This window comes from Dromiciops gliroides, chromosome 5 (assembly GCF_019393635.1).
Source record: "Dromiciops gliroides isolate mDroGli1 chromosome 5, mDroGli1.pri, whole genome shotgun sequence".
Lineage (NCBI taxonomy): Eukaryota > Metazoa > Chordata > Mammalia > Microbiotheria > Microbiotheriidae > Dromiciops > Dromiciops gliroides.
In genome coordinates this window covers 224,714,272-224,952,238 of record NC_057865.1, presented here as the reverse complement: position 1 = coordinate 224,952,238, position 237,967 = coordinate 224,714,272, and the positions used below count along the sequence as shown (strand labels likewise).

The 237,967-nt window shown below is 43.0% G+C and overlaps 9 protein-coding genes and 1 pseudogene across 22 annotated transcripts; 4 read left to right on the top strand and 6 right to left on the bottom strand.

Annotated features, from left to right (window-relative positions):
* Window positions 1-9,022: 9,022 nt before the first annotated feature.
* On the top strand, window positions 9,023-9,417 carry LOC122729960 (annotated as a pseudogene).
* A 10,833-nt stretch (window positions 9,418-20,250) lies between these two features.
* On the top strand, window positions 20,251-20,573 carry LOC122729780 (ATP synthase membrane subunit K, mitochondrial-like). The gene has a single exon (XM_043968839.1). The coding sequence runs from the start codon at window positions 20,309-20,311 to the stop codon at window positions 20,483-20,485; it is 177 nt and encodes a 58-aa protein (XP_043824774.1). The 5' UTR covers window positions 20,251-20,308; the 3' UTR covers window positions 20,486-20,573.
* A 76,367-nt stretch (window positions 20,574-96,940) lies between these two features.
* On the bottom strand, window positions 96,941-98,791 carry RPS26 (ribosomal protein S26). The gene is made up of 4 exons (XM_043967152.1): window positions 98,631-98,791; window positions 98,141-98,318; window positions 97,510-97,640; window positions 96,941-97,041 (listed from the first exon to the last, which is right to left on the bottom strand). Exons 1-4 carry the CDS (start codon window positions 98,631-98,633, stop codon window positions 97,006-97,008), a joined length of 348 nt encoding a protein of 115 aa, XP_043823087.1. The 5' UTR covers window positions 98,634-98,791; the 3' UTR covers window positions 96,941-97,005.
* Window positions 98,792-100,216: 1,425 nt separating this feature from the next.
* Window positions 100,217-130,242, bottom strand: IKZF4 (IKAROS family zinc finger 4). 3 transcript variants are annotated; one of them, XM_043968940.1, is made up of 8 exons: window positions 130,192-130,242; window positions 118,659-118,713; window positions 112,389-112,493; window positions 110,871-111,131; window positions 109,858-110,025; window positions 106,710-106,859; window positions 105,854-105,988; window positions 100,217-104,143 (listed from the first exon to the last, which is right to left on the bottom strand). In XM_043968940.1, exons 2-8 carry the CDS (start codon window positions 118,696-118,698, stop codon window positions 103,383-103,385), a joined length of 1,620 nt encoding a protein of 539 aa, XP_043824875.1. In that variant the 5' UTR covers window positions 118,699-118,713; window positions 130,192-130,242; the 3' UTR covers window positions 100,217-103,382. The 3 variants fall into 3 exon arrangements, with proteins under 3 accessions (XP_043824875.1, XP_043824877.1, XP_043824876.1); XM_043968942.1 differs by lacking the exon at window positions 109,858-110,025; XM_043968941.1 differs by lacking the exons at window positions 118,659-118,713; window positions 130,192-130,242 and adding an exon at window positions 115,396-115,518.
* Window positions 130,243-131,789: 1,547 nt separating this feature from the next.
* SUOX (sulfite oxidase) lies at window positions 131,790-137,573 on the bottom strand. The gene is made up of 4 exons (XM_043967807.1): window positions 137,250-137,573; window positions 135,307-135,379; window positions 134,772-134,943; window positions 131,790-133,966 (listed from the first exon to the last, which is right to left on the bottom strand). The coding sequence occupies exons 2-4, from the start codon at window positions 135,360-135,362 to the stop codon at window positions 132,557-132,559; spliced, it is 1,638 nt and encodes a 545-aa protein (XP_043823742.1). The 5' UTR covers window positions 135,363-135,379; window positions 137,250-137,573; the 3' UTR covers window positions 131,790-132,556.
* A 113-nt stretch (window positions 137,574-137,686) lies between these two features.
* RAB5B (RAB5B, member RAS oncogene family) lies at window positions 137,687-160,716 on the bottom strand. The gene is made up of 6 exons (XM_043967808.1): window positions 160,599-160,716; window positions 146,936-147,176; window positions 144,241-144,392; window positions 143,565-143,687; window positions 142,933-143,026; window positions 137,687-142,586 (listed from the first exon to the last, which is right to left on the bottom strand). The coding sequence occupies exons 2-6, from the start codon at window positions 147,096-147,098 to the stop codon at window positions 142,471-142,473; spliced, it is 648 nt and encodes a 215-aa protein (XP_043823743.1). The 5' UTR covers window positions 147,099-147,176; window positions 160,599-160,716; the 3' UTR covers window positions 137,687-142,470.
* A 950-nt stretch (window positions 160,717-161,666) lies between these two features.
* CDK2 (cyclin dependent kinase 2) lies at window positions 161,667-169,820 on the bottom strand. 3 transcript variants are annotated; one of them, XM_043967114.1, is made up of 8 exons: window positions 169,513-169,772; window positions 168,613-168,690; window positions 168,324-168,444; window positions 167,577-167,747; window positions 165,036-165,137; window positions 163,929-164,084; window positions 163,430-163,633; window positions 161,667-163,065 (listed from the first exon to the last, which is right to left on the bottom strand). In XM_043967114.1, exons 1-8 carry the CDS (start codon window positions 169,626-169,628, stop codon window positions 162,961-162,963), a joined length of 1,053 nt encoding a protein of 350 aa, XP_043823049.1. In that variant the 5' UTR covers window positions 169,629-169,772; the 3' UTR covers window positions 161,667-162,960. The 3 variants fall into 3 exon arrangements, with proteins under 3 accessions (XP_043823049.1, XP_043823051.1, XP_043823050.1); XM_043967116.1 differs by lacking the exon at window positions 163,929-164,084 and having other exon boundaries at window positions 169,513-169,820; XM_043967115.1 differs by lacking the exon at window positions 168,613-168,690.
* Window positions 169,821-172,976: 3,156 nt separating this feature from the next.
* Window positions 172,977-182,212, top strand: PMEL (premelanosome protein). Of its 4 annotated transcripts, none has more exons than XM_043968044.1 (11): window positions 172,977-173,076; window positions 176,101-176,217; window positions 176,371-176,517; window positions 176,895-177,026; window positions 177,373-177,534; window positions 178,198-178,959; window positions 179,456-179,572; window positions 179,891-179,975; window positions 180,132-180,337; window positions 180,444-180,531; window positions 182,005-182,212. In XM_043968044.1, the coding sequence occupies exons 1-11, from the start codon at window positions 172,977-172,979 to the stop codon at window positions 182,138-182,140; spliced, it is 2,052 nt and encodes a 683-aa protein (XP_043823979.1). In that variant the 3' UTR covers window positions 182,141-182,212. The 4 variants fall into 4 exon arrangements, with proteins under 4 accessions (XP_043823979.1, XP_043823980.1, XP_043823978.1 ...); XM_043968045.1 differs by having other exon boundaries at window positions 180,132-180,341; window positions 182,005-182,165; XM_043968043.1 differs by having other exon boundaries at window positions 180,132-180,531; window positions 182,005-182,165.
* A 125-nt stretch (window positions 182,213-182,337) lies between these two features.
* Window positions 182,338-200,271, bottom strand: DGKA (diacylglycerol kinase alpha). 4 transcript variants are annotated; one of them, XM_043967016.1, is made up of 24 exons: window positions 200,002-200,271; window positions 192,512-192,616; window positions 191,947-192,023; window positions 191,425-191,557; window positions 191,119-191,199; window positions 190,659-190,708; window positions 190,198-190,272; window positions 189,869-189,988; window positions 189,599-189,716; window positions 189,339-189,427; window positions 189,056-189,175; window positions 188,701-188,799; window positions 188,326-188,397; window positions 187,753-187,826; window positions 187,199-187,273; window positions 186,616-186,701; window positions 186,433-186,522; window positions 185,029-185,189; window positions 184,594-184,658; window positions 184,229-184,319; window positions 183,641-183,836; window positions 183,220-183,340; window positions 182,933-182,993; window positions 182,338-182,630 (listed from the first exon to the last, which is right to left on the bottom strand). In XM_043967016.1, the coding sequence occupies exons 2-24, from the start codon at window positions 192,573-192,575 to the stop codon at window positions 182,547-182,549; spliced, it is 2,202 nt and encodes a 733-aa protein (XP_043822951.1). In that variant the 5' UTR covers window positions 192,576-192,616; window positions 200,002-200,271; the 3' UTR covers window positions 182,338-182,546. The 4 variants fall into 4 exon arrangements, 3 of the variants coding, with proteins under 3 accessions (XP_043822951.1, XP_043822950.1, XP_043822952.1); XM_043967015.1 differs by lacking the exon at window positions 200,002-200,271 and adding an exon at window positions 196,401-196,519; XR_006353277.1 differs by lacking the exons at window positions 182,338-182,630; window positions 183,641-183,836; window positions 200,002-200,271 and adding an exon at window positions 196,401-196,519.
* Window positions 200,272-200,506: 235 nt separating this feature from the next.
* On the top strand, window positions 200,507-215,537 carry PYM1 (PYM homolog 1, exon junction complex associated factor). Of its 4 annotated transcripts, none has more exons than XM_043967019.1 (4): window positions 200,507-200,651; window positions 200,930-201,073; window positions 211,404-211,497; window positions 211,921-212,891. In XM_043967019.1, the coding sequence occupies exons 2-4, from the start codon at window positions 201,031-201,033 to the stop codon at window positions 212,402-212,404; spliced, it is 621 nt and encodes a 206-aa protein (XP_043822954.1). In that variant the 5' UTR covers window positions 200,507-200,651; window positions 200,930-201,030; the 3' UTR covers window positions 212,405-212,891. The 4 variants fall into 4 exon arrangements, 3 of the variants coding, with proteins under 3 accessions (XP_043822954.1, XP_043822956.1, XP_043822953.1); XR_006353278.1 differs by lacking the exons at window positions 200,507-200,651; window positions 200,930-201,073 and adding exons at window positions 201,153-201,303; window positions 215,156-215,537 and having other exon boundaries at window positions 211,921-212,661; XM_043967021.1 differs by lacking the exon at window positions 200,507-200,651 and having other exon boundaries at window positions 200,658-201,073.
* Window positions 215,538-237,967: the final 22,430 nt, after the last annotated feature.

The window sequence follows — 237,967 nt, the reverse complement described above, 5'->3', positions numbered from 1 at the left end:
ATACTGGTTTGTCCCTCTTCTCTATCTCCACTGCCATCACACTAGTATAGGACTTCATTCCCATTCACCTAAACCATTGAAATAGGCTCTGGACAGGACTTCCTGAGTCCACTCCTCCTCTGGCAACCTTTCCTTGTAAACGAATTCACTCCTATGATTTACGAATCTTTAGAGTCTCCCTGTTGCCTACCAATTAAAGTCCAAACTTCAGTCAATCAACAAGTATTTTAAAGTTCCTACTGTGCTAGAAGCTAGGAATAGAAGACAAAAGTGATGTAGTGTCGCTGCCCTCCAGATAAATGAATTCAACTATGAAGTGATGCTAATGTTAGAAATCAGCAAAGGGCTTTTTTTTTAGGCAATTGAGGTTAAGTGACTTGCGCAGGGTCACATAGCTAGTAAGTGTTAAGTGTCTGAGGTCGGATTTGAACTCAGGTCCTCCTGAATCCAGAGCCAGTGCTTTGTCCACTGTGCCACCTAGCTGCCTCAGCAAAGGGCTCTTGAGGAAGGTAGCATAATAATAATAGCTAACTACATGCCAGGCACTATGCTTTACAGTTACTGTTTCATTTTAATTCTCACAACAAACCTATGAGGTAGGTGCAATTATCCCCATTTTACAGATGAGGAAACAAATAGTGATTAATTCACTTGTTCAGGGTCACACAACTGAGGCCAGATTTAAACTCATCTGGGTGGTAGTATATTGTATATGGGAAATAACAACAACAACAAAAAAAACCAACCAACAACAAACAATTTTAGATGGGTACATGGAATAAGCAAGGACTACCTACTATGTTCAGAAGCAAGTAACAGGAGTGTGGCTCCAACTCTAGGAGTAGAGTGGAGTCTCAGTTCCAATTTCTAACAGTCTGAATCCTGCAAAGAAATAATCAGGGCAGGAATCATAGACTTAAGGGGAGCTTTCAGTTTTGTCACTCTGAACCATATGGCTGATAGAAGCTGATTTTAGCAGCAGAGTTTAGCAGTTAACAGATCCAAATGCAGGTCAGGAATTTGCACAGCTCAGACCCGGGAACAGTGATAAGACTTTGTCCTGGATCAAATCACTTTGGGAACACTAAATAAACGTTTGCAGACTCCCAGTCTGGAATAATACAACATTCAATATCCCCAAGAAAGCACCAACAGGACCAGTCCGGACATTTTCTCCAGAAGTGAGCAGAGTCTAGCCCTAATATGAAATCCAAAGTCAGGAAGTAATCTTGGACCACGAGGAAACAAAAAAGGATACCACCATAAAATGCTATCATAGTGACAAAGAACTTCAAGACACAAATTCAGAAAAAGAGAATGACTCCAAAACATTTGCAAAGAAAGTCTCAACAAGAACAACACTACCAGCAGCACAAATTCAACTAGAATACCTACAACAGATGAAGCAACATTTTTAAAAGAGTTAATAGGATTGGGGCAGTTAGGTGGTGCAGTGGATAAAGCACCGGCCTTGGATTCAAGGAGGATGATCTGAGTTCAAATGTGACCTCAGACACTTGACTAGTACTAGCTGTGTGACCCTGGTAAAGTCACTTAACCCTCATTGCCCCCCAGGGGTGGGGGGGAGGGAGAGGCGGGGAGGAGAGTTAATAGGATATTTATTGTAGCTCATTTGTGGTGGTAAAGAGTTGGAAGCTGAGGGCATGCCCATCAATTTGGGGAATATGGCTGAACAAGTTATGGTATATAAATGTGATGGAATACTATTGTGCTATAAGAAATGATGACAGGGAAGCTAGGTGGTACAGTGGATAAAGCACCAGTCCTGGATTCAGGAGGATCTGAGTTCAAATCCAGCCTCAGACACTTGACATTAGCTTTGTGACCCTGGGCAAGTCACTTAACCCTGACTTCCCTGCAAAAAAAAAAAAAAAGAAAGAAAGAAAAAGAAATGATGACAGTGTTCTTTTCAGAAAAACCTGGGGAGATTTGCATGACCTGATGCAAACTGAAGCAAGCAGAACCAAAAGAACAATCTACAAAGAAACAGCAATATTTTACAGATAATCAAGTGTGCAAAACTTAGTAACTATGGTCAATACAATGATCTAGCACAGTTCCAAAGGGGTTATGATGTAAGATGCTTTCTACCTCCAGATAGAGTACTAATGGTCTTACAGTGCAAATTGAAACATTTTCTTTCCCTTTATTTTCCTTGCTTTTGGTGGGGGGGGGGGGGAGAAGGAGGGAACGTGGTGAATGTGGAAACATGTATTACGTGATTTCATATATAATTCATAATGTAACTTCATATATAATAGGTATCATATTTCTTGTTTCTCAGTGGATTGAGGAGGGGGAAGGGAGGGAGAGAACTTGGAACAGAAAATGAAAATAAAATTGAATCTAAAAAATAAATAGAAAATTCTTACGTAAGGTGAAAAAAAAAGAGTTAATAGAGGTGGAGCCAAGATGGTAGAGGGAGAAGTAGAATTTTTTGCTTTAGCTTCTCTACAACCTCCTCCACAATGACCTAGAAAGCATGCCAAACTAAATTCTGATTGAGAAAGCCAAGAAAATGTCACAATGAATCATTTTTTTTTCAGCCCATAGCAGCTTAGGAATATAAAGAGGACTGTGGACATTGGGATGGAGGGTGAACAGGAGCTCAACACAATAGCAGGTATAAGTCAAAGTGGGTTATGACAGTAGCAATGGCAGGGAGCAACCCAGTACCCTATGATGGTAAGAGGATTGAATACCTGGGCAGAAATAGCTCCTAGGGGATCTCTGTACTAGCGCTGGGAACAGGAACGGGTACCATCTAGCAGTTCTATTGCCCATTACTTATTTCTGCCTAACAGTTGTAGGGAGGAGAGAAAGAAGCAGTGGTTCTACCTGTGTGAAGAGTAAGGAACAAATTTCAGAAACAGTTGTATGGCTCAGAGCCCAAAAACAGAGTAGGGGACTCAGTCTTAGCCTCTAGTCCTACACATATGCCAGCAGTGGAATAAACCAAGGCAGAAGGTCAAAACCAAAGGGGAGTCAATAGTTCTATCACTCTGAACCTGCAGAACCTCCTAGGGTGCTATGACTGGGTCTGGAAGCAGTGTATGGAAACTCAACCACACATAAGCCAAGAGACCCAAACCAGGTCAGAAATTTCCAGAGCATGGCCCAGGAGAGCAGTGAACAGACCTCTTACTGGATCACACTACTTTGGAAACATTGAAAACTTTACAAATCCCTTAGACTAAGCTGTGAAAGCAATAGAAGGACAGAGAAGACAGAAGCTCAGACTTGACATCTCCTCCCACCCCAGAAGTGGGCAGAACCCAACACTAACATAAAGTCCAAAGCTAAGAAGTAGACTGGAAAAATGAGCTAATTTTTCAAAAGAATCTGATTATAAAAAGTTACTGTGGGGGCAGCTAGGTGGCACAGTGGATAAATTGATGGTCCTGGATTCAGGAGGACCTGAGTTCAAATTTGAACTCAGACACTTGACACTTACTAGCAGTGTGACCTTGGGCAAGTCATTTAACTCTTATTGCCCCAACAAAAAAAAACAAAAAAAGTTACTGTGGTGATAGTGAAACTCAAAACACAAACACAGAAGAAGAAAACAACTTGAACATACCTTCAAGCAAAGTCTTGAGGAAAAAAAATGCAGATTGGACACAGGCCCATCAAGAATTCCTAGAAGAGTTAAATAAAGAGATTTTTTAAAAAGCAAAAAAATTATTTAAAAAATATAATGGAAGCAGTAAAGGAAAAATTGGGAATAGAAATGAGAATATTGCAAGAAAATTATGAAAAGAGAATTGGTAAAAGAGATACAAATTGGGGGCGGCTAGGTGGCACAGTGGATAAGGCACTGGCCCTGGATTCAGGAATTCTTGAGTTCAAATCCGGCCTCAGACAGTTGACACTTACTGGCTGTGTGACCCTGGGCAAGTCACTTAACTGCCTCACCAAAAAAAAAAAAAAGATATATAAATTCCTCACTGAAGAAAATGACTCTTTAAAAATTAGATTTAGTCAAGTGGAAGTTAAAGACTACACATGACATCAATAAACAAAGCCAAAAGATTAAAACAAATAAAATAAAATGTGAAATATCTCATAGGAAAAGCAACTGACTTGGGAAACAGATTGGGAAATCTTTTGAGGAAATTGAAGAATTGAGTATTTGTTGGAATAAATTGAAGAATACAAGAATCGTTGGACTACTTGGACTTCATGGAATGTCATGAACAAAAGAAGAGCTTAGATATTATATTTCAAAAAATTACAAAAGAAAACTGTCTCTGGGGAGTTAGAACCAGAGGGTAGAGTAGAAAGTAAAAGAATCCATTAGTCACCAACTGAAAGAAATTCCCAAAATAAAACTAGGAATAATATAGCCCAAATCAAGAACTCCTAGCATAAGGAGAAATTAGTGCAACCAGCCAGAAAGAAATAATTCAAATACCATGGAACCACATTCAGGATCACTCAAGATTTAGCAACTGCCACTATATAGGGATGGAGGGCTTAGAATATTATATTCTGGAAGTAAAAGGAGATATGATTACAACTAAGAATAAACTTTACAACAAAACTGAGTATAATTCTATGGGAGGAAATGGATATTTAACGAAATAGAGGACTTTAAACATTCTTGATGAAAGATCAGAACAAAATAGATAATTTGATATTCAAACATAAGAAACGAGAGAAGCATAAAAAAGATAAATATGAATGAGACACCATGAGGGACTAGGCTAAACTGTTAATCTTCCCATTTGGGAAGATGATATATGTAAAGCCTTAGAATTTTATCATAACTAGGGCTGTTAAAGAGAATCTTTGTAGAGAGTACAAGGGTGTGATTCTATTATATAGGAATGATCTCAAAAGAAGGATGAGAAAGAGAGATGCACTGGGAAAGGGGGAAGGGAGAAGAAGAATGGGCAAAATAATTTCATATAAATGGGGTAAAGAAGAGTTTATACAATGAAAGGAAGAGTGGTGGGAAGCAGGCAACACCTGAACCTCATTCTTATCTGAACTGGTTTAAGGAAGGAAAAATATACATACACACAGTTGGGTATAAAAATTTATCTTGCTCAAATAGATAGAAAGGGTTAAATAGAAATGGGGAGGGGAGTAAGATGGAAGGTGGATAAAGGAAGGCAAAAATTAGAAACAAAACAGACTTTTAAGGAGAGGAAAGGATAAAGAAGAAAACAAGCATAAGAGCATAGCTTGGATGAAACTACATACTTAGTAATCATAACTATGCATGTGAAAAGGATATAGGGTTATTTAAGAGAATAGGAAATGGGGCAGCTAGGTGGTACAGTGAATAGAGCACCGGTCCTGGATTTAGGAGTACCTGAGTTCAAATCCGGCCTCAGACACTTGATACTTACTAGCTGTGTGACCCTGGGCAAGTCACTTAACCCCCATTGCCCTGCAAAAAAAAAAAACAAAAAAACAGAGAATAGGAAATAAAATATTTAAATGACCCTATATTAAAAAAAGAAATTGAACAAGCCATAGATGAATTCTCAAAGAAAAAAATGGCAGTACCAGACATATTTACAAGCAAATTCCAAACATTTAGAGAATAATTAATTCCAATACTACATAAATGATGGAAAAAATATACAAGTAATCTTATCAAATTCATTCAATGACATAATAACCTTGAAACTTAAACCAGGGATGGCCAAAGCAAAGAAAACTATGGAAAATTTTCCTTAATGAATACAAAAATTTTAAATAAATATTAGCAAGGAGGTTATAAAAAATATGTTACAGAAATCATACTCTGTGAACAAGCTGTATTTATACCGGAAAAGAAGTGCTGGTTCAATATTAAGAAAACCATAAGCATAATTGACCAAATTAATAAAGAAACAATGAAAATCACATTATTATTTTCATGGATGCAGAAAAAACTTTTGATAAAATACAATACCCATTCCCATTAAAAACATGATAAAGCATAGGAATAAATCAAGCCTTTTAAAAAATGATAAGTACCATCTATCTATGATACCTAAAATTAAGAGCAAGCATTTTCTTTAATGGGAATAAACTAAAAGACTTCCCAAGAAAATCAGGACTAAAGCAAGGATGTCCATTATCACCATTTTTATTCAATTTTGAACTAGAAATCTAGCTCACTATAGGAATATGACAAGAAAAATAAATCAAGGGAATAAACAATGGCAATAAGGAAAGCAAATGATCACTTTTAGGGGATGATTCAATGGTTTACTTTGAGAACTATGGAAAATCAAGTAAAAACTGATTGGAACAACAACTTCAGCAAAGGCGAAGAACATAAAATAAACCCAGAGAAATGATCAGCATTTCTATGTGTCACCAACAAAACCAGCAAGAAGAAATAAAAACAGAAATTCTGTTTTTAAAAACTGCATCTGGAAGAGCAAACAATCAAGAAGATCAAGGGAATCAATGGAAAAAAAATGAAGGAAAGTGACCCAGCAGTATCAGATTTCTGAATATACTACAAAGTGATTATCATCAAAATAATCTGGTACTGGCTAAGAAAGAGTAGTACCACTATCCTTTTAAAAAAAACAAAAGTATTTTATTATTTTCCAGTTACATGTAAAGACAGTTTTCAACATTTGTTTTCATAGGATTTTTAGTTCCAAATTTTTCTCCCACCTTCCCTTCCCTTCCTCCTCCCCAAGACAGAAAGCAATCTGATATAATTTATATATGTACAATCACATTAAACATATTTCTGCATTAGTCATATTGTGAAAGAAGAATTAGAGCACAAGGGAAAACTTCAAAAAAGAAGGGAAAAAAAATAGCCCCAAAGTAGAAACAGTATAGTTCAATCTGCACTCGTAATCCACAGTTCTTTTTTTCTTTTTTAGTGAGGCAGTTGTTGTTAAGTGACTTGCCCAGGGTCACACAGCTAGTAAGTGTTAAGTGTCTGAGGCCAGATTTGAACTCAGGTATTCCTGACTTCAGGGCCAGTGCTCTATCCACTGTACCACAGTTCTTTTTTCTGAATGTTGATAACATTTTCTATCATGAGTTCTTTGAAATTGTTTTGGATCATTGTACTGCTGAGAAGAGCCAAGTCTATCACCATTGTTCATCACTCAATGTTGCTGTTACTGTGTATAATGTTCTCCTGGTTCTGCTCCTCTCAGTCAACATCAATTCATGTAAGTCCTTCCAGGTTTCTCTGAACTCCTCCTGCTCATCATTTCTTACAGCACAATAGTATTCCATTACATTCATATAACACAGCTTGTTTAGCCATTCCCCAATTGAAGGGCATTCCCTCTATTTCCAGTTCTTTGCCACCACAAAGAGAGCTGCTATAAATATTTTTGTACATGTGGGTCCTTTTCCTTCCTCTATGATCTCTTTAGCAGTGGTACCACTGGGTCAAAGGGTATGAACAGTCCCATAGCCCTTTGGGCATAGTTCCAAATTAGTAGTACCACTATCTGACAAAAACTGCTGGGAAAATAGTATGGCAGAAACTAGGCATAGACCACCATCTTATACCATACACCAAAGTAAAGTCAAAATGGGTACATGATCTAGACATAAAGGGTGATACCACAGGCAAATTAGAAAAGGAAGCAATGGTTTAATTGTCAGATCTATGGAGAGGGGAAGAATTCATGATCAAAGATGAGATAGAGAATGTTATGAAATGCAAAATGGATCATTTTGATTACATTGAATTAAAAAGGTTTTCTACGACCAAAACCAATGCAATCAAGATTAAAAGGAAAGCAGAAAGCTGGGAAACAATTTTTACAAGAAGTGTTTCTGATAAAGGTCTAATTTCTAAAATAGATAGAGAACTGAATCAAATTTTTAAGAATACAATTCTTAAATACATTCCCCAATTGAGAAATGGTCAAAGGATATGAATAGGCAGTTTTCAGATGAAAAAATTAAAGCTATCTATAGCCATGTGAAAAGATGTTATCAATTACTACTGATTAGAGAAATGCAAATTAAAACTACTCTGAGGTACTATCTCCCACCTATCCAATTGGCTAATATGACAAAAAAGGAAAATGAAAAATGTTGGAGAAGATGTGGGAAAATTGGAACACTGATCCAAACATTCTGGAGATAAATTTGGAACCATGCCCCAAAGGTTATAAAACTGTGCATACCCTTTGATCCAGCAATACCACTACTAGGTCTCGATCCCAAAGAGATCATAAAAAGGGAAAGTATTTGTAGCAGCCCTTTTTGTTGGCAAAGAATTGGAAATTGAGGGGATGCCCATCAACTGGGGAATAGCTAAACAAGTTGCAGTATATGAATGTAATGAAATACTCTCATGCTGTAAGAAATAATGAACAGGGGCAGCTAGGTGTCGCAGTGGATAAAGTACTGGCCCTGGATTCAGAAGGACCTGAGTTCAAATCTTGCCTCAGACACTTGACACTTACTAGCTGTGTGACCCTGGGCAAGTCACTTAACCCTCATTGCCACTCCAAAAAACAAACAAACAAACAAATAAATAAATGATGAACAGGGAGATTTCAGAAAAACCTGGAAAGACTTACATGAATTGATGCTGAGTGAAATGATCAGAACCAAGAGAACATTGTACATAGTAAAAACATTTGTGATGATCAGCTGTGATAGATTTCACTCTTCTCAGCAATACAATGATCCAAAAGACTCGTGATGGAAAATACTCTCTACATCTAGAAAAAGAACTATGGCGTCTGAAAGCAGATTGAAGCAAACTATTTTCACATTTGTTGTTGGTGGTTTTTTGTTTCTTCTTTCTTGTGGTTTTTCCCCTTTTGTTCTGATTCTTCTCTCACAACATGACTAATGTGGAAATATGTTTAACATGATTGTAATGTATAACCTATATCAGATTGTTCTGGCAGAGAGGTGGGAGGGAGAAAAATTTGGGACTCAAAATCTGACAAAAATGAATGTTGAGCGCACATCTGTCTGGGACACACCCCTGGCTCTTACCTCTTTCTGGTCTCCATCTTCTTTGCGGCGGAAGCAGGACTGGCGTCTCCGAGTTGCCACCATGCAGCTGTTTGTCCACGTGCAGGCTCTGTACACCCTCGAGGTGACCAGGAGGAGACCTTCCCCCAGATCAAGGCCCATGTGGCATCCCTAGAGGGCATCGCCCCTGAGGATCAGGTCCTGCTTCTAGGTGGCTCTCCGCTGGAGGATGAAGCCATCTTGGGGCAGTGTAGGTTGGATCCGCTGTCTACTCTGGAAGTGGCTGGCCGAATCCTAGGCGGTAAAGTCCATGCCTCTCTGGCCCGAGCTGGAAAAGTGAGGGGTCAGACTCCCAAGGTGGCCAAGCAGGAGAAGAAGAAGATGGGGAGGGCCAAGAGGAGGATGCAGTACAACAGACAAATTGTCAACATGGTGCCCACCTTTGACAAGAAGGGCCCCAGTGTCAACTCCTAGGCCCGAGTAGTCTGTCTGTCCCCAATAAAGCTGCTATGACTCTACTGAAGAAAAAAAAAAGAATTTTGAAAACTATCTTTACATGGAATTGGGGAAAATACTATAAAAAATTATTAGGTGTATAATACACAGTAATAAATGGCCATGTTAATCTAGTATTTTATAAATCCATTGACAAAAATTGCTGGGAAAACTGGAAAGCAGGTTGGCTGAAACTAGGCATATCTCAACATCTCACGCTGTATACCAAAAAAAAAGGTCGAAATGAGGAAATGATTTAGACATAAAAATAATATAATAAGCAAATTAGGGAAGCATGAAAAAATTTACCTGTCATGTCTATGGAGAAACAAAGAGTTTAAGACCAAACAAGCAATAGAGAGGATCATGGGAGGTGAAATAGATAATTTTGATTACATGAAATTTCAAAAGTTTTGTGTAAACAAAACCAAATGTAGCCAAAATTAGAAGGAAAACAGGAAACTGGGGCGGGTGGTGGGGAGGGAACAGGTTACAGCAAATTTTTATGATAAAGGTCTAATTTCTCAAGTATATAGGGAACTGAGCCAAATTTATGACAATATTAGTTATTCCCCAATTGATAAGAGGTCAAAGGATATGAACAGGCAGTTTTCAGAAAAAGAAATTAAACTATTTATAGTCATATCAAGAATGTGCTAAATCTGGGGCAGCTAGGTGGCACAGTGGATAGAGCACTGGCCCTGGAGTCAGGAGTACCTGAGTTCAAATCTGGCCTCAGACACTTAACACTTACTAGCTGTGTGACCCTGGGCAAGTCACTTAACCCCAATTGCCTCACTAAAAAAAAAAAAAAAAGAATGTGCTAAATCAGAACCAGAAGAACATTGTACACAATATCATCAACATTGAGTGTTGATCTACTGTGATGGACTATATTCTTCTCACCAATGCAATGGTACATAAGAGTTCCAGGGAACTCATGATGGAAGAGGATCTCTAAATCCAAGGGAAAAAAAAGGAAAAAAAAAGAACTGTGGAGTATGGATGCTGAATGAACCATACTATTTCTTTTGTTTTTGGTGCTGTTGTTTTTTCTATTTTGAGGTTTTTCATCATTGCTCTGATTTTTCTCCTATAGCATGACTAGTGCAGAAATAGGATTAATGTTATTATATATATATATATATATATATGTATATATATGACCTGTATCAGATTGCCTGCTGTCTAGGGGAGGGGGAAGGGAGGGGAGGGAGGGAGAAAAATCTGAAATTGGAAAGCTTGTATAAACAAAGGTTGAGAACTATCTTTACATGTAACAGGAAAAAAATAAAATACTTTATTAATTAAAGAAGATATCAAATTAAAAAAAAGAATGTGCTAAATCATTATTGATTAGAGAAATGCAAATTAAAACAACTTTGAGGTACCACCTCACACCTATTAGATTGGATAACATCACAGAAAAGGAAAATGATAAATGCTGGAGGGGATATGGAAAAATAGGTACATTAATGCATTGTTGGTGGAGTTGTGAACTGCTCTAATCATCATGGAAAACAATTTGGAACTATGCCCAAAGGGCTATAAAACTGCATACTCTGAACCAGCAAAAGCACTACTAGGTCTGTATCCCAAAGAGATCAAAGAAAAGGGAAAGGGACCTATATATAAAAAAATATTTATAGCAGCTCTTTTTGTGATGACAAAGAATTGGAAATTGAGGGGATGCCCATCAATTGGGGAATGGCTGAGTGAGTTTTGGTATATAATTGTGATGGGACACTATTGTGCTATAAGAAATGATAGTGGAATGGGTTCATAAAAACTTGGAAAGATTTATATGAACTGATGCAAAGTGAAGTGAGCAGAACCAGGAGAACATTGTACACAGTAATAGCAACATTGTAATGATCAACTATGAAAGACTTAGCTACTCAGATCAATATAATGATCCATGACAATTCCAAAGGATTTATGATGAAAAATTCTATTCAATTCCAGAGAGAGAACTGATGAACTCTGAATGTAGATTGAAGTATAATTTTTTAAACTTTATTTTTTGCCTTTTTTTTGTTAATGTGGCTAATATAGAAATATGTTTTACATTATTTCACATGTATATTGTTGTTGAGTTGTTCAGTCATGTCCAACTCTTTGAGATCCATGGACCATAGTATGCCAGGCCCTTTTATGCTCCCCTGTATTTTAAAGTTTGACCAAGTTCATGTTGTTTCCATTTCATCCTCTGCTGTCCCCTTTTCCTTTTGCCTTCAATCTTTCCTGACATCAGGGTTTGTTTTTTTTTTAATGAGGCCTATCTTCTTATTATGTGGCCATAGTATTTATGGTTTAGCTTCAGTATTTGACCTTTTAGCGAACAGCCTGAATTAATTTCATTTACTATTGACTGATTTGACTTCCTTGCTGTCGAAGGGACTCTCAGGTCTTCTCTAGCACAATAATTTGAAAAAGTTGATTCTTTGGCATCAGCTTTTCTTATAGTCCAACTCTCACAGCAATACATTGCTACAGGAAAAAACATAGCTTTGACTATATAGACTTTTGTCAGCAAGGTGATGTCTTTGCTTTTTAGTGTCATCCAGATTTGCCATACTTTTCCTTCCAAGGAGCAAGTGTCTTTTAATTTCATGGCTGAAGTCACCATCTGCAGTGATCTTTGAGCCCAACAATATAAAATCTGACATTGCTTCCATTTCTTTTCCTTCTGTCAGGAAGTGATGGGACCAGTTGCCAAGATCTTAGTTGTTTTTTTGTTTTTGTTTTTAATTTTAAGCTTCAAGTCAGCTTTTACACTTTCCTCTTTCACCTTTATCAAGAGGCTTCTTAATTCCTCTTCACTTTCTGCCATCAGAGTGGTATCATCTTCATATCTGAAACTGGATATTTCCCCCAACAACCTTTTGATTCATCCAGCATGGCATTTCACATGTTGTACTCTTCATATAAGTTAAATAAATAAGCTGACAATGTGCAGCCTTGTCATACCCCTTTTCCAAATTTAAACCAGTTTTTCCTTGTTGCTTCTTGACTCCCATACAGGTTCCTCAAGAGACAAGTAAGATGATCTAGTACTCCCATCTCTTTGAAGACTTGTCATATTTTGTCATGATCCACATAGTCAGACTTTAGTGTAGTCAGTGAAGCTGAAGTAGATATTTTTCTGGAACTCCCTTGCTTTCTCCATAATCTAGTGAATGTTGGCAATTTGGTCTCTAGTTCCTCTGCCTCTTTGAAAGTCAGCCCGAGCTTCTGGTCATTCTTAGTTCACATATTTCTGAAGCATAGCTTACAGAATCTTTTTTTTTTTTAATTAATAGAGTATTTTTTTTCCATTACATGTAAAGATAGTTCTCATCTTTTGTTTATACAAGCTTTACAATTTCAGATTTTTCTCCCTCCCTCCCCTCCCTTCCCCCTCCCCTGGACAGCAGGTAATCTGATATAGGTTATATATATATATTAGCTTACAGAATCTTAAGTATAACCTTGCCGACATGTGAAATGAGCACAATTGTGAGGTAATTTGAACATTCCTTGTCATTGGCCTTCTTTGGGATTAGGAAATAAACTGATCTTTTCTAATCCAGTGGCCACCATTGCATTTTCCAAATTTGTTTCCATGATACTATCTATCCATCATATTGAGTGCAGTACTTTAACAGCATCATCTTCTAAGGGTTTTAAATAGCTCAGCTGGGATTCCATCACCTCCATTCACATAGATAATGAATATGATATTGCCTGCCTTCTCAATAGGTGGGGGAGGATGTGGAGGGAGGGAGAGAATTTGAAACTCAAATTTAAAAAAATTTTTTAAACAAAGGAATGTCACTGTCTGGTGTATGGAGGAATTTTTGGAAAGAGGAAAGATTTGAAACAGGAAAGCTTCTTAGAAGACTTTGGAAGTTTTTCAGGCAACTGAAACAAAGGGGAGGAGTATGAGAGATGTCAAAGAAAGATGTTAAGAACTGGATTTTGAGTTAAAATGGAAGCATGAAAAGTCACCAAGGAGTCACCAAATCCTGATGACTTACTCACCAAATGAGTTTCCAAATGGACTTGAGGGGAACTGAGGGGAAACAAGATGGGGGGGTCATGTCCAGAGAAGCTTAGTGTCACTGTATCCTTGTTGTACGTTCTTGCTATGTCAAGGCAAAGTACACTTTCTTTGCTGAATGCTCATTGACTTATGAGTGCCTCATTTCTTGTCAACATTGAAGCCGAACTAAGCGGATGATGGTATTAGAATCAAACCTCCAACATTTAGCAAAGTTGCAGTAGATTGGGACAAAATGAGACGGCTTTGTAGTTCACATTGGTTGAGTGTGGTGAAGAGCCCTGAAAATACAGAAGAGGGTGACTTGATCAGGTGTTGGGGACACTTCATGGCTCTCTCTCTGTATGAAGAGTCTTCTCTGGGAGATGGGGAAGAGGATTTGACTCAGAAAGGATTCACTCAGAGGGTGCTGGAGAGGACTTCTTAAGAGAATAAAGAAAGAGCCATGGGCCAGTATTCCCTAATATTGTTGAATGTCCTGCATAAGTTGGATTGTCAGAGTAATTAAACTGAAGGTAAACTAGGTCAGAATATTCAGCAGCTAGAGACTGAGACAGAACTCTCAGCTTTCAGGGACTCTACAAAGAAGGCTGAGTAGTAGCTAATGGAGCGGGTGTTCATGAAAATAAAGGAATCTCTCCTGACAGAGATGGAGATGGAGGGGTCTCAGACAGGAAGCCATCCAATGGTTTATGACCCAGATTCCCTGGTTCCTAATGAGATAGGAGCCATGAGACAAGAGGTCAGACTTGGAACTTTGGCCACCAAAGGGTAGTATTATCAGAAGGTACCTTGATTTCCGATAGCATTGTGAAGGTTGCTATATAACTATGGTGGACATATATTTACCTCAAAGAATAGGAATCCTTTAGTTGAGTTGGTGGTAATCTGAGTTACTAGATGAGGAGAAATGGGTCAGACCCTCCACACAGGCTCTAAGGGCGGGGGGGGGCAAAAATTATGTATTATTCCCCTGATGCACTTCTTGGGGAAGGAGAGGTTTTGTCAGGTGAGCCAGGGAATATTGAATGTGTGGCCATGTAGGGAGAGCCTCCATATCAACTTAGATCTCAGGACAAGTTATATGGAAGAGGCTTATGGCCAGTTAGCCATTATATTCCAGAGGATCCTGATGCATGGTGAAGAATCGTTTGACTGTTCCAAAAGTATCCCTGCTGTGGCCCTGGTGTCCTTGGAGTTGTTAGTTACCACTACACAACAAAAGAAATCTGTGACTGTATTTGTAGTGTCATCTGCATTTTATTTGTTTTTTTTGTTTTGTTTTTTTGCGGGGCAATGGGGGTTAAGTGACTTGTCCAGAGTGACACAGCTAGTAAGTGTCAAGTGTCTGAGGCTGGATTTGAACTCAGGTACTCCTGAATCCAGGGCTGGTGCTTTATCCACTGCACCACCTAGCTGCCCCTGTATTATATTTGTGATGTTGTAGCTGCTCTAGGTCATTGCTGTTACCTTGCATTAGGAGGCACACCATGTGCCTCAAAGATTTCACATCACCTACCACATGGACTAGATCATGAGGCTTGGAAATTGGTCTTTCTAAAGGGGGAAGGAAAGGCCTAGGACTTCTGGGCTTTGCACCCCACGCCCAACTCTTTTTGCCTACTTTCCCCTTTCTTCCCTCTTAGAACTACACATGACAGGAGACCTGTTCAGCCAAAGCCTTACAAGCATTTAAATGGTGGAAAGTCCTTTAGAACAGCATGCCATCTAGAAGCTACATGCAGACCACAATACTTTGAGTCAGATTCAAATCAGATTCAAAATGTAATTGGGAAATAGTTACCAAAATAAATAAAAATACAATAAAACATAGATAATATTCCTTTTTTTTTTTTTTTTTTTGCGGGGCAGTGGGGGTTAAGTGACTTGCCCAAGGTCACACAGCTAGTAAGTGTCAAGTGTCTGAGGCCGGATTTGAACTCAGGAACTCCTGAATCCAGGGCCGGTGCTTTATCCACTGCGCCACCTAGCCGCCCCCTGATAATATTCCTTTTAAAAACTAAGTTAAAAACAACAACACTAAGTCAATATGCAACCTTCAGGGATCTTTTCTATGGATTAGCGGCCCCCATTTCTATTTGAGTTCAACACTACTGCTTTAGAAGATTCTTAGGATATTGCCACCAAGGGTGGTGTGTGATAGGATTAGAATTTTCCTGCCATAACTTCTTCCCTCTCATCCACAACATGGGAAAGTTTTACTTAAGACAAATCTGCTCCCAGAACCTAATTGCCTTCAGTTTCCCTGATTCAATTTCATTTCCCATTGCCCCCATCCCCAGCCACCATTGAGCAGGTCCAGGACAAAGCTGCCCTTGGAAGCTGGTTGGCTGCAACTTCCTGGTCAACTAGGGGGATAAAAAAGTCTTAGCCACATGGAGTTGAGGCCTCTAAGATTTGGTAGATCACTCAAGTCACCAAGCCCTGGTGATCTACTAACCAAGTGATTTTCTTTCTTTTTTAAAAATAATAAACATTTTTATTTAAAGTTTTGAGTTCCAAATTTTATCCCTCCTTCCCCTCACCCCTCCCTGAGGCAGTAAGCAATCAGATGTGGGTTATACATGTGCAATCATGTAAAAACATTACCATATTAGTCATTTTGTATAAGAAAACTTGAATAAAAGAAAAAATGAAAGAAAGTGAAAAATAGCCTGCTTCAGTCTGTGTTCAATCAATATCAGTTCTTTCTTTGGAGGTGGATAGTCAGCTTCATCATTAGTCCTTTAGTATCATCTTGGATCATTATATTGCTGAGCTTTGATTTGCATTGCTTGATCATTGTATTGTTAAGTCCTTCACAGTTCTTCATCAAACAATATTGCTTTCTCTGTGCACGATGTTCTCTTGGTTCTGCTCACTTCACTATAGATCAGTTTGTACAAGTTTTCCAGGCCTTTCTGAAATCATCCTGCTTATCATTTCTTATAGCACAATAATATTCCATCACCATCATACATCACGCCTTGTTTAGCCATTCTCCAATTGATGGGCATTCTTTTGATTTCCAATTCTTAGCCACTACAAAAAGAGCTGCTATAAATATGTTTGTACAAATAGGTCTTTTTCCAAGTGAGTTTCCAGATGGAAATGAGGGAAAAGCTAAGTACCACTATATCCTTATTCCATATGTTTACTGTTTTAGGGGAAAAGTAAATTGCTTTTATTACATATTCAATGACTTACAAGGGCTTCATTTCATCCCACCATTGAACCTGAACCAAGAGGTAGACTGGCATAGAGTCATACCTCTAATAGAAGGAAAAAATTTGAAAGAAGAATAAGTCACCTAGAAGAGAAAGAGGATGACCTTGTCCTAGGGACAGATCTCTGAATAAATCAAACAGAACTCAGAGTTCATGAAACAACAAGAAATTGTGAGGAAATCATGAGTGACTTACTAAGAGGGAACATAAGCTCTTAAAGAATTTTAAGGCAAGCAATTTATTACCCACAGGCACACAATTGTGTAGCTCCACAGCTTTTCAGTCCTGTGGGCAAGCATAAAGTGGTGGGTGGCATGAGAGTGTGGTGGGGTGTGTGCCCTAATGGAGAACCCAGAGCTCTGGGTCTCTGTCCTTATATCTGATTATTGTTCCTGGGCAGATTCACAGAGACTTCATGGGAAGGGGGCCTTTGAGGAAGTCAATCAATAGGTGAACTAGGGTTCAACACTCCTTATTGATCACAAGGGGATTGTGATTAGGCAAATTTGCTAACCTTGAATACCTGGATTAGATGGAGTTTTCTAAACTGTTCATAATCAGGAGAGCTTTGCATTCCTTGCCTAAATTAAGTTGATTAAAACAGTATTGGGTGTATATAGGAACTTCCTGGAACATAGTTGGGTCAATCCGTGGTTAAAAACAAAAGGTCACTTCTGTCAGCTAGGGCTTCACAATACACCAATCCTCACTGTCCATCCTCTTGACTTACTTATTCTATTTTGGGGAGTTCCTTTGGCTATGTCCTTTACAGTCACATTCTTGTCATGGATACTAAAAAGCTGCTCACTGGGGTTACCAGGCCTGCGTGGCACACTCAGAAGGATATCAGGTTAGCTACCTTAGCTTGGTACTTAGTCTTGTTGTACTTCTGTAGACTGTTGACTTTGTGGTAGCGGAGTTGAAAACAGTAACAGAAGAATTGTTGGGACCAAATAGGTAGGTGTCGTGGTGATAGGCAGGCTGGAGGATGGTGGCTATCATGATTGGGGCTGTTCTAAGCAGGATTGATCATCATGGGGGTCTGCCTAGAAGTATAATGGACACATTAGGTTTGTGTTAATTAAATTATTGTGTTAATTAAAAAAAATAGAGGGCAGTGTGAAAGATAATGGTGTGGTTTGCCATTTCCTTCTCCAGCTCATTTTACAGATGAGGAAACTGAGACAAACAGGGTTAAGTGACTTGCCCAGAGTCACCCAGCTAATATCTGAGGCCAGATTTGAACTCAGTAAGATGAGTTCCTGACTCCAGGCCCACTCTGACACCTAGCTATCTTTTAATGTGTTACTGCAGTAATCAAATAGTGGGGGAGGGGAAAGGAATAAGCGTTTAAGTACCCACCATCTACCAGTCACTGTGCTAAGTGCTAAAGCACAGATTTCTCATTTGATCCTCACAACAATTTTAGATATATGCTATTATTACCCCCATTTTACCGTTGTGGAAACTGAGACAGAGGTTAAGTGATGTACCCAGGGTCCCACAGCTCATTTCTAAGGTCAAAATCGAACTCAGGTCTTCCTGATTCTAGGCCCAGTGCCTATCCACTCTGCCACCTGACTTTCTAGCTGTTTAGTCCTATCATTTTGGGGTTTTTTGTTTGTTTCTAGGGGAGGCCATGGCTAACAGTTCACTCATTTACAGACCACAGTATATATTCCACTGAACTCTGGCCCCCAGGCCCTCCTGCTTGGCAGTTCCCAGAATTTTTTAAGGGTTTGTTTTTGTTGTTCTGTTGCTTCTGTTGTGTCCAATTCTCAGTGCCCCCATTTGGGGCTTGCTTGGCAAAGATACTGGAGTGCTTTGCTATTTCCTTCTCCAGTTTATTTTAAAGATGAGGAAACTGAGGCAAACAGGTTTAAGTAATTTACCCAGGGTCTGAGGCTGAATTTGAACTCAGATCTTCTAGACTCCAGGCCTGGTACTCTATTCACTGTTCCTTTTAGCTGCCCTTATCAAGGTATCTGTTTACTGCTTTTCTTTTTCCATTTGAGTGACCAGCACAATGTCATCTATGTAATGTAGGGCTGTAACAGCATGGTAGCAAAGGAGCCTTGGTCAGGGTGGACTTTACCCAATGGGGAGAAATTGCAGGGCTGTTTAAGTATCCTAGGGGTAGAACAGAGAAGGTGTACTCTCTTCCAAGCCAAGTAAAAGCAAATTGGTCTTTGTCCCCAGTCCGAGATGCACTGAAAAGAATGCCTTTGTAAGCAATCCCATTACAAAGAGAATCTCTCATTCAGGCCACTGAATTTTAATAGGGGAAGAGACCCTGGAGCTGGCCCCTAGCCTCATATCTAAGGTCAAGTCTTTGAAGTGAGTCAAGTCAGAAAGTAAGTCAAGTCACTTTGAAGTGAGTCAAGGGGAGGGAAGGCATTCCCTTTCACTAACTTCTGGCAAAAATCCTCCAAGGGATCACTTCCCTCATGTGTTTGAAAGGATGAGATCTGATGACAGTTCTCTCGACAATGCAGTGAAGTGTAATCAAGGAACTGTGCTTCCCCCCCCACCCCCACCCCCCCCACCCCCCACCCCCCCCACCCCCGAGTCATCATTCATTCACTTGTTCTCCTCTTTTCACAGACCTCTGACTTATGTTATGCAACTCTTTCACCATAACACCTCAGTTGCCTTCTGGCATCTCCCGCTTCAGTATGAGTCTTTGTCATCACTGGTCTCTCCTCACTATAAGTCTCTGTCCTAGTTGGAAGGTGAAGGCAGGTATTTCCTGATACCAGGAAGCATGAGAACAGATATTTCCTTTCCTTTGAATTCGTTTTGATTTTGCACTGAAACCAGTGAGCAAACTCCTGTGTGGTCTGGGAAACTAATTGCCTAGATTAATGAACTCCCAACAGCTTCCCCAGGAGCCCTACCCCCTCTTTCCAATGCTTGGGGATCCTTGCAGCCTTTTTATTCTAGAGTAGGATGATCCTTCAGTTTCCCACCCCGATACCACTTGTGAGGTGATTATGGGTGAGGTACTGAGAAGGGTCATCATTTATTATTCACAGGCATTCAAGTGTGTAGTGACTTCTCCCTTCAGTCCCATGGGTAAGCATGAAGTGGTAGCATGGGCATGTGGTACAATGTGTGCCCTAGTTGAGAGTCCAGATCTCTGGGTCTCGCTCCTTATAACTGAGAATAATCAGAAACAATAATAATATAAATCATCATCATCAGAAAACAATAGTTTCTGGATAGATTCACAGAGACTAGGTGAGAAAGGGATTTTGGGGGAGGTCAATCCTAGCCTCAGTGAAACTGATTTAGACAAATATATAGGAGTTTTCTGGTTTAAAGTTGGATCAGTTAGTGGTCAAACATGGAGCCTAGCAGTTCTCACAAGAATATTTAAACAAAAGCTTGAACATTAGAAAATGTAAGATATAGACCATCAAAAACAATTGACCTGGCAAACATTTTGAAGAGAAACAGTTTAATAATGCTGAATGGACTCACTAAAAATGTAACCCCAAATGCCCCCTGAATAACATATTTCACGGGTCAGGGTTGGGGGCGGTGGCAGCGGGCAGTGAAGGACAGCGGCTGCGGTGGATTCTACAGTCGGGTTTCAATTATGGCAGGTCCAGAATCTGACAGTCAGTATCAATTCACTGGTTTTAAGAAATACTTCAATTCATACACCCTTAATGGCAGAAAGAATTATGTGCTGGCCACTTATGGAGGAATCACATTGCTTATACTTAACCTCAAGACAAGGTCTAAAAAAACTCCAGCTGTGAAAGCAACATAAATGGAGTCCAGTATGTGTGTGTGTATGTATGTGTATACTTTGTCCATCGTTAAGTTCCCTGGCTGGAGGACCTGCTGTCAACTTAGCATGTGATCTATAGTTCTTGAAATAAAACATGAACTCAGAAAAAAAAAACCATATTTCAAGAAATTATAAATGAAAATTAACCAAATTTATTAGAACCAGATAGCAAAGTAAAAATAGGAAGAATCTACACTGTATACCTGCAGAAAGAAATCTTAAAATCAAAACTTCCAGAAGTATAGGCAAAATCGAAAACTTCCAGGTCAAAGGAAAAAATGATACAAAGAGACACAAAATTAGAGTTCAAATGTCAAGGAACCACACAAGATCTGGCACTTATTACTGTAAGGGAGGGGAAATCTAGGAATACATTATGGAAAGAGGCAAAAGATAAAGGCTTGAAATGAAAAAAATAATCTACCCTTCAAGACTGAATATAATTCTACCAGGAAATAATAGACCTTTGATAAAAGAGAACTTTCAAGCATTGCTGATGAAAAGATGAAAGACGAGTAGAAATTTAACAAAGAAAAGGAGTCAAGAGAAAGCTAGAAAGGAGAAAAAAAGATAAAGAGTTTCAGTCTTCAAAAGAAAATTGGGGTCAGGGTATAAATGAAGGTATGTGATGGCAGGCACTAAGAAGAGACTTGGGGAAATAAAACTTTTATCCCCACCACAGCCTACCTGCTTATGGCCTGTGGTTGTCCCAAACAGTCATGGAGCTCTGGTCCCTTTCAGCTGGAGGAGAATAAGATTTCCTTAGCTAGGGACTTGGACAACTGGCACTCCATTCTGTGAGTTCTTCTTCCCACTAAACTCGTCCCAGAACCCAGCATGGTCTCCCCACCCTGGAGTCCACATTGCACCTGAACTTACCAATGAGGCTTCTGATCCCTTCTTTTCTCTCTCGGTCCCCCTTTCTCTCTTCTGGCCTATATTTACCCCCAGCTCCTGGGCACAGTTTCTGTGGTGGGACAGACCTTCCCATTGCAGCCCTCTTACATCTCTCAGCTTGTTGTTGGGTTTGGTTCCTCTATCTCCTTCCTAGCCTTCCCCCTCTTGCCCCCCCACTCATTGTCCCCTGTTGTAGGAGCCCTCTTCCCTTCCACACCCTCTTTTTCTTCACTGACCCCTGAGTGCAGTTCTCATGGCAAGGTAGACACTCTCGATGAGCATCTGGGTACTTGTAGATGGGTCCTTTGGCCCCCAGGAGGCCATGGGGGCAGCTGCTCACACAGTGTGGTCCATCCCGGAAGTGGGCACACTGAGCACAAGCATCTGAGCCCTAGTGGAGGGGGAAGGAAAGGTCAAGAAGGACTGAAGCCTGAGGACCCTCTGAGCTCCTCCAGGAGGCTTCCTACCCCACTTCTACCTCACAGATCCCAACACCCTGGAGGCTCCTGAAGGGCAGGGCCTGTCTTGCTTTTGTATTTGTATTCTTAGCCCCCAGCCTCCTATTGGGCACTTGAGTAAATGTGTGTTGATTGACTGATTTCCTGCCAGGCCTATGATGTCCAGCCCCCTCCCTCTCCAAGGAATTCTGGGACTTATACTCTACCGAGCCATAGCAGGTGGCATTGCCCTCCACAAGCTGGCACTCAGGATGGCAGGAGAAGCACTCGTCCTCATGAGCAAACTCTCTGGGTCCTCTGGAGGGGGTCCAAGGAGACAGCATCATTTTCAGGTTCTGTCCTCCTTTTCACCACCTCCAGCCCCATGTGATACCCATCCCATCAAAAGGCAAAAAGTTGCCATCCATAGGAGATCCCTCCCTCCCCATGACACACAGCCCCTCATTATGCCTCTCCATTTACCCCCACCCCCAGGAGCCCATGCTAGCCTCCTCCAGTACCCATCAAGGAAGTTGCACTGGGTCACACAGACCCCTCCTTGATATCTTTGATAAAGGTCTTGTTTCTCAAAAATATAAAGAACTGAATCAAATTTATAAAAATACAGGTCATTACCCAATTGATAAATGATCAAAGGATATGAACAAGCAGTTTTCAGATGAAGTAATCAAAACTATAGTTATATCAAAAAATGCTCTAAATCACTATTGATTAGAGAAATGTAAATTAAAACAAACTCTGAGGTAACATTTCATACCTATCAGGTTGGCTAATATAAGAAAAAAGGAAAATGATCAATATTGGAGGGGATATAGGAATATTGGGACACTCCTACACTGTTGGTAGAGTTGTGAACTAATCCAACTATGCAGGAGAGCAACTTGGAACCATGCCCAAAGAGCAACCAAACTGTGCATACCCTTTGACCTAGCAATACTGCTACTAGGTCTGTATCCCATAGGGATTTTTTTTTAAGGGGGGAAAGAATCTATATGTACAAAAATGTTATAGCAGCTCTTTTGTGGTGGCAAAAAACTGGAAATTGAGGGGCTGTCCATTAATTGGGGAATAGCTGAACAAGTTGTCATATATGATTGTAATGGGATACTATTGTGCTATAAGAAATGACAAGCAGGCTGATTTCAGAAAAACCTGGAAAGACTTACACAAACTAATACAAAGTGAAGGGAGCAGAACCAGGAGAACATTGTTCATAGTAACAGCAATATTGTATGATGATCATCTGTGAATGACTTAGCAATTCTATAATGATCCAAAACAATTCCAAAGGACTCATTTTGAAAAATGCTATCCACCTACACAGAAAGAACTGATGGAGTCTCAATGCACATCAAAGCATATAGTATTTAATTTTATTTTTTTCATGGTTTTTTTTTGGGGGGGCATCTGTCTTTTTTTTTACAACATGACAATATGGAAATATATTTAGCATGATTGCACATGCATAATCTATATCAAATTGCTTTCCATCTCAAGGAAGGGGGAGGAGAGGGAGAGAATTTGGAACTCAGAATTTTAAAAAACAAATGTTAAAACTTGTTTTTACATGTAATTGGGAAAAAATAATAAAATATTTTTAAAAGAGTCTGCAAAGGCCCAGATGAATGTCCTGGGGATATGGGATCTGGCTGGATAAAACTGCCAGGAAGCTTGAAGGATAATTTTTGGGACTTTCCTGAGGGGGAAGGAATAGCATTACCAGGACACTAAGAAGTATTTCATCCTGGGAATTTATCTACTTGTAGAAGATGTTGGTCTACCCTAGGGCCCAAGGAATATCATAAGGGATGAACTTGTTCAGTGTCATGGATCTAAGGATAGGGCACTGAGTATGAAGATTTAATGGAGGGGGATCTCCTCTGGAGGGAAGACAATGGGCACAGTTTTTGCCATTTTCCTTGATCACAATCTCAGCCTGTGGGTCCCTCACGATGTCTCTCCAGTCAATTGTGTCCATGTGACAAAGTTTATCATTCCTTTCAATGTAAACCCCCCCAGACAGGATCTCTGCAGGGAAAGATTGGTAGGGTAGAGGACCACATTGAGTTGTTTGCCAGAGGTCTTCCACACACAGCTATCCTGGCTTTGAGATTGTATTGGGAAGGACACAGGGGTGCAAGGTAGATGGGTTTGGGTAGAAGAGGCCCAAATTGCAAAGAAGGAGGCTCTGTTTGGGGATAGGGGATGGGAGTGAGGCTGAAGCATCTCTTGGTTCCCCAGACACCTGTCCTGGATCTGGTTTAGCCAGTGGAAGACAGGCAGAGCAAGGGGGAGGCTGGAAGATTCAGCTGACTCAGCTTTCTCCACTTCTCCACCTCCAATCTGCCCTGCCTATTTATTTTTCAACTGACTGGGGCAAGGAAGTAGGAGGGAGAGGCTGAGGCCAGGAGAGAAGTGAGCCAAGTCATATTTAACCAGCATGCTTTTCCCTAGGGGGACAAGTACAAGAAATCAGGACAGTGGTTTGGGGGTGGGGAGGTCAGGAAACTAGTAGAAGAAAATCAGGGTAAACATAGTACAACAACCCCAAATGCAAAGGAATAAGCAGAGGCCAAGGCTGAGGACCAGACCTTAGCTATGATTCCCCTCATCCCCTGTAAAGGCATAAGACCTTTGTTCCTCCCTATGCACCCTGTGTGAAGGACTTGGGGTGGTCAGCTTGGTAGTCAGTAGATGGCTATTTGGGCTGTTAAGAGTAGAAGAAAGTATGGATGAGCAGGGATGGGAAGAGGGGTGAAGAGATGAAAGGGCAGCTATCAGTAAGTAGCCAGTAGTCATCTGGAAAGGCCAGTGGGTTGGTCAAAAGGGTCAGTGCAATGTTTAGAGTTAGCAGTTACCTGTGAGCTGATTGAGGCAGAGCTGGCATAGGGCATGACCAGAGTTGGTGTTATGGTTGTGCATGACAAAGATGGCAAACTTCCCATCATAAACCTGGGCTCCTCTTAGCAAATGAAGGTTGATAATTAGGATGGACCCTGTTATCTCCCAGATCCACTATATTGGACATAGTAGCATCAGTGAGAAGGTGTGAATATATATCAACCAAACATAGTCTCATGCTCCTTTCCTCTAATCACAGAAGCAAGACAAGGAGGCTTGTGGCAGAGGAGAGAGGGGACATTCCAAGTCTTCCAAGTTCTCCATTCTGGAGGAGGAGAGAGCTTATATTTGGAGATCATTTTCAGAGTCTTTACCTCTGGGAGTCAGGATGCTAAGAGTCAGAGGGGACATGATTATTCTGGTCCCCAGTGTCTTCTCCTGAGCTTCTTGATCTAAAGGGATCCCTCCTCTTCATAGAGTTCTTGGGAACTCTAGTTCTCAACCTGATAATCTACAAAGGCCTCCCTGCTCCTCTATTCTTCCTTCCTCCTCCCAATTCTTATCATCTTTACATACTGTAAAAAAAATTAATAATTTAACTTAATCTAATCTAATCTGAAAACATTTATAATGGTACTTATAAAAATTATAATTATAAGACAAATTATAACTTTAGAAAAAATTATAATTGGTCCATAAGTCCTGATGTGGTCTCCATTCAAATGTAAGAAATATTTAACTAACTTAGGGGGGACTAATCTGATTGTAGGACTAATGTGGGGACTTTTGACTGGCTGGCTATCTGACTGTTATTAATTTAATATGGGCCATTTATCTTTTTTTTTTTTTTTGGTGAGGCAATTGGGGTTAAGTGACTTGCCCAGGGTCACACAGCTAAGTAAGTGTCAAATGTCTGAGACCAGATTTGAACTCAGGTCCTCCTGAATACAGGGCCAGTGCTCTATCCACTGTACCACCTAGCTGCCCCAATATGGGCCATTTATAAAGTTCTACCATACTTGCTCCTCCCAAATTGAAAAGCAAAAGATAAAGAAGCCTCTTCCATTTTAACACCAGAGGGTTTATTTATGAGATACAATTTAAAATTAGGAATACAGGGAAATAAAATATACAACCTGACTGCTTTCCGGCATGTCTCTTTCCACCTGCCACGTCTGTAACTTTTTTAGCCTCCTCCTGCATACCAACAGACCTTCTTCTAGCATTCCCCTCACTGAAAAGCCCCCCTGCTCCATACTCTTTCTCCGGAATCCTTCTCTTGTCCGCCCCCTTCAGTGTCTCTCCTTTCTCTATCCTCCGGAGCCCCTGTCTGTCTCTACCTTCCCCCTTTTTATTAACTTCCTTTCTCAGGTGAAACTCGGGGCTTGCTGTCCCTAGGGCCGGCCAAACCCTGTGCTCTGTGAGCCTGCAGCTGGGGTTGGGTGAAGCCAATCTCAGCATCCCTGAGGGTTTTTGTGGGCCTTTCAGCTGTGCCACACCCATGGCTTGGGGTTTTTCATCAGAGGCACCCCCACCTCCAGCTGAAATGGAGGGGGAGGGGCCCTAGCCCCTCTTACACAGAAAAAAACCCTGAGGACCTAAGGCTTTTTAATCTCAGCCCAAAGGCAGGGTCCCCAAATCAAAATAAATAAATTTCCACAATACACAGTTCTTTACCAGGGTGGGAAGGTAGAGGAAGCAAAGGAGGTTTTTGTCTACAGGGAAAAAAAAGGGGGGGACCAGGAAAAAGTTGGGAATAATATATTTCAAGTAGAGAGTGGGGGCAGCTAAGTGGCGCAGTGGATAGAGCACCAGCCCTGGAGTCAGGAGGACCTGAGTTCAAATCCGGCCTCAGACACTTGACACTTACTAGCTGTGTGACCTTGGGCAAGTCACTTAATCCCAATTGCCTCACCAAAAAAAAAAAAAAGAGAGAGAGAGAGAAGGGGGGAAAGGAAAGGGGAGAACCAGGAAAGGCTTCCTAAAGTCAAGTAGAGAGTGGAGGGAATGAAAGAAAAGGAGCCTGCAGAGATGTGCTCTGTGAACACAATTTCCAGCTTTCCCGTCCCCATTTCGCACACCCATACAGCTGATACAGTGTCTTGTTCTGGCTTTGAAGCCTTCAACATGGCGTCGGGAGGGGAATGAGAAGAGCTAAGGATTTGGAGATCCCCCTATAGTATCATCCCACTACAGAGATCTCACCACTTCTCACTAGGGATGGGATTCTAGTGGGAGTTGGATGCCATAGACTGGGTAAGAGGAAGAGACTGGGTAGGCTAAGGCATATTGATTTTTTATTTTTTATTTTTTAGTGAGGCAATTGGGGTTAAGTAACTGACTTGCCCAGGGTCACACAATTAGTAAGTGTTAAGTGTCTGAGGCTGGATTTGAACTCAGGTACTCCTGACTCCAGGGCCGCTGCTCTATCCACTGCGCCATCTAGCTGCCCAGGCATATTGATTTTCCATGCCCTTATATTTAGAATTCCTGGACTGGAGGGAAATCGACTTTGGAACATTTTACCACAGGCATGGCGACTAAGAGGTTAACCAAGCTTAAACTATTATTTCAGGGTGTTGTTTTTTTTAAACTATTCAGGTGGCTGGTTCTCCCCTAAAGGAGGGAGGAGGGAGCAGAGGGCTATAGCTTTGCCCCATCTCCTTACTCCCTTCTGCCCCAGGGCCCTTGAAATAAAGGTCCCTTTGGGGCAGACACACAGCCTGTATTGTGTCCACTGGGAGTGAGAAAGGGTGAGGTGGAGGAATGGGCATAGTACTCAGAGCTGTAGCTCAATCCATAATGAGTTGATTTTGTCCAAGAGAAGGGGGAAGCCCTCCCCCTCCCCCAGTCTCCTCTAGCTCCCATTTTAAGCCCTAGGCTCAGATAGTGACCTCACTAGAGGGAAAAGAGAATGGTCTCTAGCAGCTTTGTCTTTTCAGCTGGGAGAAGATAAGAGGCATGAGCCCCATAAACCTCTCCCATACTCCAGAGTTCCTCCTTCTAATCCTTCCCATCCATCATCTAATATTGACTCCATCCTCATTGCATACTACTCCTACATCCCAAATCCTGGTACTCTGCATCTCCCCACACCCCACCTCCCCCATTAATCCTGTATGGTTTTCTTTCTTTTTTTTTATACAACAAACATTTTATTTTATTTTTTCCAGTTACATGTAAGGGTAGTTTTCAACATTTCATAAGATTTAGAATTCCAAATTTTTCTCCCCCCTCCACAAGACATCAACCAGGTTATATATGTACAAGCCACAAGTGCTCTTTTTATCAGTTCTTTCTATGGGAGTGGATAGTACTGCATGGTTTTCAAGACTAAGGTAGGCAATGGGAAGGAAACTTCCCCGTAATATCATTTTTTAAAAATTGAATTTAATTTTCAGCTCTAAATTCTCTCCCTTCCACCTTCCCCTCCTCCCCCTTTGAGAAAGTAAGAAAAACAAAACCTGTTATAAACATGTACAATCAAGTAAAACAAATCCCAACATTAGCCATGTCATATATATATGACTCAATCACTGAGTCTATCACCTCTCTTCTTTCTTCTTATTTGGAGGTATCATGTTTCATCATGAGTCTTCTGTAATTGTGGTTAGTCATTTTGTTGATTAGAGCTTTTAAGTCTTTCAATGTTGTTTCTCTTTACAATATTATTGTACAAATTTTTCTACTGGTTTTGCTCAATTTACTTTGGATAATTTCATACAAAATTTTCCAGATTTCTCCAAAACCACCCCTCTTTGTAATTTCTTATAACACAATAATGTTCGGCCACATTCATATACCATAAATTGTTCAGTCATTTCCCAATTGATGGACACCCATAAGTTTTCCAATTCTTTATCACCATGAAAGGAACTGTTATAAATTGCTTTGCACATTTTAATCCTCTGCCTTTTTCTTTGATCTGAGGTAAAGAATAGAAGTCATCATTGCATCAGAGTATTCAGTTTAATAGCTTTTTGGATATAGTTCCAAATTGCTTTCTAGAATGGCTAGACCAATTCACAGTTCTGCCAACAGTACTATAATATACCTGTTTTCCTGTAGTACCTCCAGCATTTGCAATTTTCTTTTTCAAATTTGCCAATCTGATGGCTGTTAGGTGGTACCTCAGAGTTGTTTTGATTTGCATTCCTCTAATTATCAGTGATTAAGAGTTTTTTTATATGGATATTGACAGTTTGGATTTCCTCTGAAAATTGTATATCCATATCTTTTGACAATTCATCAAATCAGAGATGGCTCTTATTCTTGTAAATTTGGCTTAGTTCCCTATACATTTGAGAAACAAGATCTTTTTTAAAAAACAATTTAAATCTTTTATTTATTTATTTATTTTTGATGAGGCAATTGGGGTGAAGTGACTTGCCTAAGGTCACACAGCTAGTAAGTGTTAAGTGTCTGAGGTTGGATTTGAACTCAGGTCCTCCTGACTCCAGGGCCACCTAGCTGCCCCAACAAGATCTTTATCAGAGAAATTTGATGCAAAGATTTTTCCCACTTTCCTGCTTTTCTCCTAATTTTAGCTGCCTTGGTTTTGTTTGTACAAAAGCTTTTACATTTCTTATGATAAAATCTGTGAACCTCTCTATCTCTTGTTTGGTCATGGACTTTTCCCTTTTCCATAGTCTGACCAGTAGCTTCTTCCATGCTTCTCTAATTTGTTTATGATGTCACTATTTATATCTAAGACATGTAACCATTTGAAGCTTATCTTGATATATGGTATGAGATGTTGATTTATACCTAGTTTATGCCACTCTGATTTCCACTTTTCCCAAAGGCTTTTGTTGAATAGTGAGTTCTTAACCTGATAGCTGGGATCCACCTCTCTATTTCTTACCCAGTATGAAATTGTTTTGATGGTCACACCTATGAGGAGTTTGAAATGTGATACTAGAAAGTCCCATTCCTTTCCACTTTTTTCATTAATTCTTTTGATACTATTTATCTTTTGTTTCTTCAGATAAATTTTGTTATTTTTTTCTAGCTCTATAAAGTAATCTTTTGGTATTTTGATTGGTATGGTACTGAATAAATAATTTAAATAGTATTGTCATTTTTATTATATTGGCTCAACCTACCAATAAGCAATTAATGTTTCTCCAATTATTTAGATCTATCTTTTTTTTTACATTTCAATTTATTATTTATTTATAACATTTTTTTTCTTTTTAAATTTTGAGTTACAAATTCTTTCCCTCTCCCCTTCCCACTGAGAAGGCAAACAATATAATATAAATTACACATATGAAACATACTTCCATATTAGGCATATTTTTAAGCAAGAAAAATAAATTGAAAATTATCTTTCAATTTGCACTCAGAGTTCATCAGTGGATAGCTTTTTTTTATTTTTCATCATGATTCCTTTGGATCATTGTATTATACTACATCTGTCATTATATGTATAAAGAATGTTTTGTAATTGTGTTCATTTATTCCTATTTGTATATTAGCAGGTAGAATCCCAAGTATTTATACAATATGTAGTTATTTTAAATGAAATTTCTCTAACTCTTCTTTCTGTGTTTGTTGGTAATATACAAAAATACTGATGATTTATGTGCATTTCTCATATATCCTGTATCTTTGCTGAAGCTGTTCATTGTTCCTTTTTGATGATTCACCAAGATTCTCAAAGTAAGCCATCATATCCTTTATTTCTTCTTACCTGTTTATTGCTTCAATTTCTTTTTCTTGGCTTATTGTCATTGGTAGTATTCCTAACACTAATAATGAATAGTAATATCAATAATGGACATCCTTACTTTGCTGTCAATCTTATTAGAAAGGCCTTAATTTATCCCTATTATAGATAATGTGGGCTCTTGATTATAGATAAATACTATTCCATTTCAGGAAAACTGTTTATTCCTATGATTTCTAGGAGGTTGTTATTTTTTTAAAAAAACAACAACAACAGGAATGAGTGTTGTATCTTGTCAATAGCTTTTGCTGCATCTATTAATATAATATGATTTTTATTGTTTTTATCATTAATATTGTCAATTATGTTTATATTTTCCTAATTTTGAACCAGCCCTGAAATCCTTGTATAAATCTAGCCTGATTATAATGTAATGTCTTTGTGATATGTTGCTGTAGTCTTCATGCTAATATCTTTTTTATTTAAAATTTTTTTCATGCTAATATCTTATTTAATAATTTTTGCATCAATATTTATAAGGCATATTAGTCAATAGTTTTCTTTCTCTGTTTTGACTTTCTCTGATTTAGGTATCAAAACCACAGTTGTGTTATAGGAGGAATTTGGTAGGACTTTTTCTTTTCCTCTTTTTTAAAGACAGTTTATTTAGCATCAGAATTAATTGTGCTTGAAATTCCTGGTACAATTTATTCATAAACCCTTTTCTGGATCAATTTCTGGGACCAACCTGGTCCTAGTTTGCATTTTCCCCCATAAGTTCCTTTGTCCAATTTTTTTCTAATATAGAGTAAGTACTCTATTTCTTGTTCTGTTTATGGAAATTTATATTTGTGTAAAATAGCCATTTCACTTAAATTGTCAGTTTTATGAGCATATATTTGGGCAAAAAGCTAATAATTTATTTCTTCATTGGTTGTAAATTCACTCTTTTGTTTTTGATATTGGTAATTTGGTTTTCTCCTTTTAAAAAAATCAAGTTACATGATCGATTTTATCAGGGTTTGTTTCCCCCCCCCCCAAAAAAAAACCTTCTAGTTTTATGTGGGATTTTTGCTTTTAATTTTGTTATTATCCTTTGATTTTCAGGATTTATATTTTGGTGTTAAATTGGCATTTAAAATTTGATGCATTCCTAGTTTTTTAGCTGCATCCCCAGTTCTTTGATCTGTTCTTTCTCTCTTTTATTGATTATTTAGAGATATAATTTTCTCCTTTAGTACTGCTTTGGTTGGATCTCAAAATTTTTGGTATGTTGTCTCATTATTATTATCTTTAATGAAGTTACTGATTGTATCTATAATTTGGTGTTTGACCCACTCATTCCTTAGCATTAAGATACTTAATTTATGATTAATTTAAAATCTTCTTTTCAAAGGTCCTTTGTTGAATATAATTTTTATTGCATTATGCTCTGAAAAAGACATGCTTTTTTACATTTATTTGTTATGTTTTTATGCCCTGATCAGTTTTTGTGAATATCATGCACAGACAGCATAGATATACTCCTTTCTATTCCCATTTAATATTTCAGTTCCAATTTAATAGTCCAGAAGTCTATCATATCTAACGTTTCTAAAATTCTATTCAAGTTCTTAATTTAAAAAAAAACTATATTTATGTAGTTCTGAGAATGGAAAATTGAAGTCCCCCAGATAGAATTTTAGTGTCCTAATTCTCCCCATAACTCATTCAACTTTTTCTATAAGAGTTCATATGCACCTATGTTTAGTATTAATATTGTTTATAATACATTTCAGCAAATGTGTGTATCTGTTTCATATGTGTACCTTTTAAACAACATATAGTTGGATTCTAGTTTCTAATCCATTTTATCTTCCATTTCATAGCTAAGTGCATACCATTCACATTCGTAGTTATGATTGCTAATTTTGTATTTCCCTCCATCTTGTTAAGCTTTTTCTTCTATTTGTTTTCCACCCCCTCTTCAAATATTTGTTTTATTTCTGATTCTTTTCTTAGTTTACCCTCCCTCTTATTCCCTACCCCCCTTTCCCTTCTGTTTCCCTGTTGGGTGAAATGTGTTTCTGCACTCAACTGTGTATGTATGTGTATTCTTCCCTCCTTTGACCAGTTTAGAGGAGAGTGAAGTTCGTCTTGACTCCTTCCTCCTTGTTAATATAAACTTCTACTGGTGAATCCCATTTATGAGATGTTTCCCCATCTCCAACCCCCCCCCAGTATATTTCTTTTACCCTCCATTCTTTTTTTTGGGGGGGGGGACTGGACAATGAAGGTTCAGTGACTTGTCCAAGGTCACACAGGTAGCAAGTATCAAGTGTTTAAGGCCAGAATTGAACTCAGGTCCTCCTGAGTACAGGACTGGTATTTTATCCACTGTGCCACCTAGCTGCCCCTGTCCTCCGTTCTTTTGAAATCATCAAAACATTATGGAATCACTCCCAGATTCTCTTTCTCACTATACTCCTTAATGAGGATAGAGTTCTGAGGGGATACATGTATCATTTCCCCATATAAGAATATAGACAGCTTAACTTTGTTTAGGCCTTTATGACTACTCACTTGGGTTTTCCTTTGTATGTTTCTTTTGACTCCTGTGTACATTAAACTTCTCATTTTCATCAGGATCACTTCGAAGTTCTCATTAAAGATTCATTTTCCACCTGTAGGATTATACTCAGTTTTTCCAAGTAAGCTATTCTTGGCTGTAAACCTAGATCTTTGGCCTTCTGCCATATCATATTCTAAGCTCTCTGTTCTTTTATAGTGATGGCTGCTAAATCATGTGTGATCATAGTGGTTCCACAGTATTCAAATCCTTTCTGGCTATTTGCAGTATTTTTTATCTGACCTGGGACTTCTGGATTTTGACTATAATATTCCTGGGAGTTTTTAATTTGGTTTTCTTTTTTACATGATGACCAATAGATTATTTGCAAACTGGTGCTAAGAGATTTGGGCAGCTTTTGTTTGTTTTTGAAATGTGATATCTAGGCTTTTTTTTTTTTTTTTTTGGTCATGGCTTTCTGGTAGTTCAGTGATTCTTAAATTATTTCCTATTAATCGGTTTTCTGGGTCAGTTGTTTTTGCTATGAGGTTTCTTCCCTTTTTTCCCAGTCTTTTGATTTTTGAAACGTGTTTTTTGATGACTAATGGAGTCATTAGGACAGTTAGGTGGCACAGTGTATGGAGTGCCAGGCCTGGAATCAGGAAGACTCATCTTCCTGATTTCAAATCTGGCCTTAGACACTTACTAGCTGGGTGACCCTGGGAAAGTCACTTAACTGTTTGCCTCAGTTTCCTTATCTGTAAAATGAGCTGGAGAAGGAAATAGCAAACTACTCCACTATCTTTGCCAAAAAAACCTCAAATGAGATCACAAAGTATTGGACCTGACTGGAAACTGAACGGCAACAGTCATTAGATTCTATTTTGTCAATTCTAATTTTTTAGGGTGTTATTCTTTTGAGTAAGGTTATGTTCATCTTGTTCTAAGCTGTTAATTCTCTTCATATCTTACTTCCATAGCTTATTGATTTTTCCATTTTCTTCCTCAATTGCTCTCACTTGGTTTTTAAAATAATTTTGTAACTTAAAAAAAAATCTTGCTTTAGCTCTTCTAGGGAACCTGGTTGAACTTGTGTTCAAGCTGCATTGTTTTTTCTTTGAAGCACTGCTTGTAGATATTTCCCAGTCACTCTCTTCTGGGTTTGTGTCGGGCTTCCCTGTTACCAGAAAAGCTCTTTTTGGTGGGATTCTTTTTGCATGTGATCATTCTTCTTGCCTGTTTTTTAACTTGAGACTTCACATGAGTACTTCTGAGGGGAATTTGGGGGCTGAATTTCTGTGCTCTTACATCCTTCTGCTACTTTTGCAGTTCAGGTTGGATGCCTGCAGGCTTTCAGTGTCCCCCAAGTGATGTGACCTGGTACAAAGTCTGCTCATTGCCTTCTTGGTCTGAGCTTTACAAGTTTGTGATTCATGTTTGGGTCTTTAGGCTCATCCCTCGTTAGAATTTTCAGACAATTGCTGTCCTTAGTCACTATTTATCAGACTCTACAGAAAAAGTAAACTGCAGGCTCCCCTTTGGTCGGGGATTCCTACCCTGGGTATTCCACTGCAGGCTTCAGCCTAGGCTGGAGGCTAACACTGAGTCTCTGCTCTGTTCCTGGAATCAGAGCCACACAACTACTGTTTGTTTCTGAATTTCTTCCTCAGCAAATACAAAGCTAGAACCCACAACTGGGACCACTTCTCTCTGTTACCTAGATACAGGTCCCCTCTTTAGTCTTTCCTGGAATTGTAACCCAAACTGGGTAGTGAGTAACAAAGCTGCCAGTGGCACCTGTTCCATATCTTGATGATATAGTGGGAAAATGGGGTACGAGTTGGGGTTGGGGTTCTTGGGAATTCCTCTTTAAAGAATTACGCCCTCTTGCACACAAAACTTAGTTAGAACAAGGTGATAGTTTATTTAGGAGCAAGGGAAGGGAAGGGTCGGAGGAGGGAAACCATGAAAGAAATCCTTAGACTTTTCATGGGGAGATTTGGCATAAAGCACATGGCTCAGAGGTACCAAATCTCCTCGAACAGGAGACCGGAAGGTACTTTTATAGATGACTGATGGGGGTGGACCATCCCCCACTGGTGGTAGCTGGGGGAATTGGGTGAGCAGTGGAGGACCATCCCCCACTAGTAGTGACTAGAGGAATTGGGTGAGGGGTGGCTACGGATCCCTCTTCAGGACACAAAGGCCGCAGCCACACCCAAACTTATCTCCCCAGGGTAAGGGAGACCAGAATGAAGGGTAGGAATCCCAAACTAGCTCAGTCCGATTTGGTTCCTCTAGGCGTTATCTGTCCTCTGGTTTAGTTTCTCAAGGAGAAGATTCCTCGGTGTGCCCCAGAGAAATTCTGGGGTGCTCTGCGCCCCATGACATTGTGATAGTTCAGGGAATCCCCTGGAATCTTCTTGCCCTAGTGTGCCTTTCTGCCTTGGTGCCCAATCTTGGGTCTCTTTCAGTTTCTGTGGGCTAGAATACTGCATGCAGTTCTCCTGGACAGACCCTGTCCCCAGTATCAACAAATGCCTTTGTCTGTTCCTATGCAGACCTGGCCTGAAAAAATGACTCACTGTGACATTTCCTTATATTTCTGCTGCTCCCCTGGTCAGGATTCCATTACTGAGAAGGGGGAGCGAAGATGGGATGGAGTTCGACATGAATCCAGGAATCCACATTGGCATTTTGGAGGGGACAAGAAGGAAGGCTGAGAACTGCATTGCTTCTGTCTGAGAGCTGACTCATACACCAGCAGGTTAGAACTACTTGCCTCTAGTTCCCTTGCTAACAGGATAGCCCTTCCCCAGAGCCCTCCACCATGCCCATGAAGCAGAGATGCTCTTGAAAATATGTCGCTGAGAGCTAGTGGCTGGAGAGCTAGCCTTGGAGTAAGATTCAAGTACAGGGGGCAGCTAGGTGGCGCAGTGGATAAAGCACCGGCCCTGAATTCAGGAGGACCTGAGTTCAAATCCGGCCTCAGACACTTGATATGTGCTAGCTGTGTGACCCTGGGCAAATCACTTAACCCTCATTGCCCCGCCCCCCACCCCAAGATTCAAGTACAGCCTGTGACACATACTGGTTGCATGACTGTGGACAAGTCACCTTGTTAAGTCTTTAAGATTCTAAATGGCAGAACAATTTCTGAGCTGCATCAGAAGAGAATTTCCTCACTCCCATATGAATGAAACCAGAGAGAGAGAGAGGAGTTAGTGAGACTCTATGGTATACTTGCCCCTGCCTTACCTCTTTTCTCAAAGCTCCATCCCGTCTCAAGATTGCATTTAATTCTGTGTGTCGGTACATTGCCTTGGGCTACCATGTTAAAAGACATTCCCCAATATCTCTATCCCACTCTATTACTCCAAAAATAGAATCACACTAACATATATAAATTTGTGGATTGTGGTGTGTTTGGGGAGAGGGTGTGGAGAATTAGAAGTCATTGTCTCCGGCCCACAGGAGTAAAATCCTTCTAACACAAAACAAGGGAGCAAAGGGCAGTAGAAACAGGAGGGGTGGGGAGCAGGAAGGGAGGGCCAATAGCCTTTGGGGAGGTTGTTAATCACAGGCCTTCTTAGGAAGACAGAATTGTGGAAGAGGAAGGGGCTACTCTCCTCCACTCCCTTTTCAATGTGGACCTCAATTTGCAAATCCCCCTACCCCTCACCAGGGCTAGGACAAAGGGAGCATAGTGTGACCCAGGCAAGACCAGATGCCCAGAGGCTGAAAACCCAGATAAAAAGAGGCCTCAAAGCCTCATCCCCTCCCCAGGAAACAGACTAGGGGCCAGAACTCTAGACTGGTAACTTCTCAGATAAAAAGAGTCTGAAGGAGATGAAGCTACTGTCACCCCTTTCCTGCAACCACCACCCCTTATGCCAGACCCCTCCTCCATTCTTCCAACTGGGAGTGTTCATGATTTAAGTCCCGAAGGCTAAATTTAGACCCAACAACTGTGGGGGAAACACAGGTGTTTTCCTCACTCCCACATCCTTCACCCCTGCTGTGGGTGGGATACAAAATTCACCAAGCCCCAAACTATGATCTTGGGGGTTGGGGCAGGGGTGGGGGAATGGCACTGAAATGCCTAATTCTTTGATCTCAGATCCCACTAGCATTCTCAATTATCAAAGATCCCCAAGAAAAGGGCTAAGGTGGGGGTGGGGGGAGTCTTTCCTGAACTCTCCCCTGAATTTTTTTTCCATTAGGGAGACTCTCTGGGTCTATGCCCTTTTCCTTCATACCAGGAGTGCACTCAAGGAGAAGTTTAGTGGCATTGAGATTTACCAATGTCTAGATTTGATGGGATGGGTGGAAGAAAATAGAATGGGGTGTTGTGTGGAGCTTTTCCCTCACCTAATAACCTGAACTTGATCCTGTGGTTCAGTCTGCCCCCTTCCCCTTCCACAAATAAGCAGGGAAGGGGAGGGACTCCCATGCATTTAATAAGCATCTCGGTAATGATGATTCTAAAATCTACTTTTCCAGCCCTACTCTCTTTGCTGACTTCTAGTCTGGCATGTCTAACTGCCTATTAAACATCTCAAACTGGATGTCCCATAGACATCTTAAACTCAATATATACAAAACTGAACTCATCTCCCCTACCCCACCCTCCCTAATTCATTATTTATTTATTTATTTGATTTTTTTTTTTTCGGGGCAATGGGGGTTAAGTGACTTGCCCAGAGGCATACAGCTAGTGTCAAGTGTCTGAGGGTGGATTTTAACTCAGGTCCTCCTGAATCCAGGGCTGGTGCTTTATCCACTTCACCACCTAGCTGCCCCTTCCCTAATTCCTACTGAGAGCACCACCATCCTCCCAGTCACCCAGGCTCAAAACCTAGGTGCCATCCTTGACTACTCACTCATCCTCCATGGCCGATCTATAGCCTAATCCTGTAACTTTAGTAACATCTCTCCCTCAAACCTCCTTATCTCCCTACCAGATGGTGGAGGCCTTTATCACCTCCTCCACGGACTACGGCTGTAACCTGCTGGTTGGGCTCCTTGACAAGTCGTTCCCCAATCTGTCTATCCTCCACTCAGCTGTCAAAACAATTTTTCTTAAGTACACCTCTGACCATGTCACCTTCCCTCTTCCCCACAGTAAACTCCAGTGGCTCCCTATTACCTCCAGGATCAAATATATAATCCTCTATTTGGCATTCAAAGTCCTTCATAACCTGTTCCACCCTACCTTTCCAGGCTTCTTACACTTTACACTCTGCGACACAGTTATACTGGCCTCTTTGACGTTCCTCAAACAAGACACAGCGTCTCACCACTCCTGGCGTCCTTACTGGTTGGCTGTTGCCCATGCCTGGAATGCACCACTCCTGGCGTCCTTACTGGTTGGCTGTTGCCCATGCCTGGAATGATCTCCCTTCTTCTTTTTTTTTTTTTTTTTTGCAGGGCAATGGGGGTTAAGTGACTTGCCCAGGGTCACACAGCTAGTAAGTGTCAAGTGTCTGAGGCCGGATTTGAACTCAGGTACTCCTGAATCCAGGGTCGGTGCTTTATCCACTGCGCCACCTAGCTGCCCCATGATCTCCCTTCTAATTTCCATCTCTTAGCTTCCCTAGTTTACTTAAAATCCCACCTCCTACAGGAAGCCTTTCCGGATTCCCCCTTAATTCGAGAGCCTCCCTTCTGTTGATTACCTCCGATTTATCCTTTATGTAGCGTGTTTATATATAATTGGCACGGTGCCCTCCCCTCCCCCATTATACTGTAAACTCCTTGAGGACGGGACTGTCTTTTATCTTTCTTTGTAGGTGCTTTCTTAGCACAGTGGAGGTGGAGCGTTGGGGGAAGGTCCGACCAAATCCAAGGGTTCGCCGTGTTTCAAAGCGGGGGGGAGGGGGGGAGGGGGGAAGAGGGGGCACTGGGGAGGACCTGATTTTCTAACTCCGACCTGGGCACATGGAGTTCGAATCCCGCATCCTCCCTGCGCTCAGAACTCCCAGCAGCGTCCAAACTTCCCCTGTCCTGCAGCCTCCCAGAGCTCCCAAATCCTACTTACCCACCTCCGAGCCCCTGGCCAAGTGTAGGAGCCAGCGCAATACCTGCAGCACCAGTAACCCCTTCATCGCTGCTGGGTGCTGGGTTAAGGGGCCCGGCCCGGGGCTCTGAAGTTGATATTAAGTCTGAGAAAGCCACCTGAGCCCAGAAGGGAAAAGGAGGCGCAGGCCACAGTCGGTCCAGGTAATAAACACGAAATGTTACAGGATTTAAAATTGGAGCTGAGGCTGGCGAGGAAAAGGAAGGAGGGGGTGAGGACATGTATGGGGAGTGGGGTGAGTCACGGACTCACTACAGCTGGCATTGCTTCAAGTTCAATTTTGCCCAAAACTCCACCTCTCCACCCGGCTCGTGCTCAGTCACCCTACACCCACCTCCCCCTTACGCGGGGTCCGAGTTCATTGACCAGTCTGTGGGAACCCTCTCGCTTCGGCCAGTCAGAGCGACTGAGGGGCTCACTTTCATTTTTCCGGAGGAGAGGGGGGCAGAAAATTCCTAAAACAACCACTTTCTCCCCCATAAAAGAAAGACTCACAACCAGGTCGGCCCCGCCCATTAAGTAAATCACCCTCCCCTCTTTCCAACTTCCCTGGCAGGATAGTCCATTTTAGTGGTTTTTATCCCTCTCCTTTGCGGGTAGGGTTTGGAGGAACGCCTGCCCCCTCGCTTCTTCTCCACCTCTCTAGGGAATTAAGACCCCACTACTGAGCCTTCCAGTCTGCAGGATCCCGAGCCTCTCCAAGGCTCCGTGAAATTGCACTGTCTCCGGATGCTTCCCCCCTCCAACCCCGGCGTCTGCCCAGTCTCCCAAGAGAATTTGAGGAGGGGAGAGGGTACCAGTCTGGGAACAGACCCTAGGCCCCGCCTTTCCATTCCCACCCGGAGGAAGGGAAGGAAAGGGGGGGCGGGAACCAGACTCAGTCGGCAAGGGAGGGGCCAAATCTCAGTGCACTTGTTGCTGCCTGCACATTCCCTACTGATCTAAAGACAGTTGCCTCTACCCTCTTATAAATTCGTCCGACTCTCCCACAGCTTCCGTGCCTTCTTTCTTGGGGGGAGGGGGTAAGGGGGCCTCAGACCAGCTATACTGGTTGGTCCTCTATTTTCTATTATCACTGCCATCATTCTAGTACAAGACTTCATTCCCGCTCACCTGAACTTTTTTTTAATGTTCTATTATATTATATTTTTATTTATTTTGTTAAACATTTTCCAATTATATTTGAATCTGGTTCGGCCCATACTCTGGAATTTTACAGGTAAGCAGAACTCATATCATGAACTTATTACTGCTTTTGGACCGTTCTAAATTGCACAAAATTAGTGTAACAGACAGAGTGCTGGGCCTGGAGTTAGGAAGACTCTTCCAGAGCTCAAATGTGGCCTCAGGCATTCACTAACTGTGTAACCCTGGGCAACTCACTCAACCCTTTTTGCCTCAGTTTCCTCATACGTAAAATGAGCTGGAGAAGGAAATGACTCGTCAAGAAAACCCCAAAAGAGGTCGCAAGGAGTTGGACGTGGTTGAAAAACGACTAAACAACAAACAATAATGGATTACACAAGCAAACAAACTCAGCATGGCATTAATAGAAATAATTTCTGTTGCATTTATATCAACAAACATATCTAAGGTTTAGGAACATCAATAATTTCCATTACAAGTACATGCATCATATTAGGTCAGTCGAGGGAAGAAGGCTCCCCAACAAATGGGAAGAGATTGCCAAGAGATCCTGGATAGATGAAATGGATAGATAAATCCATTGTTGGAGGGAGGGGCCATGGGAATGAGATCATAGATGCAGCAATATGATGTACAAGCACATAAAGTTAATGAAACGTATATTCTTTAGTCATATTAGCATAGCTAGCATTTATATAGTTAAGACCTAAAAAGTGTTTTACAAATATCTCATCAGATGCTCAAAACAATCCTGGAGGTAAGTGTTATTATTATCATTCCCATTTTACAGATGATCACCCTATTGAAATAGGCTCCGAACTTCCATCCTGTGTCCTCTCCTTCTCCTGCAATCTTTCCATGTTAACATGCCACTCCTATGATCTATTAATCTTTTGTGTCTCTCTGTAATTTTCAAACTTCAATCAATCAACAAGCATTTAAAAATTTTTTATTTTATTATTTCCAGTTACATATTACATATAAGTATAGTTTTCAACACTTGTTTTCACTGGATTTTTAGTTCCAAATTTTTATTTTCTCCCTTCTCCCTTCCCTCCCTCCTCCCCAAGAGAGAAAGCAGTTTGATATAAATTGTATATGTACAATCACATCAAATATATTTCTACATCAGGCATCTTGTGAAAGAAGAGTCAGAGCACAAAGGAAAAACCTCAGACAAGAAGGAAAAAAAACAGTCCAAAAGTAGAAACAATATAATTCAATCTGCATTCATAATTCACAGTTCTTTTTTCTGGATGAATCAACAAGCATTTTAAAGCACCCATTATGTGTTAGGCATTGTGTTAGAGGTTAGGAATAGGAAGACAAATTGGCAGTCTCTGCCTTCTTGGAGATTGTATTCTACTATTTAGTAGAATGTGTGTTCACAGAGAAGTAGATATAGGCTGGAACTCAGTGATTGAGAAATCAGGAAAGGTCTCTTGAGGAAGGCAGTACTTTAGCTTTGAAGGGTCTCCCAGGTAAGGCGAATGAACATTGGAGTGAAAGAGTTTGGCAGCTGTGGGGAGGATTTATTGGAGAGGCAAGAGACTTGAAGGAGGAAGACCTAGTTAGGAGAATGGCAGGTGTCTAGGCAAGAGGTGATGAGGGCCTAAACTAAGATAGTTGTGGTGCAAGTAGAGAGAAGAGGTGGGATATGAGAAGTTAAGGAAGTAGAACTTGATTTTGAGTTAAGATTGGAAGCATGAAAGGTCATCAAGGAGCCTACATTTCCCACTTTTATTCAAACAATGATCTAGATGAAAAAGAACACCAGATTGAATGAGGACCAAGAAAACCAAAGAGGAAGATAAGTAAGCTTTACCCAGTATCACTAAGGAAAAGATAGCCAGCACCTACAGACACTAGAAGAGGGATTCTTTGAGAGAATCTAGAATAAATACAAATAAACAGAGTAAAGCCCTGGGCTAAGACATTGACCTTGGGAAGTCTCAGTGAAAACATATACATTCCATTGGTTAAGGAAACTCCATGATGGACAAAAGACCACCCAGCACCCAGAATTGTAAAGACTTACAGTAGAAAATAATTTACCCTGCAAGACAGTATAATCCAGCAGGGAAATAATTGACCTTTAACAAAACAGAGGGCTTTCAAGCTGTACTGTTGAAAAGACCAGAGTAAGGTACAAAGTTAATACAAACACAGGGATCAAGAGAAAGTTAGAAAAGAAAATACATTTAGCCAATCAGAAGTGGCTAAATGATGATGAAGTGATTACATTGTAATGAAGAGAAGAGCCAAGTATCCCACAGAATTCTAATGACTTGAAGTGATAAAGGGAATTAAATGAATGATTCTCTTTTTTTATTTTCTTAGAAGAAGGAAAAGGGAAAGGAAGAGGAATACACTAGTAGGGAAATGAGGGAAAAGAGGGAAGACACTTTTTTCTCATAATACACTCTTTTGAGGTACGATAAAAGCATATAAATTATATAAGATTATAGGAAATGTTATAAAGCGTGAACATTACTCAAACCTCACTTTCATCACACAGAGAGATTGGTTTAATTATATATTAAATTCTAAAGGAAAAAGACAAACAAACTCTTTTTTTTTTTTTTGCGGGGCAATAAGGGTTAAGTGACTTGCCCAGGATCACACAGCTAGACAGCTAGTAAGTGTCAAATGTCTGAGGTCGGATTTGAACTCAGGTCCTCCTGAATCCAAGACCAATGTTTTATCCACCGCACCACCTAGCTTCCCCAAACAAACTTTTAAGAAGGAGAGTATAGTTGGAGAGGGAATAGCAATAAGTGGAACAAACTTCAACTTAAAGATGATGGATATTTCAAAGAGGGAATTTGGTGAGGAGAAGAGAGGAGGAGTGGTATAGTAGAAGCAGGTAGCTTAAGTTACTGAACTTACTAGTGTTATTAACATTCATTTCCTTCTACCACTTTCTTCTCTGTAAAGAGGAGGACTCTATAAAGATGGAGGGGAAACACATTTAGCTATCATAAATGTGACTGTGAATAGATGAACTTACCCATAAAGTAGAAGATGGCAGAATCAATTGGAAAGCAGAATCCAATGACATGTTTACAAGAAACTTTACACTTGGAATGTATTTACAAGAATTAAAACTAGGGTCTACCGAAAAATGTATTATTATGTTTCAGTTGAACTCAAAAAGGCAGGAATAGCAATCATAATCTCAGAGAAGGCAATAGCAAATATTGACATGATTAAGAGAGAAATTTAAAGGCACCAGACAATGCAATAAAATCAAACCTTAATTTATATTTGCCAAGTGACATAACATCTAATTAATGAAAAATGAATAAAATTACATGGAGAAATAGACAGCAAAACTAAAATAGTTGAGGAACTCAGGTACCCCTTTCAGATCTAGACAAATCAAACAAAAATGTAAATAAGAAAGAAGGACCTGAATAGAACTTCAGAAAAGATAGATATGATCACTAAATATGAATAGAAAGGATTGTAGTATTTCTTTTAAAAATATTCAGTCGGGGCAGCTAGGTGGCACAGTGGATAGAGCACCGGCCTTGGATTCAGGAGGACCTGAGTTCAAATCCAGCCTCAGACACATAACACTTACTAGCTGTGTGACCCTGGGCAAGTCACTTAACCCAAATTGCCTCATCAAAAACAAAACAAACAAAAAATATTCAGTCGTCTTTTGATTTTTTTATATCATCAGATTTTCTGCAGCACCCTTTCCCTTCTTTCTAACAGTCATCTATATAACAAATAATATTTTAAAAGACAAAAAAGAAAGAAGAGAAAAAAATTATCAAAACTAATCAATAAATCAAAAAAATGTGAAAATATATTCCATGTACCACACTCAAAGGGATAGAATAAGAGTGTCTTGTTATATCTCTTTTTTAGAGTCATGTTTATTTGTTTTCATTTTATGATATTCAGTTTGGTCTAAGGACACAGTTTTCAGAAGAAATCAAAGCATTCTGTAGTCACATGAAAATAAATCTCTAAATCACTATTGATTAGGGAAATGCAAATTAAAACAACTCTGAGCTACCACCTTACACCTATCAGAAATGGTAAATGCTAGAGGGGATGAGGGAAAAATAGATATACTAATGAACTGCTGGTGAACTGGTTCAACTCCTCTGGAGAACAGGTTGGAATTACCCCCAGAGGGCTATAAAACTATGCATACCCTTTGACCTAGCAACACCAGTACTAGGTCTGTATCCTAAAGAGATTTTTTTTTTTTTTGCGGGACAATGGGGGTTAAGTGACTTGCCCAGAGTCACACAGCTAGTAAGTGTCAAGTGTCTGAGGTCAGATTTGAACTCAGGTACTCCTGAATTCAGGGCTGGTGCTTTATCCACTGTGCCACCTAGCTGCCCCCCCAATGAGATTTTTTAAAAAGGGAAAAGGACATTGTACACAGTATCATCAACATTGAGTGTTGACCTACTGTGATGGACTATATTCTTCTCACCAGTGCAATGGTACAGAAGAGTTCCAGGGAACTCATGATAGAAGAGGATCTCCAAATCCAAGAAAAAAAAAAAAGAAAGAAAGAACTGTGGAGTATAGATGCTGATTGAACAATATTATTTCTTTTGTTTTGGGTGCTGTTGGTTTTTTTTTCTATTTTGAGGTTTTGCATCACTGCTCTGATTTTTTCTCTTGTAACAGGATTAATGCAGAAATAGGATTAATGTTATTATGTGTATATATATGTGTGTGTATCTATATCTATATCTATATGTATAGAGATATATAGACATAACCTATATCAGATTACCTGCTGTCTAGGGGAGGGGGGAGGGAGGGGAGGGAGGGAGAAAAATCTGAAATTGTAAAGCTTGTATAAACAAAAGTTGAGAACTATCTTTACATGTAATGGAAAAAATAAAATACCTTATACATTAAAAATTTAAAAAAAAGGGAAAAGGACCTATATGTACAAAAATAATTATAGCATCTCTTTTTGTGGTGGCAAAGAATTGGAAATTGAGATGTCCATCAATTGGGGAATGGCTTAACAAGTTGTGGTATATGAATATAATGGAATACTATGTGCTAACAGAAATGATGAGGATTGTTTCAGAAAAACCTGGCTAGACTTATATTAACTCATGCAGAGTGAAGTGAGCAGAACCAAAAGAACACTGTACACAATAAGAGCAATATTGTACTATGCCCAATTGTAAATGACTTAGCTATGCTCAGCAATATGATTCAAGGCAATTCTGAAGGATTTATGATGAAAAATGCTACTTCCAGATAAAGAACTGGTGGAGTCTGAATGCAAATTGAAGCACACTTAAAAAAAAACTTTAAAAAATTTTTCTTGTTTTTTTTTGTTGTTTGTGTTTTCTCTTACAACATGACTAATATAAAAATATGTTTTTCATGATTGCATATGTATAACCTATATGAAATTGCTTGCCTTCTCATGGAGTGGAGAGGGGAAAGAAAGAAGGAAGGAGAGAATTTGGAACTCAAAAAATTTTTTTAAATGTTGAAATTGTTTTTACATGTAATTGGAAAACAATAAAAATTTTCAAAAATCTCATCAAAGAAACTCCAGCAATATTATTTATTTATTTATTTGGTTTTTTTTATTTTTGTGGGGCAATGGGGGTTAAGTGACTTGCCCAGGGTCACACAGCTAGTAAGTGTCAAGTGTCTGCGGCTGGATTTGAACTCAGGAACTCCTGAATCCAGGGCCGGTGCTTTATCCACTACGCCACCAGCTGCCCCCTCCAGCAATATTTTTAAAAGATTATGCATTATGACCAAGTTGATTTTATATCAAGAATGCAGGATCATTTCAATAATAGGAAAACTATATACATAATGGACAATATTAATAAAAAATCTCATATGATTATAACAATATATAGAGAAAAAACATTTTACAAAATGCTAATACTCATTTCTGCTAAGACAAAAAAGTAAAACATAAGAATAAATAGATTTTCCTTAATACAGTAAGTAGTATCTAAAACCAAGAGCCAGCGTTATAGAGAATGGAGAAATGACAACAACCTTTCTAATAAAATCAGAGGTAAAGTAAAAATGTTAATTGTCACCGCTACTATTTGATTTATTTTTAGAAAGGTTTACTATAACAATAAGACCCCAAAATTGAGGGAATAAATATAAGGAAAGAGGAAACAAAATTATTAATTTTTGCAAATCATATGACAGTCTTCTGAACACATTCACTAATCAACTTAATTATTTGGAATTAATTGATTGATTAAATTAATTAAAATAACGTATACCTTCAGCAAAGGATCAAGATATAAAAGAAATGAAACCCAGGAGTGAGACAGAGAAAAATTTCATTCAAAATAACTATAGACATATAAATATATATGTCTTAAATATTTGGTGGTCCACCTACCAAGGCACATAGAAATTATATTAATAGATCCATAAAACACTCTTTATAGAAATAAGTACAGGAAGTTAGCTTTGCAGATCTCAAACTGTTACAGAGCAGTAATCATCAAAACTATTTGGTAATGGTTAATAGGGCAGCTAGGTGGCACAGTGGATAGAGCACTGGCCCTGGAGTCAGGAGTACCTGAGTTCAAATCCAGCCTCAGACACTTAACACTTACTAGCTGTGTGACCCTGGGCAAGTCACTTAACCCCAATTGCCTCACTAAAAAAAAAAAAAAACAACCCAACTATTTGGTAATGGTTAATAAATAGAAAAGGTGATAAATGGGACAGATTAGGAACATGAGACCAAGAAGTAATTGAACATAGTAGAGTAGAATTCAGGAAACCCTAAAATCTCAAGGATTTGGGAAAAGAGTATTCATCTGAAATTGCTGAGAATACTTGTAGAAATTGGATTTAGATCAGCATTTCACAATACATAAGCTTCACATGGATACATAACCTGGCTCTGAAATGGCAAATCATAAACAAATTAGAGGGACAGGGAAGGAAATACCTTTAACAACTATATATGAGAGGTGTTTTTCAATGAATAAAGGGACTGAGAGGACCATAAGAAATAAAATGCACAACTTCAATTACATAAATTTATAAGATTTTGCACAAAAATCTGTACAGCTAAAATGAGAGGTGAAACTGTTACTTTGGGGGGAAAATCTTTATAGCAAGTTTCTCTGACAGAAGTCTGATATCGAAGATGCAAAGGGAATTGATTCAAACAAAGCCATTTTTCTATAAATAGTGAAAGGATATGAACAAGGAGTTCACAAAGGATAAAATTAAAGCTATCAACAACCACATGAAAAAATTCTGAAAATCATTAATAATGAGAGAAATGAAAATTAAAACAACTCTGAATCCTATTTTATATCCATCAGTATGATAAAGATGCCTGGAAAAGAGGGGCTAGAGGAAAATAGGCCCACTAATGCATTGTTAGAGCTATGATTGGTCCAACCAATCTGGAAAGTAATTGGAAACTACATGCTCCAAATCACAAAAGTGTGTATACCAAAATAGCTCCAGTAGTGACTCTGGCTTCTATCATCTTTGCCAATTTATTGAGTGCTAAGTGAAACCTCAGGGCTATTTTTATTTATTCTGATTTTGAACACACACATGAAAAAGATCTTTTCCATAGACAGCAAAACACAAAAGTGTTTTTATGGAACTATGAAATCTCCATTTTTACTACTACTTGCTTTCCTTTTTCTTTTTTTTTTTCCCCCTTTGGTGAGGCAATGGGGGTTAAGTGACTTGCCCAGGATCACACAGCTAGTAAGTTGTCAAGTGTCTGAGGCTGGATTTGAACTCAGGTCCACTGTGCACCTAGCTGCCTCTTGCTTTCTTTTTAAATGCATATATCCAGGGCTTTGCTTTGCACATGCCCAGATCACCTAAAATGTAGGCAACCAACTTGGGAAGTGCTTCTAAGAGAAGATATTCTGTGTTCCCCTACCACAAGAGTGGGAGTAACCTCTTTCCAGTGGCAGAATGGCCATAACAGGCCATGTCTTTAAACTTTGAGGCTGGGATACTCTCTTTCCCATGGCATCTAAAGAGGGTGCAGGACATGTTCCCCAACATTACGGGCTCTATAAACTGACTGGGTAGAGGGAAGGGCTACTTTTGTCTTCTCCCCCCTTTTATCCTAGAGGCTCCAAATCAGGCTTCAGGGTTTTGGTCTAGGTTGTTTCTTTCTTTCTTTTTTTTTTTGGAGGGGGGTTCTAGGTACAGGTGGTGCCCTACTGGGACAGTCTTTCTTCATATTACCAATAAAACCCAGGAAAGAGAGAGAGAGAGAGAGAGAGAGAGAGAGAGAGAGAGAGAGAGAGAGAGAGAGAGAGAGAGAGAGAGAGAAGATTTCATTCAAAATAACTCTTGGCAGCACTGGAAAACAGTCTTCCAGGATGGTTTTGTAGCTTACCCAGGAAAGGCATCTTGCCCTTTTACCAGGACTCAAGTCCAGATCCAGTGAAGATTCTATCACATATACCTAGAATTAAAAAGAACAAACTAAACAGACTAGACCATGCCTCATGCTGAATCTCGGAGCCATGGGGTAATAGGGAGGATAAAGGAAGGCAGCCCTTCCCTTCACCTAGTCATTTCATGTACCTGTACCATGGGTGAACTTGTGCTTCCCCCTCTTCGGAAAGCCATGGCAAGGAGAGTATCCCAGTCTTGAAGTTTAAAGATAACCTGTTCTGGCTCTCCAGCTGGCCCATGTGGTAGGGATGGTCTTCTGTAAGAAGCAGATCCCTGGCATCTCCCAGGTGACTTGCCTCCATTTTAGGTGATTTGGCTACTCACAAAGCAAAACCCTAGTTACACATATGAGCAATTCTACGCACTATTTTCAAAATGGTGTCGCTTGTCCTGTCTTTCTCATGAAATTCCTTCTTTTCTCTTGTAGAGAGTTAGGACCCCTTCTATTCAAAAGATTTCCATGAATAACTAAACAAAAATGATCAAATTTTTAGACCCTTATAGGAAGCATTTTTTTCTTTTTTTTCCCTCCATAAAAGTATTTTATCATTTTCCAGTTACATGTAGAGATAGTTTTCAACATTTGTTTTTTTTTATTTGTAATAAAGTATCTTTTCCCCATTACATGCAAAGATAGTTCTCAACTTTTGTTTATACAAGCTTTCCAATTTCAGATTTTTCTCCCTCCCCCCTCCCCTAGACAGCAGGTAATCTGATATGGGTTTATAATATATATATATATAATATATATATATTATATATATATATACATACATACATATACATATATACATATATATACATATATATATAAACATTAAACATATTTCTGCATTAGTCATGTTATAAGAGAAAAATCAGAGCAATAATGAAAAACCTCAAAATAGAAAAACAACAGCACCAAAGACAAAAGAAATAGTATGGTTCATTCAGCATCTATACTCCACAGTTCTTTTTTTTTTTCCCCCTGGATTGGAGATCCTCTTCTATCATGAGTTCCCTGGAACTCTTCTGTACCATTGCATTGGTGAGAAGATATAGTCCATCACAGTAGATCAACTCACAATGTTGATGATACTGTGTACAATCAACATTTGTTTTCAATAAGATTTCTAGTTTCAAATTTTTCTTCCTCCCTCCCCTCCTTCCCCTCCCAAGACAGCAAGCAATCTGATATAGGTTATATATGTACATCACATTAAACATAATTTCTGCATTATCTACTATGAAAGAACAATCAGAGCAAAAAGGAAAAACCTCAAAAAAGAAAGACAAAAAAAATAGAAATAGTATGGTTCAATCTGCATCTAGATTCCATAGTTGTTTGTGTGTTTTTTTCTGGATTTGGAGAGCATTTTCCATCATGAGTCTATAGGAAGCATGTTCAAGAAGAGCTTGCCCAGACTTTCTGATTTCTGATTAGGCTTGGACAAAGCTGACCTTTGGAAAGAGAAAGGTCCAATCTTTCAGTTACTCTGTAGAGCGAAAAGGTATTTTGGGCTTGTCAGTTCATGTCTGTGTTAGCAGCCATCATGTTGTGTATAGGATGAGCCCTAAACAGTGAGAGTCTAAGCCCTTGTTTTAAAGGCCATAAGTCACCTATTTAGTCTGGGGATAAGCCAGTTTCAGCCGTTCCAGACCAGTGATGATCCTAGGGAAAGGAAAGGATCCAGCTCTCTGATAGCAAGGGAGATTGAGCCCATTCCGGTAGATTTCCTTACTTGATCAGCAATGGACAGCAGATCATTCCTAGGCCTACTGTTTCCGTCTGTGAGTAGGAGTTTTATTGCTCTCAGCTCCTCTGGATGTCCCAACTCTTTTACTCTGTTCAGGGACTCCCAACTGACCCAAAATGACAAATTTGGTATTTTCTTCAATATTTGGGTATGACTTCTTGAGTGTCTAAGATTCTGTTCTGTATGTCTTTAGAGACATAAAGGCTTAGGAGCAAAATTGGAGATCTTTTGCATCAAGGAGTATGTGAATACAAGATCAAACACAAGATCAAACACATTCTCGAAGAAGTGCTTGACCAAGGGGATCCTGCTGGCCATTTTGGAGCTCTTGACCAGAATTGGTGAATTGTTCCTCCTGACTGGTGGCTGGAGCAGCTGGTCCGCAAGAATGGGAAAGGAGGCATCTGTATCCGAAAAAAGACCAGATTACATATTACCAGGGGTGGATTGGAATGAGCCTCCTGTGAAGCACTGAGATTTGAGCACAGATGCTCCATTTTGCAGGCTGAGGGTCCAACTAAGGAAAAGTCGGGGAACCTCAGAATGAGGAGCGAATATATAAAAATGTCTCTGTCCCTGGGAAAAGCCTGCATTTAGTTGTATCTACTCCTAGAGAAAGAGTATTTCAAATCTTGGCCAAAATTATTTGACTAAAATTTTTGTGAATTCAAATTATTTTTATTTTCAGTTCCAATTCTCACCCTTTCCCCCCTCCCCCACCTAAGGGCTCAAGTCAGAAAACAGAGCAGGTCAAAGCTCCCCTTACATTCAGTAAGATCAGCCTCAAGGTAAGCTCCTGCACTTCGAGCCTAAAGTGAGATAAGGAAACTCAGGAGAGAGACAAACAGACAGAAAGACAGAGAGACAGAGGCAGACGGACAAAGACAGAGAGATGGAGACAGAGAGCGAGAGAGCGAGAGAGAGAGAGAGAGAGAGAGAGAGAGAGAGAGAGAGAGCGAGCAAGAGAGAGAGAGAGAGAGAGAGAGAGAGAGAGAGAGAGAGCAAGAGAGAGAGAGGAGAGAGAGAAGAGAGAGAGAGAGAGAGATAGAAGAGAGAGAGAGAGAGAGAGGGCATATTACAAGCACAAGGGACAGCCAGAGGAAATTCCAAACTCCTGGAGCTAAGAGGTGGAATGCTAGTTCATGGAACAACTGGAGTAGCCAATGTCACTGGATTAAAGGGTACATATTGGGTAGTAAGGTGTAAAAGAGAGGGCTAGTTATGAAAGTACCAACAGATTTTATATTTGATCCTTAGAAGAAATAGGGGAGCCACTGGAGTTTATCGAGTAAGGGGGATGACATAGTCATACCTGTGTTTTAGGAAAATCACCTTAGTGGCTGAATGGAGTATGAATTTGTTAAGAGATTTTTTAATTTTATTAATCTTATACTATGTTGGGGTTCAGAGTTGCCTTTTGGATTAGGAGGTTATTTGTCTGAAACCTAGCTCCTGGGAGGTTAATATTAACTGCCTGCTAAAACCTGACTCATGAAATGATAATATTAAGCAAAGGCTTTTAAACGTTCCTGAGATAATAAGCCAAAAGAGGAGAAGAAGGATATATCATCTACAAATTTTAGCTGAAAATCTCCCAAAATGATTTAATTAGCTTAATAATCGTGGAAGGATCCCAACTGGCTATGGCCCTGTGGTTATCTTTGTGGCATATAAACCTCACCTCTCAATCTGTCCACTGGGAACCTCTAAATGTAGTTTAATCTGTAACTTGACTTGGTTTAACCTATAGGTTCTAAAACTAAGCTGTTTGGCTAGTTCTGTTTTCTTTAGAGGATATGATGAGATTATGTTTCTGTTTGACAGGTCTGTGTGACTTATGGGATGTGTGAGATTGTATGAGATTGCTCTATCACTGAAGTGTATTTTCTGTCTCTCTGACTTGATTAGAAAAATATTTTAGCTTTGTTAGAACCCAAATCAGTCAGTGTTCGGAGTTATTTTCTGAGCTCTGAAACTGTGCTAGAGTATAATAAAAACCTAGGTCTTAGCCTCTGGAACTTCTGTGATGTGATAGTGTTATTCCGCAGCAGTTACCTATCACATGAACTCAGTGAGAATATTTTTCCCATAACAGATTGGAGCAGGGAGAGACTTGGGGCAGGCCAACTGACCATATTAATATAGCTAATATTTATATGGTGTTACTATGTGCCAGACGCTGTGCTAAACACCTTACCAATTACAAGTGACTTGCCCAGGGTCCCACAGCTAGTGAGTATCTGAGGCCCCATTTGAACTCAGGTGTTCCTGACTCCATCCATACTCAGCCCTCTATCCACTGGACCACGTAGATGCCTCTAACAGGTTATTATATTAGTCCAGGTATGAGGTGATGAAGACTTGCACCAGGGTGGTGGCAATGTCAGCAGCAAGAAGGTGGCATATTGGAGAGATGTTACAAAGCTGAAATTGACAAGTTTTGGCAACAGCTTGGATAAGGGGAATGGGGGTAGGTGAGAAATAGTGAGGAGTCCTGGATGATTTCCAGGTTGAGAGCCAGATAGGAGGATAGTGTTACCCTCTACAATAATAGGAATGCAGGAAGGGGAAGGGGCTAGAGTAAAAATAAGGAAGTAGAGATGAGATTGAAGCTGATGGACTCCTTGAGCTTCAGGAGTTCTCAGCTGGGCTATGCTAATCAAATATTGTAGAGCCCTAGAGGAGGAAGGGAAACACCAAGGTTGCCTAAGGCGTGGACAATTGGCCCAGGTAGGGAAGAGTACAGGCCAAAGCTAATCTGCAGATTAATAATGGCTATTGCAAAGCAGCTAGGTGGCACAGTGGATAGAGCACCGGCCCTGGAGTCAGGAAGACCTGAGTTCAAATCCAACCTCAGACACTTAACACTTACTAGTTGTATGACCTTGGGCGAGTCACTTAACCCTCGTTGCCCAACCAAAAACAAAATAATAGCTATTGCATTTCTAGCCTGGGCAAAATGGGGAGACCCAGTCTTTATAAAAATTTTCCTCAAGTACTACAAATAGACTGTACTGGATTTTAATTGTACATTGATTATTGTTCTTTAGAAATCCACAACCTTGGAGTTGTGAATTGATCCAACCATTCTGGAGAACAATTTGGAACTATGCCCAAAGGGCTGTAAAACTGTGCATACCCTTTGACCCAGGAATACCACTATTAGGTCTATATTCCAAGGAGATCATAAAAAAGGGAAAAGAACCTAATGTAGGAGGCAAAAAGGGGTTAATAGAAAAACCTAGAACCCAAGCTCTAATTCAGATATTAGCTCCAAAAGGGAGTCAGATCCCAGTTAATGGATAACTTATAAGTAGGATGCTGGGTTTTCGTACCCATATAAATCAGTACCCATAATGGGAGCAGAGGGACCTAGGGCTGAGGAGACCTGAAGACTATAACAATGATAAAATGACAAGGGTATAGAAATTCTAAAGAAAAATGATTATGTTTTGAAACTAGTCATGGGAACCAGAAAGAGACATGCGCAGAAAAGACCAAATTTGTCCCCAGATTCACCTTATGATGTGTAAATCCCAAAACACACCTCCACGGAAAAAGGTACCCACCTTGGAAGTTGGCTTAGGACCCCAGGAACTCCAAAATTAGGATTAAACCCTCCCCTGTAACACCCAAAGTGGAGAATATTATAATGAGTAGGACAGGCCCTCCCTTGTACCTTCCCAAAGTGGAGATTATTATAATGAGACTGATAATCAATTTATCCATACTATAAATATAACTGTCTTTTCTTTCACTATCCTGGTTCTCTCCCTGTGGTCACCCACAGTATTGCAATAAAACTGGAAAACTGAGTCACTGAGTCTTTTAATTCTTTTGGGACAACTCACGATCAATTTGACCCCAAATTCCATCCCACATCAAACCCACATGTACAAAGATATTTATAGCCACTCTTTTTGTGGTAGCAAAGAATTGGAAATTGAGGGGATGCCTATCAATTGGGGAATGGCCAGATAAGTTGTGGTATATGAATGGAATGGAATGATGAGCAGGCAGATTTCAGAAAAACCTGGAAAGACTTACATGAATTGATAGTGAATGAAATGAGCAGAACCAGGAAAATATTGTACACAGTATCAACAACATTGTGTGATGATCAACTGTGATAGACTTGGCTCTTCTCAACAATAATAAAGATAATTCCAAAGGACTTGTGATGGAAAAACCCAGAAAATAGAACTGTGGAATCAGGATGCCGATTGAACCATACTATTTCTACTTTTTTTGTTTTTTGAGGTTTTTCCCTTTTGTTCTGATTCTTCTTTCTCAACATGACTAATGTAGCTGTTTAATGTGATTTTACATATATAACCTATATCATATTGCTTTCTGTCTTGGGGAGGAGGGAGAAAAATTTGGAACTAAAAATCTTGTGAAAACAAATGTTGAAAACTATTTTAATATGTAACTAGAAAATAATAAAATACTTTTATGATTAAAAAAAAAGAAAGCCACAACCTTAGTGCTGTAGATAGCCTCTTTGAATGGTCTTCATTTTATCTTTGGGAGTATTAAATTTGTGTCAGTGGGGGCAGCTAAGTGGTGCAGTGGATAGAGCACTGGCCCTGGAGTCAGGAGTACCTGAGTTCAAATCCGACCTCAGACATTTAACACTTACTAGCTGTGTGACCCTAGGCAAGTCACTTAACCCCAATTGCCTCACTAAAAAAAAAATTTGTGTCATTGGGCTGGAATTGTCTGGTATAACCCCAAACAGTGCCCATCTCTTGTATTTGAAACATATGTTGAACTATGAAAGTCCCTTCCCCCCTGAATGAATGTAAACCTGTTCCCTGGAGACTAGAAGAGTAAAAAAGTTAAATGGAAAATTCAGGTCATGAAAAAAACTTTGACATCTTTGTCTTGTAGAATGTATGAAGACTATAGAGAGATTTCTCAGACATAGAGTTTAAAGTCATCCTTCAGCAAACAGACAATTTAGGAGGTTGGGGGGGGGGCAGAGAGTCTAACCTGAGGCTGAATCCTTAACCAAGATACATAGTCTTTTTTGTAATCCCTCATGCAGATGAATTGTGACTTTATCTTCATTCCTCTGCTGGACCACTGCATTTATACCTAAGGCAATTCATTCTTATATTGCTCCACTGCTTGGCATAATGCACTTGAACAAAGAGATGTGAGAGGAGATTGGCATTAATTATTGTTACTTCAATCTACAATTTTTGGTTGAATTTTTTCTTTAATACCCCAATGATATTGTACTGGTCTCATCTGCTGGGCATATAATGTTGGAAATAATAGAGAGAAGGCACAAGAATAAAGAGGTGTTGGGAAAGACTTCCCGTAAAAGATGGTAAAATGGCTAAATATGAATAACCCATATCAGATAGCTTACTATCTGTGTCAGTGAAGAGGAAAGTGAGGGTGGAAAAGAGAGAATTTGGAACTCAAAATATTTTTAAATGAATGTTTAAAATTGTCTTTACATGTAACTGAGGAAAAATAAAACATTATTTACAAAATAAAATTTTTTAAAAATAAATCAAAGCTGAGGCAGAGCTGAGGAGGGAAAGTATTCCGGGTATGGGGACAGCCAGAGACAATGTCACTTAGGTTCAGCCCAGAGATGTCACACATTCCAAGGCTAAAAAATCTCTGGAGTGCAGCCAAATCAGGTTAAAGTATAATTGGGAGGAGGCAGCTAGGTGGCATAATGGATAGAGCACCGGCCCTGGATTCAGGAGTACCTGAGTTCAAATCCAGCCTCAGACACTTGACGCTTACTAGCTGTGTGACCCTGGGCAAGTCACTTAACCCCCATTGCCCCACCAAAAAAAAAAAAAAAAAGGACAATTGGGAACTATTCAACAAAATAAAAAAAAATACAATATAACATAGCTAATGTTCATATGTTGTTTTCCAAGTCACTAGTGACTCCATTTCCATCTGAGTTTGACACCACTCTCTTAGCCTGTTTCTTTATTCATAAAATGTGGATAATAGCATCTTCTTGTTGTGGGAATCAAGCACTGCAAATCTTCAAAGCAAAATAACTGTTAATAAATAAAATGCTAAAAAAAATAAATGATAGAGAACAGCATACATGATGGGTCTTTTGTCAACACACAACTTGATTTTACTAAAATGACTAAATGATAAATGAGGAATGTGTTATAGTATAGACTTATTTTTTTTAGGATGAATTAAAGTTTACTGTTCAAGTAAACTCCAAAGCGGTCACAAAGGGTAACTGCTGCCAGTTTGCTGAGTTGTTACAAAAAGCTCAGATCTTCCATTCTGAGGTTACATCTGCCACTCTGTGAGAGAACTTTTGTGCCTAGAGAACCTGAAGCAAAAGAAGAGGGCAGTGGGGCAGCTAGGTGGTGCAGTGGATAGAGCACTGGCCCTGGATTCAGGAGTACCTGAGTTCAAATCCGGCCTCAGACACTTAACACTGGCTGTGTGACCCTGGGCAAGTCACTTAACCCCCATCGCCCCACAAAAAAAAAAAAAAGAGAGAGAGAGAGAATGGAAAAAGAAAAAAAAAAGAAGAGGGCAAGGGGGCTGTGCTAATAACTCCTCTTATGTCCAAAAGAAGAGGATGTCCCATAACAAAACAAAGAGTGTTATTTACTCTACAGGCAAACCCCCTCCTCTCACCAAATCAAAAAACTATACATTTAGTCCTTATCAGTGCCCTTCTGGAAGGAAATATGAAAGGTTCGTCAGGGAATGTGAGATTTATCATGGACAGAATTACTGTATTTACCGTTATACTTCTTTATCTGCTACTTCCTGCCTCAATGGCCAGGAATGTATATGTTAAAGTTATACTGGTTTATTTTTGTAATGATTAACATACGAATTGTTTCCATTGACGGTTATGCTGTTTTTTACAACGTCACTGCATTTTGTAAGGTGGTAAGGTTATGGTGATGGATTCTGGTGATCTGAGAATAGGACCATATTGCTACCTTATTAGTCAGTCAATAAACATTTAAACTGGGGAAGAAGGTAGATGCTGAAATGCTATGGATTGTAAAACATCCCTTTCTTTAACAGCCTGTTGCTTACCAATATTGCTCTAAGACTTCTGATTGCCACAGATTAACTAGATCTGAGCAGCACGGAGCATCCTTATTACCTAGGAGATATCAAATTTAATTGGATTTTTTTTGTGATAAAGCCAATACTGCAGTTTCCATCTAAGCCTAGAAAGAGACTATTAGTTCATATAATTAGGAAGGCCACTGATCTTTTGACAGAAGCCTTTTGGATCAACTCCAGGTGGGGTGGAGAGAGCTGCACTCTACTTTTGCACTGGGCAACCAAGTGAGAACTCTCTTTCTTAGTGAGTGAGATGGTTCTGAGAAATCCCAATGGAAGAGAGCAATGCTCTAAGGTCCAGAATTTCTGAGCCATACTGGATGATTTCGCTCATCATTGTTAGCCGAACAGTTCAAGGAATCAGGAAATCAGGAATTCTTCCTAACCTGTAGCCATTGTAATGCCTGTTAAGTTGTGAGGTTGGGAGTACCAAGCTCAAGGTGGATCTTCCATAATGGTGACCCCATTGGGACTAAGTCAGTTGTGATGTATAAGAGCTAAAACCCCATCGGAGCCTAGTCAGGTCAGATTAAGTAATCCTGGAATAATGCCAGGTGTTAGGTATGGAATGGGAAATTATTGGGCTTCCTGGCCTTTATCCAGAGATCCAGTTTCTGTGTGCACAAAATTTTGAGATGAAGATGTAGTTGTGGTATTTGAAGTTTTGTTGGATTTTCAACACATGATAGTAAGTATACTCCCGAGGTGAGAATGATAGCTTTCTTGGAAAACTTAGTATATAGAGTTGGAATACTTATTCCATAATTGTTGCTGTTGCTCAGTCGTTTCAGTCCTGTCTGACTCTTCGTGACTCCATTTGGAGTTCTCTTGGCAAAGGTACTGGAGTGGTTTGCTATTTCCTTCTCCAGCTCATTTTTACAGATGAGGAAACTGAGACAAACAGGGTTAAGTGATGTGCCTAGAGTCACCCAGCTGGTAAGTTTTTGAGGCCCAATTTCAACATAGGTCTTTCTAACTCCAGGCCCAGCACTCTATCCACCACTACACCCCCCCTAGCTACACCTATTCAATAATAGTTATGACTAATAGATTAGACTATTGACTGGCCAGTTGACCTGCAGAATAATATCACTTTGCATTCCAATTGCCTTTAAATTGAACCATTGTGACCCCAGACGGCTTTATCAAACTAAAACTTAGAGCTACCATTCAGGAAATTAAAGGATTGACTGGAGACTGGAGAACACTGGGTTTTGTCTTCATCTACTGCTTTGATTTCTGTATTCCAATTCAAGGCAATGATCCAATGCTATTATGTCACTTGGTATACTGTCATAACATCTAGAATAGGGGGCGGCTAGGTGGTACAGTGGATAAAGCACCGGCTCTGGATTCAGGAGGACCTGAGTTCAAATCCAGCCTGAGACACTTGACATTTACTAGCTGTGTGACCCTGGGCAAGTCACTTAACCCCCCATTACCCCCACAAAACAAACAAACAAAAAAAAAACCCAAATAACATCTAGAATAGTTCTTGTCATCATGTTGCATTTGCTGTATGAAAGCAAAACACAGAAAACTCCATATTTTGGACCAACTAGAGTAATGTATCTTGCTACTGATTAGCAGGCACAAAACTGAGATCATAGAACCAATAAATATAGAGCATGCTTCAAATAAATATGCAAAAAGTACAAAAGGAGGTTATATAAGCATATTAAAAGCCCTAATTTTGCAAAAGTAAAAAATATTAAGCAATAACTTGTTTTTCCCCTAGGCTAAAGCTAAAGCTTTTCTTAGGAAAATGGAATGTCTAGATTCTCCACCCCCAGAAGTCTGCCACCTAGGAACAGTTTCTTTTACATTCCAAGTTAAGATATTTATCCCAGGGAGTAAACTTTTCAGTGGACTAGGAACAATGCAGTGACTATTTTGGAACGTTAACCCCAAACTGTATTTTAATTTATGATTGAAGTGGGGGATGAGTTTAATTGATCAAATTGATTTGATTTGATTTTCAGTTTCAAATTCTCTTTCCTTCCACCCCTTCTCCCATCCATTGGGAAGGCAAGAAAAACAAAGGCCATTGCAAATATATATAGGCATTTACAACAAATGCACAAATTACTCATGTCCAAAAACACAAAAAGAAAGACAAGCAAATATGTTCCAGTCTGTACTTTAAGTCCATCAGATCTTTATCTGGATGTGGATAGCATGTTTCACCAAGAGTCCTTTAGAAATTTCGGTTGGTTATTGTGTTGATCAGAGTTCCTAAGTCTTTCAGAGTTGATTTTTTTTATGATGTTATTGTATAAATTGTTCTCTTGTAGCTCATTCTCTTTTGTATCAGTTCATACAAGTCTTTCTAGGTTTTTCTGAAATAATTCTCTTCATAATTCCATCACATTCATATACCATAACTTTTTCAGCCATTCCAATTCTTTGCTACCACCCAAAGAGCTTCCATAAATATTTTTGTACATATAGATCCTTTTACTCTTTTGATGTCTTTAGGGTATAGCCAGTAGCCAGTATAGACTTAATACTGGTTTTACTGGGTAAAGGGGTATGTATAATTTAATAACTTTGGGAGCATAGTTCCAAATTGCTTTCCAGAATAATTGGACCAATTCGTAGCTCTACCAACAGTACATTAAAGTACCCTTCCATCATGAGTTTTCCTTTTTGGTCAATTTAGTCAATCTGATGGGTGTGAGATGTTAGCTCAGAATTGTTATTTTTGCCTTTCAGTTGTCTCTGTTGTGCCTGACTCTTGGCGACCCCTTCTGAGGTTTTCTTTACAAAGATACTAGAATTGTTTGTCATTTCCTTCTCCAGTACATCTTACAGATGAAGAAGCTAAAGCATATAGGGTTAAGTGACTTGCCTAGGGTCACATAGTTAATAAGTGTTTGAAGGCAGCTTTAAACTTAGGTCTTCCTGATTCCAGGCCTGGTGCTCTAGCCACTGGTTTTTTTGTGGGGGGTTTTTTTGGGGTTTTTTTTGGTGAAGCAATTGGGGTTAAGTGATTTGCCTAGGGTCACACAGCTAGTAAGTGTTAAGTGTCTGAGGCTGGATTTGATATCCACTGTTAAATTAAATAAAATTGTTTCTGACAGATTTGTGCCAAAAATTCATAGTATTCATAATTTTCTTTCTTCAACACCAAAAGTCATTTCTTTTTTTTTTTTTTAGGGAGGCAATTGGGGTTAAGTGACTTTCCCAGGGTCACACAGCTTGTTAGAAAGTCCTTTAATTGGCTGCTGAGCTAGATCTTAGTGTGCAGAGGCACGAACAGAAGAAAGTTTGCTCTCTTCTCAGAGGCTTTTGAGTAAGGTGGGAGAAAGCATCTCACACATGATACTGCTTGATCATGAATAACACGTAGAACTACTGTTCTTTTTTTTCCTTTGTTATATTTCTTCTTGTTTTTTGATGAATATCAGAGACAGACCAGGTTACAACCCTGTGAGCTTCAAGAGGTAAGAAGAGCTACTTGAGGTCTCTCCAAGTCACCTTGAGGTCTTGGAGTCCATGACAGTTTGCTTCTTGTGTTAGCTGACGGTAGTGAAGAGCTAGTCCTGAAGAGTGGCTTGCTGCCCCAGTCTAATAGTAAATTGACCTAACAGTCAAGATATTGTGTTCTGCAAGCAAGACAAGATTCATCCACTGACTCTGCCACATTCAGAAAAGAACCTCGTTGAGGGGAACTCCATTTTGGAGCAATCACTTTAAGATTAAACATTCTTGGGGCAGCTAGGTGGCACAGTGGATAAAGCACCGGCCCTGGATTCAGGAGTACCTGAGTTCAAATCCGGCCTCAGACACTTAACACTTACTAGCTGTGTGACCCTGGGCAAGTCACTTAACCCCAATTGCCTTACCGAAAAAAAAACCAAACAACAACAAAAGCTTTAAAAAAAAAAAGATTAAACATTCTTTTCCTGCAACCATATGGGTATGTGATGGAGAAAGTGTGACCTAATTTGAAGGGAAGAGAGGAGGAGGATTTTGTAGTTCTCTCCTTGCTCACCTTTTGTTTATTTGCTTTTGACATTTAAATTATCAGTGGATAGAGCACCAGCCCTGGAGTCAGGAGGACCTGAGTTCAAATACAGCCTCAGACACTTAACACTTACTAGCTGTGTGACCCTGGGCAAGTCACTTAACCCCAACTGCCTCACTAAAAAAAAAAAATTATCATTCCCTCTCCACTTCACTTTCCCTCCAATTTAACAATTAAAAAAATTAAATTAAAGTTAAAATCCTCATGATAAATGTGTATAGATCAGCAACACAGATTCCTACCTTGGCCCTTCCAAAAACATAACCTCATTCTGTCTCCTGGGTCTATTTCATCTGCCCAGAAAGGTGGACTTCCTGCTTCATCCTAGGATCTTCTGGCATCAAGATTTCAGAATCCACAAAGCAATGTTCAAAGTCTACAACTAGACTAGATTAGGCTGAGAGGGAAAGGAGTCCGCAATGACACCCAGCTGGTGAGCCCCAGGAACATTGAAGTCGGGTAGCTGAATGAGCAGGAGGATGAGGGTGGTGCCCTTGAAAGTAAGAGGGAAGGTGGTAGCAGGAAGGGTCTTGATAAGGTTGTTGTCACTGTTCTGCTCTGCATCATGTCACTGAGGTCTTCTCCTGTCCTCTGAAACTGTCCCTTGTGTCATTTCTTATGACATCATTACATTGTGTCCCTCTCACACACCGTGAGCTTTTTGGCCATTCCCCCGTAGGTTAGCACACCTTTAGTTCCCAGGAATTTTTCCTATTATGAAAAGAGCTGCTATGAATATTTCTGTACATATAAGCTCCTAGATAGGTTAAAGCTTTTCATTAGTCCTAGGAATAGATAATGTGTTTCAGGTGTTCTCAGTGAGACAGGAATGGATGGAGGACCTTGTTAACCTTTCTCAGTAATTATCCCATTGGAAAAACTGATTGGGGGCGGCTAGGTGGCGCAGTGGATAGAGAACCGGTCCTGGAGTCAGGAGTACCTGAGTTCAAATCCGGCCTGACACTTAATACTTACTAGCTGTGTGACCCTGGGCAAGTCACTTACCCCAATTGCCTCACTAAAAAAAAACAAAAACTGATTGATGTTAATTACTTATTGATTATGTCATGGGGTGCAGAGCACCCCAGAATTTCTCTGGGGCACACCAAGGAATCTTGTCCTTGAGAGACTAAATCAGAGGACAGGTAAGTAGTCACTACCAGTGGGGGATGGTCCTCCCTCACTAAAGGAACTTTCCACAGTCAAATGGTGACCCCTCCCCCATCAGTCTTCTATAAAAGTACCTACCAGTCTCCTGCTCGAGGAGATTGGTACCTCTGAGCCATGTGCTTTGTGCCTATCTCCCCATGAGAAGTCTAGGGATTTTTTTCATGGTTTCCCTCCCCCCACCCTTCCCTTCCCTTGCCCCTAAATAAACTACCACCTTATTCTAACTACTTTTGTGTGCAAGAGGGTGTAATTCTTTAAAGAGGAATTCCTAAGAACCCCAACCCCTAACCTAAACCCATACCCCATTCCCCCCATTACAATTATATTGAGAAGATTCATCTGGTCAAATTGATATTGAGGTGGCAATCACTGTCAAGTAATATTGAGGAGAAACCAACTGGTTATATTATTTTTGATATGTTAATTGATGAATGATAATAGGAGATTACATATCAGATAGGGTCTGAGTTTAAGACACTTATTAACTGTGTGACCCTAGGCAAGTCACTTAACCCTGTATGGTAAAGCATTAGAAAGACACTCCCTATCCTTCCGCAAGGAGCCTAGAAACTTGTGGAGCAGTAGACTTGTTATTGTGACCTTAATCTCCTAGTTGCTGTAAGGGTTAGATGAGTTATCCCAAAGTCCAAGTGAGATACACTGATAAGAGAAATGTAAATCAAAACAACTCCGAAGTTTTAGCTCCCACACTGCAAGTTAAGCAAAGATGACAAAAGATAGGAATAAACAATGTTAAAGGGGTTTTAGGTGCAGGTACACTAATTCACTATTGGTAGAGCTGTGAATTGGTCCAACCTTTCTAGGAAACAATCCAGAATTATACTAAGAAAGTAACTAAAATGTCTATACCCTTTCAACCCAGATATCCTGAAGCAGAGTGAAATGTACTGTATACAAAAGAACAGCAATAGTGTAAGATGATCTGCTGGGAAGGACATGGTTATTTTCAGCAATGCAATGATCCAAAATAACTCTAAACGACTTATGAAAATTGCAATCCATCTACAGAGAAAGAACTGATGGTATCTGGAAACAGACTGAAGCATATTTTTTGATAGTTCCTTAATCTGAAGTTTTGTTTTTGAATGTTTTCTCCAACCTCGATATCCCACTGCTAGGCAGGAGGTCAAATACAGAAAGAAAGGCTAACATATTTATAGGAGGACATATTTTAGTTGTAAATACAGGAAACAAAGTAGATGCCATGGGAGATTGGGTAGTGATAGATACAAAAATAAAATATTTTTAAAATACATAGGGGGCAGCTAGGTGGCACAGTGGATAAAGCACCGGCCCTGGATTCAGGAAGACCTGAGTTCAAATCCAGCCTCAGACACTTAACACTTACTAGCTGTGTGACCTTGGGCAAGTCACTTAACCCCAATTGCCTCACCAAAAAAACCACAAAAAACCAACAACATAGAAGAGAGAAGAAAGAAGTTTATAAGGGATAATAGACAATCAGGCCAGTGTTGGTTCTACCATTTTATTTATTTATTTATTTAAATTTTTTTGCAGGGCAATGGGAGTTAAGTGACTTGCCCAGGGTCACACAGCTATTGTTAAGTGTCTGAGGCTGAATCCAGGGCTGGTGCTTTATCCACTGCACCACCTAGCCACCCCCCTCTACCATTTTAAATGCAATATATACTTTAAAATGTACATTGTACATTTGGACTGATTCCAATACAAAATTATTACTAAGCGTAGTATCTTGTACTGACTGCACTGGGTGATAATGTATGCTTGACAAAGATATTTGCCATGTGATGGAGGATCTCCTCCATCAAAGGAGATCACAGAAACCAGGTCAAAGAGGGATTCCTTAAGGATGGTGAAGTTCTCTAGATGCCCCTGTTTGTGGGTGACATTATGCTAATTGCATCGAGTTCCAGGATACTGCAGAGCCTTCTGGAAGAGATCTGCAATCATTCATAACTTCTTGGAAGATATAATAACAGAGGGTAATTGAACAGCGTTATTTATCCTTGGTTCACTCTTCCAAAGAACAGTGAATGATTTTGATGGATGGATGGGAGACATTTTGATATAAAATAAGATAAAGAAGCATTTTATTCTATAAAATCAAATACTTTTTCATAATAAACAAACAATGAGTACAATGAAAGCTTACATTCTCTACAACTTTCAGTTAATTGTGAAATGATAAGGATATGGCCTATTGTTAAATATCATTTGTACAAGCCTACTTGTTACCTCCCAATTCCCTCATTAAGGATGCACACAATTTGTGTATCGACAACTCATAACAATTTTATAGAAATGGGAGAGTAAGCATATACATGGGTAATTATTGATTACCTTTCAGTTGTTGCTGAGATTTTTTTTTTGTATCAATAAAATCCAAAATTATTTCTATACCTTACTCCCTTCCTCTCCTTCAGATACTTTGTACATGGATTGTTCAACAGCCTCATAATAGCTGTTACCTCCAGCATGGATATACATGGTCTAATTAATTTGATTGCTTTTACTATCCTTGTTCTCTTTAGTGTCATTTCTTCCTCCTCTATAAGCATATCTGAGACTGTGAAGTTATTGTCCGAGTGTGATGGTGCCCCTGTCTTTGGTGTCTTTAAATTATAAGTTCCTTGAGGGCAGGGCCTATCTTTCTTTTTAAAAAAAATTGTATCCCCCATTTTGGAGAGCATTTTGGAACTATAAAACTGTGCATACCCGTTGACCCAGCAATACCACTACTAGGTCTGTATCCCTAAAAGATTATAAAAACGAGAAAAGGACTCACATGTACAAAAATATTTATAGCATCTCTTTTTGTGGTGGCAAAGAATTGAACATTGAGGGGATGCCTATCAATTAGGGAATGGCTGAACAAGTTGTGGTTTATGAATGTAATGGAAGACTCTTGTGATATAAGAAATGATGAGCAGGCTGATTTTGGAAAAACCTGGAAAGACTTACATGAACTGATGCTGAGTGAAGTAAGCAGAACCAGTAACAGCAGCAACATTGTGCAATGATCAGCTATTACAGTCTTACAGCAAACATTGGCATTTAGTAAACTATGTGATTGCAAGGAAAAGAGACAAGTCAGGATGTGAGAGTAACAAAGGTACAGCCTGCTGGACTGATCATAGACTTATCCTCTCAAAGCTAAATATTCACATTCAACAAAAAACAATAGCTCCAAGGCAAGGGGACTAGTAGTACTGAATCTCCAAGGCAAGATGACTACTAGACAACAATGTCAACAGATTAAAGGGCTTCTCCCAGTGGGAATAGTTCATTGCTAACTTGGAAGGAAAGCTGAACCAACACACAGTTGTGTTATGGGGGAAAATGGGGTATGGGTTTGGGGGTTAGGGGTTGGGGTTCTTAGGAATTCCTCTTTGAAGAATTACACCCCGGGGGCAGCTAGGTGGCACAGTGGATAAAGCATCGGCCTTGGATTCAGGAGGACCTGAGTTCAAATCCAGCCTCAGACACTTGACACTTAAGTAGCTGTGTGACCTTGGGCAAGTCACTTAACCCTCATTGCCCCATGAAAAAATTTAAAAAATTAAAAAAGAATTACACCCTCATGCACACAAAAGCAATTAGAATAAGATGGTAGTTTATTTTGGGGCAAGGGAAGGCAAAGGTGGGGGAAGGCAACAGTAGAGAGAAAAGGAGTGGGCAACTTTCAGAGATTTGATATACAGCACTGCATTTACTCATCAAGCCAGAACATTCACAAACATTGGTTTGACAGAAATGATGGGGAAATTCAGAAGCTGCTAAATGGAAAACAAGAGCTCTGCAGGGTTTATCAGCAAGATAGTTCATCCATCTCTAAGAAGGCAGTGTTAACTCTTTCAAAAGTGAAGTGCACTGGCCCTGGAGTCAGGAGTACCAGAATTCAAATCCAGCCTCAGACACTTAACACTTACTAGCTGTGTGACCCTGGGCAAGTCACTTAACCCCAATTGCCTCACTGAAAAACAAACAAACAAACAAACAAAAGTGAAGTGCAAGCTGAGTTTAGAGAAATGCAGGATTCTCTTGGCTTTGTAAGAAGGCAGATAAAATACAGTTTTATGTTGATAGTAACAATTCAAAGCACTTTTATAATCCCCAGAAGGATATTTATGGGTGAAAGACCAATGGTGCATCTCAACTATTCAATGCTGATGGAGTCACATTGATTTTTGATAAGGACTTTTCCTGGAGGGATGGGCTGATCCCGAGGGATGGGTTCTTAATAGACCATCATCAATCAATGCTGAAGCCTTTGACCAGGTACCTCACTTAGAAGTCAGTCCTTCTCTGGCCAAATTTCCAACTAAAGAAGAGGTTTTGAATGCCATTAGGCTCCTCTTGTTTAGCAAAATGCCTGGTGCTGACTATTTATACCTGACCTGTGGGAGAGTCTCCCAAGTTCATATTGGTCTGATCAGCTACCATCAGCCACATTAGCCTCTCAACTGAGAACTTTGCCTCATATTTCACTGAAAAAATTCAGGCCACTTACCAAGAGCTTCCCTTTCTCCCCTCCTCCTCAATTCCCATTTCCTAGATGCTTAAAGCTGAACTCAATGTTTTTCCTCCTTAAAACCCTCCTCTCTTCCAAGCAGAACATATGTCTCATGAAGCTATAGGTAAAAGATGTATTTATATGTATGTATGAAAAAATGTATATATGTATGTAAAATCTGTTTTAATCAGTGAAAAATCTGCCTTCTTACTCTCCTACTTCCACTCCACCATCACCCCAAATTGAGAACAAAAGAAAAATCCATTACAATCATGTAAACAAATCAAAACAAATTTTCCCATTGCCATGTCCAAAAAAATATTTGTTACATTTTTCATTCTGAGTTCTATCTCTATCAGAAGGTGGGTGACATGTTTCATCATTAGTACTTTCAAATCATGGTTGGTCATTATGTTGAGAAGAGTTAGGAGATCAAACAAAGGACAGAGCCACAAAAGATAAAATAGACAACTTTGATTACATGATACTGAAAAGCCACAAAATATATGAAATATGGGGGCAGCTAGGTGACTCAGTGGACAAAGCACCAGCCCTGGATTCAGGAGGACCTGAGTTCAAATATGACCTCAGACACTTGACACTTACTAGCTAGCTGTGTGACCCTGGGCAGGTCACTTAACCCCCATTGCCCCACCCCCCCAAAAAAAATATATATGTATGAAATATTTGGGAGTCTACTTACCAAGACACAAAGGAATACAATTATAGAATACTCTTATAAATAAAGATAAACCTAAATAAATAGAGAGATTGAAATTGTTCTTTGGCTTTAGGCCAAGCCAATGTAATACAAAATTCATCTGCAGGAACAAAAGGTCAGAATTTCAAGAGGAACTATAAAAAAAGGTAGGGGGGTTTCTTTTCTTTTCTTTTCTTTTCTTTTCTTTTTTGCGGGGCAATGAGGGTTAATTGACTTGCCCAGGGTCACACAGCTAGTAGGTGTCAAGTGTCTGAGGCCAGATTTGAACTCAGGTCCTCCTGAATCCAGGGCCGGTGCTTTGTCCACTGAGTCACCTAGCTGCCTCCCTAACTAATTGTTAATAGAGTTGTAAATTGGTCCAGCATTTCTGGTAAACAATTTAGAACTTGCACCAAAAGTTACTAGCTTTTTATCTATCAATACCACTATGAAGCCTATATCCCAGAAAGCAAGTAAAAGGAAAAGATCCATATATACAAAAATATTTATAGCAGCTCTATTTGTTGTAGCAAAGAGCTGGAAGCTTGGAGGGAGGGATTTCCATCACTTGGCAAATGGCTGAACAAATTATGGTATATGGATGAAATAACACAAGAGATGGTTTCAGAGAATCCTGGGAACAACTTTGAAAGACTTAAAATTTGATCAATGAAATGATCTACCATGATTCCAGAGGACTGATGATGAAGCATGTTACCTGCCCACTGATAGAGAAATGATACTCTTAAGGAACAGATTAAGCCAATGGTAGATTTGTTTTGCTTAACAGTATTATTTGTTATGTTGTTGGGGCAGTGAGGTGGCATAGTGGATAGAGTGCCAGGCCTGAAGTTAGGAAGACTTATCTTCCTATATTCAAATATGAGCCTCAGACACTTACTAGTTAGACCCTGTGTACATCACTTAACCCTGTGTGCCCAGTTTCTTCATCTATAAAATGCGTTAGAAAAGAAAATGGCAAAGCACTCCAGTATCTTTGCCAAGAAAACCCGAAATGGGATCATAGAGAGTTGGACATTATGAAATAGAATTTAGGGTGAAGAGCAGTTTTTAAAAGGGAAAGAAATAAAGAAAAGATTGTTGTAGCATTTTTTTAAGAAGTTTTTTTGGGGGGCGGGGCAATTGAGGTTAAGTGACTTGCCCAAGGTCACAGGACTAGTAAGTGTCAAGTATCTGAGGCCAGATTTGAACTCAGGTACTCCTGAGTCCAGGGCGAGTGCTTTATCTACTGTGCCACCTAGATGCCCCCTATTGTAGCATTTTTTAAAGATGAAACAGTCTATTTACTTGTTACTTGCCTCTTTCTCATAAAAGCAGAAGGCAAGAAACATATTCATCCATTTATTCATTCATTTATTTGTTTATTTGTTTAGATTTGGAGAGCATTTAAAATTTTTTTCCAGACCTTCATTTTTTCCCAATTACATTTCTTTTTTTTTTTTTGTGGGGTAATGGGGGTTAAGTGACTTGCCCAGGGTCACACAGCTAGTAAGTATCAAGCGTCTGAGGCCGGATTTGAACTCAGGTACTCCTGAATCCAGGGCTGGTGCTTTATCCACTGCGCCACCCAGCTGCCCCTCCAATTACATTTGAAGATAGTTTTCAACATTCACTTTTGTAAGATTTTTAATTACAAATTTTGGGCCTACCCTTTCTTCCCTCCCCACTCCCAAAACCAGCAAGCAATTTGATATAGGTTATATATTACAATCATGTTAAACATATTTCCACATTAGTCATGTTGTAAGAGAAGAATCAGAACAAAAGGAAAAAGCCCAAGAAAGAAGAAACAACAACAAAAAAGCACAACAAAAGTGAAAATAGTATGCTTCAATCTGCATTCAGACTCCATAATTCTTTTTCTGGATGTGGAGAGCATTTTCTATCATGAGTCTTTTGGATCATTTGGAGTCTTGGATCATTGTATTGCTGAGAAGAACTAAGACTATCACAGTTGATCATCACACAATGTTGTTGCTACTGTGTACAATGTTCTCTTGGTTCTGCTCATTTCACTCATCATCAATTCATGTAAATCAGGTTTTTTTGAAATCAGCCTGCTTATCATTTCTTACAGCATGATAGTATTCCATTACATTCATATACCACAACTTTTTAAGCCGTTCCCCAATTGATGGGCATCCCCTCAATTTCCAATTCTTTGCCACCACAGAAAGAACAGCTATAAATATTTTTGTACATGTGGGTCTTTTTCCCTTTTTTTTTTTTTTGTTGTTGTTTGTTTGTTTTTGGTGAGGCAATTGGGGTTAAGTGACTTGCCCAGGGTCACACAGCTAGTAAGTGTCAAGTGTCTGAGGCCGAATTTGAACTCAGGTCCTCCTGAATCCAGGGCTGGTGCTCTACCCGCTGTGCCACCTAGCTGCCCCCTTTTTCCCTTTTTTATGATCTCTTTGGGATATAAACCTAGTAGTGGTATTTCTGGGTCAAAGGGTATGCACAGTTTTGTTTCATTTTTTTAAATTAATAAAGTATTTAATTTTTTTCCTGTTACGTGTAAAGATAGTTCTCAACTTTTGTTTATACAAGCTTTCCAATTTCAGATTTTTCTCCCTTCCTCCCCTCCCTGACCCCTCCCCTAGACAGCAGGTAATCTGATATAGGTTATATATATATATATATATACACATAATAACATTAAACATATTTCTGCATTAGTCATGTTATAAGAGAAAAATCAGAGCAATGACAAAAAAACTCAAAATAGAAAAACATCAGCACCAAAAACAAAAAGAAATAGTATGGTTCGTTCAGCATCTATACTCCACAGTTCTTTTTTTTTTTCCTGGATTTGGAGATCCTCTTCTATCATTAGTTCCCTGGAACTCTTCTGTACCATTGCATTGGTGAGAAGAATATAGTCCATCATAGTAGATCAACACTCAATGTTGATGATACTGCGTACAATGTTCTTCTGGTTCTGCTCATCTCACTCATCATCAGTCCACGCAAGACCCTCCAGGTTTCTCTGAACTCCTGCTCATCGTTTCTTACAGCGCAATAGTATTCCATATTCATATACCACAACTTGTCCAGCCATTCCCCAATTGATGGGCATCCCTTCAACTTCCAATTCCTTGCCACCACATAAAGAGCAGCTATGAATATTTTTGTATGTGTAGGTCCCTTTCCCCTTTCCATGATTTCTTTGGGAAAAAGACCCAAAAGTGGTATGCACAGTTTTATAGCCTTTTGGTCACGGTTCCAAATTGCTCTCCAGAATGGTTGCATCAGTTCACAACTCCACCAACAATGCATTTGTAGCATTTTTCTTTTTCTTTTTCTTTTTTTTTTTGTGGGGCAATGGGGGTTAAGTGACTTGCCCAGGGTCACACAGCTAGTAACTGTCAAGTGTCTGAGGCCGGATTTGAACTCAGGTCCTCCTGAATCCAAGGCCAGTGCTTTATCCACTGTGCTACCTAGCTGCCCCCCTGACTTTTTTCAGTGAACTAAAACTTAGGTTCTGAGGCCTAAGCTAAAAGAGAGAAGGCAGAACTCACTTCTCTTATGGGAAAGTTGTACCTCACCTAAGGATTCTAGCTGAAGGAGAGCAGAAAGGGAAGGGGAGGGAGAGAGAGGGGAAGAGAGGAAGAGGGATAGGAGGATGTAGATGTAGATATAGATTCACCTTTTAGATATTGGTGGGAAGAGTGGACATATATGAGTCATATTTGGAAGGCACACATGTAATGATTCTGTTTAATACACAGCATGGCCAGGGGCCCTGAAGTAGGTAACTTGAAGATAGGTAAACTAGATTCAGGAGAGAGAAAAGACAGGGAAATGAAGGGATAGAACCCAAAGTTCCAAGCTTTTGGAACAAAAACTTATTATTTAACAAAACTGCTGGGAAAACTGGAAAAAGTATGGCAGAAACTATGTATAGACCAATATATCACATTGTATACCAATATAAGGTCAAAATGGGTATATGATTTACACATATAGGGTAATACCATAAGCAAATTAGGAAAGCATGGAAAAGTTTATCTGTCAGATCCACAGATAAGGGATGAATTTAGGACCAAAGAAAACATAGAGAGCATTACAAAGTGTAAAATAGATAATTTTGATTTTATAAAATCAAAAAGTTTTTACACAAGCAAAACCAATGCAACCAAAATTAAGAGGAAAGCAGAAAACTGGGGGAAATTTTTACAACAAGTATCTCTGATAAATATATCTGATATATCTCAAATATATAAAGAACTGAGTCAAATTTATAAAAATCCAAACCATTCCCCAGTTGCTAAATAGTCAAAGAATGTGAACGGGCAGTTTTTAGATAAAGAAATCAAAGCTATCTATACTCATATAAAAATTCTCTGAATCACTATTGACTAGAGGAATGCAAATTAAAACAACTTTGAGTACCAGCTCACATCTATCAGATTGATTAATATGACAAAAGGAAAATTATAAATGTTGGAGGATATATGGGAAAACTGAGACACTAATACATTGTTGATGGAGTTGTGAACCAATCCAACAATTCTAGAGAGGTATTTGGAACTATGCCTGAAGGGCTATGGAACTATGCAAAAGGACTTTGATCCAGCAATGCCAATCCCAAAGACATCCAAAGCAAAGGTAGGGGGAAGGACCTATTTGTACAAAAATATTTTTTGTGGTAGCTAAGAATTGGAAATGGAAAGGATTCCCATCAATTGGAGAATGGCCAAACAAGCTATGGTATATGATTATGATAGAATATTATTGTGCTATAAGAAAGGACAAGCAAGATGATTTCAGAAAAACTTGGAAAGACTTACATAAGCTGATGCAAAGTAAAGTGAGCAGAACCAGGAAAACCTTGTACACAGTAATAGCAATGTTGTACAATGAAGAACTGTGAATGACTTAGCTATTCTCACCAATATAATGATCAAAGACAGTCCCAAAGGCCTGATTCTAAAGCATCTTATCCACCTCCAGAGAAAGAACTGATACTGTCTGAATACAGACTGAAGCATGCTATTTTTCACTTTCTTCCTTTCATTCTTTTTTTTTCCTGAGTCTTCTGGTATGAAATGACTAATATGGCAATGTTTTACATGATTGCACATGTATAACCTATATAACATTGCTTACCATCTCAGGGAGGGGGAAGGGGAAGAAAGGAAGGAAGGATAGAATTTGGAACTCAAAAAAATGTTTCAAAATTGTTATAACATGTAATTGGGGGAAAATAAAATATTATGTATATTATATATACATATATACATATAGATTATATATAATATGAAATGAAGGGCTAGAGAATTAAGAGTTCAGGACAAGGACAGAGGGACTAAAGAGACAGGATATTTGGAACTTAAAAAACAAGAACCGGAATGCCTGGTTAGAAGGGCTGCTTGCACATCTCCCCAAATACAGGATGAAATCTATGAGTGACTGGGACTCTCCTAATTTGCCTTCTTTGGAGGTATCTAATACCCCAGTTTCCCTTTGGATTAAGCTGTATTAGTAAGATAATAGGATATGAATTTGAGTTTTTGTCCTTTCTGCTGCCAGTGTTTGATCTTTTGTTGATTTAGGGTGGATTGGGGGTTGGAGGGGGGAGCAGCTGCTGTTGTGGAAGAGTAGGGGTAACATGAAAAGTATAGGGTCTCTCCCTTTCTTGTGGAGGAAATGAGGCTGAATTGGCCATAATGCAGGTTTTGAGAAATTTAACTGGATCAATTTCTCCAGAAAATGGAGCATTATCTTCCTTGGGGTGCAGGATGGAGAAAGAAAAATACCACCAGGAGTGTGCTGGAGCCAGCTCTAACCTGCCTGCAAGACTAATATTAAACTTTCATTGTGAGTATTTATACCTCACAAATCAGCAATCTACAAATCAGGACTTAATTTATTGTGTTGTTGATTGTTTAGACTGAAGAAAGTGTTAATGATACATCTTAAATATAAAAGTGTGTGTATTTTTTAAAAAAAGAAACTGTTAAACATTTACCAGCACTGCCCGCCCCCCCAATTTAACATCCTCAAATGACCTGCAGTCCTCTCCTCAGAGGAGAAAGATCCAAGGTTAGCAAATAATATTCACCCCAACTTGTTTTATTTTGTTCCCCTCCCCCATTTGTTTTCCAAATGGCTGGGGCAAAGAGCAAGCAGGTGGGAGACAGTTTAAGGAGTGGCTAGGTGATGATTAACTCTATATGGCAAGCAAGAAAATGGGCATTATACCATACCTTTGACGTCAAAGCAACAGGTCTGGCACTCAACTAAGAAGTTAGACCATGGCCCATCTCTTATTCCTGCCAGGACACAAGTTGATTCCTTTGTTTTAAAACTTGGGCCTCCAAGTCCTAGAACACTGCCTTCAGCTCTCATTCTTTTTTTTTTTTTTTTAGTGAGGCAATTGGGGTTAAGTGACTTGCCCAGGGTCACACAGCTAGTAATTGTTAAGGTCTGAGGTCGGATTTGAACTCAGGTACTCCTGACTCCAAGGGCCAATGCTCTATCCACTGCGCCACCTAGCTGCCCCTTCAGCTATCATTCTTAAGATCTTCTTAAAATCATGTCATTTTTCAATTTAACAAGCTTGTTTTTATCTAAGTCACTGATAAGAGAACAGATATTGACATCCTTTCATTAATTATGCTTTTAAAAACAGAGACTCATAGAATGTCAGAAGCCCAATGCACTTATTTTCTGATTAAGGAAAGAGAAACTTAGAAAAGTGAATTAACTTGACCAAAATCACCAAATGGTCAAGCATTTTTTAAATGCTTACTATGTGCTGGCAATGTGCTAAGCACTGAAGATACAAATATGAGAAAATTGTCCCTGCCCTCAAAGACCTTACATTCTAATAGAAGAAGAGCTGAAAGATTACATGTCTGTTATTTTCCTGTACTCCAAATTATCCAGCTGTGCTGGGGCAGCTAGGTGGCACAGTGGATAGAGCTCTGGGTCTGAGGTCAGGAAAGCTCTTTTTCCCCAGTTCAAATCCAGCTGCAGACACTTGGGCAAGCCACTTAACCCTGTTTGCCTCAGTTTCTTCATCTATAAAATGAGCTGGAGAAGGAAATAGGAAACCACTCCAGTATCTTTACCAGGAAAACTCCCAATGGGGGTTGAACATGACTGAAAGGAAGAGTCAAATACAACTCAACAACAACAACAACAATCATGGCCTACATTTTTCCATTTTAGTTCTAAAGACTACTACCTCCTTCACTACCTTACTGGTGCCCAACCAAGCCACTGACCACCTCCATGACTTCTATGTTGGCCAACCTTCCTGACTACCAAACATCTACTCCACTAGCAGCTGCTAACTGCTTCTTCTCTTTGCCCCATCTGTCACTGCTTACTCCACTGAATATCTATGCCATCTTTTTTTATATTAACTTTTTATTTTTTAAAAACAAATTTATTGGGGCAACTTGGTGGCACAGTGGATAGAGTACCAGCCCTGAAGTCAGGAATACCTGAGTTCAAATCTGGCCTCAGACACTTAACACTTACTAGCTGTGTGACCCTGGGCAAGTCACTTAACCCCAATTGCCTCACTAAAAAAACCAAACAAGCAACAAATTATTATTTATTTTAATATTCTTTTAAAAATTTTTTGTTTTGAATTCTCTCTCTTCAGTCCCTCTCCCATCCACTGGGAAGGCAAGTGATATAATATCAATTATACCTTTGAAATCATGCAAAATGTATTTTCATATTAGCCATGTTGTTAAAAAAAAAAAAAGCAAAGGGGCAGCTAAATGGCACAGTGGATAGAGCACTGGCCCTGGAGTCAGGAGTACCTGAGTTCAAATCCAGCCTCAGACACTTAACACTTACTAGCTGTGTGACCCTGGGCAAGTCACTTAACCCCAATTGCCTCACTTAAAAAAAAAAAAGCAAGAAAAACAAAGTAAAAAAAAAATCATGCTTCACTCTGCACCCAGAGTTCATCAATTTTCTCTCTGGAGGTAGACAGCACTTTTCATCATGAGTCCTTCAGCATTGTCTTGGATCATTGTATTGATGAGAGTAGCTAAATCCTTTATAGGCGATCATCGTTACAATATTGCTGTCTGTGTACAATGTTCTCCTGGTTCTGCTCAATCAATGCTGTCTTTACTCTAATTGCCCCCATACCTATCTGTCACTGATCTTTTCTTTCTTTTTTTTTTTCTTTTTTTTGCAGGGCAATGGGGGTTAAGTGACTTGCCCAGGGTCACACAGCTAGTATGTGTCAAGTGTCTGAGGCTGGATTTGAACTCAGGTACTCCTGAATCCAGGGCCAGGGCTTTACCCACTGTGCCACCTAGCTGCCCTTCTGTCACTGATCTTACTCTGAATCATCTTTCTCTGATTGAATTAGAAGAACACCACCAGTGCCCTGGAGAAAATTGACTGTGTCCTTGAAGATCCTTAAAAGCTTGAATTTGCCAACCCAGTCTGAGAGCAGACTGGAAGAGAAACGCTTGATACCTCTACCAGACAGTAAGCAAAGGAAGACCTGGCAGCAAAGAAGAAAGCCAGCTATGGACTCAGAAGAGAGCTAGCCCTGGCAATCTAGAAGTAAGCTGCAGATAGAAGCGTATCCTGGTAGTATAGTACAGCTTAATCGAGCCTTTTAAAATTCCCACCAATTAGAGATACTCTGCAAAGATTGGAGGCTTCATGAAGACTCATGAGGAGAGAAAGGACAGAGGCCCTGAAATTCAGGAGTGAGTTACCTTGTTCTGTGTCCTACATGTGAGCTATACCACCATCATCATAAGCTTCCACTCATCCTCCCCTCGATGCAGTTTGTATATGTGGGAGAGTGTGTTCCAGTTTTATGGAAGGAATGTTTTATAGCAACAGTTTCCACTATGATATCTTAGTAATTGCCTTTGCAATGAGCAAATCATGACTGCTGGCTGACCAGTAGTAGCCTGAGCCAGAAGCTCACAAGTTGGGGGGGGAGGGGGCCTCATAAGCTAGAGTTTTAGAAGCAGTCACCCATAGACAACACCCTTGAACCTAGGAGTAGCAGCTGTCTTCTGGAGACCTAATCTTTTAGTGTGTGTAAGTTAAGAAAACTAGCCTAGATAGGGTGCTACATTGTGGGAGTTTTATCTGGGATATATTTGGGCATTTACCCATTGGACAGATTCTCTCTCTAGTTGGAATTCTCCTCAGATACCCTAGTTTTGCAAAGATCCATTGCGGGGGAAAAAGGGAAACTTTTATCTTCTTTTGTTTTATACTGTAATTGGACCAGTTGATTTGAGATAACTTCTGCATGTACTGATTGTCTTATGCTGTCCATTATGAATATGGAAGCTAATATCTGCACTAGGGATGTCACAGCCCTAGAATAATACTGGTACATAGCCTTTTGTAGAGTGCAGGATAGGAGCTCATACATTTTTGTTTGTTTGTTTGTTTGTTTGTTTGTTTGTTTAAACTTCTGAGTAGACCCAGCCTGCTTGCTTTGCTGTAACATGAATCCAAACAGCTGGTCTGATATCCTCATGTGGATGGAAGGTTCACAGAATAAGGTATGCCTCCTATCCTAGTAACCCTATGCAATCAATCTCAAGTGCTTAATCCCTTTTGGGAAGCCCCACACTTTTTTGGAGCCTTTCTCAGTTTGGTTTATGCTTATATTAACTTGACTTAATTTCTTAATTAATTTTTTGGAATGCCTTTTGTGTTGCAGGGGTCCTTTATGGAAATTTCTGGTGTTCTGTACATTTCAGAGGCCAAGAGGAATTTTCAACCCGGGAAAGTTTGGTTTCTTATTTTAAGGTGAAGGGGTAGCTCCTTGTCAATCCTAGGTCCTCAATTCCTGTTGGGAACTTGAGAAGGATCAGGTTTTCCTTTGGAGGCAAGGAAGCTCAGTTTTCTTTTCCCCCTTTTAAAAAATTATCTTTAGATTATTTCAAAGAACGGGCAGCTAGGTGGCTCAGTGGTTAGAGCACTGGCCCTGGATTCAGGAGTACCTGAGTTCAAATCCGGCCTCAGACACTTACTAGCTGTGTGACCCTGGGCAAGTCACTTAACCCCAATTGCCTCACCAAAAAAAAAAAAAAAGATTATTTCAAAGAAACTGGTCTAATTTATAAAGGAAGAATACCAACTAATTGATTGTTCAGATTGACTGTTGAACTTAGCTCTTTAAGGGCTTTGGCCAATTTTCACCCATCCAGAGGTTTTGTCCCTTCCTATTCAGTGAGAAAAAGATACATCTCCTAGAGGGAAGAGCAACAAATTTGAGAGGTGAAGAGATTTCAGTGGTTATCCAGTCAATTCATATATAGTTTCTCCTGTTCCCCTCTCTGGGGAGGGGAAACTCCAGGCAAGATTCCTGACATATCTAAGCTTCCCCATGAGCCTCATTTAGACAAACTCATGTGGGCCTTCACATAACCTACAAAGACACACTTTACATATAGAGGTGATCATTTTTTGCTTGATTAGCTCCAAATTTTAAAAAATACAATTAGAAAAAAAAAGAGGGGGGCAGCTAGGTGGCACAGTGGATAGAGCACCGGCCCTGGAGTCAGGAGGACCTGAGTTCAAATCCGGCCTCAGACACTTGACACTTACTAGCTGTGTGACCCTGGGCAAGTCACTTAACCCCAATTGCCTCACTTAAAAAAAAAAAAAGAGATAAAGTAGATTCCCTTTCCTTGGAGGTCTGCCAGAAGAAGCTGGATGACCGACCACTTGTTGGATAGATTATTGCAGGAATTCTTTTTATTTATGGGTTGTACTAGATGGCCATTGAAGTTGCTTTCAACTCTTAAATTCAGTGGCTCTGCCTTCTGAGTAGGTGGCACAGTGGAAAAAGCACTGGCCCTGGAGTCAGGAGGACCTGAATTAAAATCTCACCTCAGATGCTTACTGTGTGACCCTGGGCAAGTCACTTAACCCCACTTGCCTTAAACATCCAGGGCCATCTCCAGTCATCTTGATCTATATCTTGCCACTGGACCCAGATGGCTGTGGAGGAGAGAGTGAGGTTGGTGACCTTGCACAACCCTCCCTCACTTAAATGCAATTCAGTGTAAGTCATGACATCACCCCATGTCATGGTCCTCTTCAGAAAGAACAAACAATAGCAACAGCTTCTGACTTCAAATTCCTTGTCCTTTCTACTACAGCTTATCTTTGCATGAGGTTATAGACATTATAATTCATGCTACTGTTGGGTCTGAGTTACCTGTTCCTTTGAACACTGCTGTGGTCATTAGCCAGTTTGTAGTAATACCTTTGAAGATGGTAAATATTGAGTTTTTATTACAGTTGGCTGGTTTCCCATCATCATCCTTAAAATATCCATTTTGCCTTCCTCATCCTTTCCAGTTCTCTGAATTCTAGAGACAGATCTAATACTTTAGGTTAGTAGATAAAGCTTTGAGAGTTGGCCAAGGCTCAAAGAAGTTGCAAAGCCAGTAAGTAGAAGAGGTCAAATTAGAACACAGGTCTTCTAGACTCCAAGTCTGAAACTCGATTCATCATATCATGGCTGCCAAGACTTTACAAACCAGTATTTAAATTGGTCCCACTCTCCAAGAGGGCTTAAAGATCAAACCTTGCTTTTATTTGATGGACGGGAAAATTATTATGGCTTCCTGCACCAAAATTGCCTTTAAAAAAAAGTTTTATTGATGCCTTTTGATTTTATACCATGGTAATTTCCTTATAGTCTCCCTTCCCCATCAAACATTTCCTTGTAACAAAGAAAAACAAACAAAACTACCTGACAAAATTAACCTGTCCAGCAGCATATGCTGCCTTCCCCATCACATTCTCCAGGACTCTATTGAGAGAAGTGTGTTCTTCATTTGTTTTCTGGAATCAAGATTGATCTTTGTGATTCATCTGAGTTCAGTTCACTGCCTTTTAGTGCTTTCATATACATAATTGTAATCACGGTATACATTGTTTTTCTTGCTTCTGTTTACTCTCTTCTATTTCAGGTATCATCCTGAATTCTCTGAATTCTTTGTAGCACCATCTAGTGCTTGTAGTTGCCAATGTTTGGAGATTTAGGTAGAAAGGAGAAGGGAAAGAAGGAACATTCTGTGCTCCACACCTCCACCTGATTCACCCTTTCCCAACTTCTCACTTAGATAGCCTGGAGGGTTTGATTCTCCTCTAGTCAGCATCTCCATTCAGCCCCTCCTTCTGAAGTGATGGGAGCCTTTGAGTGGACTGGAAATTGATGATGGGAGTGGGGGATGGGGGAAGAGTAGTGAACTCTGCCTGCCAACTATCTGACACCTCAGAGAAAAAACATCCTGCTTTAAAAAAAAAAATTAAGTGTGTCACTCACATGACCTAAATCTGCTTACTCATGATTTAAAAGTTTAGGAAAAATAGTCCCAAGTCAGAGTTCATCTCCTGCTACTTAAGAGCTTAAGAGGGTTATTAATTTTTTTTAAAAGCTAGTACTTATATAGTATTTTAAGGTTTATAACACACAAGTCTGGTGTAACAACATCAATAACATTTACAACAACAACAAGGAGAAGGAGGAGGAGAGGGAGGAGGAGAAGGAGAAGAAGAAGAAACATTTATATAGTGCTTGCTATGTCCTAGGCACTGTGCTAAGTGCTTTACAATGAACTCATTTTATCCTCACAACAATCTTGGGAGGCAAGTGATATTATTAACCCCATTTTATGGATGAAGAAACTGAGGGAGACATAGGTAGCAAGTATCTGAATCTGCATATGAACTCAGGTCTCCCTGATTCCAGGTTCAGTATTATCTACCTAGCTCTCCTACCAAAGTCGCATGACCCTTAATGCCAGTATGAAACTAACTCTTTTAGACCAAAGTTCAAACCATTATCCTTGTTTAGTTCCGTGTATTCCAAGCTATTTTCCTATTTTCCTTGTCTTCTTCTCTTGCAATTCCTCAACTGTTGTTGGGGTATCCTTTCAGTTGTGTCTCATTCTTTGTAACCTCATTTGGTTTGGGGTTTTTGTGTTTGTGTGTGTGTGGTTTTTTGTTTTTGTTTTTTGCAAAGATACTGGAATAGTTTGCCATTTCCTTCTCCAGTTCCTTTTACAGATGAGGAAACTAAGACAAACAGGGTTAAGTGACATGGCCAGGGTTACCCGGCTAGTAAGTGTTGGGGGCTAGATTTGAACTCAGAAGGACTCCTGATTCCAAACCCAGTGCTCTGTCCACTGTGCCACCTACCTTCCAAATTCCTCAGCACAAAATGAATATACTGACTTAGATCACAGAGAATTTGTGACCGATCATAGTTTTATGTAAAATAAAATCAAGAACTAGAAAAATCTTAAATATAGAGAAATTACGTTAGACATATCTGATGGCTGCAGGCATAGGGGTAAGGGAGTTAAATCTTCACTATCCTTTGTCTGACTACAAGGGAGCAGCTTCAGTTGGTTCTAGCCACAAGTTCCTTTTCAGGGGTTTGAATAGGCTGAATAACACCTTGAGCCATATCTGCAACTCCAGTTTTAGTTCCCATTCAAAGCACCCACCCATAGCCTCTTATCTCTTAAGAGTAAGATGCCAGTTATCTGCATTCTCCAAACCCAAACTGAACAGTCGGGTTCAGTGACTTTGGCTCCCCCTAGAGTCGATCCTTCACCATCTGGGCTAGGTTGGGGAGACAGCTCACACTGTCCATTCATTGGAAATTCATTTCCAAGAAGTTCATGTTGTCAGGCCCCAGAACCTTTCTCTGTCTTCAGAGAAATCAGTCTGAATAGCTAAAGACCCAGTGATGTTCCTTCCTAGGATTTGGAATTTTGAAATTCCTGGAAAGTCAGTTTTAGCATAATTGTCATCTACTATTATATAGTACGATGTGAATTTTAGCACTTAACAGTGTCCACAGCATCACTGAAGGATGTGCTTCACAGTAGCCACACTTCAACAGTGCATGTAATCAACATAGCAAAATACAAACCCTCACTTGACAGGCTGTTTTGGTGAAGAGTATAATACATGTAGAATGGAGGGGTTGGGCTCTCCACTTAAAGCCAACACATGTATCCTGTCACTGTTTCCTGCCCACTCACTGCATGCTGAGCCAGAACTGAGAGTATATATAAAAATCCCCAAATCCTGCCAACTGTGACATGTGAGAACAGCTCTCTAAGGTTCAGAGGGCCATGGAGGGGGCCAAGGGGAAAAACGCATTCCAGTGAGTTCAACCATGGTTTCATAGGCAGGCCAGCCAGTATCTGAGCTGAGGCTACCTCCTGTTTGTTTTCTTTCCTTTTTTTTTTGGTGAGGCAATTGGGGTTAAGTGACTTGCCCAGGGCCACACAGCTAGTAAGTGTCAAGTGTCTGAGGCCGGATTTGAACTCAGGTCCTCCTGAATCCAGGGCAGATGCTCTATCCATTGCACCACCTAGCTGCCCCTTGTTTTCTTTCCTTTGGCAAAGGGCTTTGTGAGAGCTTAAAAGTTCAGAGGCTCTCCCGGATATCCCAGTAGCCAAATCCATAAAGGTGCCAGCCCTGAGGAATGAACCTCTTGACCCAACTCACAGTGGAACAACTCGGCAGTTTGACTTGGTGTCCTGAAAACAAGGGGGCAATTCCATCCATCAGCTATGTCCCGTTCAGAAGTAACTTGGTAGGACAAATGCTTTGAAGCAATTACTTGAGGCCTGAGCCCATTCTCCCTAAGGACCAAAGTGGTAGAAAAGAGAGTGTGACCACCTAGTTTGGGAGGGGAGCATTTTTTGGACTTCTTTTCTTGCTATATCTTCTCAGTAAATATTCTTTTTGTGTAACAAGGAGAGAGAGAGAGAGAGAGAGAGAGAGAGAGAGAGAGAGAGAGAGAGAGAGAGAGAGAAACTAGTGGTCACTTCTCTCCACCTGTCCTAACATGTAGCCTATGAATACATGGCCCTGTGATTACTTCTGTCCCTGTTCTTTTCCTGACTTAGGTGAAAGAGTTTCAGAGAAGGAAAAGACTAGATTGTTGTGAGCTTTGAAATGTCAGGAGATGCACCAGGGGTCCATGAACAATCAATGTTGGCCCACCAAGACAGCCCAAAGGAGCAACTAGAAATCAGCCTAGCATTGGGTTGACCTTATTGGGTCCTATAAGCAAGGGAGTCCCATCCACTATGCTTCAATCAGAAGTTAACTTGGTGAGATGAATGCTTTGTAGCAATTGCTTTAAGGTTGAGTCCACTTCCTTGGGAGGACCAAAATGATATAGGAGAGTGTGTGTCTTCAGGAATTAGGGGGAAAGGTTGTATTTCTGTTCTTGCAATATCTTTTCAATAAGTATCCCTGTGGAACAGCTAATTGATGTTAATTGGCTAAGTGAAACCACTGATACTGAGTACACACAGAATGGATGCTTGAGCCAATAGCATTAGAAAGACACTTCAAACCATCTAGGATATTCTGTAGAACCCTGAGGAAGAGAGGCAGCCTTGCTCTGGGAACACAACTTCCCAGTGAGAGAGAGGAGTTGAGATGAGGACTCCAAGAACTTATAAGGGCTACATTTGTAAAAGATAATTAATACTGGGGGCGGCTAGGTGGTGCAGTGGATAGAGCATGGGCCCTGGATTCAGGAGGACCTGAGTTCAAATCCAGCCTCAGACACTTGACACTTACTAGCTGTGTGACCCTGGGCAAGTCACTTAACCCCCATTGCCCCGCAAAAAAAAAAAAAAAAGATCATTAATACTAATCAGTTAAATTGTTAATGGAGTACTAATTGATGGTACTGATGATATTAAAGACATTAACTAGGACTGACTCTTGATATTTGGAAGAACACAGATTCTTCCAAACTGGGAGTTGGGGCTTGAGGAAGATGGGATACCCTCAGGAGTACCCCTAGAACCCTGAGAGGGATCACTAGCCACCCTCTGGGGGGTCTTTATTCTCACTCACACTGGCAAGTATAGAATCTTTGGGGGAGAGCTCAGTTTTGGGGGGATTCTAGTGGCCTTGAAGAAGGAACTATCACTCAAACTTTGTTTGATATATAAAGAGGTGAGAATGAGTTAAGAGATGAGTACACAAACCTAAGATTGTCTAGAGCTGGGCCAGGCTGAACTAGCAGTAGTTGGTGGTTGATGTCAGTGAAGTCCAATAAGAAATTCCCTTGTTGAATCCTTAAAACTTTCCCAAGGGAAAAGCAGTGGCTTCCCACCTCAGTAATGGGTGTACACTGATAAGCAATACCAAGGTCTGCAAGATGATAATGCAAGATATAGATGGGTGCTGCATATCTTGATGATTTGTAATTCCCTCGCCTTTGTTTTGTAAATCAACAAAATACCCGGTCTTCTTGGACTCAAGTGGGACTGTCACCATAGTGATCTGTCTCCAGGCCATATCTTTCCTAATAAATCTTTGTTTTACCCCTCCCCTCCCCCAAAAAGTTCCCTGGTTCTCTGAGAGCCCTCCATGTAGGAAACTCCCCACCAGCATTAGAAGCTGCTTAGTCTTTTTCTTGTGAGGAATGAAGTGGAAATTGGGTGGAAGAGGAGCTAATACAAGCTGTGGGTTCATGTACCTTTCTATTCAAATGCTTTTGATTAATGTTCCTTTGGGTTTTCTAGCCTTCCTACTTGTGCTAATAAATTACATGGTCATTAACACTGACTTAATCTAAGCCTATAAATTCAACGTTTGAGATTGAGAGAAGGAAAACTGTCCCATGGGAAAAGAGGTTTCCCTGGTTTTATTCTGGGGGAAGGCCTGTTCAGTCAGAATTTCTGCAATTTTGGTACTATTCAAAGATTACCCACTCCACTACCTTTGAACCAGGTGAGAGAGAGAACTAATAAGAAGATGAACCTAGTAATGAAGAGGAGCGAGAGATGATCTATTTTACCCTGAGTGTATGTACATAAAGGGATACCACATCAGCTATTCTATCTTTATTCTATTTCTGTTTAGAATTTTATTTTCCAAAATATATGTAAAAAACAAATTTTGACATCAATTTTTTACAAGTTTGTGTTCCAACTTCTCTTCCTCCCTCCCTTCCCACCCCCTACCCCCAAGAACTCAAGCAATTCAATATAAGTTATACATGAGTAGTCATGGAAAATACCCCCACATTAGCTAGGTTGTGAGTAAAAACAGTTAAAAAACAAAACTTCAGATTAAGGAATTGTCAAAATGTGTTTCAATCTGTTTTCAGATAATATCAGTTCTTTCTCTGTAGATGGATTGCAATTTTCAAAAGTCCTTCAGGGTTATATTGGATCATTGCCTTGCTGAAAATAACCATGTGCTTCCCAGCAGATCATCTTACACTATTGTTGTTTCTACTTTATTCTAAAATGGACAACCAGGATTCTTTGTTGTTCCAAGATGCCCAGGTGCAAGCATCATCCATTGAGGGTCCCACCAATGTATCCATTCCATGAGCCTGTACTAAGACCCCTACTTATGATGTAGGAGGCAAAAAGGGGTTAATAGAAAAAAACGGGGCAGCTAGATGGCGCAGTGGCACAGGCCCTGGAGTCAGGAGTACGCAGTTCAAATCCAACCTCAGACACTTAACACTCACTAGCTGTGTGACCCTGGGCAAGTCACTTAACCCCAATTGCCTCACTGAAAAAAAAAAAAAAGAAAAACCCAAGACCCAAGCTTTAATTCAGATATTAGCTCTAAAAGGGAGTCAGACCCCAGTTAATGGATAACTTATACTAGGTTCTCGTACCCATAGAAATCAGCGTCCATAACGGGAACAGAGGGAAAAAGGCCATGATGACCTTACTCTAAAATGACAAGGCTATAGAAATTCTAAAGAAAAATGATTATATTTTGAAACGAGCCATGGGAATCAGAAAGATACATGCACAGAAAAGGCCAGATTTGTCCCCAGATTCACCTTATGACATCTAAACCCCCAAAATACACCTCCACTGTAAAAGGTACCCCCCTCAGGGGTTGGCTTAGGACCCCAGGTATTCCACATTAGGATAAGCCCTCCCTTGTAACACCCCTAGGTGGAGAATATTATAATGAGAAGGACAGGCCCTCCTCTGTACCTCCCCAAGGTGGAGATTATTATAATGAGACTGATAATCAATTTATCCATACTATAAATATAACTGTCTTTCCTTTCCTTATTGGAGAAATACCTTTCCACTGGTTCTCTCCCTGTGGTCACCCACAGTATTGCAATAAAACTTGGGAAACTGAGTCACTGAGTCTTGTAATTCTTTTGGGACGACTCACTATTAATTTAACCCCAAATTCCAGCCCACATCATTTACACACCCTTATCTATAATGATGCTTTGATCCATTTCTGGTCTTCCAACATTTCTTATTCCCAGTAAAACAATGATGCATCTGAGCTTCTCCAGAATAAAATTATTAACATATTGGACCATTTGGGACCTGGAACCTCCAACAAAGGTTTATAGCTGCACATTTCTGTCTTGGAGAACCAGTCTAAAACTTCTATAATGTTATCTTTTTAAAATTTTTAATGTTTTAATTTATTTTCTTAATTACATGTAAACAAAATTTTTAAAAATTGTTTTTTAAAATTTTGAGTTCTAAATTCTCTTCCTCCCTTCTTCCCTTCCCCACTCCTTGAGAAGGCAAGCAATTTGATGTAGATTATACATGTGGAGTTATGTATCAAAAGAACTTCAGAATTGTCTTGGGTCATTGTATTGAGAATAGCTGTCATTCACATTGTACAATATAGTTGTTACTGTCTATATACAATGATCTCTTGGTTCTGTTCATTTCACTTTGCATCAGTTCATATAAGACTTCCCGAGTTTTTCTGAAATCTGCCTGCTCATCATTTCTTTCTTGCTTTCTTTCTTTTTTTTTTTTTTTTTGGAGAGGCAATTGGGGTTAAGTGACCCTGCCACCACTCTAGTACAGGTCCTTATCACCTCACAGCTGGACTATTTCAACAGCCTGCTAGTGGGTCTGCCTGCCTCAAAGTTTCTCCCTATTCTGGTCCATCCTTTCTTTCTTTTGGTGAGGCAATTGGGGTCAAGTGACTTGCCCAGGGTCACACAGCTAGTAAGTGTCAAGGGTCTGAGGCCGGATTTAAACTCAGGTATTCCTGAATCCTGGGCTGGTGCTTTATCCATTGCTCCACCTAGCTGCCCCTCTGGTCCATCCTAAACCAAAGCTCTGACCTTGTCACCATCTGCTTCTTTTCAGTAAACTCCAGTGACTTCCTGTTTCTTCCAGGATCAAATACAAAATACTGTATTTGGCATTCGAAGCCCTTCATAACCTACCCCCTTCCTACCTTTCCAGTCTTCATACACCTTACACTCTACCACGTACTTTTCATTTCAGTCACACTGGCCTCCTGGCTGTTCCACAGACAAGACATTCTCTTTGTGTTGGGCATTTTCTCTAGCTGTTCCCCATGCCTGGAGTGCTCTCCCTCCTCACCTCTGCCTAGTGGCTTCCTTGAAGTCACTCCACAAAGTAACCCTCTTAATTCTTTTGTTTGTTTGTTTGTTTGTTTAGTGAGGCAATTGGGTTTAAAGTGACTTGCCCAGGGTCACACAGCTAGTAAGTGTTTAGTGTCTGAGGTCAGATTTGAACTCAGGTACTCCAGACTCCAGGGCCGGTGCTCTATCCACTGCACCACCTAGCTGCCCCACCCTCTTAATTCTAACACACTTTCCCTGTGTTATTTCCCATTTATCCTGTATAAGTTGCTTGTCCATGTTTGCTTTCATGTTGTTTTTGTTAAACCGTAAGCTACTTGAGAGCAGGGGCTGTCTTTTGCATCTTATTGTATTCCCAGGGCTTAGGGCAATACCTGGCACATGATAAATGTTTATTACACATCCTCCTCTGTGCCCCTCCCCGCCCCCTCAAATAAGGCACCAGAGTAAAACTGCCTCCCTAGAACACAGATACATTCCCAGAACAAAGCTACGTGTATGGCCTGAGCCGGGCAGACCATTATTGTTGCTTCTCCCCTCAATAAAGGTTTACTGGCAAGGCTTTAGATTGAGGAGCAGTGTAGAAGGCTGCCCTCAGACTCAGAAACACCTGGCCTTTGACTCACACCAATCGCTGGATTTCTCTAAGCTTCAATTTCCTCTCCTGTAAAATGGGGGTAATAACACCTTTAGTACCCATCTCTCAGGGTAATGGTGAGGCTGAAATGAGATAATGCGTATAAAAGGCTTTGCCAGCTTTAAAGAACTGAATATCAGATCTCCCGGCCCTACAGGCCCCAGACAGGCTCCCAACTCCAGCCAAATGAGCATTCTCTGGTCTGGCTGGGCCTGCCAAGAAGCTAATCACAGGGTTGGGGAAGACCTGGGTGGTCACAGAATGTCTTCTGGGGTCTACAGGAAAGTCAGGAGAGCATGTACCCAGCTCTTGTGAACAAGTTGGTGAGGTTTAACCCCTATGTCCCCAGAGGCCTCGATAGATGAGGAGGGAAATAGTGTTGGTGCCCTGATTCCAGTAAACTCAATTCAACAATTCAATTTCCCATTGATTAATCTACATGTATTTTTTTAAGTCATAAAAGTGTTTTATTATTTCCCAGTTACTGGTAGAGATAGTTTTCAACATTTGTTTTTTATACGATTTCTAGTTCCAAATTTTTCTCCCTCCCTCCCCCCTCCCACCTCCCCAAGACAGCAAGCAATCTGATTTAGGTTATATATGTACAATCACATTAAACCTATTTCTGCATTAGTCATGCTGTGAAAGAAGAATCAGAGCGAAAAGGAAAAACCTCAAAAAAGAAAAAAAAATTAGAAACAGTATGGTTCAATCTGCATCTAGATCCCACAGTTTTTTTTCTGGATGTGGAGAGCATTTTCCATCACTAGTCCTTTGGAACTATCTCAGACCATTGTATTGCTGAGAAGAGTCAACTCTATCACAGTTGATCAAAACACAATGTTCTCAATACTGTGTACAATGTTCTCCTTGTTCTGCTCATCTCACTCAGCATCAGTTCATGTAAGTCCTTCCAGGTTTCTCTGAAATCCTCCTGTACATTGTTTCTTTTTTTGTTTGTTTGTTTGTTTTTAGTGAGGCAATTGGGGTTAAGTGACTTGCCCAGGGTCACACAGCTAGTAAGTATTAAGTGTCTGAGGCCGGATTTGAACTCAGGTCCTCCTGAATCCAGGGCCGGTGCTCTATCCACTGTGCCATCTAGCTGCCCCATTGTACATTGTTTCTTACAGCACAATAGTATTCCATTATATTCATATACCACAACTTGTTCAGCCATTCCCCAGTTGATGGGCAGTCCCTCAATTTCCTAGCCACCACAAAAAGAGCAGCTATAAATATTTTATCTACATGTATTCTTTTTATCATTTTTTATTTTTTGGTTGGGCAATGAGGGTTAAGTGACTTGCTCAAGGTCACACAGCTAGTAAGTGTCAAGTATCTGAGGCCGGATTTGAACTCAGGTACTCCTGACTCCAGGGCCGGTGCTCTATCCACTGCGCCACCTAGCTGCCCCCCTTACATGTATTCTTAAGGCTATGCTTTGAGCACTGAACTTCCCAGCCCTCTTAGAGTCTGGGATGCTTTGAGAGTTAGCTTTCTTGCACCTGATGAATTCTTCCAACTTTTTCCAGAAGCCCTTGGCAGCTAGGTAGCACAGCTAAGCCTAAAGTCAGGAAGACTTGAGTTCAAATCCAGCCTCAGATACTTTCTAGCTTAAGTGATCTGGGTCAAGTCATTTCATCTGTTTGCCTCTAGGTGAAATTTCATTATCTTGGCCCAAACCAGACTTCTCTGACCAGATATTTCCTCAACAGGTATGTGACTCCTCACCCCTAACACACACATCCACCTTTTCTCAGCTCTCCTTTTGTGTTGTCATCCCTCTTTAGAATGTAAGCTCCCCTGGAGCAGGAACAGTCTTATATTTACATCCAAAAAAACTGTCACATCCATCCCTCTAGCTATGAAAGGGTCCTCTCATAATAGCTCTCTCTGAATGCGTTCTGCTCCCATGTGACAGCTGGAGGGGCTCACCTAGACAAGTTGAAACCTGAGCCTCTGGCTGCCTCCCCTCCTTCTTTCCTCAAGCAGTTATCCTGGAAGATGGACTTATTTTTTTTTTGAGTGGCTATCTCAAGTTTGGAAGTTCCTGGGTCCCTCTGATGGCTGTACAATGGAAGATGTCTCTTACATCGATATTACAGTACTTAGAGCAGATGTCTAAATGTAATTGAGAAATGTTTAACAAAATAAATAAAAAAAATGCAATATAGAGTTAACTTTTGGAATTCCCAAGTCACTGCAGCTCACAGCTGTAATTGAGTTTGAGACTGTTGTTTTAGAGAAGACCACTGATACAAGAGGGCTACTAACTGTATGGTTTGACTCCCTTAACAAAGAAAGATAGTGCAGGACCACAGTCAAAGTCAGACTAATTCAACTTGCTGGTAAAATGCTTCATGTGTGAATGTTTCTATGTATCAACCTCTAGGAAAGCATAGCAATAAGCCTTTGCTGTCAAGCTCAGTGTGAGCCTGTCTGTAATGTTAAACATTTCTTTTGTATAGAGAAAGTAACTATCATATTTGATTTAGAGGTGTATTTAGCACACCTGTACTATAATGTGCAGCAGAAATTACTTTTTTTGTCACTTAAAGAAATGACTTTTGTCTTTTTAAGTGATTCTCCTTGGAATTTACCCTCACTTCCTCTGACCCCCCAACCCCACAACTGGGAAAAGAAAATATGAAAAACTATAGTCTTTTTGACCTCAAAAATATATAGCAGAATATTTAATAATAATAAAGTTAAAAAAGCAAATCTTGCTGTTGTTTTTGTTTTTGTTTTTTTTTAAGCTGGGCATGCCTAATCACTACATCTGGTCTGGTATAGCTAGATAGACAGACAGAGATAAATATAAGATACAGGATAGATCGTGTATAGGATTTACAGTTATTTTAAGTGAGAATTATTAAATATCGGTATGAGTTGTAGACTTTTCTGGAGGCTTTAAAGACTAGAAAACATCCATGTTCTATTTGGCATGATTTAAATGCATTCCTTCCAAAAAAATGGAACAAGGGGATTTCCAAGCACTCTTACAATTCCAGCATTTTAGCTTGACTTTTGAGTTTGTTCATTATTTGATCCAGCCCATTTCAAGCACAATCATATTACTGCAGAAGTGTTAGATGAAGGATGGCATTAATCAGGTAAGACTTCTTTCTAGGTAAGGTTTGAATTGTAATTTTTTCCCCAACTAGCAAGCATTTTTCTCCTCTCTTCCCACTTCCCTTCCTTATCAAGAGAGAATGATGGAAATAAAACATTTAAAAATGCATGTGTTGGGGCAGCTAGGTGGTGCAGTGGGTAGAGCACCAGCCCTGGATTCAGGAGGACCTGAGTTCAAATCCGGCCTCAGACATTTAACTTACTAGCTGTGTGACCTTAGCCAAGTCACTTAACTCCAATTGTCTCACCAAAAAATAAAAAAAAATTTAAATAAAAATTTAAAAAAATGCACGTCTAATTCTGCATATTTAGTCCATCTCCTCTGCATTTCTAAGCCTTTCAAAATTGTTCATTTTCACAATGTCAAAATATAAAGTGTTTTCCTGGTTCTATCAGATCATATCAGCCTTCGAAGGTTTCTAAGAAATCACTCCATCATTCTTTTTTTTTGGTGGGGCAATGAGGGTTAAGTGACTTGCCCAGGGTCACACAGGTAGTAGTATCAAGTATCTGAAGCTGGATTTGAACTCAGATCCTCCTGAATCCAGGGCCAGTGCTTTATCTACTGTGCCACCTAGCTGCACCACTCCATCATTTCTTATGGCACAACAGTATATATAGTATTCATATATCATAATTTGTCTAGCCATGCTCTAATTTATGAGCACACCCTTAAGTTTCCATTTCTTTTCACCACAAAGATCTGCCAGAAATATTTTTCACATATAGGACCTTTCTTTCTTTGATTTCCTTGTGGGGTATAGGCCTAGTAGTGGCATTGTTAGATCAAAGGACAGACATGATATAACATTTTGTGAAGTTCCAAAGTGCTTTCCAGAATGGCTGGACCAATTCACTGTTCCACCAACATTCCATCAACCTGCATATTTTCTTGAAATACTTCTGGTATATTACTGCCCACTTTGCCAATTTAATATCTAATGACTATAAAGTGGAACCTCAGTGTTGCTTTAATTTTCAGACTGATACACTTCAATCCATAAAGGACCTTAAAATTAAACACACCTGACTGAATACTCAGAGAAGCCAAAGTTGGGGGAAAAAGCACCACAAATAATTTTTCCACCAAGGTCTCCATCATCTGTGAACACCAGGGACACTCTGGCCAGGAATGTGCCAGAGTACTCCAGCACAGGGCAAGAGGAAGAAGGGACCAAGTGGTAGCTTTGCTGCTCACTACACAGATCCAGAGTGGGCTGAGGAAGAGATGTGTACCTAGAGTTGGTATCCTGGGGGTAAGGAGCATGTTCAGAAGCAAGTAGCAACAAATTATTGCTCAGACACCAGGAGCAGAGCAGGATCTTAGTTATAGCTAGTAGCTCAGTTTGAAGCCAGCAGAGGAATAACCAACATAGGAATAACTAAGGGAAGCTTGCAGTTCTGTCACTCTTAACCAGCTGTTTCCTAGCTAAACAGAAGGAAAGGGCAGGCAGAGGATTATATCATTTGAGAGTAGGATGGGGGGCAGCTAGGTAGTGCACTGGATAAAGCACTGGCCCTGAAATCAGGAGGACCTGAGTTCAAATCCAGCCCAGACACTTGACACTTACTAGCTGTATGACCCTGGGCAAGTCACTTAACCCTCATTGCCCCAGCCAAAAAAAAAAAAAAATGAAATGGAGTGATTTCATTTCCAAATTGCTCTCCAGAATGGCTGGATCAGTTCACAGCTCTACCAGCAATGCATTAGTGTTCCAACTTTTCCACAGCTTCTCCAACATTTATTTTCCTTTTTTGTCATATTAGCCAATCTGATAGGTGTCAGGTGGTACCTCAGAGTTGTTTTAATTTGCATTTCTCTAATCAATAGTGATTTAGAGCATTTTTTCATATGGCAATAGATAGCTTTGATTTCTTCATCAGAAAACTGCCTGTTCATATCCTTTGACCATTTCTCAATTGGGGAATGACTTGGATTCTTATAAATTTGATTTAGTTCCCAATATATTTTAGAAACAAGGCCTTTATCAGAAGTACTGGCTATAAAAATTATTTCCCAGCTTTCTGCCTCCCTAAAAAAGAATTTTTAATAAGCAAAATGAATTGGAGGGGTAAATTGCTGTTCAGTTGTGTCTCAATCTTTTTGATTCCATAGACCATAACATACCTTTTTTTTTTTTTTGGTGAGGCAATTGGGGTTAAGTGACTTGCCCAGGGTCACACAGCTAGTAAGTGTAAAGTGTCTGAGGCCGGATTTGAACTCAGGTTCTACTGACTCCAGGGCCAGTGCTCTATCCACTTCGCCACCTAGCTGCCCCCAACCATAACATACCAATACCGTCCATGGGGGTTTTCTTAGCAAGCATAGTGGAATAGTTTGCCACTTCCTTTTCCACTGGATTAAGGCAAACAAAAATTAAACTGACTTGTCCAGGGCCCACAGTATTAGCGTCTGAGGCTGGTTTTGAACTTGGGTCTCTATCTTCTGAGCCATCCAGCTGCCTCTAAGAAAGGGATTAGTTCCAAGTAAAACAAATTCTAAGGACACAAAAAAATTTTTATAGTAGCAAAGAATAGAAATCTCAATAAAGTGCATGTAAATTAGAAAATGGCTAAATTAAGTTATAGTATATAAATGTGATGGAATACCATTGTGATTTAAGTGAATGAAATGGTTTCAAACAAACTTACAAAGACTTGTATGAATTGATGCAACGAACAGAATTAGGAGAACATTTTAACAATATTGTTGAACACAAGGGGCCAGCTAGGTGGCGCAGTGGATAGAGCACTAGCCCTGGATTTAGGAGAACCTGAGTTCAAGTTTGACCTCAGACACTTGACACTTACTAGCTGTGTGGCCCTGGGTAAGTCACTTAACCCTCACTGCCCCACCAAAAAAATCATTGAACACAAAAACCTTTTGACTCAAGAACTCTAATGACAACTCCAGATTAATGATGATAAAGGCTATGTATACTCCTGATAGAAGTGAAAGCCAAGGACAGAGACATCCATACACAGGTATATACATATACACACATTTCTTTTGGATGTGATGTTTTTTATGTAAAAGGTGGTTTTTTGGGGGCCAGAGCGCCTGTGATTTTTATTCTTTGTGAAAGGAATATTTTTTGCTGATTGGTTACTGAAGTAGGTACCTTGTATTTCTGGGAGGATAAAGGAAATTGAAGTCAAAGTCATAAGAATTTAGACCTCTGATGACTCCAAAAGGTACTGTCAACACTGAAGTTTTGTGTCTGGAAAAGGGACTTTTGGGAGGAAAATGTTGAGGGGAAGGACCTCAGCAGCATTTGTATATGCACCATCTAATATATAATAGAACTTAATGTTGACTGAATTTGAGGTGCCACTAGAATAGATTAATAACACCAAATGCCTTTGGTGTGCAAGGCAGGAAAATATCCAAATGGAGTTTGGGTGGCAGTTGGACATTGAGAACTCCAGCCAAGAGGCTAGATATGTAATGCATACTGATCAATCAATACTTAAGAACCTACCATGTGCCAGGTACTAGGGCAAGCACTGAGGATACAAAGACAATCCCTGCTCTCAAAGAGGTTATAATCTAATAAAAAGATCACACACAAAAGGAAGCTGAAAGGGAAGAGCAGCAGAGAATGTACTAGTTGGGGGAAATGGTGAAGAACTCCATCAGAGAATTCCCATAGTAGTACATCCAGGTGAGAGGTAAGTCATTTGGGCTGAGCTCTCCTTAAATGGAGATTTGGGAGTTCATGCCCCCACCCTCCTATTAGAGGCCTGGAGTGGGTAGTCCCTGAAAAAGCAACTATCCCAGTTACTGCTTTTTTCCTTAAATGACAACTACAAATTCTCAAGTCTCCCCATCCTTATAAAACCCTCAATGGAGCCTATCAAACATGCCTGAAAGCTACTCTTTATCATCCCTTTCTTGGATAAGAGAGAGATAGGAGAATGGACCTGTTATTTCATCGATATACTAATTTCCTTCAATTACTGTACAAACTGGTTTCTGAACTAATTTTTTTGCTGAGGCAATTGGGGTTAAGTGACTTGCCCAGGGTCACACAGCTAAGTTAGTGTTAAGTGTCTGAGGTCAAATTTGAACTCAGGTCCTCCTGAATCCAGGGCCAGTGCTCTATAAACTGCACCACCCAGCTGCCCCGAACTAATTTTTATGACTAAAAAACTGCCATTTCCAAAAGTCACAATGTTCTAAATGACTTTTCAATCTTCAGGCTTTCTCAATTTCTCTCTGCACTATTTGACACTTTCTCTCACTTACTCCTACAGAACATACCACAACACCCCCTCATTGTAAATGCATTACCTGGGCCATCTCTCTTGGTGATCTCATCAGCTCAGCAAGCATATTCTGCACCATCTTGAATGGATGCCACATAGATCTCAAAATCAACCTCTAACTTTAATCCCATTCTCTTTCCCTCTCATCCACTCTTCCCACCCAGGTCTGCAATCACATTATCTACTTGTCACCCATTACACATTACTTCAGGATCCTCATTTCTTGCCTACTTACCTCCTTACTCCAATCAATCCCTCAAATAGCTCTCCAACTGAGCACATCACTCCCCTACTCAAATTCCTTTTCCTATTTGGCATTTTTAAAAGCCTCAACCTGATTCCCACATTTTAGGCACCCAACACATACTGTAGCCCAGCTCTCCCGACCTTGTTGCCATTCATACCCAGAAGTCCAGATCCAATCTCCAATGGTGATTCATGAGTTCAAGGGCAGCTTTCTACAATGAGGTCTGACACCCCAATGATTGCTTCACATCCTCTCATCATGCTTTTTGACTATTCTGAGAATTTAAGTCTTAGGTGTTTTAAATTGTCCTGACCATATCTTTCATATTCATAAAACTGAAGCAGTTACAGATAAAACTTTGCACCTTTGTGCTCATTGACTAATCTTTGGATGCTTGATAGAAATGTTGCTCTCCAAAATTGCTAATGCCTCTTTAATTAAATGCCCAAGTTTGTAGAAAGATTTCATAATATAGCTATCCAATTTGAAGAATGAGACTTACTTCTCCATGGGGACAATGACAGAGGGCCTTCAGCATCCTAACTACAAGGATCTGTGACCCACATAGAAACCTTATGGGACAGAACATCAAAGGTATGAGGACCTCAAAGTGATACAGGTAGCACTGCCCCACCCCAACCTTCACAAGCTAGGGGATCTAGAAACCTAGAAATGGACAACTGATGCCTTGGACCATTCCACAGCTTTGAGAAATTCAGCTGTTAGTAAACTTCTATTAATATGGTTACACAAAGGCAAATGGAGACATAAAACGCTTGGGTATCACCTGGTAGTAAGTAACTTGATAATGTCCCCAGGCCCCCAATTAACAGCCTTCCAAGACCTAATTTCCGAAGGCGTCCAATATCACTGGCTCTATAATTACCAGCCCTCCCCCTCTTATTTTATGTACTTTACCTTCCAGCTCCTCACCAACTTTCAAGATGCAATCACAAACCAAAATTAATTCAGGCATTAAAACCATTATTTAATATGTGTAAAACAAAAGTAATCTAAGTCAGGTTGGAAGACAAAGTAAAGATACCTCAGGGTTAAAGAGCTTAATAGCTACTTAAGTTCAAAAACCTTAATTCAGTCTTACAATCAAACTTTTCAAGTTTGGCACTTACCTGTTATTTTGTCTACCCACATACTTTAGAAAACTTCTTGAGTAGATAGTGGGGCAAGGACACTGTTTTATAACCAGGGTTTCTTTTTTTTTTTCCTTTGCAGGGTAGTAGGGGTTAAGTGACTTGCCCAGGGTCACACAGCTAAGTAAGTCTCAACTGTCTGAGGCCGAATTTGAACTCGGCTAACTCCTGAATCCAGGGCCGGTGCTTTATCCACTTCGCCACCTAGCTGCCCCACCAAGGTTTCTTTTTAAAAGTCAAAAGGTAGGCTTACAATATTCCCCCTAACCCACAGATACACCAGGCACAGCATAAGGTAAACCAACCATTTTATTTTCCTCTGATTAGTTCAGGAATTTTGACAGACAGATAGAGCTTTACATTGGCTTTGGAGGGGGTCTGGGGGCAGCACCCTATAAAAGTAAAAAAAAAAAAGAGACAGTTTGTGAGCCAACACGGGAATAATATCACGCCTAGCATTTCCCCACTGCAGAAAGCAGAAATGGTTCAAACAGCTTTCTTATTGTTGCATCCTTTCATGGGCATTACCAAGGGAAAAAATTTTACATAGGGTATGTAATGCCCATAGGTCAGACTGTAAGGAATTACTTTTGAAGAGCTGTCTCTAATCAAAAACCATTACCATGGAATTAATAAAACAGTACCCACCCTCTATTGCAAATCAATATATTTTCTAGAGGTTCCAACCACAGCCCATTTATCTTTAGAGATCCTTTGAAATTTTTTTTCTCTTTTCACCTCTCCCTGAGCTAGGACCTTTTCTTATTAAAACTTCTCAATCCCAAGCAACCCTAGCATACTCTACTACCCCCGGCTCCCCTTCCTCTTTTTTTCGTTCTCACAGCTATTAAGAGACTTACAGCAGGTCTGAAGCGGGGTGGGGGTGTCCGATCCTTTCGTGCCTCACGAGACCGATTCCTCACTACCTTGCTGTGGATCGCGCAGCTCACACAGTAATGCAGTTTCACATACAGTTTGGGGAGCACATAAGCTGGTGAAGGAACAAGCATTATTGGCACCATGCTCACCCCCAAATATATTTAAAACGTCATGCTTTTTGAGAGCTCTTCAGCAGGTCGGTCATCCCCCAGGAGCCCAAGGACTGCCTCTGCACAATTCCCTTTGGGGTTCTAGTCTCAAATTCCATTTCCGTCACTAACTAGGCTCACTGAGTGTGACCTAACCACCCGAAATTACTAGTCTGTAACGTATAATACACAAATTACCTTGCCCTATATCAAGGAAAATAAATCTTAATCCTTAATAGGTTAGAAAAAAAGCCAAAGTTACTCGGCCAGGAACGGCCCCATTTCAAATTCTGGACTCTTTCCGCCCCCCCCCCCACCTCCCCCACTTTACAGGCGTGGAATGACCTCGGGAATTTAGCACGTTTGGGGCGGGTTTAAAACTCAAAGAAGCGCCTCTCGGGCCTGTCTTCCGGCGGAACGCGGCTCTAACGCCGGGATCGGGGCTGCAGCCGGCAGCACTTACAGTCGAAAACACTGGCCTCGGAAATGTCCCTGACGGCCGCGGCTTCCACGATGTTTCGGATGACGAACTTCTTGATGGCCTTATCCTTGGGCACGCAGCGGGCGCAGTTGGTGCAGCGGATGGGCTGCACGTGGCCGCGGCCCTTCTTGGCGCGCCCGTTGTTCCTCCTCTTCTTGGTCTGGGGCGACGGGGAGGCAAAGTCACGCGGGACCGCCAGGGGCTCTCCCCGGGCGTGCAGCTTCTCCCCCTCCCGACCACCCAACCCCGCTCCTGCCCCCTCGCCCAGCTTCTCTCCGCGCCCTGGGCCCGCCCGGGTCCGGCCTCCCCATCCTTCCTCCCTCTACCGACGTGATGTCTCGCCCGCCTGGACCCGGAGTCTTCACTCCCCCTTCTTCACGGACCCAGGTTCCACCCCATACCCCAGCTTCAAGAGCCTCAAGGGCCGGCCTTCCCAAACGCCACAGACCCCAAACCCACGCCACTTCCTCACCATCTTGTAAGTCAGAAGCTGAAAAAGGATCCGGTTTCGCCGCCGTCGCTCTTATATATTCACAGATTCGTGCGCCTACACATGCGCGCAGACAAAGTTTCTCCTCGGAGACAAACCAATACCAGGACTCACTTAACAAAAGGCCTTATTCTTTAAGACACCTATCTCCTGTGTCAAAATAAGTTTCTGGAGGTCTTACACTTCAGAGAAAGCGTCCCAAGGGACTATTCTCTTTAAAAGTGGAAGAATACATGTGGAACTACTTTCCCAGCAGGCTCCTCGAGGCTTTGGCTTTCCCAGAAGTGCTGCTGGGAGTTGTAGCCGGTCGGCTGTAGAGTCTCAAGGCACGACGGGAGTTGCAGTCCACCGAGTACAAGTCAATGTGAAGGACTGCCTTTTGGGAGTTGTAGTTTGAATGTGCAGGCAAGCCTACATGCGCGATGGGAAATGTAGTTCAGACGTAGCCCTGGAGGGCCCCCAAAGCCGGGAATCTCACCCTCAGAGTGAGTCCACGTCCCTGCCCTTTATTTCCTTCAATCCTCTTCTTGGTTCTCAGCTTCCTTCCTCCCCCCCCCCCCTCCAAAAAAAAGAATGGGAACAGAAAGGCAGATGATGAAACAGCTTTAGGCACATCCCACTGCCACCACGGGACAAAACGGCACCCTGTACTCAATATTAACTTCAGGGGCTCCCTCTCACCCCCGGTATCAGATATAAAATCTTTCATTCACAGCTTGGCCCCTTCCTAAGTTTTTTTTCTTCTCCTCCTCCTCCTCTTGCTCTTCTTCCACATCCGTCCACTTACATCTCCTTAGGCCTTAGGTTTGGGACAGATGAGCATCGGAACTTTACGCCAAGGGTGGTGACCACCCCTCCCTAGTAAAGTGTAATATTTGGGGCAGCCGGTTCCTGGTCATATTTAATTGTATTGCCTGCGGTAGCTAGCATATTACTTGGTGCATAGTAGACTAAACATTTGTTTAGTGAATTCCTATGCTTTCCAGAGGTGCCTGTAACCAGAAAAGGCCAGGAAGTCTATTCTGATAATCAATGCGGGTCGGAGGAGTCTCTCCAACTCCTAAACCAGGATTTTAAAACTCGTGTGTCATGGAGCCCATTCTGACATTTAAAATCAACCTCTCCGTTTTTCTGTTCTTTTTTGAGGTTTTTCTCTTTTGTTCTGATTCTTCTTTCACAACACGATTAATGCAGAAATCTGTTTAATGTGATTGTACATATATAACCTATATCACATTGCTTTCTGTCTTGGGGAGGGGGGAGAAAAATTTGGAACTAAAAATCTTATGAAAACAAATGTTGAAAACCATTTTTACATGTAACTAGAAAATAATGAAATACTTTCATGATAAAAAAATAAAATCAATAAAATCAACCTCTCTTGCTGTAGCAGTTTCACTTGGGGATTTCTTGTTTAGTCTCTCCTAAAACTTACTGTTACATCACCCAAATTGCTTATCATCTGAGGACAAAGTGAATCAGAATAAAAACATAGTGATAAAGTCTTTTCCCTCCTCGCCAGAACAGCAAAGCAGGGGAAGTCTGCAAAGACAGGAGGTGTTAAATTACTCATGTTTATTTATAACAGACCTTCAGCCAGTACAGTACAAAACTTACAGTAGTATATTCTTCGTTACACAAATATTTACTTACAATATATTACAGATACAAAACGCTTCGCAGTTAAGTCTCAAAAGCAAGTTTGACTCCCCTTAAGAAGAGAAAGAACTCTTTAAAAAAAAAAAAAAGGGAGGGGGGACCCAGAAGAGGAGAGGACAGGGGTTGAGAAAGACACCAAGTCTAGGATACAAATGAAAACCCTGGGAAAGAGAAAGAGGACAGAGGTGGTATTGCACTTTCTTCTTTTTTTTCTTTTTTTGTTCATCATAATGTCTGATTAAAAATATATATATATATATAATATGTACACAAGGAAAGAAGCTGCTAAGAGTGTTACAAAAATCCCTCTGCAGCTTGGAGACAGACATGGAAAAAAAAAACAAACCCAAAGGTTTGGAAAAGTATCTGCTTAGAAAGGGTTTTGTTGTTGTTTTTAATTCTGTTAGAAAAGGAAAACACCTCTTTCCTCCACATAGGTTTCAGGGTCTTTTCCCCCTTTTTTTCTTTTTTTTTTCTTTTTTTTTTTACAAAAGGAGCTGGGAGGAGGGGGTGAGCACATCTGAGGTCTTAGACCCTGGTTAAAGTGCAGTGATGATCTGGAAAGTGTTGGAGTCCCCTTCTTCCCCTCCTTTGAGTCTTATCTTGCTCCCAGCCCCCAAGTCTCTGCTCTCCTGGGCATAGCAATATCCTCAGAACATGATTGTTTGTTTTGTTTTGGATTTTTAGGGAGGAGGGGAATCCCAGGGTTGCCAAAGCAGAATGGGGAAAGGATGTGGGTAGGACCCTAAGGCTCTGATCTCCCTGGAGGGAATAGTCCCTCGGGGAGTCACTATCCCAAGCAGAATACTGTAGTAGTTCCCAGCTGAGAAAGGGAAGGAGGAGTAGAAAGGGGCTCAATGTCCAGATCTGCTCTGCAAAAGTGCAGTAGGGAGGTAGGAGAACAGTGTCCTACTTGGAAAGACCCCTCCCTTAGAGAGCCTCCATCCTTCCCCTCTACCTGTCTTTGTTCCTGTTCCTCCACCTCCCACCTCCCTGACCCTGGCAGCATCTGTTTATTGCTACGTGTCCAGGAGGAACAGACAGGTCCATCACAATGATGCTCCTCCACTCTACCTACACTTATCTGGGCCTCATGAAGAAGACCTCAGGGTAAAGGAGAAGGAAGAGAAGACTGTTTTAACATCTCCTCCCCACAAGGGGGTGAGATAGACTCCTCAGAGGCCCAAGTACCACAATTCCAGGTTGTGTCCCCCAGCCAACTCTGCAGTATCCTTCCCTGGGGACCCTTAAGAGATCCCTGAGGAGGGAGAAAAGGGAGAAGAGGCAGAAGAGGCAATGAGGAAAGGGGTTGTGGGAAGAAGAAGAGGAGAGTGGGAGTTGGAGGAGAAAGGTGAGAAGAGAGAAGGACCAAGTGTTGCAACTTGTGAGGTGGTTGTGTTTTTGTTTTTTTTTTTGTTTTTTTTTTTAACATAGAAAAAAAAACAGCCTTTGGTTTGAACCTCAAGGAAGCAAGAGAGCCAGGTGGCTGTGGCCCTGGGCTGGGACTCCATGTATATAGAGATGCTTCCCCTTCCCAGGGGCCTCTGCCTCCCTCCCAGACCACCAAGAACAGCCAAGCATGCTTCAGGAACCAGGAGGGAAATTAATCCCTCCTTCCCTGCTTCCTTGGCACCAGGCATGAAAGGGGCAGTGAAGGATGCCCTCAGTCCAGATGTGCTGGACGCACTCTCCCTGGGGCAGGGGTAGGGTAGGGGCAGGGGCATATGCCCACCCTGCAATCATTTTTGGTTATATTGAAATAATTAAAAGTGAGGAAAGAAACATCCCATTCTTATGACCACTGACTCTGAGGATGGAGCCTCAGAGCTCAAGAATGGGATGGTAATCCCTGCTGGGGAAGGGTGAAGGCAGCAAGACTGAAGGGCTGGGTCTCCTCCTTGTCTTCAGGCAGCAATAGACTTAACTGGTTTTTCATATGGTGGGGAAGCCCCTGAGTGCCTAGAGAGGTTTCTGGGGTGAGGGAGTCAATTGAGGAAGCATTGAGAGGAAGAGAAGAATTGGGTCTTCTCCTTGTCCCCCATTTCCAATTTGTCAAGGATCCTTACTCCCAATGCTTCAGAGACAGAAGGTGCAGACCCAGCTCCCACACCCCTGAGGATGTCAAACCAGGGTGCCCCACGTGGAGGGAAGCCACCACTGAGCACACGGCCCGCTTGGAGGACCACAACAGCCCCCTTGGAGGACCACAACAGCCCCTGGGAGGTTGAAGGGAGAGGATGTCACATCCTAGTGGGAGACCCAGAGTGCAAATGCAGGCTTCAGAGTATTCCTATTATTAGGGGAACGAGGGAGAGGATTCTGAGCCTCACAGTGCCCTGGAGTGAACTTTTTCAACCCTCTTCTCCCCTAAATGGGGGAAATCCTTCATTCATTCATTCATTCAAGAACAGTGCAAGCTGCCCAAGGTGAGAGGGCAGAGAGGTATGGAGTGCCAGGGTAGGGGTGTCCCAGAGAGGAGAGATAATGCCACAGAGCTATGGTGGGGCCAGGAGGCACCGGCACCGGCACCAGAACTGAGGAATCTGGCAGTGTAAGTGAGGGCTGAGGATCAGGGACAGCAGTAGGCAATGCCCCTCCAAACTCTAGAGAGCTTCCCACCCCACCGTCCTAGGGATGTGGAGAAGTGGAAAGAGGAAGGGAAATTAGGATTGGACTGGAGAAGAGATGAGGGGGAAGCATGGTAGGTATCTGATAGACTTTTTCTGTAGAGGGCAAAACCCCTCCAGCTAATAATCTTACTAAATAACTGAGTGTGAATTTGGGGAAGTGGAGGGGCTAAAAAAAGGGAAGAATCAAAACAAAAAACCTGTTTCATCACAATGCTTAAATAAATCAGCTTGGCGACTTGCAGAAAAGAGAGGGTGGAGAGAGTGAGGAGTCAAGTGTGAAATCAGGCAGGCAGGGATTATGTCTGTGTGACAGGCTACAAAAGCAAAACTCAGTGGGGTAGAAAAGCGGACAGTGGGAGGCAGGGGTGAGATGGGGGAGCCGGACACCTCTGAAGGTAGGGGGAGCAGACGGGAAGGGCTGGGTTGGAGAGGAGGCCAGAGATCACTAGCCCACCTTGTGTTCTCCTCGAACAATGTGGGAGGAGAACTCGTACCGGTCCTGGCTGTGGTAGCCACAGATGTTGCACTCAAAAGGGTCCCTGAAGCCATGGCAGCCCATGTGGATGGTGAACATGACGTGGTCCAGGAAGAGGATTCGGCAGTGCTCACATTTGAAGGCCTTCACTGGCTCTCCGTCCTCACCCACCACCCGCAGCACGTCCTTGGCAGGGCCAGGAACACTCCGGGGAAGCCCTTCCTGCATCTTAGGATCCTCTTTGGCGTAGGCAGGGCTGGGCCGGCTCCCCACAATCAGAGCAGGGGCTGGCTGATTTGAGGGACATTGAGGGGTGGTTACAACCCCCCCACCCCGCTCCTCATGGTTGCTCTCTGTGTCTGTGGAGTCCTGGCAGCCATTGCTGGGGGAGACCCCAGGGTCAGCCAGGGGACCCCGGGCCCGGTAAAGGAGGGGACCCCCATCAGCCAGGTCTTCATGCCCCTCACTGGCTTCCCGGGTTCCAGGCAGCTCCAGTCGGCCAGGGAGGGGCTGCATCTGAGTGTAGACAGAACTTATGACAGGTGTGAGCTCTGAGATGCAATTGGCAGGTGGAAGGCGAAGTGGGCGCAAGTGTTCTGTGCCCACAAAGGCTAGTGAACCAAAGCCCGGCTCCAAACCGTGGTGTGCAACCAGCTCCACATCCTTCTCATAGCCACCTGAATTCATGTCAAAGGGGAGATCGGAGAGGCTAAAGCGCATCTGCTTCTCACCTGCAGGGAAGGAGAAAGCACCTGAGCCCCCAAATCAAAGAATACCCCAAAGGGTGGCATTTCTTTGTGTGCTACCCTCTACTCAGGCCCACCTTCCAGATCTGCCAACCATAAGAGTTCAGGATCCTCTCAAAAGGGGTCCTCACCCAAACTAGAATCTAGGATCCAAGCTGGGGATGCCAGAGCAGACTATGTACTTCCTAGGATCAAAAGATCATGGGATAGCACCGGCCCTGGATTCAGGAGTACCTGAGTTCAAATCCGGCCTCAGACACTTAACACTTACTAGCTGTGTGACCCTGGGCAAGTCACTTAACCCCAATTGCCTCACTAAAAAAAAAAAAAAAAAGATCATGGGATGGAGCAGCTAGGTGGCACAGTGGATAGAGCACTGGCCCTGGAGTCAGGAGGACCTGAGTTCAAATCCGGCCTCAGACACTTAACACTTACTAGCTGTGTGACCCTGGGCAAGTCACTTAACCCCAGTTGCCTCACACAAAAAAAAAAGATCATGGGATTTCCAGCTAGAAGGACCACTGGAGATCAGGTAGTCTAGCAAACTAAGATACAAAGAAGTGAGGAGGCTCTGTGTGTGTGTATGGGTGGTGGGGTGGGGGGTGGCAGGGTCCGTGTGTGGCCAGGACACAGACGGACCAACTCTGCTCCTCTAAGGCTCCAAAGAAGGAGATTCTATCTTATTCCTGACTGCTGGGACACTCCCAGTGAAATCTGACTTCTTTCTTCCCTGTTCCAGCTCCCAGGTCTGTTCTTTCTCTCTTTTCCACCCAGGGTAGCTGCAGACATGGACTCCTAGACAGCTCTGCTCCCAAGGCAGCTGTGTCTGGGGGATGGGGACAGTGTCCGAAGACAGGGCCACTAACCCTTATGGAAAGATCCCTGTGGGGCCCATGGTAACAGAAAAACGTCCTAACATCATCTTGGTTCTGGTGTTATTGTTATTTATCTTGTTAAATATTTCCCAATGACATTTTAATCTGTTTCAGGCCTCTGAGTGTTTGACACCTCTGGCACAGTGGAGAGAGTGGTAGACTGGGGGGAGGGGGGTGTGTGGAACGTGTCATCAGGGAAACCTGGGTTCAAATCCTGCCTCAAGACATTTGCTAGTTGTGTAACCCTGGGCAAGCCCATTACCTTCACAGTCTCAGTTTCCTCATTTGAAAAATGGGGATAATAATAGCCCCTTCCTTGAAGGGTTGTGAGAACCTGAGGAGATCACCGATGCTTTGCAAAGGTTCAGGCATTGAGACTGGGCCTTGTGATTGTATTGGTTCAGGGCCCTTCCAGGTGAGGTCTTCAACTGCTCTGCAGCTCATAGTCTGAGAGAGCTTCCTGGAGCAGTGAGGGGTTAAGGGACCTGCCAAGGATCATAACCAGTCTGTCCCTGAGGCAAGCCTTGAATACAAGTCTTCCTGGCTCCAGGTCTGGCCCTCTCCACTGTGCTATCTGAATATGACTACCTTGGGAACAGAACTGCTTAGAAGACTGTACTTAGAGTTGGGGTAGGGGGGAAAGGAAGAAAGACACAGCTGTAGCCACAATCCCATGCATGTAAACCTTAAAACACAATGGGAGTTATTGTTATTTTTATTATCTCAGGTTCCAAAGACTCAGAAGGACTTTAGGAAACAGAGAACTATTTCCTATAATCTCTGCAACCCCCCCCCACTTCCATTCATTTGAGTGTCTTACCCACAAACTTCTGGGGGGTGGAGCGTTTGCGTTTGGTGAGGCTGTTGGCCAGGCGGTCAATAAAAGTTGGCCGCTCAGAGGATGAGTGTAGTAGCATGGAATCTGGCACCATCTCGAGGTCACGCATGTCATCACCTGGAGGAGATGTGGGAGTAGGATGAGAGGAAAGAGGGTCAGTTTGGGACAGAAATGTAGTAATGGGACAGGGGTACCATGATCCACATAGCTTTCAGGACCAGAAACCCAAGGTAGACGAGGCATGCCCTGGGACTAGAAGACATCAGGTTTTGCTTGCCTTACCCTCATCAGAAATCTGCTCTGTCAATATTTCCAATACTTTACTATGTAAATTGCAGATATTTGTATATCAGAGAATGGATTCAGTGATGAAAGGGATATTAGAGGTCATCTGGTCCAATCCCCTCACACGGTTGGCACTCATCTTTTGTCTGGCTCTCATCTGTCTCCCTCATTAGACTAGGGGTAAGGACTGTGTCTTCTTCCTTTAGTTAAGGGGTTCTTAACTGGGGTTCTGTGATCTTATTTTAGGAAAACTTTTGATCACAATATAACTGGTTTCCTTTTTAATCCTATGTGTGTTAATTTGTATATTTAAAAGCATTATCCTGCCAAGGGGTTCATGGGCTTCACCAATCGCTGCCCAAAGGGTCCAGGGTACAAAACAGGTAACCTGATACAGAGAAGGCCCTGAACACGAGAGGCTGCTCCAGATGGGGTGTTGCTGAGCTGGCATCTCCCCTGATGTGATCTCCCCTGTCCCCCCGGAGCACTGGGCCAAGAACACTCCCAGCATCTTTCCTTCCCCCTGCCCTTCTTAGGTGCCCTGCAGCCCCACCTGGTGCTCCAGCCAGGGCCTGGGCTTCAGTGCTGAGAGACTGCAGGTAGTTGTGACACCGCTCTTTGTGTTCCTCCAGTGTGCTCTGCTGCTTGTAGCTCCGGCCACAGTAGTTGCACTTGTACGGCTTGCCCACCGTCGGGGAGGAGACTAGAGTGGGGTTGGGGGCAGGATGGGGAAGAAATAGTACTAGGGTCACTTACGCTCCCCAGAAAGGCAAAGAACACTCAACACCTGGTGCTGAGAGGACCTTAAGTTTGACTTCATAGCTCCACCTGCTAGAGGCAAACACATGTCTAGGGAGTGAGAATGGTCTAGGAGAGCTGGAGGAGGGAGAAGGGACCCTTTTTACCAGCTAGCACAGGGATGGAGGTGGTGGCCAGCTGCTGCTGTTGGAGGATGAGGACAAAGTCCCTTGACAGGCAGGCTAGCCACACCCCAGGGCATCAGAGCCTGGGCCCCAAGCTGTGGTTTAACCTTTCTACGGGGCGGATGGGTAAGAGCGGCTGTTTATCAGAAAAGGGGATTTCTTGCTTACGCACCTTTTGCTTTTGTTGAGGGGAAAATGTTGGGCTGGTGGCAATGAACCAAGAGCCCTTGGGACTTATGTGGGGTCAAGGGGGAGTTAGCTCTCACTCCATTCCATTCCTAGTTTGGCTTCCATTTCTAACCTGAGTTTTCTGTACATTATTTCTCTATCTCTAGATACTGATCCCCTCCTGAAATATGAAGGGCATCAAGAAGATGTGACCTTAATAAGATACTGAGGTTGAACGGGGAAAGGAGAAGAAAAAAAGACAATGAGGGTTTAAAAGAAAAGGAAAGTACAAAGAAGAAAAAGAACATAATTCTTTACCCCTGAGGAAGAACATAGTTGTTTTGGTTAGTTTGCTTTTTAAAGGCTAACATTCTTATGGGAGAGGCAGAAGGAATATTGGAAATATGAGGTATTAGAGTTTCCATTAAAGAGGCAACATGGTATAGTGGATAGAAAGCAGATCTCAGAGTCAAGAAGACCTGAGTTCAAGTCGCACCACTGACAGATCATGGCTATGTAAGCCCGGACAAGTCGCTTAACCCCTCAATGCTCTAGGCTCTAAGACTAAGTTGTAGAGAATGTGGCCACCTGCATTGGTAGAGGGAGTTTCCTTACCTGAGAGGCCCCTATATCACTGAAATCACAGGTCTAGGCCCTATCCTTAAAGAGAACCCTAGGGAGCTTGAAGCTGAAGGGTAAGGGTAGTGGAGAAGGAGAAGGGTGTGTGAGCAGAGGAGGAGGGTTATATAAGAAACAATGAACTTTTGTTACTGCGTGTAATGGAATGTTACTATGCTGTAATAAATGATGAACAGGAAGAATGCAGGGAAGCATGGAAAGCCTTCTATGAACGGATGCAAAGTCAAGTAAGCAGAGCCAGGAAAGCAATACACACGCCTACAGCACTGTAAAGGGAAGCACTGCCGCCGCCGCAGAGGGCACAAGAGGGTGTTTTGCTGATCAGGCTATAAAGGTCATCAGGAAGCTAGGAGGAAGCACCACTAGGAATCTGGGTCTCCCCCATAGTGAGGGAAAGGTGGCTGTCTCGGGTCTGTAGCTGTTTTGGTCTCTGGAAATGCTGGCATTTGAGCAATGAGATGAAAACCGTCCTGAGATGGCCCCTGGTTTCACCATCCAGGCCAATGGCAACGTGCTCAGGCCTTGGGGAGGGCCACCCTTTTGGCTGTTATGAAGAACACGTCGACATTAACCCCCAGAGGCTGGACCCTGGACACCATCTTTTTCTGCTCTTGCTCACCAGTCACCCATCTCCCACGAGAAAGCATCTCCCCAATTACCCAGCCTGTCCCATCCCTGCAGTGAGCCCAAATCCCTAGAGCCCAAACAACCTGTTTCAAACCAGCAGGGGGAGGCTCCCTACTCCTCCTCCTTCCCATTTCAAGCCTAAACTCCACTCACTGCTAAGAGTCAGCAGACCTCCCTGGCTAGGGGAAATAAATAGGCTCCAAGGGGCAGGGGTAGCTGCTTTTATCTGTGTAGTAGATGGATTAGGAAGTTAGGGAAAGGAGTATTTTGTCTGTCTCTGCTGCCCCAACCCTGGAGTGGAAAGGTCCCCCCCCAGCTCTGAAGGAGAGCTCTGAAGAGTCAGAGGCCTGGAGAAAGAACAAGGAGGAAGCGGTTGGGTTGGCGAAATGACAAGTGCATTTCTCTCATAACCCCCTCCCCCCATCCCACCCCATGAATTTTAGAGATAGAGTAACATCAGGAAGAGTTTTCAGGGAAAGGCTCCCCAGAACCTTCTCAACAGCTTGTCTGTTGTCCTCTGCCTGAGCCATGAGCCCTGCACTGAATGAGGAAGCTGGGAAGGGCTGCCTGCCCCCTGAATTCACACAATAATGAGCATCTATCTAGACTGAGCTGGGCAATAGCCTCGACTTGGCCCCAGTCAATTTATTCCAGATCCCGAGCCCTTGCCACCCTCTGGCCCTGTACTTGCCCTAAGAAGAGGGACGGAGGCAGAGACTTGTGGATGGATTGATTACCTGCTCTCTTTCCCTTCCAGACTAGGAGGACCTTTATGGGAAACAGGAAAGAATGGGGGAGAAGGTCTAGGAATCATCCCTACATCCTGACTCAGTGCCTAAAGAACCCAAGGCTGGGCCTCCTTACACCTGTGGGACTTAGAGTTGGAACAGGTGGGGTAGGAGGATGGGTTTCCCCCAGGGCTCAGAAGTGGGGATGTAATGGGGAACAGATGGCTCTGGCACCAGAGAGGACGACAGCTATGAGACACCACCATTGCCTCCTATTCCCCTTTGCTCCTCTGCATAGCTCATGGTAGACACTACGTGTCTTGCCAAATATCCCCTGACATTTCCCACAAGGGCAAAGCTACAAGGCACCATCAACTTTGCAAATGTTAAGGCTTTTTTTTTTTTCCAAGCTTTGCTACTTTCTTTCTCCCCCAACTAAATTATCGACTCTCCAAAAACGAAGAGCATACTCGCTATTTCTTCTGTATGGCTGGGACCCGTGTTAGTCGACTGAGCCAGAGGGCCTTGTGTGGAGTGGGATTGGGGCTGGAGGAGAAGAGGTAGTTCCAAGGTGCAACCCTCCCTCCCTTCACTCCCCTCTCTGTGGCTCACTGACCGGAGTGGGTGCGGAGGTGGCCAGTGAGAGCGTCTCGCCGGCGGCAGGCATAGTTGCAGAAGGGGCATTTGAAGGGCTTCTCCCCTGAGTGCAGCTTGATGTGGCGCAGCAGGTTCCCCTTCTGGGTGAATGAGGCACCACACTGGTTGCAGTGGAAGGGCCTCTCACCTGCAAGGGAGACAGACCCCAGAGGGGAGGGGAGGGAGAGGGTTTTTAAGGCCAGACTCGACCCCCCACCTAACTGGCTCAGAACACCTCTCTAATAGGCAAGGTGGGTCTATGGTGCCAGGCAGGACTGTGCCTTAGGAATTCCTGCTTTATCTAGTTACTCCTTGGGGTAGTCTCTCTCAGGGCAGTAATAGTGTAATGGTGCAGGGATGGGTGCCAGGCATTTGTGGGAGGGAGGGCAGAGACAGTCCAGTGTCTCTCTCCAAGGGCATTGGCACAAGATGGCCTTTTGGCTTTAATCAATGACTGAGCTCCAAATTACCTCCTCTGTCCTAGAAGCCAGGGGGGAAGCATTGAAGTGAAAGCATATGTCCATTTTTGGAGAAGAGATTAATGGAGGTGGGGGAGGGGAAATAGAAGGGAGAAGGGGAAAAAGGAGGCCCTAGGAGGGCTTGTAAGAACCAGAAACAGTCCCCAGGAATCCCAATCTTAGCTTACCCTAGGAAACTCCTCCAGGTCTCAACACAGCACCCCCCGCCAAACCTCATGGGAACAATTTCTGTCACCACCTCCTCATTGTGATGAATGAGATAGGTGCCAAGAAGGAGCAAGTGAGGTTGGGAGCCCAAGTTCCCCTTTCTGCCAGTTTGAAATAAGTCATAGGAGAGCTCGTTCTCTTCTTGTTCCGTGGCCTCCCCTCACACCCTTCCTGATCGATACTTTCCCCCAGTAACTCCTTAGCTATTTCATAGCTACCATCTATGCAAATATCCCAAGAAACACTTTCCTTTCCCCACCTGCAACCCCACACGAAAGCCTTCCCTGGGAGCCCCATCTCTGCTCACCCGTGTGACTGCGCTTATGTACCATAAGCACATTGGGCCCGATGCAGACCATACCACAGATGTCACACTTGAGCTTGCCATTGGGCAGTCGAATGCCACCAGGGGAGTGGGGCTCTGGGCCGCTACCATCACAATAACCCAGGGGCTCAGACAATGAGTCTTCTACAATCACACTGTCCTCCTTTTCCAGAAGCCGATCATCTGGCCCCAGCAGTCGGCTTGACTCTTCATCACTGTACATCTCCACCTTGATGGAATTACCTGGGAGGTGAATGTTTCATTAATTAGGACAAGGACGAGCAAAGATGGGGAGAACAATTTAGGGCCAGAAAAAACAAATTGGCCAGACTTTTGAAAATTCAAGAGTATCCAGGAAGCAGTAGCCATGGAGAGGGGCACCTGGTCCTGCTGCGGCTTGGAATATCTTTCTCTTTTTAATTTTTTAAAAATTATTATTATTTTTTTAAGTAAGGCAATTGGGGTTAAGTGACTTGCCCAGGGTCACACAGCTAGTAAGTGTTAAGTGTCTGAGGCCAGATTCGAACTCAGGTACTCCTGAATCCAGGGCCGGTGCTCTATCCACTGTGCCATCTAGCTGCCCCTTGGAATATCTTTCTCTATCCAATCCACCCACTGGGTAATCAGGCTTCAAGAGTGAAAAGATTGGGAGTCAGTATTGTGTCTTCTCTTACTAGGAAAAGGGCTGTGTGTGTGTGTGTGTGTGTGTATGTGTGCACATGCGTGTGTGTGCACATGCACACGAGAGCACACATATGGGGAAATGGAATTCCTTTCAACTTTTCTATCATTAAACAAGATGTCTGATTCAGTCCAAGGCAAAAAGCCAACCAGAGACATTGGTGGCAAGATGGTCTTGGGAGGGTTTGGTGGGGACCAGGGAGGGTGTGGGTGGACTAGAGAGCAAGGGAGGAAAGAAACATAGGTGGTGGACATATATGACCCAGTTTATCCTCCCACCCTCTACCCATTCCTCTTCTCAATAAAGCTAATGGCAGGGAGGGTGAAAGAAAGAGCTCTGACTTTAGCTCTGACCTACATTCCTGACTACTGCAAGAGAGTGTCACAGATCCAAGGCCAGCTGGGGAGGGGCAGTCACAAGGACCCCCCCCCCCCAACAGGATAGTTAGGTCTAATACGAGGGCCCTCCACCCTCTGCCAACCTCCCCACGCAATACCTCATTACCCTTTCTGTTTGACAGAATCGGGAAGCTTCTTCAGCATTTAAACTTGTTTAACTCCCATTTCCCTACTCATACTGCATGTTCCCCATGCCCCCCACCTATACCTAGTTTAACTTTATTTTTGCTTAACTGTGACTAGCCATTCTCCTTCCAGAAACCAAAGGAACCTTGGACACTGGGCTCCCCAATGCTCTTAAAGGGTTTTGGGAGCCGGATAAAGATAACCAAAGATAAACAGGGAACTGAAGGTAAAAGGGAACGTCTGACACAGGGATAAGACTGGGGTTGGGAGTAGGAATGAGGGCTTGATACTTACCACTGAGTGAGCAGATGGGTGAAGAGTGCTGGCTATTTGGGGTGCTCACAGTGGGCCCCACTGGGGCCCCACTGAACTCCTTCTCCAGAGATGAGTCCCCGCTACCTTGGGGAGACAAAGCAGAAGAAGGTTAATGGGGGAAGCTAGAAATATAACCACCCAGCACTCACTGTGTCCTCTTGTCCCTCAGCACTGAGAAGTGAGCCACACGTGCCCCATTCAGACCTCAGGGAAACAGGGCGGCTGGGGCCCTCTCTACCTCACTTTATAAGGTTGAGGGGAAGAACAGCATCATCAATTTACACCCACAGGAAGCGAAGCAGGACTGGGGCTTGGAGAGCTGGGGAAAGGAGACAAATAGGGGCCTCAGGAGGAAGGCATTTTCATGGGGAACATGGCCCCTCCCAACAGATCCCAAAGGCACCTCCTAGATCTTCTGGGAAGACCAGATAGACTGTTCTCTAGGTACTTCCACATATATCACCCACCACAGGGACTTATCTCAAAGGAGGTGATGGGTAGGCCTTTTCTTAGGCAGGGGCTAGAGCAAAAGTTCTGTTTTTCTAAATCCACAGACTCATCCTTGGACTCCTGACCCCAAACTTTAAAACTTGCCTTTTCTAGGAAGCCCTCCTCATGGGATGGACTCTACCTGATTCTGCTCACTCTCCTACTTAGTGTCCCTCAAGCGCCTGCCCAGTGAGTTTGCACTATAGTTTATTCATTTGGATTTGACTGATATTTTGCTTTATACAAGTATTCTTTAGTCATCTTATACGTGTTTTCAAGCAGATTATGTGGTTCCCTAAGGAGAAGGATCGTATGAATTTGGGGGCAAAAGGAAGAGAATCCTCCCTTTCCATATTACCCTCATCTTTTTGTACATGGGAAGCAGTTAATAAATGCCTGCTAATCCCCACATAGACATACATGTTACAGGAATATGCAGATAAACATACTCAGACAGGCATGAGTGGGCCTTGCTCCATGCTTCTACTGACATTCATAGATACCCGTTACACAGACATGAACACAGAATTTGTAACATCTCCAGTTTGGAAATCCAGCTGTTGTTTTATCCAGATATCTTTTGGTGAAGAGACTTGCTCTCAGAAAATAAAGACTGAATTCTAAAGAGGCCAGAATTTGAACCATCCATCCCTACTCACAAAGTAAGAAATTCAAGGACTCTGCCTGTAAGAGATCCTTCTGTTTGGTCAATGAAGAAAAAATAATCACTCTTGATCGTCTTTCATCAAAGTCCCCCTTTTCATTCTCTACTCAACTTCTGGAGGTTCCCAGGCTTTAAACCAACTTCATGGGGCTGTTGTGAGCTTTATAAACCTTAAAGTACTAAACAAGTAAGAGTTCTCTTTTTTGTCTTTAGATCTTCAAAAAATGCCTCATGGCCCAAGACTCATTCCCTCTTCTGGGATGGGATATGTCTGCTTGAGAATCTTGGATAAGACTACAACTACGGGTCCTCGCCCCATCTTCAGACTCCCTTAAGTAAGGCATTATACAGAATTTGGGGAGAGGAAGGATGAAAAGAGAACCTGTATTAACCGTTTAAATCAATTAACAAGCATTTCTTAAGCACTTACTACACGGCCAGACCCAGTGCTAAGGGGTGGGGGGAAAGGTGAAATCAAAACAGTTCTTGTACTCCAAGAAACTATGTCTAACAAATTATTTACCTGCTTAATATGAAACTGTCTTAAGGAACTTGATAAGGGAAGGAGAGAGATATGGGGACTGACTTCACAAAGATCAGAGAACTTGTTAAGGAATGCCATTAGATTCTTGGTGAAAAGGCATTGGTTCTGAATCTGGGTTAGGAGCATGAGAAGGAGCATTCCCTTAATAGCCAAGTGGTGCCAGTTCATGAAACCCTTGGATAGGGCTGCTCTCTCTAGGATGAAAGTGAGGGAAAGAATATTCTCATCCACTTCTTCCTCGGTGAGTACCAGAAGATTGTTATATACTCAAATTAATTTTTAAAGGGTTAGTTACCTCCAAACAATAAGTTTCAAGGGTTAGAAATCAATCTGGGAAACCCATGGACTTTGATTCCTAGTCAGGAAGCAGAGGGAACAGGAGCTAGCACTGGGAAAGTCATCAAATCACCTCAAGGCCTCAGGAGCTCAGGCGAGGGAATTTCAAATATCCCAAGTTTCTGGGAAACTCCAAACCAATCAAGCTGAAGTTGAAAATTCATGTTCCTGGCCAAGGTTATCACAGCAAGGCTGACTTCTTAGCCATCAGAACCAAACCATGAGGCTCATCCCTTAGGGCCAGGGGAAGGAGGAAAGAGCCCACAGGTGATATATATTTTACATTCTGGACAGGCTAGCACTCTGCTCTCACCTTCCTCTTCCTGATCTACCACCAATGGTATCTACTCTTAAGAAGCAGTCAGGAAATTAAAGAGAACCTTGAATCCTCACACTTCTCTGCCAGGGCCTTGACTCTGGCAGATCTCTTTCTTAGCAATGGGACTCTGAGATGGGGGGCAGTTGGCCTGGTCCAAAGAAGCCAGGTAAATGCCAAGCACAAAGCAAGGCTCCCTACCCCCCACAGCCACAGCCACATCCACACCCACTGTGGGGACATGGCTGGGAAAAGGAAGAAGCCCCCTCTACCTCTACAAACCTAAGGCATCTAGGGTTGAGTCCCTATTCCCTCTGACCAGCTTCCCTCTCTTCTCCCCCCAGCCCACCCAGGCCTGCTTTGGCATTTTACCCCTGGCAGCTCCATCTGTGTCCCCAAGGCCTAATCGAGATGTCACCACTAGCTCAGGCGGCTCAAGCCGTTGTCTTTGCTTAGCAACGCCAAACGCCCTCTCCCATCCTTGGCAAGCATAGCAAGGAACGCCCCCTCCCCCTTCCCTCCTCCCTTCCCTATACCCCTCTCCCTTTCCTCAGGCTCGGGAGTTGTTTCTGAATTGGCTCCCTGGCCCCAGCAGCCCCCTTCCCCCTCCCTCTGTCCACTTCCTGCCTGAACTTACATTATCCTTCCCTTGCTGGTGAGACCCCAGGGTGCAAGCGCAAGCCACCGCCTTGGAAACGGTGCTGGAGTGCGGGTGGTGTGTGCATGTCTGCGTCTGGGTGGCAGGCAGGGGTGAGCCCAGCCACTCACCTTCCAGGAAGCATGGATTCCTGGAAGTGAGGGGAACCGCCGTCATTTCATAGGCACCAGCAGCAAGCAGCCCGGTGAGCAGGGGCCCACAGCTGCAGCTGGCAAGGAGTGCTCGGCTTGGGGTGGGTGTGTGTGTGTGTTGTGTGTGTGTGTGTGTGTGTGTGTGTGTGTGTGTGTGTGTGTGTGTGTGTGTGTTTGGGGAAAAGGCTAGTGAGAGAGAATGGGGGGCGCTGAGGCTAAAACATCTCTTTCCCAAGGCAGCGAGAAGGGCTGAGAGGGCGGGGGAGGCAGATGCCCTCATGCCCAGCAGACAAAGAACAACTACTCAACAAATACCTGAGAATCCAGGGAGTGTGTGCAAGGGAGGAGGGGGAGAGGGAGCTGCTGGGCTGGAGGGGCCACGAGGGGCAGGCCAGCCAGCTAGGGAAGCTAAGGCCTCAGATGCCATAGGACCTAGGACACAGAGCAGCTGCTAAGGCTCCAGGACTGGGCCAAAGCCACTCCCTGCAACAAACATGGGCAGCCCCATCCCTATTTTTCCTCTAGCAGAAGGGAGGTCTTTCTCTTTAGCGCTGGTAGCTCGAGACAAAGCCCTCTTTCCCAACAGCTGAGAGGACCAAGTACATTCTGGACCCTGGCACGTTCTACTCTGCTGTCCAATGCCCTTCTGGGGACCCTAACTATTTTTGTGAATTCATGAAACCACTGGGCCTAGCTAAATACATCTGTACCATTCCTCCTTGTCTCCCCCGCCCAACACTGCCCTCTGGGGCCCCTGTGCCATCCCCCTCCCCCAAGGAATCAGTCTTCTAGCAGGATGATGCCTCGGCTGTGCTCCCATGCAAAGGGGCTGCTCACTTTAGAGCTGACCTACTTTGAAGGACTAGATTCTCTGATTTTGAGACCCTGGGGGTAGAAGGGACTGGGAATTTGAGAGAAGAGACGGTGTCCATTGTAAAAAAGGGGGAACTGCACCACCTATTCCTGGATCCCTTTCTACTGTGATTTCTCAAGCATTTTGCTATTCCTGAAGGCTTGAAGTAATAACTGTTACTGAAATACATGGACTGAGTTTGAAATGCTCAGTTTCCTCTTAAAGTAGAATATGGGTAGGGATGGAATCTATGTGGATTCTCCTTATCCCAATAAAGTTATCTGTATGTAGTGAAAGACAGAAGATGGAGAGAAAGAACTTCCTGAGAATTAAACACTAAGTGGGGCCAAATTGCTCTTTTTTCCTTCTGGAGAACGTCAAGGTTAGTCATGAGACCTCATGCCATTTCCTTATCAACTGACCAGGCTAGGGGAAGTTCATGTGGCTGAGACGTATAAGGATAAAGGCATGATCTCTAAAGCTGAGTGTGGTACTCTAAATAATGACACAGTCAATCCTCAATGCTTCCATATCACCTCTAGGAAAGAAGAATGGCTGATAGGCCCCCAGACATCTTCTAGGCAGAGAAGTTTCCCTATTCTGACAGCCAGAGAACATCTCTGGGGTCCACTATGTTGTCCTATATGCTGTTAGCCCTTTTCCCTTTTCCCCAGTCCCACTCCATAGCAGCTACCACCCAGAAATGCCAGGTGAATATTCTCAAGGCACAGCTGAGGTGCCCTTGGTCTGTCCATTTCTTTTTCAAGAGTTATTTGGAGTAGGAACCTCTTTTTTGGTTCTACAAAGAAACCTCAACCTGTTAAGGAAGTGAGAAAAGCTTGCTTTTGTAGCCGAGCAGTGAAAGAGTCCCCAGACTTGTATGTCTGTGGCTATTGGAGGTTCCACTGGGAACTGAAAGGATCTCTGGGAGGTAGACCTTTGATGATCACCTTGCTGGCTTCTCCTTTATTACTCTGAGGGGAGGAATATGTGCTAATGATGACATTAGATATAACACTGGATGTTCAAGGAAAGAAGTACCAGTTGAGGAGGATGCATTTGTATTTCTGGGTCCTTGACTTCATGAAGCAGGAGATTCACAGATACTAGTGGAGGACAGTGACTTTAGGCTCAAGCTAGTCGGTTTCTTTTCTATTACTCTATCCATAGAAATAGCTATCAGTTGATTCTCCATTTGGTTAGGCCCTCCTTCCTTCGTTAAATATAGGTCTAGAATGTCAAGAAATAAGCATCAGATTAAAGACATCCTCAATTAAATATCACTTCACTGCTACCAATGAATCTCAAGCTGTCTCCTGCCCATCCTATTTTGTCCCAGTCCTTGATTCATCCCATCAATTCCTACACCAGCCCCCTTTGGGATGAAATGGAGATGTAGGTTTCTTTTTATTGTGTAGCCCAAATTCCTGAAGGGACCAACTCATGACTCTAAAACTTACTTCTGGCCTCACTGCTCCTTAATTAAATTATTTGTTACTCCAGTGATTCAATATCATGAATCCTTGAGTCCTAGAGATAAAGCCTGGTTTCAACCTCTTTACATTCATCTTTTAAAAAAGAGGCTGAAGAAAGGTCCCCATTTTCCATCCACTGTGTCTGAGTCTGGGAGGCCTTTGGTTATTTCTGCATCACTGAAAATCACGCTAAAAAGCAAAGGCTCTTCATCTACCCTAGTGACAATATCTTCAGGCAAGAAAAACCACATTTCTTTAGGATCATGGGTGGGGCCTGTGATCAGGCTCTCGGTCCTGATTCTCTGATGGGAAGTGGACACATTTCTTATCTGGCTCACTACTATCATTAAACATTTTGTATTTGTATCACCAGCACTTAGCACTGTATTTTACACATAGTAGGTGTTTAATAAATTCTTATTGATGGATTGATTCAAGTGGCAACAAAAGGAGTCCAGTGACCTCAGAATAAGACAGAGGGAATCTACCATCACTTCCATTTATTTGCCTGTAGGAGCCAACTTAATAAGTGAGAACTATCCCTTTCTTCTTTGCCCATTTCCCTAAGCTAGGCAGTGCCTCTTCTCATCCTCTCCTTACACACAGAGAAAACAAAACCTGGGGAGAGGAATTACTATTGATCTCAAAAAATAAGGAAGCAATCACTACCAGGCCAGCCCTTTGGCCAGCAGCTTTGAGGGTCCTACTGTCCAAGGTGACTCCTCTAAGACAAAGGAGGGTTACTACCAGCTCTTTAGAAGCAGAACAAATTAGAGGACATACCAGACATATATGAGCGGCCATTGCAGTTCTCTATATCCATCTTAAAGAGACTTTGCTGCAAAAGAAAAAAAATGCTATTAGAAGCTGAGTTCTGGGTAGTGGCAGAGGTGATGAAGGATGATCAAGGTCTTCACCCTTGTGCCATGCCTGACCTGACACAACTCCAGAAAGAGCAGAAAATTCATATTCTGCCCTGGTAAGAGGAGGAAGAGAGTATTTTGGCTTAAATCCCAAGAAGTATGTGAGCCTACAACCCATGAGAGATAAGCCTCCAATCATTCCAGAGCTGTTCTAGCTGGGCTCATTTCAGTGGGGGCAGAAACCCCAACAGCAGTGGTCTTGAATGTGGCAAAGGGAACATAAACATCCCACCCACTGGGAGATAACAGGCCTTTCTTCAGAAGCTCTATCCCCCTGCTAAGAGGAGGACAGTGATATGGTAGTGATGCCTAGAGACAGTTCTGCTAAGGATTTTGCCAGGCAGTGAAAGGGGTGATAATGGCAAAGAGGGGGATGGGGAAGAGCAGCCACAGTAGAATTCAGTGTTGGGTTCCCTACAGTGCTAATGAACGTTTTATACATTTAAGTGGCTTTTTCCCCCTCTAGGCAATTACATTTGCTGTGTTAAAAAAACAAAACCTGAGTCTGGGCTTAAAACACAGGTTGGACTGTTTGAAGAAGGCAGGCAGTAATTGGCAGCAGCATGTACTAAACAAGTTGGTGCTGAGAACAATTAAAAGTGATAATTTGTTGCAATGAATTATCTCCTTAGGAGCTGAATGGGAGGGAGAAAAATGAGTGTGATTTATAGGAAATTTGCACACATCCAAATGTGTCTTTGCCACATAACAATAAAAATTCCTCACAGGATGATTTGAGAGAGAAGTAGGAGGGAAGTGAAGACCCGAGTGGTGAGGTTCTTGACCACTTTGAAGAAGTCCATCCAAGCAAATCTCTGGATATCCAGTTTGTTGATCATACCAAATCAGGGTGAAGATAGGACAGCCTATTTCTCTATCCTCTTCCCTGTAGTTTGGTAGCTCAGAGAGAGGCTTGAGAACAAACGAAGCTAATTGAAAAGACCGAAACCTATTCAGCAATTGACTTCTGAACCCTATGCTACATTCAGAAAAACTCCAGGTCCTCATCCTCTTCTCCAGAAATACCAAGCAAGTTCCCAAATTCATAATTTCTTTCCTTTGGTGAGTTGAGCTGCAGGACCATAACGAAAGCCACAGATAAAAAGGGGCCTCCTAGGTTCCTGTATTAATAGTGATAACAGTAGCCCTAGCCCACTTACCTAAGTACTGCTCAGGGAATGAAATTCATACGTAGTGCTCAAGGCACAGCTTCAACAAAGTGGCCAAGACCAGAGGAAGAACACTCTGGAGAGCCACGTAGATTTCTTCCCTCCCAAACCATTTTCATCAGAACACCATTTTGGGACTTACAAGAACTCTGAAGAGCTCCTCAAAATGCTTTTGCATACATCTCTCTGGTACTCAGAGTACCCAAGGGAGGTAGGAAAAGGAAAGCAGGGGTCTATCTTCCACTTAGAGGAGATGAAGTAACTTGTCCAAAGTCACATGGTAAGAGCCCAGAACCAGAACATAGGACATCTGCTACTTCTTTTCCATTAAATTCCTTGAACAATCAAATTGTTTAGGATCTTCACGGTTCTTCCTGTCTTCTCTGATTTCTAGCATTAACACCAATTAAAACAACTTTTTCTCCTGTAGGAGAGTGGGGACTTGCTTCAAAAGTAGACCTGGTTGAGCCAACATTCTAGGAAGAAGTGTGATAACTCCATATTGATTGCCAGAGCTAGGGGCTAAACAGGAATGAGGTGAGCAAGTGATATGTGAAAGATGCTCTCTAGTTCACTGGATGAATTGTCTGTGCTACTGAGTATCAAACTGGACTTTCCTGCCTTCTAACCCTTCAGATAGAACGTGACTTGGGTAAAAGCAGTCTTAAATCGACACCAATGTAGCTGGATGCCAAGCTGATAGCCTCAGAACTGAGAGGCCGAGGATTCCGTTACTACTTTAACCTTGGCACCCTTGAAGTCGAATCTTAGCTCTTCTAAGAGAGAGATGAGGATGCCAGGTATCCATTCCACTTTACCCCTCTAAGCTCCTCCTCTCTAATACCGAGGCCATTTCTTCATGACCAGGCAAAGTCTAGTATCTCCCTGGGCAGAGGAACTGGGTCAAATCTTTCAGTGCCAAGAGTCAAGACACTATTTTAGGTAAGGGCTAAAGAGAGGAGAAGTTCTGGTTACAGAAGACAGCTCTGAATAAAAGAACCTGTGAAGGAATCAACGCAATGGCAACAACAAATCTCTCTACTGACACAGACAATGCCCAGGGCTAAATTCAGCTCAATTAGCAATTAGGACAAACTAGACCAAATGCCTCCTACCCTTCTGAAGGGACATCAGGGAACCAAGTGTGTCGAAGGTGCCGCCTCATATGTGAACCTTCCCTGAATCCCTCAGCTGTTGGTGCTCTTTCCCTTCTCAGATTACCTCAGACTGACTTACCCCACCAAGTAGAATGTAGGCTCTTTAAGAACAGGGACTATTTCATTTTTGTCCATGCACCTTGCATATAGTAAACAAAATATTTGTTGAATGAAACAAAGAAGATTGCTAAATCCCCAGAGCCCTGGTGACAAAACGAGTTTTCTTCCCTGTTGTTCTGACTGGAATGATAATCTATGTTCACTCTAACTTCAGTTTAGCTGGCTATTTCTCTACCACTATCAGTACTATATTAATACAAATCAATATCATCTGACTCAGAGATTTACCGCCAAACCCAGGTTAGGGTGGGGCTTGAAGATGCCAGTAACTTGGGTGGCCCAATCCAGTGTCTGTGTTCCATAGTTCTGCCAATAGCTGCCACCTTCTAAGTCTCTGAAATAGTATTCCCACAGCTCTGATTGTTAATGATAAAAATGACAGTGAGTTGAGTTTACCTAGCTGGGTATTACAAAATGTTGAAATGAGAGTGACACTGGAAATAATTAAAGTGCTTCAAATCCCCCAAAGAATTCATCATGATTGAGACACTCCCAAACTGAGATTTTTAAAAAATACATGTTGCCTAGATTAGGTAAACAGATTAACTGGGAAAGGAGATCTCCCTATGTACTGTGGCTTTTTTGTGGCCCCACCAGGGCCCCCTGTTCTGATTTATTCCTAAGGAGAAAAATGGGGTAAGAATTTCATTCTCTGGCCAGGAACAAGTTTTGTTCTGTTTTCTTGAGAATTGGCTATTTTGGGTGACTGGGAGCAAACTAAGTTTCAAATGCTTTGCCGTCCATTTCTCTTTGAAGTGATGGAATTGATTTAGAAGATAAAGGGGGGTGTGATAGTTGTAATTTTTTCTGCCACTCGGGACAAGAGGAATAAGAAATAGTAAAGTAGAAACATCTCTTCTAGTCTCTCTTGAGATATGGGATCTTGGATATACCATGGTTCATTAACAAGACAGAAGCTATTGTCCTCACCCCCTGCATGGTGTTCACAGTTCCAATTCAATAAGCAGACCAAAAGTACACGGCCCACTATTGCCTCTGCCTTCTAAAACCAAAGTTTGGGAGCTCGTGGATTGGGAATGACACTTCAGCCTTGCTGCTTTAAAACTGTATTTTCATAAAGGAAACATACTGGGTGGAGTAAAATTGGCAGGTTTCTCATAGAAAGACGTTGGTTAAAGAGTATCATCTACAGCTCAGCTCCACAGAGCCTTCTAGGAAACAGATCAAGACACCAAGAGCTTTGCAGCTCTGAAATGACCTTTAGGGTTAGCTTGTTTTCTCCAGTTGCTGACACCATAAAGAGGAAACCTGACAGCCTTTTCATAGTGCATGTGGCTATCTTGTCTGCTGAGGGTGCCTGACTAATTTTCTCTTTAGTCTTTAGCTAGTTATTTCATGTTCATAGACAACACAAGGAAGCATCACAGTCTCACTAAGTTTTTGGAGAAGGAAAAGGAAGTAATTTCCTATGAACGGCCACTCTAAAAATAAGGGGTAACAACTAGGAAGATACCATAGTACTAAATAGGTAGGAAAATACCATCTCACCCTCATTTAGATATCCTTTGGCTACATCTTTTCTATTGTCTTTTCATCTTGCCTTTCTTCCTCACACATATTTTAGAAGAAAAAAGGGGGCTGAGGATTATGAGAAGAGAGTAGTAAATCCTCCTCTCCCATCCACACATACCTCCTGGCATTTCACACAGATGAGGCTGAGAAAGTTACCACACTTGATTCAGATGAGATGAGACTCTTGGTAAGTTATCTGGAGTTGCCACCATGTACACAGAAAGGCACGATAGTCATGGATCATTTGTCTGATGAGGAGGGAATATAAATTTTAAAAGGCTTTCATCTTTTTTTTTTTTTTGGTGAGGCAGTTGGGGTTAAGTGACTTGCCCAGGGTCACACAGCTAGTAAGTGTTAAGTGTCTGAGGTCAGATTTGAACTCAGGTCCTCCTGACTCCAGGGCCAGTTCTCTATTCACTGCGCCACCTAGCTGCCCCTAAAAGGCTTTCATCTTTAACTACAAGGAATGGTGCCCAAAACACTGTTATTCATCAGAGGGGAAGAGGTGGCTCCTGTTTGGACAATAAAATCATGGAATTTAATGCTAAAATGTACTTTTGAGATTATCAAGTTGAACTTTCTCACTGAGAAATGAGGAAATAAGACCAGAGAGATTAGATGATTTTTCCTCACTAAAGCATATTATTTGGAGCTGCCTCACAGTATTCCAGAGTTAGAAAGGACCTCAGAGGTCATTTTAGTTCAAATCATATCTAAACAGGAGTCAACAGTGATCACCAAGCTTCAGCTAGAAGGTGTCAAAAAATGGAATTCATTCCCTACTAAAGCAGCTCATTCTGCTTTGGAACATTTCTAATTGTTAGGTTAGGCAGTTCTTTCTTACAATGGATTTCTAATTCTCTTAACTTCTACCCATTCCCCCTACTTCTGAATTTTGCAGCCAAATAGAACCAATCTAGACAGCTAGGTGGTGCAGTGGATAAAGCACTAGCCCTGGATTCAGGAGTACCTGAGTTCAAATCCAGCCTCAGACACTTAACACTTACTAGTTGTGTGACCCTGGGAGAGTCACTTAACCCTCATTGCCCCCCCAAAAAAAAAACCCAAATAGAACCAATCTAATCTGCCTTCCACATGACAGATTTTTAAAATACCCGGACAGCTTCTATGTCTTCCCTCAAGTCTTTTTTTCCCCTAGACTAAATATAACCAGGTCCTTCAATTAATTAATTGATCTTTGTAAGCCATTATTTCTAGTCCTCTCACTAACCTGAGTTCCCTCTCTGATCAAGCTCCATTTTCTCAGTGTCCTTCTAGATAGGTAGTATCCAGGATCAAACACAATATGCCAAATGTGGCCTAACCAGGACGAAGTACAGTGGGATTATAAATTCCATCATTCTGGAACCAATGGTTCTGTTAGAGCAGTCAAAGATCTCTTCTTTTTTGGCCACCATATCACAATGGTGACTCCTTTTGAGTTTGCTGTCTACTAAAACCCCCAAATCTTTTCACAGACAATGCTATCTAGCCATGCTTCCCCATCTTGTACTTAATAAACAGCTGATTGTTCTGAACCCCAATGTAGGATTGTACATTTATGCATAAATTTAATCTTATCATATTTAGCTTATTGTTTCAGTATATTCTCATCTAGCCATTATACTTTTTTGTTTTGTTTGGCGGAACAATGAGCGTGACGTGCCCAGGGTCACACAGCTAGTAAGTGTCAAGTTTCTGAGTCCAGATTTGAACTCAGGTACTTCTAAATCCAGGGCCAGTGCTTTAACCACTGCGCCACCTAACTGCCCCTAACATGTTATTTTTAAAGCTGCCCTCCTTGGCTGTGTTTCCTATTGACTTTTGCTTTCTGTCCGTTTTTTAAAAACTCTTCAGTAAACCTTTTTTTCTTACTTTTCTCCTCTATTTTGATAACCCTGTTATTAAGTCTTACTATCCTCAACTCTCCCATCCCAAAACCATTTGAAAGGAAAATAAAACCCTAATATCAGCTATGCAAAATAAAACAAAGAAAATACCCACATTAGCCTTGTCTCAAAATATGTCTTATTTTTCACACTGAGTTGATCCCTTTACTGTCAGGAGGTGGTAACCGGCCCTTTGAAACTCTAGTTGTTCATTACATTGATCAAGAGTTCTTAAGCCTTAGTTGTTTTTCTCTACAATTATGTTATTAAATTTTCTTTGGGTTCTACTTATTTTACTCTGGATAATTCATACAAATTTTCCTGGGTTTAATTAAAACCATCCCTTTCATCAATTCTCATGGCACAATATTCCATTACATTCATATACCATAATATTTGTCCAGCCATTCAACTGATGGGCACCCCTCCTCCCTTAGTTTCCAGTTCTTTGCCATTACAAAAAAAGTTGCTATACAGCCTCAGACACTTGACAGTTACTAGCTGTGTGACCCTGGGCAAGTCACTTAACCCTCATTGCCCCCTCCAAAAAAAAAAAGAAAAAAGAAAAAGAAAAAAAAGCTGCTATAAATATTTTTGTACATAAAAGTCCTTTCCCCTTTCTTTGATCTCTCTGAGTATATGGTCTCAGGAAGAACTTTTGAAATACAGGTCCAAATTGTTCCAGAATGGCTAGATCAATTCACAGATCCACCAACACTGCACTGGTGTTCCTGCTTCCCTTCAGTCCCTCCAACAATTGTCATTTTCCTTTTTTGGGTATTTTTGCCAATGTGATGGCAATAAGATGGAATCTCAGTTGTTTGTGTTTCTCTAAGTAGAGATTTGGAACATTTTTTCATAAGACTGATAGCTTAGATTTTTTTTCCTTTGAGAACTGCCTGTTCATATCATTTGGCTATTTTATCAATGGAGGATTGATTCTTGTTCTTTTGTATCTGAATTAGTTCCTTAAATACCTTGCATAGCAAACCTTTATCAGAAAAACTCCCTGCAAAGATTTTCCCTCCAGTTAAATATTTCTAATATTAACTGCACTGAATTTGTTTGTGCAAAAAATAATTTTATGTAACCACAATTGTCCATTTTATCTTTTGTAATCATATCTCTTATTTAATCATGAGTTCTTCCCCTATCCATAGGTATTTCCTTACTTTCTCTTCTAACTTGCTTATGATGTGACCTTTTATGTTTCTTTTTTTTTGTTTGGTTTGGTTTTGGTTTTTTGCAGAGCAATGAGGGTTAAGTGACTTGCCCTGGGTCACACAGCTAGTAAATGTCAAGTGTCTGAGGTCAAATTTGAACTCAGGTCCTCCTGAATTCAGGGCCAGTGCTTCATCCACTACACCACGTAGCTGCCCCCCCCCCTCCATGTAACCTTTTATATCTAAGTCACATATGCATTTGGAACTTATCTTGGTATATGGTGTGAAATATTGGTCTAAGTCTAATTTCTGCCAGATTGTTTTTCAGTTTTTATACCAGCTTTTGTCAAATAGTGATTCCATGCCCCAGAAGTTAGGGGTCTTTAAGTTTATTAAATACTACGTTACTATATTTATTTGCTTCTGTATTTTGTGTATTTAATCTATTTTGATGATCAACTTCTCTACTCTTTAACTAATACCAAATAGTTTTGATAATTATTGCTTTGGAGTATCATTTGAGCCATGGCACTGCTAATTCCCCTTCCTTCCCATTACCCCCATTCCATTATTTTCCTTGAGATTCTTTACCTTTTATTCCTTTAAAAAATTTTTGTTACAAAAGATGGTTGGGATTAGGTGAGAAGGAAGGAATATACTTAGAAGTTAAGGTGATATCAAAACAAGGTATCAATGAAAATAAGATACAATTTTAAAGAATAAAATACAACGAAAAATCCAACTTTCAAGTGTTTTGTCTTTGCCTCTTCATGAATCAGGAATTCCTAATGCAAGTTCTTTCCATGTTACAAAGGTAGAGAAGACTGGAAGAGAGAAGGTAATGGGCAAATGTTGGAGCACAAGCTAAAGATTTCAAACCTAAGTAACAAACAGAATCTTCAGTTTCTAGGAAAATTTCAAGACCATCCTGTACCCATTTCTGAAATGTGCCTTGCTCTTGCCCCATTTGGGGGAAGCTGAAAAACAAGAGACAGTACTGAAGATTCTAATTCAGTGGATGTTCTCCACAACTGCATAGCATATTACAGAAGCTCCAGGGAGACTCCTAATTTATTCCAGTAGAACCTTTTTTAAAAATCAAACTTTTTAGGACTTACATAAAGAATTTTTTTCAGATTTATTATTTTTTTAAATGAAGAACTGGCCACTAAGTCATCTTTCTTCACTAAAGAAAATAATACCAAAAAAGATTAAATATTCCAAACTAAGGAAAGCCTAAAGAAAGAAAAAGAGATGTTAGAATCAAATCTTTTACATAAAATATGAACTCCATGGCAACTCTTAAGAGTTTTGCCAGTTACAGAGCAAAGATTCATTTGCGTTGGGAAAAGGAATTTCCTCATCTGGAGTTCCCTATCCTAATAAAATCACAGTTCAGGGAAAAAAACCAAAACAAAACAAAAGAGCTTGTACCACAAGAGTCAGACAAACCTTGGTCAGAACAGAACAATCCTAGTCTTGTGTTCCAGTGCTGAGGGAAACCCAGAAGTCCTTAGAAAACTACCTTGGCTCTTACTAGTAAGTGACAGTTTTCTCTGTTTGCAGCAGGGAGAAGTCCTTTGCACCTCACAAACTCATATTGGGTAGAAAACAGGTCCCTGAGAGAGAGAGAGAATAGCTTAAACTCAGCTGAGCCAAGTTTTTCTCTTTAATAAAGGCCACTGGCCAGGAGCATTATAAGCACTTCCTTTTTGTTTCATTGTAAGACTGATGGCTTAAGGCATCACAGGAGGGTAAAAGGTGACCTAGTTGAAGTTTAGTAGAAGTTGCCAAAGACTTTTAGTTCAAGAGCCTCTTTTTCTGTCTCTTCTTCTGACCCAGAGCCCTGTATGGATTCCCCAGGCTTTAGAGAGGCAGGCCTGTACTAGAAGAGCTCGTGGGGAGCGGAATAGCCCTTTGGTTTCTTGGCTGCAATATTGGGGGGGGAGCAAGAGAGGGAAAGATCATTCAAGAACTTTATGCCCTCTGCTAACTAGAACTCAACTTCCCACAGGAGTTGTCTGTGCCTATTGATGGAGACATGAACTATCTTCCTTAATGACACTCTAGGTCACCTTTGGTGGAAATGTTCCAGCTTGGTACCAACTGTAGCCATATAGTTGCCACTTGCTGATTAGTGCAAGGGGAGCTATTGTATAAGGGCAGATTTTCATGTTGTCTAAGGATATGGAAGTAGTAAGGGGAAAAGGAAAAGATGCAATCCGGAGCAAAGTGACCAAAGACCAGCTGAAAGGGGGAACAGGGGGGGGTGCTAAGAAAACCTGGGTCTCACAAGCCATACCATTAGAGGAAATATAAATCAAAGGTCAAGAGATAAGAAAGACAGCTTTGCAAACGAAAAACATATATGTACCCATCCAGCAAAACACTAAATAATTAGGTCATGGGATTTTAGAGCTCTGAGGGACGACCTCTGAGTTCATCTAATCCAACTTCTTTATTGTAGAGTTGAGGACCCAAGACTTGCCCAAAGTTATACAGGTAGTAAATGACATATTGTGGACCAGAACCATGGCCTTCTGATTCCAAATACCTTATCTCCATTACACCGTAACTCCCATCTGCAGGTGCCCTGATTAGGACCTTCAAGATGTACCAAACCAAATACTGACAGCGACCAACATAGGGTAGTAGAAGACAAACAGGAATACCACAGAAAAGCCAGGAAGCCCACAATGGAGGGAGCACCAGGCAAGCAGGTGAGAAACTAAGGTACCAGACAACTTGGCTTTTTGGAGGAGCAAAGCTCTGTCTATGACCTGTGACGTAGATCATGTGGGAAACCCCCAGTGCACGAAGGGCATCATATTTCCTAACCACTTTACAATTATGAAACAGTTTTTCATTTCAGAATCCACAGTAGCTAGACTTAACCAAATGTAACTATCACAACCAGTCAGCACCAGCAAACAAAAGATATGAGGAAACATAAGGTTCCCAGATGAAGAGAAAGAGAAAGGTGAGAAAAGAGGGCTGGGGAGGGGGGAGGATTAGATAGGTGGGTCCTAGGATCCCTTTAGCACTCAGGAATAAACAACTTCCTACCCTTCTCCAAGTCTGTTCCTTCCTCTTCATGCCTTTATTCCTACTAGGACCAAAGTCTCCCTCTCCCAGACATTTCTTTATTTTTCTCTCATAGATTCTGTCCCATTCCCAGCCCCACTTTTTGGATCTCCTAGATCTCTCAACAGATAAAAGCCACTTCATTCCTCCACCCCATGGCATTTCTTTCTACCATACAAATGTTCTTCCTCTCCTACTATTTCTTCCCTGCCTTCACTCTTTACTTCTTAGACAGGATCCAAAATCCCTTAAACTTTCCCCACCCCATCTTCAGTCTCCTTGTGCTGTCTCTTTCCCATTCTTCCAGTACCCCTGTACTTTCCCTCCATCCTCTTAGTCCCCTTGTACTTCCTTTCATCCTCTCTGTCCCTTAATACTTTCCCTCCATCTTCAGTTCCTCTGTGCTTTCTCTCCCCCATCCTCTCAGCCCCACCCTAGATTGCCTCCTATTCTCTCCCTCCCATCCTCTCAGCTCCCTTATACTTTCCCCCTCATCTTCAGTCCTCCTAGACTTTCCCCAAACCTCTCATCTCCCCCTCCCATACTTTCTCTCCCCCCATCCTCTAAGTGCCCCTGGACTGACCATTATTCTCTCCTCCATCTTCTCAGTCCCTGTGCTTTCTCTCCCTTCATCCTCTCAGCCCCCCTTCTCCCTCCTCATCCTCGTACCCTTGTACTCTCCCCATCCTTTGAGGCCCCTGGACTGCCCACTATTCTCTCCCCCATTCTCTCAGTCCTCCATTACTTTCCCCCCATCCTCAGTCCTCCTGTTCTCTCCCCCCAGCCTCTCAGAACCCCCTGTGCTTTCTCTCCCCCCATTCTCTCAGTTCCTCTGTCCTCTCTCCCATCCTTTGAGCACCCCTGTACTTTCCCCCATCCTTTGAGACCCCTGTTCTCTCCCCCCAGCCTCTCAGTCCCCTGTGCTTTCTTTCCCCCCATCCCACACTTGGTCCCCCCACAAGGGTTCCTCCCCCTCCATCCCTTGCCCATCTTTCTTTTGCTTCACGCCCTGCTCAGTCTCCCCTCCCTCCAGGGCTACCGACCAACTCTCTCCACCCTGGCCCATGGGAACCATGCCCCCTTCTCCCCCCTCCCCACCCCTTCTCCCTTCACCGTCCTCTGCTCACCCCCAGACCCAGGCCCCGGGGACCCGAGGCGTCCCAGGCCTCCCCCCACCCCCCAACACTTCACGCCCTTGCCCCCTCAGGCCCCGCCCCCAGGCTGCCTGGGCCCCGCCCCCCGCCCCCCGCGCGCGCCCAAGCCCCGCCCCTCACTCACCTGAGGCGGCTCCGCGCGCGCGCGCGCGCGCGCGAGCGGAGGGGCGGGGAAGGGGGGGGAAAGTGTTGGGGACGAGGGGGGCGGGGCAGTGGGGGGGGAGCCCCCCGGCCCGGCCGGCTCTGGGCTGGGGGGTCACGGGGGGCGGGGTCACTGAGGCGGTGGCAGCCGGGCAGGAGCCGGGGTGAGGGCGCTCGGCGGCGGCTCCATCTCCATCGGCTGCTTCACCTGAGGAGGGACGGACCCCCCCCTCGGGCCCCCCCCCATCACAGCCGTCCCCCCCTCCCCCGAACAACTTCCGGTCCCACTGCCAGGCGACAGGCTGCGTGGCCGAACGCCGAGCGCTCCGGCGCCGGGGAGGCTGCTGGGGAAAAGGAGCGGAGCCAGGTGAGAGCAACCGAGCACCGAGGGCATCGAGTTGAGCTGGCGCCCTCCGGGGGGTGGCGGTGTGGAACGCGTACCAACTTAAGTTTCTACCCGTATGATCGGCATCATCCGCGTTCTGCTGTGGGACCCACCCCCACCCCACCCCCCGCTCCTGCACGCTCCTCCGACTTTCCCCTTTCGTTTCTTCCCTTCGCCCTGGGGATCCCTCCGACAATCTCCAGTCTGTTAACAAGTAATTGGGGTAGGGTGGGGGGCAATTCTAGGTTCTCTTGCTTTTAGGTAGACCTCGGCTCGCTCACGAAGATTCACCTCAGTCTTTATTAAATGCCAGGAATACGGGGAGTAAAAAGAACACCCCCCTGCCCTCTACTAGCTTACAGTCTCCTGGGATTGGGGGGCGGAGCTCCGTGCCATTGAAAGCACCCCCTCCTCTGCTCTCTACCGAGCATCGGAGAGTCAGAGGAGACCCCAAATACTGTTTCTTCCGAGGCTTTCATTTTACAGAGAAGTAAACTGCAAAGAGCTGTGAGAATAAAGCTACTGGGGAAAGAAAACTTAAGGCACACAATGCCTTAAACGATAAGTGACCTTAAGCAGATTTCAGAAAGGTTTTAAAACCCAGGTCGGCTGACTCTAAATTGAGAAACTTGTAGAGGGCAGCTAGGTGGCGCAGTGGACAAAGCACTGGATTCAGGAGTACCTGAGTTCAAATCCGACCTCAGACACTCACTTGACAGTAGCTGTGTAACTCTGGGCAAGTCACTTAACCGTCTTTGCCCCGCAAAAAAACAAACAAACTGAGAAGCTTGTAAAAAAGAAACTTTGTTGAAATCTTTTGGTTTTATTTTATTTACATTTACCTGTATTTCTCTTCCTCCCCTAGAGAGCCATCCCTTATAACAAAGGGAAAGGGAAAAAAAGCAAAACTAACGGGGGGGGGGGGGGAGGCAATTTCATATTATATGCAATGTTCTACACCCCCCCTAAAAAAATTAAAAGGCAGAAGGTGGTGTCTTCTCTTCTTTGGGGTCAAGCTCGATAATTAGAACCTCGAAGCATTCAGTTTGGATTGTTTTCTTGTCATCTTTTCATTTACTTTTTGTAAAGGTAATGTATATTGTTTTCCTGATTCTGCTTACTTCTTTTTCCGTTCGTAAGTCCTCCCCTGCTTCTTTGTATTCGTCATAATCATTGTTTCATACAGCACAGTATAATTCCATTACATTCAATTTATTGGGCATCTCCTTTGTTCCCAGTTTTGTTGCGACCATATAGCAGCCCCCTCATCCCATGTACAGAATTCACATGTTAGTACAGCCTCCCAACTCATATTTCCTTTCCTACTCCCTTCCTTGCCCAGGCAAGAGGCGGGAGAATAAACAGAAACTTTATTGATATAATTAGAAAAATAAGAAGAGGTTACAATCCCCCTTTTTTCTTCACAGTCCCCTACACCCAGGGAGCTGGGGGCAGATAATAAACAGCAGCACATGTCCCTCTATACACGCTTGCTCTGTATAAAGCGAAGACAAGATAAGGCCCCATTGGTAAAAGAAATTAAAAGACTGGAGAGAAAAGAGGTGGTGTGGTGCTGGTGTTATTATGATGATTGATACTTCTGTCCAGTTCCAACTTCTGTCCAGACAGTTTTCAACTCAATCTCAGAGAAGAGTCTAGAGGATCACTGAGTATGAGTTAGATATCACAACGGAATAAATATGGAGAAAATCATCAATACTGGTCCTTGGAGTTAGGAGGAAGGAATGAATGGAAATGTGTATGTGTGGAGGTAGTTAGGGATTTAAATATATTTGTGGAAGTGGGAGGGTGGGGCTACCCCAGAGACTGTGTCTGAGAACCAGAAAGGAGAGGAGTTTTGGAATGTCTATAGAAAAGGGAAGAGTCCAAGAGAGAAATAGTTTGGAAGACTAAGAGACTGAGAAGGATGGCTTATAGGGTGTCAAGGCTGCAGTAATTGTTCTTATGGGGCTACATGGACATGGATACGGTGCCAGGCATTAGTGAGCACACCTCGAAGGTTCCAGATAGGGGCCACAGTGTCAGGCTGCACATTGTATCCATCATCCACAGCCTTGCAAATAATATTCAGTTCCTTCCACCCAGTAGGCACTGGTGCTGTAAGCTGCCACAGCTGCCATGCCCAGGCTCTCCTTGGTGCCTGTGCCTCCCCCTCCAGCTTTGCCTCTTGCCAGGTCAGCCCACCATCCAGAGACACATCCACCCTGATGATAGCCCTACCCCCTCCACTCCAAGCATAGCCCTTCACAGTCACCTCTCCAGGCTCTATTGTTTGCCCTTCCCTGGGCTCTGTGATGGCTGACTGGACAGGGAGCTCCTGAATGGCTGGGGCAGAGTCAAAGTCCACTTTGTCCCAATCTACTGAGGGACAGAAGCCTTTGTAATCACGACGTTGCCAATGGCTAGGGCTTTCCTCAGGGCTGATGCTCACCTTCCCCAGCCACTTGACATGGCGAGCACCCACTATACCAGGCACCACCACCCTTACTGGGAAACCATGGTCAGGGGGCAGTGGCTGCCCATTCATCTCATACGCCAACAGAACGTCACCTTCAGGGTCCATAGCCCGAGCTAGGGGGATGGAGGCTCCATAGGTTGTCCCTGTGGGGTCACAGTCCAGCCCTTCAAAACATACATGGGCTTCAGGGCCAGAGGGTGAATGGCCAGCCTGGATCAGAACATCTCGGAGCCGGGCTCCGCCCCACTGGGCTGTGCTGATGGCACCTGCCCCCCAGTTTAATCCTTTTACAGACTTAACTTGAGCCATCTCACTTCGACGGTTACCAGCACACTGCAGGGTGACTGTGACCTGGTGCTTGGGGAAGCCACGGAGATCATCTAGCGACAGACTCAGTGTCTGACCTCCTGGGGGTCCTTCCACTTGCAGATGGTATGTGGCAGGGTCTACGGTGGGTACAGGCAGGTGATTTCGGGTGAAAAAGAGAGGACTGGGTGTGATGTAGTTCTCACCCAAGAGCTCAAGAGGTGGTTCTGCATTAAAAGGCTTCTGGCTGTTGATCTGCAGAGCAGGGTGTCTGGGGGGGTCGCCGGCATAAGGGTCAGTGGCAACTAGGTCAGAAGAACTCTCCTCATCAGGGCTTAGCTCCCCAATCTTATACTCAGCTAGGAGCTCACGAACATGTGGCTGGTTGTGTGCTGCATACAGAGCCCAAAAAGGCTCCAGTGGTCCCCCTGCAGCAAGCAGTAATTTAGATGGTCCACCTGGGTGCATGGGCACAAAGTCTGTGACATCAAAGACCTCACAGCCCAAGGTTACCCAGACCCGTGTCTCAAGACTTCGATGACGGCTCACTTCTGCCTTTGTGTATATGGGTAGTGACGCTTGGGCAGCCTGTGGCGGGGGCGGGGAGAGGACAGAAGACAGAAGGAAAAAATGATGGGAGATGCTATCAACCTTTTCTTTTCCTCCAGCCCGATCCATAGAATATATGGTACCAGGGAACCTGGGAGTCATAAGACTGGGCTCAGGCTTTCAGATCCTGGCATATAACCTATGTGTTACTAGACAAGTCTCTTCCTCCCCACAAGCCCTAGTTTCCTCAGCTGCAAAATGGGGATAACTCTTGCAATACCCACTTTACAGGATTGCCCCGTGCAAAGACTTTGTAAGCTTTAAAGCCATATACAAATGTGAGTTATAATTAGTGCTGGCAGCAACTCCTCTTCAATGAGGTTGCTAGGTGAACAGAATGAACAGTGAACAGAGTGTTAGACCTGGAGTTAGGAAGAACCGAGTTCAAATCTGACCTCATGTACTTAACTGTGTGATCCTCAGCAAGTCATTTAACCCCTGGCTTCTTAAACTGGGGGTCTCGAACCCATGGGGGGGCATAAAAAATTTGGCAACAGTAAAAGGTTATATAGACCTATTTTATATGCCCATATACCTGGAGTTGTATAAAATTTTCTCCAGCAAAAAGGGATCACAATGGAAAAAGTTTAAGAAGCCTCTGCCTCAGTTTCTTCTTCTGTAAAATGAGGATCTTTGGTAATTGTGAGGATCAAATGAGATAATATTTGTGAAGCATGATGCAAGCCTAAAAGCACTCTGCACATGCTAGCTACCTATTATTTAATTCAACAAACATTTATTACTCCCTTGCAACCCACTCAATTTAGCCACCCTTCTACTCTACCTTTTCTCTATGGTTTCCATAGGCCAGTACAGCCCCAATGCCCAGCAGTGCTCCTGCAGCTGCCCAGTATCCAGAAGGAGTGTCGCCATTAGAAACGTGAGGTTTGGGGCTTTGGAGATGAGAGGGATCACTGGTAAAGCAGACACGTGGACATAGCTTTGGGACAATCAGCCTGTAAAGAGGAAAGAGAATCAGTAATAGTCCCTCCCATGCCTCATCCCAGAAGAAGCTACATGCAAAGGGTTTAGCGGGGTTGACGCTATCTATACCTAATGGAGGACAAAGGAACAAGATGTCCCATGCTAAGCCATGATGGAAGCTATATACCTGCGTCTTTTTATTTCCTTAGCTAGAACTTGTTCTTTCTCAGGAACCAGTAGAATTAGTAGGATCTCCCTTCCCTAGCCCACTTATAATCCCTCTTGCTATTGAAGGCAGTTAACTTCCCCAGGTTGAAAAGATAAGGTAATACATCATAAAATACTGAAACAGAGGAGATAATAGAAGTGAGAAACTGTTCTGGGATAAGGCATACCTGTCAAACCTGGAAACTCGAAGGCCAGAGATAGCAACTCTTTGTAGCAACAGCATTATAGACACCTGGGTTTCTAGGAAAGAGGGAGAAGCAAAAAAGAAGTAATCGCTATGGAACAAAAGTGTGTGTGTGTGTGTGTGTGTGTGTGTGTGTGTGTGTGTGTGTGTGTGTGTGTGTGTGTGTGTGTGTAGCAGGGCTTCAGAAGTGAAACTTAAGAACTAGAGGGGGAGATAAAGGGACTACTGCAGGACCAGCTAGGTGGCACAGTGGATAAAGCACTGGCCCTGGATTCAGGAGGACCTGAGTTCAAATCTAGCCTCAAACACTTGACACTTACTAGCTGTGTGACCCTGGGCAAGTCACTTAACCCTCATTGCCCCTGCAAAATAAAATAAATAAATAAATGAAAATAAAATTTTTAAAAAGGGACTACTGCCAACATCATTAGGGAAAAGAGGTAACTGAGAGAATCCCAATCTCAGTTCTTCAGGAAGACTGGACTAAACAAGGAGATCAATATAGGAATGGATGTGATGGATTTCCTGAAAGCAAATGGCCTCTTTCCCTCAATTCCCAAGAACAATACCTAGTCTAGGGCCTATATTGTAGATTTATTTACCAGAAAGCAAGTTTTGTTTTGTTTTAGTTGGGGAGCAAGCTAAGGAGAAGACATGAGGTAAAACCAGATGCCTCGTTCTCCATAAAAAGTATCATTAACTGAGAATCAATATGCCTGGGTCTCCACCCCTATCCTAGCCATTCCCTTCATCCTGAGCTCAGCAAACTAAGGGGTTATTGTCCCAGGTGTTACTGAATGGGCTGAATTCCTCTCTAGGGAAGGGAAAAAGAGAACTTCACAACTCTCACTTCAATGGCTCTTTCTGCCCTTTAGTTAGAATCAAAGTAATAGAGGGAAAGGAACAGACACTAGGAAAATCTGGGCCCAGGCAGGGTGTTTCATGCCTGTTAAAAGACAGGAAAGTTGGGGTTTTATTTTTTTCTTTTTTAAAAAATAAATTTATTTTATTCTGAACTTAAGGAACAAAAGGAGCATTTCCATAACAAAGTGGGATAGAAAAAGTTTTGGCCTGAGATTGCCAATCTACTATGTACAACTTGCTACTTCTTTCAATATACCACCCAGTTATCATTTCCCCCTTCCCCTCCCCCTCCAAACTTTGAGATGGCTACCATTAGACATAAATATGCATGTGTGTGTGTACACACACTCCACATGACCCCTGCACTTTTCTCCCTATTCTTATCTTTGCTCAGAAGCCAGGTCTCATCCACCCACCCAGGGGTAGAGGAAGAGGATCGTGGACACTGCAGCTTTCTTCAAATTTGGGAAATATCTGTTATATAATGACAAAAAAAGCATGTGTATGTGTGTATATGTGTGTGTGTCAGTTTTTTTCTGTTGGGGTTTAAAAATTGAGGGAGTCAGTCTGAGTAAGAAGCCAGAGAAAGTAACCATGGGATGCCTCAGTCGGGGAGATCTGTGACCTTGGGAAAGAGTGGGAATTGAACTCTTCTCCTTAGCACAGATTCCCACTACACTTTATATCTCACAAGGGGCCTCTTGGGAGAAAGGACTACTTTTTCTCAGGGGAGCCCTGTCAATGCCTTCCTGCCCTGATTTGGCCGAGGCGGCCTTTTAATGGGCAACATCCTGCCAATGGGGGTAACCTACAATTTATTGCCCCTGGAGTGTGTGTGGGTGGGGGCAAGTAGGAGTACTCAGAATGGGGCACAGCTACCCAGGCCCATGCCAGATATGGAGGGGGGTGGGGGAAGAAAAAGATTCTAGAGCAATGCCCTGCACTCCACCCCATGACGCAGGCATGTGCCATACTAGGAGCCCTATACCACAGCCCTATCCATTCTCCTCGGAGGTGCCCTTCGCCCACCCCGCCCTCCTTTTCTTCCTTCCAGTCTCCTACCCGAAGGAGCTTTCTAGCAGCCGCAGCGCTTCTTCCGAACGTTTCTGCCCGAATCTTGGGCGGAGAGGGCGGGGATTCCCGGTGGTGACGTCAGGGCAGGATTTAAAGGACCACTCTCATCGCGTCAATTAATTCCCCATCTATTGACGGGATGAGGAAACCCAGAGAAAGGTATTCTGACCCTAGTCTACCTGCTTAGCTAGCTTTGAAAAAGTAGGGGATGGGCAAATAATTGGGGCCTGGGAACTTGGATGCTCGTCTTCTGCGTGGGTTCTCTGAGTTAATGCTTCAGCCTAGTCAAGCAGCCAAGAGGTTTGGGGAAATTAACAGACGAGGTGGACGGAGACCTGAGCAGGAAAAGCTAGAAGAGACCTTAATGGTACGTCGAGGAGTGAGGTGATTGGGGACGACACCCACCAGTAATTCTAATCAATAGCCAACATTCAAGAAATATTTATTAAGCGTCTACCAGGTGCAAGGTATTGTGCTTGGCGCTGAGCATACAAAAAGAAAAACAAGGTTCCTGCCTCCCAGAAGCTTACATTCTATTGAAAAGGATACACGTGAGCTCCAAGACAAATCGATCTGTGAACTCATCGATTTGGGTTATTTCCTCCAACAATGCTGTTGGTAACTCAGCCATTGACACTCCAAATCCTCTCCTAAATCAGTCACAGGGGACCACCAAATGTGCCTAGGGACCTTCCTTTGTTCTGATACGTCATAGGTATCAATATACATATATAAGGGGTAGGGAGTGATAGAGGCAAAAGAGAGATCCGGTGTTCTAGGAAAACACGAGGATGAGAACACTTAAGAGCTGAAAGGTACAGGGAAGGAGGTGAAGTCTGAGCTAAGGCTTGACGGAAGATTCTTATCTTCCAGGATGGAGGGCATGCGTTCCTGGGAGAATCCACAGAAGAATGTGGTATGTCCAGTTTGGGTAGAAATGTAAGGGGCAGAGGGATAACTAAATCAAGGCTAGAAAAGGAAGCTAGAGATAGATTTGAGATCAATGGTATGGTCACACATGATTTCAGAAGGTAATTTTGGCAGCTATTCTCCCTCACCATACCCAAAACCCATGAACCAGAAGGAAACAAGTTGAAATCCAATACTCTGCTTCTCCTGCACGACCCAGGCATTGAAGTAGAATTTAAACAGGATTTAATTTTTGTCTTTAATCTCCACTATTTAGCGATGTACCTTGCAATTGGGCACAGCGTGTGTTGAATTGAGCCAGTGAGCTATTAAGTTCTCTAACCAGCAACTTCAATACCATGTCATTTTAAAAAGTGGTAGCTCCTGCTTTTGCCTTCTTACCGATGACGCCTCCCTTCTGTGACAGTTTGCCCCTTGAGGATATGGAATCGAGGTCAAGAAAGGATTCTCATATCCCCAGGTCCTGACAAAAGAGAGTGGAAATGAAATCTATGGGTTAACCTGCAGTTTGGGGGTCTTGTGTCTTGTGACATTCCCACACCGCCCCCCAGTGGCAGGATGACCCTACTACAACATTACAGTCAGACTGCTTCAATCATGCTCCCTTTCTTTTCATTCTTAACAGAAAGAACCTGACTGGTGGAAAGAACAAGATCTAGATGGTTAATGTGAATTGTGAATAAGGGGGTCCTGGCAGTACTGACTGCAGTATCAAAGGCCTGGGTGTAGTAAACCGAGTCAGAGAGTATAATAAAAGCTCTGAAGTAGTATCAAACTAGATTTCCACACAAACTAGTGGTTCAGGAGACCTGATCCCCACATGTCTTACTGACATACTAATTAGAGCAAGGCTGATACCTCAGCACAGGGAGAAAAAAGGGTTCCTGCTGCTCTTCCACTTTCTATTCCTTGGGCATGCAGAAACCCTGCCTCCTATCCTGTTTTTTTTTTGGGTTTTTTTGGCATAGGAAATAGCTGTAAAAGGAGGGAAAGATAATCCACATCTGAGGAGACCTAGGTTTCACAAGGGGTCCATGAACTGGGATAGGAAATTTTTTACTTTATTTTCACCAAATTTTAACTGAAAATTTTGCATGTCCTTTGATTTTGAGTTTTAAAAAAATTACCTGAGAAGGGGGCTATAGCTTTCACCAGACTGTAAAAGGGGACCATGACACACAAAAAAGGTTAGAAGCTGACTGGAGGAACTCCAAAGGGATCTGATAACCTTATGAGTGATTTGCTCCTTTAGAAATAAATGGCCCAGGAGCAGCTAGGTGGCACAGTGAATAGAGCACCGGCCCTGGAGTCAGGAGGACCTGAGTTCAAATCTGACCTCAGACACTTAACACTCACTAGCTGTGTGACCCTGGGCAAGTCACTTAACCCCAATTGCCTCACAAAAAAAAAAATTAAAAAGAAATCAGAAATAAATGTCCCTATCAAAAAAGCCAAAACAGTAACTTTGGCTCTTCTTGAAGCCCCCTTCAATGCCCTGGAGGAGCTGGAAGATGGAATCAAACTAGGTGTTTTGATTCAATGGTGTTGCCCCCTCCTTTCCCAACATCTAGCTTCAGCTAGAAAAACAGCAGGAAACAAACACTAATACACACTTTTTTCCTCTTTTTTTCCCTCTTTTCTTTTTTACTTACATTAAATACATTGGTAAATCAGCAGGTGCATTCTGTTACCACGATTGTTATATTTAAGGAAGGGAAAGGGAGAAAAGACAAATGGTTTCTTGGAAGCAAAAAAAAAAAGTCTCAAAAAACCCCATAAAAACAATTGATCAGGGAAAAAAAGCAGAAAAATTAAAAAAACTCCCAAAGCCCAGTAAAGCTAGTCTCACTGAGCCCAGAGGCAAGCAAAAAAGGTTGGATGGATGGGATTGGAAGTAGAGGGAAGGCAGTAGACAAGCCAAAGAAGCTAAGGCCAATCCTGTTCCTTGCGTGTTGGGGGGTGGGGGGAGAGGCAAAGAAGAGATTCTTCTGGTGAACAGACTCCAATCCCAAGGCAAAGAGATACCTTCACCCCATGGGACAGACACACAAATATGCAGAGACCCAGAGATTCTCCTAGCTCCTCAGCTTCTCTGAAGAATGCTGAGTGTCTCATGAATTGATGGCAACCTGAAAGGAAGGAAAAAGAATCTACCAGGCCCCTGGGAAATTAAGGATGCCATTGGGAGAAGCTCAGCTGAAGGGTCTAAGATGAGTCCAACAAGATCATAGGGTTATAAATTTCATAGCTTTTTTTCTTTTTTGGTATGTGTACGTGTTTGAGATAGGTAAGGCAGTTCAAGTGTCTGTGGGCCAGGAAAACAGGTAGGGCTCTAAACCCTGGGACCCAGGAGGACCACGGTCCTGTATAACTTTCTCCTAAATATCTGACCACATTCCTAATGATGAAATCTAGAGCCACAGTAATCTTCTCCCTTCTCCTAGAACTGGCTCCCTTGACAGGTTTCCCCAAATACCTTAAGTCTAGGCCCTTCCCCACCTACCTTCACCTCAGAGAGTTATATTCTGGACACAGCAAGTGTTAATCGATCTTGATGGAGTAATACAATTGTGAAGAAACGCTTGACACCAGCTACTTCACTGGCCAGAAGAGCAGCTAGTATGGTCTGTGGGACTACAACCAGGACTTTGTGGCTCACACCCCCGTGGAGGGAGTAGTGACAAGAGAGCAGGATATGGGGGCCATAGCTCCTAGGAATATATATAAATGGGGTAGAATAGAAAGAATGACATGTCATTCTCCCTCAGGAGTGGGATGTTGAAGAATAAACCAAAGGAGTAGGGGTGGAAGGTGAAGGCTAGGGATCCTGACAGAAGAGACAGGCTAACTGGGGCCTGTTCAGAAGCCAAATGGCATGACAGACTACAATGGGGAAAGAGCTCATCATACCTATGTACAGGGATGGAGAAAAGACAACAGGGACAGGGCATCAAAATGAGTGACTCCCATTTGAGGGAAAGGTAGTTGTCCTCCCCTTTTGCCTAGGACATGCCCCTTAACCTCTACCTTGGCCTGTGCTACCTTGAGCACTCTTCAATCTCAAGTCTCCCCACAGGGTCTTCAGAGTATTAAGGTCTTAAGCACAGTGAAGGGTTGAGGAGTGGACAAGGTAGAGAGGAATCAAAGTTTGGGAGTAGGGTTGAGGAGAGAGGGTTTGGCTTGGGTAGCTGCCACTGCCCTTTCTCACCCACCCCACAGACCTCATATACACCTCACTTTCCATGTAGTTTAAAAAAAAAAAAGGTGTGTGCGTTAAAAACCCCATAAAATAAGCATCCCAAATAAACAAACCATCAAAACTAAAGTGCAAACCGCAGTGATAGACAGGCCATGCCCAGGGTTGGGAGAGAACAGGTGATGGGGCTGAGGCCAATGAGGAAAACAATTCTATATGTATATCAATCAGAGGATGGGTATCAGAGACTGGTCCCTCCTCCAACTAGACCACAGCAGAGCCAAGAAAAAGGCACCCAAGAACGGTTCTTTGGAAGACCCTGGGGCTGAATCACCATGGGGGGAAGAGCCCCCAAAGGCCAAGGGGAAAAAAAGGCAGAGAAAGAACTACCAAGCTCACGAGGAGCCCTAAGCCTTTTCCTCTGCCCAGGTTAACTAACTCAGCATGACCCTGCACACTCTTCTCCCTATTCTTATCTTTGCCCAGAAGTTCCCCATCCACTCACCTGGGGTAGAGGAAGAGGATCATGGATACTGCAGCTTTCTTCAAATGTGGGACAAAAAAGGAGCTGTTTTCCTGCCAGACCCTTACTCCTATCCCCCTCGCCCCCCAGGTTACCAATGTGGATGTGCTGTTAACCCCTTCTCATATCTCAAGTTCACCTCTCCAACCTTGGGGAGAGGGGAACATCAAGGTGGGGAAAGGGACCAAAACCAGTTATTGATGGAAAGCAGAAGGAGCAAGTGACAAAAATGTTATCTGAAGACATGGGGACAAAGGATGGGAAGAGAAAGATAGATAAGTAGGTTATTGTCTTGCACCTATAATACAAAGTGAAGAAAGTTTGTTTTGGAAGGTAAGTTCCAGGGGGAACTAAGCACCCCCTTAAGCCCCAGGGCAGAGGGTGGGAGGCCGGTGGCAACAGCTGCCTGTTGTTGGTTGCTGAAGCATTAACAAGTGTCATGACGGAGCTGTTGGGAGGCGGCCTTTGGGAGCCAGGGCTCAGTGTGCTGAGGGGTGGGGACTGCAGTTATGTCTTAGCTCTCGGGCTTGCTCCACACTCATTTGCTGCCAGCCACCCCATCAGTTGCTACAACACTGGCTCTTGTTCTGCTGCGACTGCTCATGGAGATCCACACCCCGGCTTCGGCCTGCTGCACCCCCCACGTTCTGAGGTTCGCTCTTGGGCAATTTCTTAGCTAGAGACAAGAAACAGAGAGACCGAAAATAGATGATTTCACTTCAGAAAGAAAAGGTCTTGGTGGGGGGAGGGGACACCAATGGAATGTTCTAAGGGAGATGGAGGTTAAGATTCTCCAGCCCCACTGCAGTCAGGAAGGGAAGGAGAAAGGAGAGACCAGACACCACAAAGGACTCTCCATCAGTCAGTTTCTATTAAAAGCAGGCCAAGGAATTTCCTTATCTAACACCCTAAGAATAAGAGACACTGCCATCTAACTATCTCTGTAGTTTAGGTTGGTGCTAATTAGTCTTGGGACTTAAGGCAGGGACACTTAGAAGGATGGTGGGTTATTCTACCCTTACCTATAGCCAAGAAGAGGTCATTCACATTCATGGCTGTCTTGGCCGACGTCTCCATAAACAATAAGCTGTTGTCATCTGCATATGCCTGGGCTTCCTGCAAAGGATCATGGTAAGGCGTTTGGATGTTCAGAATGTCGAGTGCATTTCCAGATCTGCCCTGGGTTAGGCAGTTCCAATGGTTCCTTCCCTTAGTTAATTCCCCCCAATCTTACTGCCCCCCTCCAGCTTGCCAGACCATCTTGTTGGTGACTCCAAGCAGGGAAGAATGTCAACTGCAGGATTCAAAATTCATGTTCTTGGGCAGAGAGATGTTTATGAACACCAGTATGAAGTGGTAAGGGATCATGGAAATTTGAGAAATTTGAGATGACCCTGAAACTTAGGGAACCTCATATATTCTATTACCTGCCTTCCTTCTTCTGTTCATATTGATATTCCTATTTCCCTCTAACCCTCTGTTCTGACATTTCCCAACAATTCCCAAATTCCCAATTCTTATAGGTGTTAGTCTGTATGTTTGACTGAGTGCTGAAATGGGAAGGAAAGAAGTATCCAGAGAAAAGAAGAAATGAGGACAAACTGTCTTAGGGAAAAGTGAAGCTCTTGGGGAGGAACTCTCTGGGCCCCCTTACTTCATACTCCACCATGCGCTTGTTGGCCAAGTCAGCCTTGTTTCCTGCCAGGGCAATGACGATGCTGGGACTGGCTTGTCGCTGTAGTTCTTTCACCCATGTTTTTGCTCGGGCAAAGGTTTCCTGGGGAAACAGAGGGAAGTGGGGAAGGAGGTGCATTCTGAATTCCTCTTCCAATTCATGTCCATCACCTTCCAAATCCCCCTCCTACATGAAGACTTTCTTTCCTGAAACCACATTAGTGATAATTCCTCTCATATACTTACATACTTTATGTCCAGGGATTTTACAGTACAGGTAAGCTACTTCAAATGTGTATATCTTGTTCTCCCAACTAAACTATAATCCCAAAAACACAGTGGAAAGAACAATACGCTTAAGAGTTCTGGCTCTAATACTAGCTAGCTGCATGATTAGGCAAAGTTACTTAACCTGACTTTTAGTTTCCTAGTCTGGAAAATGGAGATCATATTCATACTGCTTCACACTGTTATTGAGAGAAGAGTCCTCTCTGTATAAGCTGTAAACCACTATATAAATGTAAGCTGTTATTACTCTTTCATATTCTCCTATGGTACCTTGTCCTAAGCTCGGCCCACATAAATTAGATCCAAAATTCTGACTACCCAATTCTCAGAATTCCAAGATTGGGGAACATAATCTTCATATCACTTACCTGATTAGTGATATCATAGACCACAATGGCAGCCTGGGCACCCCGGTAGTACATAGGTGCCAAGCTATGGTATCGTTCCTGTCCTGCTGTGTCCCAGATTTCAAACTTGACTGTTGTGTCATCCAGACAGACCGACTGTGTGAGGAAGGCAGCTGTGGGGAAAGGGGGTAGGGGTGGGGGGAGGAGGGAGAGCCCAGGGAGAGGAGGAATAAAAGAAGCAGTAAATTCGGAGGTAACATCATTCACATTCAAGGAAAGACTGGGTTCTCACTTCCAAAGCTTCCACAAGTTTCTCTTATTCATAGTCTGGAGAGACAACAACCCCTCAGGGGTATGATTCAGCTCTTTCTGACCAGAAGTTTTAATAGATGGAAAATAATAGCAATTCATGAACTACCACCAACTGTGAGCTGAAGAGGATGAACTTAGCTACATTTACATACCCCTTTACTCACAAAACTGCTATGAGTGTTAAGCACCTGTGTCAGTTAATAAGTATTTATTAAATGTCTACTACATGCCAAAGACTAAGCTAAGTGCTAATGATACAAAGAAAGGCAAAAGATGAAGACAGTCCTTGCCCTCAAGAAGCTCAAAATCTCATGTGGGAGACACTGAACAGCTATGTACAAACAAGCTATATACAGGTTAAATTGGAAATAACTAACAGAAGGAAGGCAAGGCAGTAGAATTAAGAGGGATTGGGGTGGGGCAGCTAGGTGGTGCAATGGATAAAGCACCAGCCCTAGATTCAGAAGGATCTGAGTTCAAATCTGGCCTCAGACACTTGATACTTATTAGCTGTGTGACCCTGGGCAAGTCACTTAACCCTCATTGCCCCTCAAAAACAAACAAACAAGAGGGATTGGGAAAAGGCTTTCTGTAAAAGATGGGATTTTAGTTAGGTCTTGAAGGACGGTAAGAACAAATGCTCAGTGTGAACTGATTCAACCATTCTGGAGAGCAATATGGAATTATGCCCAAAGGGCTATAAAGCTGTGTATACCCTTTGACCCAGGAATACCACTTTTGGGTCTTTTCCCCAAAGAGATCATGGAAGAGGGAAAAGGACCCACATGTACAAAAATATTTATAGCTGCTCTTTATGTGGTGGCAAGAAATTGGAAGTTGAGGGGATGTCCATCAACTGGGGAATGGCTGGACAAGTTGTGGTATATGAATGTAATGGAATACTATTGTGCTGTAAGAAACAATGAGCAGGAGGAGTTCAGAGAAACCTGGAGGATCTTGCATGGGCTGATGATGAGTGAGATGAGCAGAACCAGAAGAACATTGTACGCAGTATCATCAACATTGAGTGTTGATCTACTGTGATGGACTATATTCTTCTCACCAATGCAATGGCACAGAAGAGTTCCAGGGGACTCATGATAGAAGAGGATCTCCAAATCCAGGGAAAAAAAAAAGAACTGCAGAGTATAGATGCTGATTGAAACATACTATTTCTTTTGTTTTGGGTGCTGTTGTTTTTCTATTTTGAGGTTTTTCCTCATTGCTCTGATTTTTCTCTTATAACATGACTAATGCAGAAATATGTTTAATGTTATTTTATATATATATAAAACCTATATCAGATTACCTGCTGTCTAGGGGAGGGGGGAGGGAGGGAGAAAAATCTGAAATTGGAAAGCTCGTATAAACAAATGTTGAGAACTATCTTTACATGTAACTGGAAAAAAATAAAATACTTTTATCTAAAAAAAAAAAAAGAACAAATGCTCAGGCTGAGAAATGGAATATCTTGTTTGTAAAACAGCAGGTAGCAGTGGGGGTAGGTGGGCAGTAAGGACTAGTTAGGAAGGGCTTTGAACTCCAAACAGAGAATTTTGTATTTGATCCTGAAGGTGATAGGGAGCCAATGAAGTTTATTGAGTAGGGGATTAATTTTGTGTCAAGATCCTCCTATTTCCAACTACAGATTACAGGTGGATAGAAGAAAAAAGAATATAATGATAGAAACTTTTCTTTTTCAAATAAGCATTAAGGCTTAAGCCATAAATAATTAATTAGATTTTAAAGCTGGATGGCAGGTTCGGCCATCTCAGATATTTATTCAGTGATGCACTTAATAAATGCTTTTACATGTATTCATTCAGCCCTTCTTTCTCAAAGAGGATGATGACACTGTCATGGGTGATGTCATGACTTGCACTGAATTGATTTAAGTGAGGGAGGACTGTGCGAGGTCATCAATCTCATTCTCTCCCAGAGCTATCTGGGTACAGTGGCAAGATATACAATCAGGGCAACTGGAGATGGCCCTGGATGTTCAAGGAGATTGGGGTTAAGTGACTTGCCCAGGGTCACACAGCTAGTACGTGTCTGAGGTGAGATTTGAACTCAGGTTCACTTGACTCCAGAGCTAGTGCTCTATCCATTGTGCCACCCAGCTGCTCCATTCATTCATTCAGTCCTATAAAGGGCTATGGTGTGGAGGTCCAGCCTAATCTTTAGCATCCCTAGATTGTACCAAGGGCTTCACCTAGGGAGCCAAGATGGCAGAGGAAAGGCAGTGACTTTCCGGACTTCTCCCCATGATCCCTCCAAATAGCTTCAAATAATGCCATAAGACAATTCCTAGAGTAGCAGAACCCACAAAAGGACAGGTCGAGATCATTTTCCAGCCAAAGACGGCTTAGCAGGTCAGCAGGAAAGGGCTTCACCTAACACTTACCTCCAATGGTGCTCTCCTGGTATTCATGGAATTGCCCCTTGACGAATCGAAGCACTAAACTAGATTTGCCTACTGCCGACTCCCCCAGCAGGACAAGTTTAAATTGGCAGATCTTGCTGGCCTGGGGCTGGCCATTGGGCCGAGCTGTGCCTCTGCTTGTCATGGTCAAATATTAGGGTGGGGTGGGGTGGGGATGGGGAAGGGGGGGAGGGGAAGGGGGCTTCCCAGCTTCTCAGCAGTCCTGCAAAAGAAATTACATAGTTACAATGTAGACCCATTCAAATCACTCTCTCCAAGAAAGGGATGAAAATTCTTATCTTCCTTCACTTGTCACCAAAATTATAATGGCAGCTCAAATTTATGGCTGCAAAGCAGTTCCTTCACAACTGTCCTGTGAGGTCAGTGGTAAAAATATTATTTCTGTTTACAGATAAGAAAACTGAGGCACACAGATTAAGTGATTCGTCAAAAGTCATAAAGCTCTTTCTACCATAGCACATTTCCTCTCTATTTTCCTCAGATAAGTAAGTACTCTGGAATCTGACACCCTAAGATGAACAGAAATGTAACAAGAAATCTCTCTATATAGTAAAACTCAACTAACCCAACACTTCAAGCCCCCAAAACAGGCCAAAAAACCCAACAAACTCTTGACCTAATTTCTACTGACAAGAGAGGTGACACAGAATTTAATATGGAAAGTAATAGGTGAGAAAAAATTCCTATCCCTTATTCATTGTTCCTGGGGTTTTATAATCTCCAGGAACTTTCTTTGACTCCACATAAATCATTTGGGGCCCCTAATCAAACCCTAATCAGCCTAGAGAGAATCCAGTTCTACCCTTTAGCTATCTGGGCACGTCCCCAGGTGTTTCCTTGGTACCTTTGTGCAGATTTTCAAATTGTCCTCCAGGGATGGGGTAGAGCCCTCTCTGATGAGTGGTAAGGCCTCTTTAGACTGTATAGTGTGGTTTCTGGTCCTCATACCTGTCCAGGTTTTTTATAAAAGGTCATTTCTAAAAATTCTAAGCAGTCTTCAATTCCCAGACTGTCTTTTCCAGTTGTAGTTCAACTCTTCAAACACAGGTTAGAGAAAGCTATCAGATGGCTCAGCAGACCACAATTGCTCTTGGTGAAGTGGAAGAAGCAATGTAAAAACAACTCCATAACTAGGTTTTATCACATGTGAGTCAGCAAACCCTTCCTACTGTCTCACTCACAGCTGTCTTCCTGGTGCCTAGGGACTGGATTATACTCTCCATTCCATGTGGGCCTGGCAACCACAAACCCAGTTTGAGGGTAGGGGGAAAGGTATATAAAGGAGTTTACTGGTGGCTTCTAGTCACGTATATGTTAAGGATCACTTGGAAGATGGCAGGTTCCCTTCACTTACCTTCCAATCAAATCAGACTCCATTCCATTCCCCAAATACATTTATGGGTTTCTAATTCTGAAACCCTGCTCACACTCTTTTTCTCTCTTTATGAAATATCTTCCTACCCATCCTTTAAAGCCCATTACAGGATCAATCAACTAACATTTGTTAAAGTGCCTACTATGTGCCAACCATTGTGCTAGGTATTCATGTACTAGGTAGTTCTCGCCTTCAAGGAGTTTACAGTGATCAATGGAAACAGCATCTAAATATCAATAAACAAGTCTCCATTAAGCATCTATGGGGGCAGCTAGGTGGCACAGTGGATAGAGCACTGGCCCTGGAGTCAGGAGTACCTGAGTTCAAATCTGGCCTCAGACACTTAACACACACTTACTAGCTGTGTGACCCTAGGCAAGTCACTTAACCCCAATTGCCTCACTAAAAAAAAAAGCATCTATGTACTGGGCATTGTGCTAGCCCTGGGACTACAAAGTCAGAAGTACAACAGTCCCTGATCCCAAGGAGCTTATACTTCACAGGGGAGACAGCCTTTATGCATACATGCCTACAGAATACATACAAGTAAGTTCTGAGAGGGAGGAAGGGAGGCAGGGCAGGCTCTAGCAACTGGGAACCAGGATGAGCTTCATAGAGAAAGTCTTGAAGGAAACCAGGACCTCCATGAGGCAGAGGTAGGAGAAAGCACACGCCAATGAGCCAGTGTGAAGGTGTGGAGATAGGAATGAGGAACAATGAGCAGGCCAGTATGGCTGTACTGTAAACTGCATGAAGGAGATTAATGGGTATGAGCAGAAAGGGAAGAAGGGGCTAGAGTGTGAAAAGCTTTAAATGCTAAACATAAGAATTTATATTTGATCCTAGAATAACAACTGAAGTTTACTGAGTGGGGATGCTGGAATTTACATTAGTGGCTGTGTAGATGATGGACTTAGGGGGTGAGGGTGGGGATGAGAGAATAGAGGGAGACCAATTAAGAGGTTATCGAAATAGTCCTGGTAAGAAGTGACGAGGGCTTCCGCCAGAATGGTAGCTATGTGAATGGACAGAAGAGAACGTAAGCAAGAAATGTCACAGAGACAAACATGACAAGATTTGGCAACTGACTGGATATTTGGGGTAAAAGGAATGGCAAGGTTATGAACTCAATGATTGCAGCTATGAAACTGGGTGACTGGAAGGACAGTAGTACCCTTGACAGTAACAGGGAGCTTTAGATGAAGAGTGGGTTTGAGGGTGGGGAGACTCAAGAGAAGAGAAGTCTCTCCAGGAGTGCTCAACAGTGTTGAAGCTGAAGAGAGGTTGGGAAGGGTGAAGACTGAGAAGACCCGTTTGACAGGCTAATTAACAGATTAACAGGATAACATCAGAGAGAGCAGCTATAGTTGAGTGATGAGATTGGAAGCCCAAATGTAGAAAATTTAGATGAAAATGAAAGAGGCACTAAGTATGAATGGTGTTTTCAAGGAATTTGGCTAAAAAGGATGAGAAAAACAGGGACAGCTTTCAGGTATGGTAAGGGCTTTTTAAGGATAGAAAAGTCCTAAAAGTATCTTTAGGCTTCTCGGAAGGAAACAGTAGATGGGGAGAGAATGGAGATGAGATGGGGGGGGGGGGCAACTTTATAGAGAAGATGGAAGGGATGATGGACTCAAAGCTATATATAGAGGGAGGTATGCAACAGAGAATGGAGTCAAGGAGGAAATAGCTGAAATCAAGTCAAAGGACTGAGAGAAAAGAATAGTAACAAATAGATATAAAAGGCTGGATTTGGTTTTCTGGTTTGGGTTGTTCTTCCCCCCAGAGTTGCAGCTGGAAAGAATGAGGGAAGACTTCCCAGAGAAGGTAGCACTTGAGCTGAATTCCAAAGGAGAAGGCTCTTGGTTCTAAGGTGTCAATGAGGAGAGAGAGCATTCCAGACACGGGGGATAGTCTGTGAAAATGCATACCGATGGAGAAATGGAATGTCCTGTGAAGGACAAGCAGACACAATGCTACCTCCTTAATGAAGATTTATTGCCCCCAGTAGGAAATGATTTGTCTGTCTTCCAAACTCAGCGTTTTGTGCCTCTCTTATGTACTGAAAACATTCAACTTTTAATTTCCTTAAAGGTAGCAATAAGGGGCAACTAGGTGGCGCAGTGGATAAAGCACTGGCCTTGGATTCAGGAGGACCTGAGTTCAAATCCGGCCTCAGACACTTGACACTTACTAGCTGTGTGACCCTGGGTAAGTCACTTAACCCCCACTGCCCAGCAAAAAAAAAAAAAGGTAGCAACAGTTATCTCCCATAGAAGGTACTTGGGAAGTACTAGATGAATACTGTAGTGTAATCAAGATTGGTTCCAAACCCACGCCCTGTCTTCCTCAGAGTAACTGGGTAAGTTAGGTTGAGGAGCAGGATTTTATGAACTCCCTCAAGTATTATGCCTGGCACCACATCAATAGTTTGGGAAATGATATGGCACAGCAATGGCAGCAGGAAGGAACCTTTTTTTCTATCAAAGGTCAATGACCCTTGAAAAAGGTCAATAAGTTCCATTTATTCCTGGAAGAAGCTAAAGCAAAAGCAAAACGAAAGCAATTCCACAATAATATTGTGTGACACCTCTAATTGTAAGAGTACATTTCTTTAAAAAAGGAAAACCTTGATTTAACTGATTTGGGTTTCAAGAGAAATAGGAAAAAAGCCAATTCATGTCTTTTTTTAGGAAGGATGATATTCCATTTGTTCCACTGAAGCCTGGTCTATGACAATAAGATACACTATTACTCAGAGATCATCCCAAACATCAACACTAGTGGATAAAAACCACCCTCACCGGTCAGGTTATAGCAGCAGTCAGGCAGAAAGCCTACGGGCTTCGGATGAACAATAAATAACCTCGGGCCCAGCATTGAAAAGGAAAAAAAGAGGACTGGATTCCATTCGGGAAGTTTTGTGGTGCTTTCAACTGTCCCCTGTACTACTGTTCTCCTTGTCATAGAATCTCAAAGATGCAAACAAGCTCAGGGGCTTTCTGTTCCAACCCAGAGCTGAATGAAATAACGATGCTATATGGCAACAAAGCAGAGAAGAGCAAGATTTCAGAAGAATCAAAATCTCAGGTGACCTGAAAAGCCTTGGGAAGATCTATGGAAAGTATAACTAGACTGCCATGTCTAAAAAGGAAAATAAACACCATCAAGGACATGTGGTCAGAAAAGAAGGGAAGCCCATCATGTAGTAGTGAGAGTGAGGACTAAAAATGTTCAGCCTCAGTGCTGCACTAGAACCAAAGAAAAGCTTTTGCTGGGTAGATGATCTATGGAGGAGAGAGAGGGATAAGTCTTCTTGATCCACCATTAATGAAGATGGGGGGGGGGGGTTACCTGGATGCAAGGATCAAAGCTGCAAGCAATCAGGAAGAGAAGCGCATCGGGAGGGGGAAGGGAAGAGAGCTCTATGCTCCTGGCAGAGATTTACAGGCAGATACAGAATATCAACACATCAGTGAATGACGCTCATCTTTTCCTCCATCTTCTTTCAAAACTTAAGCTGGGAAGTTTCCAAGATTCTATCCTCAACCCTCTTTCCTCTCTCTACTCTCTCTCTCCTTTGGCAACATCAACTCTATGCAAATAATTCCCCCAAATCTCTCTCCATACTCTGCCCTCTCTTCTGAGCTCCAGCCTCTCATTTTCCATGCACATATTCCATAGATACCTCCAAATCAACACATCAACCAAAGGTTGGATGACTATCTGTAGCTATGTTATAGTGGGGATTTCTTTTGGGTATAGGTTAGACTAAAGATGATTGCTAAGGTCTTTATAACTCTAAAACTTGTGATATACAAAAAAATAGTTTATCTTTTCTCCAAAATTAGCTTCTTATTTTGACTTTACTATTTTTGTCAGCAGCACTCATTTTCTGATGTCTGAAACCTCAGTGTTGTCTCTGACTGTTCTTCCTCCCTCAACTTTTCATAGTTATCTATTCCTGTCAATTCTACCTAAGTATCTCTTGCATCTATCCTCTCTTTTCTATTCTCAGGGACACCACACTCTCTGGACCCACAGTAGTCTCTGCTCTAACGAACACCCCCCCCCATCTATAATTAACAAAATTGACACACTTCTGTTTGTTGAAATGAACTGAATACTCCACAGGTCTGGTTAGGTTACTCTCCTCTGCTCACTAATGCCTATGAGTCAAGCTCAAACTCTTTTAACTGACATAAAAGTTCTCTCTAATCTAGCACCAAACTACTTTTCTAGCCTAAATTCATCCTATTCCCCTCTATATACACTAGGACCAGGTCAAACTGGACTACCTAATGTCCCCAGTACATACCCAATATTACTCTGCCTTTGCTCAAGTTCCCTATGCATAGAATTTCCCACCTTATCGCCAATTCCTACTCATCCTTTAAAGTACAATTCAAATTCTACTTCCTGTAGGAAGCCTATCGTGACCTCCCAACTATTTGTACCTTTCTAATCATCTTTGCATTATTTTATATTGTAGTCATTTGTATGTGCTATATGTGTACACCCAAAGGTGAGGACTGCATTATCCACATTTTGTATCTCACCCAGCATCTGCTGGAATGCTCTGCCCTGAAGCTTCTCCTCCTTCCTCTCACTATGGAACCACTGAGAAGAACTCTAAGCTAAGTGACAGCTCCAGTGTTCTGAAACAGGAAAACATGACAGTCAAGCTGAATGTGCCAGTCATATCACTCTAGGCCTAGGGGGAAAAAAAAAGAAGGGGAGTGGAGGTGAGAGACAGTAATAAATACAGGTTCATCACCACAGATGGGAAGAAAAGATGGAGTCTTTGAAACGCCCGTCACAATCACTGCACTCTGGGTTCGAAATGACCCTCAACTTCAAGGGAAAACTAGGCAGGTCTGGAACACCTGTCAAGTCAATTAAAGGAGGCTTGCTGAATATAGGAAGATTACCAAGCAAGACAGGAAAGGAGGTCTTACAGGATCGTTTTCTTAGTCTGCTAGTCCAGCAATGACCAGAGTAATTTTATACCTTAAGTGTTCCTTCTACCTATCAACCAAAGTATCTGTGGTTGGAGGCCTCAAGGAGTCTGTCCCCCAGCAGTCTGCCAACTCCTTGGCAGAGAGCCGCTTCCCAAAGGTGGGCCAATCCAGTTCCAAAAGTTAACTGCACCACAGATCACTCCAATTTGTTTTATAAGCCAAGGCCTTGCCCCCAAATCAATGGATTCTTTGTACTGACCCGATTCAGAATATCACCATCTAGGCCAATTTAGAGGAGAAGCAGTAGCATCTTCACAGAGGTGCCAGACTAAAGTTGGCAGGAAACCTGTTCATTACAGCACCCTGGATCCAGAGCTGGAAGGGCCCTCAGGAGTCTGCAAGTCCAATGCCCTCATTTCACAGATGAGACAACTCAATTCATACTGGTTATAAGTATTAGTCATGGGATTTAGACCCAAAACCTCCAACTCGAACCAGGGCTCCTTCCCATATATCAGATAATACAATCCCTTCAATTTACAAGTGAGAAATTGAGGAATAAATGTCAATTGACTTGCCCAAATCACACAGGGACATAGAGAAAACTAAACTCAAGGAACTCCCAGTAAAATGCTCTTTCAATGACACAATCTTGCCTCTCAAAGAAGCCAGATTTGCTGAACTCTGGAGAGAGCTCAAAGGATAAGAAGACAAAGCATCAAATCCAACTTGGGTATAGAACCTGAGTAAATTAACAAGGACTGATTTTTCCTGTGAATTGTCGAGATGAACCTTATTATAACAAATAGGGAATTACCTTCTTGGGACTCTGCCTAGCCAATCTGAAATAGGTAGGAGCAACCATATCTAGCTTGGGAAGAGATGATATGCCCCATGTCATTTAATCTGCCAGTAGTTTAAATGGCACTTATACCACTTCTACTCCCATCTCCATCTCCCCAAAAGACAAACAGCATTCTTATCTCTTATCTTCAAAGTGGTGCAAACCTTCCAATGCTAACTTAGAAAGATTAGGGAGGGGAGAACATAATTAATTCTTCTCTCCTCCACTACCCTATTCACTACTCTCTTCACTTCCAGGAGGACTAATAATACTAATGACAGAGACACTTTACTACCAGAGACTTCAATTTTATTGCCTCCTACCTCAGAAGCTCTCTGGGATAGAACTCCACCCCCTTCACAGCCTGTGGGACTTGACCCACAAGGCATTACAGTAACTCACATGGGCTAACTGTGCTTCCTGTCACCCGTTACTACAACTCATATGTCCTAATCACACCAAATAAGTGGGCTTCTTAACTTCAGTACTAGAGTGACTGTAATTTTAAATAATTTTTACATGGAAAGAAAAAACAAACACAACAGGGTCCCAGATCATTCAAAAATATTCTCAGTTGATACATGAATGACCAGAAAGTCCTGGGTTATTACCCCCTCATGAATCCCAAAAGAGGTCTCTGGCCACAACTATCATATTAGAGCCAGAAAGGACTCAAAGAAAATACTGGGCAGAAATCACAACTTGGCTCAAATATTCGTTATACACCTTCCTCACCTGGGCTGCCCTTTGCTCAGCTCAGTCACTGGTCATGCTCGTGATCTCATCTTTTCTCAGATCCTGGGGGAAGGAGTTGGGAGGAGTGGGTTGTGGCATATGAAGACTTTAATAAATGTTAAGCAAATGAGTTATGACATCTGTTCTCCCATAGGACTGCTCCATTTTCAACCTCTTTGACACTTAGTTTCCTCATCTGCAAAAATGGAGATGACACTTATACAACCTACCTCAAAAGGTGGTTGTGAAGGTGTGTGCAAAGCACTATGTAAAAGTGAGCTATGTTATTATTTTCAATATGTAGAACTTGACCAAAACATGATTCTGAGTCTCTCAGGCCCCCACTCCCTGTGCCTGACCCTTGGTACCTAGACCCAAACAGTGAAGACAAAGGAAAAGAGAATAGGGTTAGCATCGCCCAAAGGCAAATTAAAGGAGACATAATATTTCCAGAGCCCCAGGACAGGCTTCTGTCTACGAAAATACTTCTCCTTGAACCAATGTTGGAATTCCTTCCTTTCCTTTAAAGTTCTGACCCAATTAAAAATAAATAGCTGGGGGGCGGCTAGGTGGTGCAGTGGATAAAGCACCGGCCCTGGATTCAGGAGTACCTGAGTTCAAATCTGGCCTCAGACACTTGACACTTACTAGCTGTGTGACCCTGGGCAAGTCACTTAACCCCCATTGCCCCGCAAAAAAACAAAAAAAACAAAAATAAAATAAAATAAAATAAATAGCTGATGGGGTGAGAGAGACAGAGAAAGAGAATGAGCACTTTATGAAGTTACTTATATCAAAGAATCTGAGAGTTTGAAAAAGGCTTTAGAAGTCATCTAATCTAAATCAAAGCTTCTTAAACTGTGGGTTGAGACCCCATATGGGGTCTCATAACTGAATGTGGGGGTTGTGAAAAATTTGGCAGTAATTGTTTGGTTTGTATACCTATTTTTTATACCCATATATATACCTGGTGTCTTGTAAAAATTTCTCTCATGAAAAGGGGGTTGCAAGTGGAAAAAGTTCAAGAAGTCCTGGTCTAAATCATCTGTGAACAGCCTCCTTTACAACATCACCATCAAAGATTCAGGATTCAGAATGAGACGATCATTCCTGGATGTGGCCAGTGGGAGATTTGGTTTTACTTGACAATGCATATTTGTTAAAAAAATTTTTTTCCTTGTTTTTCAATTTGGGAGAGGAGTAGAGAAAAGAAAATGAATATTCATTGAAAAAAGAAAATAAGAATTTTTAAAACCCCAATATCAACATCAAGTGGTCATCTAGCATCAGCTTGAGGACTACCTGTGAAGGGAACATTAGTAATAAAACTAGGTTCTCTCCTGAAAGGTTTAACATGATTGTACATGTAAAACCTATATTCAGATTGCTTGCTGTCTTAGGGAGGGGGGAGGGAAGGGAGAGAAGGGGAAAGAGACAGAAGGAGAAACATTTGGGACTCAAAATCTTATAAAAATGAATGCTGAAAACTTTTTTTAAAAGACGTTAAAATAATAAAGTAGGTTTCAATAAGGAGAAGAGATTTTTCTAAACATGTAAATATAAAAGGAATTACCATACTTAGTTTTGAGCCCTTCAGATGGAATTTTGTTCCATTACTTCTATGGAACCATTCTTCCCCCATCAGAAAGAAGTATATTTTTTTTAAGCCCTGGACAGATCTCAGTTCAGTTTGGGGCACCATGGTTTAAGGGCACTGATAAGCTGAAGAGTGTCCAAAGGCCAAGCAGGCTGATAAAGGACCTTGAGTCCATGACATATGATCAGTTGAAGGAACTGGGGAATGTTTAGCCTGGAGAAGAGATGACTCAAGGTCTACCCATGAGAGTTGAGTCTTCAAGTATTTTAAGGGCTATCATGTGGAGATGGTACTTGTTCTGATAGCCCAAGTAGATGGAATGGAAAACCATATGTGAAAGTTACAAAGAGGCAAAGTTAGACTTGGTTTCAGGAAAAACTTTCTAACAATTCTAGCTATCTAAAAGTGGAATGGCCTTCCTCGAAAAAGCTGGTATTTACCACTCAGAGGTATCCAAGCAGAGGCTGCAGGACCTCTTGTTTTGTAGTAGGGATTTCTTTCCTATATGAGTTGAACTAGATGGCGTCTGAGGTCCCTTCCAACTCTCGAATTCTGTGACTTGGATAAAGGTATAAATGAGATAACTATCAAGTGTGTAAATCACACAAATCTGATTGACAGAACCAAGAAAGAATTTTTTAAAATGCCTAGAGCACTGGGCTGGATTTAATGTGATAAAATAATAAAGATAAACATAAAATCCCTATAACTGAGCAGCAAGTGTAGCAGACAGGACAGCCACCCTCAAAATAAAGACACCCATCAGTCCAGTCAAACCTCAGACACATACTGAACTGTATGATCCTCAACACATGACTGAGCTTCTCAGTGCAACTAAGCGTTCTAAGTTGCAGAATGATTTACATTAGTAGAGGGAATTTCCTTACTAGTTGTTCCATATATGAATGAAACCACTGGTTCTAATTGTACACAATGGGAAAGGCATGAATACAGAATAGTTTATGTGAAAGAGATCTGGGTGTTTCAGAAGCCTGCCAGTTCAATATGAGTCGACAGAGTGATATGGTAGTCAAAAAACCTAATGGAATCTTTATGCTTCTGGTAATGCAGCCTGCATTCAAAATAAGGGAGCTAATAGTACTGTTGTACTTGCCCCTGTCTGGAACAAATATGAAGTACTGGGTTCAGGTCTCTATAAAACATTTTAGGAAAACAGGTGGAGTAGGCCAACCAGAATAGTGAGAAAACCAAATTTTCACTCAGTATAAGGAAATACTTCCTAACATGTCTAAAAATGATCAGGATTGCCTCTAAAAGACAGTAAACTCTCCATCACTGGAGGTCTTTAAGCATAGACAGGACAACCATTTCTGGAGTATTATAATAGGTACAAATCAAACTAGATGACTTCAGTTGTCCCTTCCACCTTGGATTCTATGATTGCTTGTGTGGTAATCTATGGGCTGGTCCAAAAAAGTGGAAACCTGAGGGAAGGAGTAAAGGAAGGACCCAGCAACTATGGGATAAAAAATGAGGAAGAATAACACTTAAGAAACTTTGTCTACTTCACGATTCTGTATAGGTCTGGTTCTGTGGATGAAAGAATGGGAACTCTGGAAAGGCAAGGAGTTGGACATTACAGGAACGCTGATCAGAAGCTTCCTAATACCTAATATCTAATACCAATAAAACAAAATGAATTCACGTGCCACTGACCCATAATATGAAATACTTTCTTCTAAGCAAATGGTTCAAGTAGTACCATGGAATTTCTATGGAAATCTGAAAGACTCAAAGACCTATTAAGTCATTAGTGAAACCAAGATATAGACCAAAGGGTCCAAAATTTGAGAAAACCCATCTACTGGGGTAAGGAAATGGCAGTCCTAAAGGACATATGACAGTCAGAGACCCCAAACTAAAAGATAAAAAAGTCTTGGATTCCTCATTGGAGAATACATCTTCCCCTAAGCAAAGCACTATATTTCAGAGTCATTTCCAGATCAGAGAGACATTTTGGCAATTTGGTTGGGAAGAATGTCCTAAACTACCTAACTACAATCTGCAGAAAAGGTATGTTGGAAGGGACATTGTACCTAGAATATCAAGCAAAAGGACCATTAGCAGAGAAGCTATCTGCTTGAACAGTGGAAAAGGCAAAGTGAACAAAGTGTCTGCTCAAAGAGGCAAGAGGGGCAAGATAAAAGGAAACAGAACTGTGATGATCAATCACTGAAGAGAGACTAAGACAAGCACACAAAAAAGGAAGATGGAAAAGGAATGGCTCAGGAGGCAGAAGTTAGGGGGAGAGGGTAGGCAAAACTAAGACCACGGCCTTCTAAGCAGTAGGGATGGGGTTGAGGAGAGAACCAATGTGATCTGAACTACTTTGCCATCTCCTTTCCCTGGGTAGAATAATAATGGGAAAATATGGTAATAAAATACAAACTAAGAATAATGAAAAAAGAAACAAAATTCCAAAGGGGAAAAAACAATTGGCCTTCTACCTTCAACACTTCTAGAGCAGCCTCTTTAGGGAGATCAATAATACAGTTAGGCCTTTGCTAGGTTGGGAGTCCTTGGAGGTGAATAACAACAGAGCCTCTCATTTCTAACTGCAACATATCTGACCTCTCATCCAAACCCTACAGATGTTGCCACTGTTCAATACCAGTTACCAATAATAAATAAACCAAGCCCATTAGTGACAGGTAGCTGAGAACAGACAAACCAAGCTCCTGAGTAGAATTCTTCCACTCTTAAGCCAAATCCTCTCCAGAATTACCTCATCCAAGTTTCTGTGGAAAAAAAACTGGTCCACCCAACTCCATCACTGGCTAGCAAAATCAAGAGAGTCCCACAACTGAAAGATTCATCTAACTCTGACATGAGGACTCCAAGCACCTTTCTAAGATGATCAGTTCAAATTCCTCCATTCTCTATTTCTCAGTGTGGGGCAGAGCACCAACACCACCTTATTATGCAGCTAGGTCGGAATGAAACTAACCATACTCTCCCAAAACACTTTCTAGCTCCCTTACAAATGAAATTCTCAGGGAAACAAAAAATAGCAAAGACTGAGCACTCCACTCAACTGTACTTCGGATGGGAGGGAGGGAGGACGAGTTTGGGGTTGTCACTAAACATAGGGAGAAAAAAACCAAACATCATACCACACTGGTCTCTCTTATTTCTGCTCTCTAACTGTAGCTATCAAGAATCTCTGACCACCCTCTCTCCAATACTGGGATCGCTCAAATGGACAAGAAGAATAATTTCTAGCCTCTTAGAACCCATAGCCTCCCAAAAGCTCCTTAACTGAGCCCAGAGTCTGTGTCAAGTTTCTCAACTTCTCCACTCTTCCAGCTTAAATAAAGCTTACTTCTTTCACCATAACTCTTTCCACTGAGTCTAAATCTCTCTCAGCTAAACTCTTCATTACCACTAAAGTTCTCTGTTACTGCACCCCATTCCCTTTTGGGATCTTCTACATTTCAGCTCGGCTCCAATACCACCCACCTAAGAATCCCTCATGGATCCTCCCAGTTCATCCTTATCCCCATTCACCAAGCGGACCCCTTGCAGCCCAGCTTCAATATCCCCCTCACCTCCTCGCTGCAGCCCATCAGGCTGTCAGGTGTGGCCCCCCTCCACAACCCACCCCCACCTTGGTGCCCTAGAAATGGGTTTCTTTCATCCACGCCCCCAACCCCTTTTCTCCAGGGCCCAGCTCTAGCTGCCCCTCTTTGTCATCCCCAATTAAACCACCCCCTGCCCTAAGTAAGCCCCTTTAGCCTGCAAGGCCCAGCCCCCCGGCACCCCTTACTTCCAGAATGCGCTAGGCCCACCCTATCGCATCCTACCCCGACCAAAGCCAGGCCTAGCTGGGAGATCCAGCCCGGCTTCTGACCTTTTCCAACAACCCAGACCCCCCACCCACCAACTTCGCTCTCCCTTCCCGCCCGTCCCCCGACTCAGGAGCTCCCCGTTAGGCCTGCCCAGCCCTGCCCCCTTCATCCTTAGTCCCTCCCTGGCCCCGGCGGGCGCCGAAGCCCGATCCCCTTACCACCCGCAAAGCAGGGCCTCCCTCCTCCCCAGTTCACCGGCACCTCCTTCCGCCCCAGCCCCTCCGGCTCCACCAGCCCCAGTACCTAAGCCTCTGTCTACCCAATCGGGCCCGAGCCAGTGTCGAACAGACAAACAGCTGCAAGTCAACCAAACCCTTCTCCTCCTCCTCCTCCACCTCCTCCTCCTTCTCCTCACCCTGGGGCGGCGGCCTCGACCAATAGCAGCTTCCCCCACCCGCCGCCAGAGGTGGGGCTTACGTCGACACATTCGCCAATCGTCTTTGGGAAGGTGGGTTCTTCCGGCATTGTCGCTAATGGATACGAGAGGGAACCCTGACGGACGAAGCACGCAACCAATAAACAACGAAGTTCCATGCAAATTAGCAGCCATTAAAGAGCAAAGTTTCCGAGGTAGGGGGCGGTGTGCTGGTAACGGACGTCTATAGCGACCAATGGAATCTCGACACCCAACGAACTCCCACCTCCTCCTTTCGTCTCATAAACATCTAATCAGGTGAGCAATGGGGGAAGGATCCTGGCAGAGTACTGACCAATCGTGTCACGAATTTGAGTTTGATTGGCAAACGAGGCGGGGCAAAAGGGAAGCCTCTTAACCTTCGACCCCCAAGTTTGGGGTTGATACCAGGTCTTTCCTCCCGTGAGAAATTTGCAGATCAATCCTAAATATATCTTACCTAGGAGGATCTTCTTACTGGATTGGACAGGGGAGGGGGGAGGGGGGAGGGGAACGAAGGCAGAGGGAATGTTCACTTCCGGGGGTTGGGGCAAAGGTCACGACCTCCTTTGCTCGGACCCAGCCTTTTGATTGGGTTCGCGATGTGGAGGGGCTTCGTTCTGGGACTTGGAGGGTGGGAAGATGCAGGTGCTGTAGATCTCCGGCTCCGAGGGGCCAGACTCGATGGTCTGTGTGACCCCACTTACAGCAAGGGGGTAAGGCGGGAAGAATTGTGTTCCGTTCCGGCTTCCTCCCGCCAGCTTCCAGAGCTGCATGACTCCAGTCATTTATCTGGGAAGTTCAGCCCCGGCGGGGTCAGTTGGAAAAAAATCCAAGACCGCCTCACCCATCACCAGACCTTGCCCTTCATTCCCCCGAATCCCAAGGATAAAAGAAACAGGCTATAAAACTAGGAACTTTGTTTTAATGACTTAACAAACTAAATTACAAATAACATTAACAGGGATTGGTTGTGGGGATAGGAGGTGAGGACACACAAGACCATAGGAAGACAAAAATATTTTTTTCAAGATTTCCCTTACAAAATCCCAAAGGTGCACATGGCAGCAAAATTCTTCCCCGATTAAAAAACAAAACAAAACAAAAAAACAAAAACTACTACAACCTGGAATATAAATAGTATTGTCCTTCCTTCTTTTAAACAAATATTCTTCGGCATTCCCATTGCTCAGTCACAACCTTCCCTTAAAAAAGTGTCAGGCATTCTCAAAATGACTTCTAACCCTAAGCCCTGCCCCAGTTTCGAGTTTCCTTCATTGGAGGATAGGAGACATAGACGCTCAACAGTTAACTGAAAGAAACTAGAGGCCAATTCCAAAAGGGATGGAAAATCAAACACCTCCCACCCTTACAAGGCAGCAGTGAAGTAGTCATGGACCAGAAGGAAGAACAATTCTCCCTCTCTTCTCCCTTTGTTCCCATCCTTCACCCCAAGTTCATTTTCAGAACAGAGGGGTGGCAGACAAGGGAACTAGGGCCAGTTAGCTCTGTGGCAGCCCTTTACTGCCGCTGGGTTTTGATTCTTCCAGCCTATGAGGGGAGATGAGCATTCTAGGGTACAAAATGTGGTTTTATCTAATTAAAAAAAAAAATTCACAACAAAGAAAAGCGCACACACATACACACACCAAAAACAAAAATACACAATTATTTAAAAGGGGCCCTGTGGAATGTTCTTTCAAAGTTTCCCACCTAGCCCTCTGCTTATAGTAGGTCCTATATAAAAAGAGTAGCAGCAGGAGGATGGGAGGGGTATGCTGAAAATCCTATGTATCACTCCCAAACTCAGGAGACAATCATCACCAGACAGAAGTCCTAGGGAGGGGGTGGTTTATCAGACAGTGGGGTGCCCTGAGGTCCTGTCTTTTGTCCATCCCCCTCGGCATAGATCAGGAGCTGAGGCTGCAGGGTCTGTCTCACTGCTTATGCCCTAGAAGGGGGCAGTGGAAGGCAGAGGTTGGCTTAAGTGCATTGAATACTGAATCTCCCTTTCATTTTTTTACCCCTCCCAATCCCCACCTATCCCCAAAATGGGCAGAGTGGGAAAAGTGAGAAGGTAAACTGAGTTAGGGGCAGCCAAAGTGGCTCTCCCCTGACCCCTATCTAAGTTCAAACAGCCCTGGAGCCAGGCCAGGGCTGATCTACCCTAGAAGGTGAGGATAGGATTGGGGGGTAGGGGCACAGCATGGCTCAGAGTCGCAAGTGGGGCACAGGCTTAGTAACATCCAGGAAGAAAGGATGAGTTAGAGCTGCCTTGGCTGAAACACGCTTGTTAGGGTCATAGTGCAGCATTTGCTGGAGGAAGAAAAGGAAATTATTATTAGCAAGTATGTCTATTGAAACACAGATCTGCAAAAACAGGATCCCACCCACCTTCCAAATAGATGGGCTATTTCTGCAGTGCACCATACCATATGACTCAACTTCAACCTCTAGCCCCTCTAAGCTTTGCTGGGCAGTCCCTAGGAAAGCACCAAAGAAAAAGGCACAAAAATCTTTTCTTTAGGAAATGGTAAGATCTTTGAGTCCAAGGGGCCTGACCTCTTTGTGACTCTCCTGGTGAGAAGGGGTAGGGGAGGTGGGATGGGGTGGTGGTAACCGTTCTGGGATTGTGAGGTACAGAAAAGGAGGCTAGCTTCTTTCCACCTCCTTAGCTTACCGATAGCAGGCTCCGTCCATCTTCATCTAGTGGAGGCACCACCTTACTGAAATCCTGTCGTGCCCACTTGGGGAAGCTGGGTTTATAATCAGGCATGGAGGTCACTCCTGGCCAAGCTACCTCATCTGGTGTCCCCAGGGTCCGAAAGATCCTGAACAGCTGGTCAATTTCAGAGTCTCCAGGGAATAAAGCCCTACGGGTGATCTGAAAAGTAGAAGGGGGGGGGCAGGATTGACGTAGGTGAACCCCTTCCTGCACAGAAAGTAGAGGTTCCCACAGGCAGTGAAAGGTCAATGGGACCCCATGACTCCCCCCAGGGCCCTTCACGGGGTCAGTCACACTTGAGCCTGAGACAATAAAGCCCCTTTATTATCTCCACGCCTCCTCCTTCCCTCCCCCAACCATGGCTTTTCAGATCCCCCTAGGCTGGGGTGGGGGGGTTGGGGTAGGGGTGAGTGGGGGCCACTGATGTGCAGCAAGGGGATCCCAAGCCACTCACGGGGTGTGGGGTGGGCATTGAAGTCATCCCCCCTCCTTGTGATGCAGCCACTTCTAGATAGGAGTACAGAGGGCAGGGACTGTGTCTTCCACTTCTTCTGTTATCCCCCACAGCACCTAGCACAGTGCTGGGCACACAGTAGGTGCTTAATAAATCCTTGTGGATTGATTGAAACAGGAATATGGGCAAGTGTAAGGTAATACATTAAGGGACAAATAACCCATGCTATATATTTTAAGATGATGGGTTCTGAGCCCTTAGCTCAGTTTCCTCATCTATAAAATGAGGGGGGAGGGGTGGACTAGATGACCTTCAAGGTCCCTTCTATGATCCTACAGTACAGGAAAGGGACCTGGGAAAGAGCTCTCAATAACTATTTGTTGCTGATTTTGAAGATACTTTGGCCAAAAAGACCTACAAAAGGTTAGGAGTTGTCAAAATTATGGTAAATCTGTACCTGGAATACTGGGGGCAGTTCAGGTCACTATACCTCAAAAGAGATTATCCTTGAAACTGGAGGAGATTCAGAAGAATAACTTAAAGAATCAAGGGGATGGGGAGAGGGGCTCCCACATGACTAAAAATATCAAGATTCCAGTGCTTGAAAGTCAAAAGCTGAGAGTATATGCTCAAAGTCTATAAAATAAAAACTGGTATAAAGCTCCCTGAATTCTGTGCTATTAGAACCAGGAGAGATATCCTAGGAAGTTGAGGGAGGAAATTTTAGGTTCAGTGCAGGAAGCACTACTTCCCATTGCAGGGAGTAAACTTTTGGAGTGCATGAAATAGCTATAAAAATTGGTTTACCTATAAATCAATGGTGAAAGAAATGGGGATTTTGTGGGGGAATTATCTTACCATTTGAAGTCACTATCAGGGAAGAAAAGCACACCCACCCACCCCATTCCACTACCACAATACTTGCTGTCAGAAACTAATGTAGGGCTGTTTGGAGCATAGGTCTTAACCAGTGTGGTAGTTCTTAAATGTTTTCATGCCATGAGGTTGAAGGGGGATGTGTGTGTGTGTGTGCTTGAGCACCATGGAGGGGGTGAGAATGTGGGGGATTGGTGAGGGTCAGGGTCAGGGTCAGGGTCTATAACATACCATCTCAGCAAAGATACAACCCAGGCTCCATATATCTACAGCTGTTGAGTAGTATTTACAACCCAAGAGGATTTCTGGTGCTCGATACCACAGGGTTACCACCTGAATGGAATGGAAAGGTTGGAGATGTTTAGATAGGAAAATCCAAGCCTCGACAGCATTCTCTAAAAACTCCAATCTTTAGGGTAGTTTTTCATCTCTTCAGCTATCTCCCACTGATTCCCCCCCCCACCCCGCCCCGTAATCTTTTCCAACCCTAAGCCAATCTAACACATGGTCCTTAACCTTGCCATACAATTTGTTTTGTGTCCTCTATGTGCTTTTATCTAGTTGTCCCAGCTTTATGTCTAGTTAACTTGATTCCACAATGAATGGGATTAAATTCTGAGATCTTCCTGGAGTGTCAGGGGCTCCTTACCTCTTATTATTATTATTGTTATTGTCAATCATAATATGCTTTACATTGTGTGATGATCAACTGTGATAGACTTAGCTCTTCTCAGCAGGGCAATGATCCAAGACAATTCCAAAGGACTCATGATGGAAAATGTTCACCACATCCAGAAAAAAGAACTGTGGATCCTGAATGCAGATTGAACCATACTGTTTCTACTTTTGTTTTTTCTGTTTTTGAGGTTTTCCCTTTTTTTTCTAATTCTTCTTTCACAACATGACTAATGCAGAAATATGTTTGATGTGATTGTACATATATAACCTATATCAGATTGCTTTCTGTCTTGGGAAGGGGAGGGAAGGGAGTGAGAAAACTTTGGAACTAAAAATCTTATGAAAACAAATGTTGAAACCTATATTTACATGAAACTGGAAAATAAAATACTTTTTATGATGGAAAAAATGTGATATGCTTTAGCATAATATACAAACATAATACTAATAGATGAGATTTACCAGCATTTTTCCTTTGATTTTTCATTTTGTAGAGAAAGAAATCTCCTAATCCTCTAAACTTATTCCCTTCTAAAACTATTTCGCCTTCCTTCCAATAACTCATACTTATTACCTCAACATTATCCTTAATTTATCACTCTCCCTCACCCCACATATTTAATCAGTTGCCAAATTTTATTAATTCTAAATCTAAACTATCTTTCCCATCTTCCCACTTAGCCACCACTCTAGTTCAGGCCCCCGTTACCTTTTGCCAAGACTATTGAAATAGCCTCCTAATTGGTCTCCCAGCCTCAAGTCCCTTTCCATTCAAATCCATCCCCTATATAGTTGCAAGGACAAGTTTTCCTATGTCACTTTAGAGGCAACTGGTGGCAGAGTGGACAGAGTGATAGGCCTGCAGTCAGGGAGACCTGAACTCAAATTTGTCCTCAGATGCATACTTAACCTTTGTTTGCCTCAGTTTCCTCAAATGTAAAATTGGGATAATAGCACCTACTCCAACAGTTGTGGGATCTTTCTTCCCTTAAATGAGATATAATCTAGGGTACCCTCCCCCTATTCAATAAACTCCAGTGGCTCCTCACTGCTTCTAGGATCACATATAATCTCTGTTTTGCTTTAAAAACCCTTTACATCTAACCCCAACTTACCTTATTACCTCTAATCTTATTAAAATTATCTCCTCTAGAGTTCAGAGAAACCTGGAAGGACTTGCATGAACTGATGATGAGTGAGATGAGCAGAACCAGAAGAACATTATACACAGTATCATCAACATTATGAGTTGATCAACTGTGATAGACTAGATTCTTCTCACCAATACAATAGTACAAGAAAGTTCCAAAGGACTCATGATGGAAAAGGATTTCCAAATCCAGAAAAAAAAACAACTGTGGAGTATGGATGCTGATTGAATCATATTATTTCTTTTGTTTTTGGTGCTGTTGTTTTTCTTTTTTGAGGTTTTTCCTTTTTGCTCTGATTCTTCTCTTATAACATGACTAATGCAGAAATATGTTTGATGTTATTATATTATATACATATATATAAAAACCTATATCAGATTACCTGCTGTCTAGGGGACAGGGGGAGGGAAGGAGAAAAATTTGAAATTGGAAATCTTATTTTAAAAAATGTTGAAAACTATCTCTACATGTAACTGGAAAAGAATAAAATACTTTTATTCAAAAAAAAATTATCTCCTCTATTGGCCCTCTTGCTGTTCTTAACACATGCCATGTGATCTTTGCAATACCTGTCCCCCACATGCCGTCCCACTCACCTCTACCTCTTAGAATCTTTTTTTTTCCTTCAAAACTTTACTTGACAATTAAAAAAAATCTTCCTTGATCTCACCTCCTAATGTCCTTCCCCCTCAAAAAATTATCTCTTATTTATTTTCTATATATTTCTTTATGAATATGTTGTCTCTCTAAATAGAATGTAAACTCCCTGAGGGCAGGAACTGTTTAATGTTTGTATCCCTAGCAAAGTGCCAAGAAAATAGGAGGTTCTACATAAATATTCATTGAGGAACTGAGAACCATAAACATTTAGTGACTTGGCAAAGGGTATGTGAAGACTACCAGGAAGTGCCTATAAGAGGAGAACAGGTTATGGGCATCTCACCTCATGAGTGTAGGTACGAACAGGTACTCCAAAGGCCCTGGCTAGTCCAAAGTCAGCCAGCTTGATGGAGCCTTCAGCATTGATGAGGAGGTTCTGTGGCTTGAGGTCTCGATGGAGGACTCTGTGAGAGTGGCAGAAGGCTAGACCCTGAAGGAGCTGAAACAGGTAGCTCTGGCAAGAGAGATATAGAGAAGAAAGAATAGCATGATAGGATGCAGCTCTCCCTTATAGTGCCTTGTACACAGCTGATATTCAATGAAAAGGGTTTTTTTTGTGTTTTTGTTTTTACCAATGCACTAAAAATAGCTTCCCAGGAAGAACCCAGAATCCCATCCTTCAAATGCAGTCATTGTCCCTCCCCAGAAGGCACTCATAATGCTTTCATGTCAGAAGTATTTAAGTAAACTACAGACTTTCAGCTAAATGAGCTGGTTAACCTCTTCTATCCAAAACTCTCTCACCTTCTACTTGAGCAGTTAATAAGGAGTTGACTCACTGTAGTTGCAACTTTTTTGGTTGCCCAGCCCAGCCCAACCCAGCCCTAATTAATGAGCTACAAAATAAGGCACAAATGGGGGGGGGGGGTGAGGGAAGAACCTGAATTACCTGTATTTTATGTTTTAAACCCATTACCGTAGGTAGAATCCCCTATTTTCTCTGAACACAAGGAATATAGGGATAGATATTAAGGATGTTATTATCAAAAAGAAGAATCAAAGACCAGAAGAGGAGGGAGAGGCAAGTTACCTTAATGAGGGGCAAAGGGATGCCTGTGAGGGCAGATGCATCCATGAACTTCTTCAGATCCTGATGCAGAAATTCAAAAACCAGGTAGAGTTTGTTTTCTGTATGGATAACATCCAGCAGCCTACAGAGGAGAGGTCAGGGTGACCAAAAGGGAGGGAGGAAAATGGATCATTGATATTGATGTATTGAAAACAGGTTTGTGTCACTGGGAAGAGATGGGGGAATCAGAGGCCCACTCTCTGGGTATGAACATATCAACATATTGGAGCCTCCTCAAAGACATACTTACTTGACAATGTTGGGGTGATTAAGTTCCTTGAGTAGAGAGATCTCTCGAATGGCAGTACTGGGGACGCCCTCTGTCTCACTTGGAGAGGATGGGGGAGCAGAGATGGGAGTTTAGCAAGAAGTTCACTCCCCACAGCCCAATCTCCCTAATTAGATCCCAATTGCTAACAGAGGCCTTTCCAAGCACCTCTGAGAAGGTGAGGAGAAGACTAAGGAGGGAATGCCAACCTACAAACTACTACTCCTGCCCATGCAGGGTGGGGCTCACAGGCCAGGGAGTGGCTTTTGGACACATAAAGGCCACCATTTCCTCCCTCCCACCAGAGTACAATAAGGTGCTAGGAAGTGAGGTCTCTATCTAACTCTCTTACACTATGGGAAACTGAGGAAAGGGAAAGTAATGGGAAAAGGGTTTGAGGGAGGTAATCTTAACCTCCCCCAGGAGGACCAGTGAAGGTTCAACTGCCATTCTTTTGAAAGAGCAGGGAGAATTCTAAGGTAGAGGGGGAAGACCTGTTGGCAGCTACTTCCCACCAGTTGGGGTCTCCCTGCCACCCCTCTCCCTCCTTACTCCCTACAAAGTCCAACTCCATTAGGTCCCACAGGCCATTCTAGGGGTCTTTTCCCTCTCCCAGAATTAATCCCTACACATTTGGGGCATTGTCACAGGCAATTTTAGGAAGAGGCTCTCCACATTCTAAGCTTTCTTCAACTGGTACTGAGAGACCCCTCCGAACCCACCAGCCAGAAAGCCACGCTACCCTGTCCCCCCACAAGCCAGAAGCCCACTCCAATAGAAACTGTCCCTCCATCTTCCGGTCCCGCCGACCTCTATCTAGGATGGGGGGCACTCCAGGAACCCTCGAGGTAGTGGGGTCGAGGGTAGGAGGGGGCCACTCACGTGTCCAGACGGATTTTCTTGAGCGCCACCACTTCTCCAGTCACCTTGTTCTTCGCCTTATACACCACCCCGTAAGTGCCCTCTCCGATCTTCTCCACCTTTTGGAAATTATCCATGGAGAGCCGGGGAGCGGGGCCGGCACGGCCCAAGAGTGGGAACTTGGGAACGGATGGGAATCCTGAGAAGAGCACCCCGGCTCTGGGGGCAGAGTTGGAGGGCAGGGGGCCGGCGCGGTGGCCCGAGCCCGGATGGAACGCGCTGTATCCTTTGCCCCTTGTCAGTCAGTTTCTTCAACTTGCAACAATGTTGCCGCCTCCTCCCTCCCGCGCCCGGCCTCCTCCAGAAGCCCCGCCCCAGCTTCCCGCGTTTCACTCGCCCCGCCCCCGAAGTGTCTTATTGGCCTACGTCATCATATGGGTGGGGCTAAGGGGCCTATCCTGTCCTACTGGCTCCAGTAAAGTACTCGAACGCCCCATCCCTTTTCCCCAGCCTGCCAATTCCTTACCTAGTTCAACTTTTCTTGCTTGAAAGACTTGAGGAACAGCTATTTTGGTGATAGCTCCTGTCTATGTCCAGTGATTATTCATCCACTGTAGATAATCTCCCATTTCCTATAGCCATGTTCTTTTCTTGAATCCATATCCCCTCCCCTTAGTATCTCGGGTCTACAGAGATTCCCTAGTCTCTTGTCCACCTTTCGTCTCCAAATCCTGATCAGAGGAATAGAATCATAATATTTGCCATTTATATAAATGCTTTAAGGCTTACAAAGTATTTTTCACCCACACGCTGCAAGAAGCTTATCGCCATCACTGTTAAAAAAATACTTTATTTCGGGGGCAGCCAGGTGGCGCAGTGGATAAAGCACCGGCCCTGGATTCAGGAGGACCTGAGTTCAAATCCGGCCTCAGACACTTACTAGCTGTGTGACCCTGGGCAAATCACTTAACCCCCATTTCCGCGCCAAAAAAAAAAATAATAATACTTTATTTCATTCGATCCCCACAACTGTGTCAGGTAGGTTGTATTGGCTATTATCCCCATTTTAAAGTTGAGGAAGCTGAGGCTCAGTTAAGTGGCCCTTTATTAAGCACTTACTAAGTGCCACAGGACCAGGCACTGTGCTAGGCCTAGTAAATGTCAGAGGCAGAATTTGAATTCGTGTGTGATGACTCCAACTGCAGATCTTTTTCTTCACTTTTCTGTCTTCTTTTTTTTGTTTGGTTTTTTTTTGTGAGGCAATTGGGGTTAAGTGACTTGCCCAGGGTCACACAGCTAGTAAGTATCAAGTGTCTGAGGCCGGATTTGAACTTAGGTACTCCTGACTCCAGGACCGGTGCTCTATCCACTGCACCACCTAGCTGCCCCACTTTTCTGTCTTCTAAGTGAGTCCTGAATAGAGAAGAATGACCCTGAACAGGGAGAACTGTGGTTCTGAGTCCAGAGATGATATCCAAGGGTGTGCTGGAGCCCGCTCAAACCAGTTCATGAGAGTCAATTGTTAAATTTTCAGTGTGAGAAAAAAATTTTTTTTAGTGTGAGAATTTACACTTAAGAAATGAGCAAATGCTACAAATTAGGGCTTGATTAATCATTTTGTTGATTGTTTAAACCTAAGAAAGTGAAAATGTAAAAGTATGTAGTTCATACTTTTTTTTTCAGAGAGCTGGTTTTTAAGCATTTACCAGCACACCACTGTGTATGACAATATTTCTATTATAATAGTAATGAGAGCAGCAGGGCCCAGTAGATAAATAGCTTCCTGTTTTTATAGTCAGGGTTCAAATCTCTGAGTTCAAATCCCCTTTTGACTTTAGACTTCAAGGTCCTAAACAACTGCCACTTATTAGAATAATAATATTATAATATTATTACTAGCCTAATAACAAATATTTATATAGTACTCAAGGTATACAAAAACCTTTTCATCCTTGATTTTATATAATCCTCACAACAGCCCTGTGATGGTGTAAATATGTTCATAGATGGTGTTGATACAACACTTTGTTTTGGGGGGTTTTTTGGGGTGAGGCAGTTGGAGTTAAGTGACTTGCCCAGTGTCACACAGCTAGTAAGTGTCAAGTGTCTGAGGTCGAATTTGAACTCAGGTCCTCCTGACTCCAGGGTCAGTGCTCTATCCACTGCACCACCTAGCTGCCCCACTGATACAATACTTTGTACCTGTGATTTCATTTGATGCCCATAACAACCCTGTTTGGTAAATAGTATGGGTGTGATTGTCTCCTTTTGCAGGGTCATACAGCAAGTAAGTGTCTGAACAAGAACTCTAACATCTTCTCTCCACCCCCGACCCCCTCCGACCCTACACATCCAATGCTCTCTCCACTACCTTTATTTTTTAAGCTCTTCCTGTTTGTCTCACAGGTTGTCAGATGAACAGGTTCTGTCTCCATCTTTTTGTGAGGTCCTTAATTTGATGTAACTAACTCCGGATGAATCTCTTATGCTGAATTATTTGTGTAGTTATGAAGGAGGGAGGTAGAGATGATTGGTAGAATAAAGAGTTGAGGGGCAGCTAGGTGGCACAGTGGATAGAGCACCGGCCCTGGAGTCAGGAGGACCTAAGTTCAAATCTGGCCTCAGACACATAACACTTACTAGCTGTGTGACCCTGGGCAAGTCACTTAACCCCAATTGCCTCACCAAAAAAAAGAATAAAGAGTTGGAGAGAAATTCCTTCATTCTTTCTTGACTCTTGTCTATCCCAGAGATTCAGGCTGCCATATAATTGGTTTTTGTTTTTGTGTAGGGCAATGAGGGTTTAATGACTTATCCAAGGTCACACAGTTAGTGTCAAGTGTCTGAGGCTGGATTTGAACTCAGGTCCTCCTGAATCCAGGGCTGGTGCTTTATCCACTTCACCACCTAGCTGCCCCCCTGGGCTACCATATAATTAACAATTATCTGAGGCTTTGAGGAAAATGGAGCCTAAAATCTAATCATCTAGTGGGGCTCAAAGCATCCCCCAGATTTTGAAGTAGGGAAAGTTTTCAAAGTATTTTCATACATTCCTGTTTTACTTATGGGAAATTGAGGCTCAAAGAGATTAGAGTCATGCAACCAGCAATTGGTAGAAGCAGGAAGAGAGAGAGCTGCCATTTTCTGCTACCTAGTGCAGTGTTCTTTTTTGTTTGTTTGTTTTGGTTTTGCGGGGCAATGAGGGTTAAATGACTTGCCCAGGATCACATAGCTAGTAAGAGTCAAGTGTCTAAGGCCAGATTTGAACTCAGGTCCTTCTGAATCCAGGGCCGATGCTTTATCCACTTCAACATCTAGCTGCCACCACAGTGTTCTTTTTTCTACATCACCACTGTCAGTCACATCGACCTCTCCTCAATTCTTCCTTTCTTCTCTGGGAATTTGAAGGGAGGAGAAGATAGGCAGGGCTATGCAAATGAGTAGTACCCCTTTCTTATATAGGAGCTAGCACCAGTCTCTTTGCTATGGCTATTCCACTGACAGAAAGAATGAGACTCGGACAGATGATCTGGTTTTATAAGATGGCCATGACTTGCGTCCTGTTGACTACAATAGCTGCTGATGGTGAGTATGAGAATAAGTTTGGATGTGTTAGGAGGATGGGAGGGGGGTGAGCAGTTTTAGCTGGGACTATCTCCTAGGCTTGGCTTCCCTATAATCTTGGGGACAATGGCTCCCCCAGCCATTTCCCCAGGCTTCTTCTGACCCCCTGTCCCCATCTATTTAGAAAGACTTGAACATTTACACTAGACATCTATCCCTTCCCCTCTAGAAATGTGGGAAAGTTGAGTTGAAGCACCTTTTGAAGAGGGAAGGAATTTTGGAGTGCTTATTGCTTGTTGACTCCAAAGGGGTGAGATAGATCAAATAAAGGTTTTTGAACATGAAATAGGCCATCCCTAAAGTTGGTAGATCAAGTGTTCCTGCCTCTTCTGGTACCTGGCACTTTATGGGCATGGATGTGAAGGAGGCACTTCTGTGGGAAAAGAAAGAAGTGTATGAGATCAAAAGGTTAAAGAGGAACCCCCTTTTCCTTTGGGTTTGGGAAGGAGGCCTATTGTCCCTGCCTTCTATTCCAGGGCTAGGGATAAGGAGGCATGGGGGTCTCAGCTGAGAATCACATGAAAAGGATCTCCTGGGGGATTGGGACCTCGTGACAGAGAAAGGGGGTTGGTCTGGAATAACAGAAGCTATGGTAAGGGAAGAGACTGGGGAGGAGAAAGGAGAAGAGGGAGATCTTATTACTCCTTTTATCCTAACAATGAGATACTCAGGAAGATTATTCTAGGTTCCTTCTCTCTACTCACAAGTCCCCAGGCCCATTTCTTGCCCGTGTTGTCCCTCTGAATCTTGGAAAGTCAGGAAACCCCATCTCCCCTAACATCTAATCCGGCAGTTCTCGATCTTTTTTTAGTATGAGTATATATATTTATTGTTATTATTAATATCTATTGTTTTTCATCACTTAAACTTCCCCCTGTATTCCTCCCCCTTCCAGAGAGCCATACCATATAACAAATAATTTTTTCATAAAAAGAAGAAAAATTAGCACAATTGACATATGTATATATCTACATAAATAAATATGTAAAATCTCATTATAGATTCAATGTTCTTCACCTGTGGACTCCCATGTCTCTACAAAGGAGTGGGGGAAGATGTCTTCTCCTATCTTTTTTTTTTTAGTTTTGTTTTGTTGTGGGGCAATGAGGGTTAAGTGACTTGTCCAGGGTCACACAGCTGGTAAGTGTTAAGTATCTGAGGTCAAATTTGAACTTAGGTCCTCCTAACTCCAGGGCTGGTGTTTTATCCCCTGTGCCACCTAGCTGCCTCTTTATCTCTTCTTTATGGCCATGCTTGATCTTTGTAATTCTGAACCACTCATTTGTGATTGTTTTTTCCATTTACATTGTTATAGTCCTTAAGGATATTGTTTTCTTGGCTCTGATGAATTCATTCTGCATTAGTTCATATAAGTCTTTCTATCCTCTGCATTATCCTGTAGGTCATTTCTTTAAGCATGGCGATACTCTATTATGTTGATTGCATTTACAATTTATAGATAAGTTTTAGTTCTTTGCTACCACAAAACATACTTCTATAAATATTTGTTGACTATGGGATCTTTCTTTTTTTTTCAGTGATCTCTGTGGTGAATATGCCTGGTAGTGGAATCTCTGGGTCAAAAGGAATGAATATAGGGGGCAGCTAGGTGGCACAGTGGGTAAAGCACCAGCCCTGGATTCAGGAGTACCTGAGTTCGAATCCGGCCTCAGACACTTGACACTTACTAGCTATGTGACCCTGGGCAAGTCACTTAACCTCCATTGCCCTGCAAAAAAAAAAAAAAAGGAATGAACATTTTGTCTGACTTTTCTTCCTTCCCTCTTTTCTTTTTCTTTCCTTCTTTTCTTCCTTCTTCCTTCCTTCCTTCTTTCCATCAAGAACATTTTACAACCCCCTCACATGGTAGCAGTTGTACTATTAGTATCTGTGGATTGGGGGCGGGGAGAAAGCTACTTATGAATTCAGTAACACTTTAAAATTAATTTGTATTTTATGAGTAACTGCATCTATATACAGTTGAAATGTGGTGATACATGAATTCATGCAACATTATTTCATGGGATTGTAGCTTTAGAACTGAAAGGGAAGCTAGAGACAATGCTAGCCAACCCCCTCATTTTTCAGATGGGGAAACTGAGGTCTAAGACCACACAGGTCGGGAGCAGCTAGGTGGCACAGTGAAAAGAGCACTGGCCCTGGATTCAGGAGGACCTGAGTTCAAATTCAGCCTCAGACACTTGACACTTACTAGCTGTGTGACCCTAGACAAGTCACTTAACCCTCATTGCCCTGCAAAAAAAAAAAAAAAAAAGACCACACAAGTCGTATCAGAAGTAGGTTTTAAATCCAGGCCCACTGAATATTTGTTCAGTCTATAAGAGGCATATTTAACTCATTGTAATATCTTTACTGGCCACAAGTTGGAAACCACTGAGCTCACCCATCTGTGGCAGTTTCAGCCCTGATCACTGTTCTCCATAGAGATTTAGAACAGAGAATTGAGTCCCACATCAGATTCATCCAGCCAAGGGCTTTATTCTCCTAGTTATCTTCTCCTTCTGGCTCCTCGCCATTTTCTAGACCCTTCTAAGATTTCCCATCCTTACTAGAGGATTAGGTTCCTTGATGCTGTGCCCCATCCCTCACAGTGTTCTTTCTAATCTATTGTGATATGACATTCATCACCTAAAAGCAGTGAGGCATGGTGGATAGAGGGGCTGATCTTAGAATCAGGAAAATGGGTTTAAATCCTTTTTCTGACACATACTAGCTATGTGACCATGGGCTAGTTCCTCAATTTCTTAGTGCCGTGGGTAGGAATTGTGGTTTCTTACTCAAATATGAATTGCAGAACTATACTGATATATGATGTTTCTATACCAATAAAATCACAGTTCCAAACAAAATATAGATATATAAATAAGTCTAAAACTACCACCACCACTATGGCTACCCACCACCACCACCACTACTACTACATGTCCCCTAAGTGGGAGGATTATTGTGGTTTATTCTTTTTAGGGCCAAGTGAACCAGGCTGGAAAGGTGTCAGGAATCAGCCCCAGGCTGATGTCTGGGACTCAAAGCTGTATCCAAAATGGATGGAGGATGGAATTCAGAACCCTGACTGCTGGAGAGGTAAGAAACAGGACTTGGGACAAGTGGGTAGGGGTAGAATTAGGAGAGTGGTGAGAAGAGCAGAATTAGAGGCAGAATTAGAAGATCAACCATAAGATGAAAAGGGGCATGCAGGGGGTCAGCATCCCCAATTAATGCTCTTTTTTTATACAGGAGGTGAGGTGACCCTGGAGGTCAGTAATGATGCCCCAACTCTGACTGGTGCCCAAGTTTCCTTCTCTATCATCTTGCACTTCCCCCCAAGCCAGCAGGTCTTGCCCAATGGGCATATTATCTGGGCCAGCAATGGTACCATCAATGGTAAGGGACTGTTCTTTGTACCTGAGTATGTCTCCCAGTATTCCCCTTAATATCCTCACAGATGTAATAAAATGTCTCATGGCCAGAATGCTATCCCACTGAGTCACTGGCTTCACTTGATTCAGTCAATGCCTGTAACCCTTTTCTTGGTTGGAAGTTGGGATTGGGGGTAAAGAAGAAATCAGGGGAGGGGCAGCTAGGTGGTGAAGTGGATAAAGCACTGGCCCTGGATTCAGGAGGACCTAAGTTCAAATCTGGCCTCAGATACTTGACACTTACTAGCTGTGTGACCCTGGGTAAGTCACTTAACCCTCATTGCCCCACCCCACCCCCCAAAAAAAGACATTAAGGTTCAAAGACGATCGTATTTCTCTCAGGGAGCCAAGTATGGGGTGGACAACCTGTTTATCCTCAAGGTTCTGAAACTGGCTGTGTCTTCCCTGATGGGCAACCCTGCCCTTCTGAGGCTGGACCTCATAGAAGCTTCATCTATGTCTGGAAGACTTGGGGTAAGAAACTACCTTCTCTGAACCCATCAATACATTCCAAATCCTTCCCCTTTTCACTAGGGACTCTATTCACCTTTGGGATCATCTTAATCCTGGCCTCCTTTCCCTTGAACCCTCTTCTGCTCTCTCAGTCCTGAGATTTCTCCCTTCCATGGTTTTGTACCTTGGGTCCTTTTTTTTTTTTAAATTGACACCCACTTTGCACTCATCTGAACATCCTGCCAATATCAGCTTTTGCTCTCTCTTAACATTGCTAATCTCCTTTGATCCCATCCCATCTGTACCTCTGTCCTCTCTGGGCCATATTCCCCAAAGTCCTTAATCTTCTTCTCTACCTCAACCACAGGGCAATATTGGCAAGTTTTGGGAGGCCCAGTATCCAAGCTCAGCATTGAGACACTTGGAGTTGCTATAGGTCCCCATACCATGGAAGTGACAGTTTATCATCACCGAGGACCTCGGAGTTATGTGCCCATTGCCAGAGGCTCATCTGCCTTCACTCTTACTGGTAGGAATAAAGGATAGAAGCAGGGATGTGACAAAAATAGGCAAGAAGTCTAGGAAGGGATTGGGTCCAAGAGGGACTAGCCAGATGCTGGGAATGGGTTAAGAAAGTATTCTGTTGGGGGCAGCTAGGTGGCACAGTGGATAAAGCATGGGCCCTGGATTCAGGAGTACCTGAGTTCAAATACGGCCTCAGACACTTGATACTTACTAGCTGTGTGATCCTGGGCAAGTCACTTAACCCCCATTGCCCCATTAAAAAAAAAAATTTAAAAGAAAAAAAAAAGAAAGTATTCTGTTGTGGAGACTGAGTCAGGGAATTTGCATGATTATAGAAAATGGAGGGACAGCTAGGTGGTGCAGTGGATAAAGCACTGGCCATGGATTCAGGAGGACCTGAGTTCAAATCTGGCCTCAGACACTTGACACTTACTAGCTGTGTGACCCTGGGCAAGTCACTTAACCCCCATTGCCCTGCAAAAAAAAAAAAATTTTTAATGGAAGGGTGAAGGGCTAGTGATGAGTCAGTGAGGACCAGGAAATGAAATAGTCTTGGAAATGGAGTCTCCCATAAATCCAGCTGTCCAGGTCCAGAGAGCTCTGGTAAGTGGGAGGAGTCAGGAAAGTCCTTGGCCCTGAATCTTACCCTTTGTGACCCCACTCCCAGACCAGGTTCCATTCTCTGTGAGTGTGTCACAGCTTCAGGCCCTTGATGGGGGAGAGAAGCACTTTCTGAGGAACCAACCCTTGATCTTCAACCTCCAGCTCCATGATCCTAGCAGCTATCTATCCCAGGCTGACATATCCTACACTTGGAATTTTGGAGATGGCAGTGGGACCCTAATCTCCCGAGTACCCACTGTCACTCACACCTACCAGGTGCCTGGCCCAGTCACTGCCCAGGTGGTTTTGGAAGCTGCCATTCCCCTAACCTCCTGTAGGACCTCTCCTGCGCCAGGCACTGATCTTCCAAGCACCCGGCCCTTGGGCACCACAGCTGGAGCGATAACTTCAGAGGCCCCTGCTACCACCGCCAGGGAGGTGCCAACTACGGAGGCCTCCAGTACCACAGCCACGGAGGTGCCAACTGCAGCGGCTTCTGACACCACTACTAGGGAAGCACAAACTATACAGGTCCTTGGGACCACAGCTGGAGAGGGGCCAACTGCAGGGTTCCCAGGCACCACTGCTGGGGAAATGCCAACTGTACCACCAACCAATAACACAGATGAGGGGATTTTAGTTGCAGACGTAATAGGGAACACAACAGGAATAGGGCAAACTGTGGAATCTGCGGACACCTCTGATATGGTCACGGTAAACCCAGGCACCAGCCCAACTCTTCCTGCAGAGGGCACCTCAGAGGTACCCACAAACCCTTCTATGACTTCTTTGAGACCAGAAGCCACCAACTTCCCTGGAACAACAGGTGGGTATAGTTGAGATTCAGGAATCTTGGGTCCCAGCCCTCTCCTGCCCTGGGGAGATATCAGCTTGTCCCTAGAATTAAAATGGAAAAGAAGGTAGGAATGGTGGTAGACTTGGAATTAATCTGCATGGGGTTTGTATTTCCTTAGGTATGCCATTGTTTCCTATGTAAATGTGTAGAAATCTCCCAGCTGTTGACACATAACCCCAAATGTCCCAAATGCCCACTTCAACTAGTTAATACATCTGATTGAGCTGGCCCCAACTAGAAAAACTCTAGAACATGGGGGCAGCTAGGTGGCACAGTGGATAAAGCACTGGCCCTGGATTCAGGAGGACTGGAGTTCAAATCCGGCCTCAGACACTTGACACTTACTAGCTGTGTGACCCTGGGCAAGTCACTTAACCCTCATCGTCCGCAAAAGCAAAACAACAACAAATCTCCATGGTGGTCCATTTCCCCCCTAACCTTCTTTCCCACAATATATATGTTAAAGGATTATCAGCCCTCCCCTCTGCTGGCACAGCTGTCCTGGTGCTGGTGAAGCGCCAGACTCCTCTGGACTGCATCCTGTATCGATTTGGCTCCTTTGCTCTCACCCTTGACATTGTCCGTGAGTCCTGTCTGCTTTATTTAGGAGGGGCTGGAGAGGGACAGGAGGGAGGTAAGTCTCCCAAAGCCTGGAGAGGGAAAGGCTTGTTGGCAAGATCTCCACAAAAATTCTGCGGCTCTGAGCCAGCTCCGGAGTTCAGGGGACACTCAGACAATGGATCCTTATTTGGAGGAATCAGCAGTTTCTCTCCAGACCAGAAAGAGTAGGGACAGTAGCTTGATTCTGTGAGCCTCAGTTTCCTTGGAGGTTGGAGATGAACTCCAAGGTCCTTTCCAACAGAAAGCCTAAGAATTCCCTTGTGATTGTCCATCTCCACAGAGGGCATTGAGAGTGCTGAAATCTTGCAGGCTGTGCCCGTCAGTGAGGGAGATGCATTTGAGCTCACTGTGTCCTGCCAAGGAGGGTGAGTTTTCTTGAAGGGGACACTGACCCTTGGAAATGCTTAATTCCAGGAGACTCACCAGTCCTCATTAATAGCACTGACTTTCTTTGCCCAGTCTTTCTCCCCGATTCCCTGGCATAGACTGACTCTTCCCCCCCTTCTATTTCCCATATTCAGGCTGCCTGAGGAAGTGTGCACAGAGATCTCATCTCCAGGGTGCCAGCTCCCTGTCCAGAAACTGTGCCAGCCTGTAGTTTCCAGTCCAGATTGTCAGCTGGTGCTGCACCAAGTTCTGGAGGGAGGAGCTGGGATCTACTGCTTAAATGTATCCCTGGCTGATACCAACAGCCTGGTTATGGCCAGCACTCAGCTCGTGGTCCCAAGTAGGTATTTGAGGAAAGGTGGGGTGATGTTACTTCTCGTGGTTGGTAGGAGGTTTCAAAGAGAGAGGAGTATTAACAGTGAGGACACCTGGGGCTGTGTTCACAGGACAGGAGGCAGGCCCCCAGAAGGCTCCACTGCTGGTAGGCATTATGCTGGCTGTAGTGGCAATAGCCCTGGCATCCCTAATATACAGGTAAGATGCCTCCTTGTGCTTCCATCTGCTAGCCTGTCTGCTGTAGTTTCAGCTCTTCCCCAATCATTCTGTCTTCCATAGAGATTTGGAACAGAGAAGTGGTTCTTGAGTTTCACCCAGTCTTCCTTTAGCTTTTTTTTGGGGGGGGCGGGGCAATGAGGGTTAAGTGACTTGCTCAGGGTCACACAGCTAGTAAGTGTCAAGTGTCTGAGGCCTGATTTGAACTCAGGTCGTCCTGAATCCAGGGCTGGTGCTTTATCCACTGCGCCACCTAGCTGCCCCCTGCTTTAGCCTTCTTGCCATTGTTTAAGGGTTCTAGACTTGGGGTTAGAAGGTCCAGCTTTTCCAACTTTGCCACTTGGAGCTATGTGACCCTGGGCCCTGCTGTGAGCCTCCTTTACCTCTTCTATAATATCAGGAAGTATGAAGTAGTGGCAAGAATTTCTACCTTGGATCTGCTGACTTATTAGTTGTATGACCTTGGGCATGGGTCCCTTCCCCTCCTTCAGTAACGTGAGATATTCAATCAGAATAGGAGCTTTTAACCTTTCGGGCAGCTGCTAAAGCCTATGGATCTACTGAAATATTTTTTCAAACAAGTTCACTGACCCTATGTTAAAAACCTCCTTGCTAACTAAAGCCTAAGGTCCCTTCCAGCTCTAAATTCTTATTCTAAAATGGGAATTAACGACTTGTACTGCTTCCCTCACAGGGCTGTCATGAGGATTAGGTGAGAAGGGATATAGAGCACTCTATCACCATAAAGTGCCATTCGAATGTGTTCTTACATTAGGTACTATTGTCCCTCCTCCTACCACAGATATCCTCCCCACCAATAGGGAAAGCATTGCTCTGTATTTTGGGGGGAGAAATAAAACAAAGAAGAGGCTGGATAGAGTGAGGTACCCCAGAGGTCTGTGGGCTTTTAAGATGAAGGCTTTAGAGGTAGATTTGTCCCCATGTAAGATAGGCAGGGGGCAGCTAGATGGCGCAGTGGATAGAGCACCGGCACTGGAGTCAGGAGGACCTGAGTTCAAATCCAGCCTCAGACACTTAACACTTACTGGCTGAGTGACCCTGGGCAAGTCACTTAACTCCAATTGTCTCACCAAAAAAAAAAGAGAGAGAGAGAGAGAGACAGGCAGAATGAAAAGAAATGGCCTCAAGACCTAAGTGAAACTTTATGGTGGGAGGCACCTAGCTATGGATAAAGCACCGGTCCTGGATTCAGGAGGACCTGAGTTCAAATCCGGCCTCAGACACTTGATCCTTACTAGCTGTGTCACTTAACCCTCAATGCCCCGCAAAAACAAAAAAAGAAAAGAAACTTTATGGTGGTTAGACATTGTGAAAATGGGTGATATATCTTTCTTTGGGATGGTACACATGAAAATCCCCTGTGGGCTGGCTAGGGCAACTTTAAGAAAGACTTTCCATCCCCTCTGATCACTGCTCCTCCTCTTGTCACTCCAGGCGAGTGAAACAGGGCTCAGCTCTTCCACAATCCTGGCTGCCTAGACGTACCGTTCGCTGGCTGAAACTGCCCCCTTCCTTCTATCCAGGCCCCACTGGAGAAAGCAGCCCCCTCCTCAATGGGCAGCAGGTCTGAGACTCCAAAACATCTCAGGACTAGTCCAGGGCTGGGAGGAGCTCAGATCCTCTCCTCCCTTTTCTCCTCCATTACCTGAATTAAATACTTTGAACACAACACTGGATTTCTTCTTGTCTACCGACAACCCCGAGCAGAGTGGGAGTGGAGAAAAGGAGGAGAACAAACCTCCTACTTCCTCAATTAACACAAGATGGTGTAGTGAAAAACCAAACCATTTTATTCGGTTGAGGCACTTTCAGTGTGTGTGTGTGTTGGAGAGGAAGGGAAGCAGAGAGGGACAATAAATACTGTGAGAGGAAGGAGTCCACCCAAGCTCACCAAGGGAGGAGCAGGGGTGGTTAGCATAGATGTAGAGGTCTGAAAGCCCAGGGAAATGGGAGATAGGAGCTGAGGGGCCCTCCCCTCAGGACCAAAGGTTGAAGAAGTTGGAGGAACGTGGAGGAGGCCCCATCAGCATGGGCATCTGATTCTTATGGGTGATCTGGATCTGAAAGGTAAAGAGCCCAGGTTCATAGTGAAGGAAGCTGATGTGCTAAAGGATCAGGCCATGAGAGCTCCAGGGAAATTCTGTGGAGTCTGGGTATGTATGTGGCCTAGCACAGTCATTAGGGAAATGCTCATCTTAGAAATAGTGGGGAAGGGGGCTTGGGAAGAGATGATTTGGCTTGGGAGCTCAGAGAAGACTCAGGGAACATGTTCACCATGTACAAGATCAAGATCTGAATGACACTGGGGTGAAAGATCAGGGACCAGAGAACCTTATGGAGTTAGGTTTGGGGAAGAACTCACAGTACACGGTGCCTGCATCCAGGGTTCCCCGTCGATCTGCATGGGGAGGGCTTTTCTAGTCCTGCGAGAGCCCAGAGTAGATTGGTGTAGAGGGGAAGGGATGGGAGGGAAAGGAGAAGATACCACCTAACATACAGATTTCCCCCAATTTCCTTCAGGGACTTTGGGCCCTATTTCGCCTGAGGAGAGTCTCTAAGCACTTGGAATCATTCTATTCTCCTGTTCCCCCTTATATGTCCTGCATCCCTCCCATCTCCTTCTGTCACTAAGTCCTGGGTGTTCCTTACCGGAAAGTGATTTGGGAGCATTTAGCAATCCGGTGTCCAGCATTCTTCAGCCTGGTATATATCTGACCCATCTCAATTGCTCCCTCTAGTCCCACCACCTCCAGTCGTTTGTCGCTAAGATCTGGGGAAAGTTGAGGGGCAAATATAAGAGGAAACAGAGCATTCCCTGCCTTGCCCCCACATTTCTTTTCTTTTTTGTGTGTGTGTGAGGCAATTGGGGTTAAGTGACTTGCCCAGGGTCACACAACTAGTAAGTGTCGAGTGTCTGAGGCTGAATTTGAACTCAGGTCCTCCTGACTCCAGGGCCAGTGCTCTATCCACTGCACCACCTAGCTGCCCCTTGCCCCCACCTTTAAAAGGGCTATTTGACTCCACTCCCAATTTGGCCAGGGGACACCCAACTTTCCCATGGTCCCTTCACCTTGCACACAGGTTTTCAGGGCTTCAGGGTTGGTGATTGCTTCAGGAGGCCCAGAGGCCAAATCTAAACCCGGGGCATCTTTGGAGGGTCGCTTTGTGTCTCCCCAGAGGTTGGAGCCTCCATGCATGCTGGGAATGTTTAGAACTGCAATGCCCTCCAAGGATAGGTCACTCAGTTTCAAAGGCGTCCCACAGATCTGGGGTTGGTGAAGGAATGAGAGAACTCTGCAGCTCCTATTCCCACTCCCCAAAGAGAGTAACAGAGGTAGCTGTGCCTCCTCTCCTTTTAATGACCCTGAACTTCCCTTCCCCAACCCTTCCCCATGACTTGACACCATCCCAACCTAAGCCTTGGGTACTGGGTACCTTGTTGGGGGGGGTGGTAGTAGGAAAGTTTGGTTGGGAGATGGGGAGAAAGTCAGGGGATTGGGAGCCTGGGGAAAATATAACAGAGTCTGGACAATGTATGGCGTTTGGGAGTCAGAGAACTGATGTACATCAGAGAGTAAAGAACTATGGGAGCGGTCAGGATATATATGTCTTTAGGGTGTGAGGGTCAGACCACATGTGGAAAGTGTTCCATCCTCACCTCCACTGAAACAGACTCTTCCAGCTTTTTGCAAGTGGAGAAGATGGACTCAGATGTGGCGAATTCCAAGTACCACAGCTTGTTCTTCATCCTGCCTCGGCCCCACACCCCAGGCCCAGGGGGGAGGGGGGTAGGTTACATAGGCCAGGTTACATAGGCCCTGTGGGAGGGCAAGGGAGCAGAGGCGAGAGAGCACTCCATCTCCAGTCTTAAGAGGTACAAGGGGAGCTCGGGGGTGGGAAGATGTCCGTTTAGTGAATTCACTGCCTTGCTGGGCCCTTGGACACAAACAAGTAGCCAAAGTCTGGCCCCCTCCATTGCTCTGTCTAACTACTCCATTCCCAATATTCCCAGACCTCCCTCACCTGCTGTTGAACTTCTCAGGATATTTCTCCCTCATGATATGAAATCGGTGAGCAATAGAAGCATCCTGGTTGAGGAAGGCAGAAGAGCACAGACAAGTCCCAACACCTTTCTTAATCATCAAGGATTCCCCCCACCCCTCCAACCAGCTCAGCAGCCAAAGAAACCACATCTAGGGGCACTCCTATTTATCTGCTGTTGGTGCGGGGGCGGGGGAAGCAGGGAAGACTGCACAAAGGCCTAGAACTCGGATGCCAGTGATCCTAGTAACTCAAACATCTATGAAACTACAGGGTTATTCCCTGAACTATCTCAGTGGGCTCTAGAATTTCTCTCAGACTTCTTGTTTCCCTTTCTGTACCCTTCATTCACAATGATTTGAGCACCCACTTATCCTCTGATCCCGCTCTCTTCCCCAAAAAACAAAGTCCACTGACCACACCAATGGAGAAGTAGTTGTTGACGATTTGGTAGGGGACTGGATCACTCTTCTCCTTCGGGTCCAGAGGAATCACTTCCACAGACCACCGATCCATATACACTGTGGTACTTAACTCCAGGTCTTTGAGTATCTTCCCCAGGTTTTCCCCATCATAACCTGGAAGGAGGAGAGAGGTGATTGAACAGGAACTTCACAGGCCATCAGGTTCAGACAATTACCAGGGAAAATCACCTTGATTCTTCAGGAGCTCTTGGCCTATTGTGTGCATGCAGGCAGAGATGTGGTGCCATGGCAGTAGAGGATTGGCAAGGTTTTCTCTGCTTATCATAGTCCAGCTCCCTCTTATTTCCTTCCCCCAAGGCTTTAGCCTGGCTCTGGAATTTCTCCTCTCAAATCCCAAGATGGGTGGTTCACTTGGGTAGGAGAGCAGGTAACAGCAAAGAGTAGGCTCCTTCTATGTTTAATGTGATTGCACATATATAACCTATATCAGATTACTTGCTGTCTTGGGGAGGGGAGAGGGAAGGGAGGGAGAAAAATTTGAAACTAGGAATCTTATAAAACCAAATGTTGAAAATTATCTCTAAATGTAACTGGAAAATAATAAAATATTTATATGGGGAGAAAAAAAGAGTAGGCTCCTTTATTTTTACTGGATTCTTTTTTTGGGGGAGGGGGATGAGGGTTAAGTGATTTGCCCAAAGTCACACAGCTAGTAAGTGTCAAGTATCTGAGGCCGGATTTGAACTCAGGTCCTCCTGAATCTAAGGCTGGTGCTTTATCCACTGTACCACCTAGCTGCCCCCTCCTTTAGCTTTTTTTTTTCCTCAGTGAGGCAGTTGGAGTTAAGTGACTTGCCTAGGGTCACACAGTTAGTAATTGTTAAGTGTCTGAGGCTGGATTTGAACTCAGGTCTTCCTGAATCCAGGGCCGGTGCTCTATCCATTGTACCACCTAGCTGCCCACCTCCTTTAGCTTTTTTTTTTTGTTTTAGTGAGGCGACTGGGGTTAAGTTACTTGCCCAGGGTCACACAGCTAGTAAGGGTCAAGTGTCTGAGGCCGGATTTGAACTCAGGAACTCCTGAATCCAGGGCTGGTGCTTTATCCACTGTGCCACCTAGCCGCCCCCCCCCCCTTTAGCTTTTTAAAAGCCGGATTTGAACTCAGGTACTCCTGACTCCAGGGCCAGTGCTCTATCCACTGCGCCATCTAGCTGCGCCCCCCCCCTTTTTTTTTTTTTTTGCTTCCCACATTTCTTGATTGTAGCCTTATTCTCTTCTAAGATACTACCTGCCCATCCATATCCCAATTTTCAGGATCCTCTCAGCATCCTAGGCTCTTTTTCCCTTTAGGTTCTCTTTGCTACCTCCTCTCCCCCACTCCAACCAGTGGCACTCACCTCCTCCCCATCTTAGGCATCGAGCTAGGTCATTCCCTGTACCTAGGGGAAGCACAGCTACTGGAGGTGGGTTGGGGAAGTTGGCTTTATCTGGGGATAGAAGAGACAGGAGTAGAGAGTCAAATCAAGGAGGCCTCCACTCCTCTTGTTCCCACAATCCCATGCCTCTCCCCTAGCACTGACCAATGGCATCCAGGATCCAGCCTACTGTGCCATCCCCTCCACACACCAGCACCCGGAAATCTTGGAGGTCCTTGAAGAACCTGAGCCTGAGATAGAGGAAGGAAAGGAAGAGGGGGTCACAATGGTAAATAAGTTTGGAAGAACCCTAATTCCTTGACCCCCCAGACTCAATGACATTTTTTCTTGCTCCTCCTCATCTCCACCATCCTATTCTAGGATTTTTTCATAACAAGGAGAATTGAAGTCATAATTATGGCAGAGTAAGGGCAGAATCTCAAATAGTATAAAGAAAATGGATTTCCACAGGGGCTTGTTGACAACTGGGGAAACAAAGGATCTTCCTTGAAGATCCCCATAGCCCAGAGAAAGGTATCCACTTGTGTGTCTGAAGGTATAGAGGCAAAAGGAAAGATCGTTCTAGAGGCAGGTATTCTGAATTCTAGTCCCTCAAGCTCAGCACAAGTACACCAGCCTTCTCACACACTCACCCCTGTTCCCCATAACACACACACACACACACACACACACACACACACACACACACACACACACTTAACCATGCTCAAAATATTCCTATACTCACCCTGGTTCGGGACCCCCCTTTGCAAGATTGTAAACCTGTCGAGGGTTCAGCAGGTACTGGAACTTTCGAAGCACCCTAGGTTTGTAAGGGGCGGGGTGATGAGATTCATAGGATAGTTTTTCCTATTCTCTCCTGGAGTACTTTTCAACTTGCTCCCCTCCCTTTCTCTAATCTATTTATTTATTTATTTTTAACAGTACTAAGTTTGGACTTAGAAATTTTTCCCCGACAACACATAGCATTTATTTATTTATTTATTTGTTTATTTACTTATTTAATCAATTTGTTTGTTTGTTTATTTATTTATTTATTTATTGATGAGGCAATTGGGGTTAAGTGACTTGCCCAGGGTCACACAGCTAGTAAGTGTATAAAGTGTCTGAGGCCGGATTTGAACTCAGGTCCTCCTGAATCCAGGGCCAGTGTTCTATCTACTGTGCCACCTAGCTGTCCCAACCCCCCTGTCTAATCTAATCCTTGGGAAGACTCCTTCTACCTGTCTTCTAGCATGGTTTCCAATCTGTGAATCCATCTGCCTCCTTATTTCCACTTACCTCTCCCCCTGCTTCCCACCACTTTTGGGGTTCACAAAGACGAGAAGTGGGTGAGTGTTGGGGATAGGGATAACCTGTGAAGAAGAAAGAGAAGCAATAAAAATAGAGTAGGGATATTATGTAAGAGCCAAATTGGGCCCCAACACACTGGGCCCCGAAGATTAATGATGATGACAACAATAAATAACATTTATATAGATCTTTAAGATTTATAAAATGTTTGAGTGGGGCAGCTAGGGGCACAGTGGATAAAGCACCAGCCCTGGATTCAGGAAGACCTGAGTTCAAATCTGCCCTAGCTGTGTGACCCTGGGCAAGTCACTTAACCCTCATTGCCCTGTCCCCCCCAAAAAAAAAATTGAGGGGGAAAGGGAGGCAGAAGGCAGGGACTGGGACTTCACTCAGAAATGCCTTCTTTTCCCCTTTCCCCATTACTAGCAGGGATGAGGAATCTAGGAGTCAGGTGGTATACCCAGGCTTTCCCCCAACTTCATCCCCTCCAGTTCAGGGCACAGCCATCCTAGTAGCCCAAGCTTTCCCCCCACCATGATGCCCAGGCACTGCTTGCTGTACCCGCAGGGCCTGCCCATCAGGGACCATATGCTGTAATTCATCGACATTCCTGGAGCTCACATTCTGACGGTCCTGTTCAGAGGCAGAGGTAAACAGAAGGGAGGAAGGCTGAATCTTGTGTATGGGTATTTGTGTCCCTGCTGAGTCCACTTTGTGGGGCCTTCACTATTTCTCAGCCACAGATAAATATCAGTCTGGCCTGAACCCTAAAGAAATGGGTAAGAGTGATAGGCTCTCTCTGAGACCTACGGATACTCCCTAGGGGAGTGATGAAGTTTGTGGGAAGTTGGGAGGGGGTTTCTACAGGTCTTGGGGAGCTTCTATAGGTTCTCTTTCTAGTACATCTCTCCTCTACTCCCAGACCCAAGTGCTCACCAGGATGCAAGGATAGATGGCTGAAGGAGGCAGGATGTGGTCACGGAGCAGCCCACAGTCACACTCAGGGCTCATGGCAGAGAGGCAGTCCTCATGGATCTAGAGAATAAGAGGCACCATGAAAGGGAGAATTACCCTTATGGCTCCCCACTCAGAAAGGAGAAAAGAGATAGATTATTTGGGGTTTTAGAGGGACTTTAGTCCATGTGGTAGGAGTCTGGAGGATATAACAGTAGGAGAGGTCTAAGGAGGGGGCCCAAGGGAAAGGGTTACTTAGGGAGGGAGCCTAAGGCCAAGAAGTTGATGAGAACACGAGAAGGCTGGGGAGGGCTGGAGGAAATGGTCTGTTCCTGACCTGGAGATGGCACCACACACAATGCAGTCCTGTCAGGCTCTGGAAATTCCGGATCTTCTTTTGGCAAGAGTCACAGCGCCCAGAGTCACAGCCTCCACGAACCCATACATGGGTCTGGGCCTTGAGGGAGTGGGGAATTACCTGATGGCTCAAGGAACCTGAATGACACCTGGGTTAGGTTACCCCTGCTTGCTCCGGAGGTGAGGCAGAATCACCTTTACCCCCAGAGAAGTCCAGAGGAGGGATAATGAAAACATTGAGACTGAGGTCAGGGGTCACTTACACAAGTGTCTTTCTTGGACTTGGCATAAGTGCTGACTTCACAGGGTGAGGCCTTCTTGGCACAGCGCTCATGGACTGTGAATTTACAAACTGGGAAAGAGGAAAAAGAAAGGTGAGGGGAAGATCTTAGCTTTGGTCAGAGCCTGAAACCCACGCTCTGAGCTCTCTTTTGGGGTCACTCACTCATCACAAACACAACTCTTTGCTCTCCATCATTCAAAGATTGTTCCTGTTTCCCACCCTGTTTCCCAATACACTCACAGGTACAGGTCAGTCCCCGCTTGGTTATCCCAAGCAGCATTGTCTCACACACATTGCAATAAGCTGGACGAGAAAATTGCTTCAGCCGCCACATGTGCTGCCCATCATCCTTCAGGCTCTGGGGAGGATACCACCACAAGTAAACTGGATGAGGGGCACCTAAGCACCCCCCCCATCACTTCCTTGGACAGCAGTCATAATCCTCCCCAGTAGAGTTCTGAGATGGAAGGAGAGAAATGGAAGTTCACATTCCCTTTCTCCTTGACTCACCACCTCTAGTCCCAGCAGCACCAGCAGAGGCACGGTGGTGGATCCACCCCGTACCCACTCAGCCAGAGAGACTGTACCACTGCCATCATAGTCAATTTCCTTCATCATCTCCTGCAGAATCTGAATATTGGAGAAAGGGGCCAAGGAAACAAAGATTTCACGGCCCCACTGGTTAGATTCCCAACTTGAGGAGCTCAGTCCAACCCAGATATTGAGGATGCTCATTGAAGGGAAGGATAAAACACGTACAAAGTGCATGGGAAGGTGGTTGGAGATGGCATACAAGGATACAGAAGAGAGTGCTAGGGAAAGGGGGAAAAATGCCTTACTGGTCTCAGCTCAGTTACATCCCAATCCAGATATCTTGCCACTTGCATCATCTGGGTGATAATTCTGTCCACTTCCTGGGGAGAGCCAGGATTAAATCTCTCATCTCCTGTACTTTCACTTAAGCCCTTTTCCAGGGAACATAATCCTGTAGTCCCCATCTCTAGGTGTTCCACCCCCAACAGTCTTATCCACCTATGGAAATCTTGTGGTGGAAGAGGGACTAGAGGAGAAGGGGGGTGTTGAGTGTGAGGACAACTCCTTCTTCTTGTCCCACGCCCCTTACGCCCTCTCTCTGGGAGCCAGAACCCACCCCACCACCCTGCCCCCAAACCCAACTTCTTTCCCTGCTATCATCTGCCCTTGGGGATCCTGCAAAGGACGGGGACTCAAGGAGGGGAGAACAGAGACAAATATATCCATCCCCCACCCTCCCACCCCTTCCCCAGGCTTGAGAACTCACTGAGCTGTCCAGGAGTCCATTTCTGTCTGTATCATATAGCTTGAAGGTAACTGTGAATTGGGTGGGGGAGGGGGGAGTGGAGCTAGGGTCAGTCTGTGGAGGCCATTTTCATACCCTGACCTAAACTCCCCTGAATGAAGAGTTCCGTGGTGGGGGATAAAGAGGTAAGAGAGACATCAACTCTGCCCTCAGAAAGCCTGCTGTGAGAGCCAATAATTTTATATAAACAAGGATGAGAGTAAGCTATGTATTACACCTGAGAAGGGCTATGTAAGTAAGAAAAAGCTAGAGGAAAGAGGGAAGTGGTAAGAGGGACCCGAAGCCCATTTCTGGGGGTTCCACCTCTATGGACCCATCAGTGACTGGGAGTCCTGTAAGAGTTGGGGGGTGTGGATGGCTGGATAAATACCTTCTCCCCCAGATTTTCCCCTCTCCCAAAACTCTTGCTCTGATGACTCACACTCTAGCTTGTCTTCTGGCCGTCCACCCTCCAGTAAGGAGAAATAGCAGGAGACATCACTGAGACAGATCAGGGCTACTTCTGGTTGAGGATAGTTCAGCAAGGTCAGAGGTTCCCTCTGATCTGGCTAGTTTGGTCCCTTTCTAGCCCATCCCCTCCATTACCTTTGCCCCATCCAGTCATATAACAGTCTAAATCACCCCTCCCTTGTCCAAACAGACTGAGCAAAGACTGAATTAGTCCAGGCCCTATGCTGATTTGACCTTGCTTCCAAGGCTCAGCACTTGCTAACTCCCAGTTCTCTACCTTGTTCATCGCCCTGTTGCTGAGACTCCATGGTCTGGAAGGATCCGAAAAGTGCTTGGCTCAGTTGTGGGGGAACATTATTCACCTCCAGGTAGTTTTTCAGGAAGAGCTGAAATCCTTCGTACCCTATGGACTAGTGTGGGAATGGGAATTACCTCAGAGGTCTGACTGGAGAACAAGGAATGATGGGCTAGGGGCAAAGGTTAAGTTTGGGGGTATCTTAGGGTGGGCCATGATCACCTGTGTCAAGAATGTATTTCTTCACTCAACAAGTTATTTCTCATCTTTCCACCTTTAATGTTATGGGAATCAAAGAAAGGTCTGGAGATGAGTCTGGGAGGTTCTATGGGAAATGAGGGTCCCAGAGGAACAAAGACAATAAAATAGGGGATTCGGGGAGGTAGGGACACAAAATAGGGGGATAGAAAGTAATCCCTTGAAGTTAGGGGTCTTGAAGGAATATCAGGAATTCCACAGGGAAGGGGCTGGGAGCAGGGAAAAGGTTTTGCAGATGCCTCTCACATCTCCCTGGAGATACTGAGCCAATTCTCCATCTTCATTGAACAGAGCTAGAACATCACTGACTTTCTTGGTTGAGTCTGGGGGAGGGAATAGGTACATTTAGGGCAGGATCTCCTTTCATCCCCAATATACAGTTCCGCCCTAAAATCATAGATTTATAGACCTTTAAAGTTAGTTGGAAGGCACCTTAAAGAGAATCTAGCCCAACCACTTCATTTTACAGATAAAGAAGATGAAGCCCAAGGAAGGGAAGCAGCATCTGAAAGAGCAGACTATAGAGAAATAAACCCTGCTACTCAAAGTGACAGGGATATGGAGAAAGACACAAACAGAAATCAAGAAAAAGGGAGACATAAACAGTTTTGAGGTCTTGGGGAGGGGGGGGGGATTAAGGCAGAGAGAGAAGGATCAGTGATTTGAAACCTGATCATGGCATAGGACAAGTGCAAGGTTACTTGGAAGACCAAGGGCCAGGCTGGGCAGGGGAGTCCTGAGGAAAAGGGCATCTTTGGAAATGGAGGTCGAGCAGGGGATCCCAGGAGTGGGGAGGAGGCAGAAGACTCACATTCCATGTATTCCTGCAGTTGGGCAAAGTCCGTGGGGCTTAAGGGCCCCCAGTTCTTCAACATCTTTTCGCCTGCTTCCTAAGTTGGCAGAAGAACGGAGCTTCCTGTGGAGGGGTTTGGAGTAGATGTTGGGATGGGGAATACTGAAGGAATGTATGAGTCAGCCAGGGCTGAGATATAAGGGGAACTGGAGTGGGTACCTGTGTGTCTCTTTTCCTCCCTCTCTACCTCTCTCTGGCCAGTTGGGGGAACTACTCCTCTACTCCTTCCTCCAGCCCCACTTCTCTACGTTTGGCTCTTTCTCTGTTTTCTCCCATCCCTCTTGTACATTTCCCAGCCTGTTGCTTCTCCTGGAGAGGGATCTCTTTCCCCAGTTTTTACCACAGCGGGGATGGAGCGCCGGCCCACATCCCCATCTGGCTCCACCTCCCAACCTTGCGGTGTCTTGACCCCACCCCCACCTGAGGCTCTAGGTCCCAAGTTCGCCCTGGGCTGCGCGGCTACTGGCAGGGCAACCACCTCAAACATCCCTGAATCATTAGGCAGATGCCGTCCTGACCCCCGCCGCACCCACTGCTCTACCCTAGTCTGGGCTAGGCAGAAGACACATTGGACTCGGAGGGAAGGGAGGCGCTTAACTAGTTTCCCCGAACGGGGAAAACGAAGCTAGGGAGCTGTGGAGATGGGTGGGAGGCCTTATCCTGCCCTGGTTGAACACATCTTCCAAAGCCCTCGTCTTAGCTTCCTCAACTTTGGACTGTTGGCACTAGGAAAAAAGAAAGGAGTGAACTGAGGGCACAGTCTGTTTTCTTGTTTGTTATTGTATCTCTGGCGCCCAGCTGGGGGCCTGGAGCAAAAGAAATGCTTATTGAATTGAATTAGATTGCTGAGGAGGCAGCACTCACAGGGGACTAGATTATGTTTCCTTCGAAAGGATCCCAGAGGGGAAGTTTCTGGGACCTTCTTCTCTCTTCTTAAGGCAGGTCTGGTAAGGGAAGGAGAGGGGGGGAGCCCCAGGAAGGCAGTTGAAGCCTGCAGGGGTGACCCTAGCTCTTTTCCTTCCTGTGGTAGCAAGAAATTTGTGCTCATTCACCTCTCTGCTTCCCCCTCCAAGCCCAACCCAGCCTTTCCCCGGGCGTTTGTTCTAGTCTCCACCTCAGCTTGTATCTCCGAGCCAGCCCTCCCCTGGTTCCTGTGCCTCATTCTCCTCCCCACCCCACTATGTCTGGAATCAAAGCTCTCAGGGGATCCTTCGGAGCCCTAGGACCTATAGCCTAAGGCTGCTGTGAAGAAAAAAGGGACCAAGGTACACCCAGTCTTGGAGCCACTGTTTCCATTAGATCTAATGGGAATCAGTAGCTAACGAGACATAATGTCATAGCTAATAAGGTCTAGTTGGGTTAATGAGTTTCCCCTCCATAAACATCAACCCTCCTTCCTTCACTCAGAGGACAGATACAAAGGCTGTTTCTGTCCACTCAATATTGTGCTCCCACCTCTCCCCCTACATATCCAGGGAGTGCCACCTGGAGAGAGGGGCAGGGAAAGTGGTGGGGGAAAGTGAACAAGGGCCAGGCAGTTTCTTTCTTTTTTTGGGGGGGGGGCAATGAGGGTTGTGACTTGCCCAAGGTCACACAGCAGGCAGTTTCTTTCTTACCCTTTTCTTTTTTGTTCCAGTACCCAAAGGTGTCTCAGTTTAGAAGATGAAACTGAGGCAAAAGGGTAGAAAGAACCTGTACAGTGCCAGGGGAATGGGAAAGGGAAGCTATTTAACCCAGGAAGAATGAAACTCCAGGAAATCCCAGCACTGGTCAAGTCCTTATCACTCCCCAACACAGCATAGATGGAGACCATTCTAAATTTCCCCAAACCTCAAACTTAAGGGTCCTCTTTTCAATTCCCCAACTATGCTACCTCACCACCCTTAATTTCTTCCTTCCCTCCTTCCTTCCTTTTTTTCAGAGCAATGAGGGTTAAGTGACTTGCCCAGGGTCACTCAGCTAGTGTCAAGTGTCTTGAGGCCAAATTTGAACTCAGGTCCTCCTGAATCCAAGGCCAGTGCTCTATTCACTGTGCCACCTAGCTGACCCCCACCCTCAATTTCTAATAACTATTTCAATGTTCCCAGAGGGTGAAAGGATCTGGAAATTCTGAATCCAGATCTGTCTCCCAGGGCTATTCAACTGGCAAGCTGGGGAAGACCAAAACCCATGTCAGGGAAGACGGAGAAGGGGGGACACTCCACTGAGTGGACAAGGGACTCATGCACCTAAACTGCCTGCACTTGCTAGTAATCCAGGTATTCCAGCTCCCAGCCAATCTTTTCTAGCTTCTCTTTGCTGAAGGACCTCAGAATGTTCACGTGGGGGAGAAGTAGTCCCAGGAACTGGAAGTGTCTAGGAGCAAGTTGAGGCACCAGAACATTCAGAAAACCCTGGAGGGATTTTGTTTGTTTGTTTATTTGTTCGTTTTTGGAAGGGAAGGAGAAGTAAGAAAAGGCATGGGTGGTGAGCATGCAGAGACTGGGAATTGTCAGTCCTGGATCTGGTAAGAATCAATCAATGGCTACAACAGTTTAGGAATTTGGGTATATGGGTTCCTCTGGCCCTGCCTGGTTACAATCTCCTGATTAATTGTAAGCTGGGCTAGTCCAAGCAAAAGCCTGGGTAGGGGCAGGGCATGTCTGCTGCCCTCCTCCTTCTGTGACTCATCCTTCCCTCCCCTCTCCCTTCCCCAGGCTCTCCAGGTTCAGCATGGCAAGGAAAGGAGTCAGTCACAGATGGAACAGACTTTAGATATCATTTAGTCCAACTCCCCTTCCCCTCACAACTGAGAAAACTGAGGCATTGAGGTCGTGACGTGTTCAAAGTCATACATCTTCTGGCTGGTTAGTGGAGGGACTAGAAGTCAAGTTCTCAGACTCCAAGTCCAGTATTTTCTCCACTCCACCCTACCGCCTCTACATTTTGACTCTTATTTTGCCTAGGGCTACTGGTATTGAAAGAAATCAACGCTATGTTAAAAACATTTCTCCATTTAGTATTTTTGTCCTTTAAAAAATTTCAATAAGTTTGAAACAAACTGTTATATGAAACAATATATCTTAACCTTTATGGGAGGCTCCCAAGGCCATGGAGGCTTTGGGCACAGAAGTCAGTCTTGCAGAAGGGAACATTGGAAAAGGATAGCTGGGAGCTAGGACACCTGGGTTGTGAACCACAACATTGGGACGAAGAGGCACTTCGACACACGAGTCTCTGGTCCACTCAATGGGCTTCTGCATTGGTCTTCCCCCACTGCCAACTGGGTACCCAGGAGGCAGAGATTTAAATTAAGGGTTTCTAAATGGCTTCACCCTCAGGGAACACTGGAATAAAAACTGGGGTTAAGGATGGTATGATTTGCCTACCAGGTTAATCCTCCCCCATAAAAAGAGTAAGAAATAGACTACAGACTGAGAACTATAACTGCAGCAAGGTGAGGAGGATGGGGTGAGAGACTGCCTGAAGGCGAAGAGTGAAAGATCGGAGGTAGATCTAGGAGGGAGGGGTCGACTAGCCCCCACTCCCACCCCTGAACTCCAGGAGCCACTACAGCTCGCTTCTCACCCAGACCAGGTACCTAGGTTCACACCTCCCAGTCAGCCACTTCTGCTCCCCACCCAGGGTTGATCCTCCACTCCCTTCCCCCAGATATCCCCAGCCTTCAATCCTCCCCCCGCTTTCCCCGCTTCCCTTCCCCAGCCTACGATTCTTTCCAGTCCTAAGGGGTTTTTTTTCCAATTGTTCCCGCCGTACCAATTGGGAACACCCCGAAGGCCTTCACTCCCGGTCCCTCCCCTGAGGGTGAGGTGAGCGGGGGAGTTAATGAGGGGTTTGTAGAGTTTACCTTAAGGAGAGCGGGGCGGCGCGGGAGGGTGCTGCGGCGCCGGCGCTGGAGCTAGGAGCCAGAGCTACAGCCGGAGCAGCGTTTGGGGAGCCGGGCGGGGCGGGCTCGGCCTTCGGAGGGCCGCCCAGAGACTGACGACACAGCCTCTAGCTCCCGCCCTTCAGCCTAGCGGGACTCGCCCCCACCCCCCAGTTCTCTCCCCGTTCCCCAGCCCATGCCAGGGACCCAGCTGGCTCACTGCTCCCCACAACTAGATTCCCCCTATCTTTCTGTTGGTCACGATGAACTTCGTAACGTTATGATTCGTTCTTCAGCCCAAACCCCCGACCTTAGTAAATCTTCCAATTCTCCTCCCCATTTTTTTCTTAAGATTTCTAGATGATCCAGTGACGTCCCTTCCCATTTTCACCTTTCCCTGACCCTGGAGGACCGGAGATAGGAGGAAGAGCGGAGGGGCTGGGAGGACACCGCCCCATTCTTCCTTCTCTCGTCCTTTTTCCTGAAAGAGGCAGTCTTGTAGCCGAAATCCGTAGGCAGAGGACTTGTGTTCAAATTTTAGCTTTGAGCACCGAATCTCTCTGGGCCTCAGTTCTCTCATCTGTAAAATGGGGGTCGAACCAGATGCCTCGTTTCCTTCTTGCTTTGAGCCTTCGTATGATAGTTATGGTGACCTTCTCTCTTCCCCTAGTAATTTTCGAGTTCTTTTTTCAGAGACTGTGGATTTCAATCACCAGACACCCTCAAAATCATATCAGATTTAGTGAGCTCAGACCTAGACTTCTCACACCTGACCACAACTTCAGAGAATCTCTAGACCCTTCTGTCATGATAAACCTCACACTACACAGATTGCCAAACCCTAGGTTTCTCACACCCCAAGTGACACCATCTCCCTATTCTGGGAACATTTAGATCCTTCCATTCCACTTTACTTTGTGAAGCAGAGGTTTGGTGATGTGTATTGTGTGTGTGCAATGTTTTCTCCCAATCATTTCTATTCCCTGCCCCTCTTAGCTGCCACTTTAACTGAATGATTATCTATGCTCAACCAGAAGTGAGAAATGAAAGCAAAAATATTGTGCTTCTCCTACCTCAGAAAAGGTGGTTTGGGAGGACTAGCTCTGTGTCCCAAAGACTTCAGCAGAGAAGACACTTTGGGACCCTACTAGATAGTGGGGCTAGAAGCCAGGAAAAGAAAGAGAAAAACCTTTTGCACTTAACTTAGGGATTTAAGTATTCTCTCCAGCCCAATCCTACTTCCAATAACCAGGATTCCCTTCTTTTATTAAAGTTGGGCAGAGTAACCACCATTTCCTGGAATCTCTTCTTTCATACCTGCCTTGAGGTCTAGGATGGGAGACTTATATAGATCACCCTCTTCAAATGGGATATCTCTTTTTTTTAAAATGGGATTGGAAATAAAAAGATATTTAAGCAGTTCCGGTTTAGCCCCAGTACAGACTCATTGGGGGGATCCTCCCTTATGTTCCCCATAAAGGAAGCTGCAAAGTAAAAAGTTTTTAGTAGGAAGAGGTTGCTGCTGGTTATCTTAGCTAGAGATCTGGGGCAGGTGTCTGAGAGGCAAGACTATGTAGTCTCTCTGCTCCCTCCCACCTTTACAGAGAATAAAAAAGAATTTATATTTCCACAGCAAATTTAAAGTTTAGAAAAAATACTTTCCTTACAATGCTCCAGTGAGGAAGGGGTCATCATTCCAGTTTATTGATGAGGAAACTGAGATTCAAAGGTGAAGTAACTTACATGTGGTCACACAGTTGTGAGAACTGAGAAAAATCTCACCCCTCAGCTTTTTTTTGTTTCCTACCTATGGAATATTATACATGTGCAATTTATAAAAACATAAAAGGGAGCAGAGTAACAGAGTGGATAGAAAACCAGTGCTGCCCCTGAAATTTCCACCCCTTTGACAACAATGGGCAAGTCACTTCCACTTTCAGAGTGTAAGGCAACTGCATAAATTAGAGACCAACTGCCAGATCTACCCCAGCTTTCCAAACTGGGAGTTCCCTGCAGCATTGAAATCACAGGTCAAAAAAGAAATTCCCATCCTAGGAATGGGTTGAACTTTCTCCACTTTCCTATGTCCTTATACATCTTCTCCTTTCCCAGCAAAGAATATTCATGAGGATGCTGGTGTGGTATCAAGGCAAAAGCAGAGAACTTTGAGTTAGGAGGCTGAGTTTTGAATTCTAGCTGAACCCATAGGCAAAACATTTGAGCTGTGAGGCAGCTAGGTGGAGCAGTGTGGAGAGTTTAGGGTCTGGGGTTAGGAAGTCCTGCTTTCAAATCCAGCCTCAGACACTAGCTCTGTGAACTTGGGCAAGTCAGTTAACCTCTGTTTGCCTCAGTTTCCTCATTTGTAAAATGGGGATAATATTTGTAAAGGGCTTAGTAGGTAAGTAGTTTATAAATATTAGCTTTTATTTGTTATGTGACCCTGGGCAAGTCACTTGCTTCAGTTTCCTCCACTCTAATATGGGGATATTAACGGTACCTACCTCCCAGGGTTGTGATGAGGATCAGATGAGATAATATTGATAAAGCAGTTGACATATAGTAGAATCTATATTTATATATTTGTATTCCTTTCCCTTCCCTTCCCCTAGAGTCCCTATCTGTAAAATGGCAACAATCGTTATGTGCATTACTTAATTCAGAGTTGTGGGAGGTACAGCGTTTTGCAAAGCTTCAAGCCGTGTAGAAATATGTGGTGCTTGATCTTACTCTACCGGTATCCCGTTCTGGCAGACATCCTGCCCCCTTTCTAGGAGCAGGAGCCTCAGATTCTCCACCTTGGGAAATTACAGGGGATCTCTGTGTGGCTATGTCTGGTGAATGGCTCCTATTCCTTCAGTGAAACTTAACTCATTCTGAGACCCTCATTAAATTATGTCTGTGTATGCTCTTCTTAGGTCTTTCTCCCCCATCCCACCCAGCCTCTACTGCCCTGGGGGCACTGTGTGGGAAATGGGTATAATCGACAGGCTCACTGCACCATGTCCCAGGTGCACATTTCCTCTTATCGGCCACATCACAAAATGGAGCGAGAAAAAGAAACCACAGCGAACAAAGGGAGGAAAAAACAACAGCTACATTTCTACCCCCACCCCCACTTCTCCCTCCCTCCTCTGGCGGGGGCGAGAGCCACACCTCAGGCCAGGCTAGGGTCGGCAAGTCCCCCAACGGGCTGTTAGACAAGTGAGTTTCACTTCCTGTCAGCCCCAAAGTTAGGGCAGGATGTCTGGGGGTGGAATGAGGTACAAGAGGAGGGGCCCTTGGCACGGAGTTAGGCAGGCCCCGAGGGGAGCTACTGTAGGTTTCCTGAGTTTCCCTTTTGCAAAGACACTGAACCGAAAGGGTGACCCCGGCCTGAAGAGACTGTGCCAAGCGTTGCTGCCAAAGAGCCAGAGTTCTACCAGTTTTTCCAGGTTCCCCCCACCCTCGTGCACAAAAGCCACTACGGATGTGGGTGTGTGGAAGGGGACTACGGAGTGGAAACTTCAGGAGGGAGAGGATTGGGGGAAAGAAAGTATACATGTTAACACTTGCAAATCAAATGCAAAACAGTATTCAAATGAACCTGGCTTCCTCGCAGTCATCCTAGCTGGGCAGCCGCTGCTGAGTGGTAGAAGGAAGCGGCTGACTTGTTAGGTCGGGGCCTTCAGTAGTCGGATTTCCAAGTCACAGAATGTGCCTATGTGGCCTATTGTTACTGTAACTCAGTTTGTAAAAAAGGGTTCCCAAGCGATTTAAGTCCTAGCCCCAATGCCTTCCGTCTTCCCCCTGCAGGGAGGACTCTTGGGCATTAGCCCTAAGAGCAAAAGGATGAGGCAGAAACAATTTCCGTGGTAAAGTGCTACATAAATGTCAGCAATTTGCAGGCAGTGAGGGGTGGGCTGGGGTGGGGCGAGGGGAAAGGAGAGGAGGAAAGCGAAGCCCGGGAGAGAGAAGGCAGCAGCCGAGGGCCTTCCCAGCCTCCGGGAGAGCAAATTTAGGCGGAATTTAGCTAAGGGGACCTGGACAAGGGCGGGAAGATTTGCTATTAGTAAAAGGGGAGGGGAGAAGGGCAGAAATGGGGAGTGCTGGAAGGGCTGCAGGGTCAAGCCCAACCCCTCCGATCACGCCCCTCCCTCCTCCCCTCGATCTCTTTCCTCCAGCACCCTCGGGGTAGAGCCGTAGACCTAGAGGTGGGAATCTTTTGCAGAGGAAGAAACTGAGGCGAGGAGGAAGGTATGGAGGCGGGGAAGAGAGGCTTGGGCCGGAAGGGAGCGTAGACGGGGTCAACGAGCCCAGCCCCTACAATGAGACTAGTCCAAGGTCACCGGGGGAAGGAGGAGCGGGGTCAGGATTTGAACCGAGATCTTCAGCCTCGGTCGAGTCGGGGAGGCTCGTGGCAGGTGCCCAGCGCGGGGCACCAGACCCGAATTCTAGCCGCGAGGATCTTGGCGCCCCGGCCCCCTCCTCCGGAGAGAAACGGCCTCAGGCCTCCTGTTTCATTCATTCCACAGACACTGCTAGAGCGCCGACTCTCTGCGGGACGCGCACGCCGGCGGCCCGGGCCTGCAAGTGTCTCCCTTCCCTTCGCTTATGTGGCGCCGCCCGGCTAGGGATGTCGTCCAGCCGCCAGCCCGCTCCCGAGGATGAGCTGAAAGGTACGGTCTCCTCTTAATAACCTGCTTAGTTTCCTCGGCCCTCCCTTAGCCCACCGCATGAAATCCAAGGGCGCTCTGTCTCTTTAAGACGAAAATGGCAGCTCGCGACCAGGCCCGGACTCCACTTCCGGTGGAGAAGGGGGCGGGTCCTGGGGGGAGGGTGTCACTCACGCCGGAAGTGGTTTTCGTTTCCAAGATGGCGACTCCCTATGTAACTGACGAGACCGGCGGTGAGTGCGGGCGGTGCAGAGTCTCCTCTTCCCGGGCCTCTGGGGGGTGGGGGTAGAGGTGGAGGGCGGACTTGGAAGGGACCTGCGCCCCGCCCATCCCGGGGCCCCTCCCCAGTTCCCGCCCCCCCGGACCGCCTACCCCATTCATTCGCTCCTTCGGGGCTGCACCTGCGCCCCCTTCCGGTCCTGTGGCGCCGGGGTCCCTCTGCTTCCGGTCACCCGAACTCTAGGCTAGGGTCTCTGCTGGCCAGGGCTAGTCCCCGGGCCTCCGCTGAGCCCCGGGAGTCTCCACTTGGCCCCCGGAGCCCTTTTAGTCCCGCCGGCCCGTGGAGCTCCGTCCGTGCCCCTTCCAGTTCCTGGGGACCCCCCCCCTTCCTTTTAGCTTCACCCACCTTAAGTGTGAAAGATTGGGAAGGACCCTCTTCCTTCTGACCCTTGCTCCCTTTTACCGATTCTTTGAGTTTTTTCTTTGGAGACCCATTGCCAACATGGGCCGCTTTCAGCATCTCCTCTACCTTCCCCGGGAAACTGTCAGCCTGGGCAGGGATCAGTCAAGTCAACAAGCACTTATTAAGTTCCCTCTGTGTGCCAGGCACTGGGTTAAGACCAGAACACAAGTGTCCCTGCACTCAGCCTGGTAATCAAACTACTAACTCCACCCTTCCTCAGCTCTCTGTGTCCCTAAACTGTAGAAAAGAATCCTATCTGTTGGGGTCAGGCAGTAGCCTTGTGCTAGGATGAGGCCCTGGGAGAAGAAAGATGGAGAAAGTGAGGTCTCATCCTTAGATGGTGCTAGTACTGGTCACCCCTTCTGCCCAAGGACTAGAGGGAGGAAACTTGGGGCCTGACTATCAAAACAAATATACAGAAGATATGGGTAGAGTACATGTTGTGTATATGTGTTCCCATGTAGAGCAGACATTGCCTAAGTCATGAAATCATTCATACTGGATACACTATAAAGGCATGTTATCTAAGCTTAATTGAGCTCTCACGGGTGTTGTCTGACTTTGTACTGTAACTTTTCCAAACTTTTTCTGTCTTTTAAAATCTCCAACTCCGGACCCACCTCTTTCTCAACATATAACCTCCATTCCTCCTATATACTGCCATTCCTAAGTTTTGTCATTCTCTTCCCTTAGAATCCAACTTAATCTTTTTCTCCTTTGCTATAGTCTCAGTGGATGAGGCGATGGTTTTGTCTGCCAAGGCTATTTCACCTGTGCCCTTGATCCCATCCCTTCCAGTCTCCTTTTAGAGTTTCCCTATTAATCTTTCACTCTTATCTTTAGTTTCTCCCTATATGATTATTTTGTGATATTTACAAATATCCCCAGGTCTCTCTGTACTTTAAAGAACCTGTCTTTCATTCTGCCATTCCCTCAAAACTATTTCCCTGTTCCCTCTCTCAGCTAAAGTATAAGAAAGAGTAGTCAATACTGGATGCCTCCAGTTACTCATCACCCATTAACTCCTCAATCCCTTTTAGTCTAGCTTCTGACCCTACCATTCCATTAAAAATGGCTAGTATTTTTCTTTAATTGTCATATTCAATGGTCTTTCTTAGTTCTCATCCTTCTTGACCTTTCTGCTATATTCAACACTTGATTATCCCTCCTGCTAGCTGCTCTTATGTCCCTTGGCTTCTTTGACACTGCTCTGTTTTGGTCTTCTCTCATTATTCCTTTTCTCTTTTCTTTGCTGATTCATCCTCCACCTACTGCCTAAGAATGTCCTAGGCTCCCTTAAAACTGAACTCAACATCATCTCCCACCAAATTTGTCCTTCTGATTTCTGAAGATGTTACCACCCCAGATCCTTAACAACCTCCATTCAGAACCTCTGATTTTTTCTTGAAATCTCACCTCTCTTCTATCCCCAACATCCAGGTAGTTGCCCGTGTTTGTTGGTTCTCACTCTCTACCATCTCTCCTCTATCCCCTTTTCATCCCTTGTATTACTATTGCCTTAGTTCAGTTCTTCATCACCTTTCTCACATGAAGTCCTGGGTAATAATGTAATTGGTTTCCCTTCATCCTTCTGGTTTCTCTTCTTACCAACTCATCCTTTAGGGAATTGTAAGAATTATTTCTTAAACCACAAGTTTGAATTGTCTCTCCTCTACTCAGAAACCTTCAATGACTCCCTATTGCCTTTTAAACATAAATTCCTCCTCTGCCTGCCATTCAATGTCATCCACAATCTGCTTCAGTCTACCTTTTCAACCTTCTTTTACCTGAGTCCCCTTTACATCCTGTGAAGCTGGATTATGAGCATTTTGCTGAATTTGGTCTGTTCTTCCACTATTCCTGGAATGCACTTTGGATCTCTTTGTCCACATCACAAGCTGTCTCTTATTAGAGTCCGCTGTATATTCCCACTTACTTTATGTGGTACCCCTTATTTTATACTATTTGAGTATCTGTGTATATATTGTATCCCTCCTACCTTGAAGACAGTAGAATGTAAACTTGTTAAGGCAAGCAACTGTCATAAATTAATCTTTGTATCCTTAGGGTCTACCCATAATTCCTTGTTTATAACAGATGCTTAAAACATAGTATTCATTACATACAATTGAATTGTATGTTAAGTGTGCTCATGTGAAGCATCCATGTTGTATCTTTAAGATGTGTCCAATGTGCTTCTTGCCTTTGCTGCTCAGTCAGTAGTCCTTTTATTTTCCTCCTATTATTTCCCTGTCTTATTCTCCACACCAGTTTTTCCAAAATATTTCTTCCCTTAAGCTGACAAAACCCTAACCCCCACCTCCAAACTCCCAGCAGATGACTTGGGTTGCCTCTAAGCAGAAAAGATTCAGGCCCTTAGCTCTCCATTACCACTTTTTTTTTTCCCAGGGCAATGAGGGTTAAATGACTTGCCCAGGGTCACACAGCTAGTAAGTGTCAAGTGTCTGAAGCCAAATTTGAACTCAGGTTCTCCTGAATCCAGAGCTGGTGCTCTATACACTGCGCCACCTAGCTGCCCCCTCTCCATTAGCACTTTAAAACGCTTTAGGGTCTTCCCCTGTCTCCTCCTTAGCTCCTGGTTCAGAGGTGTTTCTCTTCCTTACCAAGGTTAAAGCTTATAAATAATTATTTTAATACTATATGTCTCTCATATCTACTTTAAGATATTGCTTTATCAAGCATTCTCTCTCCCTCTCTTGCCTCCCTTTCTGTCTCTGTGTGTCTCTCTCTCCTCTCTATCTCTTCTATTTCATGCATCTTTGCCTGACCACTAGTCACTAGACCACTACCTGCCCACCTACCTATAAACATAATACAATCCTTAAAAGCAAACCATTGCTTTGTCCTTTATGCCCCTTCAAGGTAGCTTCCTATGACTCTCCTTCATCCCACCATCAAAATTATTATTATTATTTTTTTTGGTGAGGCAGTTGGGGTTAAGTGACTTGCCCAGGGTCACACAGCTAGTAAGTGTTAAGTGTCTGATCTCAGATTTGAACTCCTGAATCCAGGGCCAGTACTCTATCCACTGCACCACCTAGCTGCCCCCAAAAATTCTTGAAGTAAATAATCAATATTTGATGGTTCTACTCTTTCACCATCTGATTAGTTCTTTTTTTTTTTTTTTTGGCAGGGCAGTGGGGGTTAAGTGACTTGCCCAGGGTCACACAGCTAGTGTCAAGTGTCTGAGGCCGGATTTGAACTCAGGTACTCCTGACTCCAGGGCCAGTGCTCTATCCACTGCGCCACCTAGCTGCCCCCATCTGATTAGTTCTTTTTTTTTTTTTTAGTGAGGCAATTGGGGTTAAGTGACTTGCCCAGGGTCACACAGCTAGTAAGTGTTAAGTGTCTGAGGCCGGATTTGAACTCAGGTACTCCTGAATCTAGGGCTGGTGCTCTATCCACTTCGCCATCTAGCTGCCCCTATCTGATTAGTTCTTAACCCTTACAGTCTTTCTTTTCTCCCAACTGTTCTCTAGAGTCATCAGTAACCTTATTGCTAAATGCAACAACCTTTTCACAGCCTTCATTTTCTTTGATCTCTTCAGCATCAGAGACTGTTAACCATCCCTTTTCCTTTTGGGGCTTTTAAAAATGATTGATACCTTTTGTTTCCTTTCCATCATATTTTCTGAAATGCCACTTCCCACTGTGAACCCTCGTAACAAAGAAAAACACATTCAGCAAGATTTACTGACCAGTAACTTCCTCAGTGAACACTGTACCTCACGTTCTGCACCTATAGTCCCCTGGCCCTTTACCTAGAAACAGCCCTTCTTAATGCTTTCTTCTCTCTCTTGTTTCCATAACACTATATACCCTCCTGGGCCTTAGGGTCTGGCCACCCACTTGTTGCATATGTTGTATGGATTTCATATGTGTCTAGGATAAGATGTGTTTAACTAGATGGCCATGGAAGTCCCTTCCTACTCTTTTTTTTTCTTTTTCTTTCTTTCTTTTTTTTTGAGGGGCAATGAGGGTTAAGTGACCTGCCCAGGGTCACACAACTAGTAAGTCTCAAATGTCTGAGGCTGGATTTGAACTCAGGTCCTCCTAAATCCAGGGCCGGTGCTCTATCCACTGCGCCACCTAGCTGCCCCCTTGGGTTGACTTTAAAGTGCCAGCATCTTCTTTTCTCTTACCCAGTTCCTGGGTAATTTCATTTGTCTCTATGGTTTCTGATAGCACCTCTATGCAAATCTACATTTCTATCCCTGACCTCACCCCCAAGCTCCAGACCAGGCTACTGAACATCGTTACCTAAATGTCTGTGAGCATATCCAAATTTGAAGTTATTATCTTCCCAGTGGGAAGATCCAGTCCATACTGAACACGAGTGCCCTCCATACCATTCCCAGCAAGTAATCCAACCTCCACTTGAAGATCTCCTCTGAGGGAGATCTCACTTCCTCTGTATGTATTTATTAAAATTTTGTGGATGCCTTTTGTTTTTTACAGCAGTCATTTTCCTATACATCTCTATCCTGCCCCATGCAAACCTATTCTTTTGGTTTTGTTTGTTTGTTTTTGTTTTTTGTGGGGCAGTGGGGGTTAAGTGACTTGCCCAGGGTCACACCGCTAGTAAGTGTCAAGTGTCTGAGACCAGATTTGAACTCAGGTACTCCTGAATCCAGGGCTGGTGCTTTATCCACTGCGCCACCTAGCTGCCCCTATTCTTTTGTAACAAAGAAAGCAGTTACAAACTGACCAACGTAGCAACTGTATCTGACTTTACCTGTAACATTCTATACCCATGGTGCCCCATTTCTCTGCTGAGAGGGGGAAGTGTGTTTCATCTCTTCTCAGGTTCCAATTTTAATCCGCTGTGTCTTGAGGCAGCTCTTTTCGATTTTGGACAGTTCTAATTGTTACATCTTTTTTCCTCCTTAAATTGAGGACCCCCCCCTCTTTGCAGTTTTCATCCATTTCTCCTAGTCTGTCCTTTGGGGAGTCAAGAAGAATAAAATCTAAACCCACATGATTGCCCTTCACATGGAAGACATGTCTATTGTTCTCTAGTAGTAGTCTCAAGCTCAAAATCTCCCTCTCATCCTCTATTCCTCCTTCTCTTTTACTCCCCTCCCCCATATCTAATCAGTTTCAAGATCTTTTCCATTCTACCTCTCCCCAATACTGGCACATTCACCCTCTTTTTTCTATTCCCGTTGCTGCCCCAGTAGTCCAAGTTCTCATTTGTTCTCAGCTGCACTAATGGGATGGCTTCCTAATTGGTCTCTATACATTTAATTTCTGTATATCAGTCCTGTATACTTGTAGTCATGATTACTGTGGCCTGACTCCAAGGAGTGTGTGATTAGCCAATCCAAGGGTGGGGAGTTGGGTCCTATCTTATCCTCCCAGCAATCACTTGTCATGAGGCTTTTCTTCTACACCTTCCTCCTTCAATTTCTCTCCCCTTCCCCAGCGCGCGCGCACGCACACACACACACACACACACACACACACCCCTTGGGTTATGCAAGCTCCCAACATACTCTTCCCCACTCCTATCCCAGGAATTGGCCCTTCAGGACAGGGATGACGTAATCTGGACCTGATCATTCACCACAGCTAAGCTGTTGCCATTGGAAAAATTCTGACTCCCATCCCCAGGCTACTTTTCTCCTTCCCCCAAATCACCTAGTGGCTATGGAAGGTGCCCCTCAGAGTGTAGGCTCTGGGCTTCAGGGCAGTGACTGGTAAGAATCTTACCTACCCTTTTCATTTGGGTAGGACAGAGTGAGCTGCAAAGGATGAACAGGCATGAGTGGGTTGCAACAAATCTCAGATCACATTATATGAGCTTTCCCCGCAGACCTATCCCTCTTCCCAACTTTATACTTCCTATTAAAGGTACCACTCTCTTTCCAGTCACTCCGGTTCAAAACCTTGATGTCATTGGGGTTTTTTTTGTTTTTTGGTGAGGCAATTGGGGTTAAGTGACTTGCCCAGGGTCACACAGCTAGTAAGTGTTAAGTGTCTGAGGCTGGATTTGAACTCAGGTCCTTCTGACTCCAGGGCCAGTGCTTTATCCACTGTGCCACCTAGCTGCCCCGATGTCATTGTTAATGCCTCAGTTTTCATCTCCCTATATAGCCAGTCATTTGCCACATCTTATTGTTTCTATTTCCACAATCTCTCAGGCATCTCTTCCCTTCTCTACATCATACAACCACTACTCTAGTTTAGGGTCTTTCCTGACATCTTGCCTGGACTATTGAAATATCTTCTGAATTTGTGTCTCCATCTCATCTCTTTCTCTTTCTTTTTGTTTGTGTTTTTTGTTTTTCATTTTTTTCGAGGCAATGAGGAGTAAATGTCTTGCCCAGGGTCACACAACTAGTAAGTGGCAAGTGTCTGAGGCTAGATTTGAACTCAGGCCCTCCTGAATCCAGGGTCTGTGCTTTATCCAGTGTGCCACCTAGCTGCCCCTTATCTCTTCTCTGACCCATGTTCCACACAGCTCTGAAAGAGCAATTCTCACCATATCACTGCCCTACTCGACAAACTCCTTAATGATTAGGAGCTATTTTTATTTTAGCTTTATTTTAGCCTTTTTAAATGACTATTTTTTGTGTCAGTTTTATAATATTCATAGTTTAGTACAAGAGTATATATATGACTTATAAATAAATGAGCAAGCATGTTGGGAGTACACACTCAAACATTTTTACTAATAGAGTACCCTATTGAGGTTTAGAGGCCACTGCTGTGTAGCATTTAGGAGGTAGATAGAAATAGTATGTTGAACTTGGCATCAAGAAGACATGAGCCCAAATCATGCCTCAGACCCTTACTGGCTGTTTGACCCTAGGTTAGGTGAGTGGCCTCAGTTTCCTCATCTATGAAATGGGGGTGACAATAGCACTTAACTCATAGGTTTATTGTATGGCTCAAATGAGATAATACGTAAAGTGTTTTGCAAGCCATTAGGCCATTTATAAATATTAGCTATTATTAAAAGACCACAGGAACAGCTAGGTGGCGCAGTGGATAAAGCACCGGCCCTGGATTCAGGAATACCTGAGTTCAAATCCAGCCTCAGACACTTGACACTAACTGTGTGACCCAGGGCAAGTCACTTAACTCCCATTGCCCCGCAAAAAAAAAAAAAAAAAAGACCACAGCCCTTATTTTGTTACTCTTGTTTAAAACCAGTGATTGCCACTGCCAAGCCACTTGAAGGCTGTCCACAAGCTGGCCCCAGGACCTTTCCTCCCTTATACACCCTGCCATATAGCCTATACTTCAGCCAAATCCAACCTTTCCGCATTGTCTGATGACACACCATGCTCGTGCCATTCCCTTTGATTGGACACTCCTTCATCTCTACCTGTTGAAATTCAGCCTGTTGTTCAAACCCCAGCTTACATGATAGTTTTTCCCTGAAGACTTCCCTGATTAGCCCATTAGGGAGTGATTCTCTCCCTGCTCTAAACTCTTATAGCATTTTTATACACCTCTTGAATACTTATCACTGTTTTATGTTGTAGTTATTTGTGTTTGTGCCTTATGTCTCCTACTGGATTGAATGCCATAAACTCCTTGAGGATACATATACATGATACATACATATCATGTCATTCATTTACTCCACATAACCCATGTAAAAGAAACAATAGTGCTCAGTTAAAAAGGGTATCTTTTGGGGTGACTTAATGTATATCTTGTCTCCTGCAAGTAAATTATAAGCTTTTTTTTGTTTTGTTTTGGTGAGGCAGTTGGGGTTAAGTGACTTGCCCAGGGTCACACAGCTAGTATCAAGTGCCTGAGGTCAGATTTGAACTCAGGTCCTCCTGACTCCAGGGCCAGTGCTCTATTCACTGCACCACCTAGCTGCCCTAAATTATAAGCTTTTAAAGAAAAAGGACAGTATGCTTTACTTTGTTCACAGTGTTTGCCTTCCAAATACTTGTAGAATTATGTGAGATATGAGAAATGATGTGTTGATGTTTGCGTTTGGGTGATTGAGGGAAATTGACAGATTTCATTCTCCTTTAAAAAAGTTTTATTGATCTTATTTTAAAAACATACTTATTATCCAATAAACCTGTTTCCCATTCTTGTAACTAAGAAATGATTATAGGTAAACTTGACGGATTTAGCAATTGACCTCCAACAAGTCACGCGATATTCTGCATCCTTTCTGTGGAGAAGAGAACAAACTGTATTTTATAGATCCTCACTCTGTCAGTCCACAAGCATTTCTTACGTGTCAATAGACACGTACCAGGCATTTTGTTAAAGCCTAAGGATAGGGGCAGCTAGATGGCGCAGTGGTTAAAGCGCTGGCCCTGGATTCAGGAGTACCTGAGTTCAAATCCGGCCTCAGACACTTACAAAGCCTAAGGATACAGAGAAAGGTGAAAGATGTTCCCAGCTCCACAGTCTTCTGGAACCAACACCAGTCATTGCAAGTGCTCTGATTTCTGATGGCTTTTAGGATTGTTTTAATTTATGTTCTTGTAATCATTGTGTGTATTCCACAGGTTCTTCTTGCCTTGCTCTGCTTAAATTGATATAGCTCTTTCCATGGTTCTCTGGATTCCTCATATTTATGATTTTTATTGCTCAATAATATTTTATTACATTCATTTATCATAGCTTGTTCATTTGTTCCTAGGTTGCTGCTACTATAAAAAATGCAGCCATGACTAGTTTGGTATAGATAGGACATTTCTCTGTCAGTGTCATTGACCTCCTTAAGGTATATGCCCAGTAGTGGAATCACTAGGTCATAAATAACTTAGTATTAGAGTATGAAGAATTTAGTAACTTTTGAGCTGGGGCGGGGGGGGGGGGGGGGGGGAAGAGGCGCGGGCATAATTCTGAATTTTTTTCCTGGAGGGTTTGACCAATTTCTAGCTCAGTCAGAAATGTCTTATTATGCCTGCCTTCTTCCAGTCCTTTGATCTATTAGGGAGTAGTTTAGTTATACATATTTGTATTAATTACCTATAAATCTTGGATATTAAAATTTTATCAGATAATTGATGTAAAGATTTTTTTCTCTACTTTTCTTTATTCTAGCTGCATTTGTTTATTCAAAAGCTTTAAAATTTTATATAACAAAATTGATTTTTATCTATTCTGATCATGTCTGTTCTTTTTTATTTTTGCAACGTTTTACATTTAAATTGCTCACCCATTTGATCATTAATGTGGCACATGGTATAAGATGCATACATGGCCTGAACCTGTCTTCCTCTAAACAACTTTCCAATTTCCCAAGCAGTTCTTATCAAATGAGGAATCCCTGCCTCAGCAGTAATTGGTAGCTAGCTAGCATGTATTTGTTACTGGTTAAAAAAATAGAAAAGTAGATCAGTTGATTAGAGTAGATAAACAATCCCTAGAAGAAAATGAACAGAAATAAATTCGAGGATTGAATTCTCTTTCTTTCTTTTTTTTTTTTTTGGTAGGTCAATGAGGGTTAAATGACTTGCCCCAGGGTCACACAGCTAGTAAGTGTCAAGTGTCTGAGGCTGGATTTGAACTCAGGTCCTCCTGAATCCAGGGCCGGTGCTCTATCCACTGCACCACCTAGCTGCCCCCTGGATTGAATTCCCTTTCTGGAGCTTTTTGAAAACAGGACAGATTGTCTTCATAACCTGATTTATTCTGTTCTAGGTAAATATATTGCTTCAACCCAGCGACCGGACGGGACCTGGAGGAAGCAGCGGAAAGTGAAAGAAGGTTACGTGCCTCAGGAGGAAGTTCCTGTGTATGTGGCTGGCCAGGGTTGGGGAGTGTGGGTGTAGGGGTGTGTGTAAATTTATTCCAGGAGAGGCAGTGTTGTTATATATGTGCTGGGGGATTTCTCTCTTGGGTTCCCAGGAAATGTAACCTAGACCTTAGATAGGATATGAGAGCAGGAGTAGGGTGAGGAAGCAGAAGGTTCTTACTGTGCCTGGAATGCTTGGTTATCATTACCACCAGAGTGCTGGGTAGTCTTTCATAGCTCTGGTCACAGGACCTCCATACGCTCTGCAGGGCTGTAATATATAGTACACCGAGGATAGGGGAGTGGGGGGAAAGCTGGTTTACCTAGGGCAGAGACAAGAAGAATAAAATCAGACCAGTGTGGAGAGTCAGACTTGGGAGGCAGGGAAATTGAAGACATATTGATGGCTTTTGTTCCTCTTAGGTATGAAAACAAGTATGTTAAGTTCTTCAAGAGTAAACCAGAACTACCTCCCGGGCTGAGCCTTGAGGCTGGGGTCCCAACCCCACCCCGGCTAGACAGTGGTGAACCAGGGCTTTCTAAGACTGCCAAACGCAACCTGAAACGCAAGGAGAAGAGGCGGCAGCAGCAAGGGAAGGGGGCAGTAGAGACCTTGAGCCGGACTCTGGATAAAGTGTCATTGCGGGAACCAGCGCAGCTGCCAAGTGTGCCCCCCGATCCCCGAGCTACTACCCCTGTGACAAACCCCGACAAACCTGATGCCCTTTCCGCCACTGAGAAAGCCAAGAAGATCAAGAATCTGAAGAAGAAACTTCGTCAGATAGTGGAGCTACAGCAGCGGATCCAGAGTGGGGAGATCAGCCATCCCAGCAAAGAGCAGTTAGAAAAACTGGCCAGGAGGGCAGCCTTAGAAGAGGAGTTGGAGGACTTGGAGTTGGGCTTATGAGGCCCCTCATGGACTGGGAATGTGGACTGTAGGACGTTCTGTGACGTTCCCTCTGAGGGGCCTGGGGACGGTGGTGGCAGCAGCAGCAGCCAGGAGGGATATGCCCTGCTCTCTGCCCTCCTATTCTTGTCCTGCCATCTTTGGCCCAGCCTTTCCCTCCAGAGCCTCACCTCTCCATTAATCCTCACCTTCAGCCCTTACTTTTTGGACTCTACCCTTCCCTTTCCCTGTGTCCGGGATCTCAGTGACTGTCCCAGGTACCACTCTTCCTGGCTTGGGGTCTTTCTTTTTTATTTGGGTGGGTGGGTAGGACGGGGCAGGGTCTCAGGAAGGGCTAAACTTAGGGTGGGGATGGGTAACTACAAACTCTTGGATTCTTGGTTCCTGTTTAGTGTTTTGGGGTTATTTCCATTCTACCCCATTCCTTTTTTCCTTTTTTTTTTTAAAAAAAAAAAACAACAATAAGATAATAAATCCCAAGTAGAGATGTCTGACTGTGACTCTTTTCTTTTGCGATAACCAGAAGGTTGTTAGGGATGCCTTGTTTCCTACACTGAAGCTTGATTGAGCCCATCTCTCCCCTCTACTTGTTTTCTTGTCAGATAACCCATTCTTCATCAGCATTGGTCTGTGAAGGTTGAGCATATAAGAATCAAACTCAATTTTATTATAGCAATGTAGCTTTAGATTTAGAGGGACTTGTAGAAGTCATGTCGTCCTAACACTCTCTGAATCATGAATCCTCTCCATGAGTGTTCCTCTCTGTTGTTGACTGGAAAGATACCAGAAGATATTGTTCCTCATCCTTACTATACTGAATGGTTGATTCGTCCTGGCTCAGTTTCCAATCTTCTTTGACACAGCCCCCAGCCATGAGAACCAGTAAGGGACTGCTTCATCCTTCCAAATTGCCAATTCTTCAGACCTGTTCCAGGGCATATTTACATCCTAATGGAACCATAGTTTGCATGCTGGCTTCATGGACAGTGCCCCAGTTAGACCAAGAGGTTCTCCAGTCACTTCTGTTACCTAAGTATGTGTTATTTTACAAAATGAGTACAAGGTAATTTTTGGAGGAAAGGCACTAGAGCTGGGGGGATCAGGAAAGTTTGCACATCACTGGATCTTGACCTGAACTCAAAATGCCCAGAGATGAGAGATAGAATATTATGTGAAGAGCAGCAAGGAGACCAGTTTGGCTGGACTGAAGAATGTGCGAAAGGTAGGCTGGAGCCAGATTGTGAAGAACTTTTAATTGCCCAACAGAGGAGGTTTATATTCCATTAGGAGTCCACAGAAACTTATTCAGCAGGGGAGCCCTAGATAGTTAGAGATCAGTTAAGGGATGGATAAGATCAAGTGGTCTTAATATTTTGCAGGAGAAATTGTCTTTCAAATGAAGGGAAGCTTTTGAGAATAAAAATCTGAAAACACAAATGGTAATAATTCTTATTAGGAAGAAAATGGGAATTACCTAAAAGGACCAAGTTCCAAGGTAGCTATGGAGGGAACTCATCCTACTGAGATTAAAAAAAAAAGTGGGTGGCCCCAACATAGAAGTGGTCAAGGGACGTCAATAAACAGTTCCTCAAAGAAGAATTTCAAATTGTTTACAGCTATATTAAAGATTGTTCCAAATCACCAATAAGAATGCAAATTCAAAAATCTCTGAGGTTTTATATCACGTATATCAAATTGGAAAAGATGACAAAAGATAGAAACATACAGTGTTGAAGGGGCCATGGAATGAAAACATACTAAAATGGGGGGTGGAGCTGTGAAGTGTTCTAATCATTTTGGAAAGCAATTAAAAATTATGCTATGGAAAAAGTGACAATATGTCCCTATTTTTGACATATGGATCCCACTACTCCACATATAACCTAAGGGAGGTCAAAGGAGGGAAAGAAAACTCCCACATACCAAAATATTAATTATATTATTTTTGTGGTAGCAAAGAACTAGAGACAATGAAGGAGCTATGGAATGAGGAATGGTTAAATAAATTGTACATGAATGTAATGATATATTACTGTGTCATGAGAAAAGGCCAATACAAGGGATTCAGAGAAGCATAGGAAGGCTTAAAACAATATAAACAATAAAACAAATGGTTGCTAAGAAGAGCTGAGAAAATGTACTCCATTGTGGTCATGGGGTTTAGGGGATGGGCACTACTGGTTTGGAATCTTGCATATGCTGTCAGATCAGTTGGTTGTTGGTTGATTTTGCTGATTTTTTTCTCCTTTTTTTTTTCCATTAAAAATTCTTTGTCGGGGCAGCTAGGTGGCGCAGTGGATAAAGCATCGGCCCTGGAATCAGGAGGACCTGAATTCAAGCCCAGCCTCAGACACTTAACACTTAGTAGCTGTGTGACCCTGGGCAAGTCACTTAACCCTCATTGCCCCACCAAAAAAAAAAGTTTTGTTATAAGGGATACAGGGAGAAATCTAGTAGATGTAAAAGCAAAATACATCAATAGAAAAAAAAATTTGAAAGAAAAAATATGGAAGGGTAAGAATAGCATAGTTCTGCAAGAAGAGTTTTAATAATTAGAGACACGAGCAAACTTGCTTGATAATGAATACTCAAAACCAAAAAGGGCTTTGTTTTTTTATTAACATTCAATACCAAAGAATGGTTAGAGAATGTATAGGCCTATTGTGCAGAGGGGATTGGATAATGATGACAGGTGATGATGAGAAGACTGAAGTACTCAACTCTTATTCTGCTTCTTATTTCTCTTCCAAGGAAAATGATTTTGGGATTGGAAAGGACAGGACAAAATTGATTAGCAGGGAATGGAGACTCAAGATAAATGAGACAGCATCTATCTGCCCTCCAGGCCTAGATGAACTCTATCCAAGGATACTGAAAGAAGGGGAACATGTGATTGCTGATCACTGATGTCAGGAGAGGTGCTGCAGTACTGAAGAAGGGCAAATATCCTGACTTTCAAAAAAAGAAGAGAGTGGATTCCACAAACTGTAATCCATCAAACTCGACTTCTGTTCCTAGTAAAATTCTATCTTAAGATTCATTTAAAAATTTCTTTGAGTTCTTAATTCTCTTTCTCTAGCCCCATCTCCGTCCTTTGAGAAGGCAAGCAGTATGATATTGATTATACATGTGAAGTTATGCAAAGACATTTTCATATTAGCCATGTTACCAAAAAAAAGGGAAGAAAAATAAAGTAAGTGAAAAAAAATATGCTTTGATCTGCACTCAGAGTTTATCAGTTCTCTTTCTGGAGGTGGATAACAGTTTTCTTCATGAATCCTTTGAAATGGTATTGGATCATTGTGTTAATTAGAGAAGCAAAGTCCTTTAAAGTTGATCGTTGTTACAGTATTATTGTTACTATGTATAATGTTCTACTCACTTCATTTTATATCAGTTCATATAAGTCTTCCCGGTTTTTCTGACACTATCCTACTTGTCATTTCTTATAGCACAGTAGTATCCCATCACAATCATATACTACAACTTGTTTAGCCATTCCCCAATTGATGGGCATCCCCTTAGTTTCTAATTCTTTGCCACCAGAAAAAGAGTTGCTATAAATATTTTTGTATGTATAGCTTCTTTTCCTTTTCCTTTGATCTCTTTGGGATACAGACCTGGTAGTGTTATTGCTGGGTAAAAGAGTAGGCACAATTTTATAGCCCTTTGGGCATAGTTCCAAATTATTCTCTAGAATTAGACCAGTTCACAGCTCTAGCAACAGTACGTTAATGTACCTATTTTTTCCACATCCTCTCCAGCATTTGTAATTTTCCTTTTCTGTCATGTTAGCCACTTTGATCAGTTTGAGATGGTACCTCAGAGTTGTTTTATTTTGCATTTCTCTAATAGTGATTTAGAGCATTTTTTCATCACTATCTTTTGAAAACTGCCTCTTCATATCCTTTGGCTATTTATCAATTGGAGAATGGCTCTTATTTTTATAAATTTGATTCATTTCCCAATATATTTGAGAAATGAAGCCTTTATCAGAGAAATTTGCTTTAAATTTTCCCCCTGGTTTCCTGTTTTCCTTCTAATTTGGGCTGCATTGGTTTTATTTGTGCAAAAGCTTTTTAATTTCATGTAATCAAAATTATCCATTTTACTTCTTGTGATCCTCTCTCTTTTTTGGTCATAAATTCTTCTCTTATCCATAGATCTGACAGGTAAATTTTTCCATGCTCCCCTGTTATGATATCACCTGGTATGTCTAAATCATGTACCTATTTTGACCTTATCTTGGTATATGGTGTGAGATGTTGGTCTCTTCCTAGTTTTCTGCCAAACTGGTTTCCATTTTTCCTAGCAATTTTTGTCAAATAGTTATTTCTTGCCCCCAAAGCTTGGATCTTTATGTTTACCAAACTCTAGAATACTATGTTCATTGACTATTGTGTATTTTTTTTTTTAAGATAATAGCTTTTTATTGTAGGGTTCTTATTTTTTTTGCTCATTTTCCAACCTCCTTTTTTTTTTTTCTTTTTTTTGCAGGGCAGTGGGGGTTAAGTGACTTGCCCAGGGTCCCACAGCTAGTACATGTCAAGTGTCTGAGGTCAGATTTGAACTCGGGTCCTCCTGAATCCAAGGCCAGTGCTTTATCCACTGCGCCACCTAGCTGCCCCAACTACCGTGTATTGTATACCTGATCCACTCTACCAAGTTACCACTTTATTTCTTAGGCAGTACCAGAGTGTTTTGAGGATAACCACCTAGCAAAATTTTAGATTATATCTTGAAAGAACCACCTTCTGATCTTTTTTTTTTTTTTTGTGGGGCCATGGGGGTTAAGTGACTTGCCCAGGGTCACACAGCTACTAAGTGTCAAGTGTCTGAGGCCAGATTTGAACCCAGGTACTCCTGAATCCAGGGCTGGTGCTTTATCCACTGTGCCACCTAGCTGCCCCCAGCTTCTGATCTTTTAAAAGGGGAAACAGTGATTACTAAAAGCCAACATGGCTTCAGCAAGAAGAGGCTTTCTTTTTTTTTTTTTTTACATATAAGGTATTTTATTTTTTCCGTTACATGTAAAGATAGTTCTCAACTTTTGTTTATACAAGCTTTACAATTTCAGATTTTTCTCCCTCCCTCCCCTCCCTCCCCCCTCCCTTAGACAGCAGGTAATCTGATATAGGTTATATCTATATATCTATATATATATACATATAGATAGATAGATAGATACACACATATATATATACACATAATAACATTAATCCTATTTCTGCATTAATCCTGTTACAAGAGAAAAAATCAGAGCAGTGATGCAAAACCTCAAAATAGAAAAAAAAACACAACGGCACCCAAACCAAAAGAAATAATATGGTTCAATCAGCATCTATACTCCACAGTTCTTTCTTTCTTTTTTTTTCTTGGATTTGGAGATCCTCTTCTATCATGAGTTCCCTGGAACTCTTCTGTACCATTGCATTGGTGAGAAGAATATAGTCCATCACAGTAGGTCAACACTCAATGTTGATGATACTGTGTACAATGTTCTTCTGGTTCTGCTCATCTCACTCATCATCAGCTCACGTAAGACCCTCCAGGTTTCTCTGAACTCTTCCTGCTCATCATTTCTTACAGCACAATAGTATTCCATTGTATTCATATACCACAACTTGTCCAGCCATTCCCCAATTGATGGACATCCCCTCAACTTCCAATTTCTTGCCACCACATAAAGAGCAGCTATAAATATTTTTGTACATGTGGGTCCCTTTCCCCCTTCCATGATTTCTTTGGGCAAAAGACCTAAAAGTGGGATTGCTGGGTCAAAGGGTATGCACAGCTTTATTGCCCTTTGGGCATAATTCCAAATTGCTCTCCAGAATGGTTGGATCAACTCACAGCTCCACCAACAATGCATTAGTGTTCCAATTTTCCCACAGCCTCTCCAATATTTATTATCTTCCTTTTTTGTCATTTTAGCCAATCTGATAGGTGTCAGGTGGTACCTCAGAGTTGTTTTAATTTGCATCTCTCTAATCATTAGAGATTTAGAGCATTTTTTCATATAGGAATAGATAGCTTTGGTTTCTTCATCAGAAAACTGCCTGTTCATATCCTTTGACCATTTCTCAATTGGGGAATGACTTGGATTCTTATAAATTTGATTTAATTCCCTATATATTTTAGAGATGAGGCCTTTATCAGAAGTACTGGCCTCAAAAATTGTTTCCCAGCTTTCTGTCTCCCTTCTAATTTTGGATGCATTGCTTCTGTTTGTACAAAAAATTTTTAATTTAATATAATCAAAATCATCCATTTTGCATTTTATAATATACTCTATCTCTTGTTTGGTCAAAAACTGTTTTCCTTTCCAAAGATCTGATAAGTAGACTATTCCTTTCTCTCCTAATTTACCTATGGTATCACCTCTTATGTCTAAATCATGTATCCATTTTTACCTTATTTTAGTATAAGGTGTAAGATGTTGGTCTATGCCTAATTTCTGCCATACTATCTTCCAGTTTTCCCAGCAGTTTTTGTCAAATACTGAGTTCCTATCCCAGAAGCTGGAGTCTTTGGGTTTATCAAACACTACATTACTAGTGTCATTTACTACTGCATTTCCTGAGCCTAGCCTATTCCATTGATCTACCACTCTATTTTTTAGCCAGTACCAGATAGTTTTGATGACTGCCGCTTTATAGTAAAGCTCCAGGTTTCGTACCGCTAACCTACTTTCCTGTGAATTTTTTTTCATTATTTCCCTGGATATTCTTGATTTTTTGTTTTTCCAGATGAATTTTGTTATTATTTTTTCTAGCTGTATAAAATAATTTTTAGGTAGTCTGATTGGTATGGCACTGAATAAGTAAATTAATTTAGGCAGTATTGTCATTTTTACTATATTAGCTCTGCCTATCCATGAGCAATTGATATCTTTCCAATTATTTAGATCTGATTTGATTTGTGTGAAGAATGTTTGGTAGTTGTATTCATAGAGTTCCTGGGTTTGTCTTGGCAAGTAGACTCCCAAGTATTTTATATTATCTACCGTTACTTTAAATGGAATTTCTCTTTCTATCTCTTGCTGCTGGACTTTGTTGGTCATGTATAGAAATGCTGATGATTTATGTGGATTTATTTTATATCCTGCTACTTTGCTAAAGTTGTTAATTGTTTCAAGTAATTTTTGAGTTGATTCTCTAGGATTCTTTAAGTATACCATCATATCATCTGCAAAGAGTGATAGTTTTGTTTCCTCCTTGCCTATTCTAATTCCTTTAATTCCTTTCTCTTCTCTGAAGGAAGAGGCTTTCTTAAACTATGCTAATTTCCTTTTTGGCAGAGTCACTGGATTGGGAACTAGATCATGGAAATGCTGCAGACAAAGTTTACTGCAACTTGAGCAAAAGGGTGAGATTCAGTCCAGATAGCACTGGAACTGATTGAATGACAGGACACAAAGAAGAGTCACTACTGGTTGAAGGTCATGTTAGAGGGAGGTTGCCAGGGTTGTGTCCCAGGGTTTGCCCTGTGCTCTTTGTTTTAGCAGTGACTTAGTGGCAGCATTGTACAGAGGATGGAGAGCCAGATTTGGAGTAAGATGACCTGGGTTTGAATCCCAGCATTGCCACTTACTTTGTGACCTTGGGCCAATCACTTAACTTCTCAGCTCAGTACCTTATCTATAAAATGAGGGGATTGGAATAGATCACATCAGAGGGTCCTTTGAGCTCTCATTCAATCACCTAAGATCCTAGATGAAGGTATAGGATGTGTGCTTGTGTAATTTGTAGATAATGCAAAGCTAGCTGGGAAAGGTAGGACTGACAGTATGATCTGGTGGTTTGGGATTAGAATGGGGGCAGCTAGGTGGTGCAGTGGATAGAGCACCGGCCCTGGAGTCAGGAGTACCTGAGTTCAAATCCGGCCTCAGACACTTAACACTTACTAGCTGTGTGGCCCTGGGCAAGTCACTTAACCCCAATTGCCTCACTAAAAAAAAAAAAGAATGAAGTGAGACCATCTAACATTTAAGAAAAAGCTGTGCCCCCAGGATACCTTCTTTTCTTCCCATGCTCCCTTTTATGTGTAGTCTTCTCCCATCAGAATGTAAGCTCCTGGAGGGCAGGGAATGTCTTTTTACTTGTATTTGTATCCACAGCACTTGGCACAGAGCCTGGCATGTAGTAAATGCTAAATAAATGCTTGTTGCTTCCTGATTCTGTCATACAACATATTAAGCAGTTTTAGCTTCTTGTCATTAGCAAGTTTGATAACTATGCCATTCATGTCTTCATTCAAGTCCTTAATAAAAGTGTTCAATTAAAAAGGGCTGAAGATGGAGCCTTGGGACTCTACCAGAGACACCCTACCAAGCTGACACAGATCTTTTATTTGAAATTTTTTGGGTCCAGTCATTCAACCAATGCTGAATCCATTTGGCATCTTTCCATTGAGTCCACAAGGATTTTGGGGGGGCAGTAGGGGAGAGGAGAATTATACTTTGATTTAATTGCTATCAGGAACTTGCAGTGAACGCCCCCTGCCCTCACCAATGCAGATTGACCTCTTCTCCAACTTAGTCAATAAGTATTTATTAGGCCTCTCCTATATTTCAGGCAATGTGCTAAGCACTGAAGATGCAAAGAAAGGCAGAATAAACAACAAAAACCAGTCTTTGTTTTCAGGGAACCTGTACTCTAACGTGCAAGCAACTGTGTGCAAACAAGCTATGTACAGCCTAACTAAATTGGAGAAAATCTCAAGAGTTGAAGGCACTAAGATCAAGGAAGACTGGAATAGGGTTGTTGGATAAGATGAGGCTTTAGCTGGGACTTGAAGAAAGTCAGGGAAGCACGAGGATAGACATGAGGAAGGAGAGAGTTTTAGGCATGAGCGGGGGGACACCTAGTGAGATGTCCAGAGTCAGGAGATGGAACATGAATAGTAGCAAGTGGATCAATATCACCAGACCTTGGGAAATAAGGTAGGAAGGGCCCAAATCAAACAGATGACTATATTTGAGCCACCAGAGTTGACTGGATAGATGGGGTGACATGATCAGAAGGGTTTTAGGAAGATCAGTTTGACAACTGAGTGGAGAATGTGAAGAGATTCAGCAAGAAGATGAATCAGCAGGCCATTTCAATAGTCCAGGTGTAAGAGAATGGGGCCCTTCACCAGGGTGGTAGTAGTGTCCCAGGAGAAAAGGGGACACGTACAAGAGATGTTCTACAGGTAGAAACAACAAGAATGATTGGATAGGGAGAGAGGACATTAGTAAGAGTGAGGGGTTGAGAATTTAAGTTTTGTTTAGGATCACAGTAGGTGTCAGAGTTGGTCCATTTAATCATTTCATCTTGAGTCTCAGATGTTCCATGTAGTTGTCAGGTTCTGAAAATAACTTCTTGTGAACGTTCTGGAATAGGTCTCATTCTCAGGTCATCTCTAAAGGGATTTCTGCTTCTCTGTCCAAAGCACTTTTTTTGGGGGGGTGGAGGGGACAATGAGGGTTAAGTGACTTGCCAAGGGTCACACAGCTAGTAAGTGTCAAGTGTCTGAGGCCGGATTTGAACTCAGGTCCTTCTGACTCCAGGGCCAGTGCTCTATCCACTGTGCCACCTAGCTGCCTCCAAAGCACTTTTTAAAAGATTCCTACATATTTCTGCTAAAATCTGCCAGTAACAAGACTCAGTACAACTATCTGTGCCCAACTTGTGTTACAGCCTTCCAAGCTCATATTGGTCTGATTAGCCAAAGTCGGACACACTGTACGTTGACCCCAAAATAGTCATTTTTGTCCTCTTTGAGCATGACGGACACAACCAACCAACCATATATTGAAAACCAGTTCAAGCCTTTTGGAGCTGATCCTATTAACACTAGAGCTATAAAAAGAAAAAAATAGGAACCCATAATTCACCCGAGACTTTAGAGAATTCTTGTTTTTATCTTTACCTAAACACTGTACCTGATAAAAGAATCTTAAAGAAAAATTCATGGGGGTCTAACTTGTAAAATGAACTCTTCTGTTTTTTTTAAATGATCAGATACTTTAAAAGGGGGAAATAATTTCAGTTTCCTAATGCAACTTTATATGTAAAATCCTTAATCCGATTTTGAGATTTCTCATCAAAGCATAATCAAAGCCTGAATTTCCATGCTAGATATATTTGGAAGACAATCATAAACATATGTATATAGTCCATTCTTTCTTTTTTTTTCTTTTGCGGGGCAATGAGGGTTAAGTGACTGGCCCAGGGTCACACAGCTAATAAGTGTCAAATATCTGAGGCTAGATTTGAACTCAGGTCCTCCTGAATCCAGGGCTTGTGCTTTATCCACTGCGCCACCTAGCTGCCCCAAAACCCATTGAAAATTATAGTTCATGATCACCATTCCCCAGAGGCTGGTATACTTTATTTTCTTTTTTTTTTGGCGGGACAATGGGGGTTAAGTGACTTGCCTAGGGTCACACAGCTAGTAAGTATCAAGTGTCTGAGGCCAGACTTGAACTCAGGTCCTCCTGAATCCAGGGCCGGTGCTTTATCCACTGTGCCACCTAGCTGCCCCCGGCTGGTATACTTTCAATCACTTAGACTATAGCTTTTGGGATGGCTCCTGGAGGGGAAAGTCCAAGGATAGTTCTTCTATATCAATGTTCCCCTCCATTGTTCCTCTATCTGTACAATGTTGTTTGTTTTTCCTGTACCTCAAGCTTCCTACTACTCTCAGAGGATACAGTGGTTTACAGCTCCTTAGTTATGGTTTCCTTTCATCATCCTGTGCTGTAATTTGCACTTCCTATGGTTCTCTTAAATTCTCAGTAGGTGAACAACCTTTCACAGGTATCCACCTCTCCTAAACTACAGTTTAAAACTCAGTCCTGTTTCTAATGTGTTCCGTTGTCCTATTCTGGGCCTGACGTACTCCAAATCTCCCAGGTATCTAGAAGAAACATGTCTCCTTTCACCTTACAAACAAGCCTCTCTCCTTAATTCCACGTTGGCTCATGATGATGATATCAGTTTGATGTCCTTTCTCTTAATTAAAAAAATTTTTTTTGGTGGGGTAAAAGGGGTTAAGTGATTTGTGCAGGGTCACACAGCTAGTAAGTGTCAAGTGTCTGAGGCCAGATTTGAACTCAGATACTCCTGAATCCAGGGCCGGTGCTTTATCTACTGTGCCACCTAGCTGCCCCCCTGTCCTTTCTCTTAAAGCTAAACAGCTCCCATGGGTCAAGAGAGCTTGGAAGAACACCCACTTTCAGTCCATCCCGCATAGAGCCTCTAGGAAGGGTCACTCTCCAGTATGGAAGTACTTTTAGAGGAAACCATTTCTAGTCCCCAGGATACTTATTCTTCTTGCCCCCAATATAGCAATAGGATCACATTTTAGTTGTCAACATTTTTTTTTTTTTTTTTTGCGGGGCAATGGGGGTTAAGTGACTTGCCCAGGGTCACACAGCTAGTAAGTGTCAAGTGTCTGAGGTCACATTTGAAATCAGGTCTTCCTGAATCCAGGGACAATGCTCTATCCACTGCGCCACCTAGCTGCCCCCTTGATATACATTTAATGACATGGAAAGTCTCATTACACTGCATGCCAATTAGGTGTAAATGTTAAGGAAGGTGGGATGACCCAAAGAAGAAAAACTTTATAGTTTTGGACTATTGTGACTATCCCCATAGTGTACTGACCCGATATGTGTGTGTGTGTGTGTGTGTGTGTGTGTGTGTGTGTGTGTAAATTTATTTTTATTTATTTATTTTTTATCCTATATATGTTGAGGCATACGCAGGGAAAGGCTGTTAGCTACAAATAGAAACTGATTAGGTGTTTTTATGTGTCAGAATGGAACAGATGAGACGTTTAGTATGAGGTATTGTTGAGGGACATCCTCAGTGGGATATTTAGGTTGGAATCCCTATTTCCTCATCTTGTTTCTTTCATTCTTGCACAAATTTCTTTTTATAGTGTAGGCTCCAGAGGCCTGGAAGTGAGTAATGGGACTGACCCAGTTCTCTCCTTGGCTACCATATTGGAGTTTGTTTCAAACTATTGTTCTCCACTAGGTGGTGCTGTGAGGACCTGATTTTCCTGTTTGTCTCTCTTTGATCAGTCTACCCCCTTGGTTAACCTAAGAAAAGTTAGGTTCCTGGGCATCTACGCCAGTTTTCTGTCTTCAGAATTTGCTGTCTATACTTAGAAAAGGGTAATCTAGAAACTCTAAACCCTTCTCATCGATGACTTAGACATTGAGAAGTCATAATTATAAGGGAAGGGACAGGGACCAGAGGATATGGAAGAGGTGGGTGGCCATACTTGTTTTTCAGCCTTACAATTTCTCTTAGTTGCTTTCTGTTTCAATGAAAGGGAATAAAATAACCTATAGCAGAGACCATGTCGTTTGGGGCCTAGAATCAACAGAGATTTGAGTAAAAAACAAACATAATTTAGGCAGTAGAAAGAGGGAATATGCATAAAGAAGTAGAAAAATATTGAATTTGGAGCCAGAGGACCTGTGTTCAGTTCTAACTTTGCCACTCACTTACTATGTGTATGACCTTTAACAAGTCACATCACCACCCCAGGTCTCAGTTTCCTCATCTGTAAAATGAAAGGGTTGGACTGCACAGTCTCTGAAGTCCCATTCAACTCTAAACATATGATTCTATGACCAGTTTCTTCATCTATATTTCATTGAATTTCCTCATGAAGCAGAGATATGGGCATATGTAATAGAGGGTTATCTGATGCCAGGTAAGGCTACTTGCTAGCAATAGTGACCAAATGATGCATTTGAGGGACAATCACACCCTTTCTATGCATAAGCTTTTCTCCATATTGACTCCCTCAGTTCAAAGGAATTCTAGGGTATATGCTCCGGAATATATTTAGAAATTCCCCAAAATGCAGAAGCTTTCTAATCATCCCATTGTCACTTCAAATAGAATAGAGGAAATCCTTTTCCCTGTGGGCTGACTACTTAACCACGAATTTATAGTCTTTAGGAGAAAATTGCTGTTAATAGTCATGTAAAAAAAAAAGTAAAAAACAAACAAAAAATATAGTCATATAAATTATTATCAAGTATTAAGTAGCATAGAAAATGCAGATTGACATTCAAACAAAGCATAGATGTCTGTGATAGAAATTGTAGCTAGGATTGTCTCTCTCCTGCTCCCCACAGTCTTTTGGTTGGTCTGAATGGATGAAGGAAGGGATTATGCTTTAAACTTTCATTGAAAAATTTCCCTGCTCTATCATCTGGGAAAGCAGGGGTGAGAAAGGAGCAATGAATTGCATTTGACTTTCATCAAATGCCACAGCTGCTGGATCTATTCTCTGACCTTCTCCCTAGCTCCTACCCATTGCTGTGCATACACACACATTTTCACCCTTTATTCTCTCTGCCTCGATCTATGTTTCACCATGAGATCTCAGTTCTTCTTGCTTTTCCTGGTTTCAGTTACAAGAGGGCAGCATGTCTGTCCCAGGTTGCCTGATGAGTTTTCCAGAAGGAGTGTGGAATAAGAAATAGTCACACTTGGGGCAGCTAGGTGGTGTGGTGGATAGAGTACCGGCCCTGGAGTCAGGAGGACCTGAATTCAAATCCGACCTCACACACTTAACACTTACTAGCTGTGTGACCTTGGGCAAGTCACTTAACCCTCATTGCCCAACCAAAAAAACCCAAAAAACCAACAAAAAAAAAACCAACAAAAAAAGAAGTAGTCACACTTCTTCCTTCTTCCTTGTCGTTTTGTGGCCCAACTCCTGCCTTTATACTAGCACACTTCAACATACATATTGATAATTCTTGGGTACCCTAACTACCCAGTTCCTCAACCTACTCAGTTTCTATAATGGATGACTCCATTCTACTTCAGCTTCACTTTCCCTCCAGTCCTTCTACTCCTCACTTCTTTCCTAGGCCATCTCTCTTCTCCCTTCCTTATTTCGAACTATTAGTCATTTCAACTCTATACTATCTTCTTTATTCAAGCTCCTTGAGCCCTTGTCCTATCATTCACCAGTCATGCTTTGTCAAATCTCAATCTTGGATTTACTCCTGCCATCTGCTTTGTTCCTATTCACAAGCTGCCAATCAGAGCTGAAGAAAAGGATGAGGGGCAGCTAGGTGGCACAGTGGATAGAGCACTGGCCCTGGATTCAGGAGGACCTGAGTTCAAATCCAGCCTCATACACTTAACACTTACTGGCTGTGTGACCCTGGACAAGTCACTTAACCCCAATTGCCTCACCAAAAAAAAAAAAAAGAAAAGGATGAAACCGTACTGATTGGATCCACTACAGAATTATGTTACGTAGTCTCAACTGGGTCTTCCTTAGACTCAGGAGATCCTTTCGCACTTCCCTAATGGATTCACTATAATACTCACCACAGAAGCTATTTCAAACCTTTTCACCCCCTCTCAAGTGTCCTGTTACATTTCCTCTGTCCTTGTGGCTGAGAATCTTCTCATCCTTTAACTAAAAAAATTAAGCCATTCACCCAGAGCTCCCTCTTCTCACTTCTTCATCATCTCACTTCACTTCAGATGTCCTCTGCTCCTATCTCTTCCTTCACCCATCTCACATGAAGAGGTAGCCTTTCTCCTTGCCAAGGCAAGCTCCTCTATGGATACCCTTGCTCCCAACCATTAGAGTTGCCCATTTATCCTGGGGAGTTAATCCCAAACAATATTAGGTCTCTAGGAAGATGAAAGATGACAGAAGTGAAGGAGGCCAGAGCACTTTGATGTACCAGCTCCCCTTGTGGTCCATGGGGAAGACAAGAGGAACTGGTGGCTGATAGACAACAGGGAATTGAAGAAAGCTGTCCCGTCCATTGGGTTTTTGTTTGTTTGTTTTTTGGGGTTTTTGGATGGGGCAATTGGGGTTAAGTGACTTGCCCAGGGTCACACAGCTAGTAAGTGTCAAGTGTCTGAGGCCGGATTTGAACTCAGGACCTCCTGAATCCAGGGCCAGTGCTCTCTCCACTGTACCACCTAGCTGCCCCCCCCACCCCCGTCCATTGTTTAACCATTCTTGACCTCTTAGTACTTAGCAGAGTGGCAGGATGTGGTGCCTACATACTAGGCCCTTCGTAAATGCTTTTTGACTTGATCTATCATTGTAGAAGACCTTGTAGCCCAGGTCCAGGATGAACAATATGGGGTTCAGGATAGTGTTTTTGTTGTGTTGTGTTTTTCCCCTCTGTTCCTGTGGCTGAGACTGGTCAGGAGCAGTTCGCTTTCTTTTTTTGTTTTGTTTGTTTGTTTGTTTTGTGTTTTTTTTTTTAGTGAGGCAATTGGGGTTAAGTGACTTGCCCAGGGTCACACAGCTAGTAAGTGTTAAGTGTCTGAGGCCGGATTTGAACTCAGGTCCTCTTGACTCCAGGGCCGGTGCTCTATCCACTGTGCCATCTAGCTGCCCCTGGAGCAGTTCACTTTCACCTTGGAAGGACATCATTGTCTCCTGATTCTCCTCCTACCTATCTGACTGCTCCTTTTCAGTCTCCTTTGCTGCATCTTCATCCAGACCAAGCCTTCTAAGCATACGTGTCCCTCAGGGTTCCGGCCTAAGCCCTCTTCTTTCTTCTCACTATTCCAAAGCTTCTTAAATTGGGGGTTGTGACCCCATATGGGGTCATGTAACTGAATGTGGGGGTCATAAAACATTGGGGAACAATAAAAGGTTATATATACATATTTTATATACCTATATATCTGGAGTTGTGTAGTGGAAAAAGTTTAAGAAGCCCTGCACTATACTACTTCATTGCATGATCTCATCAGCTCCCATGGATTTAACTGCCATCTCTATTCTGATGATTTTCAAATCTACCTATTCAGCCCCAACCTCTCTGCTGACCTCTTGTTTTTTGTTTTTTTTTTTTAAGTGAGGCAATTGGGGTTAAGTGACTTGCCCAGGGTCACACAGCTAGTAAGTGTCAAGTGCCTGAGGCCGAATTTGAACTCAGGTCCTCCTGACTCCAGGGCCAGTGCTCTATCCACTGTGCCACCTAGCTACCCCTCTCTGCTGACCTTTTAATCTCATATCTCCAACTGCCTCTCAGAGTTCTCAACCTAGATGTGAAATAGACATCTTCAACTCAACACGCCCCAAATAGAACTCATTCTTTTTCCCCATAACCCCCACTTCCTCTTACCTTTCCTATTACTATTGAGGACAACACCATCCTCTTGTCCTCACAACCCAAGAGTCATCTTCGACTCCTCACTATCACTCTTACTTTCCCTGCCCCCAATCCAATCCTTTGCCAAGGCCTGTCAATTTCATCTTTGCAGCATCTCTCAAATATGTCCCCTTCTTTCCTCTGGCATTGCCTTCACTGGTGTAAGACCTCATTGTTTCATGCCTGGATTATTGCAATAGCCTGCTGGTATGTCTGCCTGCCTCAAGTCTCTCTCTTTTTTTTTTTTTTGCGGGGCAATTGGGGTTAAGTGACTTGCCCAGGGTCACACAGCTAGTAAGTCAAGTCTCTCTTTATTCCAAGCCACCCTCTTTCAGTCACCACAGTGATTTTCCTAAAAAGTAGGTCACCTCCCTACTCAATACCCTCCAGTGGCTCCCTATTGCCTCCAAGATCAAATACAAAATGTTCTGTTTGGCATTCAAAGCCTATAACCTATACCTCTCCTACCTTTCCAATCTTATTACACTTTACTCCCAACCACACATTCTTCAATCTAGTAACACTGGGCTCTTTGCTGCTCCATAAACAAGACACTTTATCTCTCAGCTCTGGGCATTTTGTTTGACTCTCTACTATGCCTGAAATGTTCTCACTCCTCCTTATCTCTGCCTCTTGGCTTCCTTTAACTCATAGCTAAAATCCTATCTTTTTTTTTTTTTTTTGGTGAGGCAATTGGGGTTAAGTGACTTGCCCAGGGTCACACAGCTAGTACATGTCAAGTGTCTGAGGTCAAATTTGAACTCAGGTCCTCCTGACTCCAGGGCTGGTGCTCTGTCCACTGCGCCACCTAGCTGCCCCTTAAAATCCTATCTTTTACAGGAAGCCTTTCCCAGTTCCTTGTAATTCCAGTGCCTTCTGTTAATAATTTCCTATTTATAGGAAATTTATATTTATATTTATATATATAGTCTGAATGTTTATGTTTGTTTGTTTGTTATCTCCCCTATTAAATTGTGAGCTCCTTGAGGAGAGAGACTGTCTTTTACCTTCTTTTGTATCCTCAATACTTAGCACAGTGCCTGGCAAATAAATATTGATTGATTGATTTTTATTTCTTTTTTATTTTAATTTTTCTTTCTTTTTCTTCTTCTTTTTTTTTTTTTGCAGGGCAATGAGGGTTAAGTGACTTGTCCAGGGTCACACAGCTAGTAAGTGTCAAGTGTCTGAGGCTGGATTTGAACTCAGGCCCTCCTGAATCCAGGGCTGGTGTTTCATCCACTGTGCCACCTAGCTGCCCCCGATTGATTGATTTTTGAAAGTACTCTGGTCTGCTTAATCTCTGCAACAAGAGAGGAAATATTTCTCACCCTCTTGAGCACCTGATATTGTTTGATATTAATTGCAACTCTAAAGTTTTCCAGTTGACCCTATTAATAATAACCATCCGAGACATTACCTAAGTCTTTGCCATAACTGATTCCCAAGAGTTCATAATGCCCATTCCTACAATACACCAACTCCAATTAGACACCAGAGCTGTGATCCAGATAGGAAATGTTTTGCCTACTTCTATGCCTCCCTGAACTCTCAGGGAATTCTATAGAACTCTATAAAAACTCACGCTCCTCTATGTACAAATTAGGGTTCGACTAGTATAATAGTAACCAGGCTGCTGTTGTCCATAAGCTCCTTATATATTTGGTGGCTTCCCTTTTCCATGCTACTATGATGACTTGGGCATATAGCCTCCAGTCTCAGTGTCCTTGAGCTTCTAAGCTAGGATGATCCTAACCTCAGGGTAACCGGGGCCTTGGCCTTAGGGTGACTCATTTGAGAATTCTCTCAAGTCTGGATACAGAGACTGACTGGCGTGGCTTAGAACTGCCATATTAGGTAGAGGTTTAGGGAATGGCTTTATACTGAGGAAAACAGAGGGGCCTTTACTGCCTCATCTGAGATGTAACAGTCCATCAGTCAACAAACATTTAAGCACTTACTAGATTCCCAGGCATGGTACTGTTTGCGGGAGGTACAAAGAAAGCACAAAGGGGAAAAAAAAGAAAAAAAAGTTCACCAGGAGTTCACATTCTAATAGGGGAGACTAGATAAATCGATAGATTATATATAATATACATATATACACATACATGTATATGTGTGTATATATGTACATGTGTGTATAAACACATATAGGAAGGTGATCTCAGCAGTGAGGGGGTAAGGGGACAACTGAAAATGTTCTCTTTCAGCAGGTGGGATTTGAGCTGAATCTTGAAGGAGGTCAGGGAAGCTGGAAGGCAAAGGTGAAGAGAGAGAACATTCCAGGCTTGGGGAACAGACAGTACCCAGAAGTTAGCAGATGAGCTGCCACTTTCGTTTTGTTTGTTTGTTTTTTGTTTCTTTGTTGAGGCAATCGGGGTTAAGTGACTTGACCAGGGTCATACAGCTATTAAGTGTTAAGTGTCTGAGGTCGGATTTGAACTCAGGTCCTCCTGAATCCAGGGCTGGTGCTCTATCCACTGCATCACCTAGCTGCCCCAAGGGGTGCCACTTTCAAGGAACAATAAATAGCCCTGTGTAGCTAGATCACAGGGCAAAATATAAGAATATGAGAACACTCACAAGGGACCAGGTTGTGAAGGGCTTGAAATGCTAAACAGCATCCTGGGGATAGCAGGGATTCTGTAGTGGAAATGTGCATTGCTGTGTGAGCCTTAGACTCCATCTTGTAACTCTGACTAGTTATTGAGGTTTCAGTAGCTGTAGAAATTTATTGGCTGACTTGATAAACCCTCATATCTTGACTACGGGCCCTAGACACCTACCCTCTTCCTTGGCATAAGGTCATCACTGTCAAGATGGTTCAAAGTTAGAAGACTGGACTGTCCTTCAATTACCCTGTATCTATCGATAAACCCTACCACCTGGAGATAAGCCTCACCACCATCCAGTTGCTAGGGACGAATGCTTTATCTCCATCCAGATGGCTGGAAATGCCCTAAGATAACCCTAAAAAAATGAAATCAAATTTATAGTCAGTAGAGCAATCCCTTGGTCATTCCCCCACCCTTAGCTGATGGTTGGAGACCAACCCTCTCATCCTACAGGTATTACCTACCTCCCTGAGTGAGTGAGAACCTCCCTCCCAATATTCTTCCTCTCTCCCTTCCTATAGATTAAAAAAAAATTTTAATATTATTTCATTACCTATGGTATCTTTTATTTGTTTGTTTGTTTTTGCGGGGCAATGAGAGTTAAGTGACTTGCCCAGGGTCACACAGCTAGTAAGTGTCAAGTGTCTGAGGCCGAATTTGAACTCAGGTCCTCCCGAATGCAGGGCCGGTGCTTTATCTACTGTGCCACCTAGCTGCCCCCCCTTCCTATAGATTTTGACATTTCTATCAATGACCCCTGGATTTTTCTCACACCCACCACCAGCATTTGGAAGTAGCAAGTGTCAGTGTGTCTCTAATAAAGTCCCTTGTAATAAAACATGGAACCATCACTTGCTGTCTGAATCCAACTGGACCAGTAAGAGAGTTATAAGCTAAGTCTCAACCATTGGTATTCCTCCCCTGCCCCTCCACCTTAGCTGATTATCCATTGACCAAAACTGAGACTGAGTTTTCTGGCACCTGTACCTCCATAGACAAAGTGAAATAGTCAGCTCGGCTGCTTTTTCTGGAGAAAGCAAGGGCTGGGTCACTAAACTTCATGTTTCAGTGGTAGGGAACATCTTTTTCTCTTAGGTCCATGAATTACTGACCAGACCTGGGACTCAGACTCTTGGTAGCTGCACCTTTGTGGATACCATCTGCTTTCACCAACGAAAGCAAGGGATGAAGGTTAAAACAGCAAGAGGGAGGGGCAGCTAGGTGGCGCAGTGGATAGGGCACTGGCCCTGGATTCAGGAGGACTTGAGCTCAAATCTGAGCTCAGACACTTGACACTTAGTAGCTGTGTGACCCTGGGCAAGTCACTTAACTCCAATTGCCCCCCCCACACACACAAACAACACAAAACAAAACAGCAAGAGGGAGTTCTTCTCCCCCATGCCCTATCTATCTATCCATGAGCGACTCACTGATCAGACTTCCCTATTACTACTAAGGGCACCACTGTTCTCCCACTCACTCTGGCTTTCATCCCTGGTGTTATCCTCAACTCTTCCCTTACACTCTACCTTTACAAACCTCTCATATATCTTCTTCTTTTGACTGCAGGTTGTCAGCTCTTCACACCTGGATTATCAAAATAGCTTTCTGGTTGTTCTTCTTATACAAAGTCCCTTCCCTCTGCAATCCATCCTCCACTCAGCTACCAAAGTGATTTTCCTAGAGCTCAAGTCTAACCATGTCAACTCACTGATTCAATAAACTCTTACAGGAAGTAGAATTTAAGCTTTGTCTGGAAGGCATCTGTATCACTAGAGGTACAAGTCTTACGTTGACCACAGTAGGAAAGGAATTCCCTACTGCTGTGACATAGGCATCAGACCTTAGTCCAGTCACTAGCCCTGATCAGTGAGTGGTATTGCTGGGTCAAAGAGTATGCACAGTTTTATAGCCCTTTGGGCATAGTTCCAAATTGCTTTCCAGAATGGTTGACTCAGTTCACAACTCCACCAACAATGCATTCAATATGTAAGCTTTCTGTCCAGCATCCCTCCCTTTTCCTGTATGACCAGTCCTATCACATGTTTCCATGAGGATATTCAGGGTGTTTCCAAAGTCAAAGTGCAGTTTTTGTTTTTTTGCAGGGCAATGAGGGTTAAGTGACTTGCCCAGGGTCATACAGCTAGTAAGTGTCAAGTGTCTGAGGCCGGATTTGAACTCAGGTTCTCCTGAATCCAGGACCGGTGCTTTATCCACTGCACCACCTAGCTGTCCCTGTCAATAATTTTTAGGAATATAAAGAGATCTGTGGGCAGCTAGGTGGTGCAGTGGATAAAGCACCGGTCCTGGATTCAGGAGAACCTGAGTTCAAATCCGGCCTCAGACACTTGACACTTACTAGCTGTATGACCCTGGGCAAGTCACTTAACCCTCATTACCCTGCCAAAAAAAAAGATTATAAAGGGGTCTTGAGGCTAAAACATCTGAGAACCATTGGCTTAGAGGAATGATTCATTTAGGAGCAAAACCCTCTTTAAGGCATTAGGGTACTAATGGAAAGGTGAAATCACTGGATCACTTCCTGTTACCTGTAGGTTCCTGAGTAGAATATGGGCCCTTGAGGTGAATGACCAAAGAGGGGATTGAGTGATTTTAGGAGAATGACACTCCTGAGGCTTTTCAAAAGATTAAGTGATTATCGTTCTGTATAATTATGCTTTATCATCTTGTGAAATTTTCCTTGTTAAAGTTTCTTATAAATCCTACTTCAAAATGTCATGTTTTGGAACACGGAGAGGTCCATGAACTTGCTTTTTCAAAATATTTTGATAACTGTATTCCAATATAATTGATTTCCTATGTGATCCTATGTGTTTTATCTTATGCATTTAAAAACATTATTTGGAGAAGGGATCTATGGGGTTCACCAGATTACCCTTGTGGTCCATGACTTACAAAAAGGTTAAGAACCTTTATTTGGGAAAGATATTTGAAGGCAAGAGGAGGCAGCTTTGTCAGTTCAGATATTTCTCTTAAGAAAATCAATACTTGAATTTAGAATAATGATAATTGAATAAAAATGCTCGCTGGCAAGCTTATACCAACAATTCAGATTACGGTATTAATGTTTCTTTGACATTCTTTGCTAACATCTAGGCAAACCTCATCTGCTTGTATTCATTCTGTAGATACCAGTCTAGTAACTCTATCAAATAAAAAAATTAAGTTAGTCTGGCATGACCTGTTTTTGACGAAGCCACAAATGATTTTCTCTAGATGTTCACTAACCATGAATTAATGTGTCCTGGAATTTTGCCAGGAAGTAAGTGAGTTCAGCTCACTGGCCTCCAGGATGAAGAATTCATTTTCTTCCCTTTTTTGAAACTGGCGCATGTGGCCTTCTCCAATCCAGTGGTACTTTCCATTTTTTTCTGTTATCTCCCGAAGGTATTGACAATCACTCAGCAATCACGCCTACTAGTTCTTTCCATACCCTGGGAAGTAGTTGTGGTGGCTTGGGCTCATTAAAGGCATCTAAGTCCTCTCTTACTATCTTGTTTATCTAGGGCATCAACTTCCCATTAGCTATTCAAGCTCTGTCCTTTCCTGTGCAAAGATCATTCTCCCTGGCAGAGGAAAAAAAAAGAATGAAAACAAGAATTGAGCAATCCAGTCTCTTCTCTCTCATCACTGCTACATCCACACCTAGTAGCAAGTTATATTCCGTTTTAATTTTTCCATTTTTCTTAATAAAGCTTAAAACCCCCCAAACAAAACCACTTGTACCATCCTTAGCTTTCTTTACCAGCGTCAGCTCATTCTGAGCTACCTTTGGACTACTGGACCTCTGGAGACTGCGCTGGGTGACAATTTGCTCAGCCTTGGAATCACTACACTGGGTCCCTGCTGTCCTGGTTGGTGACCCAGCCAGTGTAGACACATATAGCCTGCTCTATCTGGCCAGTCCTATATTCCAGACCACGATTTCACCTCTCTTCCAATCATTTATCCCCATCCATGTTTTTGCCATTGACCCTGCTGAGTACCCCTTCCCCTACTTCTTGCTCTGGGAATAGTAATCATATCCACACCACCATTGCTTCTGAGAAAGGCTTGTCAGTTGAGTGCCTAATGGCTCTGCTTACCACCCCGTGACTTCCTAAACAAAAACATCTTCCCTGGCTACTACCCTCTTATTTGTGTGGTCTTCCCAGACTAGCATATACACTCCTTAAGGCCAGGAGATGTCATATTTTTATTATTTGCATCCTCAGGTCTAAGTATGGTATTTTGCTTATTAGATGAGCTTAAGAAATGCTTTTCATTTGTTCATTGAGCATTCCTGACACTATTATTACAGGATCATATTGGATAGGTGCTATAGGTATTATTGTGCCCATTTTACCAGAGAGGAAGCTGTCCATCTTGTAGTGGGAAGAAGGCTCTAATTTGGAGGCAAATGACCTGGGTTTGGATCTTGGCTCTGCCACTTATTCCTGTGTGACCATGGGTTAAATTTAATAATAGGGGGCAGCTAGGTGGTGCAGTGGATAAAGCACCGGCCCTGGATTCAGGAGGACTTGAGTTCAAATCTAGCCTCAGACATTTGACACTTACTAGCTGTGCGACTTGGGCAAGTCACTTAACTCTCATTGCCCCACCAAAAACTTATAATAATAATGGTAGCTAGAATTTATTTATCTAGTGCTTTAAGGTTTGTAAGGAGATGCTACTGTTATCCTTATTTAACAGATTAGGAACTGAGTCTGACAGAGGCTAAGTAATTTCCCCCAAGATCACATAAATAGTGTCTGAGCCTGGATTTGAATTCAGATCTTCCTGCCTCCAGGGCCAGCTCCCGATCCACTCTACAACCTAGCTACCCCTCTAGATCTTCATTTCTTCATCTATAAAATGAGGGATTTAAAGTAATGGACTTCTAATATTTCTTCAAAGTGACTTACCGGGGGCAGCTAGGTGGCGCAGTGGATAAAGCACCAGCCCTGGATTCAGGAAGTTCAAATCTGGCCTCAGACACTTGACACTTACTAGCTGTGTGATCTTGGGCAAGTTACTTAACCCTCATTGCCCTGCAAAAACAAAACAAAACAAAACAAAACAAAACAAAGTGACTTACCCAGGGTTACAATTAGTCAATATCTGAGGCATAATTGGAACTCAGGTCTGCCTTATTCCAAATCCAGCTCTCAGCTATCTAAGTGTTGTGTAACGATTGGAATGACGCCACCTGCTGGAGACTTACTGTAGAAGAGTTCCACCATGAAAGGAAGGTCTTTGAGGGCAAGAACATGCGTCTTTTCTTTGGCGTCAGGAAGTGACATTTTGCTAGTGGGAGGAAGAAGGAAGAGCTGGGCACTCTGACTCGTTCTCTTTCCTTTGGACTCTGGTGGAGAGCGCAGCTAGAAATGTGTTCTCCCTTTAATAGATAGGAATCTAGGCCTTTTCTTCTCTCTTTACCAAATTCTTATTCTCCTTAATAAATGCTTAAAAGCCTAACTCTTGCTAAAGCTTATAATTTATTGGTGACCACTCATTAGATATTTTAGACAGAATAGCTAGAATTTTAGCCCTTAACAGACGTCAGGACTCACTAAATTGTGGTACCTTGGAACAAAGCTCTGATCACCCAGCCCCTAGTTATGCCTCTGCTTTCATGGGCAGAAATGTTGAAAATATTATCTGTACCCTTAAAGTCTTCATTTTCTTGCCCAAGAATTTGTAATCTTTAGTAATGCTTTCTAGGTTTCTTCTAGCAATATCATAGGTACCCACATGAATCACCATAAGTCAGTAGTAATCATTTGGTTTGACAAATCTTGGGAGTGTTTTCATCACATCTTAGATAGTATACATGCCCCAGGAAAGCGTGATTGTTACCAGATTGACCCTTACCTTAGCACCTTTCAGTAGGAAGTCACCAGTCCTTCTGACTCACAGGATATAGAAATTCAAAAATTAAAAGTGGCAATCTAGTCTAACCCATACAGAAAAGCATTCTACAGCATAATATATTCGACAAATAGCTCTCTAACCTCTGCTTAAAGACCTCCAGGGAATGGAAGTTAGAGGCAACTGGGGTTAAGTGACTTGCTTGGGTCACAGAGCTAGTAAGTGTCTGAGGCTGGATTTGAACTCAGGTTCTCCTGAATCCAGGTCAAGTGCTCTTTGCAGTGTACCACCTAGCTGCTCCAACAACTAAAAAAATTTTTTTTTCTTTTTTTTGCGGGGCAATGAGGGTTAAGTGACCTGCCCAGGATCACATAACTAGTAAGTGTCAAGTGTCTGAGGCCAGATTTGAACTCAGGTCCTCCTAAATCCAGGACCAGTGCTTTATCCACTGCACCATCTAGCTGCCCCCTAACTTTACTTCTTTATAACATCTACCCATAGTTCCTGGTTCTGCCCTTTGGAGTCAAACTGAACAGGTCTGATTTCTTTCTCCTTATGATAGCCTTCAAATATTTGAAGAAAGTTAAGGACTAGATACGTGCTAGTCTTCTCTTCTCTAGATAAAATATCTCTAAGTCCTTCAACTAATTATATCATGACACAGACCCAAAGCTTTTCAACTACCCTAGTTGCCCTGCTTTGGATATTTGTCAGTTTATTGGCATTCTTAAACTATGGCAGAACTGAATGCAATGCTGCAGATTAGGTGTGAGGGGTGCCAGACAAAGTGAGATTATTACCTCCCCTCTTTTAATGCAGCTCAAGATTGAATCAGCTTTTTTTGTTGGCTGCTAAGTGCCCCAGATCTTTTTTAGAACAACCAATGTCCTACCAAGCTCACCCATTTTATACTTG

What these genes read in the sequence shown, in the direction of transcription:
- LOC122729780 (XM_043968839.1), top strand. Translation starts at nt 20,309, where the DNA reads ATGGCAGGTCCAGAATCTGACAGTCAGTATCAATTCACTGGTTTTAAG.
- RPS26 (XM_043967152.1), bottom strand. An exon ending in CGAGGCCAGTGTTTTCGACT is followed by an intron (nt 97,641 to 98,140) that starts GTAAGTGCTGCC and finishes TTCCTTCACCAG; the next exon opens with CTTATGTGCTCCCCAAACTG. An exon ending in CACCCCGCTTCAGACCTGCT is followed by an intron (nt 97,042 to 97,509) that starts GTAAGTCTCTTA and finishes TTACTTTTATAG; the next exon opens with GGTGCTGCCCCCAGACCCCC.
- IKZF4 (XM_043968940.1), bottom strand. Translation starts at nt 118,698, where the DNA reads ATGGATATAGAGAACTGCAATGGCCGCTCATATATGTCTG. An exon ending in TGGCCGCTCATATATGTCTG is followed by an intron (nt 112,494 to 118,658) that starts GTATGTCCTCTA and finishes TGTCTCCCCAAG; the next exon opens with GTAGCGGGGACTCATCTCTG. An exon ending in GGCCCTGGCTGGAGCACCAG is followed by an intron (nt 105,989 to 106,709) that starts GTGGGGCTGCAG and finishes CATCTCCTCCAG; the next exon opens with GTGATGACATGCGTGACCTC.
- SUOX (XM_043967807.1), bottom strand. Translation starts at nt 135,362, where the DNA reads ATGCTGTTGCTACAAAGAGTTGCTATCTCTGGCCTTCGAGTTTCCAGG. An exon ending in CGAGTTTCCAGGTTTGACAG is followed by an intron (nt 134,944 to 135,306) that starts GTATGCCTTATC and finishes TCCTCTTTACAG; the next exon opens with GCTGATTGTCCCAAAGCTAT. An exon ending in ATGGAAACCATAGAGAAAAG is followed by an intron (nt 133,967 to 134,771) that starts GTAGAGTAGAAG and finishes CCCCCGCCACAG; the next exon opens with GCTGCCCAAGCGTCACTACC.
- RAB5B (XM_043967808.1), bottom strand. Translation starts at nt 147,098, where the DNA reads ATGACAAGCAGAGGCACAGCTCGGCCCAATGGCCAGCCCCAGGCCAGC. An exon ending in TCTATGATATCACTAATCAG is followed by an intron (nt 143,688 to 144,240) that starts GTAAGTGATATG and finishes CTGTTTCCCCAG; the next exon opens with GAAACCTTTGCCCGAGCAAA. An exon ending in TGACCTCTTCTTGGCTATAG is followed by an intron (nt 142,587 to 142,932) that starts GTAAGGGTAGAA and finishes TCTTGTCTCTAG; the next exon opens with CTAAGAAATTGCCCAAGAGC.
- CDK2 (XM_043967114.1), bottom strand. Translation starts at nt 169,628, where the DNA reads ATGGATAATTTCCAAAAGGTGGAGAAGATCGGAGAGGGCACTTACGGG. An exon ending in TCCCTTTGCCCCTCATTAAG is followed by an intron (nt 167,748 to 168,323) that starts GTAACTTGCCTC and finishes CTCTCTTGCCAG; the next exon opens with AGCTACCTGTTTCAGCTCCT. An exon ending in GTTGTATCTTTGCTGAGATG is followed by an intron (nt 164,085 to 165,035) that starts GTATGTTATAGA and finishes TCAATCCACAAG; the next exon opens with GATTTATTAAGCACCTACTG.
- PMEL (XM_043968043.1), top strand. Translation starts at nt 172,977, where the DNA reads ATGGCTATTCCACTGACAGAAAGAATGAGACTCGGACAGATGATCTGG. An exon ending in GAACCCTGACTGCTGGAGAG is followed by an intron (nt 176,218 to 176,370) that starts GTAAGAAACAGG and finishes TTTTTTATACAG; the next exon opens with GAGGTGAGGTGACCCTGGAG. An exon ending in ACTGTGTCCTGCCAAGGAGG is followed by an intron (nt 179,976 to 180,131) that starts GTGAGTTTTCTT and finishes TCCCATATTCAG; the next exon opens with GCTGCCTGAGGAAGTGTGCA.
- DGKA (XM_043967016.1), bottom strand. Translation starts at nt 192,575, where the DNA reads ATGTTGAAGAACTGGGGGCCCTTAAGCCCCACGGACTTTGCCCAACTG. An exon ending in CTCAGTATCTCCAGGGAGAT is followed by an intron (nt 191,558 to 191,946) that starts GTGAGAGGCATC and finishes TTCCCACACTAG; the next exon opens with TCCATAGGGTACGAAGGATT. An exon ending in CCATCTATCCTTGCATCCTG is followed by an intron (nt 188,398 to 188,700) that starts GTGAGCACTTGG and finishes GCCTCTGAACAG; the next exon opens with GACCGTCAGAATGTGAGCTC.
- PYM1 (XM_043967018.1), top strand. Translation starts at nt 201,168, where the DNA reads ATGGCAGCTCGCGACCAGGCCCGGACTCCACTTCCGGTGGAGAAGGGG. An exon ending in TGTAACTGACGAGACCGGCG is followed by an intron (nt 201,304 to 211,403) that starts GTGAGTGCGGGC and finishes ATTCTGTTCTAG; the next exon opens with GTAAATATATTGCTTCAACC. An exon ending in CCTCAGGAGGAAGTTCCTGT is followed by an intron (nt 211,498 to 211,920) that starts GTATGTGGCTGG and finishes TGTTCCTCTTAG; the next exon opens with GTATGAAAACAAGTATGTTA.